We start from the raw sequence: 287,391 nt of genomic DNA on the forward strand, positions 1-287,391 counted from the left end.
TCACTCTTAATAGTCTCAAATTGACACCAGATGATGTAGCTACCACAAGGGTTTAGCAGTTCGAACCCCTAGCCACTCGGAGGGAGAAAGAAGGCAAGTTACAGTCTCGGAACCCCATCAGGGAGTTTCTACCCTGACCTATTGCCTGGAGGGCAGTGAAAGTGAGTTTCCCTCCCCAGAGATACAGGTTTAAGTCTTCACACCGTTGGTTCCTGCAGGTCCACTGCAGCCATCCAGCGCTCTCTCAGCATATGACCCTCCCAGCTTTCTCTCCCACCGCCCACTGTGTCCTTCTCTACCTGGTGGGCTGGTTTTTGACAATAGCTCTAGTTACATGTCCATTCCCAGGCCGGACAGGTCGCCCCCGCCCCCCCCCCCCCCAGTGCCTGAGGCAGTGAGTGGTTCTTCATTCAGCCTCAGGGTGGTGTGAGCAATTCCACCACCACCTCCAAGAGGTCTCCTTAACGACCACTCCCCAGTCCATTCAGCCTCAGCCACTGTGTTGGACAGACTAGACCTGCTCCCTGCGGTTTCTTTCTTTCTTTTTTTCCCCCAACAGTTTTCTTGGCACAGAATTCATATATCATACAATTCCATAGTTGAATCACATCAGGAAGAGTTGTACAGGCATCACCACAATCAGTTTCGGAAGTTTCTTCACTCTTGTCCTCATTGTTACTAGCTCCCCATTTCCCTCTCAACCTCCCCGCCCCCCCCGTGCACCCCCCCCCACCTCCTGCAAGGAGCCCTTCATCCAGCGACTGTCTCTGTAGATGTGTTTATCCTGAATTTCATACGCAGAAAAACATGAAGAAACGAATGAAACAATGAGCAGGAATGACAAAGCAAAACAGATTAAAAAAAAAAAAACCTCGAAAAGAAAGCAGACAATATTAAAAACCAGAACAAATTTAAATGTATCATAAGGGAGATCACATGACAGGGGGCTAAATTCCCTAGGGTTTGCAAGCTTCAGCCTTCACACGGGCGCAGTTAGCCTCATGTTTCTTTCTCAGAGACCTGAGGGGCGGCAGCCCACACCGCCACCACGGCTTCACCCCGGCCCTCGGCAACCAATAATCGCCTTTCTCTCTATGGATTTGCCTGTCTTCACCATTTCATGCAGTATGATTTGTGACTGGCCTAGTGTTTTCCAGGTCGATCCATGTTGGAGCAAGTATCAGTACTTTTAAAAAACTTATTATAAGGGCAATGAATGTATAGATGTGCTTTACCCAATTGATGTATGTATGGGTTGTGATAAGAGTTGTATGAGCTCCTAATAAAACGTTTTAAAAATAAATAAATAACTTATTATTGTGCATTAGGTGAAGGTTTGTAGAGCAAATCGGTTTCCATTCAACAATTCATACACATTTTGTCCTCTGTTGGCTTCCCCACAATGTAGCCTTGCGGTCTGACTTCCTCCCTGGGTTTCCTGTTTCCAGTCCTCCTTCATTCCTTCCCAATCCTCCCTTCTGAATGTTGTCCTTGGGAGAATCCTGCCCCTTTAATCCCAAGTGGGCGGTGGTTGTACGGAGCCCCTACCTCCCACGTGTTACTGTTTACTTTGTAGACCTATCTGTTGTTTGAAGACTGAGTCACGGGGGAACTTCATTCCTTTTGATTGCTAAATAATATTCCGTTCCATGGATCTGACCACCTTTTACTGATCCATTCACCAGCGGATGGGCATTTAGATCATTTCTTTGCCCTATTGTGTGATAAACATCTATATCGATGTTTGGGTGGAAGCCTAGGGATGGAATTGCTGACGCCTCCCTCGGTAACGGTGTTTAACCTTTGGAGAAATTGTTACACTGTTTTCCAGAGAAGCTGCACCGTTTTACATTCCCACCAGCGGTGTGTAAAGGTTCTAATTTCTTCACGTCTCATTCTCTCCCTATCTTAATGAAATGTTGAGCAGCATAGGGTGGACCTACAGGGCATCTCTTGGCACCAGTGATAGAAGTCAATGACCAGCTCATGGGTCGATTACCTTGCATTAGGCTGCCTTGGACTCCTGGTCCACTCCGAGAGGACCAGAGTGATGAAGTTGAGGAACAGGGTACAAACCATGATTGTCCAAGGCCTGTGCCTTTGGTAGGACCTATGGGGGAGAGAAGAGGCCCAGACAACTGTGATTCTCTGAGGGCAGAGCCCTTGAGCAGGATAACAGCTTCCTCAGGTGCATGTGAAAGTTGGACACAGACGAAGAAGCGATGCATTTGAGTTATGACACGGGCAAATATTGACAGTGCCATGGACTTCCAAAAGAACTTCATCTCAGGGCCATGTCCCCCAAGAGAGCAGGTGAACTTTCTTTCCTTGAGGCTCTGCATAAGGCAAATGAGACCCCATAGCTAGTTGGAACATCTTCTCTCAACACTCCAGGGGACTGTGGAGAGTCGGGTCTCTAATTTTTCCAATGATTTGCTGGAGCATTTTAGACCAGTGGTTCTCAACCTGTGGGTCGAGACCCCTTTGGGGGGATCAAATGATCTTTTCAATGGGGTTGCCCAATTTATTATAGTAGCAAAATGACAGCTATGAAGTAGCAACAAAAACAATTTTATGGTTGGGGGTTCCCGCAACATGAGGAACTGTATTAAAGGGTCGCGGCATTAGGAAGGCTGATTTAGACAGTTCTTTTTTGTGGTTTAAAGTCGGGAGAGTTGTATGTGTCAGGGTTGCAGTCTTTCACCCATGGGTCGCTGTGAGTTGGAATGGATCGGATGTCGACTGCGCACAATGTTGTTGAGAGCTGGCCTTTGCTTGTTGCTTTGGCAAGGACACCTTACCTGATTGGATCCCTAAGGCTTCCTCCACCTGATGCCCCCAGTTCAAAGCTTTCTTGGGTCAGCAGTTGGGGCCTGAGCTTCTTCCTCAGCCATACCCCGGTGCTGGACCCGGCCTGCCTATTCCAGGAAGATTCGGGCCAGGCTTGAGGCTCAGGAGTGGTGAGCCTGCACCTTTCCAGTTTACTGGTTTGCAAAATCACACACGTGTCCACTGGTGTCAGCAAACAGTGTACTTGGCACAAGGACTGTGGTTGCTAAGACACAAATGTATATTCTGCAAACAGAAGATCCCTGGTATTTGGCAAGTGGGAAAGCCAGGAAAAGGTACTGAGACATTTCCTCCAGGGGCTTGGAGTCTTTCCTGCCAAAGATACTTGATCTTTTCGGCATGTTGACCCTTCACATTCTCTCCCAGGAGTGACACGGAAAAGTGCTCCTTACCACAAGATGAGTCTTTAGAACACTGTGACCTTAACAAGAGTCTTGTTGTGAGGAGCTGTGGACCGATTTCTGACCCATCACGGCAGGGTAGCACCGCCCTGTAAGGGTTTCAAGGCCATAATCTTTATGGGAACAGGTGCCCAGGTGGATGTTGAGTCTTGGCCACCCTTGGCCACCACAGCCTAATACAGTCAACTCACATTTGCCTGTGGATGCTCATCCTGGGCCTCCCGCTCTGTCTGCTTGTGAATCTCCCAGAGCTTCCCCCACCATCCGGGTCAGATGGCTCTGTTATACAGTTTCTTTCTTTCTTTTTTTTTTATAAATCATTTTATTGGGGGCCCTTACAGCTCTTATAACAATCCATAACATCAATGGTATCAAGCACATTTGTACATGTGTTGCCATCATCATTTTCTTTTTTTTAATCATGTTATTGGGAGCTCGTACAACTCTTATCACAATCCATCCATCCATCCATCCATCCATCCATCCATCCATCCATCCATCCATTGTGTCAAGCACATTTGTACATTTGTTGCCAACATCATTTTCAAAACATTTTCTTTCTACATGAGCCCTTGGTATCAGCCCCTCATTTTTCCTCCCTCTCCCACCCTCCTACCCTCATGAACCCTTGATAAATGATAAATTATTATTTTCATATCTGACACCGTCCTCTGTCTCCCTTCACCCACGCTTCTGTTGTTGTGTTATTTGCTATACGTTGATCACTCCGATCGGTTCCCCAACTCCCATAGAGTTTCCCTTGGGGCCTTTGGTGTTCTTTCCGGTCAACGATCCTTGACCTTTTCCGTCTTTCAGTATCAGATAGAAAGGGCTGGGTTCTGGAGATTTTGCCCCAGGAAAGCTGTCTTGACTTTCAGACAAGTTGACGGCCCTTCTCCCAGGCTCATCAGGAGGGAAGGAGGGAGAGACAGGCTTCATCAACCCTTAAAAAAGTTTTCTACCACTTTCCATTCAGAGCAATGCATACCTACACGCTCTGTTTTCCCAAGACTGAAGAAGCCTGATCAAGCCTGGTACCAGAACAAAGAAAGTGCTACGTCCACTCTTGGTGTCCAGCCTCGGCCACAGAAGCAGGGGGGTGATTTCAACCTTTATCCAGTAGGAGCCCCTGAACATGTACGCTTTCTGAGATGATTTTGACGAATGATAATTATTGGATCGTAAAATATCATTAGGTATTATCATGATATGAAGGTCATTATTTTATATAGGTATGTCTTTAAAAACCACCTTTTTTCTTGTGAGTTGGGGTAAAGGTAAGAGAGCAGACCCGCTGTCCTTTCCTCTCTATTTGGTGTCATGTCATTGAGTGCCCTCCCCACCGTGAAGCATCATCTGTCCCACCTCCTCCCGTGTTCCTTGTTTCCATTTCCGTCTTTCCAGATGCTTCTGAACTTTCCCTTTGCTGCCCTTCTGTCTCAATAGTTGATTCTTTCAAATACTCACTGCTTTCTGCTTCTTATCTTCAGGATTTAAGAATAGTACGATGACAGCTCTTCCGTGCTGGTGTTTCCATTTGTTTGGTTGGGTTATATTTCATCCGTAGACTGAAGCCATCAGGAAACACAGCCTAGATGATGATGATGACAACAAACGTACAAATGTGCTTGACACGTGGATGGATGGATTGTGATAAGAGCTGCATGAGCTCCCAGTGAATGACTAAATAAATAAAGTTAAGGCTCTGTTCCTTGGTGGCAGTGTCCCTCTGAGAGACGAGTGGGAACTGACGCCAGGGCAGGTAACAACCACCAGCGCCATCTCCACCATCTTCGGAAGGGAGGCATTTCAGGCATTGACCAGTAGGCGGCGGCTCATGACTGTGCCTCCCATTTTACCCCGGCCCTTAGCAAGTCCTTTTCTGCTTCCCAGAAATAAGCGGTATCTGAAAAGTGAATTCCCTCACTACTCTTCATCCGAATAATGCGATTCCGGCGAAGAGATGTCAAGGTCTTATTTGAAAGCCAAGCAAGCGAAGCAGATGCTGCTGGCCTCGTCAGCTCTTTGTCTTAGCTGATTAGAACCCAGCCAGGAATTCACCCCGCTCTCTCCCATTCTGCGAGAACCCATTTTCTGTAACTGGGGGGACCCCAGTCAGCTATCTTTCTAATCACGGGAGTAGCACAGACCCATCTAAGATCTCGCCCAGCCCATCCGGTGTGACTCTCTGGCCCTGTCAGCCAGACTTTTGACAGGGAAGGCCCAAGTGCTCAGCAGTCTAATGTCAGTGCCTTCCCGGGGTTGCTCTCATTGATCGAGGCCTGAGCACCTGACTCAAGCTGGGCCAACCAGAACCTTCGAGCAGCTCTTTTTCTTTTTTTAATCATTTAATTAGGGGCTCATACAACTCTTATCACAATCCAGACATACATCAATTGTGTCAAGCACATCTGTACATTCATTGCCCTCATCATTCTCAAAACATGTGCTCTCCACCTACACCCCTGACATCAGCTCATTTTTCCCCTCCCTCCCTGCTCCCCCCTTCCTTATGAACCCTTGATAATTTATAGATTATTTTGTCATGTCTTGCACTGTCCGACGTCTCCCTTCACTCCCTTTTCTGTTGTCCATCCCCCAGGGAGGAGGTTATATGTAGATCCTTGTAATCGGTTCCCCCTTTCCACCTACCCTCCCTCCACCCTCCCAGTATCACCATTCACACCACTGGTCTGAAGGAATCATCCGCCCTGGATTCCCTGTGTTTCCAGTTCCTATCTGTACCAGTGTACATCCTCTGGTCTAGCCAGATTTGTAAGGTAGAATTGGGATCATGATAGTGTGGGGTGTGGAAGCATTTAGGAACTAGAGGAAAGTTTTATGTTTTCACTATTCCTCAGGATGGACAGGATGGCAGCAAATGTGGCTTTCTTCCAAGTCCTTGCCTCCTTCTGTCAACATTTATTAGACCAGCGTCTCCCCACCTGTGGGGGTCAAATGACCCCTTCACAGGGGTTGCCCGATTCATAACAGTAGCAAAATGACAGTGATGAAGTAGCAATGAAAATAATTTTATGGATGGGGGGTCACCACCACATGAGGAACTGTATGAGAGGGTGGCGGCATCAGGAAGGCGGAGACCCACTGTATTAGACGAAGCACTCACAGGCCCTTGAGAAACACAGCACTGAATGCTGTTGGGTCCCATCCTGATCGGTGGAAGCGATGGTCTTCCCCTTTTGGATGATAACAACATGTTTGACCTATGACCTAAATGTTGCCATCTCTTTTGGACAGATTACGAGTGTATTTTTGAATTGTATAATTTCACTTCCCGTTTCTTTCTCAACACTTTTACTATTGGTAAATCTGTATCAAAATCTCCCCCTTTCCCCTTTTCTTCTTAGTTCTCACATTTTTGATAAAGTTATAAAAACAGGGGGCCCTATTTCACAGACTTTTATAAAGCGATTCCTCAAAAATGCGGAGCACCAGAATACGTTTCAACATCTGGACTTGACTCAAAATCATTGCCCGGCGTGAGCCAGGGATCAGCCGGGGAGCAGGGAAAGTTACGGGTTGGGTGCCATCAAGTGTGTCTTGACTCATGGTAGCCTCCCGTGACAGGGTCGAGTGGCCCCGTAGGGTTTTCTGGGCTGTCATTTCTAGGGGAGCAGGTGGCCTGGTCCTGTCCTACAGATTTGCTGCGTGGGCTTTTCATTGGCAGCACCTGGGCTCCTTGAGCGGTTCCTACTTGTAAATATGATACGTGAGGTTGTGTCAGGTTCTGACCCATAGCGGACTTGTTAGACACAACAGAACGAAATACGGCCGTCCCGCACCATCCTGACCATTGCTCCCAAGCTTACGTCCGTTGTTACAGCCGATGAAGCATCAGTCCGTCTGCTTGAGGATCTTTTCTTCTCTGCTGCCATTCTGCTTTACCAAACATCCTGTCCTTCTCCAGGACTGGGCTCTCCCGATGACATGCCCAAAGTAGGTGAGACGAAGTCTCGCCCTCCCTGCCCCTAAGGAGCACCTGACTGTCCTTCTTACAGGGTAGATCATTGTCCTTTTAGCAGCCCGTGGTCATGTCACTAGTCTTCTCCAGCACCTCAATTCAAATGCATCGATTCTTCTTCAGTCTTCCTTATTCAATTCAAGGTGCATTTGTGTGTGTTTGTGTGTGTGTGAGAGAGAGAGGGGCGGGGCTTCAAAAAGTCTGTGTGAAAATGTAATGAAAAGATAAGGGAACTTTCTCACAAGTTGTTGAAGCCCTCTTATGTGTGGGATTGTGTACAAAGAAGGAACTGTTGGGTCTAGGTCATTAGAACACCTGGGTTCTAGTGCTGGGTCCTCCCTCAGGTTAATGGCATTGCTTTGAGCAAATCCCTTAAGTCCCCTAGCCTTGGCCCTTTGTCTATAAAATGTTGCTGTTCAATAACTGAAAGTTCCCCTTTTGCCTTACGTTTCTATGCTTTTGTGGTTCTAGAGCATAAGTTCTCAAACTTATTTGGCCTACTTTTTCCCCCTTTTCAGAAAAATAAAATTACTCTGAGCCTCCCTGGCAGTGAAAACGTTGATACTCTAGCCACACTCCAGGATAAAGTGTAGGTATCTGCCTTCGTAGCACCCCACCCCGCCCCCACTCTGGAATCCTTCCTTCCCTTGAGAGAAAGGTAAGGCTATCCTGGCCTGTCCAGAGCTACAGTCTTGGAAACCCAAAGGGGCAGTTCTACCTTGTCCTACAGGCCCCCTCTGTGTTCGCATCAGCTCGAGGGCCGTGATTTTGTTGTTGTTACTGGGTCATTCCAGCACCACCTGCCCCCGGGGGAGCACCACCCACTTTGGAAACACTGTTCTAGAAGAGCCACAAGGAAAAGAAAATCAAACCAAACAGCCGGGAACAATTAAGAAAAGAGTTTGGGGTGGGGGTGGGTGGGTAGGGAGGAATAGGGAAAAAAAGAAAATTCGATCGAAGAATGAAAGAAAAAAAAACTCGTGGCCATTGAGTCAATGAGAACACATAGCGACCCTATAGGACAGCAGTTCTCAACCTGTGGGTCGTGACCCCATTGGGGGTCAAATGACCCTTTCGGGGTCGCCCGATTCATCACAGTAGCAAAATGACAGTGATGAAGTAGCAATGAAAAAACCTTTATGGTTTGGGGGTCATCACAACATGAGGAACTGTATGAAAGGGTCATGGCATTAGGAAGGTTAAGAACCACTGCTATAGGACAACCCTATATACAGTACAGGGTAGAACTGCCCCTTTGAATCCCCGAGACTGTTAACTTCTTACAGGAGTAGAAAGCACTGTCTTTCTCCCTCAGAGCAGCTCATGGTTTCAAACTTCTGACCTCGTGGATCACAGCTCCATGCATAGCCGCCAAGCCACCAGGGCTCCCAGGTCGAAGAAGTCCGTCTAAGACAAATTGGAATAACAAAAAGGAAAGGCGTCAAGTAGAAGGAAGGAGTGCGTGTGTTTGGTTGTTGTTGTTGTTGTTGCTAGGGGCCATGGAGTGGACACTGACTTGTGGCAACCTGGTCATGGAACAAGCAGCTGTCAGTTTGAAGCCACGGCTGCTGCTGCGGTACGCTGTCTCACCCCAGAGGGACCTCCGTGAGACGGACTGCACGCAGTGGCTGCTACCATGGACGTCAGCACCCTTAGAGGATGGCCCAGGGCCCCAGGGGGTTCCCTGGTGTTGTCTGTGGGGGGACCAGAAGTCAAGGTCTCAGTGACACCTAGTGACAACAACAACATACACACAAAGAAGAAGATGGGGAAAGATGAAAAGTTTTCTTGGGGTTGTAAAGAGAAGGCACATGAAATCTGATGTGGAAGCCTGAAGAAAAAGAAGAAGAAATCTACTCTGTGCGTTTCTCTTGCGTGAAGCTGGACTCGTCACGCGCTGCTAGGCGGTCCCTTGCCAGCCCGGAGCAGGCTGGAGAGAATAATGAGAAGATGGAGTCCTGGGGGCCTGGTGGAGCCACGTCGACAGCTCACAGGGAGTTGGAATCAACCGGGACTGCGCGGGTGGGTGAGAGGGAGAAGGCGGGGAAAGAAAGTCGGGGGATAAAGTGAGTAAAGTCGCTTCGAAGGGGCCACTGGATGCCGTTGGGGTTCCTCCATTCTCAGAAAGAAAGCCAGCATGTCATGATTCCCCCAGCTCTGCGACAATGCGCCTCACAGATCAGAATAATGCTGAGCTCACGGCCACCTGACCCCCAGGACAATGGGGCCCTGTTGCAGGGTGTTGGATGGTGGCTGTTCGCACTCTGCTGGCCCCACAGGGAATTTGCTGAGGTGCCAGACACGGTCGCTCCTAAATGAGCCTCTTCTGGGACCGAGCCAGAAGGAAGCTTCTATTCTTGGCCTCTCCCACCCACTCACCCAACTTCTCTTGCTCTTGGGAAGCTATGAGACTTTATTTGGCAAGTTCCTCTTTTGACCCACCTCTTGTTTTCCACTTCCTTAAACCAAGATGGTGGCACCATTTGGAGGGACGTGGTAGACTTCTCCACCCAGGTTTGGCTTCCAGTCAATGCACAGTAAGAACAAGGTGATTTCAGGTTGCTATGGTGCCCAACGGATTTCAGCAGAGCTTCCAGACCATGATAGACCAGAAAGGCTTACTTCTGAAAATCAGCCAATGAAAGTACTGTGGAGGACAATGGTCAGAACTGTGACTCATCAAGGGGCTGGTAGGTCCCGTTGTGCTGTGTGCATGACCATGAGTCGGGGCCACCTTGACAACCAGTAAGGGCAACACCAACAACAACCACACTGTGACCATTGCGTCCATCACCTTCAGTAGGTCTTAGAGTGGAAACTCCACAGTACTTCTTCTCCTTATGAAGGGCTCTCCCCCCTCAGAGAGGCTGCTTGCCTTGGGAAGAGCTGGGAGACTCATAAAAGCTGACCACCGCGTCTCACAAGAGGACACTCTGAGACAAATCTGGGGAGCAGAGATGGGAAAACGTTGTAAATTGGAAAATCAAGGAAGATTTTCTAGATCCTGAAGGAGACGTTGCAAGCCCCAGAATGATGCCTCTTGGAAAGGAGGAGGAAGAATTCATGGAGACATATTAACGCAGCGCTGATTGTTTTTCTCCCTGAAGAGTCTCATCTTTTCTAGTGAGCCCTGGTGGCGTGGTGGCTGCACACTGGCCTGTCATCTGCAAGGTTCAGTGGTTTGAAACCACCAGTTTCTCGCTGGGAGAAGGACGGCCTTTGTACCTCTGTGGAGAGTTAGTCTCAGAAGCTCACAGGGGCGGTTCTTACCCTTCCCTACAGGATCCCCAGGAGGCAGCATGGACTCGATGGCAGTGGTTGGGTTGCTTTGGGTTTGGAGGGTGTGGGGGAAGGACAGTAGCGAGCACTGGAGGGTTTGGGTTGCCCCTCGGGTGGGCAGTCTCAAGGTCAGGAGTATGAAACTGCCATCCATCCAAGGGAGAAAGATGAAATGTTTTACTCCCATAAAGATTGCTCATTTCTGCGGGGAGGGAGCATTAGAAGGGATTGTGATGATCAATAGACAGTCTTTTAAAGAGCGAGCTCACTCTGGACATGCGATGGGAATATGATGCATGAATAATCTATCAAGAAAACTACTTAAAAGAAAAGACATCAAGTTTGACCAATGGTTACCGTGGGTGCAGGAGGAAGCATGTTCACTTAGGGTGCTGTGTCCGTGCTGATGGTGGGCCAGTGTGGAAATGGACAGCAATATTGCTTGTACATCGTGCAGAGAGTAACTGATGGCACTGAATTACATATGTGGAAGTTGTCGGAGTAGGGACTATTTTGTTGTGTATCTTTTTGCCACAATTAAAAGAATGAGGACCAGGAAGAAGAAAATGTTCTAGAATCGCTGGTGGTGATGACTGTACAACTCTTCCTGAGGGGAATGGATCAGTGAATTGTATGACATGTGGACGAAGTGTCAATAAAATGTCAATAACAAAAAATAAAGATAATATCTCAAAACATATATATACATGTATATCTATCTATCTATCTATCTATCTATCTATCTATCTATCTATCTATCTATCTATCTAGAGAGAGTTTCGTAAACCCACAGGGGCAGTTCTACCCTGTCCTACAGGGTCCCTGAAAATCGACTGGATGGTAGTAAGCATGTGAGTTGGGTGATAGCACTGGAAAGGCGGGCAGTTCGAACCAAGTCTGAGGCCCTCCATCGACAGGTCTGACCCTCTGCTTCCAGAAGGTCACAGCCCGGAAAAGCCAGAGGAACCGTACCTTTAGGTAACGACATCCTGGTCTCCAACTGACCAACCGACTGCATCCTTTTATTATGACTCTTCTTTCAAGCTCGAAAACAGGCTGGTTCTTGCTCTCAATGGCTTTGAGGTTTCTCGTGGAAAATGTAATACAGCTATCAACACATCCCATTTTGATATTCACATAGTACAGACTTCTTGTTGTGTGGTTGAGCACCTTTAAGTTGGCTCTGACGCGCAGTCGTCGTCTGTGTGGCATGACAAAGCACTGCCCGGGCGTGTGCCAGCCTCACTGTCTTTGCCCTGCTGTTTGATCTCAGGGCGGCAGCTGCCATGCCTGCCTTTCTTACTCAATTCCAGGTGTGTGTGTGTGTGTGTGTGTGTGTGTGTGTGTGTGTGTGTGTGTGTATGAGGGGCTTCAAAAAGTTTGTGGGAAAATGGAATAAAAAGATAAGGGAACATTCCCATACGTTTTTGAAGGCCTCTTGTGTGTGGAATTATGTACATAGAAGAAGCTGTGTTGCGTTTGGTCATTAGAACATCAACCCCCTGCAGGTGTGTCTTCCCCTTTCCCAGTGCGCCTCTCTCTACTTTACCAAGCCATGTCTACATGGAGTAGGGAAATCTCCTGGTGACGGAGTGAGACGCTTCCAGGAAAAGGGAAAACAGGAGGAAACTCCATAGACCCCCTCCTGGCTGCTGTACTCCGGGCTTGGGGCGCCTGCCCGGGCACCCACGTGTCCCCTGGACTTCTGACACTTGTGTTTCACCAGCTGTGAATGCCACTTCCTGCTAGCTCAGACTCAAAATGAGTCAAGTATTGTGAGCACTCTGGGGGCTGTTGTGCAGAAAGAAAGGTAACATGACTCCTTTCCTCCGCCTCCTCTCTCTCTCTCTCTCTCTCTCTCTCTCTCTCTCTCTTTTCAGATGGATTTTTTCTTCCTCTGTACTTGTTATTCATCTTTGCCCTCAGAAGTCTTCTGCGAGGGAGGGAGCCGACAATCATTCTTGTTAGGAGGTCACTGGAGAATCTACCCCTCACCCGAAGGAGTTCTTTTCCATTCTGTCAGGGCTGGGGCTGCTTTTATGAGGTTGTGATGGAATCAAGTCGTTTGCCCTCTGGGTTGTGAGAGGAGTGTACATGGAATGTGTGCTGGGCTGTGTGTGTGTGTGTGTGTGTGTGTGTGCTTGCGCTCGCGCTCAGGGTGGGGGGTGTTTCTTTCTTTTTTTACAGTGGTGAAAACACACATACAAAGCACATTGTATCTCAAGCATTTCTGCCCGTGCGGGGAGCAGGCCTGGTGGCTTTGACGACACTCCTTTTCTCTCCGTCCTTTCCCAAACTGTGTGAGTTTTTTTTGTAATATGTGAAACTGATGTTAGCCCTGTACCCTCCCTCTTTGAAACCTCCCACCCGCCACCCTAGTGAGTCAGCTAGAACCTGGCCTGAGAGCAGAGTCTATGCCAACACGCCCAAGACCCAGGAAGTAGCTTCCACTGTGCTTCTTTCTACCCAGCGCTTCTGCATCGTCATTCGTGATCAGCTTTCTGATCTCATACCTTCTATGTCCAAAAATAAAAGGTTCTAATTTGGGGCTGTTGGAAAAGGAATCTTTTGCCCTGGTTTTCGGGCGATCATTCTGTGCTCGGGTTCTGATGTCTCTGGAAGGATGACGAATCCTTCCCCAGCACTATAAATACTCCTCTTTCTCCTGCCCTGGAGAGAAAGATGACTAGACGCTCGGCTTTCTTTGCCTCTGTCTACATCTTTTGGCACTCACGCTATCTCTGAAATTTAGACTTTTTGGTTGTGATTGACCATCACTCACATTTTTGTGTTTTCACAGGGCGATACTTTCCCAGATTAGGTGCTGGTTATGATTGAGTTTCTAAAAAATGATGACAAGAAACCCCTGTGGTACAGAGAGGAGCTGGAAACACAGGGAATCCAGAACTGATAAGCCCCTCGACACCAATATTGAGAGTAGTCCTCCCAGTAGGGGAAGGGGAAGGGGGGGGGAAAGGAGAAAATGATCACAATGATTACCTATAACTCCCTCCCCGAGGGATGGACAACAGAGAAGTAGGTAAAGGGAGACATGGGTCAGTGTAAGACATGAACAAAAAATAATAATTTATAAATTATCAAGGGTTCATGAGGGAGGAAGGGTGGAGAAGGAAAGGGGAAAAAATCAGGAGCTGATGCCAAAGGCTCAAGTAGAAGGAAAATGTTTTGAAAATGATGATGGCCCTGGCCCACCAGGCCGTGATGATGATGTTCCTGAGTAGAGCAGCCAGTCCACAGAGAGAACAACATGGCTGGCCCTACTATGAGACATGATGCCCCTCAGTGACTAAGGGCGATACAGGGGACAGCACCGGAGACACAGTGTGGGAATTGCACCTGACCTGATCCCACCACACCGAGCCAAATCACTGGGGGAGTGCAGTGGAACAGCAAGGGAATGGAGTGGCAAGGTCCCCAGGGAATGCTGAAAGTGGACTTTGGGGCCAGGGCGTGGTGCCCCAACAGACTGGACTGGAAAACGCTCCTAAGGGCCAGCAAACGATCCCTGAACTAACTACAAGCTTTTCTCTTGTGAACTGTTTTGTTCTGTTCTTTGTCAGTGGTTTGTTTTTGTTGTTTTGTTGTCTGTTTGTATACTGTTGCTTTGTTTTCCTCTGTCTTGTTTTCGTGCATGTTAGTGACTCCACAGGTCTGTCTGAATAGGACAGGCTGGATGAACAATCTGGAGGAAAAACAACAGGACCGACAGTTCCGGGGGGACTTGGGGTGGGGGGGTAAGGAAGTGCTGTTAACAAACCCAGGGACAAGGGAAAAACATGGGACCCCAAATGGTAGAGAAGGGGGAGTGGCAGGCATGGTGGGAAATGATCAAGAGTAAGGTTGCTTAGAGAAGAGGTATACTCTAGCCCAGGTGGCGATGAAGCATGGTAGTAGGGCAGGAGGAAAGTCAAGCGAGATGGAGGAAAGAGCTAGGAGTCAAAGGGCATTCATGGAGGTCTAGACAAAGACATGTACATGCAAATATATATAGGAGGATGGGGAAATAGATCTATGTGTCTATATTTATAGGTCAAGTATTAAGGTGGCGGAATGACCTTGGGCCTCTACTCAAACACTCCCTCAATGCATGAATACCTTCTTTTATTAAATTGGAACTCTATGATGCTCACTCTCCCGACACAACGGCTGGAGCCAAAGTGGGTGAACAAGTAAATGTGGTGAAGAAAGCTGATGGTGCCCAGCTATCAAAAGAGATAGTGACTGGGGTCTTAAAGGCTTGAAGATAAACAAACGGCCATCTAGCTCAGAAGCAACAAAGTCCACATGGAAGAACACACCAGCCTGTGTGATCGAGTGGTCCCGAAGGGATCAGTTACCAGGCATCAAAGAACAAAAAATCATATCATTGACTGCACACCTCCATGATAGGATCGCTGAAGACAAATGGGTGCATAAGCAAATGTGGTGAAGAAAGCTGATGGTGCCCGGCTATCAAAAGAGATAATGTCTGGGGTCTTAAAGGCTTGAAGGTGAACAAGCGGCCATCTAGCTCAGAAGCAAAAAAGCCCACATGGAAGAAGCACACCGGCCAGTGCGATCATGAGGTGCCAAGGGACCAGGTATAAGGCATCATGCAAAACAAAACAAAACAATGATATAAGTGTGTGTATGTATGTGTATATATATGTATATGTATATATATACCATATTAAATGAAGGGGGAAGTGCAGAGTGGACACCCAAGGCCCAAGTGTCGGCCAATGGAGATCCCCTCATAGAGGCGTTTAGGAGAGGAGATGGGTTAATTAGGGTGCGAGGTAGTACCGATGAAGAACACAGCTTTCCCCCAGATCCTGGATGCTTCCTCCCCCCAACTACCATGATCCAAATTCTACCTTGCAGGCCTGGATAGGACAGAGGCTGTACACTGGTACATATGAGGGCTGGAGGTACAGGGAATCCAGGGTGGATGATACCTTCAGGACCAAGGGTGTGAGGGATGATGCTGGGAGAGTGGAGGGTGAGTGGGTTGGAAAGGGGGAACTGATTACAAGAATCCACATGTGACCTCTTCCCTGGGAGAGGGACAGCAGAGAAGGGGGGAAGGGAGACTCCGGATAGGGCAAGATATGACAAAATAACGATGTATAAATTACCAAGGGCACATGAGGGAGGGGGGAAAGGGGAGGGAGGGGAAAAAAAAGAGGACCTGATGCAAGGGGCTTAAGTGGAGAGCAAATGCCTTGAGAATGATTGGGGCAGGGAACGTATGGATGTGCTTTATACAATTGATGTATGTATAAGTATGGATGGTGATAAGAGTTGTATGAGTCCCTAATAAAATGTAAAAAAAGAAAAGAGGAGAAAAAAATGATTAGGGCAAAGACTGTACAGATGTGCTTTATACAATTGATGTATGTATATGTATGAACTGTGATAAGAATTGTATGAGCCCCTAATAAATTGTTAAAATTTAAAAAAAAAAGAAAAAAAAAGAAAATGATGATGGCAACAAATGTACAAATGTGCTTGACACAATGAACGAATGTATGGATTGTGATAAGCATTGTATGAGCCCCCAATAAAATGATTTTTTAAAGTTATCAAAGGTTTACAAAGGAGGGAGGAGGGGAGGGGGGAAAATGAGCTGATATGAGCTCAAGTAGAAAGAAAATGTTTTGAGAATGATGATGGCAACAAATGTACAAATGTGCTTGACCCAATGGATGGATAGTGATAAGAGTTGTATGAGCCCCCAAGAAGATGATTTATAAATAAATAAAAAGAAACCCATGTGATGGCTCTCTGGGAGCGTCTCTAAATTCAGACATCCGTAGTGCTATTTTTAGCACCCAGCAAGCCAGTTGTTTTAGACGATATTCATAACAAGACCAAATGGCATTCTAGACTCTTGCTATTCCCCCCAGATTTTCGCAGTGAGTAAAATATTTACAATGTCGCTGAAATTAGAATTTGCCAAGCGTGCTCCAAGTTATCCAAGAACTTGGCAGAGTATGTACATCATGGGTCGGAGTGTTGCAGCTATCTGCTTTATAGGCGTCTGTCTTCTTTCATATATTTCACCTTATACATGAGGAAGAATCCCACCTTCTATGAGAAGAGCTCCAAATTGAGAGGCTGGGGTGTGGAGGGACGAGTGGGTGAGCTGGTGCAGAGACCTCTGGCCACATTCTTCCCATGGTGAAGTGTAGTCTGAAGGGCAATGGAAGAAGCAGGGAAGAGAAAGACAAGCGGGAGAAGCACATTTGTAGATTTGCTTGGTACCATTTTGAAGGTTCTGAGAATCTTCATCGTATATGAGTTGGCTTCTTGAGGTTAGGGAAGGGGAGAAGCAGACAGGGTGTGTTAGGTTGGCATCTCGAGAGAAGCAGATCCAGGGATGCTTGTAAGTAGAAAGAGATGTGTATCAACAAATGGCTCACACACTTGGAGAAAGAGGTAAGTCCTGTCTGGTTCAAGCCAGGCTTCTCCTGACTCATGAAAACTGCTGAACAGGAGGCAGGATGATGAAGCAGAGACAGAGAGAGGTACAGGCTGGTTAGGGCAGAGGGCCAAAGTCAGCCAAATGAATCCACCTTCGGCGGTCCACTGATGGCTTCTGGGACAGGCAGACAACACAATAGGAAACTGAGGGACCAGATTCAAGACCCAGCCCAGGCAGTAGGCAAAGAGTCAAAGAGGATCTGACCCTGCTTAATTTCTCTCTCTTATACTGATCCCAAGAGGACCACTCCCAATGTGTGGTGAGCAGGATGTGAGTGGTGGAATGTGTAGCACCAACCCTCTGAGCAAGTCTTCCCCTTCCTTTTCAAACGCACTGCGTGCTGGACGGAGACTGCTGACTGAAGTCGCAAGAGCATCCCTCTCGGGGTGATTCACTGTGTCGAGCAAGATAACACATAATACAGAGCTTCAGAACTAGAGGAAGCATTGTTCAACTGTGAGGCGATTATAAAAGAATTGGCCCTTCATGAACAGCAGAATAGCTTCTCTGAGATGTAAGATCAAGGAACTTTTGCGATATCATTTCCTTTATGAGAAGACTTATTCTTTACCAAGGGGTACAGGAAGGTAAGGAGCCCCAATGGGCAGTGCTTAACCACTTGACGCTCACCCACCTCCAGGGGTGAAAACAGATGTGGCAGACAGGTCCGTAAACATTGCAGCCATGGAAACAATGCTGGGCCATGCTACTCTGCCTTGCAGGCTCGCTGTGAGTCAGTCACCTTTGCAGGCTCGCTGTGAGTCAGTCACCTAGGTTTGAGGGAAGCAGGTTTACAGGGAGCTCAGTATGTGATCTGCAGCAATTTCTCCGATCTTTCAGACCTAAATGTGAATTAGGAATCTCTGGCTTTGATAGCGGTCTGCCTGTCATTTCTGCCAAAAGGTGTGGTGTGAGGGTTAAGGGAGCTATGGTGTATTTGAAGCGGATTGGAGCCAAAATAGTGTCATTCAGAGATAGATTATCCAAGAGGCTGGATGATGTGATGGGAATCATGCTGGATTAGAATGTCCAAAGTTGGCTTCTAGAGGTCTGATGTCGAAAGTAAGTTGTAAAAGAGGAGCTGATACCAAGGGCTCAAGTAGAAAATGTTTTGGAAATGATGATGGCAACATATTTACAAATATGCTTGCTACAATTGATGTATAGAATGTTATAAGAGCCCCTAATAAAATGACTTAAAAAAGAAAAAGTAAATTCCTACCAGGTCCTAGGCAAATTGTTGCAACTGGCTTAATCTCCATTGACTTAGATGACAGCTCAGACTTCCATCCTTCCCCTGTTGAATGAAGAGGCGAGAAGAGTCCTGTAAAATAGGTCATCTCCACTAGTAATCCACGGAGGCCAATGCTGTCCACCCTTGCAGACCAAACACCTACAGACTTCTGAGACAGGTGGTGTTAGTTTCCCATGGCTGCCGGAGGAGCCCAGGTGGCCCCTGGGGGTCATTGTTGGGCTAATCTAAGTCAACCCTTCAAATCCACCAGGTAACCCGAGATAGGACCATGAGGCCATCCATCTCCCCTAAAGATCTACAGCCTGGGAAGCCCCATGAAGCAGTGCTACTCTGTCTTACAAAGTTGTTGTGAGTTGGAATTATTTCAGTGGCTGTGGTTTAGGGCTGCTGGAATACATTACCAACCGGTGATGTCAGACACTACACTCTTAGCTTTTCCCAGTTCTGGAGACCAGGAGCCCCAAGTCAGCCCCCCTGAGTTGAAACCAAGGTGTAGCAGGATCTTACTGCTGAACAATGGGCAGAACCCATTTTGGGGCTCTACCAGTTGAAGGTGGCTCCTAGCACTCTGTGGTATGGTCCCATCACTCCCATCTTCCAGGTTCGCTCCGCTCCATCTTCATTTGCAGTCTCTCTGCCTCAGCAAACGTGTTGTGAAGGCGGCATCAGGCCTCTGGTTTCACACGGGGTAAGGAGAATCGAGACCAATATCCTATGGCTGGTTCCTAGCAAGTGGAAGTCAGACATGCCCCCACCCTCTGCCTTTTTACTCATTCTGACACTAGTTGTCCCTCCCGAGGCACTCGGTGTCGCTGCTGGGTTTGCTACCTCATGGCAATGGCCACAGAGAACTCACAGACAATACTCGTGGTTATGGGCCTTAGTATGAAGTGATTTCAATTCAGGCTCAGGAATGCTCTGGCTACAGTTCTTTGATCAGGACAGCTTCTTCCCAACCACGGGACAGGCCATCCTCTCCACGCTTCCTGCTCCACCCACCAGTGTCCATTTAGTCTGTCAGCAAGCCTCTTGCCTGAAGACACTCTCTCTCCACAGCTGGGAAGCTCCCTGCAGTACCTCCTGCAGGTCTCCGGGTTCTGCCTTCACCTGCTTCTCTCGGTCTCTGATGTTACAGAGCTCTCTCTCTGTCTCTCTCTTTCTCTCTCTCTCTCCCTCCCAAGAGACTCCCAGTGCAGGTACCCCGCTGTGTCCAAAAGGTGTATTGCATTTTAGCTCTACTGGATGGTTGCGAGATCCCCTTCTGGTTTGGAATTGGCTCTCTTCTAAGCCCAGCAAGATGACAAACTGACCAAGCCCCTCCTTAGGATCCCTGGTACCGCGTGGACATAGTCACATCAGCCATTGGAGAAAAGAGTTCCAAGGCTACCGCTAGAAGGACCCTAGTAAGTAACTCACTGCAGCCCAGCCATCCTCTCAGAGCCATATATATTTAGGGCCTATCTGGATAATCTGGGATAATATTCCTATCTCAAAGTACTTAGTTTAATTATATTGGCAAAGAAATATCCACGGGTCCCAGGGATTAAGACCTAATGTCTTGGGGGACATTGTTCTGCCTACTGTAGGGACTTAGATTTCATTCTTACTGAAAAATTCAGATAAGCAATTTATGAATAAAAGACTTGGAAGAAACCCTGGTGGCACAAAGGTTAAGCACTCGGGCTGCTAACTGAAAGGTCAGCGGTTCCAAGCCACCAGTGATTCCAGGGGAGAGAAGATTGGAGATGGTGTCGTCAAGATTCATTCAGTGCCATCACGTTGAGTCGACTTATCACAACCCTATCGGACAAAGTAGAACCCCTCCTGTGGATTTCCAAGGCTGCACATCTTAAGGGGAGTAGAAAACCTCATCTTTCTCTCTTGGTGCAGCTGGTGGTTTCGAACTGCTGACCTGATGGTTAGCAACCCAACTTGTAACCTACTAGGCCACTTAGGCTCCTGGTGAAGATGACTGCCGAGCAAACCCTTCAAGGGTACTTGTGCTCTTCCTTAGAGTGTCCATGTGAGCCAATATCAAGTCAATGGCACACAACAGCTACAAGAGAGCTAGAAGCTTTGCTCCACTGAATTTCCTCTTCCCATACACTTCTCAGGGCTGGGAAATGACCTCTCCACTGAGGTCCTCAGAGAATGTTAGAAATGGATGAAATGTTTCCTCAATTTTACACCCCCATTTTCTATGGTCCTCTGCCCTCCTTGACGCCCCCTTGCCCCCAGTCTGATGTCTCCTGTCACCTACCGGAAGTAAAGGCATCTTCGCAGAGGGGAGGCCTGCTCTCTTTCCCTGGAGGTTCCTGCAGTCTCTGCCCTCAATGTTCAGCTTCCTGCTCCTGAGGATGTTCCCCTGGTGGCTCTGGAATGGGGAGCAACCTTGTGTTCTGAGGAATTGGGGATTCGTGTTGTCTTTGCTTGTTTTCAAGTAGTGCCGGAGCAGGAATGGCCATGACCGGGTGGTTTTTTTCCTGAATCATCCAAGGACACACGCCCCTTGCCACACCGAGTATTACATTGCTTCTGAAGGGAAGTCAGTCGAATCGCAGACAATGAAAACACTTTCCGTCTATTAATAGAACTTTGAATCCACTCCTGGAAAAATCTATAACCCTAGCATTATTGAATCAAAGGACTCATCCTTGGGCATGTTTCACTATAAGGGTTCCACATTTCCTGGGAATTGTTCTGAGTCATCAGGGATGAATGGTGCCTCCTTAGAGATGTTATTTCTGATCTCTAAATTTATCCCCTGAATGAATCATGTGTGTGTGTGTGTGTGTGTGTGTGTGTTGACCAGGGTTTCAAGCCGGTTCTTTCCAATTCAGTTATGCTCAGTGAAGTGAAGCCGGAAGGACCCTGAAGTGTAAACTGTGGGTGAATCGCAGTGGAAACCACTGCTGGACACTTAATCTCCCCCATGGACAACAAGGGCAGTGTGTGCACACCATAGCACATATCTTGAACAGCAGAGTCAGAAACAACAGTGGCCCCACTCAAAGATGGTGGCCAACCAGACCATTTGATGCGTGTTGCGCTCCACAGTCCTGACAATAATCTCATCTCAAGCATCAGGCTTCTAAAAGCACTCACCATGCCTCTTCCGAAATCTCCCATTCCAGGGCTCCAACCTGTTCCAGCTGTCATCCAACTTTTACCCAAGTTTAAAAAGCTTGGGTCTATTCCAATTTCCCTTTGGTGATCGACCGTGTTCAAAGGCTTGGTTTTCACCCCGCGACATGATTGCCGATGAATTAGATAACTGGATGGAGCAGAAGTTATAGCAAAGATTAGGAAGAAGAGAGGGACTAAAATGACATACGAGAAAGATCAAAGAGAGACGGACAAATCAAGAGAAGGCCAAGGACAGACACGAAATTCTCCTAGAGTATAGACTTAGAGGAGGTTCTTTGTTGGTGGTTCTAGGAGCAGGACTCATGGGGCCTGAAGCACAAACTAGCAAGTTGAGAAGAGGTACAAGGCTTTGGATGAAATAGAACCCCTCTGAAACTTATGCTGTAGTCACCTCAGGGAAAAGCCATCTCTAGCTGGGAATTGAGGCCCACATCCACCTTAGGGTTAAATAACCCTTATGAATATCTTCTTTGGATTTTCCAATGATGGACACCAAGAACATTCACAACATAGATATTTAAGTAAGTCAAAAAGCATTGCTATAAAATCACAGGACCCCCCTTTTAATGCACAATAATATTAAAATGTGAAAGTATTGTTCCTCAACATCTCCTCCATGTAGCCTATATACTCTGAAGAGGTGGTTTCCTTTGCTCAGCTTTCCCCAAAAGCATTCTGCACTCTTCCTTGCAGACCACGTCCAAACAGCGATGCTGACCTCCGCGAGGGACTCACCGTGTTCTTTTCCAGTGGTATTTGATTTCTGGAAACAACAAGAAGTCTGAAAGGGCAGACATTAGGGCTGTGGGGTGGGTGATGTAAGGTGTCCCAACGAAATTCTCGTAGGGCATCCCTCAAAGAATGAGCAGGCACATTACTGTAATGGAAAAAAAAGAAAATTCCTCAGTGCAACGTTCTTCCTCACCAATGTTGCTTTCCATTTTCTTAAAACTTCTCCTAATAAGTCCTTGTGATTATCCTGTGTGCGCCAAGAAAGCATTGATTGTGCAGCCAAGCAAGACAAAGTCCTTGACAACGTCAACCTTTTCTCCATGTATCATGATGTCACCCATCGGTCCAGTGGCGAGGATTTGGGTTTTCTTTACATTGAGTTGTCATCCGTACTGAAGGCTACAATCCTTGCTCTTCATCCTCAGGTGCTTCAAGTCCTCCTCAGTGTCAGCAAGCAGGGCTGTGTCATCCATATACCACAGTTGTTAATAAGCCTTCTTCCAAGCCGATGTCCTACTCTTCGTCATAGAACCCAGCACCCCTGATGATTTGCTCAGCACACAGATAGAATACATATGGTGAGACGCTACTACCCTGACCACACCTTTCCTGATGTTAAGTCATGCAGTGTTCCCTTGTTCCGTTTCCTTTTTAAAAAAGTAATCATTTTAATTGTGGGGGGGGGGGTTCTTACAAATTTCGTAACAATGCATCATTCAATTGTATCAAGCACACTTGTCCATATGTTGCCATCAACATTTCCAAAACATTTTCTTTCTTTCTGCTCAGCCCTTGGTATCAGCTCCTCTTTTTTCCCCTCCCTCTCCAACTATTCCTCCCCTTTGTGAATCCTTAATCAATGATGTATTATTGCTGTTATTTCATGTCGTACACTGTCCGTTATCTCCCTTCACCCACATTTCTGTTATTCATCCCCCGATGGGTGGGCTATATATCCAACCTTGTGATGGGGTCTGCCATTCTCCCACCCCCTCCTCTTGATTCATGTACAAGTTCTTCAGGTGCACAATGAAGTGTTCAGGAATTCCCATTCTTCTCAAGGTTATCCACTGTTCGTTATGGTCCGCCCAGTCGAAACGCCTTGGCATGTCCATGAAGCACAAGTGAATACCTTTCTGGTATTCTCTAATTTGAGCCAAGATCCATCTGACACCAGCAATCATATCCCTTGCTCCCTGTCTTCTTCTGAATCTGGCCTGAACTTCTGGCAGCTCCCACTCAATGTCCTGCTGCAAGTGTTGTTGGATGATCTAATGCAAAATTCTACTTGTGTGCGATACCAATGATACTGTTCTGCAGTTGAGCATTCTGTCGGGTCACCCTTATTTGGAATGGGCACAAACCTGGATCTCTTCCAGTCAGTTGGCAGGTAGCTGTTTTCCAAATTGCCTGGCATGGATGAGTGTGTGCCTCCAGTGCGTCTTCAGCTTTCTGGGACATTTTAATGGGTGTTCCGTGGATGTCTGGAGCCTTGCTTCTGGCTAATGCGTTCATTTGAACTTCTTCCTTCAGCCCCGTTCTTGCTTATATGCCACCTCCTGACATGGTCGGCGGTCGACTCGTTCTCTGTGATGGTGATTCTGTGCATTCTTTCCGCCTTCCCTACATGCTCCCTGCATCAGGCAATATTTTGTCCATAGGATCTTTCAAAACCATAGTCCGAGGCTTGCATTTTCTCTTGAGACCTTTCCGTTGCAGATATTCTGAGGGCGCTCTTCCCTTGTGGTTTTCTAATTCTAGATCCTTGCGCATTTCATTAGAATATTTGGCTTTGAGCCAGTCAGGGTGCAGTGTAGCAATGATGAAACATACAACTTTCCTCTAGTTCCTGAATGCTTCCTCCCACCCACTATCATGATCCCAATTCTACCTTACAAATCTGGCTAGACCAGAGGATGTACACTGGTACAGATAGGAACTGGAAACACAGGGAATACAGATGAACCCCTCAGGACCAGTGGTGAGAGTGGTGATACCGGGAGGGTAGAAGGGAGGCAGGGTAGCAAGGGTGAACCGATTACAAGGATCTCCATTTAACCCCCTCCCTGGGAGATGGACCACAGAAAAATGGGTGAAGGGAGATGTCAGACAGTATAAGACATGACAAAATAATAATAATTTATAAATTATCAAGGGTTCATGTGGTGGGGACGGGAAGGAAGGGGGAAAATGAGGAGCTGATACCAAGGGCTCAAGTAGAAAGAAAATGTTTTGAGAATGATGATGGCAACAAATGTTCAAGTGTGCTCGACACAATGGATGGATGGATTGTGATATGAGCCCTCAATAAAATGATTTTTTTAAAAAGATTATTTGCCTTTGTCTTCTCTAACTGCCCTTTGAAACTTTCTAGTCAGTTCCCTGACTTGTGCTCTATAAGATTTAATGTATGCCCTTTAGTTATATTTGAGCGTTGAGTCTGTTTTGTACCTAAAACCATTGAATCCTCACCATAACCCTGTAAAGAAAATCATCCCTTTCACTACCATTTGACATACAGGGACACTGACCGTGGGGGGCGGGGGAGGCTGGTAGATTTGTCTAAGGACAGATAGCTGGTTGACGGGGGAAGTGGCTGGGGATCCAGGGCTTGGTGTTTGCCCTTATTGTCAGAGTAAACAAAATTCTGCTCTCCATGCTGACTGGGATGGGGTGGGGTGGTGGAGCAGTGAGCTAGAAGAGGCCCAGACAACACAGGAGGTCTGCACTGTCTGCCTCTTGCTGCTGAGCCTTGTGAACTGCCTCCCCATCACCCCCCTAGGATTTCTTAGCTCCAAGCTGGACAAGCAGAATAGTAAGCCATTTGCTCCAGATAGGCCGGCTCAGCAGAAAACCAGGGGCTGGTGACAGGCTGGGGAATGACTTTAGATCCAGTGCTTGATAACTGGAGCAGCAGATTTCAGTCCCCTCCCCCCCCAAAAAAAAACCAAAAAACCTTGCTGCTCAACTCAGAACCACAGCCTCAAGGTCCTGTCACAAAATCACAAAGGAATGAGGGTCCCTCTGCTGACCGGCAGGCTTTGAAGGTGAGGGGCCCTGATAAAACCATCTAGAGGACACATTTCCCCTCCATTTGTGAAATGAAAACAGCTCTATTCAATCCCAAGGGCTGAAAGGGTGGGATTGACTGGGCGGAGGTCCCAGTGTTCCCAGTCTTTCCCCCTCCCCACGCTAGGATGCTCTGGTCTACTTCTGCGCTGTTCTTCTCAGAGAGGGTCCTGCTTCACTGGCTTGGGGCCACTTAGCAAGCAAGAGTTGCGAAAGAGAGAGCATTGTGGGACTTTGAAGGAACCCCCTGAGTGATCGAGGAGGGCCATGGTGGAGAGAAGAATGAGGTTTTGAACATGACCTCTGTGGCGGTGACTGTTCACAATGAGACGAAACCATCTCTGGGCGACTTGTTGACAATGAAGCCGATGCTCTGTGTGTAACCCTTCACCCACCTCCTGTACACAGTGATTTGGGGGAAAAAAAAAAAAAGAAAAACAAACCACAACTATTTATAGAGAACTTCGTCATCTTTGAGAGAGCTCCACAAAACCCCTAGATTTTTTCAAAAATATTTTTTAATGGTAGGCTGCTTTAGAAAATTTTCATAAAATTTTGAAACCTCAATGTGGCCTCGGTCTGAACCCCTTGAGTCACTGCTCTCTAGGCATCCTGCCTACACTTGAGAATTCCGCGTAGGTTACGTTGGAAAATGGCAATAAAGGAAGCCGTGACCCGCACGGCTTGGGGGCAGCTTCAGTACCGGCTAGCATCATGCCGCTTGGGAGCAGCCTCATGGAGGGAGTCCTCAGATGCTGCCATCTGGGCGAGGGCTCCTTTTGGGACATTTCTTTGTCACATCTGTAGCACATAGGCCTCAAGGAGTTCTGGTGACACAGTCGGTTCCCCATTGGGCTGCTAACCCACAGGTGAGCCGTGCAGAATTGACCCCATGGCAGTGACCTCTCGGGAACCTGCCACAGGCTCTGAGTTACTCACCACTGACCTAAGGAAAACATCATCGCGAGACCTTGGCAGGTCACATTCTTTGTTTTGCCCTTCTTATGTTTGAAATGACCTGTATGTCACTGAAGATTCCCAGTGAGCCCCAATTTTACCTTTCTTCTGGTTTTAGCCACTCAGGCCCATGTTTAGATCTGAGGGGTAAGGAATCTGGAGGGTTGTTGTTGTTTTTTTAAGGCTGTGAGCCTTCACTCTCATTTTTTCGTTTTTGTTTTTTAAATTTACTGTGGTTTTGAAAGAAACATGCCACATGCACAGGCCATTTCAACAAATGAAGTCAGTAATTACCTCCCACTAACCCCTCTCCCATCCACGTACTCTCCACCCCCATCCTTCTTCCTCCTCCTTTCATTTCCTATCCCTCCCCTCTTTCTGTCCCTGTCCCCATCCCGGGTCCTCAAAGTCTTGTTATTTGGTGTAAAAACCGCTTGTCTTTTTCTTGGTTTTTCCTTATAGTAATGGTATCATTACATGTTGAACTTCATAAGACTGACTGGCTTTGCAAGGCATTATAATGTTCTCTAATTTTATTCATGTCCTACCGTGTCGAAGAACATTGTCATCATTTTTCATAGGTGCGTAATATCCCATCATATGGTAGTGGTTTGGGTCTGCTTGTTTTTACCAGCGTTTGTTCATCCAGTCCTCTATAATCAGTTTTTGGTTGCTTACATATTTTTTCTATGTGGGAAATGGTTACAATAAACATAGGTGCACATATGTCTGTTTGTGCAGTATTCTTTGGAAAATCACATTCTACTCTTTGCCTCCCTAACTGATGAACTGCCGCCCCTGCCCCTGCCCCTTCTGCTTATCTAGTAATGAGCAGTATACTTCCCGCTCTCCCCGGCCAAACAACCTTTTCTCTCAAGGTCCTTCCTGAGACTCCTTGAAGAGGTGCTGCAGAATGGAGGTGGAAGAATGCAGCAGGAACAGAACAACTGGAACCCCGTGTTCCTTGGTCTCTGAGTGCAACTCCGTCCTAGAAAATGGTTAACACAGCCAGATTTTTTTTTTCTTGAACCAGGAGAAGAAACTATTTCAAACTCTACCGGGCAGCTCTTCCCAGGCTGGACATTTCTACAGGGGCAATTCCCCCTGTTGGTTTCTTTTGAAAAATCCCTAATGGAATTATCTATTAGAGAGCATTTCTGACCATTTTTATTGGTTTGTGATGGTCCAGGTCCCAACAAGACATCAGCCCGAGCATTAGGAGCAGCAGAGAGGAAGACCAACGGAGCAGCAGAGAGGAAGACCAACCCGACGGTGTTGCTTTAGTTTCTTTACCCTCCATTTAAAGGAGTACAGAGTCTGGGCAGATGGTGTCGATGCTTAACTGTACCTGCCTTTGATAGCATTTAAGGTGTTAAGAAAACTCATAAATATTAAGCAGGAGGTCTGCAACACCTAGGTTCAATGTGGGTTCACATTAGCAAAAGGTGGAAACAACCCAAGTGGCCATCAGCGATGGATGGCGAAGCAAAATTGGTGTGTACGTACACTAGGAGCTCTGGTAGCTCTATGGTGTAGGCACTGGGCTGCTGGCTTCAGTTTGGTGGTTCATGCCCACCAGCTGCTCCTCAGGAGAAAGATGAGACTACCTGCTCCCATAAAGACCTACAGTCTCCAAAACCTGAAGGAGCCATTCTGCCCTGTCCTACAGGGTTGCTATGAGTCGGAATGGATTTGATGGCAATGACTTTTAGAGAGTTACACAGACACCAGAATGCCAGTCAACCATAAAGAGAAACAGACGTCCTGACCCGTGCTATAACATGGATAAGTCTCAAAGACATTAATTATGCCGAGCCGCCAACCACAAAGGTCAAGTTGATCTCAAGTATAAGAAATGGCAATAGGTAAATATGGAGACCTGGCTACCTGTGCAGAAGGAGGGGGAAGGAGAAAGGAACCCGTTCTCAAAGAAAGAGAGAGTTCAGTCCACGGTGATACGACCACTGGCATTGATTAAAGGTAAAGGTTACACAACTTGACTCACATAATTGATAGCAGAAGAAGGGCGGAGTGGCAGTTATTTAAGAAGAAGCTGCAGTTGTTGACACTTCTTGGTTCAAAGGTTTTGCAAGATTGTCTAGTCAACTGGCCTAATGCCACCTGAAACACAGGTATTTTACCCGGAAGTGGTACGGCCAATTTACTCCCTCCAAGTCAGAGAATGCAAGAGAAGGTGTTTGTTTTAATCATAGAAAGTGTACCCGCAAGGAGACTACAGCAGTGCAAAGCAGACAGTGTTTGTGGTGTCCTGTTTGACCTCCGAATTTATAGAGATTATGTAGCTTGGGCTTTGGAATTTACACTTTGGAGAGTCATGTATAGCATTTACATTAACTCAGGTTTCAGGGTAACCACAGAACGCAACTGCTGACCATATAGAAACCATAAGTGCATTAATGGATTTGGGGCTTGCACTTAATGCTGGCGCCAATCTAAGAAAAATTAGTTCTTATGATCTGGCCTTGCTTGGTGCTCGACCTCATAAAAAGATCACTGAAGATAAGGGTGCTACAGCAAAGTGTGGTGAAGAAACTAGATGGTGCCCGGCTGTCACAAAGAACAGCATCTGGAGTCCTAAAGGCTTATTTTCAAGCCAGACTCTACCTAAGTGAGGCATCAACTAAATCCATATGGAAGAAGCATACCAACCTGTATGATCTAAATATGGCAAATAATATAATCCAAATCTAAAGGAGTGTGTGAGTCTGGGTTGACTAGAGAAACAATTCCAGAGACACTCATATGTGTGTAAGAGAGAGCTTCATATCAAAGAGCAATGGTACATGAAGAAAACATCCCAGCCCAGTCCAGATCAAGTCCTTAAGTCCGATATTCGGCCATATGTCTGATACATCTAAATTCCTCTTCTAACACATGCAATGGCACCGAATTCAGGAAGATCACAGGCCAGTGGGTGGAAAGTCTTGTGGATCTAGTGGCGATGGAAGTATCTCAGTGTTGGCATGGGTCTCCACGTGTCTCCTCCAGCTCCAGGGCTCAGGCTGCATCAGTATAGCTCCTTCTGGCTTGTCAACAGGAATGTCTCGAAGAGATCTGAAGCAGAGAGAATCTGTGTCCTGCCTCCAGGGAGGAAGACAGGAGTTCCCAAGAATCCTCAGGAGAAGGTCATGCCTACCCAGAGGCTTCATCAGCTGTAACCTGATTGACAGGCTAGACTACACCCCTTCACAAGTTGATAGTAGATGATGTAACTGTCACGAGGAAGAAATGGCATCAGTGCTTGAATTGTGAGCAGCTATTTTGCAGAAGACTATGAATTACAATGGAAAGTCAAAATCCATTTGCAGGGTCCACATATGGACTAAGTCTCTGGTGAATCATCTCTGATCATCGCTGAGGAATGGATACAGCCCTGTTATCAAAGAGCATTGTAAAGTCGATCATGGCAGATGTAGTTAGGGTCACAAGGTAATAGCTCATGAGATGATCTCCATTTTGGCCTATTTTAAAGCTGTTTCAGTTAAGAAAAAAAAGTGAAGCAGAAATACACATAGATGAAGGAAGCCCTTGATGAATGCCCTCTGACCATGGGCCAGGGATGTGAATAGGCTTGCTAACTTGCAGAATGCATTAGAAAGTGGATTGTTGCAGATAAAGCGAGATTAAAATTAAACACCCTATCATTGGATCTCCTTTATGATCCATTTAAATTTGCTCTAGGTTTTAATATTTTCTGCTTTCTTTTGATTGAGGTTTGTATCTGTTTTGTTTTGTTATTCTGGTTAGTTTTTTGGTTTGTTTAATGTTTTTCTGTTTATGAAATCCAGGATAGGTAAATCAATAGAGACAGTAACTGGATTAATGGTTCCTTGGGAGTATGGCCGGAGAGGTTGCTGGGAAATGGGGAGCTAATCATAATGAGGACAAGAATGAAGAAAATGTTCTAGAACTGTTGTGGTGATGACTGTACATCACTTCTGGAAGTGAACGAATTATCGAATTGTCTGCTACGTGAATTATATGCCAATAAAGTTGTTGGGAAAAAAATAAGTATCACAGTTCTGAAAAGGAAAAGAAAACAACTGTTGACTATGAGCAAGCAAATAGAAGAGTAAGGTTTGTTAAGTTTTAGGCCAGTCTTGGGAAGTCTTTGCTGCTAGCTAGATAGCAGGATTTAACTTTTAATCACTGACAGGGAAGTAAGACAAGACTCTCAGCATTACCTGGCCCTTTTAGGTGACACCCACATTCAACTTGCCTGCATTCAAGGCATGTAGTGAGTTATAAAAATTCCATCGAGATTGTATTAAGTAAAGTACCTTAGGCTAACGGCATTTTGTAAGGGGGATTTTTCTCACCACCGTAAGGAAAATAACTTGTCGTTGGGTGCTACCAAGTTGGGTCTGACTCACACAACCGTATGGACACCGGAAGGAAACACTGCCCGGTCCCGTACCATCCTCACAACGGTTCCTATGTTTGAGCCCATGGTTTGAGCCACTGCGTCCATCCAGCTCGCCTAGGGCCCTCCTCTGTTTTTGCTGCCCCTCTTCTTTACAAGCAGGATGTCCTTCTCCAGGGACTGCTCTCTCCTAATATGTCTAACGTGAGTTTTTTCGTTTTTCAGTTCTACCCCCTAGTTAAGTGAGTTTAAAAACAAAGCAAAACAACAACAAAAGACATAAACAAGAAAAACCTTCACGTCCCTCAAGTCCACTTTGACTCGTAGCCACCTACAGGGCAGTATAGTACTTCCCCTTTGGGTTTCTGAGACTGTAAATCTTTATGGGAGTACAAAGTCTCTTCTTTCTCCAGAGGAGAGGCTGGTGGTTTCAAACTACTGACCTCCGGTTAACAGCCCAACATAAAACCCACGTCACCCCCAGAGCACTTAACTAAGCAAGTAAGAAAACCCAAACCAAACCCACTGCCATCTAGTCTGTGCTGACTCACAGCGACCCTATAGGTCAGGGTCGGACTGAGTTTCTGAGGCTGTAACTGTTTAAGGGAGACGAAAGCCCCATCTTTCTCCCACGTGAGTGGTACCTAGGATTTTAAAAACTCATTGGTGGCCATCCAAGATAGGACACATGGTCTCTGTTTGCTTGGAGGAGCAGAGGAAGGAGGAGCACTTGACTACAGGACTACACTGGACTACAGAAAACAGTGCCTCTTTGGCTCAAGTTCAAGAAGAATTGTGTGGTACTTGGTTCTGATCAAGGACTCAATAGCTGAATCCTGACCAAAAAGAGGGGATACATGGAACAGAATTTCAAAGGCTTATGAAATCGGGAGTAACTGGGCACATTGAGTCTTGGTAGCGCCTGAATCCATTGCCTTGAAGAGAGTAAACAGCAACAACTCTTAAAACTTTGATCTCAAACTATCCCCTGAAGTCATTGCTAAACCAGCCATCAAAGTAATTAAATTCAGAAACAGGACTGGCTTTAGGTACTACCTTCTTTTAAAGAATTATCTGTAGGAGGTCAAATTGGCAACAATAAAACTGGAACACATCCATGAGACACTCAGAGGGCAGTGAGTTTCAATCAAGAACGGTGAAATGAAGTGGAAGGAGACAGTAAGGTTGGCCGAACATTGTGAAGCGTGTAACCAAGAACTGTACACCTGGAGGTTGTTGAATGGGTGTGTGTTCTGCTGTGTTGATTTATACCAACAGTTACAGAGATATTTTTTAAATACTGAGAATATGAAAAATGAATGAAATGAGCTATGAATACACTGAAAAATCTCTTGAACTGTTAGCTTGCAAAGACAAAGGTTCAAGAGCCCTTAAATAAAGTATACTTAAAAAAAGAAAGTCTTATTTTATTTTCTAAAACATTTTACAGATATTATTACAATCCATAGTTCCATTAGATCAAGCATAATTGTACAATTGCTGCCCTCATCATTTTCAATACATTTTCTTTTCTTCTTGAATTCCTTGATATCAGTGCCCTTATATCCCCTCCCTCCCCCACCCTATCACCCTTTGAATCTTCAGTATATTATACATTACTGTTATTTGCTTTGACATACACCATTCCATGTATCCATGCTCCTTAAATGAACAAACATCAGCATTTAAGAACGAGTTTTAGACACATATACCATGCACAATATTTTACGAGTGCCATTAATTGAGAATATAAAAAGATCAAAACAGTATACAAAACTCTAAAATGAGATGGGAAAGTCTTTACCCGCCTTCCTGTAATCCTTAGTCCCCTTGTCACTTGAACGCTTCCTTGTGTTTTGTTCCAGAATGTCCTTTGAAAGCATAATCTATCTCCACTCCCCACTTTAGAAAATCCAAATGGGATATTATAAAATACTGTTTGGCAATGGAGCTTTTTCTATTTAACAGTATATCTAGGACATGTTTTCCAAATTAATTGATTTTAGAACTACTTGGGTTTTTTTAAATCCATTTGTTTTAATTGAGAAAGTAATGCATAACAGAAAGGAAGTGAGAGACAGCTGGTTTTTGACAAATATGAAATGACACTGTAAGAGTCTAATTATCTACCCTCTGCAAGGAGAGAGAAGAAAGATGGGAGGCAGAGACACACAAACACAAGGAGGCATGATAGTAGATTTAAGCTGCAACACAGGTCCTCCCTAATGTTATCAGGTCATACAATTCAAAAGACATACTATTACACCTTCACATTGGGATCTACAGGAGAGATGGTCCGCTTTGCTAAAGGAAGGGACCTTTCTTTCAGAACAGCGAGATAATCATCGTATGTGGTACTTTCTCCTTTTTGCCTTGGTTTCCAATGAGTAATTTCACTCCTGTCAACGTTCTCTGAGATGGATGCGACAATGTCTAGTCATCCTTGATAGAGCTCTTTCAAAGGGCAGCACAACTTCCTGGGCAGCTGAGTCCTCATGTCAAGTTGGCTAACAACTGTCAACATAAGGTTTGTGGATGTGATGGACGCGCCATCCCAAAGTTAAGCTGCCCTGCCAGCTGGCCCAAGACATTTGTACACTTCTCAGGGGTTCAATACATAGGAGGGGCTTCGTATTTTGTGGGTGTGTAAACGTGGAATGCAAAGATGCTACACATAACCCATGCTTGGACCTCAGGCCAATTAGGTCAGACCATGACACTGTGAAGCTCCCGCTTGTGTTAAAAAACTCTCCCAAAGCCAAGATCTCTCTCACACACAAGACTGAGTTAAGTCCACGCTGCCAAGCTGCAAACAGGAGTAGGACAAGCAGACAGAAGACAGGAGGTGATGTTGAAAGTGAGTTTAGATTCAGCAATCGGGGACAGAGAGGCCTCTGGGGCGAGACTCAAGGGATGTCAGGTGGCACTTTATTGCCAATCCAGAGATCCATTCCATAGCAGGAAAGTCACAATCAAACCGTGGTAGAACCTCAACAGGAAGGCAAGGTGTGGTAAGATTTACCACTGAGACATTTGACTCAGGTTTGACTAGGTGGACCCATGTGCTCCCATTCCTTGATTTCTTTTTCCCCTTCCTTGATTTTTCAGGAAGGGAACTCTCAAGACTCCTATAGCAAATAAGGAAACCGAAACTGACTAGAAACAAACTCTCTTTTACACCATTCGTGTAAAAGAAGATATTATGTATACCGGTCCTCCTTGTTTAAAAGAGACAATGTCACATGAAGTTTCCAGGGCAGGAGGGTCTGGAATGAAGGGATCTGGAACACAGGGAAAAGCTTGGCAGGCAGCCACAGGCCAAGGGTGGGGAGCCCAGCCAGGCAGCGAAGGGGCTTCAGGCAGCCCAGCAACGTCCAAAGTTCAGGAAGTCCCAGCAGTATTGGCAAAGCAGCTAGCCGTGGCACCCGGGAAAGATGTGGTCTGCCAGACACACGGACTGCTTACGCTTGTCGTTGGTCCTGCGCAGCAGCTGAGCACGTAGGCAGCGCCTAGGGAGAGAGCTAGGCGCACTGGGTCAGGTAGAACGAGCATCTTGCTTCTTCACTCTGATTTATGGCTACCCAACTCCATGCTGTGCTATTCATGAATGACTAACTTTTGTTTCCTTATTGTCTGTCAAGTAGATTTTTCTAATTAATGTTTACTGCTTAGGATACTCTCCCCCAACCCCAACCCCTTTCAAATTAGCTGTGTGCTTCTCAAACCTGGCTGTGCCTTGGACTCATCTGGAGGAGCTTACGCAAAACATGGCGACCAGAGCTCCACCTCAGACGGTCTGACTTAACTGGTCTGAGGTTCAACCATTTGGTGAATTCCCTGAAAAATTCCCCAGGTAATTCTAAATTCAAATCAGGGTTGAGAACCACTGAATGGAAACATCTGAGAAAATATTTTTTAAATTTTACATTTGATCATAACCAAAAGGCCAAGAAGCGATTACATTTAAAAATTTTTTTTGATGTGGAAAATTTAAAATCAGCTAACCCACTGTTGTTTTTTTAAACTGTTACAAGAGAATTGCATTTTACAGTCAAACAGTATGCTTTATTAAAAAATAATGAAATAATTTTCAGAACATACTGTTTTTGTGTACTTTCTTATCTACTCAGATTTGCTGAGGAAAAACAACATATGGCTTAATTCAATCAATCTGAAACTGATGTTTTCACTGACCCTTAAAAACACCCCATCGTGTCTCCATTATCGTCTTCCTATCTTATCACAAAGACTTGCTGTAGTCATTGGCCCTCTTGACCCTTAGGTTGTGGAAGGTAACTCAGAAGGTCTGGTCTTTTTTTTTTGAGCTCATAAAACTTTATTGTTCAAAATGTTCAGCGTTGGTTGGACTTGCTCCTGCATCTTCACCGGCTGCTGGGGTGTCTCCACTCTTGGTGTTTCTGGTGTCAATGACTTGAGCGCTGTGTTTTGAAACCAGCTTGCTAAGTCCTTTACTCAGCAGCTCCTGGAGGGCTGCCCTGGACAGGGAACTGCGAATCTTCAGTCTCTCAGAGACAACAGCTGGGGTGATAAGCTTATAGTTGGGAACTCCTTTACAGAGCTTGTCATAGGTGGCTTTGTCAAACAAGACCAGGTTATTGAGCTTGTCCCAAACTTTGCCTTTGGCCCACCTCTTCTTGGCCTGGTGTTTAGAAAAGACTCCAGGACATTTTTTCCATCCCTGGTCTTCCTGTGCGGTATGCAAACTCAAAGGGGTAATCCATTCGGGTGGGAATACAACACACACACCCCGCCCCCCAACTAAACCAAAACCTATTGCGATCCACCCCAACTCACAGGAAGGCTACAGGACAGGGTCCCACTGCCCCACAGGGTCCCCAAGGTCGTACTTCTTTTTGGAACAGACTGCCTCATCTTTCTCCTGCCTGGCAGCCATCGCTTATCCACTGCACGCCCAGGCTTCCTCTCTGGAATAATTAGGAATGTGGAGCTCCTCCTAGCTTTGGGGACTTTTGAGTCTCATCTGAGCAAAAGCTTACACATGCTGCCTCACCCTTTTCTCCTCCCCTACTTTTCCCTTTCAAATCCACTGCCTATCCCACTAGGGAGAAGGAATGATAGAGGATCACTCCCAACCGAAATCCACCCCCTCGCTGTGTTTTTTGCTTGTTTGTTTTTGGTTGGGTGCCGCAGAAGAAAGGCCTGGCAATCCTGAAAACCCACGGAGCAGTTTGTGCACCAGCGCTCGGCCGGAGTGGGAATGAACTGAATGCAATTAACACCAAGTAACAACACACCCCCGCCACTTCAACCAACTACTTCCTTTATGAAGTCTGAGACTCCCTGGACTTCACTCCGGGCGCGACATCTGCTGCCCTTGCTGGATTTCTGACTGTGTAGGGCTGCCAATACGAGTATATTGCTACTGTTAATATGCCCCTCCAGGATGGGCACTGATCGCGTGCTTGCTGCTATCAAACCTCACGGGGCAATCCCAAACATAAGATGCCGGGGCTTTGCCAGCTATCAGCCCCTTGGGGTACAGTTCCCCGCAGAGAGGGGCATCACCTCTCTGGAGGTCGGGTGCAGGGTGCTAGGGCCTTTCTCAGAGCAGAGGAAAGGAGCAAATCATTCAAAGGCACAGGCTTGGGCGAGGGAGGCCCAGGAGTGGGTTTCTGTCCCTAAGGTCCAAGACCGAGCCCAGGAAGGGCAGGCCTGGCTCCTCCACCAGCAGGAAGGCGGGCTGGGCGGGGGAGGAGCCCGGGGAGCAGTGGGAGTAGGGAGGGGCAGAGGGAGAGAAAGAGCGGGAGGATGGAGGAGAAAGAACCGAGTTGGGGAGTAGGATCCGGGAGGTGAAACCCGGGAAAAGACCGCGCAGAAGGAGTCAGAGAGGGAAGAAAGGAAGGGGAAGAAGGGACGGAGCCCGGGGAGGAGCCGGCAGGAGCGGGAGAGGGGCGGGGCAGGGGAGGAGTCCGGGGAGGAGCCGGCGGGAGCGGGCGAGGGGCGGGGCCGGGGAGGAGCCGGTGGGAGTAGGCGAGGGGCGGGGCCGGGGAGGAGCCCGGGGAGGAGCCGGCGGGAGCGGGCGAGGGGCGGGGCCGGGGAGGCCGCCGCCGCCGTCGCCCGGGCGCGTCCTCCTCCCCGTGTCCGGCGGGCCGGCGGGCAGTCGCTCTGGGCTCGCTGCTCCTCGGCGCTGTCCTTCCTGGCCGCTCCGGGGGCGCGGGCTCTGGCGGCCCCCAACGACGAGGACGCCCCTCCGCCGCCGGCCGCGGGAGGCCGCAGAGCCGCGGACGCACCCGGGCCGCCGCCTCCGCCCGCGGTGCCCGGGGCCGGCATGGAGCTCTTCCAAGCCAAGGACCACTACATCCTGCAGCAGGGCGAGCGCGCGCTGTGGTGCAGCCGGCGGGACGGCGGCCTCCAGCTTCGGCCCGGTGAGCGAGCGGCGGGCGGGGGGCGCGGCCCGGCGGGGCTGGGGGCAGGCGGCGGGCGCGAGCTGTCAGGCTCCGGGGGAGGGAGGTGGCCCGGCCCGGGGACCGCGCGCCCTCCCGGGGCGAGGAGGACCGGACTGGCGACCCCGTGCCCCCGGCGCGCCCCCTGCCCGGCCTCCTGGGAGAGCCGCGTCCGAGGACCCCAGGCGCACTCGGAGGGGCCCCGCGCCCTTCGCGGCGGCACCGGCCGCCCACTGAGTGGCCCCTGCACCGGAAAGTTCGAGCGAGGCGCGCCCGCGGGCAGCCGGGGGTGGGCGGGGGGCCGTGGTCTGGCCTGCGGCGCCCTTCACGCCAGGTTCGGGGTTCTACTTCTGAGTTCAGGCCCGAAGCCATTGAGCCGGTCCGGAGTTCACTCGTGGGTGACCTCGGCGTTGTCTGTCTCTGGGCCCTGGTTATTTAAGGTGTGACTTCTTTGTGGTTACCTCATCGGACCCGGTTGAAAGCCTGCTATCGTGGCTGCTCATTCTAATTAAGCTGGATTGTAATTTCCCGTCAATGTGTTCTGCAACCCGCGCCCGTGCCCTATAAAGCGTAGGGTCGAGCCCTCTAAGCTTGCTAGAAGCGAGATGCCGAAATCTGCAATTGGTTGCTTTAGGAAAGTTTGTTCATAGTGGTGAGTGAAACCGACCAGCGCCTGCCTTCCGAGAGCAGGCAGGCTAGGGGGGCTTCCCCCTTTTTTCAGGCTCCCTGTACTGCTAACGGAGCGGTCAGTGGTTGGAGCCCAGCCGCCAGCTGTTCGCAGGGAGAAAGTCTGCTTCTGGAAAGAGTTACCACCTTGGAAACCCTACGGGGCAGTTTCTACCCCGTCCAGTGGGGTCGCTGTGAGTTGACTTCAAGGCCATGAGCTTTTTCCTTTTTACAATCCCCAGTCCATTTCCTAATCAACTCTAGGATTTTCCAGTGCAAGGATGTAGTTCTTTAATAGCTAGAGCATCTTAAATGTCCTTGTATGTAGTATACAAAAGAATTACCCCAGGCAATGAATGGAAATGTAAGAGATCCAAACAAGATTCTCATGTCACAGCAGTGAACCATTCCCTGTCCTCTCAATCTCTTGCAAAGTAGGTGGTAGTGTGCTGTCTTTCAGGTAAAAAAGAGGAATGGGCCAAAAGATGAGCTATTTGCCAGTGGTCACAGAGAGGTTGGGACGCAGATGGACAGCCCCAGAACACTTCCTGGAAGACACCTACTGCTTTTTCTCGGGGCAGGGGTGGGGGGTGAGGGGTGAGGGGCGGAAAGGGAGGGACTGCTATGGTAGTGAAAGAGAACTTACTTTTCTTAACCTCTGGCTGTTGTGTGTGTGTTTGTGGTTTTTTGTGGGGGTTTTTTTTGTTGTTGCTATTCCACCTATTTCTTCTGTTCATACCGGAAATAACTCTTGTGGTGCAGCAGTTAAGTGTTCAGCTGCTAACTGTGGTTTGAACCCACCAGCTGCTGCTTCTGGGGGAAAAGATGGTGCAGTCTTCTTCCGAAAATACTCAAAAAGGCAAACCGAACTGACTGTGGTCTTGTTATTCTGGCTCAGTGGCCCAGAGGGCAGAGTAGACCTTCTGGAGGCCTCGGAGCCTTCTCCTGTGGAGCCACTGGTGGGTTTGAACTGCTGTCCTTGTGGTTAGCAGCCCAACGTGTTATCGTCTATGCCACCAAGGGCTTCCCTATGAGTCCGAATCAGCTCATTGGTAACAGGGCTGGATTCAGATTGGGGGAGAAACAACCACCCGATGATCTTGGGACAGAAGCCTGGTAGATGGGCTACTTATGGTCTTTCTCCAGTCATTCTCGTCTCACCTGTGTTTTTCTTGATGTGACTGCTTTTGCCTGGTCCCCTCTCCATGCCGCTCTGAAAAATATCTGAGTAGGTCTTCATTAGCGCTTGAATGCAAGTGCTCCTTTTCCTGGGCCGTCCAAGAACCAGCCAGCTCTGTGGGTCTGGATTGAACAGGAGGTTCACCTGCAGCTCATCTGACACATGCAGACTTCCCTGTCCCTTATCATGAGGTTTTTAAGTCTCCTTGTACGTAATGAGGATGTTTCCTTTAAAACAGCGTCCATTTGTGGGACAAGAATCTCATGAAAAAAACATGCAGCCCCACCTGGTTGCTTGTGTATTTGGACAGCGAGCGAGGCATCCATAAGTAAGTCAGGTGGGCTTGGTGCCCCTGTTTCTAGGACCATCCCTCTCCTTTGTAGCATTGACAGAAACAAACTGCCTTTGCCACTGCCGTCTCAGTCAATTCAGACTGCGCACACTGACCCCAGAAGACCGAGCAGAACTCCGGAGGGTTTCCAGGGCTGCACATCTTTATACAAGCAGACTGCTGCCTTTCTCCCCTCAGAGCAAATCTTCCTGGGGGTCAAACCTCCTTTCAGGTCGCAGCTCAGTGCTTACCCGCTGCGACCCCAGGGCTCCTATTGAGGAACCAAGCTGGTAGAGTAATGTGGGGAGACCACTAGAGTCCTGAATAGAGGCTTTTAAAAAAGAAATGTCATTCTGTTTGGTCTGTTCCTTGAATCTAGGAGGCCCTCGGAGCCCTAGTGGCATAGTGGGTTATACCCGGGGCTGCAGTTCGAAACCACCAGCCACTCCAAGGGGAAAGCTGAGGCTTTCTATTCCTGTAAGAGTTACAGCCTCAGAAACCCACAGGACAGAACTGCTTCTGTGACAGGGTCACTGTGAATCAGAAACAACTCCATGGCTGTGAGTTTGGGGTTTTTTGGAGGGTTGATAAAGTAATTCTTAATAGGAGTAAAAAGCTTTGTCTTTCTCCCTCGGAGTGGCTGGTGATTTCGAACTGCTGACCTTGCCTGGTTAGCAGCCCAGTGCCTAACCACTACACCACCAGGGCTACTCAGTCTCTGAGCCCCAAGTTGAACTCTGCCCTGTAGGGTCACTATGAGTTGGAATCGATGGGAGTGACCCTACAGTGAGTTTGGTTATGGTTTCAGGAGGCCCTCCAATCCTGGTGGGTCCTGAGGAGGAACTCCCCCCTCCCCCCAAGTCTCTTAGGATGCTGGCTAGTACTTGCCATTCAGTGGAAGTAACATTTATTCCAGTGGTCCTCAACCTTCCTAATGCCACGACCCCTTAATACAGTTCCTCATGTTTTGGTGACTCCCCCAAAGCATAAAATTATTTTTGTTGCCACTTCATCACTGTCATTTTGCTACTGTTACGAATCAGGTGACCCCTCTGAAAGGGTCGTTTGACCCCCAAAAGGGGTCACAACTCACAGATTGAGAACTGCTGATTTATACCCTTCCTTTTGAACCCCCAGAGGAGCGCTGCCACAGGTTCAAGTCTTTAAGAGAGATTCACCTGGCCCAGATTTTGCTTTAAGTCTCCGTAGCTCAGGCTACTGTTTATTTCTCCAAATTCCAAAGACAAATTGATTTTTTTTTTCCTGATGAAAATGGCTCTTGCTTTTGCAGAGAATTCCCCCAGGCTTATCTCACTTCTAAGAATAGACAAGACCACAGTGTGATGCTGGGGAGAAAGAGGCCACATAGAAGGGCCGGGTTTGATCTTCAGGTACTCAGCTAGATTGCCAACAAGTCAGACATCCGTGCACTACCCTTGCCAAGCCCCAAGAACCTTTCTAAATTGTGGCTATTTAATAGTGGCGTTTTAATAGAAGAAATGCCTTTGAGAGCTTTGCCTATAGAAGGTATCGTTTAAAATTCTCTTCAAGTTATTGGATTTTTTACTCCTCTACTCTCATAGCAAGTTTTACGTTTGTCTTTAGTGATAGTCTTTAAAAATCTTTCATCATTTCCTATCAGTTTTTTAGCCGAAGCGATTGCTGACCAAGACCTATCATTTTCCCCAACGGGCAGTGTTATGAGGTAAATGAGGCTCTGGGGGCGGTGTGTCTTTTATGTGTGTGTCTGTTTGAACAGCCAGAGGTGGGACTTTACTTTCCCCTGGAGACGTCGGAAGAGCCCATGTTGGTAACGTGGGAGGTTAAACGTCTGGCATGTTTCTTACTGCCAGCCCCCTTTCCTGGCTAGTTGGTTCTGTAAGCCCCAGTTCCAACGTCACCCTCTCCTTCTTTTTCACCCTGGGCCTGAATGATTGGCCATCTTTACGAGGTGTCCAGGTGCTTCATACACGGAGCCCTTAGGAGATCACAGAAGTATATCCTGCTCCTCCCTCAGTGGATCACACACACACACACACACACACACACACACACACACACACACACACACACAGAGTCAAGGACTGCCGTATTCAGCTTGGTAGCACTGGCCTTTTGGAGGACTGGGCATGTGGAAGGCACTTTTGCATCAAGTTTGAGCGGAAATGAACTCAGGTTCATCTTTTCTCAGGGGACTAGCAAGCAGTGTCTTGGAAAATAAGCTATGTTATGATGACTTAATTTAGGCCTCGTTTTGAACATCTTTTAACTGGGGGGGGGGGACCACCTCTGTCCTCTGGGATGAGAAAATATGAGGAAGAAATGCATTTCCATTTATGTATATTTTTATCTGACTTAGCACCACTTTTTAAAGTTTTAATCTTGGTGATAGCATTCCTTGTTTTTTTGCTTAATGTTGTTTACATGGTCTTTCAGTTTCTTCTTCTGCAACTCAGCCGAGTAGTAGTCTTCTCTGGTGTTGCCATTTGTCTCTAATACAGGTAATGAATGAACAGTCAGTCATACAGAAAAACTCACTGCCAACTTATAGCAACCCTATAACATAGGGTACGGGAGCCCAGGTAGCATAGTGCTTATGCTGTTGGGTTGTGATTCTAAAGGTCAGCAGTTTGAAACCACCAGCCGCTCCATGGCGGAAGGATGAGGCTTTCTACTCCTGTAAACAGTTTCAGCTTTGGAAAACCCACAGGGCAGTTCTATCCTGTCCTTATGGGGTCCCTATAGTTCTGAGATAGGATAGAACTGCCTCTTTGGGTTTCGACACTATAACTCTTGATGGAAATAGCAAGCCTCCTCTCACTCCTGCTGAGCTGCTGGTAGGTTCAAACTGCTGACCTTGCAGTGAGCAGCCCAGCACGTAACCCCACCAGCACCACAGCTGGTGGTTTATGCCTACAGCAAGCTAGCAACCAGCAGAGGAAAGTACTGAAGGTTGGTTTTCTTTTCCGCCAGGGAGAACGAGAAAGCACCATGTCAACTACTCACTCGTCTCCCGAGAGTGGAGTTGAATAGGAGAATGAAAATTGTAATTTAAAGACTTAAAAAGGAATATAAAACCACGTCCTTTCGGGGAAGGATGATACGGTCTTCTCTCTTCTGTCTTAAAATTGCTTCCACTGGTCCCTACGGCTCTCTCTGAGATGACAGTGTTACATAACTGCTGCTGTGTGTTAGTTACCTTGTCTGTCCTGAGCCTGAGTGACCATGAAAAGATCACAAAGCAGCTTCCCTAAACATAACAACGTTCAGGTGCGTGTAAAGCACATGTGGAAAGGCAACACTCAGGATGAGGAAGCTCGAGTGTGTGTGTGTGTGTGTGTGTGTGTGTGTTCCGAAGGAGATACTTTCCTATCAGAAAGCACAGAAATATCAAGTTTTCTTGTTCTTAGAATTTGGGGTGTTTCAGTTGATAATGGAATTATGTCTGAGGCGATCATATGACATTTATCCTCTTTTGAATGAGGTGTTATTAGAGTCATGGAATTGAAATCCGCATGGGATATTTACCTCTCTTGAGGGATTCATATTTTAGAAAACACTAGTCAGTGGATTGGGAGTTTCGTGGCATCTGGTCTCTGCTAAAAAAAGAAAAGACTTTGAACGTCACCTTTCTGCTTGCTTGCTTTAGTTCCTATTTGTTCACAAGTCAAGCATTACCGTGATGGAATAGAACCAGCATTTTTGTTTAAACATTAATTATTAAATGTATCGTAAAAATCCTTCTAACCATTTCCCCCCAAAGCTGTGTATTTATTTTATTTTTCCAAATAACCTGATCACCTTCAAAGTCCTCTCCATGACACTTACTACATTTGTAAGATCTGTGATTCCTTCTTGGAAACATTTTTCAATCTCATCTGTCTGGATGGCTGACAGCACCTCCCTCTGTTTCTTTCTCTTTCTAACCATTTTGATGTTGTTGATTAACCAGGTTTTATATGCCTTTCACCTTCGATTTCTTTAAAACAACTACTTGTCTTCCCTGAACTGCTTTTCTAGCCTACTAACAGGCTAGGAGCGAAGATTTACAGTCTGTGTGCTTATCTGTTTACTTTTATGCATGCATAAAAAAGACTCATCCTTCTAAAATCCTCCCCCCCACCCCCAAAGACGGTGCGTGATGAATGACAACTTTTGGAACCATGTTGTACAACTTGAAGGAAGTTTGTATTTTCTTGTGGATCTCGTTTCTACAGTGGTGTGATTAACCCACGACGATCACGTCATTTCCAGCCCACAGCCACTCTCCATAGGGTTTCCGAGACCAAGTCTCCACGGGAGCAGACAGCTTCCCATGGAGTAACTGGCGCCTCTAAACCACCAGCCTCGTGGTTAGCAGTTCAGCGCTTTCCCAGCAGTGCTGCCAGGGCTCCGTAATGAAGTGGTTGGTAGCTATTAATAATGGCTCATTTATTATCCTCCTCTTACAGAATGGGAAACTGAAGCATAGATGAAATTTGACCAAGTTTACAGAGTGAGAAAGAACCAGACTTCTAACTCAGTGTGTGACTCTGAACCCAACTCTTCTTGTTTGACTCTTGACTACAAAGGTATAGAACGTAACCTTTTTTGGGTAGGTAATATCAGAAATGTTCCTCGGTATCGTAGTCATTAAGGTGCCCTGGTAGTGGACAAGGCATTGGACTGCTTACCACCAGGTTGGCGGTTCAAGCCCACTAGCCACACTGGGGGAGAAAGAGTGGCTGTCTGCGCCCATAAAGATTTCCAGTCTTGGAACCCTGTGTAGGGCCACTGGGAGTCAAAATGAACTCGGTAGCAGAGGGGTTGGGTTTGGCTCACAGTCATTACGGTAAGGGCTCTGTAGAGAGGATGCTAACGCCAAGACATTAAGGCAAAGAAAGACTGACGTAAAACAGAGGCTGATAATGGGACTACTAGTTTGGCCCGTGGCCTCTCACCAGCCCTGAATCTCTTCTTGCAAAATTAACTTGTGTTCTTTTAGTTACAGCGAAGGTGGTGATATAATAGATAGACTAGTTATCTTTTTTTTCCAGCTATGTCCAGCTCATCAGGTTTCTCTGAGCTTTTTAGAACTTCTGCAGCTTGGGAAGGGATGAGAGCGAGGGTAGATCTTTGAGTAGAAACATTGATACGTCCCCATGGACACTGTTTCAGCCCGTGATGAGCAACCTGAAGCCTTTCCCTCCCGGTCTAGCTTTGCAAGAACCCGAGATCCGGTTTCAGGGGCGCCTTGTCAGCACACACAGAGCAGAGAGGGAAGGGAAGGGAAAAGCCTTAGGGCAGAGACAGGAAGGGGCCGCTGTAGAGTCTTTGGTTCCCAGACACCTGTGTCCTGACTAGGCCACCAGACAGACGCCAAGATCTGTGAAGCCTGCCTCAGAGGCAAGTACGAATGAAGCCCTTCTGACTCAGGGCCCACAGGAGCCAGGAACCAGCTCCCTGACAGCTTGGGCTTCTGGGATTCTGGCATTGTTAGTGCTGTTACAGGAAGTTCACCCCACCTGGCTCCCTCGTGTCCCATCTGCTCAACCTGCAAGATGTGATGTGGCTCCATCCCTGCACCCTTAGCAGCAGGCCCATCCCAGATCACCAGCAGAAGTTGTAATGAATGGGATGATTTTAGTGCCTGGTCTATGAACAGTGTGTCCTTTGAGCAGCTCATTCCTGCTAACTGGGTCCTAGCATCCCGAGTAGATTCATCAGGTTCCCCCATGGTGGACAGATTTTAGCTGACGTTCCCAGATAAGACCCTTTGAAAGAAAGGCCTGGTGATCTATTTCCCAAAACTAATGCAACGAATTAGGCTGCTGATGTCCATTTGTTTCTGACACAGCAGAACATTGCCTGATACAGTGCCTAAAGACGACACCCCCCACCCCCCAGGTCAGTAGATATCAACAGGCTCAAGCCTGCCCATGAATGCGGCATAGGACCGGGCAGGGCAGCACTTTGCTCTCTTGTATGTGGCGTTGATGTGAGTCCAGCCAACTCCAAGGGGTGTCACGAGAGCGCCCAGCTCCAAAGGGTAATTGGAATGATTAAATGGGAAATATAAGGAGTTCCGGTGGCCGAATGGATTATGCCTTGGGCTGCAAACCACAAGGTCAGTGATTCAAACCCACCAGCCACTCCACAGGAGAAAGATGAGACTGTCTGCTCCCATGAAGAATTATCATCTCGGAAACCCATGGGCACAGTTCTACCTTGTCCTGTACGGTCCCTGTGCATCAGCACCCACCAGCTTGGTCTGATGAGAACAGAGACCCGAGCGCTGCCCCTCTTCCCCCCTGAAAACGCTGTGCTGGATTTCCGTGGTCATTTTATTGGGTAAGGGGGCAATCTAAGCGTTGAACTTGAGGACCCAGTACATCTGTTCTCTTTTTTGCATGAAAACAAATGGGACCCCGAGGCATTCGCTCTCCAGAAACTGACCCTTGTGCAGATTCCTGGCTGATGTGATACTCAGCTCATTCAGAGGGAATTGCCCCATGACCCTGAGGCCAGATGTTAGATAACTGGAAAGACAGACTTGTTTGGCTTTGCTGTTGGTTCGCCTGAGAGGGAGCACCTTGGTTGGTGTGGTTTTATGGGAATAGGTTAGTTCTCTACAATGGTGGCATGATGGTTAAGCACCCGGCTGCTACACAATGTCATGTAAGAATCCCCTGGGGATCTTGTTAAAGTGTGGCTTCGGCTTCAGTCCATGCAAGTGGAAAGGTATGTTCTCAGCAGGGGGTTGGATTGGAATGGGGCTGGGTGGGAACGAGCGGTTCTGAAGCTCTGGTTCGAACCCGCCAGCTGCTCTAGGAAGAAAGACTTGATCACCCTAAAGTCAGCCACCACACAGATGAACACCAAGCCACACCCTCATCCCATTGCCTGTGGAGGGTTTCTGAGACTCTAGAGCAGCAGGTCCCAACCTGTGGAGGTCGAACGATTCAAAACAGGAGCAAAATGACAGTGATGAAGTAGCAACGAACATAATTTTATGGTTGGGGAACAACATGAGGAACTGCGTTAAAGGATCGTGGCATTAAGAAGGTTGAGAACCACTGCTCTAGAGCCTGATGGGAGGAGTGCCTGGTGGATTTAAACCGCCAACCTTGTGGTTCGCAGCTCAATACCTAACCCACAGCCCCACAATGTTGGAACCCCCTGTGGGTTAGATTGACTATCTTGCAGGGGCCGTATGAGCCAGTACTGACCTGAGGGCAGTGGATTTGGTTTGGCTTTACAGGCTATATTTCTGACTGCATGTTTGGGGTAAACTGTCCTATTCCTGTTCAAACCGTTTTTTCCTAATAAAGCATTTTATAAGTTGAGCCTCACAAACAAAAGCAAGTCTAAGAAGTAACAGCAGAGCCCATAACAAAACAATTACTGGTTACCTATTCTAATTCATAAGGGCTGCGTATTAAGCAGAGAAGAACATTTGAATCCAACAGCAGCCATTGGAATACGGACATGATATTTTCCTAACTATAAGATAGAGTGGTAGGTCAGTCACTACAGGTGCATATGCCTCTCATTTGGCTTTACCGTAGTGAACCCTGGTGTCGGCGTGGTTACCTGTTGCGCAAGGTCTGCAGTTCAAAACCACCAGCAGCTCTACAGGAGAAAGACGGGGCTTTCTGCTGTTCAGCAGTTAGAGGATCAGAAACTCACGGGCAGTTCTAGTCTGCCGTGTAGGCTTACGATGAATCAGCACCAACTGATGGCAGTGAGTTGTGATTTTGAGTTTTCTTTGTGCAAGGAAAGGAATATTTAGTGATTTACAAGCCGCACCCACAGAAGGTGACGGTGACGGTGACGGTGGTGATGTGTTTGTGGAGCAGGAGGTGGTTCGATCATTTCCAAGCCCCAAATCCCAGCTCATTGCCCCGAGTGCATTCTCGCGCATGGCAGAGCGAACAGCCCCTGAGGACTGGCACAGAATGCCTCATGTCTGGCCTCCCACCCACCAGCCATCGGAGGTTCGTTGACCTTGTAGTTAGCACCCCTGCACTCACCAGGGCTCCTTTTCATTTCAAAGGGAGGGCAAATTTACATAACATTGCTGGGGAATTGGTCCCTAACTGGGCCTTTCTCATAGGTGTCCTGCTGGCTAGTGGGTTGTACAGTGTGGTGCTAACCAGAATGTTTGCAGTTCAAGCCTACTAGCCGCTCCTTTGGGGAAAGATGAAGCTTTCTGCTCTGGTAAAGATTTACAACCTCGGAAACTCACTAAGTCTGTGTCTGTTGTCCCATAGGGCTGCTATGAGCTGGGATCACTCTGATGGCAGTGGGCTTTTTGATTTCAAAGGTTTACTGTATATAACAAAATAGGGAACTAATAAATGCTGTCACCCCCAGAAGTTCCTGGATGCAGCCGCTGGTGTCTCCTGGGGCTCGAGCAGCTGGGCTCGGACACCACAGGTTTGACAGTGGCCAAGGGCACAGTAAGAGGCCAGAAGGCCCGAATGCCTTTCACATAGCCAGCCAAAAACCTTTAAAAACAAAGCCAAGCCAGTTAGAGCAAATCTTAGGTAGGTAAACATTGTGAATGATGAAAATGTTAAGAGAGTAAATAAAGCTTTTGCCGACAGACAAAGGAACTCGCACACCTCTCAAAAGGTCTCTCCCTTGAACCTCTGCAGAGACAGCTGGTCCGACAGCAGCATCAAGAAAATGGACTCACCCGTATTCAGGCTCCAAGATTAGTGGCTCACTCAGATTCCAGTAGTGATGCATCACATTCTCACGGGGAAAACCAACAGATAAATGGAATGCTCCATACAAAAACGAAATTATGATCAGTGATTGTCAGTAATCTGTGAAGTTGCTGTGACGTGCCCCCGAGGGGTTCTGACTCAGAGAGCCTGTGTGCGACAGAAGGAGACACTGATGAGCCTTTTGTGGCAACCATCATGTCAACCCGTCTTGTTGAGGGTCTCCCACTTTTCACTGCCCCTGAACTTTACATGCATGATGTCCTTCTCCAGGGACTGGTCCCTCCTGAATAGCATGTCCGAAGTATGTGAGATGAAGTCTTTCCATCCTCGCTTCTAAAGACCATGGCTGGACTTCAGCGACATGGATTTGTTCATTCTGGGAGCCTATGGTATAGTCAGTAATCTTCGCCAACACCACGATTCAAATGCATCAGTTCTTGTTTGGTCTTGGAGAAATAAACCAAGACCAAACCAAACTCACTGCCATCCAGTCCATGGTGACTCATAGTGAGTCTAGAGGATGGAGTAGAACTTCCCCTGTGGGTTCTGAGACTGTAAATCTGTACAGCAACAGAAAGCTTATTCCCAAGGAAGGGCTGATGGTTTTGAACCACCGACCTTGTGATTAGCAGCCCAACATGCAAACCACTACACCACCAGGGCTTCTTGATGTGTGAGCAGTGTTTTTAAAGTAGGGATAAACGAACCCTGAGCAGTTCGCATTACAGACTGTCACAGCACATCCTGGTAGTACATTAATTAAATGCACGTCCTGTGAGGATGACTCATGTTATGGTTGCTGAGACCCTTACGAGAGCTGCTTCCATTCTGAAAAACACATCCACTCTCGATTTCTAGTAAGGCTGGCAGATTTTAGGTAACTTATCCTCGGGTTTCTTTCTTTCAAGTGCATTTAAATTTCAGTTGAACTTGATGGTTATTTAAGAGTCCCTGGATTTCCTCTATGGATCTGATACTTTCACACGGCTTGTCACTCTCGTTTAAGTTACACTGAACTTCACATTTCACAAGTCCTGCCGTGACAGTACGTAATATGCAATATGCAAAGCAGCGGTCAGTACTGAATTGTTAGGACATCGACATCATATTTTTAGATGTGTGATATTACTTGCTACTTCCCTGTGTACTTATGCATTGCTTTTATGCCAGTAATGAACACTCTTTCCCCTAGTTCTAGCCTAAGACCCCCCCAGGCCCTCCCCAGGGGACAACTGTTGGGCAGATCAAAGCGTTTAGCAGGGTACATCGCCCACAACTAGGTTTCCCAGATTCATCCCTAGTAACTGCTGCATCCTTCTCCTTTGCACCTTTCCAAAGAAGGGAGACCACGCTCTCCCCAGCAAGTGTAGCTGGTTTTGTATTCTCTCTCTTTATTCATCTAAATTACAGTACAATTGAAAGGCTGTGAAGTCTTTCATGATTCTTTCAGCACCCATTTATTTAAGACCTGCCTGCTAGGCATCTTGCCAGAGTTAGAAGATAGCTAAAGCTGTGCCCCTGCCCCAGGACAGAGGCAGGCCCAGGCACCGGGTCAGAAAGCTGTCCATGGGGCTTTGTGGGCCATCTTTGCTGGGCCTGAAGTTCAAGGCCTTCCCAAGATGGTGAAAGTAATTTTTCCTTTTTAAGGTTGAACTGAAAGAAAGATGCTGTTTGATTTACTTGTGCAGAGTACCCTCCAGCAGTAAATAGTCTGAGATTGTATCTCTGCGAATGGGAAGCTCAAGAAGATACTGTCTGAGTGCATTATTGGACTTTCCTTTTGCCTAAGGAGAAATGACTGTTTGCACAATGTCTTTATTTTAACTAGCTGCTAGACAAACAAGCGAAGGTTGACAGAATGAATACTGCTGACTGGCCACTAAGAAATAGTACTGCTCCCCACTGCCCCCACCCAAGACGCCATCTTCCTAAAAACAGGCCTTCATTGCAGGACCAGGGAAATGCCAAATCTTAAACTTGAGGATCGGTTTAAAGGCAGGGCGTTCGAGGTGGGGTCTTGTGGCAGCAGTCTGAGGTGAGTGAGAGAGTAAGTTAATGGTGATTGACATTCTCAGAAACATCTAGGAAGTCTGTCAAAGTCAGATGGGAGAAAGGTTGTATCTGTAATGATTGACAGGCTCTCTGGGAAGAGTTCTACAGGAGGAAAAAGAAGTACCAGTTGTTAACTCATCTGTGCTTCGATATAGCTGTCAGCATCCTGTTTCTGAGAGTGGCATCCCTTGGCGAAACACTCAGGGTATGCAACAGAACAGCAAGTGGAGCAGAGCAATGAAGTGCCCAGGGAACACTAAAAATAGACTGTGGGGCCAGGGCATGGCACCCCATCAAACTCAATGGGAAAACACTCATAAAGGTCAACAAACCAACCTTGAACTAGGAGGCCTAGGGAATTTATAGAGATCTAAATACATGTACATATGTAAATGTATTTATATATGACGATGGGGAAATAGACCTATGTGCATATATTTAGGGGTTTAGTATTAAGGAAGCAGGTGGACATTGGGTGTCTATTCAAATACTCCCTCAACACAAGGACACTTTGTTCTAATAATCCGGCATTCTGAGATGCTCACATTCCTGACATAGTCACTGAAGACAAAATGGGTGCATAAGCAAATGTGGTGAAGAAAGCTGATGGTGCCTGGCTATTTCAAGATATAATGTCTGGGTTCTTAAAGGCTTGAAGATAAACAAGCAGCCATCTAGCTCAGAAGTAACAAAGCCCACATGGAAGAAGCACACCAACCAGTGTTAACATGAGGTGTTGATGAGACCAGGTATTAGGCATCAAAGACCCAGAACAAAAAAAATCATGTCAGTGTGAATGGGGCAGGGAGTACAGAGTGGAAACCAAACCCAATCTGTAGGCAATTGGACATCTCCTTACAGAATGGTCACAGGGAGGAGATGGGCCAGTCACCGGACACCGATGAAACATACAGCTTTCCTCTAGTTCTCTAGTTCTTTAATGCTCCCCCCACCCACCAACCCACTAACATAACCCTAATACTACATTGCAAATGTGGCTAGACCAGAACATGTACATGGGTACATATAAAAGCTGGAAACAAGGGAATCCAGGACAGATAAGCCTCCCAGGACCAATATTGAAAGTAGCCAGACCAGGAGGGAAAGGGGAAGATGGGGGAGAAAGGGAGACCTATCACAATGATCTACTTATAACCCTCTCTCAGGGGGATGGACAACAGAAAAGTGGGTAAAGGGAGACATCGGTCAGTGCAAGACATGAAAAAATAATAATTTACAAATTATCAAGGGTTCATGAGGGAGGGAAGGTAGGAGAGGGAGGGGGGAAATGAGCTGATATTAAGAATTTCAGTAGAAAGAAAATGTTTTGAAAATGATGGTGGCAACAAATGTACAAATGTGCTTGACACGATGGATGGATTGTAATAAGAGTTGTACTAGCCCCAAATAAAAGGATTTTTTTCTTGGTCTAACTGTATTATAGACTGTTAAAATATCTGAAAGAGCCCCCATAAAATGATTTTTTTCATTAAAATAGTCCAAACATAATTAGGTAATGCTTATTTGTTTGTTTGAGAGGGGAAATTTCTTTGTCTTTTAAAAAATAAATCATCTTATTGGTGGCTCTTACAGCTCTTTTTAAAATCGTTTTATTAGGGGCTCATACACCTCTTATCACAATTCATATATACATCAATTGTGTAAAGCACATCTGTACATTCATTGCCCTCATCATTCTCACAACATTTGCTCTTCACTTAAACCCTTGGCATCAAGTCCTTATTTTCCCCCTCCTTTCCCGCTCCCCTTCCCTCATGAGCCTTTGATAATTTATAGATTATTATTTTGTCATTTCTTGTCCTGTCCAACATCTCCCTTCACCCACTTTTCTGTTGTATGTCCCCCAGAGAGGAGGTCACATGTAGATCCTTGTAATCGGTTCCCTCTTTCCAACCCACTCTCTCTCTACCCTCCCAGTATCGCCACTCACACCACTGGTCCTGAAGGTATCATCAGCCCTGGATTCCCTGTTTCCCCTTCCTATCTGTACCAGTGTACATCCTCTGGTCTAGCTAGACTTGCAAGGTAGAATTTGGATCATGATAGTGGGTGGGGGAGGAAGCATTTAGGAACTAGAGGAAAGTTGTATTTTTCATTGGTGCTACATCGCACCTTGACTGGCTCGTCTCTTCCCCTAGACCCCTCTGCAAGGGGATCTCCAGTGGCCGACAAATGGGCTTTGGGTCTCCACTCTGAACTCCCCCTCTCATTCACTATGGTAAGATTTTTTTGTTCCAATGATGCCTGAGTTAGATGGCCACTTGTTTACCTTCAAGCCTTTAAGACCCCAGATGCTATACCTTTGGCACCATCAGCTTTCTTCACCACATTTGTTTATGCACCCATTTGTCCTCAGCGATCATATCATGGAGGTGTGCACCCAATGATATGATTTTTTTGTTCTTTGATGCCTGATCCCTTTGGCACCTCGTGATCACAGAGGCTGGTGTATTTTTCCATGTGGGCTTTGTTGCTTCTGAGCTAGATGGCCCCTTGTTTACCCTCAAGCTTTTAAGACCCCAGATGCTATATCTTTTGATAGCCGGGCACCATCAGCTTTCTTCACCACATTTGCTTATTCACCCACTTTGTCTTCAGCAGTTGTGTTGGGAAGTGGAGCATCATAGAATGCCAATTTAATAGAAGAAAGTATTCTTGCATTGAGGGAGTACTTGAGTGGAGGCCCAATGTCCTTCTGCTACCTTAATACTAAACCTATAAATATGGGCACATAGATCTATTTCCCCATTCTCATATATAAATTTATTTGCATGTGTACATGTCTTTACCTAGACCTCTATAAATGCCCTTTGCCTCCCAGATCTTTCCTCTATTTCCCTTAACTTTCCTCCTGTCCCACTATCATGCTCAGTTTTTTTTATATGAGAAAAAAAGCTTGAAAATTAAAGAAAAGAGACAGTCTTAGATCACTTAGGTGATAACTAACAGATTTACAGTGTTTTTCATCTTTTAAGTTTTCATGGAATTATTGTTTGAAGTGTATTTCCTTCTAACTGAACCCAGGATGTTAGCTTCCAGCAGTATCATCTGCACCCACCAAGAGATCTTTACGCAGTTGATGGCATTTTGTTACACGGAGAGTGAGAGACGCACAAACCAAAGGCGCCATCTTTGAATCAGACAGAAGCTAAAAAAATAAGCTACTAATTCAAGTGCCACCCAGTCACCCACATTGTTTAGGTAAGTAACTCAACCTGGATATACATGTGAATCACCTGGGAGACGCTGAAAACGAAAAATCCAGGTCAGGACCTGTCAACCAGGTACAAGCCTGAGGACAGGGTTCGAATCTGGGTTTTATAATGCTCCCAGATGCAGAGGATACAAGCTTGGATTGAAAGGGCTGAGAGAGATTTCACCCTGGGAACTGATTAGCTGCTAGGGATGTTGGAAGTGTCATTAGCTCTTGAGTGGCTGAATGCTAGAGAATAACAAGCACTCAAAAAACCAAACTCGATTCTGACTCACAGCAACCTTATAGCACAGTGTGCAACTGCACCTGTGGGTTTCCAATACTATATCCCTTTAAGGGCATAGAAAGTCTCCTCTTCCTCCCTCGGAGCCCCTGGTGGTCTCAAACTGCTGTCCTTGCAGTTAGCAGCTCAACCAGTAATCCACTACTCTGCCACCAGGGCCCACAAGACCACTAGAGAGTTCAAAGAAGCCCAACAAACTTCATATTTAAAAGATGGCATCTGAATGGAATACCGTATATACTCGAATATAAGCCGACCCAAGTATAACCCGAGGTACCTAATTATTACCTGGGAAACCAGAAAAACTGATTGACTCGAGTATAAGCCTAGGTAGAAAATGCAGAAGCTATTGGTGAGTTTCAATAATCAAAACAAATGAATATAAAATTACTAAAAATGGAGACATCAGTGGGGTAATGTATTTAAATATTTATTTTAAATAAAAAACATAAAAAGAAAACAAGTCATTTAACATTAATAAACCAGCACAGTAAGTGGAAAATAGGTTCAACAAAAACAATAAGGTATCAACAATGATACCTTAAGAGTACTATTCCCTGAGCTCAATCAGCAACCAAGCTAAAGTGTAGAGTTAAAAATCCCTCAAAACTAGATTTCTCATTATCACCCGTATCCCAGTGCAGAGCTTCAGCTGGTGTGAGATCGCTGTCATCACCATCACTGCTGTCATTTTCATACAAAGCACAGTCTTCACTGCCATCCATAGCATTACTAATACTACATTTCTGGAAGGCCCGTCTCACCGTGTCTTCTGGAATGTCTTCCCATGCATCTCGAACCCACTTTGCTATTAACTCTGTGTCAGGCTTCATGAGATTTCTTCCTTTTGTTAGTGGGGCTTGACCAGATGACATCCATTCATGCCACTGACCCGTGTATAAGCCGAACCCCAATTTTTCAGCACATTTTTTGTGCTGGAAAAACTGGGCTTATACACGAGTATATATGGTAATTCCCTTAACCTCTTTCCTCTGGCCTAATTCAGTTCTGAGAAGGAAAGTGTGGGCGAGCTAACCATTGGACATTTCACTTCCTGATTTCAAACCCTCTTCATCATCAGTTTGGCATCTGTGATTGTCTGTTCAGAGCAGTCACAACCTTTGTCTTATGAAGGAAATGAAACATGGGATTATGATGCATGCCCCCCACACCTTTTGTGTTCGCTCTTCTTAAGCCTCAAGTGAAACTGCCTGTGAACCTCAGCTCTCGGGGGCTGAGGTAGCACCCTCACGCTGGGCCCTTGGAATGAATGACTCATGCGCTCTGCCGGACTGAATCACTGGGTTTGTGTGTACCAGGAAGAGGAGGTCATATGAAAAGAGAAGCCTTGTTCTGCCAGACGAATCTGAGATAAGGATGGAGATGTTGACCTAATGGGTCAAACAATTGAGTCTCTGATAAAAATTTTAAAGCCGCAGGAAAACTTATGTCTTTGGGTGTGTTTGACTTTAATTATTTCTTTAATTGGAATCTGGCACCATAAGCCTAAGTACAAACACACTGCTGCAGAAGCTGCCCTTTCTTGCCATGACCTCCAGGTAGGTCTGTAAGCTTCCCCCACCCACGCCCCCACCAGGGGATGCTTCCATCTCCCCCCCTGCCCTGAGGAGTTCTGCGCTCTTGGATTCACGCCAGGAGAGACTCAAATCACTTTCCTTTTAAATAGAGTCTGAATTTGAGGAACAAAGAAGTCTATGAAGAGGCAAATCAGGGTTATAGGGTGGATGGGGTAAGGTTTCCCAACAAAATTTTTCGAGGGCAGCCCTTGCTACCCTTGAAGGAAAAGCAGGCACATTACTGGGTTAAGGAAACAAGTGCTGGGCCTTTTTCTTACCAGTCCAGTTTTCTTCTTTTAAAGACCCTTCTGATGTTGCCCTGTGGCCTTCAAGAATATAGATCAGGGTGAACCCTTGGGAATCCCCAAAAGCAGCTGTCATAACTTTGTGAGCTGGCCTCTCTGTCTTGAATTAAACTGGCCCAGTGTCTCTTCAAAAGTCACTGTTTTAATTGGACCTTGCCACCTGGCTCATCTTGATAGATCCAAGACTCAGCCCTGGCTACCTGCAGTTCGTGCAGTCATCATTTGCTTTGATCCCAGCTCATCGGGCTAGCTCATTCTGGCCACAGTACTTTGGGTGCCCAGAGAGCCAAAGCTTGCTGAGGCCACCATGGCCCCTTAACATTAAAATTGCCAAGTGCGATTTGTTGCAAGGCAAAAGAGACCCCTATCTCAGATATCGCTTAAGGAGAGCATTTATTAAATCTTAAAGGGGACTAAGACAAGACATAGACACCTTATCCAGATAAGGGAGACCATTTGCGCCAGGCCCAAATGGTGACCAAAGATTCACAGGATGCTAGTTAAATAATAGAAAGAAGGGCATGGTCACACATTCATGACTCCTGGCAGATCAGTACCTCACAGTTACAGGTGGGGCTGTAGAAGCAGGAACAGGCCCATCATTGGGACAGGTACATTATATTAGATACAAGAGCTTACAAGATTGGCCCAGGGCCTTCTGACCAAGGCACTCAGGACATGAGTGGTAGGGCATAACAGGACTGTCTATCAAGGACACAGACAGGCATGCCCCTAAGGGAGACTGCCCCTCCCTGGACTGGCTGGAGAAGGGTGAGGGCGGGGGGGTGGGGCAGGAAATACACTCTGATGAGTTCTGACTGAGGGCAAGACTGCTGTCATCCCTAGTGAATGGTCAGAAGGAATACCAAATTCACTGCCATCCAGGTGATTCTGACTCACAGCGACCTCATTGGACAGATTAGAACTTCCCCGTGGGCTTCCAACACCTTAAGGGAGTAGAAAGTCTCATCTTCTGTGGAGTGGCTGGTGGTTTCAAACTGTTGGCATGGCAGTTAGCAGCCCAATGTGTAACCACTAGACCACCAGCGTTCTCCAGAAAGGATTTGGTGGAATCTTAATCCATGTGGGGACTCAGGAAAAGGGATCTGAGGATTTTTTCTGCCAAGGGGGTGCTCAGAATTGAAGCTCCCATGCAGATTCACGGGAGGCTTCAATAATAGCTATCACATCGATGATTCCTCTACAGTCTTCCAGCAGTTTCTAGACGTTAGCTATATTTTCGTAAGCCCTTGCTTGAGGTTGTTGATGTCTTCCCACTGTTAGCTCATCTTTTGAGGTTTTCCAAACCCTCAAAACTTGCTTAATGTGAGAGATCATCCCCATAATCTGTTGCAGTTTTAGGAAGATGTCTTCTTGAGTTTTGTTGAAAACTTGGTACTAACCCTGTCCTCAGAATCCTTTCCCCCCTGTGGCACATGCACAAAAGTCCTTTGTTTTGAATGCACCCCTATGAAGCTAAGATCAGTGTGCACTGTCAGAATGTGTCTGCAGCCGTCCACTGATCAAAGACATGTTCAAATACATTTTGTGTGGAAGAAACCCTTGTATGCATGAACTGGAGCCCTAGTAGGGATACTGTATGATGTGCCCGATCGTTTCTAAAATGCTATGCTTTGGGTAATTTGTCAGTCTTCTCCTAGTAAGATAGCTTTGATCTTGCAAAGTTTAAGTTATTTGAGAATGTAAGATGCCTGTATCTTTTGAATTGGTATGCAGTTGGAGCAGTTAATTCTCTATAGGAGGAGTCCCAGGGTGGCACAAACAGCTAATGCCCTTGGCTGTTAACCAAAAGACCTCCACCTAGAGCCACCTTGGAAGAAAGGCCTGGCTGTCTGCTTCTGAAAAATCAGCCAATGGAAACCCCACGAATAACAGTTCTAACCTTATACACACATGGAGGTGCAGTGAATTCTAATCAACTTGATGGCCACTGGATTTTTCATCATAGAAGGTTGATGTAAGCACCATTGGCCGATTCCTGTCCGCATTCCAGCACCTCCTCTGCAGAGTAGCCACTCACTATGAGATACTGAAGGTGTCTTCTAAGACACAACCCAAACGTATTGTCATCAAGTCAGTCTGACACATGTCGAACCCTGTAGAACAGGTTAGAACGGCTCCTGTGGGGTTCTGAGACCACAATTCTTTACAGGGGTATAGCGCCTTATCTTTGTCCCTGGGAGTGGCTGGTGGATAGGAGCCGCTGACCTTGGGTTAGCAGCCCAAAGTATAACCACCAACCTTCTACAGAAGTCTTGTAAACTGGATGGAATTCCATGTGCAAATGAGAAACCTGTGGCCTGCTTGGCTCAGGGGCTGCCCAGGTCCTGCAGCAAAGTTTGAATGACTCCAGATACCAGCCTGCAGTCAGACTCCAGAATCGACAGCAGGCCATCCTGTTTATACTGTTACCTGTCTAATGGACTTCTGGCCTCATGCCTACCCTTCGCTGTCTACCCTCTACTATTGTCTAATGTTTATATCGAGTTCTAATCTGCCTGTCTGGAGAAAATAAACAAAAAACTAACAGCAACCCTGTAGGTACGGGGGTGGGGTGAGGGGCAGAGGCAGAGCTGCCCCAAAGGGTTTCAGAAGCCGCCAACCTTTCCAGAAGCAGCCTGCCACAGCTTTCCCCCTTGGAGCGGGTAGTGTGTTCAAACTGCCATCTTTCTGCTTTAGCAGCCAAGTGCGTAACCACTCCGCTGTCTGAAGGAAATGGGTCCTGATTTACTGCCTACTGCCCTCCTGGCTGGTCCCTTCTAGTTCCTCAGCCATGTTTTCATAGCTCTATGCCGCAGCCTGTAGCTGCCACGCTGTCTGCAGCCAATGAGGACTGAGGAGCCTGCAGGGTGCTTGGAGACCAGCAGGCGCTTTCAGTGATCCAGGTGGTGAGTGTCTTGGCCTGAAATGAGGCTGGCAGTGTCCGGGATGGAGATCCGTGAGGAGTCACTAGATACGGAAGGGCTGGAAACAGTAGGATTTGATGAGGTGGCCCTGCCCAGAGCTGGTGAGAGCAGCTGGAGCCAGGGTGGTGAGCGAGCCCCATACAAATGTAGAATGAGCATCACCCCAGAGACCCTCTGGGAGGGTGTTGGAAAAATGGGAAGATTGTGTCCTGATTTTAAAAGGCTATGTAATGCTAGGCCCTCCTGTACCCTCCTTCTCAGAAATAGACCAAGAAGCTTTAACCTTGCCACTTTGTGGTTCTGCAGACCCTTCTGAGAAGCCTTGGTGCTGTAGTGGACTAGATGTTGGGCTGCTAGCCTCAAGGCCAACAGTTCAAGACCACCAGCTGCTTCACAGGAAAAAGATGGGGTTTTCTATTCCTATAAGGATTTACAGTCTCAGAACTCCCTGGGCCAGTTCCACCCATTCCTGTGCCGTTGCTGTGAGTCCGAGTGGACTTGATGGCTGTGAGCTAACCCCTCTAAGTGACCCATGCACACCCCTCTGCCTCCCACCCAGCTATTCAGCCGCCAGGGTACTCTGGGTTGGGTACGTTAATCAGAACAAGTCTGTTCTTGACATACATTTTTAGGTTTATATTAAGGTAGCAGAAGGACTGGGCCTCCACATGGGTACTCCCTCAATTCTTCTATTAAATTGGCATTCTTTAATGCTCACCTTCCCGACACAACTGCTGAAGACAAAGTGGTTGAATAAGTAAATGTGGTGAAGAAAGCAGATGGTGCCCAGCTATCAAAAGATAGCGTCTAGGGTCTTAAAGGCTTGAAGGTAAACAAGCAGCCATCTAGCTCAGAAGCAACAAAGCCCACGTGGAAGAAGCACACCAGCCTGTGCGATCACGAGGTGTTAAAGGAATCAGGTATCAGGCCTCATCAGAACAAAAAATCATATAGTGAATGAGGTGGGGGAGTGCGGGGTGGAGACCCAAAGCCCATTTGTAGGCCACTGAAGATCCTCTTACAGAAGGGTCTTGGGGAGGAGACGAGTCAGTCAGGGTGTGAAGGAGCAATGATGAAACACACAACTTTCCTCTAGTTCCTAAATGCTTCCTCCTTCCCCACTATTATGATCCCAGTTCTACCTTACAAATCTGACTAGACCAGAGGATGTGCACTGGTACAGATAGGAACGGGAAACGCCGGGAATCCAGGGCAGATGATCCCTTCAGGACCAGTGGTGTGAGTGGTGATACTGGGAGGGTAGAGGGAAGGTGGGTGGGAAAGGGGGAACTGATTACAAGGATCTACATGGGAGCTCCTCCCTGGGGGATGGACAACAGAAGAGTGGGTGATGGGAGACGTCGTATAGGGAAAGATATAACAAAATAATAATTTATAAATTATCAAGGGCTCATGAGGGAGGAGGAGCAGAGAGGGAAGGGAAAAAGTAAGGAGCTGATGCCAAGGCCTTAGGTGGAGAGCAAATGTTTTGAGAATGATAAGGGTAATGAATGTACAAATGTGCTCTACACAATTGATGTATGTATGGATTGTGATAAGAGTTGTATGAGCCCCTAATAAAACGATTAAAAAACAAGTCTGTTCTTGAGCTGTGTGGTCAGTGAGGGAGAGCAGCCAGTCGACAGTTAAGAGTCCCTAAACTACAGCAGGTGCTGGGCAGAGAGATGGGCAGGGTTCCACTGGGCAGAGAGAGCTGGCTAGTTGTCCTGGGTGGGTGTGGCCGGGAAGACCAGTGACCCTTGTTCTGAGTTTGGAATGAAGAGAAGGCAGAAGTGGGTGGCGACGACATTCCACACACATTGTGGATCTGGATGACTGTGGACCAGCATGCTGGGGGTGGGGTGGGGGCGGAGTCAGGAAGAAGGTAGCCCGGCCAGCCCATGCAGGCTAGCAAACCTGGCCCAGGAATGTGGACTTTGCTCCCATGGCTCTGGGGGGTAGAAGTCACCTCATGGGGCTAGCAGGGTTCATGTTGATTCCCTTTTAATGTCAGAGTTACTGCTTTCATGATGTTGATGCTAGACAGATTTACTACATTCCCCATAAACAGAACAGTCCCCCAAGACATTTAAAAACAAAACAAACCCCACAAAGTGCGAGACCTAAAAAAAAGCCCCCACTCAAAAACTATTAAGTAAATAGTTACACACACACACACACACACACACACACCAAACACCCTAGCATGCATATACATGTTTTACAAAATAGTTTGCAAGCTTGGTGTAATGCGCCTTTATACAAAATTTGAATAATTTTCAAGCATTTCTGCTGTATGAAGCAAGAAATCATTTTTAAAATAAACATTATGACCTGGCTGCAGTCGTTAGGTACTGTCAAGTTTGTCCGAATGCACAGAGACTCTGTACAAACAAAGGACACTGCCCGGCCGGTGCTGCCCCATCCTCACGGTCGTGCTGTGTTGAAGCTTCCTTCTGTGGCACTCCCTGTGCCCATCCAGCTTTAGGGGCTCCTCTGTCCCAAGCAGGGAATCCTTCCCCCATCCTGGCTGTGCTCTTTCCAAAGACAGACCTGCTCATTCCTCCAGCAGGGGCTATTCAGTGTTCTTTGCCATCACCTAGTGCCATAGAAGCGCTACGTACCAGAAACAAAAGTTTCATGAAATGATTTATCCTTACAATGTCCCATTTTCTCTTCTATTTCACTGCTGTTGATGTTCATCTCAACATACAAAACTGATTTCGTGACCTGCTAATGGATGGATGACTCTGGGTGGTACAAAGGTTGATGGTTCACGTCCACTGAGGGGCCTGCTGGAAGAACAGCCTACTGGTCCGCATCTGAAATAGCAGCTGTTGGAAGCTTCCGCACACATGTCTGCTCTGAAACACTTGGGATTTCCACAAGTCACAGTTGAGCGGATGGCAACTAAGTTGTTTTTAGTTGATGCCGTTTTCTTAAACACTGAATTAAAGCAGTACACAGACTTTTCCAGAGTCACACAGCAGGCTTACAGAGGGATGTTCTGTGTCCGTCTGACTCTTTGAAGAAGGCTGCAGGGAACCTGGTGTACAGGCCTCTGTTGGAGCCCTGCTTTCAAGTCTTTTGGAGATGGCCCTCCGAGGGGGGTGGCTGGGTCATAAGGGGTTCTGGGCTTTGGCTTTCCAGGACCTGTCTGACTATGGTCCCCAGGAACTGAACATGTTACTTTCCCACTGTTAGTGGAGACACTCCAAAGTGGGAGCCGAGCCAAGCAGATCGAATGAAGAACTTTATGATTGTGCCAGCACACTGCTCCCTGGATTCCTTTCCAAAGACTGAGCCGTGACCTGACCTTGGGGAGGACCCCGCCAAATAGCAGTGGGACCCTTGGGGCATTTCAGGAGGGACCCAAGGAGGTGTGCAGGGTTAGGGTTGGCCGATTCAAACCAGTGGTGGGAAAGGGCGGGAGAGTAAGTAAAAGCATTTTACAGAAACGGAAGTTAATGTAACTATTGACCCTATAGTTTTAGCCTTAACTCTGTGGTTTTGTTCTCTCCTGGGCTTGCGGTGGCAGCAGAATGCCAGCTAGATTAATGGCATGAGATTGAGGTGGTCTTTGTGGAGTGCGGTTCCTGGCTCACCACTAGCAGTGGGAGAGGGCTCCCCTGGGGCCAGAACTGTTTACAGGAGTAGAAAGCCCAGTCTTTCTCCTGTGGAGCTGCTGGTGGTTCTGAACTGCTGAGCCTGTGGATCGCAGCCCAGTGCTTAACCACCACACCACCAGGGCTCCATCCCACTAGCCTTGTTACATTTTAATTCAGGACTCCAAATAACCTCCTTACTCCTGAGTGTCCACGCCCTTCCAATGTCTTAATTCCCATCCCACCCTTGTCTGCTCGCCAGGCTCGCTGGGAAGTGGGGACTTGCTAGTTTTGCGTTCAGGTCTCCACAACTGGCCTCCATTCACCTTTGTTATCAACGTCCATCTGCAGTGCACCAACTGCTCTTCTGTTATCTAAACTATGCTGCTTTGCTGTGAGAACCTATGAGGTAGACACGGCCTGCTTCCCATCAGCCTTTAGTGTTTCCTGTCTGCTGGGACAACCTGGGAGGAGCCATGCACCTTCTCTCCCCTGCTTCATTGTTCTTGCTCTTCCCTTGTGCCTGAAGTGTATCTGCTTCCAGTAATCCCTATAACCACTTGAACTCCAACAGTTTCTTCCCCCAAAACTCCAGGAGTTCATGTGGTACCCAAGTAACAGAAGCGTACACGCGCCCTCTCTCTGAGGGCGGGGTGACATGGTTATGGGGACCCAGGGGTGTTTCTCTTAACAGGGCCACTTGTGTTAGCAGGTGTTGAGATGCAGCCTGCTGTAACAGTGAAAAACTGTGGAAAGCCATAGGGAATTTAAAGAAAAATGGTTAGAGACTATGAACAAGGAAATCCTAGTAGAAGAAATATCAGCAGTTAATCTTAAATGTTACATCTTCGCAGTAATGAAAAAATATTAAGCAAAGGATGCCATCACATTCACAAAATTAAAATTTCTAAATCAGGCAAAAGTACTTTAAAACGAGCATTTTCACATATTACTGGAAGAAATCTAACGGGGTCTGGCATTTGTAGAAAGCAATTCGGTATTACCGGTACTTGAAAGCTTTCCATTTTAAAATATTTTGACTCAGTAGTTTTATTCCCAGGACTCTGCCCTAAAGCTACTACTTTTGAATGAAAATAAAATATTGGCAGAGTGGTCATTGTCACCGTGTCTCTTACATGAGGGGGAAATGCTAGGGAGAATTTAAACACCCGCAGTGAGGAAATGCTTCCTGAAGTGCAAGATTATGTAACCATGAAGAATATTTTGAGACCTCTATGGGAAGACACCCATAGACGACACCCAAACAGGAAACAAACATACATTAGTAATGATGCTGTACTCACGCGATTGCTGTTTGCCTACAGACATGCACGCGTCTAACTCAAAAGGAGACCAAACAGGGATCTCTGAGTGGGGGGCAGGGTTAGCGCTGACCACCTGCTCCTGTGCAGGGAGAGTGCCTATTGCACACTGCCCTGGATTCTCTTGTCGACCGGCTCTGTGGGCGGCCTCTGAGAAAGGCAGCCTGGGAAGCCGGGGAGTCCGGCGGGCCTGGACTGTGTGACTTGCCTGAACTGCCATTTACTCAACAGCACAACGGGGCACTTAATTCTTAGTGTACAGAGCCGTCAGGATTCGCCAGGACCATTTCTGTGGTGACCTGGTCCCCCCAGGTGGCTCTGTAGTGTCCTGCATTCGGTCCTGTCCCTCCAGCTTGTGGAGAACGGAACTGTATGCACCATCGATGACAGTCGAGGATACAGTCCCCCAGATCATTCATTGTCTGTGTGCATGGTTTGGATAAGTAATCAACTCCCTCCCCTCGCCCCCTGGGCCCATGATTGTGGACTCAGTTCCAAGTCCTGGCTACCCGTGTGCTTCGAGAACTGGGTTCCACAGGGTTTTCCTGGCCGTAATCTCAGACAAACAGATCACCAGGCATGGGTGGGTGCATGGTGTTACACTGGGCGCATTTGGACTGGCAGCCTTTTAGTGTGTAGCCCTGAGCAAACTATTTGTACCACCCAGTGACCTTCTTGCACATAGTCAGCTCACTGCCCATTCTGACTCAACAGTGACCAAGTAGACCAAGTAGAACTATTGGACCAAGTAGAACTACCCCTGTGGGTTTCCCAAACTAACTCTACAGGAATAGAAAGCCTCGTCTTTCTCCCACGGAGCAGCGTGTGGTTTCAAACTGCTGACATTGCAATTGGCAGCCCAGTGTATAATGGAAGCAGTTGCTGTTGTTTTGTCCCAGAAGTCAGAAATGAGCAGTGGCTTTCTGTATTTCTTTGCTTGATGGGAAAGGTATTCTCCTGAGTGTGAACTAGTCACTGGGCATCTGGGAGGCCATTCCTCAGCCTTTATTTTCGGGTCTGGGACTGGCTCTGTTTCTGTGATTGCAGTAGCCCACCCCATACACAGTCTTGCAGTGAGCCAGTGTCTTGCCCCTGCGCCCCTAATGCCATGGAATGTTGCCTCCCACCTGGGAAGATTCACACTTGTCCTTGTTCAGAAGTCTTCTAAAGGCCTTGAGTTTAAAGCTGTTCATGAGTCGCTGAGTTGCAGGCAGTAAGTTCAGTTGTGCACAGCCTTAGTACTTTATTGGTACCTCAATCACTTTTTAATACAGTACTGCTAAGAATCTCGCTTTAATATATATCCTCAAGTGAATGCTTTCTCATGACAAGTTTTTTGTTTTTAATTTTAGCTACTGACCTGCTTCTTGCCTGGAATCCCATTTGTTTGGGCTTGGTCGAAGGTGTGATTGGGAAAATCCAACTTCATTCAGGTATGTTTCTACACACACTTTTAACATGGAGTTCTAGAAAACTTCCTCTTGGAGAATAAATGTTGATTTTGTCATTTTCTGACTACTTTGCCTTACCTTTAAACCAAACACACTGCCATCGAGTCGATGCCAAATCATAGTGACCCTAGGGGACAGGATAGAACTGCCCTGTGAGCTTCTGAGACTGTCACTCTTTATGGGAGTAGATAGCCTCACCTTTTCCCCTTGGGCCTGCTTGTGGTTTCGAACTGCTGACCTTGCAATTGGCAGCCCGCCCCGTAATCATCAGACCACCAGAGTTTATGGGTCTGCCTAAAGGAGGTATATTTTTATTGAGATATCATGAAATAAAAAGAAAAACTTTAGAGAAAACGACACATAATAATACAATCATTTCTTTTGTTTTGAAATGTGTTTATTAAATGCCTGCTCCGTGTCAAGAATTGTTTTGGTAGCACATGATATTTGATAAAGAACAGACCCATTCCCATCCTCAGGGAGTTTAACGGGGCAGCAGGTATTGATGAATGTATCACCAAATAAGCATATAATTATTTGGTTATGTTTTTGAAAGAAAGATACCAAATGTGATGATTCCAAGGGAGAGAATAGTAAGAGTGAGGTGGAGGGGTAAGCCAGGTGGCCAACATGATGCAGTCAGGAAGTTTGGGAGCCATTTCCAGGGCAGGCACGTTGGTGGGCCTTTGAGGTCATTCACCAAGGCCCTAGATCCTAGGCTCCCAAACTTGGCTGGTCATTGGGTTCATGTGGGGACCTGGGATCTACAGATCCCCAGGCTCTGTTTGCAACCCCATGAATCAGAATCTCTAGAGGAGGAGCCCAGAGGCCCAGGAGCCCAGGCACCAGATCTCCAGGTGATTCCAATCATCAAGCAAGTTTGAGAACCGAGGCTCTAGATCAGCAGTTCTCAACCTGTGGGTCTCGACCCCTTTGGGGGTTGAACGACCCTTTCACAGGGGTTGCCCGATTCATAACAGTAGGACAATTACAGTTATGAAGTAGCACCGAAAATACTTTTATGGTTGGGGGGTGACCACAACATGAGGAACTGTATTAAAGGGTCACGGCATTAGGAAGGTTGAGAACCACTGCTCTAGATCTTAAGTTCTGAAACTTTTGGGCCTTCTAACCTCTTTTCAGGAAAAAAAAAATTATTCAGTACCCTCCTGGCAGTTAAGAACGTTTGTACCCTAGCCCATCATCCAGGACAGTGTAGATTATCTGCTTTTGTAGCCCCCTGGATAATTTCAGCACCCCCCTAGGGAGCCGTGTCATTGGGAAACACTTGTGCCTTGGGCTCAGAGAGGATTTTGTCAGTGGGAAATGCACCCCACCTACTGCTCTCAAGTCCGTTCTGCCCCATAGCAACCCTGTGGAGCAGAGTGGGACTGCTCCATTGAGTTTCCCAAGGTGCACATCCTCACAGAAGCAGTCTGCATCCTCTGTCCTCCTGTGAGGTGGCTGGCGGGTTCGAATGGCTGGCCTTTTTGGTTCGCCACCCAGTGCTTAACTCATCGTGCCACCAGGGGTCCTTGTGGAGATACTGTAGGTGCTAAACAGGCGAGTGCACAAAAGGCAGAAGCACCGAATGAAATCATTGAGACCACTGCACTTAAATGTCTCCCTGGCTCAACTTCTAGCCAAACAGGCAAGCTGAGGCCTACACTCCTTAGTAGTCAGTCATGGGAGATGCAAAGAGCAGCCGCTCCCAGGAAAAAGCTCCTAGACCTGAAGGGACAGGACAGAAGGACAAATGGAAACAACTAACACAGGAGGAGGGAAGCAGGCTGTCACATTATGGAGACTTCATTCAATGTCACAAAACAAAATGAGCGTGAATTGTTGAAGGGGAAATCAATTTGTTCGGTAAACTGTCACTCAAATCACAGTAAATAAAGACATAAAAACTGATTTCCCTTGGCATCCCTTTTAGCATGCGTTTGAACTGTGGGGGGCTTTCCCATTATTGCTATATAATTGCAAGGTTATCTACCACTGGTGCACTTTCTTTTAAAATCAAATTATTGAGCATTTGGGAGGCAGGTTGATTTTTTTTTTGCACATGAAGAAAGCATGCATTGCTAGAGAAAATCTCATTTTGGTTAGATTCCTCGGTTGGTTTTTTAAATGAATTTTTATTAGGCAATATTTTATAGCTGCAAAAGGCTGATTATCAAAGATGCACTGCGTTAAGCTATTATAAAGCAAACACACACATACATCTTCCACATGAAGAAATGGAACACGGTGATTTTGAATTTTCTGCTTGATTTTCTTTACAGCCTTTGTTACTTATGTTGTCTTGTAAAGGTTTGTATTCGGGGCTTTATATAAATGCTTTCTGTCATAAACGGCACTCTTTCAGCTGGGCTCTAGGAGTCACTGCAGTGACCACACAGAGCCCACGGACAGCGCTCATGGTTGAAGGGTGTATTGTGGATGTGAACAGGCTACACGTTAGGTGGAAATGCTCGGAATAGAGTTGTTCGTTCCAGAGTTCTTTTAGGTCTTGGGAGTAAATGCCCTAAGTGCCCAATGCCACCCTGCTCTAAGTTTCCCCCGCAAGGTACCCGACTCCCCTTGTTAAATGCCCAGAGGCCCCCAGCTGTCCCACAGCACTCAGCTTTTACTTGTTCTGTGCCCTGGGAAGTCCACCACTCTGGCTCAGGCTGTGGTTTTACAACTGCCCCTGCACTGTGCCTCCGGTGTCACCGCTGTCCCCTGGGCCAAGGAGGTCCAGTGTCCTCAAGGACGCGCTCCTCTCCTGGTGTGTGTGTGTCTCTCTCGATGCGTTCCTCTCCCTCACAGCTGAACAGTGTAACACCAGGCCCATCAGGAAAAGGTCATTGGTTGGGAGTGACGGGCACTGTGCTGAGAGGAGCCCCATTAAATAACTCACTGCCCTGCAACATGATATTAAAGCTGTGGGTTTCAGAAATTTTATTTCCCACTCAACTCTTCCGTTTTGAGGTTTATACATGGCGATACATGAAACTCGGCTCGCTTTTCCAGCTGTACACAGTTGTCCGTTATAGACTCTATCACAGTTCAGCCTTCTGTCATTCGGCAAGGAGCCCTGGGGCCTTGTGGTTGTGAGCTGGGCTGCTAGTTGCAAGGTCGGCAGTTTGAAACCATCACCAGCTCTTCGGGAGAAAGAGTGAGTCGTGGAAGCCTGCAGGGGCGGTTCTGCCCTGTCCTCTAGGGTTGCTGTCAGTCGGCATGGACTGGATGGCAGTGAGCTTGGTTTGGTTTGGGTCTATCATTAGGCAAGTGGGTTGGTTTCAGTTTTTGTTATTGCAAATAATCCTGCTATGACATTGTTGTGCGTTCTGGCTCTGCTACTCTTTAGAAGGGGAAGAAGGTCCCGCTGTGTCATTCAGACACTGTTTAACCTTGCTCATCATGTATGAGTAGGATGACTTCATTGTATGAGTAGGATGACATCATTGTATGAGTAGGATGACGTCATTGTATGAGTAGGATGACATCATTGTATGAGTAGGTTGTGCATCAGATCACGATGGGTTGGAACTAACTCAATGGCATCTAACACCAACAATAATTAGCAGCTATTCCTACCCATTCACTTTCATACGCATATGCGCACACATATATTTTGCCATTGGTCATTTAAATTCTTATTTTAATAATGATATTTTTAAAACACTTTTTTAGAAGTTTTAGGTTTATAGAAAAATTGTGCAGAAGGTATAGAGCAGTGGTTCTCAACCTTCCTCATTCTGCTACCCTTTAATACAGGTCCTCATGTTGTGGTAAAGTTATTTTCGTTGCTACTTCATAACTGTCATTTTAGTGCTGTTATGAATCAGGCGACCCCTCTGAAAGGGTTGTTTGACCCCCAAAGGGGTCGCGACGCACAGGTTAAAAACTGCTGGTTTAGAGGGTTTTCATAATATCTTTCTTCCTTCTCTACTCCCTACCAAATTCCAAGTCAAACTCACTGATGTCCAGTCAATTCCGACTCACAGAAAACCCTGTCGGACAGGGTAGAACTGTTCCTGTAGATTTCTGAGACTGTACATTTTTACAGAAGTGGAAAACTTCATCTTGCTCCCTCGGAATGCGTGATGGTCTCGAACCGCTAACCTTGTGTCTCTAGCAGCCCACTGCTGTGACCCACTGTGTCCCCAGGGCTCCTCTCTATCCCCTGCAGTTTCCTTTATTAGCATCTTGAATCCGTGTAGTCCAGTTGTTAGAATCGATGAACCAAATGCCTACATTATTACTGACAGCTGAAGTCCACGGCTCACAGGAGGGTTCATTGTATATTGGACAGCTCATTAGGAGCTCTGTTGGCATCCTGGATTAAGCATGGGGCTGCCAACCAGGGCGTTGATGGTTCCAACCCACCAGCTGCTCTGGGGGAGAAAGATGTGGCAGTCAGCTTCTGGAAGGATTTTCAGCCTCTGCAGCCCACGGGAGCAGTGCTGTCATGCCCTGGAGAGTCTTTGGGGGGGGCAGATGGAATCAGTGACAACAGGTTGTTGGGTGTTTGCTTGTTTCCGTAATTAAAATAGGATTTCGGGGTTTTTTTGGTGAAAAGCTTATACAGCAAGTTAGGCTCCCATGTGACCAATTCCACACAAATTGATTATTAGGTTACATTTCCCAAACCATTTTTTTAATCTGTCTTCAAGCTGAGAGAATCATTTCCTAGCTAGTTGTGCTGCTCTAAAATAAATTTTCAGTGATGGGCGTGAAACCTGTGAGTATTTTCTCTCCATTTGTGCACATCTTGGAGCAGGGAAATGACTGCTGGGATGAGTAAGAGGCCTGGGTTTAAGCTCTTGTCAAGCTTTGAAATCCAGGGGAGGTTAGTCCACATCTCTTTCATTGCTTCGTCACTGGGTTTAAACCACCCCTGAAGCAGAAAGGTTTAGAACAACAGCATTGAATACCGTCTCATGGTCCTGTGAGCTGATCAGGTGGCTGGGTGCTGGCTGGAGTCATTTCTTTGGTAGCATTCAGCTGGGAATTGGGTTGAGGTCGGTTTTTCCTTCACGTGGCCTCTGGCCCCACGTGGCTCATTCCACAGGGCCTCACCTTTGTCGTCGCTCCTGGATAACGTGAGCATTTTTTCAGAGTGGTGGTGATAGCTGGGTGCCACAGACAAGCCCCAGTGTGCTAGCGCTTATCCATTTCTGCCTGTCACCGAGCGTGCTAACATCCCATTGGCCAAAGGAAGTCTCCTGGCCCAGCCCACAACCAATGCCGGAGGGCAGGAATCCCAGGGAGGAGGGAGAGGGAGGCACTGGTCGGCACTCACCAGTGTGACAGTCAATTGCTGCTTGTTACGAAGCAGTAAAAACAACTGCTCTCCCTCCTGATTCCTGAGGGGCTCTCAGTCAAAGGGACAGAGTAGCTCAAAGGACAGAGGGGGCCGTCTCCCAGCCTTCCACTGAATTCCTGCTCTTTTTCCTCCGTGTGGTTACATCACTGCTCAGGTTCCTTGTTTGAAAATGTGGCAGAGAGGGAAACAAAGGCAAATATTTTCACGGGCCCCTTACCCTCCACCCTCCCTCATCTTGGACAGGAGCTGACTGACCCCCATTCCTGCACCTGTGACGCACCCATCTGACTGGTCCTGTTTGCATGCACTTCCTCATTCTCTGCCTGCTGAGGCCTGATTGTCCGAGGAAGTGACCAGGCCCAGAGGGTGGGGAAGAGAAACGGGTACATTCCAGCTCCAGGGACTTCTCCCCAGGGAAGCATTGTCTAGGCCCAGGAAGATGAGGGGAGAAAGTGCCTGTCCTTCAAATCTCCCTCTCCTCACTCCCGCCCTGCTCCTATGTACATGACATGCATGCACTCCAGTAGACGTCACTGACGGGCTGAGGGGGGACCGCTGTTCTGTCTCTGAACCCTGAGCTCAGGGGACTTCACAACCTCACAGCACCCAGGTGCTTATTATAAAGCAGGATGTCAAGAATTTTCACTCATTTAGTGTTGCTAACAGTGTAATGGTCCTTTGATTCTTGGCTTTCAGTTAGGGTAGAAATAGTCCATTCTCCAAATGTCACTGACTGGGTACCCAAAGCCCCACACCCATGGCCTCTGTGTCAGAGAGAGTTGACAGGACAGAGTAGGACTGCCCCATGGGACTGCTGAGGCTGTGACTCCTTATAGGGCAGCTGGTGGATTCCAACCACACACTTCACCCCCTGGGCCTATCCTGAGGTGGAGTGATCCCAGAGGGACACGCATTGCTTCCTTAAGCGTGTTTTGTGTCAGTCACTCTTTTAAGTTGCCCTTCTGTAACTTGAAGATGCTCCTGGCCCCAGAGTCGTTACTGTGCAGATTCGCCGTTGTCCAGGAGAAGTGCTCTGCATGGCTCTGGGCGGCACCCAGCTGCTCTGCCCACTACTGTTGAGTCCATGTCAACTCATCGCGACCCTATAGGACAGGCAGAACTGCTCTTGAGCTTCCGAGGCTGTACTGTTCAACTCCTCTTTTTTCCTTTGCCTCCCCCATCCTCTCACCCTCGTGACCCCTTGATAAAGTATAAATTATTATTATTTTCATATCTTATGCCACCCGCTGTCTCCCTTCACCCACGTTTCTGTTGTTCGTCCCCCTGGGCAGGGGCTATACATCGATCATTGTGATCAGTTCCCCTTTTCTCCCCTACCTTCCCCCCATCTTCATGGTATCACTATTCCCATTACTGTTCCTGAGGGGTTTATCTGCCCTGGATTCTGTGTGCAGAGAGCTCTTTATCTGTACAAATAGACATGCTCTGGTCTAGCCAGTTCTACCCTAGTAAGGTAGAACTAGGGTCATGATAGTGGGGGGGGGCATTAAATAATTAGAGGAATGTTGTTTGTTTCATCGGTGCTATACTACACCCTGGCTGACTCGTCCTTTTCTTGTGACCCTTCTGTGAGGGGAATGTCCAGTTTTCTACAGATGGGCTTTGGGTCCTCTCATTTGCATCAACGTTTGCATCAATGTGATTGTTTGTTTTGGGTCTTTTTTTTTTTTTTTTTGCGTCTTCTGATACCCGATCCTGTCGACACCTCATGATCACACAGGCTGGTGTGCTTCTTCCAGGTGGGAAAAGCCCCGTCTTTATCCGAGGAGTGCTTGCTGGCTTCGAACTGCCCACCTTGCAGATCACAGCCCAACGCATTAGCCACTGTGCCACCAGGCTCTTTCTGGACGGTACTCAGCATTGTTAATGTGACTCTTATTTTCCTTTCGTTTAAATGGTACTGTGGGGGGTCAGATATTTTAGAGAATTGTTTAAGTATTAAATGTGCAATTTTGAACAAAGTTTAAAGTTGGACAGATATTTTTCTCAGTGGTGTTAAGACTTGTTGAAGCTGACCTATGGACGTGTCACTGAGAGACAACACAGGTGTATGCAGACAGTAACATTGGCAGCAAGAATGTACCGGTGGCATTTGTGCAGGTGTGTACCATAACCTGAGTGCCCCACCTACCCAGCATCTGCCTGCAGGACTTGCAAGGGTTTTTTCTTGTGCTGCCCTTTGCTGAGAAACCACTTCCTCTCAGCCAGCCCTGCTAAGAATTCATTTCATTAACTTCGGTGCTTAGAAAATCTCCCTGCAGGCCTGGGGCTTGCCTGCCTGTGATCTCCTGCCCCGACTCTGGACATTAGCAGGCAGGTGGATGTGCAGGTGATGCTGGGCAATGTAGTTCTTTTTTTTAAATCATTTTATTGGGGGCTCATACAATTCTTATCACAATCCATACATCTATCCATTGTATCAAGCGAGATGTAGTTCATGGCATGCTGCCCACCACTGGCAGCTGCAGTGTGTCTGGCATGGGCTTGGCCAGTTAGGATTCGTCTGAGAAACAGGAAGTGGGAGGGGCATGTGACGTGACAAATAGATGTGCCGTGGTTGTGCCGTTGAATGCCTGATGCCTCACGGGACAAGAGTAGAATTGTCCTGTAGCATTTCCAAGACTAACCTTTTCTCCCCCCTTTTTATTGTGGTTTGCATAAAAGTTTACAGAGCCAATTAGCTTTCTGTTCAATAGTTGATACACATTTTGATTCATGGCATTAATTACAATCTGTCTAATACAATGGAGGACTCTTCCCACTTCTTCACCTTTTGGTCCACGACTCATCTTTACGGGAGCAGATTACCGACTCTCTTCAAGCTGGTGGGCTTAAACTGCTGACCTTTTAGTTCCCAGTAAGCACTTTAACCATTGCGCCACCAGGGCCCCTGATAGAGGGAGTAAAGAAGAGTGACTCACACTCACAGTCCCACTCGAAGCCAAAGAGAAGTAAAACTCGGTGAAAACCAACCGTTTGGATGGCCCTGCAGCAGGAGCCTGGTGGCGTAGTGGGTTACTACACTTAGGCTGCTAACCACAAGGTCAGCAGTTCGAAACCCCCAGCAGCTCTGCAGGAGAAAGATGAGGCTTTCTCCTCTGGTAAGGAGCTGGTCTGGGAAACCCACAGGGCTCCCCTGTGGAGAATAAGCTGGCCAGGAAGACGGGCTGTGTGGCTTTTGTTCACTCTGTGCCCACCCCGCCCCTCCAGGAGCCCTGGTGGAGCTGCCCACTAAGCATTGAACTGCAGCCCCCAAGGCCGGCAGTGCACACCCACCCACTGCTCCGAAGGACAAGCGTGAAGTAAAGGTTGACAGCCTTGGAAACCTGATACAGGTTTCAAGTGGAAGGCAGTGAGTGGGTTTGGTGTCCCCCTCTGGCAGGGCGTCCCCCCCTCACAGCAGGGGTTGATAAAAAATGTTCCACAAAGGTGGGCCTTTAAAAAAAATCATTTTATTGGGGGTTCTTAGAACTCTTATCACAATCCATATATACATCCCTGTGTCAAGCACATTTGTACATATGTAGCCATCATCATTTTTAAAACATTTTCTTTCTACTTGAGCCCTTGGTATCAGCTTATTCCCCTCCCCCCTCCCACCCTCTCTCCCTCATGATCCCTTGATAATTTATAAATTATTGTTTTTTTCTTGTCTTATACCAACTACTGTCTCTCTTCACCCACGTTTCTGTTGTCCATCCCCCTCGGTGAGTGGGAGGTGGTAATATGTCGATCATTGTGATTGGTTCCCTCTTTCTCCCCCTAACCTTCTCTTTACCCTCCCAGTATTTCTACTTTCATTATTGGTCCTGAAGGGTTTATCTGTCCTGGATTCCCTGTGTTGTGAGCTCTTGTCTGTACCAGTGTCCATGCTCTGAGCTACCTGGATTGGTAAGGTAGAATCAGGGTCCCTTTAACAAGTCTCTATGGAGTGCGTGCTGGAGACTGCCACGGAATAAGACTGAGCCATGAGGGTAGAAAGGAATGGGGGAGAACAGTGTTCTGTGGTCGCAGGCTTACGCACTGAAGAAAAGTATGGGGACTGTGGCATCCACAGAGGGCCCGACGTGGTGTGTGTGTGTGTGTGTGTGTGTGTGTGTGTGTGTGTATGCACTCTCGGGTGCACCTGTTCATGAACATGTAGTGTGTTTAAGTGCTTCTCGCCTGCACCTGTGTGTATGTGTGAGTTCCTGTGTGTGTGTGAGAGAGTGGCTGTGTGTGTGTGTGTGTGTGTGTGTGCGCGCGCGCACGAGGGCGCCATATGTTGGAGTGGAAGAGAGCTGAGAACGGGGAATAAGGAGAGAGAGTTTCCCACACGACTGATGCATCTCTTCTATGGATTTTTTGCAGACTTAATGTAGACATGTCATGTAGACACATCTTTACAATGATATCTGAGGAGATTGTGAGCTGGAAATTTTAAGTGAATCACAAAGCTCTTTTAGTTTAAATCTGTTGTGAAGAGGACAAGCCAAATTTAAGAAGAAAATGAGCTCAGGGAGAATCAGCTGAAGTTAAAAAGCAAACCCGTTCCCGAGCAAAGACAGGTACATTCAGGAGTAGTTTGAGGAGAAAATTGTCAGGGATCTTGATTGATTTGGCAAAAGAGGCTCTTGGTTAGTAACTAAGTGCATTACTGCTCAGTGCAGACACAGGTCACTCAACTAGACGTCGTTCATTAAGGGGGTGCCTGCCATCTGCTCTTCCCCCTTTGCTCTGGTGACGACGGCTCAGCCACTCACATGGCAAGAGGCAGGGTGCTTGGATCTGAAAAGTGTGAGTTGGGTGCTTGCCGTCTGTGGAAACTTTCTCTTGATAGGATTTCATGGCATAAAGTGTTTTCTGTTTTCGGTATGAATGAATTGAGTGTCATGAACACTGCTTCTGTCCTTTCCATAGAGGCCTTTGGAAAATGCCGTTTCTCTAGAGAGAAACAGAGAGCAGGAAGGCCGGGCCCTGAGAGCTCTGGATGTCCCTGGGGCCCGCCTTCTCTATCATCCTTCTCTTTAAATAGAAGTTTTTGGCAGCTCAGATGATTAAAAACAGATAAAGATTGTGATGGTTGTAGAGCTATGAATTTATGAAAACCATTGAGATTTATATTTTGAATGGGTGAAGCTTATGAATGAGTGAATAAATAGATAAAGCTCTTGAAAACAAAACAGGATAGCTCTTTGGTACAGACGGTTTTTACTTTTTAAAAAGTCAGTTCTCTTTTCTTTGTGCATTTTATTTTGTTGTTGTCATTGTTGAGAATATGTGCAGCAGAACACAGACCAGTTCCGCAGTTTAACACACCGTTCAGTGACATGACGTTCTTCAAGTTGTTCCGCCATTCTCATGTTCTTTTGTCTGAGTTAGAGGCCCTGGTGGTGTAGTGGGTTATGTGTTGGGCTGCTCGCCTCAAGATTAGCAGTTCAAAACCACCAGCTGCTCCAGGAGCGAGAGATGAGGCTTTCCACTTCGGCAAAGACTTAGAAACCCACAGGGGCAGTCCTATGGGTTGGAATTGACTAGACGGCGGGGAATTTGATCTTGAGGGGTTTTCCCCCTAGAATTGTACTCCTTCGTTAGCAGAAACTCCCAGCACCCTAAGGTTTCTATCAAGGTGCTAGTGTCAATTTGATTATGTATAGCATAATGTTTTTGCTAGTTAAACTAAACTGTTACTGTATATACTCGTGGATAAGCCAAGTTTTCAGCAGATTTTTAAAATAATCATTTTAGTAGGGGCTTGTACAACTCTTATCACAATCCATCCATCCATCCACCATCCATTGTGTCGAGCACATTTGTTGCCATCATCATTCTCAAAACGTTTGCTTTCTACTTGAGCCCTTGGTATCGGCTCCTCATTTTTTCCACTCCCTCTCTGTCCTCCCCCTCATGAACCCTTGATAGTTTATAAAGTATTATTACTTTGCCATGTCTTACACTATCCGTCTCCCTTCACCCACTTTTCTGTTGTCCGTCCCTGAAGGACGGGGTTATGTGTAGATACTTGTGATAGATTCATCCTTCCTACCCCACCCTCTCTCCACCCTCTCGGTATCACCACTCTCACCACTGGTCCTGAAGGGATCATTTGTCCTGGGTTCTCTGTGTTTCCGGTTCCTGTCTGTACTAGTGTACATCCCCTGGTCTAGCTGGATTTGTAAGCTAAAATTGGGATCATGATAGTGGGGACAGAGGAAGCATTTAGGAACTGGAGGAAAGTCGTATGTTTCATCCTTGCTACCTGCACCCTGACTGGCTCATCTCCTCTCCACGATCCTTCTGCAAGGGGATGTCCAGTTGCTTACACATGGGCTTTGGGTCCCCACTCCTCATTCCCCCACATTCTCAATGATATGACTTTTTGTTCTTGGATGCCTGATAACATTATATCAACACCTTGTGATCACACAGACTGGTGTGCTTCTTCCATGTGGGCATTGTTGCTTCTCAGCTAGATGGCCACTTGTTTACCTTCAAACCTTTAAGACCCCAGACCCTATATCTTTTGATATCCGGGCACCACCAGCTTTCTTGACCACAGTTGCTTATGCACCCGCTTTGTCTTCAGCGATCATGTGGGGAAGGTGAGCATCATGGAATGCTAGCTTAATAGAACAAAGTGTTCTTGCATTGAGGAAGTATGTGAGTAGAGGCCCAATGTCCATCTGCTACCTTAATACTAAACTTTTAAATATATGCACATAGATCTATATCCCCATCACCAGATACACATATAATTACACATGTACATGCCTGTTTTTTAGACCTCTATAAATGTCCTTTTCCACCTAGGTCTTTCCTCTTTTTCCTTTTGCTTTCCTCTTGTTCCGCTGTCATGCTGAGACTTCATTTAGGTTTCAGTAATTCCTCTCAGTCACATTGCCCTTAATCAAATCCTACCAGGCCTCCTACACCCTCCTCGTCACTGATTTTGGATCACTTGTTGTTCCCTTGTCCCTCCGTTTGTTAATACCTACTTCCTTTCCCCAGCCTTTCCCTCTCCCATGTTCCCATGGAACTGTCAGTCCCGTTGTTTTCTCCTCCAGATTGCTTATCCAGCCTATCTTATCTAGATAGACTTGCAGAGATAATGTATGCACAAAAAACAAGACACAGCAAAACAAAGCAACAAAGAAAACAAAACAGCAACAACAACAAAAAAAAACAATGACAAAAAAAGAAAAGCCTGTAAATAGTTCAAGGTCTGTTTGTTGACCTTTAGGAGTATTTTCTGGTCCAGTCTGATGGGGTGCCACACCCAGGCCCCAAAGTCTATTTTTTTGTATTCCCTGGGGACTCTGTTGCTCTCTTTCCCCTTGCTGTTCTATTTCACTCCCTTAGTGTTTGACTTGGTGTGGTGGGGTCAGATCAGGTGCAATTCCCACACGTGTCTCCAGTGTTCTCCCCATAGGGTTATGGGTCAATGAGGGATGTTGTGTCTCATGGTGAGGCTGGCCATATGGTTCTCTGTGTGCATTGGCTGCTCTGAGAAGGGATATTGTCCTCAAGGCCTGGTGGGCCAGGATGTGCTCCACTCTCTCTTCCTCCCCCTTCATTTGTTCCTGTGTGCTCTGATCAGACAAGTCCCTCTCCTGAGCTGTATCTTCACTGCTGTCCTCTGAAGTAAATTCTTCTGTGGGGAGGGGCGTTTGGCACATTTTTAATGCAATTTTTGTGGTAAAATTAGGTGCCTCAGCTGATATTCTGGAGTATATATGGTACTTGGTTTTAAGATTACTTCAGGAGATTTTTTTGGCTTAAGGTTTAAAGATGATCTCTGGGGAATGGTGTCTGTGGTTTATCCATCCTACATGGCTCCAGAAAGTCCAGAGTCCATGAGAATCTGTTCTGCATGTCCCCGCTCTGATCAGGATTCTACTGTGGAATCTTTGATCAAAATGTTTAGTAACGGTAGCTGGACGCCACCCAGTTCTGGACTCACAACAAAGGAGGCTGTGGTCGGTGGGTGAGTTAGGCACACATTCCACATCCTCTTGTCCTCCTGGATCTCCTCCTTCTTCTGTTGCTCCAGGTGAATAGAGACCTTGTATTGTGCCTTGGGTGGCTGCTTTTAAGCTTTTAAGACACCAGACCCCACTCAATGAAATAGGAGATAGAACAGACACACTAAACATGTTAGTAGGCCAATTAACTTGGCTGTCTTATGAGACTTTGAGCGTAAAACTCAAAAGCAAGGAACCAAATTTCATGAGATGTTTGTTGTACACAGGCAGCTTCAGCTTCTCCGCTCATGATTTTTTGTCATCATTGTAAATATGAGGGGGCTTCAAAAGTTCATGTAAACATTATCTCTTAATTCCACTTTTCCATAAAATTTAAAAAGTCATTTTATCGGGGGGGTCTACAACTCTTAATCACAATCCATCCATTGTTTCAAGCACATTTGTACATGTGTTGCCATCATTTTCAAAACACGTTCTTTCTACTTGAGCCCTTGGTATCAGCTTCTCATTTCTTTAAGCTTTTTGAAGCCTACCTTGTATAGCTACCACACAGCTTTTTACAGGTGTACAACTTACTGACAGCAACTCCACCAATTGGTTATGTAGTACCCTTGGTAAAATTTTCCCATCGCTGTTTGTGCCCCACTTCCCTCCACTCCTCCCTCTTCCACCTTGGTAGCCACTAAGGAACTGGCCCCATACATTTGCCTTTCCTTTTAATGTAAGGTTATACAAGTGATTATTTTGCTCGGCATCATGTCTTCAACTCTATCTGTACTGTAGCATGTATCAAGACATCATCTCTCCTAGCTAGATAGGTTCCTTTCTGTATTTATTCCCTCTTTTATTATTTTTAAAATAATTACAATAAAGTTATTACTAAATCTAGAAGTGTTGTGTTTAAGAAAAGTTAGGCTCGATACATATAGTAGTTTCTTACTTAGATTTGACCATTGTCAGCCAACCCAGAATAGAAAATGAATATTATTTGTTTAATTGACTTGGTTATCAGGTTTTTTACAGGTTTGGGACCCTCTCGTAGACACTGATGGCTTCCTACCTTGAGAGCATCCTATATCACCTCTCAAAGCAGTGATTTCTCTTCATGCTGAGAAACCTGCATCCTGAGTTAAAATCCCGAGGATATCTGTCGTATGTTGGAGTTTAGTAGGTATCAAGTATTAGTCTAGTAGAGTTGCTAGGGAACATAAAAGAAGACATTCTAGGAACTTAGGACGGCAGAGAGGCCATAATTATCTGGCAAATGCACTTTGATACAAGACCTCATTTTGTCCAGCAAGTACCTCCTAAGTCAGACTTAGCTAGTTTTATAGTTGCAAACGAGATGAGCTTTGTTAAGCTTGTAGAAGATTTCTCGCAATGGCAGATCCTGTTGTTGTTGAATTAATTAAATACTTCCTGGTACTGGGTTTTGTTAGCTTGATGCCTCTGTCCTCACACTTGTATGTACCTGCCGTAATGACAGGGAAAGTTTGATCTTTAAGCTCGGCTGTTTTGTCTGGACAGTGCTTGCTTGTTATCACAAAATGTACCTTTGATTTGTGCTTGCACCATCGTGACATGGATTATACTCCGTATTCATTCCCTACATTCCTTTTTTTAAATTAAGAGATCATTTTATTTGGGGTTCTTACAACACTTATAGCAATCCATGTATCAACTGTATGAAGCATGTTTGTACATATGTTGCCATCATTCTTACTTTCTATTGAGCCCTTGGTATCAGCTACCCCCACCCCCTCCACCGCCAACCCCCCCCCCCCCGCAGAACAGTTTCAAATGAGGGATTTAAACTTAGTCATAGGTTCCAAGTGCACCACTTGGTCCTTCTGAAATCCAGCCTGTTCGGAGTTCTTCTTGAGAGATGCTCTCCCCGTGAGTCAGTGTCGCTTTTCCATGGGAACTTTAGTAGCAGCAGAATGAACAGTTGCCAGACAAGCTTCGCTTTGAAAGGTAGGCAGATTAACCGGCTCTTTCATCCCCAAGGAGGAGCGTAGTTGCATAGTAGGTAATGTGTTGGGCCGCTAACCACAAGGTCAGTGAATTAAAACCACCAGCCAGGCTCTCTGCTCCTCCTCGTGCGACAGACAGCCTCCTCTCCCGTTCCCGTGCAGCCCCAGCCACATCCCTGAGGCATGATGGTGAAGGTCGGAGTGAATGGATTTGGCTGCATTGGGTGCCTGGGCACCAGGGCTTCTTTCAATTCTGGCAAAGTGGATATTGTTGCCGTTAATGACCTCTTCATTGATCTGAACTACATGGTCTACATGCTCCAGTATGATTCCACCCGCGGCAAGTTCAATGGCACTGCCAAGGCTGAGGATGGGAAGCTTATCGTCAATGGGAAGGCCATCTCCATCTTCCAGGAGCGAGATCCCGCCAACATCAAGTGGGGCGAGGCCGGTGCCGAGTATGTCATGGAGTTCACCAGTGTCTTCACCACCATGGAGAAGGCCGGGGCTCACCTGAAGGGCGGTGCCAAGAGGGTGATCATCTCTGCCCCTTCTGCCGATGCCCCCATGTTTGTGATGGGTGTGAACCACGAGAAGTACAACTCCCTCAAGATGGTCAGCAATGCCTCCTGCACCACCCACTGCTTAGCCCCCTGGCCAAGGTCACCCGTGACAACGTTGGCATCGTGGAAGGACTCATGACCACAGTCCACGCCATCACTGCACCCAGAAGACCGTGGAAGGCCCCTCTGGGAAACTCTGGCGCGATGGCCGTGGGGCTGCCCAGAACATCATCCCTGCATCTACTGGCGCTGCCAAGGCTGTGGGCAAGGTTATCCCGGAGCTGAATGGGAAACTGATTGGCATGGCCTTCCGTGTCCCCACCCCCAATGTGTCCGTCGTGGATCTCACCTGCCTTCTGGAGAAAGCTGCGCTGCCAAGGCTGTGGGCAAGGTTATCCCGGAGCTGAATGGGAAACTGATTGGCATGGCCTTCCGTGTCCCCACCCCCAATGTGTCCGTCGTGGATCTCACCTGCCTTCTGGAGAAAGCTGCCAAGTGCGATGACATCAAGAAGGTGGTGAAGCAGGCGGCCGATGGTCCCCTAAAGGGCATCCTGGGCTGCACTGAGGACCAGCTTGTCTCCTGTGACTTCAACAGTGACCCCCACTTTTCCACCTTTGAGGCTGGGGATGGCACTGCCCTCAATGACCACTTTGTCAAGCGCATTTCCTGGTATGACAATGAATTTGGCTACAGCAACAGGGTGGTGGACCTCATGGTCCACATGGCCTCCAAGGTGTGAGAGCCCCCTGAACCAGCAGCCTCAGCAACAGCACTAGAGGAAGAGAGGCCCTCACCTGCTGGGGAGACTTTGCCCCCAATTCAATCCCCCAACATACTGAGAATATAACATCCAGACCCCTGAAGGAAGGGGAGGGGCTTAGAGAGCCCGACCTTGCCATGTACCATCAATAAAGTACACTGTACCCAGGAAAAAACAAACAACCACCAGCCGCTCCACAGGAGAAAGATGCAGCTTTCTAGTCCTGCAAAAAGTTCCTGTCTCAGAGACTTACAGGGACACTTCCACTACGCCCTCTGGAGTTGGCATCAGCTCAGTGGCTGCGGTTTGATTTCCGCTTTTAGTGGAAATGGATAGTACAAAAGAAACTATGAAAAAATAAAATAAAAATTTAAAAGCTATGGTTATGTGCGAAGGGGTGGTGGTGGGGGAGAATAATTTTTCAGCTCTCAATTAAAATTAGATAGATGAATTCCAAGAATAAAGATTACTCCCCATTCTGGTGGTCTCCTTATAGGAGAAAACTCTTAACACGGTGTTTGGGTTAGATTTCAGTAATATCCATGGGTTTGGGATTGGTGAAGTTCAGCTCAATTAAAGTCACATTGAAATCTCTGGTTATGTGGTATAGGACAGTTAAAAAATAATTGCATCTAGCCAGGGAAAATGTCATAAAAGTACTTTTTCAAGTTAATAAATACATGAAGGAAAATAACATTTTTGTCAGTCTGGCTTCTTGGTGGGGGTGGGGGATGATATGGACAAGGAAGCCGGGCTTGCCCAGCAAGATAAGAAAACCTGATAGGAAGCCAGCGTGAGCCATGGGACAAGACCAAACCATAGTCCTGGGAAAGGTTTGGTTGCTAGTCTTGAAGAACAAGTGCTTCGCTTGAAAGGGTATTGTGAGGTAGAAATTTTCATTCAAGAAAAGAATGCAAATCTTTGAATGAAAGCCCTTACCCCCGTATTTCTATCTGTGTGACTGTCCACCCTACTGGCATATAAAAGAAATATTGGTCTAAAATATCTACACCCCCCCCCAAAAAAAAAGCCATTTTATTGGGAGCTAATACAGATATCATATGGCTCCATAGTTCAATCACATCGAGCAGTATTGTTCGATTGCTACCACAATCAGTTTCCAAACATTCTCTTCCTTCTTGAACTCCTTGATATCAGCTCCCTTCCCCACTTCACTCCCTAGAAACCCTTATTTTACTTGTGTCTTAATAGGCTCATCAATAATATCTACATTTTTTAACACGTGGAATGGATTTATATGTTCCCTGTGTGAATCCCAAGAAGCCCTGGTGGTGCTCTGGATTAGGCGCTGAGAGCTAACCGCAGTAGGTGGTCCAAAAGATGAACACTCTTGGAAACCCTGTACATGGTCACTGCCAGTCAAAACCATCAACCGGATGGTTTAATAGGATTCCCACTGACAGCCACTTGATTCCGAGTCACAGGGACCCTGTAGATCAGAGCAGACCAGTTCATGAAGAGTCCAGAGACTGTAAATCTGTACTGCTTCATTTTCCCCTGGAAGAAAGGCTGGTGAGTTTGAACTGCTGACCTTAGATTAATAAAAATAAAAAGGATTGCTTAACATGCATGGTTAGGTCAGAGGCCTAGCTTCCAGGACTATTGTTTTAGTTTGCCCCAGTGGTCACACTTTTCAAAATAGCCACTTCCTTATCTGTGTTCTTATCTTGCTGGGGAAGTCAAGTTTCCTTGTCTTGGAGGAGCCAGGGTTACAAAATTGACATTCCTTCCCTCTCATTGTCATATGTTTATTGAAGTGAAAGGCATTTTATGCCATCTGAGCCTGCTAGATTAGATTATCTTTGACCTCTGTTACACCATATAGTCGAGGTCCTGGTGACACTCAGGGGAGAAAACTGTGGCAGTCTGCTTCTATAAAGAGGTACAGACGTGGAAGCTAGGAATCAGAGTTGACTTGATGGCCATCGATTTACCTTGGCTTTATTTTGATTTGCTGGTTATTTGTCTTAAGAATTAATAGACTGCTGAAACCCAAATGAAGGCTGAGCATGATAGTGGGACAAGAGGAAAGTCAAAGGAAATAGAGGGAAGAGATAGGAGGCAAAGGGCATTTAAAGAGGTCTAAATAAGGGCATGTACATATGTAAATACATTTATATATGAGGATGGAGAAATAGATCTATGTGCATATATTTATAGGTTTAGTTTTAAGGTAGCAGAAGGACATTGGGCCTCCAATCAAGTACTCCCTCAATGCAAGAATACTTTCTTCTATTAAATTGGCATTCACTGATACTCACCTTCCTGACACAATAGCTGAAGGCAAAGTGGGTGAATAAGCAAATGTGGTGAAGAAAGCTGATGGTGCCTGGCTATCGAAAGATATAGTGTCTGGGGTCTTAAAGGCTTGAAGGTAAACAAGCGGCCATCTAGCTGAGAAGCAACAAAGCCCACATGGAAGAAGCACACCAGCCTGTGTGATCACAAGGTGCCGAAGGGATCAGTTATCAGGCATTAAAGAACAAAAAGTCATATCATTGTGTTCTCACTTCCCTGATATGATTGCTGAAGACAAATGGGTGCGTGAACAAATGTGGTGAAGAAAGCTGATGGTGCCCGGCTATCAAAAGATATAGCATCTGGGGTCTTAAAGGCTTGAAGGTAAACAAGTGGCCATCTAGCTCAGAAACAACAAAGCCCACATGGAAGAAGCACACCAGCCTGTGCGATCATGAGGTGTAGAAGGGATCAGGTATAAGGCATCATCAGAACAAAAAAAATCTTACCATAGTGAATAAGGCGGGGAAGTGCAATATGGGGACTCAAAGACCATTTGTAGGCCACTGGACATCCCCTTACAGAGGGTCTTGGGGAGATGAACCAGTCAGGGTGCAATGTAGCAATGATGAAATATACAACTTTCCTCTAGTTCCTAAATGCTTCCTCTCCCGCCACTATCATGATCCCAATTCTACCTTACAAATCTGGCTAGACCAGAGGATGTACGCTGGTACAGATAGGAACTGGAAACACAGTGAAGCCAGGGTGGATGATCCCTTCAGGACCAGTGGTGTGAGTGGGGATACTGGGAGGGTGGAGGGAGGGTGGGTTGGAAAGGGGGGACCGATTACAAGGATCTATATGTGGCCTCCTCCCTGGGGGATGAACAACAGAAAAGTGGGTGAATGGAGACGTTGGACAGGGCAAGATATGACAAAATAATAATTTATAAATTATCAAGGGTTCATGAGGGAGGGGGAAGCGGGGAGGGAGGGAAAAAATGAGGAGCTGATGCCAGGAGCTTAAGTGGAGAGCAAATGTTTTAAGAATGATGAGGGCAATGAATGTACAAGTGTGCTTTACACATTGATATATGTATTGATTTTGATAAGGGATGTATGACCCCCTAATAAAACGATTGGAAAAAGAAGAATTACTAGATTGGCCTCACTTACAACCTCTGTTTTTGGTAGAAAATACACTTTTTAGTTTTGATTCTCTCCTCTCCTAGGTGGGACTCCTAACCTCTTCTTCTGTGGTTCTTCAGAAGGAACTTCTTAAAGTGGTATAATTCACAAGTCATGAAATTCACCCTTCACAAATTGGCTGGATTTTGGTATCTTTGTCTGGTTTTGTAACCTTCGCCACTATCTAATTCCTTTTTCCTCACTTTAAAAATAAAGTGTGAGAAAAAGAGAAAGTGCGCCCCCTTTCCCCTACCTAGTTCCTTGTAATGGCTCCTCCTCCTCCTTTCTCTGAGAACCCATCTGTTCTAGACATGTCCTGTAAATGGAGTCACAGGATTATTTTACTACTGGCTTTGTCACCCAGCATCATGGCTTCAAGTTTCATGTTGTACAGTGAGTGTGTCAGGACTTCATCCCTGTTTGTGGCTGAATCACATTCCGTTGTCGGGCAGACGACATTGTGCTTGCCCAGGCGTCCTGCAGTGGATAGTTGCATTGTTTCTGAAGAGGAACTTTTTAAAATGAAAATTTTGAATAAATAATACTAACCAGCAACATGGCAATTAACAGTCATTATATCAACACATGCGCGCGTGGTTTGACCATTTAAATAGTAGTAGAGGGTGGCAGGGGGTCAGAAGCAACTGGATGGCAATGGGTTGGTTTGGGATTTAAAAGATAATTCAGTGACACGTCTCCCCAACTCCCGCCCCATCTACCTAGTCCCTACGCTCCCATTCGACCCATTGCCATTGTCACTAGTTCTTGTCACTCCTTCCAGCGCCTTTTTTTTTAATCCTTTTATTAGGGGCTCATACAACTCTTATCAGAATCTATACATACATCAATTGTGTAAAGCACATTTGTACATTCATTGCCCTCATTATTCTCAAAACATCTGCTCTCCACCCAAGCCCCTGACATCAGTTCCTCATTTTTTCACCTCCCTCCCTGCTCCCCCTTCCGTAATGAACCCTTGATAATTTATAAATTATTATTTTGTCATATCTTGCCCTGTCCAATGTCTCCCTTCACCCACTTTTCTGGTGTCTGCTCCCCTAGGGAGGAGGTCACATGTAGAGCCTTGTAATAGGTTCCCCCTTTCCAACCCACCCTCCCTCCACCCTCCCAGTATCCCCATTCACACCACTGGTCCTGAAGAAATCATCTGCCCTGGCTTTTCTGCATTTCCAGCTCTTATCTGTACCAGTGTACATTCCCTGGTCTAGCCATATTTGTAAGGTAGAATTGGGATCATGATAGTGAGCAGGGGCCTTCTAGTGCTTTCTGAGGCATTTACAAAGGCAAATATTCATGCATACTCTCTGTTTTTTTTTTTCATAAAAGCTAGCACATTACTTAGTATTCTACACCTTACATTTTTCCCCTAAAAATATATCTTGGAGGTCTTTGTAAAACAGTACCTAGAGAGGATCTTCGTCTAGTTATTTTAATTAAAAACAAAACAAAGCCCCCACCATGTTGTGCTCGGGAGCATCGTTTATGTGGCCTGTTTTCTATTAGTAGAATTCTAGGTCACTTCCATGCTCGCTCTATTATAAACCCCACTGCTGAGAATAACCTTGAATGGAGGTAGCTCCCCTGATGTGTGAGCGCACCTTCAGGATAAGTTACAGCTGCAATTGGCACGTCAACAGATGGCAGGGTTGTGTGGTTTTGATAGATATCCCTAAATTGCCCCCATAAAGATCAGACCAATTTACATCCTCCCAACAGCAAACATCTGTTCACCCATAACTACGTAAAGCACCTAATAAGCTTTTCGGTATTTCCCGAGTGTGGTAGGGGTACGTTTTTGCATCTCACCGGTGTGAGCCCTTGTACGCGTGCCAGCTGTTTGTGGTTCTGATTCACTGATTGGTGCGTCCTGTCTCTTGCTCATTTTCCTTTTCAGATCTTAGGAGCTCTCCATAAAAACAAGACTAGTCAAAAAGCTGCCAAGGTATTTTTTCTAGTTTGCCTTTTGACTCTGTTTTGCTATGCCGAAGATTGAGTCTCGCATAATTAAATTCAACCCATGTGCTGCCTCATGCTTTGTCAAGGAAACGTGAAAGGAAGGAGGGAGGGGAGGGGGAAATGTCCAATTCACTCATGAGCATACCATGTTCCAAAGAAGAAAAATGTAAAGGTTAGTGTACTCTGATTATAAGCCCATACGTATCGATTTCCTCATCCATCCTAGTCTCCATGTAAAGCTTCTTTTCCCTCAGAGCGGCAGACTGCAGGCACTTGGGAGGAGGCCGACTGTGTGTGGGTGCGTCTCACGAGCTGTGGCCTTGTTGCCTTCTTACGGAGAAAGCACGGGCCTGAGATGCAGCTCAGGAAGTGGTAGGATCAGGGCCCACGGGAAGAGAAGGAATGATCCAATCCACTGAGGAAAGAGGAGGAAAACCCTGTGGAAGCCAGTCCTGACCAGGAGCTTGACCACAGGGTCCTAATGGGTGGCTTCTCCAGTCCTCCTCCTCTTCCCCTGACTATCTCCAGCCACGCCCAAGGTGACCTGTCTTATTAAAAGCTGGTTTATTCCGAACCCATCAGCCAGACCCACCTACGGCACTGCCTTCCCGTCCAGTCCAACTCAACTGGCTGCCATCAGCTCAGCGTCGACTAACAGTAACATCATTTGTCTCCGTGAGCTTCTGAGACTGTAACACAGATGTTCTCAACCTGTGGGGCTTGAACTTTCACAGGGGTCACCCGATTCATAACAGTAGCAAAATGACAGTTATGAAGTAGTGATAAAAATAATGTTATGGTTGGGGGCTCACCACCCCATGAGGAACTGTATGAAAGGGTTGCGGCATTAGGGAGGTCGAGAATCAGTGCTGTAACGCTTTATGAGAGTAGAACGCTTCATCTTCCTCCCATGGAGCTGCTGGTGGTTCTGAATAGCTGGCCTCTAGGTTAGCAACCCAACAAATAGTCACGACACCACCAGGGTTCCTGGTATAGTGACCCTACAGGACGGAGGAAACCTGCCCTAGTGGTGTAGTGGTTACGAGTGGGCCTGCGATCTGTAAAGTCTGTAGTTCTAAGCTACCAGAGACTCTGAGGGAAAAGGTGGGGCTTTCTACTCCCATAAAGAGTTACAGTCTCTGAAACCCACAGGGGTGGTTCTGCCCTGTCCTAGAGAGTCACTGTGAGTCGGCGTCGACTGAATGGCCGTGAGTTTGAGTTGGGTGATGTTATGGTGGTCTCTCTGACTGACCCGCACACAGGATGTTCCCAGATGATGAACTAGTTCCGTCCCTAAAACTGTCCTGAAGTTGGATTGGAATAAAAGTCAACAGGTGATGCTTGCCTCTAACATCAGCAAGTCAAATGTTTGTCTGAGCAGATAGTGTGTCTTTCTATGCGTACAAAGTGTTAAAGAGACATTTTCAGATGCACTAAAAAAATCTTTGCCATAAAACGGTAATCATAATGATGTTGTCATGTGCATCAAAAATGTTTAGGACAAATCGTTGTGTTTGCCTTGAATTTTTAGCATAATGGGCTTTTCAGGGGTCGGTGCACAGCTATGGGGTTGCTTGTACGTAAGCTGGGCATCAGTAGCCCTGGCACTGCCTGGACTGTTTGTTACAAGGTGTTGGGAAATTTCCCCGCAAGAGGTTTTGCCCATTTGTAGTCCCACCACCTTGGGCGAGCCTATTTCCTCCCAGGATGGGCTGTCACACTGGTCGTTTCCCCCCACCCTGGTGGCTGATTGCTGGCACAGTGGTTAAGCACTGGACCACTAGCAAAAGGTCAGTGGTTCAAACCCACCAGTCACTCTGGGTGAATGATGCTGCGGGTCTGCTTCCACAAAGACTAGCTTAGCCTTGGAGACCTGTAGGGGCAGTTCTAGTCTGTCCTCTAGGGGCGCTGTGCCATGGCATAGACGGGATGGCGGAGGGTAATTCGGAGTGAAGGGAGCCGGGGTGGCACAGTTGTTCCGTACTTGCTGCTTCAACCCACCCGCTGCTCTGTGGCAGAAAAGACAAGAAGCTTAGGAAACCCCAAGGGGGCAGCTCTGCTCTGTCCTTTAGTGTCACAAGAAGTCAGCGCCAGCTCCGGGGCACATGGTGCACACGCTGAGACGGTTGTGAGGTGCTTTAATAGGTCGTCCCTCACCAGGGTATGCCCTGGGGTTGCTGGTGGTTGTCCATCTGGCATGGACAGTGGCACTTTGTGTGGAACAGCTGTTAATCGGCCTCTTCTCTTTCAGACCTCCCGTGGTGGCTTATCCTAATTCGGCAGAAGGCAGTGGTGGGCTGCCTCCCGGGGGGCCATGAGGTCTGTAAAGTGACCAAAATCGCCGTGCTTTCGCTCTCGGAAATGGAGCCGCAGGAACTCGAGCTGGAGGTAAGGGGAGACCTGAGCCCTGGTCAGCCGTGGGATCAAAATGTCGCCGCAAAGGCGAGGATTTGGTTCCAGTGGGGGTGGGTGGATGGCCTCTGTTGTCTGACCAGAAGGCAGAATGTGTGTCATCAGGGAGGGGAGGCACGAACTAGGGTATGGTTTTGCACATCTCTGCATTTAAGAGGGTTCAGAGAGACTGGAGCTTCCATGAGTGGACAGTGACGGGAATAGAGGGGCGCCACTTTGAGGATGTTAGATTAAATTTGTTTAAAGAAACCTTTACCCTGACTGACTCATCTCCTCCCGTAGACCCCTCTGTGAGGGGATCTCCAGTCAGGCTGCGATATAGCACCGATGAAGAATACAGCTTTCCCCCAGATCCTAAATGCTTCCTTCCCCCAACTACCATGATCCGAATTCTACCTTGCAGGACTGGATAGAGCAGAGGTTGTACACTGGTGCATATGGGAGTTGGAGGCACAGGGAATCCAGGGTGGATGATACCTTCAGGACCAGGGGTGAGGGGCGATGCTGGGAGAGTAGAGGGTGAGTGTGTTGGAAAGGGGGAACTAATTACATGGATCTACATGTGACCTCCTCCCTGGGGGACGGACAACAGAGAAGGGGGTGAAGGGAGACGGTGGATAGAGCAAGATATGACAAAATAATAATCTATAAATTATCAAGGGCTCATGAGGGAGGGTGGAGTGGGGAGGGAGGGGAAAAAAAGAGGATTTGATGCAAAGGGCTTAAGTGGAGAGCAAATGCTTTGAAAATGATTAGGGCAATGAATGTACAGATGTGCTTTATCAAATTGATGTATATATATGTATGGATTGTGATAAGAGTTGTATGAGCCCCTAATAAAATGTTTTTTAAAAAAAGGAAGCCTTCACAATGTTTGTGCACTGTGTGTCTTTGGCTGTGACAAAGTCAAGCAATGTCAAAGACATAGATGCTTCAGTGAGGCCTGCCCTGCAGTGAGTGTCCTCTTTACAGTTGAGGGAAAGGCTATCAAGCAGTCTGTGAGAAGGCAGGCAGCCCTCACGGGGCCGCTGCTGGGTGAGCAGAAAGCTGTACGGTACGTGAATAGTCCTGGCACCGCCTGCTTCTGCGTTAGCAGACCAGCACAAACAGAGGGCTGCCTGCATTCCATTACCCAGAAGGCACAGCTGTAAGGGTCTAGGACCCCCAGAAATATGTGATGGCCATTACCACAAAGGAGTATGTGGACCCCAGCTGACAGTTTGGATTAGAATGTCATACGGCCATTAAACTGTAGATGGCTTTCTTGTGGCCTTTCTTGCCACTGGTTTGTAACTGCCACCAAATGACTGGACCTGCGACTATGCAAATGAGGTACTTGTGGCCTAAAGGGAGTGAATCGCTAGCTAATGAAGCAAATAAGGTGTCTGGTACCCTTGTGGGGGTGGGACCATGCAAATAAAGCATATGGAACATTCATGAGAGGATTCAGTTTTACAACTCACTAGGCTTAGCCCTGGGGTGTAAATGCATAACATGTTGGGCTGCTGACCACAAGGCCAGCAGTTCAAAACCAGCTGTGGGTTGTGACCCCTTTGGGGCCCGAATGACCCTTTCACAGGGGTCACCTAAGACCATATTTCCAATGGTCTTAGGAACCGAGACACCGCTCCTCTATCCGTCTCCAGGCGGGCCTGTCCACATGCAGATACGCCCACGTACGGGGGTCCCCACCTCATGAGGAACTATATTAAAGGGTCGCAGCATTGGGAAGGCCGAGAACCACTGGCTTCGACAGTTCCGTAGACTAGAGCCATGCAACTTTCCAGCCAGTCTGGCAGTTAGCTTTGAGTGGACTCGCACTCACAGTGCCCTCCCGGGTCTCAGAGTAGAATTGTGTTCCACGGGGTTTTCAGTGTTGATTTGGCAGAAGCAGTGCTCCCCACCTTTCTTCCGCAGCACTCTGGGTAGACTCGCAGCTCTAGCCTTTCTGTAAGCAGCTGAGTGCGGGTGTTGGTTCAGCACTTCCAATCCTAGGGAAATGGTCACTGCTTATCCAGGGCAGTTGGGAACCCGTGTGCATGCTCCAGAGAGGTCATCTGATAGTTTCCTTGGCCACCAGTCTGTAACCTTTCTTGGAGAAGCCGCTGAGCATTGTTTCCCTGGGACGGCGGGGATGTGGGGTGGGGTGCTTGAGAAAACAACATGGACATGGAGATTTGAAACACAAAAGAGTAAATAGTTTTTAAATTTTAAGGATTTGTCCTTTAGACTTTTCCTTTCTCCATACACAGTGAAAGAGATTATCTCCAAATAAACATATAAAAATTAATCGCCTCCCCTGCCCCCATGACAGGTAAAATAGACAGACAGCCCACGGGCATCCAGTTGATTCTGACTCCTGACAACCCTGCAGGACAAAGTAGAAGTGCACCACGAGGCTTCCCGGGCTGTAAGTCTACAGAAGCCAACGTCCACATCGTTCTCCTGCAGAGCAGCTTTGAACCTGCAACCTTTGTGGTTAGAAGCTGAGGGTTTAACCCAGTGCTTCTCAACCTTCCTAATGCCGCAACCCTTTCATACAGTTCCTCATGTTGTGGTGACCCCCAACCATACAATTGTTTTTGTTGCTACTTCATAACTGTCATTTTGCTACTGTTATAAATTGGACGACCCCTGTAAAAGGGTTGTTCAACCCCCCAAAGGTTGGGGACTGCTGGTTTAACCACTACCCCGCCAGGTTTCCCTCTACATTAACAAAGTTAAGTGTGTTTTTGTCTTTTTTTTCCCCATCATTTTGTTGGGGGCTCTTACAGCTCTTGTAACAATCCACACCTGTCAATTGTATCAAGCACATTTGTACGTAATGTTGCATCATGATTTTTCTAGACATTTATTTTCTATTGAGCCCTTGGCTCCTACAGCTGAGCAGTCAGAAGTACCCAGCAGGTCCATCAAAGAGCCCTGTTTAACGTTGAGATGGTTAACTCTTGCTGGTGAAGGGTGAAACAGCAACTCAGAGAAAGAACTTTCAGATCCTACTGGGGGGGGGGTTATTTGGTGCTCATTTCTCTCAAGAGAAACGGTCGGTGTAAGATAGGAAACTAACAATTTATAATTCATCAAGTGTCAGGGTGGGAGGGGGCTCAAATAGAAAGTAAATGTTTAGAAAATAATGATGGCAACATATGGACAAATAACCTTGATACAATTGCTGGATTGTTATAAGAGCTGTCAGAGCCCCCAATAAAGTGATCTTTTTAATCAAAAATAAATTATTTTTAAAAGCCCAAACAAACAAACAAAACCCAAACATTTGTAGTTAAGCTTTTTCCCTACCTCTTCGTCCTGGTTCATGAGAAAGGGGCTTTACACGGTGAGTCACGGGAGGAAGGGCAGCGAACGAGGCCGGTGACGGAGACAGTCCTGCGCATGGCCGTCGCACAGTTATTGGTGCACTCAGTAACTGCTGGGTGTTTGTTACCTCTGCTTTGGGGCCAAGGTGAATAATGCTGCTACGACGATTTCTTTACTGGTTTTTGGTGCTGGCTCCTTTTGACCAACTGCCTGACCTTCTGAGGGGGCTCTAGTGGCTCAGTGGTTAAGGCACTTGACTGCGAACTGAAAGGTCAGCCACACGAGCCCACTGACAGCAACACAGGAGAAAGACAGGGCAGGGTGTTCTTGTGAAGATGGGCAGCCTGGGACCCCCTATGGATCAGAACGCCCTGTCCCAGAGCCTCTCTGTGAGTGGGCAAAGGGGATGAGTTGGGTTGGGTTGGGTTGCCCTTTTGGGGGACTGTGGGACTGTTTTCCAAAGCGCTGCCAATGTTTTAAAAAATGATCTGCCGGCTGTGAAGAACCTGTGGGCTTGAGGTCAGTGAGCGCCTGGATATTCTTCCTTTTGAGCAAGTACCCTTTAAACTTTTATGGGCGTCTCGTCCATGTCTACATAGCTTACTTTCCTTATCTGTTGCCTTACTTGATAAGGGCATCCTTTTCCATATTTAGTTTCCCATTAGACATCTGTTTAAAATTTTAGCTCCAGGTGGATACAGGTAGATAACAACTTCTGACATGAACCCATTTCTTTTCCTTTTCTGAAACAGCTGCTGCAGCAGCATCGCCTCTGGATGCTGCCTGTGAAACCTAAGTTGTCGCATAAGAAAAAGTCGGGGAACCAGTTCCTGGGGCAGAGGGTGGGGGAAGGTTTCCTCTTGAGATCCACCCCGTGTATCAAAATGGTGATAAGGCCCACACTCCACCAGGAACAGGCTGGGCCTCTGGGAAGAACATGTGACCCCAGCACCAGCACTGCCACTCCTTCCGAAGGCTCCCTGCCAGCAAAGGGTCTCACGAGTTTTCTCGATTCCTAGCGTCAGGCAGGACTCAGTTCATTCCTTTCAGAAAGATAGTCATCTATCCTATTTTTTTCAAAAGGTAACTAGGAGATTCTACAATATTCTTGGGAAATGTGTACATCTAACATAGTTTAAGTTCCTATTTAGTAAGACAAGCTTTGAGAGATGGAGAAAGGTTTTCAATCAAGGTTTGCATTTGTGCTCTGCTCGCTCTTACCCGAAGCAAGTGGGGCCACCTTTGTTTGAGAATGCTGTTTGGGGAGTGGGGTTCCAGTGTATGTAATCTATCTCAATGAGCTGAAGCATTATCTGCGCAGTCTAACACATCAGTAGTTCTTCTGAGACTCATGAATATTCTTACTAAGGTAAACTGTAGGGACTCGCCACAGCCTCATCAGGACAAGCCATGCTTTGTCATTGAATGAGTTTACAATAAACTGTAAACCAAAATTTGGGAGATTTTTGAGTTGTGGATGAGGAAGTTAAGAGATGATAGGTGCGTGCCAGTGTTGTTCCAACCACAGTCTGAGGAGAGGTAAAATAGGGAAATAGACGCCATTGACGGCTCAGCAAGCGCAGCATCCTGCACATAAATGGAAGGCTCAGGCTACGTAGAACCCAGATCCAGGAGTAGGGAGAAGGCTGGACACTTGACCCCGATGGGAGCTTGATGACTTAATAGTTATACATTGGACTTCTCACCACAAGGCAGCAGTTCAAAACCACCAGCACATCCAAGGGAGAAAGATTAGACTTCCTACTCCCGTAAAGAGTTACAGTTTTGGAAAGCCACGGGGGCCACTTTACCCTGTCCTGTAGGGTCACGACGAGTCGGCATCGACCCCATAGCAGTGAGTTTGGTTTAAGCATAACAGGGAGCAAAAGGACAGGTGGGGCCTAGGGCCGTGAGCAGTACTTGATGGGGCTACTGCGTGACTACATCTGTTATCAAAGAAAACTGGGCTGCCTGCACTACATGCGATAACCCCACATTCAGAATTGTCTTCCCGGCCTCGCTGGGGGAACTGGCATGGAGAAGTACCGCTGTGCTGGTGAAGTGCTGCTCGTGGGTTAGTTCCGACTCATGGTGATCTTGAGTACAACCGGCTGTAGCACGGCCTGGTCACCTCCTCCCTCCCTGTCAGCTGGGGTCCAGCCCACGTTTGCAGCCTCTGTAGCCCATCTCATGAGGGTCCTCCTCTTGTCTCTTCTCCTCCACTTCCATAAGCACCGTGTCCTTTTCCCTCAAGGATTGGTCCCTCCTGACAGTATGTCCTAAGTCCAGGACACAAAGTCTTGCCATCCTCTGTTCTAAGGGGCATCTGGCCGCTGTCCTTGCCAGTCCATGATGGAGTCAGGATTCTTGGGCAGCGCTATCACTCAGCTGCACCAGTTCTTCAGTCTTCCTTCTGCCTGGTGCTCCTCCCATTTGCACGGCACCTTAGTCCTAAAGGCTATACTTTGCCTTTTTCACAATTTGCCGCTGTTGTTAAGAGCCTTCAAGTTGGTTCTAACTCATCGTGACGCTGTGTACAAAAGGAAAAGACACTGCTGTTATTTAGTACTTTAAAGAGGTCTTTGGCCGCAGGTTTACCCAATGCAACATGTCATTTGTTTTCTTGACTCTTGCTCCCATGAGGATTGATTGTGGATTCGAGGAATATTAAAGTCTTGACCACTTCAGTCTTTTCTCCGTTTATCATGAAGTTGCTTTTTGATCAGTTGTTGTGAGTGCTCTTTCTTCTCTCTGGGCTGGGGTACAGGTTGAAGTACAAGTCAAACTGAAGGCTGGAGTCTTTGATTGTCATCAGCAAATGCTCCAAGTCTTCTTAGCTCCTAGCCAGCAAGGTTGTGTCATCTGCATGCTGCAGGTTGTCCGCGAGTCTCCCTCCAGTCCCGATGCTTCATTCCAGTGGCTCCAATGGTCTGCTCAGCACACAGATTGAATAACTATGGTGAAAGGATGCAACCTGGTGCACGCCTTACTTGATTTTAAACCAGCGGTTCCCAAACTGGGGATCGCGCAAAATGACAGTTATGAAGTAGCCATGAAAATAATGTTGGGGGGCTCACCGCCACATGAGGAACTGGATTAAAGGGTCACGGCATGAGGAAGTTTGAGAAGCACTGTTTTAAACCATGCAGTTTCCCAATGATCTTTACAAATGACTCCCGCCTGGTCCCGGTCAGTGCTTCCCAGAGTGGGTGACGTCATCCCCAGGGGAAGGGGTGCTTGGACAGTCCAGGGGGCTGCAAAAGCAGATAGCTCGCTCTATCCTGGATTGTGGGCGATAGAACAAATGTTTTAAAAGCCAAGGGGCACTGAGTAAAAAAAATTTTTTGGAGGGGATTGTAAGCCAAATCCATGTGGGAGCCTCTAAGTTATAGAGGGAGGTTAATAGGAAAAACTTTAAAGGGAGTAATGGACAGTGATTCCGAGCTCCTGTGTGATCCAGTGGGTGGTGCAGCTGTTGCCTGGCAAGGACGTGCCAGAGGAGGGGCAGGTTGGAGGAATGGGTGTCGACTAGTGTGTCATCGAGAGAGATATGTTGGAGTCTTGAGCTCCAGGGAAAAGAGCGAGTAAACAAATGTATAGTTGAGACGGAGGCAGAGGCTGCCACTTTCAGGTGGAGTGTGAAGAATGTGAAGAGAACTGAGGACAGGACACTGGGAGACATCAGCATCTCAGGGACAGAAGGAGACGCTTACAAAGGTGACGAAGGAAGAATAGTCAGAGGCGGCAGCGGAGGGCTCAGAGTGATTGGTGCCCCGGGATCAGAGGAAGGGAAGGTCTCTCCTTTTCCACGTTCCACTCTGTCCTGAGTCTCAGGTGCTTCACTCTGACCCACCCCAGTCAGACTGTGCTCTTCTCGGTTCCAGGGACAGTGGGGTGACACTTTGAACTAAGCTGACTCACTGTGGGGACTCCAGGGTGGAGGAATGGAGGGCTCTCGCATTCGTAAATGTATAAATGTGGCTGGAAAATAGCTAATAGAGAGGACAGAGGAGAGAGGGAGGGAAAGTCGAGGCAAGGCCTGGTCCTGTAAGAGACACCATCGGGAAGTTCACCTTGCTGAGAAAAGCTACCCCCCCCCCTTCTATGAGAAAAGGGTGGTTCAGTCACAGTCTTACTGATGCATAGTTGATGACGATGTTGTTGTTAGATGCCATTAAATTGGGTCCGACCCATGGGAAACTGTGCAGCAGAATGAGCAACTAGCTGGTCCTGCACCATCTCACAGTGGTTCCTGTGCTGAGTCCTTTGTTGCAGCCACGGTGTCAATCCATCTCGAGGGCCTTCCTCTGCTCTGCTGCGCCTCTGCTACTTTACCAAACATGGTGTCCTTCTCCAAGGACTGGTCTCTCCTGACAGCATGTAAGACGAAGCCTAGCCAGCCTTTCCTCTAAGGCACACGCTGTGCATTCTCTGAAGACAGATTTGTTTGTCCTTTTGACAGTCATGGGACTCTCCATATTCTTCACCAGCACCGCACTTCAAATGCGTCCATTCTTCTTTGGGCTTCGTTATTCAGCGTTCAACTTTCACATGCATATGAGGCGATGTAAATTACCACGGCTTGGGTCAGGGCACCTCAGCCCTCGAAGTAACATCCTTGCTTTTCAACACTCTAAGAGGTCTCTTGCGGCACATTCACCTACTGCAATCCATCCTTTTATCTCTTGACTGCTGCTCCCACGAGCATCGATTGTGGATCCAAGCAAGATAAAACCCTTGATAACTTCAGCCTTTTCTCCATTTATCATGATGTTACCTTTTGGTCCAGTTGTGAGGATTTTGGTCTTCCTTACATTGAATTGTAACCCATACTGAAGGCTGCAATCCTTCATCTTGATCAGCAAGTGCTTCAAGTCCTCCTCACTTTCAGCAAGCAAGGTTGTGCCATCTCTATATTGCAGCTTGTTCATAAGCCGTCCTCCAATTGGGATGCCACATTTGCTCTTTGTATAACCCACTTTCTCTGGTGATTTGCCCCACATATCGAGTGAATATGATGAGAGGGTACAACCCCGATGTACCCTGATACACGCCTTTTCTAATGGTAAGCCATGCGGTATTCTCTTGTTCTGTTTGTGAAACTGCTTCTTGATGCATATAAGTTCTGCAGGTGCGTAATGAAATGTCGGGAATTCCCATGTTTCTCAAGGTGATCCCTAGTGGTCAATAAAGCATAAGTAAACATCTTTCTAGTATTCTCTGATTTCGGCCAAGATCCATCTGACATTAGCAATGTTATCCCTGCCCCATAGCCTCTTCTGAATCCAGCCTAACCCTCTGGCAACTCCCTTCTGCTGCACCGCTGCCGCTGCAACCTGTGCTGAATGATCTTCAGCAAAATTTTACTTGTTTGTGATATCGTTGAGACTGTTCTGTAGTTTGAGCACTCTGTTGGGTCACCTTTCTTTGGAATGGGGACAAGCACGAACCTTCTTCCAGTCAGTTGGCCAAGTAGCTGTTTTCCAAATTTCCTGGCATAGAGAGTAAATCCTCTCAGTGCATCATCAGCTTGTTGAAATATTGGGTGTTCCATCAATTCCTGGAGCCTTGTTGTTAACTAATGTGTTAAGTGAAGTTTGAACTTCTTCCTTTAGCACCATTGGTTCTTGCTCACGCGCTACTCCTGAAATAGTGGAATGTTGACTAGTACTGTTGGATACAGTGGCTCTGTGTATTCTTTCCATCTTCTTTAAAAAAAATCATTTTATTGGGGCTCGTACAACTCTTATCACGATCCATACATTCATCCGTTGTGTCAAGCACATTTATACATTTGTTGCCCTCATCATTCTCAAAACATTTGCTTTCTACTTGAGCCCTTGATATCAGCTCCTCATTTTTCCCCTTCCTCCCCATTCCCCCCTTCCTCATGAACCCTTGATAATTTATTATTATTTTGTTATATCTTATACTGTCTGATGTCTCCCTTTACTCACTTTTCTGTTGTCCATCCCCCAGGGAGGAGGTTATAGGTAGATCCTTGTAATTGGTTCCCCCTTTCCACCCCACCCTCTCTCTACCCTCCTGGTATCACCACTCTCAGCACTGGTCCTGAAGGGATCATCTGTCCTGGATTCCCTGTGTTTCCAGTTCCTATCTGTACCAGTGTACAACCTCTGGTCTAGACAGATTTGTAAGGTAGAACTGGGATCATGATAGTGGTAGGGGAGGAAGCATTTAGGAACTAGAGGAAAGTTGTATGTTTCATCATTGCTACAGTGCACCCTGACTGGCTCATCTCCTCCCTTGACCCTTCTGTAAGGGATGTCCAGTTGCCTACAGATGGGCTTTGGGTCCCCAGTCTGCACTCCCCCTCATTCACAATGATACGGTTTTTTTGTTCTTTGATGCCTGATATCTGATCCCTTCGACACCTTGTGATCACACAGGTTGGTGTGCTTCTTCCATGTGGGCTTTGTTGCTTCTGATCTAGATGACACTTACTTACCTTCAAGCCCCTAAGACCCCAGATGCTATATCTTTTGATAACCGGGTACCATCAGCCTTCTTCACCACATTTGCTTATGCACCCATTTGTCTTCACCACATTTGCTTATGCACCTATTTGTCTTCAGCAATTTGTCGGGAAGGTGAGCATCGTGGAATGCCAGGTTAATAGAACAAAGTGTTCTTGTGTTGAGGGAGTACTTGAGTGGAGGCCCAATCGCCATCTGCTACCTTAATACTAAGCCTATAAATAAATGCACACAGATCTATTTCCCTATCATCATCATATATAAATGTATTTACATATGTACATGCCTGTATTTAGACCTTTATAAGTGCCCTTTGCCTCCTAGTTCTTTCCTCTGTTTCCTTTTACTTTCTTCTTGTCCCATTATCACTCTCATCCTTCATTTGGGTTTCAGTAGTTCTTCTCGGTTACATTGCCCTTGACCAATCCCTACCAGGCCTCCTACACCCTCCTTAACACTGATTTTGATCACTTGTTCCCTCATCCCTGGATTGGTTAAAACCACTTCCTTTCCCCCACCTCCCTCTCTCCCATGTCCCCCTGGAACCATCGGACGAGTTGTTTTCTCCTCCAGATTGTTTATCCAGCCTACTTTACCTAGAAAAACCTGCAGAGATAATAATGTGCACAAAACACACAATCTTTTCACCTTCTTTGGATGCTTCCTGCATCTTTCAATATTTTACTTCAAGCTTCTTGAAAGCTTCGAGCTCAGTTCTAACTCGAGGCTTGACTTTTTCTTGATTTTTTAGTTTGAGATATGCCGAGCGTGTGCTTCCTTTGTCGGCTTCCTAATTCTGGGCTTGTGCACATTTCACTGTAATATTTGACTTTGTCTTCTTGAGCTGCCCTTTGACATTTTTTTTTGTTCAGCTCCTTGACTTCATTTCTTACATTTACCTTACTTAGTTAGACCTTTAGAATAGCCTTCAGTTCATTCCTGGGGGAAATTTTGCTGATTTGAATCCTTTTAAGATATAATTGTTTCTGGAAAATGCATAATGCCTGTTTTGAATATTAAAATAGCAACCGTCTTTAAGTCTTCAGATGGCTTTAAAGCAGTGGTCCTCAACATTCCTAATGCCTGACCCTTTCATACAATTCCTCATGGTGTGGTGACCCCCCAACCATAAAATTACTTTTGTTGCTACTTCCTAATTGTAATTTTGCTACTGTTATGAATCGGGTGACCCCTGTGAAAGGGTTGTTTGACCCCCAAAGGGGTCAAAACCCACAGGTTGAGAACAGATGCACATATTAGTCTAGTCCCTAACCAAGAGCTGCTTAGTGCAGACAACTGCTTCCTGGCTCTCTGGTGAAGCTTTCCCAGGAAGTGGGCAGGGGTCGGGGTGGGGTGAGATTTGGGTGGAGGGGAAGGTTTACTTACTTTACCCAAGGAACACTGGTGATACAGTGAGACTACTAACTGAAAGGTCAGTAGTTCAAAACCACCAGCCACTCTATGGGAGAAAGAGGAGGCCTTCCACTGCCTTGTAGAGTTACAGCCTCGAAAGCACACAGAGACAGTTCGACCCTGTCATCATCGGGTCACCGTGAGTCAGCATGGACTCTAGAGCAGAGAATGTGAGTTTTGAGTTTTTACCTTGTCACCCAGTGGGGGCTACCACTTAGATTTGTTTGCTGATTGAGTGATTCAGCCAAGAGGGAATGTTGCCGGAACACGGTCTGTTAGTCTCCACTTCCACAGTTCATTAAGCAGGAATGATCTTTTCATTTGTTTGTATTTGCAGTTATAATCATAATTTGAATTGTCCTCATTAAGTCCGCAATCAACGTCCCGTGTTGTTGTCCACACACACACACACACCCCACACACAGATGTTCATCATCTGGTAAGAATTGCTGTGAGCAGGATAACCATTAACATTGAGCACTTGGTGACTGGACTGTTGTTCATAGGAGTTGCAATAGAGGGTCCTCTCTGACCTCCTCTGGCTTCCCTATTGTCAACAGGCAAGAGCCAGACATGCCTTCATGCTTCATCGTCATTCATTGTCATCGTCGTTGCCTACTCGGACACCAGCCGTTCCCCCAGGCACTCCACACCTCTGCTAGGTTTGGTAATCTGTTGCAGTGACCACGTAGAACTCGCAGCCTACACTCACAATGAAGGGGATTTATTAGATAGTCATTGGTCTTTTCAGCAGCCAAGCCTCTCTCCAGTTTTTAGCCTCTCAGCCACATGGTCCCTTGGCCTTTGCCGCCATGGGCAGGAAGGCAGTCCATCTGTCTCTCTGTCCCACCGTTCCATAGATTCGGGCCAGATGAGAAGGTAGCTCACGGTGCTGTTCTTCTGAGTCTTCATGCCACAATCTTTAGTGTGTCTGATCTCGGTGGCCTCAGGCACCTCAGAGATCTTGAACTTGTTCCTCCAATGTCCTTGGGGTTTCTCTCTCTGCTCCTGCTTCAAAAATGGCACATTCTGATAGTTGGGAGGGTGGTACTGAAAACTGACCAGTCCCCTCTCAGTGTTAGACATGCCCTAGTTGCATAGTTCCACTCAGTGGTTTGGAGGAAGTCACAGAGACTTGGGTAAACTCACTGCCACCAGGTCAATTCTGACTCATAGCAACCCTACAGAACAGGGTAGAACTGCCCCCGGTGGATTTCTGAGACTGTAACTCTTAAAAAAAATTTTTTTTATTAGGGGCTCATACAACTCTTATCACAATCCATACATATACATACATCAATTGTATAAAGCACGTCCGTACAGTCTTTGCCCTAATCATTTTCAAAGCATTTTCTCTCCACTTAAGCCCTTTGCATCAGGTCCTCTTTGCGCCCCGCCCCCCTCGAGACTGTAACTCTTCATGGGAGTAAAAAGCTTCAGCTTTCCCCCCCAAAAGTGGCTGGTGCTTTTGAACTGCTGACCTTGTGGTTAGCAGTCCAATGGTAACCCACTATGCCACCAGGGCTCCTGAGGCTTGGGTAGAAAAGCCATATTAAGAAATTTCACTCCACCACAGGAATCTACCACTTAGGAGAACAATAAAACTCTTGTGTTAAATTAATGGATTGGTTTTTGGTCTGCTTATGGTTACTATATTTTTCAGGTGCCTAGTCACATTTTTGCTCTGTCTGCTGAGCTATATGACATTGTATGTGAAATTCTTGACTTTAAGCATATACCCATCTTTCGACTCTATGTGTCCTCTGGTCCACCTTCCTAGTCCCCTTCTTCACCCTTGCCTGTGAGTTAGAATGTACTGACCTTGCAGGACCTAATTACTGCATCTTCAAATTTAACAAGGCTCTGAACCCAAAAAGTATACTTATTTCATGGAGAACGGGAGGAGAGGGTAATTTTGTAATGTCCAGTTTGCAAGATTCTCAATAGAGTAAGCTCCTAAGATATCTTCTCAAGTCTAACATTCAGTCAACTTGCATTAAAGACAGATAACTGTGAAATAACAACCTGGAGCAGAGCCAGTGGGTGTTTTCGAATAGTTTAAATCTTAGACTCTAAACTTTAAGGAATTAATAACCTCAGAACATTTGTTTATTTCGCTCCATTAGGCATAAACTTACTCTAGTTATGATTCTAACCTGGACTGTCCACTAAATCTCTCCTGCCCTGTGCTCTCTTGCCCAGCCCAACTGCTGAATGTCACCTTTCTGCCTGCTCCTTTGACTAACACTGTGAACTCCAACGCGTGCAGCAGCATCCTCTTCAGCGCCTGCCCCCGAACATTCAGCAAGCAACTGTGAATGCTAATGAATCATCTCTCTCTCTCTAATCACCCAGCTCTGCAAGAAGCATCACTTTGGAATTAATAAGCCAGAGAAGATCGTCCCCTCTCCTGATGACTCCAGGTTTCTGCTGAAGACCTTCACGCATATTAAGTCCAATGTGTCGGCGCCTAATAAAAAGAAAGTAAGAGGTTGATTGACAAGATTCTGGGTGCATTTTTTTTCTTTTTAAGCTTTACATCTCTGGGTAATTTTCCTGCCAGTCTATTTACCTGTCAAACCCTCGGTGATAATAAAGCCTTGTTCCTGCATGGCTTGTGATTAGGCAGCTGCGAGCTAGTCGCAGAATGCTTGGCGTTCAGTTCCTGCAATAGCCGCTTGGGCGTGTCGTCTCGCAGGTGAAGGAAAGCAAGGAGAAGGAGAAACTGGAGAGGAGGTTGCTGGAGGAGCTGCTGAAGATGTTCATGGACTCAGAGTCCTTCTACTACAGCTTGACCTATGACCTGACCAATTCAGTGCAGCGGCAGAGCGCAGGGGACAAGGACAGCCGCCCCCTCTGGCAGAAGGTATTGCTGAGGCCCAGAGCTGGGACTGGGCCCCTCATCCCACCCCACCCCACCCCACCCTGCACAGTGGAGCTGTCCACTGCAATGCTGTGTTTCTCAACGGTGCCTTCTCTTCCTCTCTTCCAGGTTGATGACAGATTTTTCTGGAATAAATACATGATACAAGATCTTACTGAGATTGGTGTGAGTCGTTGTTTCCAAAACATCCCGAGTTACCAATGCTGAGCAAGTGTTTTAACTTGTGTTGCACTGAAAATCCAACTGTAACATTTTCCCCTCCCAAACTGGGGTCCTTTAGGATCTCCAAGCCATTAATGAAAGGTCATTCACAATCCCACTGCCTGGCCACAAGCCTGTCTTTTGTAGTAGGCTGCCACTGGGTACTAGGAATTTCAGGCAGCAGACCAGCTGCCCACAGAGAGAGATCTTCTGTTTGTGCCCATTGAAAGTGTGCAGCCCAGTCTTTGTTTAATGTAGGCAGTCATCTAACCTCTCTGGATATACCTTTTCTAATCTGTAAATTAGGGACCCGGAGCAGACAGGTCTCCAGGGCCATTCAACTTTTCAGAAATGTCACATCGGTGTACTTCTTTCTGTCATCTTCCCCTCCTCCTCCCATCTCTACTGGCATGGTTAGTGTACGTGATTTTGACCTTGTAGACCCAACATGTATCAAGAACGAAGCTTGACGCTCTCATCTCTGTTCATAATGCTGATCAAACTCCGTCCACCAAATCCTGGCAGAAGAAGAGAAAAATGATAAGGGCCTTTCCATCAAGTCTTAGTCCTGTCTGCTGGCCTCCACAGGCCATCAATTTCTAACGTGTTTTACAGCGATTTTTGTGAGAATACGTTTTCATTAACATTTAAAACGGAAAAGGCTGATATTTAACGACATCTATTTCCCTGTTCCTGTCAAATTTGTTGCGACACACAAATAATGGGGACAGTGATAAAGCTAGGCAGGTGAACCCCTTTATCTCACGCACTGTTTTCAGTAGTAGGGAGTCCTTGTGGCCTTGGCCTGCTGACTGAAAGGTCAGCGGTTTGAAACCGTCATCCACTCCCCAGGAAAAAGGTGAGGTTTTCGACTGTAAAGAGTCACAGTCTCAGAAACCCACAGGGGCAGCTCTACTCTGTCCTACAGGGTCACTGTGAGTGTGAATCGACTCAGGGGCAGTGAGTTTTGAGTTTGAATTTATTTTCAGTTCTAACCACCTTCCTGAGATCCTGCCTGCAGGTTCCGTGAAGCCGTGTGATTGGACCTAGAGTATCTGGTGCCGGGAGAGGAGAGGGATTTGAAGTTGAAGCTGTGGTTAAGTCTAGATCCAGCTCTGGAGCTGGAAAGAGAGCAAGTGGGACAGAGAGCAACCTTCTGGGAGCTCTTCATTCTCACAAGGCCAGACCGTCCGTGATAAATCTGAATATTCTTAGTCTGAAGGACACAAGAGGAAATCTAATGATCACGCCTCAAATTATGTTGAGTGGGGCTTTGGTAGCACAATGGGTTAAGTATTAAGCGTTGAGCTGCTAACAGAAAGGTCAGTGGTTCAGGTCCACCAGGGGCTTCCGGGGAGAAGGTGAAACTAGTCCTGTAAAGATTTACAGCCTTGGAAACCAAGGGAGCACTGCTGCTCTTTCCTATGGGGTTTTTCAGCCAGCTCTTCTTGAATTTTCCACCATGAAGAAAATACAAGATTTCCCTTCCCTCCTTTATCCCCTTCTCCCTTCTTCCACTCTCCTTCCCTCTTTCCTTCCTCGGTGTTCTTTCACCAGTCAGTGTGGTTAAAGAAGGGCAGGTCTCTGCTGTTGTACAAACAGACACAGACGTGCTACCTACTGTTGGGTTTAGGATGGCAGTGGTCGTATCTTCACATACGAAATAACAACACGATGTTCCTACTGTTGCAGATACCAGATGTGAACTTCTGGATCCTCCCCATCATCCAAGGTTTTGTGCAGATTGAAGAACTCGTGGTTAATTACAATGAAGCTTCCGACGATGAGAAGAGCAGCCCCGAGACCCCCCCTCAGGAGCCCACTTGTGTAGATGACATTCACCCACGCTTCCTGGTGGCTCTCATATCTCGCCGAAGTAGGCACAGAGCAGGTGAGCTGTGGGCGCTCGAATGACAAGTAAGAGGATGCAAATCAAGTTCAGGTATGAATGGAGCGTTTGCAGATGTATTGGAATGGCAGTGACACTCGTGGGTCTGGAAGCATGGTGCTAAGATACCGTAACTGAATGCCATGATGTAGCTGGACTCACTGTAGGAGAGGAGTGAAAGAGGGGGAAATTATCCAGAGGATAAGGGGGTATATTAGCTAGAGGGGAGAAAGTTGGTTGGGGTGTGCTTCTAAATACTAGCACCCCAAGTGACAACTTGGATCACGGTGAGCAATTCTTGAGGGCCCAGACCCACTACCATTGAGTCAGTTCTGCCTTGAGGACTAGTAGTACCTTCTACCTCAATTCATAGGAGCACTCTCAGCTTCAACTTTGTAAAGGCCGTAGTAGGTATGATATGAGGCTTGGTGAGTCCTACTGTGCCTGCCAGTGCGCATTGGTAATCCTCAACTACCCATGTTCCCACCTCTCACTTAGTGACTCTCTTGTTATCTGGAATTTCACATATACGACAGTAGTAAAACTTGAGACAATTTTGGGCATCCGTAGTGTACGTGTGGCAGTAACCAAATGCCTAGGTGACTGCCGGGTGCCAGGCAAGAGTAATGATGCTGTGCTGGTTAAGATAACGAGTCAGCTTGGCTGGGCCCTGAGGCTCAGTAGTTTCACAGATATGTAATGAGAGGTAATTTGGCAGCTATGTAGTGATATCGTCCCTTCCATTCTGTGTCCCGCTGGAGCCATCTTCCATTCTGTGATCTAAAATAACCATCCTGAATTCTGTGATCTAAAATAACTATCCTGCATTCTTTGATGTAATGTAACCATCCTCCATTCTGTGGTGTAATGTAGCCATCTTCCATTCTGTGATCTAAAATAACCTTCCTCCACTCAGTGATGTAATGTAGCCATCCTCCATTCTGTGATGTAATGTAACCATGCTCCATTCTGTGATGTAATGTAGCCATCCTCCATTCTGCCAAGATGCCAGCTTTCATATGAGGACCTGGTCCTTGGGGTCCAGCGCGCAGTGGGTACATTAGGAAGAGTGAGCCAGGCAGACCATGTTCATTTTTAAAATAACGGCTGCTTTTCATGTTCGTGTTCTCTCAGGAATGCGCTATAAACGGAGAGGCGTTGATAAAAATGGAAATGTTGCGAATTACGTGGAGACTGAGCAGTTAATTCATGTTCATAATCACACCCTGTCATTTATTCAAACACGAGGCTCGGTGCCTGTGTTTTGGAGCCAGGTTGGATATCGATATAACCCAAGGCCTCGACTGGACAAAAGTAAGGATGCCAGTTATTTGATTTTCAAATGATAATTTCATAGAAACTATTCCTTTCTTTTTAGGTACTTGATAGGTTTGCTTTGATAGATAACGTCATTCAAAGCAATAATTCATATCAGATTTAACCGAGAGTGATCATTAATTACAGGAACAATAATGGTTGTAGATTATTTAAATGTTTACTTAACCATAAACTAAAATTCACCAACAATAGAGCAAAGTATAGTTTATTTCACAGATTATTAAAATTGCTGTTGCCTTGAAGAATACCTTATTTTGAATGCTTAATTTTGGAAAGGGTGAATGTACCCAGTATTTGTAGAAGCAGGAAATACCGTAGCAAAATGGCACCTACCAAAAATAGCTAAATGTCTCTCTATAAAGGTTTTTGCTTTTTTTAAATGAGATTTCATTTCTTCTAGTATTGTAATTTTAACACAATCATAGCTAAATCAATTAAATCTGTTAGATTACCAAATGAAGTTAATTTTTAAAACTTGCTTTTAAAATATTTTTTACCATGTAATTTGTATTCTTTGAGAATTCATTGACTTCCATTAGGAAAAAATCTTTCAGAAAGGCTTTTGTTCTTTTATTTTAAATTATATGAACTCCTTACTGAGTAGGTTAGATGTATAAATCAGGAACTGGTTTGACAGTTTTGTACTTTCAGTTAGGTTTCAATTCCATCTTGATGTTTATAAAAGATCAGAGATCTTTGGCTTAGCATTTTCACTGTACAAAACCGGTTTTAGACCATCTTCGTTGCTTACCTTTGAGCTGTTGGTCAGTTATTCAACTGCAGGACTGCAGATAGGACAGACCCTGATGTCTGTCTTAAACATGAGATGCAAACAGACTTTGTCTCCCTTCTTTGTAGGTGAGAAGGAGACTGTTGCCTGTTTCTGTGCCCATTTCGAAGAACAACTGAAAATTTACAAGAAACAGGTGGGCTGTGATTTGTAGCAGTAAAATGTATCTGCATATTACAAAATAATTGTGTCTGTTTCTTTCCATTCCATGAAAATAGCAGTGTATTGTTTGCCATGAAGCTGAGCAGCACTATCATGATGTGAAAGGTGCATAAGAGCTATGACTATTCCAAATACTCTTTAAAGATGACCACCGAGTTAGCCACTTGGGACTGTATTTGGCTAACACACAGAGATTGGAGAGTGGACTACCAGGGAAGGATGATCACAACCCACTGAGGATGTAGTACAGGAGAGGGAAGTTTAGCGTGCATCTTTCACGATCTCTGTGACGGGCCCAGCCTTCACACACGTTCCTGCACTCACAGACCCGGTGAGCTCAAGTGAGCCCAACCCATGGGAAACTGTTACAAAGTGCCAGTTCGATACGATGACCACATTTCAGATAGAAGGTTATTACATAGCAATTGGCTCTCCTATCGTTACTGATGACGGCCTGGATGTGTAATGCCATGGGAGGTGTTTTAACAAGAATAAAATCTGAAACAACAACCGGGAGTTTCATAAACTTACAAAATGGTTTCACAAGGAAACTTCTGAAGGTCTGGGGGGAAATTGGATTAAAAGGTCATAGAATTTTCCCACAAACGGTTTGAAGTCCCCTTTGGATAGCTACATAGAGGGGGGGGGCAGTGTGTGTGTGTGTGTGTGTGTGTGTGTGTGTGTGTAAGATTAAGGGAAGAACAGAGACGAAACCCTGGGTTAATGGAAAGTTGTTGTTAGGTGCCAGCAAGTCGGTTCTGACTCGCAGCGACCCTGTGTACAATAGCAGGACGCACTGCCCAGTCCTGTGCCACCCTCACCACCCTTGTCTTGTGCGAGCCCAGTACCACTGCCACCCTGTCGGTCCCTCTTATCTAAGGCCTTCCTCTTTTTTGCTTATCCTGAAGAGAAAAATATTCTATTCTTGGTTGGGAAGACTGGATGTTGAATAGGTTTTAATCTTAGTTTAATTAATATATAAATTCAACAAGATCCCAAACAAAGCCCCCAAAACGTTCAGCTTGAAAGGCAGGTGGGTGAAGTTTGATGACAAGTATTAAAGGTGGCAGAAGAACTCTCCCGAGCGGCTGCTGGGAGTTGCTCTGGCCTCAACCACATGTCACGTCTCTCCATCTCTTCAGTCTTCTTTTGTCAATTTCAGCAGAATCGCACAGTGTTGGACATCTAAGTCTTACACATTTCTTTGTAAGTTCTAGAAGTTCTTCATGTTTGGGTATTATAAAGGATCTCTTTTCGCTGTGTGTTTGAATGGGTCATTGCTAATGAATAGGAAGGCTGTCAATGCTGTTGATGTTAGCAGTCCTCATCAACCTGAGTGTAACAGATGGAAACTCACTTTCATTGGGAAGGAGATGGACACCTGAATGGATGGGTTTCTGAGACCTATAAAAGGCCTCTGAAACACAATCCCAAGTGGGTCGTTTTAAAAATCACATTAAGACCTTACCATCTGATTAAACTTAATTTCTTTCTTTTCTCCGCCCCACCCCACCATTCTCACAGGTTATTATTAACTTGGTGGACCAGACAGGAAGAGAGAAAGTCATTGGTGATGCGTTCCTGAAGCAAGTGTTACTCTTCAACAACTCCCGCCTCACTTACGTTTCCTTTGATTTCCACGAGCACTGGTAAGGTGGTTTCCAGAAAGCTCCGTTTCCCTCAGCCCCAGTGCTTGTGGCAGATGCTGCGACGGGGACCTTAGCTTTTCCTCCGTCTCCTGAAAGGGAAATGCCTTCCACTCCTCAGGGGCAGAAAGAGACAGAATACATCCTGGCTTTCTTTTGACCCGCTAAAAAGAATACATGGCCCTTGGAATCTTGACAGCCTTTCTGTTCTAGAAACTTGAAGACTCACTCTCCTTTCCCCCTTCTTCCCTGCCCGCCCCCCTTGAAGTACCTGTGGAGGGTTTCTCCCTGCTGGAGTCCGCACGGAGGAGTGTGGGCGCACTGTCGCCAGGGCCGCCTCCTGCCCAGTGGGGCAGCCTCCATAGAGCTGGCTCTGGACAGTGACAACAAGCATGCTGCTCACTTAGAACTGCCCACATGCCTTAGAACTGGGATTCACCCCACAAAAAAATTAATTAATTAAAAAAAATAACGGGTTCATTTTGACAGCAGAGTTCTTTTGTCATAATCCTGGCTTTAACTTGGGGGTAATTTTCCAACATTTTGGGGGCAGTGATGGAACCAAAAAGAAGCTTCTGATATCTGTGATAGTATGTTTCAATGTATCCCTTTTTTTAAAAAAAAATAAATCATTTTATTGACCTCTCATTCACAAGTCACTTGACCCAGTAGTTCCACCCAGTTAGGAAGAGCTGTGCAGTCACCCCGCAGTCCGTCCTGGATCATGTTCTCTCTTGTCCCCGCCGCCGGTAGCACCCCAGGTGCTCTCCTCCCACATCCCCTGCCATGGCCCCTAGGAGATGACTCCTGCAGGGCTGTCTCAGTGGTGGCTCGGCGCCCTCTCTCAGAGACACGGGCTCCGTTTCCTCCCTCTCAGCCCCTGGTGCTCACGTCACAGGCTTCTAGCCAGAATTTGCTTGAGTGTTTTACCAGGTGCTTCAAATAGCCTCGCTGCTCCCCCCCCACCTTGTTAGCAATCCGTGATGATGATCAAGCACCTTCCTTTCTCTTGGCATGGATGCCAGCCGAGGAATGAAGTTTGAGAACGTGCAGACGCTGACAGACGCCATCTCTGACATCATCCTTGACATGAAGTGGTGCTGGTAGGTGTCCTGGGCCATCAGTTGGACCAGCTCGGGCTCTGCGAGGTCAGGTGTGGGTTTTCTACCTACCTGCGAGGTGACACTAATGGCACCCTGCTGGGAAGGTCGCTGTGTTGGTTTTGCTTCCCTGTTCCCAGTCTCCTTTCCAAGAGAGTGTTAGTCAGGCTCAGCTCGCCTGCCGCAGGCAGAGGGTGTCAGGTAGCTGAGCAGAAGGAAGTGCAATGCTGTCTGACTGTACTTGGAGGGCCAACGTGTCTCTCTGCTGCCTACTCTCTCTGGTTCACCTTTTCCCTTTACCCTGTCCCTAAAATGGGAGGTGAGGCCTGGGGAGCCAGGGGAGCTGCCCTCTGTTTTCCGGGGCATCAGCATTGGCCGAGAAGGAGGTCCTCATCTGGTTCTCAGATGACGGAGGAACCAGAGGAGGATCACAGGAGCAGGGAGCCTTGAGTTTGGGTTTGAGGCTACAGGTGACTAGAGAAATGAACAAGTCAAGGTACGCAGTCTGTTTCGTCCTTCAGGTCAGTCTGCCTGGGCTCAGATGGCGGCAACAAGAGGGTCTTGGGTTTTTAGGGTCTGGAAGAGAGTACCCTGAGTTTGCCTCAGCTCTGCCTATTAGTAGTCATGAGATTTGGGGCAAATCACAACCTTTTTCTCCATTTCATGTGTACCCTCTGACCGTGGGAGTAAGCTATTCCTTGCCAACTAATTGTGTGATTTAGCATTAACATCCGTACAAGCACATGGTTATATCTGGCACAATCCGATAATCTTCCTCTGAGCCTCTCAGAGCTGCTGCTGCCCTGCTGGGAAGCACGGTGGCTATGTAGCGTGTCCCGCTGGGAAACATCTTCCCCTGTGCTGTTGTTGAACAGGGTGGATCATGATGGGGTGATATGTAAGCAAGAGGGGATCTTCCGGGTGAACTGCATGGACTGCCTGGATCGCACCAACGTGGTCCAAGCCGCCATCGCACGCGTGGTCATGGAGCAGCAGGTGACCGGGAGCCCTGTGGTGTGGGTGCTCGGGGAGGCGTGCCCTGGGGCACATTGTGCAGGGGAAACTCTCACTTTTAAATGTCATCTGTTTTTCTCACATGTCAAGGAAAGCAGCTAAAGTCTGGGCCAGTAGAACACCGAAAGAATACGTCCTTATGCTGTATTTTCAGTTTAGCGGTCGTGTCGGCGTATCCGCACCGCCGTGCAGTGGGTAGTTGGGCCCTCTGAAGAAGAGTCGTGCAGTCACCGCCACCGCCACATTCTCCCTGGCGCTCTTTGTTATTAAACACGCTTCCTGCACGAGCGCTCCGCAAGCTCAGGCTTCTACAGAGGCCCAATCACGTGGCGTTTTCTGGAGTTCTTCGTTCAAGAGCACTAGCCCCGTGCTGATGTGTCTGTAGGGGCCCCTGTACAGCCATTCATCTGTTTTCCTGGGTTCCACACCCACGCTTCCCGAACACGGGCCCAGGTCCTGGTTGGTTTGCATTGCCGTCTGGTCGACTGTCCAGGGGTACCCCATGCCTGCAGAGGAGGGACGTCCCATAGGGTTTTGAAGGAACTAACCTTCCGGGTGCAGATTGCCGTACTGGTCCTGCCAAGGAGCCTCTGGGCGGAACCGGACCACCATTGAGCGCTCTACACTTAGCACGCCCAGGGGCCCCAGGTGACCTCCTCCTGTGTTCTCTTCTGAATGCCGGGCCTGCTCTCTGTGTCCCACACATCTGCTCCTCAGACACTGCCAGGAGGGCCTGCTGAAGGGGGACCAGCTGGCAAGGGGGAGAAAAGCGACAAGCCCCTCCCCTGGGGCTCCCCGCAGTCGGCACTGCCCTCTGTGGGCTTGTTGGTCGCTGGGCACCTCAGAGCTAGCCCCTTCCTGGGCGCCTCCGCCCTAGGAGTCCCTGCTGCGTCCATTTGCAAGGCGTAACTGAGACCCTTTATGTAAAGGCCCTTGGCCCAGAGTGGATGCTTCCTGAGCACATACTACTCTGCTGCTATTCATATCGTCTCCGGCTTTTGTGATACTTCATTTCATTAAACACACTGCTGCTGAGGAAAACACATCATAAAAACACACGCATGCTGACTCACAGTGACCCTGGAGGGCAGGGTAGAGCTTCCAGAACTGTCCGTCTTTCCAGGAGGAGAAAGCCATCTCTCACCCAACGAGTGACTGATGGCTTCAAACGATTGACCATGTGATTAACCGCCCCACTCGTAACCACTATGCTGCCGGGCTCCCTAGTGTTGCTTCGTAGCCGAGACAGTGTAATCCTGTAAAAATGATGCCCAGACAGCATAATGTCTCCTTCAGCCATAGTAATCCATGAAGCCGTCTTTGGCCAGCACCTGTGTTTTTAAAAACCTGGTGACATCACTGCTCATCTTCACGGCTCTCACTCGTGTCCGATTGTGCTTCGTTTCCTGTGGCATGCGTTTGGGGGCAGTGGGGCCCGGGCTCCCCTGCAGTTAACCTTCCCGTGTGTTCATTTCAGCTGAAAAAACTCGGCGTGATGCCCCCGGAGCAGCCGCTGCCAGGGAAGTGCAATCGGATTTACCAGATCATGTGGGCCAATAATGGCGACTCCATCAGTAGGCAGTACGCCGGGACGGCCGCGCTCAAGGTAAACGCCATCTGTGAGACGCAGAGTGGCTGTGCTTTTGTGGGACGCCGTTTGTGGGATGGAGGTTTCAAAGTGGATTTGCTTTTGCGAGTCTGTACTGTAGATGGTGGCTACTGAGCGTTGATACCTTTCTGGAATCTTCCACTAAGGCAAGGGCACATGTTTCCACAAGGCCCTGGTCAGGTGGCTGCAGCAAGCCATCCGGAGACCTCAGGGACAGGTGAGGCTGTGCGGGGCAGGTCTGTCTGCCCTGGCCTTATGAAGCCAGAGCTTCTAGTTGCTCAAGGGCAATCTGGGATTCTTTGCAGAGCGGGTGGTTTCTGCAACTCCGCTCAGACACAACAAAGGGTGTCCTCTTCGTTGGCTGCCCATCTGCGGTGCCTCCTGGGTGAGTCCACTAGCGCCTCTGTGACCGAGACGTAGCTCCCTTGGGCCTGCTTCCTCCTCTCTAAGTTAGGGGTGTCGGCCTATGTGCTTTAGAAGGCTCTCACTGGATTACAGGTTAAGGTGTGAAGGGCTTTAGAATAGTCCCTGGCACAGAGTAAATGCCCGAGAGGTTTTTAATTTTTCCGGTAGTTATTGATAAAGACTTTGGAGACCATAAAGAGCTAATCCTCCAGAACTTTGCAGTAACTCTCCAAAGAGCGTCCCTGGTGCTAAACCTCTCCCTCCTCTTGGGCACTGGGAATGGTTGACTTAGTTCCAATTAGGTGAATGTTCATTTTTTTCAATGTAACAATTCATTTAGGGAACTTTCTTAACTAGCAGCTGTGCCCTAATGTGATCAACAGGTACCAGATAGTCCATTGCTTGGTCAAGTCATAAGGACCCCGAAGCTCTTTATTAATTAAGGGAAGTGAACTTTAGCAGTCCTTGGATAAGTTATAGTTTAAAGGGAAAGACGACAAAACCTGGGGGAGCTAGAATTTCATGGGACTGCCCTGTTGGCACAGTGGGTAATGTGTTGGGCTGCTAACCACAAGGCCAGCAGTTCAAAACCAGCAGCCACTCTTGCAGGAGAAAGATGAAGATTTCTACTCCCATAAAACATAACAGTCTCAGAAACCCTCAGGGGCAGTTGCTGAGAATTGGCAGTGACCCCAGTTTTTCCAGGTCTCCCAGTGTCCGCCTTTCACAGGGTACAGCCTTCCCACCTTCCTGTCACTACTAGTGGGGAAAGGTTAGAGCTTCCTTCTCTGAGCGGTTTCCACCTTACCACGCTTCTGGCCTTCACGGGCTTTGTTATACTTTTCATACATTTGTTTTAAGCTTCTTCAGAGTTAGAAACCATCGCTCTCTTCTTGTTAGATTGATATTGGTAGCTGCTGTCAAGTCAGCCCGACCCATGACAGCTCCACACACAATTGAAAGGGCCGGTGGCCGGTCCTATGACATCCCCAAGATAGGGTGTGGGTCCGACGGTCGTGATCCAGTAGTTGATCTTTGGAAGGAGATTGCCAGGACTTTCTCCCTAACCCGACAGTCTGGAACCTGCTCTATTGGGACGTGTTCGGTGTCACAGCTGACAGGCAGCCGCCCACTGAGAGGGCTGTGTCTCCCACCTAGAGACAGCACCCTGACACTGAACCCCCGGTGCCCTCTCCTGGAGCAGATGCAGTGCATCCAGTCCATGCATTCTGAAGTAAATGCCTATTTGTGTGTGGTCATGATTGCCTTTTATTATCAGTGTCTGTATAGATTTGATCTTTACTTGTTTTTGATGGTTGGAAACTGTACATACAAACACAGATTTCTTGTACCAGGTAGAAAAAAGAAAACAAAAAGCAGATGGTTGTAAGTTAACTTGGATATGTTGTAAGCTGGGGGCCCCCAGTGTAGTATGGCCTGTGATGGACCTAATGAATCGTCGGCTTTAGCACAAGGCTTCTTTCTAAGATTGCCTTGTATAGAAAGAACGCTGTTGGGATGAGACGAGAGACAAGGTGCCTTCCTGACCTTCGATTACAGGTGCCGTGCCGCCCCTCTGGGACTTGCTCTGGCAATTTTGTTGGGAAAAGCAAAGGAAACAAAACCCTTTCCATCTTAATTGGATCATTCTCCAGGGAACGGCAATGTGCCGCAAGGAGTGGCAAGCTCTAGGTGTGAGTGGGCGAGCTCTGCCTACACACACGCACGCACATGTGCACGCTCGTGCTATAAATCCCTCTTGTAAATTCCAGGCAACTGGTCTGGCTTTTCCTGCCTCAGAATGTTGTGTTTTTAACCATTAGTCCTCTTTGAGACTTGAGCATCTTTCTGTTGTTTTCGGTGTTGATGATGTGAGATGGGTCTTCACATGTGCACCAGAGAGGCTGCGAGGACCCCTGGGAAAGGCTTTACCCGAACAGATCGCCCCGCCTAGAGACTTGATGCCTCAGGTAGCGCAGCTCATGATTTGCCACACATGGGTCACAGTCACATGCGGGGCAGCATCTTCACGAACGACATCACTTGGAAATTAAGGAAGGTTGCAGGGGCCCGTAGACTTCTGGTCCTGAGCAGAAAGCTCACCGCTGATCTGGGCACATTCTTGCATTTTGGTAAATTGACACAGTGACTCTTTCCTTGACAGGGTGACTTCACAAGGACCGGGGAAAGGAAGTTGGCGGGTGTCATGAAAGATGGCGTCAACTCAGCAAATCGGTATTATCTGAACCGGTTTAAGGATGCTTATCGGCAGGCTGTCATAGGTAAGGCAGAAACACCTCCCTTTCCTAAAATCCTTTACACTTTCTGTAAACTAAGGTCTTATAGAAGCCGACTTCAAATAGGACTCGAAGGTTTTGTAATTCACTTCTGTTTCTATAATGAGCATCTTACTCAAAGCAAATACACATGTCACTAGATTCCTGTTTGGCGAGGCTTTGGGGCTGCAGCAACAAAGAGCCCACCATGCCTGTACAGACTTGTCTGTTTACTGCCCATAAAGGACAGGTGAGTTGAGGGTCCTGGTGTGTGGAATAAAGTACCTGAAAGCCTCACCACCTGAAGCCCCATATTTCATGTGTTTTCCCATTTAGCGAGGGATGGAATAAGATGGTTTTAAAATCAGGCAAGGCACATATATTTATAGGTTAAGTATTAAGGTAGCAGATAGACACTGGGCAGTACTCCCTCACTGCAAGAACACTTTGTTCTAATAACCTGGTATTCTGTGATGCTCACCTTCCCGACAAGATTGTTGAAGACAAAATGGGTGCATAAGTAAATGTATTGAAGAAAGTTGATGGTGCCGGGCTCTTATATAGCATCAGGGGTCTTGAGGGCTTGAAATTAAACAAGCAGCCACCTAACAGAGAAGCAACAAAGCCCACATGGAAGAAACACACCAGTCTGTGTGATCGCAGTGTGTTGAGGGGATTGAGTAACAGGCATCAGGAGACCCAAAACAAACAATCATATCAATGCAAATGAGAAGGGTCAGAATGGAAAGCCAATGGCCACCCATAGACAATTGGACATCCCCTCACAGAAGGGTCACAAGGAAAGGACGAGCCAGTCAGAGTACAGTAGAGCACAGATGAAACATGCAACTTTTCTCTAGTTCTTTAGTGCTTCCCCCCACCCCAAAACTATCATGACCCCAGATAAGAGTTCTCGACACATGGAATCCAGGACAGATAACCCCCTCAGGAACAAGGACAGGAGTAGCGATACCATGAGGGTAGGGGGCAGGTGGGGGAATATGGGGGAGAAAGGGAACTGATAGCAATGATCGATGTATAACCCCCACCCCACCCCCAAGGGGGACAAACAGAAATGTGGGTAAGGGAGACAGTGGGTGGTGTAAGTTATGAAAATAATAATTTATCGGCGTGGGGATGAGGGTGGGGGTTGATACCAAGGGCTCAAGTGGAAACAAAATGTTTTGAAAAGAATGATGGCAGCATGTGTACAAATGTGCTTGATGCGATTGATGTATGGATTGTTATGAGAGCTCTAAGAGTCCCAAAAAAATGATTTCTAAAAAAAATCAGGAAAGGTGTGCATCAGGTTGTGACCTTCCCCATACTAATTCAGTCTGCATGCTGAGCCAAGGATTCACCATGCCAGACTTCATGAAGAAGAACACGCCATTGGGATTGGGCAGAGACTCACCAACAACCTGCAACATGCACATGACTCAACTTCGTTTGCTGCAAGTGAAGAGGACCTGACACATTGACGGTGAAGGTGGACGACTGCAGCGTTCAGGATGGATGTAAAGAAAGCCAGATGCTCCCCCACCAGGCCAACAGATAACGTCATGACAGAGAGAGAACACTGATGTTGTCACGGATGTCGTTTTACTTGGAAGTAAACACTCTTGGAAGTAGCAGTCAGTGGTCAAACGATGTATCTCCTTGGTCACAGACATCCACAAAAATCCCTCTTGAAAGTGTTAGCACAGATGTTCCTGTGAGGGCTAAGGCGCATCTGACCCCAGCTGTGGTGCTGTCAGTCATCTCACAGGCACGTAGCAGCTGGACGGAGACTCAGGAAGGCTGCAGAACCCGTGTATCTGGATGATGGTGCTGGTGAAGAATGTTGACGAGGCCACAGGCTGCCAGACAACCAACAAACCTTACCTGAGAAAGGAATATGGCAAGACTTCACCTCCCATACTCTGGACATGTTGTCAGGGGGACTCACCCATTGCCCATGAGTAAATTCTGACTCAGCGACCCTACAGGACAGGGTAGAACTGCCTTGGTTGGGTTTCTAAGACTATAAATCTGTATGGGAGTATGGGAATAGAAAGCCTCATCTTTCTCCCAAGAAGTGCCTTGTGGTTTTGAACTGCTGACCTTGCAGTTAGTCATCCAACATGCACAACCTACTGTGCTACCAGAGGCCCTATACCATCCTTGCAATTGTAGTGTCTGCCTAGTGTTGCAGCCACTGGGTCAATGGGGTCTTCCTCTTCGCACTGACCCTCTCTGTACCAAGCATGGTGCCCTCTTGCAGGGACTGGTTAAGGAGACAAGATTGACACCGTGACTACAACAATAGGGCTCAAACCCAACAGTTCTAAGGGCAGCACACTGCCGGGAGGTATGTTGTTCTGTTGTATGTAGGGTGTGATGACTCAGAACCACTCAATGGCCCCAAACCAGCCCGGCAACAGCATGCTGGGTAGCACACATCCTGGCTGCAGATGGATGCATTCATGGTTTAATATCTGGGCCCAGAGATGATCCTCACCAATATTTCACATTTTTAGAAGTAAGAGAGGGTTGCTTGCCCACGAGACTTATTGCCTTGGCATGTGTTAAATTTAATTTTCATGAAAGTGTTACTTGGAAGGATTAAATGCAGAATGTTTTAGGCTATTACCAATAGTCGTACACCTGACTTGTGGACCCTCAGAATCTTTTAAAAATCCTACTTTTTACTAGATTGCATAGCACAACTGAAGAATAGGGCTGTGTGTGTGTGTGCGCGCGCGCTCAAGCACGCACTGGTAATGGACTGGTTAGGGATTTGACAAGTCTGATGCAAAGTAGAGGAAGCCTGGCGGTATCGCAGGTGAGGGCTTGGTGATTCTAACCCCTCCTGCTTGGAGAAGGATGAGGTGTCTGTCTCCTCGGGGGCAGGCCTGCGCTCTCCAGTCAAGGTCGAAATGTCTCGAGTCAAAATTGACTTGAGAGCCAAGGCTCCAGTTTAAGTAATGAAACTTGGCTCCCATGTAAGGGATTGACTATTGCCAGGTAATTAGATTTTAGTCGTTTACTGAAGGGAGAGAGGATAGCTTGTTTCTGTTGGGTTATCTAGAAAATCAGCTACATGCCTGAGGAGACCCAGATTCTGTCTGTCTGTCTGTTTGGCTGCCCCTTGTGTCTGAGCCACCTGCCTTGGGGGTGGGGTGGAGTGGGGGGCGGGGAGGGTCTGGGTTTCTCTTGTTGCGGTGCTTGTGGTGTTTAATGAACGATGCCTAAGCCAAGGTCATGGAATGTTACACCTGTGTTTTCTTCTAAGATATTTATGGTTTGGAGCTTTGTTGTTGTTATGAAGTACAACAGTAAATGGGAATAATGATGGCTGTTAACACCCCACCGTAGACTTGATGCAAGGCATCCCCGTCACGGAGGATCTGTATTCCATATTTACCAAGGAGAAAGAGCACGAGGCCTTGCACACGGCAAACCAGAGGAGCCACCAGGAGCTGATCAGCCAGCTCTTACAGAGTTACATGAAGCTGCTGCTGCCCGAGGGCGAGAAGTTTCACGGGGGCTGGGCCCTCATTGACTGCGATCCCAGGTGAGTTGACCAACCCACTTCGGGAGCCTGCTGAGCTGTCATCCTGAGGCCAGCAGCTGCCTCTAAACTGGCCTGGCCACCAGATGGGTGGCACTCTTCAAATGCAGGAGAATGAGTCTAGTGGGGCCACTGAAAAACTCCGTACTCAAGATGAATCCGATTGTAAAGAAAAACGGAAAGAACAGCATTGAAACTGCTTGGAGGGACCGTGAACTGCACTTCCCGGTAGTGGTTACAGAGAAGGGAATCCGTTAGCCTGCGCTTTGTATCTGACCTTCAACACTGGGAGACAGAGCCCATCCCTACTCCCAGCTCCTCTCCTTTGCCTCTTGTCCACCCTCCTCTCCAACTGTGGACGTAGCCCTAAGTTTGTCACTGTCGCTTTACTTCCCTGTCTCAAATGGGCCTTTGGTTGTGATGATGGACAGACTGTTCCCATGTCTCTTGAGGAGAGACATTTGAGAACCCGCTCTGGGGCTCGGGAGATCTTCCCAGCACCTCGGCTGAGCTGGAGGTGTGGACCCAGGGTGGGTAGTGATGAGAAGAAGCCTCTTGGGGTGTAAACCTTCTGTCACTTCAGCCTCACAGCTGGTTTTGCTCTGAGCACATACTTTCCAGATGGGTGTATTCGGCAAGCTCTGGAAATAAGACACGAGGGCTATACATAGCAAAAATTTCTGTCCTTCTAAAACCATTTGGTGAAAATTTCTGAACTCATATGCTTACCCCACCCCCCCTCAAGTTGGAGTTTTCTTGGGGGGGGGACGGAGGTGGTAAAATTCTTTTTAAAAAACTGCAGCAGTTCGGCTTAATGCAGCACCAAAGGAAGGGAAGTACTGACTATTCCACACAGAAAACAGTGTGTCTCTGTAATATTAACTTTGGATTTCACATTTCAAAAGGAGTCATGGTCATCAATATCACCTGCCCTCTGTTATCAGCAGGGACTGGAGGCTTCCGCATCCCCCCCCTTTCTCCTCAACCCCGTTCTAGTCACTCTCTTCAGGAGAGAGAACAAGGAGGCTGGAAGGGAACAAGAGCATATGCAGGTGGCCACCAGCTAGTCTTAACAGATCCATGTGCACCCCAAAGTTCATACTGACCGAGCCTAGGTTCACTTGATTCGTGGGGGCTGGCTACAGATGCAATCATGTGCTTTTACTCCCTCCCCTCCTCCCTGCATTGGGAATGCCTTCCCTTTTGGACACTATTAATAAAAAACAAACGTGTCTTTCCCGCCTTCCACTTCCCTCTGTGCTGGATTCTACTGACAAGGGAAAAGCCCTGTCTTGCTCTGTGCTGGGATTCCTACCACTGGTCCCTGCCCTCTGGCCGCCCTGCTACGTTCACTTAGCAGCTAGTTCAGATTCTTGTTTCTGCCATCATTAGAACAGGGAACTGAATTCTAAAGCGGACTATTTTGTAGGATCATGTTACATCTGATTACTAATTCCCTACCTTGTCCTTCTAAAAACTGGGTGCCCTGGTTAAATAACTGAACTCGCTGCCATCGGGTCGATTCTAACTTGTGCTGACCCTACAGGACAGTAGAGCTGGCCCTATGGGTGCCCGAGGCAGTACATCTTTCTAGTAGTAGAAAGCCTCATGTTCCTCCTTCAGAGCGGCTGGTGGTTTTGAACTGCTGACCTTGCGGTTAGCACCTCTGTGTAACCCGGTTAAGAGGTGTGGGGAAAATGTGATGTGTGTACAGCTATGCTGTTTAAAGAATGCAACAAAATTTGGAGAAGCCGGCTTATAAAGAGTCAGAAACCTCTTGCATTGAAGGCCTGATGCACAAAAACATGTAGGCTTATTTCTGGCGCAGGGGTTCTCTGGGACGAGATAAGTCTGTGGTGCGGTATTGTGCCAAAGGACAGGAATGTCTACTTGGTGGTTAGATCCCTAGATCTGTTACTGACGTCCTCAGCTGCCAAACAGTTCTTCAAAAGCAGCTATGCCAAATAGGGAGCTCAAGTGGGAAGAGAATGCTTTGAAAATGATGATGGCAGCATATGTGCAAATGTGCTTGACATAGTGGCTGAATGTGTGGATTGTGATGAGATGTAAGAGCCCCCGATAGAAGTATTTCATAATAAAAAAAATCTATGCCAACTGGAAGTCAGCTCTAAATCCAGGAACAGAGATTTGGGCCGACAGCTTGAAGAACAGTTTTCTATGAGAAGTGACAATTTCTTGGCGATCACAAGGGAAAGAATGGAGTCCCATTAGAATGAAGGATATTCCTTCAAAGACACAGAGCAGGAAGCAAAGCCTCCCTCCGACGGTGGATTCCCACCCAGATGCTGTGACTCTCACGGCACCCTGGCTGCGTGCTCAGTCGCTAACTAGAATGTCGCAGGTGTGGACTCCCTGCTGCTCTGCTGGAGACAGACAGCTGTGGCAGTCCACTGTTGGGAGGACCACAGCCTGGGACCCTCTGGGGCAGTTGCTCTCTGTCCTACAGGGTCATTAGGAGGTGGCGTCGAAGGCAATTTTTTTTAAAGGAGTAATTTGCAGGTGAAAACTGACTTCACAAGGGACCCTGGTGGTGCAGTGGCTAAGCACTCAACCGTGAACTAAATGGTCAGTAGTTCAAGCCTGCCAGCTGCTTCAGGAATGACAGATGGGGAAAGATTTGCAAACCCTACGGGGAGCAGTTCTTCTCCGGCCTGCAAGGTCACTGAATGTTGTATATACCAGGGCAAAAGACCACCGAATAAAGAAGACTGGGAGAGAACTGATACGTCTGCATTAGGATGTTGGGGATGATACTGAAGTTCCATGGACTGCCAGCGTCACAAACTGACTTGTTTTCAAAGAAACACAGCCCGCATGCTCCCTAGAAGCAAAGATGGTAGTACTTTGTCTCATGTAGTTTGGACACGTTATCAGGAGAGACCGGTCCCTGGAGAAGGACAGTATGCTTGGGAGAGGGTCTTGAAGAGGAGGAAGACCCTCAAGGAGGTGGCCTGACAAAGGGACTGATGTAATACTGGGCGCCCCACCCTAAGTATTGTGAGGTCAGTGCAGGACCTGGGAGTGCCGAGCTCTGTTGGACAGGGTTAATCAAGCAGACTCGGTGGTACCCAGCGAGTCAGACCACACCACAGGAAAACAGGCAAAGCAATTTGAAAAGGAAGTTTACAACTGAGGATACCCAAAAGAACTAAAAACATAGGTATACAGTACAAAGAGTTATCAAGGAAATCAAATTAAAGTCACAAAAGAGACTGAAGCACAGATGTTTAGATGTTTTAGAAGGGTTAAACCCAAAGACTAACCCCATGAAGTGCAAGTAAGGATGACGTGATTAGAACCTGTTACACCTCTGACAGGAGTGTGGTTTTTCACAGTTCCAGTCCCGGTGGAAAGAGTCCTTAGTCACTGTCAGCTCTCAATCTGATGGAAGAGACTGTTGCATGAGATCAGTTAAGCAGCCACTTTGAATGTAACGCAGAGTTAACCAAGAGAAGACTGTACTTGTCCAATCTTGAATTAAAGCTGGAAGTGGCTGGATTTTTACTGCATGAAAAAATTAAATTTGCAAGTTGTTTTTGTCTGACAGACAAACAAACAAACAGAGCTGTGCTGCCCTTCTGCTCGCTGACGCACTTTCCTTTAATCCGGGAAGCAGAGACCGCAAGCCATTGTCTTCTGCACATTCCTTCACCATGCTGGGAATCAGGGTCCCAGACTCCCTGTCGCTGTTTCACCAGACACGGACCAGATTGATTCGAGAAACTCTCCATTTATCCCAAAGCGGGAGACAGAAGGAAATAGTGGGCTCTGCTGGCTCAAAATTGTTTCGAAATTCAGTGGAAATCAAGCAAATTATAGACCTGAAACCGCATGACCAAAAAAAAAAAACCAAACAGGTTTCATAATGATGACAGGACCCCAGACAATGTAACAAGAGAGACAGGTTTCACAGGAAACCATTCTGAACGGCATTTCCCCAGGGGTGATCAGACTTGTCAGTTGGCATCTACGTTTCTCCAGTACTGGTCACCCTGGCACTGCACCCCGCAGAGTCACGGGTCTGGGGACTGCGTCCACCGCAGTGCACCGGATGCAGGCTGCGACAGGTGGGCTGCGCATGCGCACTGGCCGCCCACTGCGGCCGGAAGTGAAGCCGGAAACCGAGTCACCTAGGCGTGACCCACCTCCCACTTACCGCATTGCTGCAGGCGCGAGGCAGGGTGTGGGCATCTTCCTGAGCTGGGAGACCTGGAGGAGCAGACGGACGGACTGACTGACTGACCATGGCTCGTTTCCACCGCCCCGCGCCGCGCCCCGCTGCGGAGACCCACTCGGCGAGCGCGATAGCCACGGCTTTTAAGCTTTTCCTCCTTTTTGCGGGGCTCATAGTCAAAGTTTTTGCCTGCAAATTGCTCCTTTTCCAAAGCTTCACGCTTCTGACTCCGGAAGACAGTGCATTTTACATGACGATCGTGGGCCTCCACGTTTTATTGGGCATATTTGTTTTCATCGTGTGGAAGGATGGCTTGCCCCAGTGGGGGGGAGGCAGGAATAATTAGAACAGCTGCAGTCTGCGGGGTGGGGGGAGACGGGGTTGGGGGGGGAGACGGGGTAGGGTGGGAGACGGGGTAGGGGGGGAGACGGGGTAGGGTGGGAGATGGGGTAGGGGGGGAGACGGGGGTGGGGGGGAGACGGGGTGGGTGGGAGACGGGGTGGGGGGGAGATGTGGGTGTCGTCTTTTGCATTTCTTGGTCGTGTTCTTACTAAAGGAGTCGTTTTGTTTTAAATGGGGAGGGGGCATCTGTGTGCTGTCGTTGCGGTATCAGTGACCGGGGCGGGGGGAGGCGGCTTTTCCGACGCCTGTTCTGGCCGTTGCTTTGCGTTGGAGACTTGTGTTTTTCACCGATGTGCTTAGCCCACCGAGAACCGAGGCGAAGTTGTCCGTAAGCGTAGAATTTCTTTATTTTTGCACCCAAAGAGGGGTGGGGGTGGGATGTGTGTGTGCGTGCGTTCTTTTGTGGCTTGGTGCAGCCGTGTTGCGATGTTCTGAGTGGGGACAAGTATGGCGCCCACCGCAGTGGACCGCCGCCCATGGCGCATCCCTGCGCAGTCCCTGCGCTGCTTAGAATCCCAGGCTGACTCTCGTGGGCCGACGCACCCTGGCGATGCCCAGCAGTGCCCTGGGACTGCCCTCCTGGATCAGCACTGAGGGCGCCCGGTATTCCGCGTGGAGGCTGGGGCTGCGGCAGCCCGGTGCTGCGGTCCCCGGGAGACGGTGACTTCATTCCTTCCTTTTCCTCTGCAAGTAGCCATCCGCAGCCCCTGGCCCTTTGTGTGCCGGAGCTTTCTGATAAGGCTCCGGCTCGTCGTATCCCTGTGTCTGGCTGGTTTCCGAGGCTGCACATCTTTCCAGAAGCAGGGAGCCTCATTGTCCTACCTTGCGGTGGCTGGTAGGTTTGAATCGTAGCCTCTCCGCAGTGAGCAGCCCGCCTTTGATTCAGACCTCGCAGAGAGGTTTGAAATCCTGCGGCAGAAAGGCCCTGCCGGCCATGGGGATTTGAGCAAAGCAGCACACAGGTGAGTCTCTGCTGCGTTGCCAAGGTGGTCTGGCGTTGGCACTGAACGCGGCCCCCAGGAACGCCAGCGCCAGTCATTTCCATACACTTGCTGCCTCCATTGCTGTCAGCGCCTGTCAGATTTCTCACCCGCACTCCGGCTCCTGGTTTTTATTTTTATTAATCATTTTATTAGGGGCTCATCCAACTCTTTTCACAATCCGTACATACATCATTGTGTCCAGCACATTCGTACATATGTTGCCATCATCATTCTCAAAACATCAGCTTTCTACTTGAGCCCTTGGTATCAGCTCATTTCCCCCTCCCTCCCTGCTCCTCCTCCTCCTCCTCCCCCCAACCCTTGATCATTTATAAATAATTATTTTCTCATATCTTACGTCATCTGACGTCTCCCTCACCAGTTCTCCGTTGTCCGTCCTCCAGGGAGGAGGTTACATGTAGAGCTTGTCATCTGTTTCCGGTTTCTCCCTCACCCTCCCTCCACCTTCCTGATAACGTCACTCTCATCACTGTTCCTGAGGGGCTCAGCTGTCCTGGATTCCCCGTTTATTTCCAGTTCTATCCATGCCAGTGTACATCTCCTGATCCAGCCGTTATGTAAGGTAGAATTGGAATCATGATAGTGGGGGAAGGAAGCATTCAAGAACTAGAGGAAAATTGTATGTTTCATTGTTGCTACACTGCACTCTGACTGGTTTGTCACCTCCCTACAGCTCTTCTGCAAGGGGATGTCCAATTTCCCCCAAATGGGCCTGGGGTCCCCACTTTGCACTCCCCCTTATTCACAATGCTATGATTTTTATTATTATTTTTTTTTTGCCTGACACCTGATCTCTTCGATGCCTTGTCATCTCACAGGCTGGTGTGCATTTTCCATGTGAGCTTTGTTGTTTTTCATTTAAATGCCCCTTGTTTATCTTCCAGCCTATGGGGCCCCAGATTCTATATTTTTTGACAATTGGACACCATCAGCTTTCTTCACCTCACTTGCCCATGCACCCGCTTTGTCTTCAGCATTCACATTGGGGACTTTGTTGTTTCTTAGCTAGATGGCTGCCTGATTGTCTTCAAGCCTTTAATACCCCTGATGCTATATCATTTGGTAGCCTGGCAACATCAGCTTTGTTCGCAGCTTTTGTTTATGCACCCACTTTTTCCTCAACGATCAAGTCGGGACAGTCCAGTGTGCTCTTCCATGTGCGTTTTGTTGTCTCAGGGGGAAGCAGAGCAATGAAGTCCCCAGGGATAGAGGCAGTGCCAGGGCATGGCACCCCATCAGACTTGACTGGAAAGCACCTGTGAAGGAAAACAAACAGACCCTGAACTATTTACATGTTCATGTGTGTATGCATGTGTGTGTTGTTGTGGTTGTCGCTATTGTTTTACTCTCTCTTGTTGCTTCGTGTACTCAATCTTGTGATAGTACATAGCATGTCTACCTGGAAGGGAAAGGCGGCATAAACAAGCCAGAAGAGAAAACAACGGGATGACAGTTCTGGGGGGACATGGGGGGAGGGGTGACAGAGGAAAGGAAGAGGGTGTTAACAAGCCCAGGGACAAGGGAATAACAAGTGGTCCAAAATCAGTCTCAAGGAGGGTGTGGGAGGTCTGGTAGGGCTGGATCACGGGCAATGTAACCAAGAGGAATTCCTAAAATACAAATGAAGACAGACCATGATAGTGGGATAAGAGAAAAGTACAAAGAAACAGAGGAAAGAACAAGGAGGCAAAGGATAGTCATAGAGATTGAAATACAGATATTTAAAGATGTAAATATATTTACATATGACAAGGGAATAGATCTACCATATACACTCGAATGTAAGCCGACCAGAGTATAAGCTGAGGTACCTAATTATTACCTGGGAAACCAGAAAAACTGATTGACTCGAGTACAGCCTAGGGTGGAAAATGCAAGTTATTGGTGAGTTTCAATAATCGAAACAAATGAAAATAAAATTACTAAAAATTGAGACATCAGTGGGGTAATGTATTTAAATATTTATTTTAAATAAAAAACATAAAGGACAAGTCCACTGGAGATCCCCTTGCAGAGGGGTCTAGGGGAGGAGATGGAAAGAGGGAACCGATTACAAGGATCTACACGTGACCTCCCTGGGGGGTGGGCAACAGAAAAGGGGGTGAAGGAAGACGTCGGACAGGGCAAGATATGACAAAATAATGAATTGTAGATTATCAAGGGCTCATGAGGGAGGGGGCAGCCAGGGAGGGAGGGGAATAAAAGAGGACCTGATGCCAAGGGCTTAAGTGGAGAGCAAATGCTTTGAAAATGATGAGGGCAATGAATGTACAGATGTGCTTTGCACAACTGATGTAAGTATGGATTGTGGTAAGAGTTGTATGAGCCCCTAATAAAACATTTTTAAAAAGGACAAGTCATTTAACATTAGTAAACCAGCACAGTAAGTGGAAAATAGGTTCAACAAAAACAATAAGGTATCAACAATGATACCTTAAGAGTACTATTCCCTGAGCTCAATCAGCAACCAAACTAAAATGTAAAGAGTTAGAATCCTTCAAAACTGGATTCCTCATCATCATCCGTATCCCAATGCAGAGCTTCAGCTGGTGTGAGGTCATCATAGACGCTGTCCTGAGATCGCCGTCATCACCATCACTGCTGTCATTTTCATACAAAGCACAGTCTTCACTGCCATCCATAGCATGACTAATACTACATTTCTGGAAGGCACGTCACACCATGTCTTCTGGAATGTCTTCCCATGCATCTCGAACCCACTTTGCTATTAACTCTATGTCAGGCTTCATGAGATTTCTTCCTTTTGTTAGTTGGGCTTGACCAGATGACATCCATTCATGCCACATCCTTCGCACATGGTCTTTAAAAGGCTTATTCAGAGACACATCATAGGACAGCTCTGATTGGTTAGATGTGAGTAAACAAACATTCAAAGCCCTGCAGTGTCAGCGGGGCTTTGAATGAACAGCAGAGAAACGAGCGCTTGTCCAGTTACCTCACGGGGGTGGGGGTGGGGCAGCAAGATATTATACCTCCCTGGGGTACCACTGACCCGTGTATATGCAGTATGTAATATATTTATAGGTTTAGTATTAAGGAAACAGATGGTCGGCCTCTGCTCCAGTACTCCCTCAACACAAGAACACTTTGTTGTAACAATTCGGCAGTCTGAGATGCTCACCTGCCTGAAGATCTCTGATGACAATGGGCGCACAAGCAAATGTGGTGAAGAAAGCTGATAGTGCCCAGCTCCCAAAAGATATAGCACCGGAAGCCTTAAAGACCTGAAGATAAACGAGCAGCCATCTAGCTCAGGGTTCCTGGCTTTTACAGTACCTACAAACGGGGCAAAATGGAGTCTGAGTACAGACTCCTCATTGAGAAAGCGGCTTGGGCGGGTTCCACGTAGGCTCTTCAGTAGCACCAGGGCAGAAATCTGACAAGACGCATTCTTCCTGCGCGAAGAGCCTCCATAGGCAACATGATTCCGAAGGTTTAGACATGAGATCGCTTTCTAGTTGCTCCTCCCTTCTCAGCCCTGCCCTTTCTGTTCCTTCTTCCCCAAACCCACCCTTCTCCCTAATTTCCATCTCACTATCCCTCATTTCTCCCCCTCCACAAGCGGCCTTTTCCCCTCCCACATCTTGGTCCTTTTAAACTTCCAGGTGGGGGAGTTGATAGGACATTTAAACTAAATAGAATGTTTCACCGTCATCCCATATCCCCCTAGCCCCCTGTGGTATGAGTTGGGGTGCCAGCCCCCCACCACTAATCACGGGTTCAGTAAGCACAATTGTATGGTTGAGATAAATACAAATTATATTAACGTCATCGAGAGCATGAGAGCTAAGAGAGTCAAATAATGGAGTCAGACACAATTCACAGTGGCACGCTCACCTCCTGGATGGCCGTGCTCTTACCAGCCAGGTCCGCGCACAGCGTGCGTGCGTGGTCCGAGGGGAGGTGGGGTGGAGACCCTCCAGGAGGCTCGAGGACCAGGCAGGAGGTTGGAGATCGAGCACGAGGCTGGAGAGACCCCCTCACTGCTAACCAAGCATTCTATCTCTTAGGGGGGCGTCATTGCAGGTCACCACATGTCACAGGAAGGGGTAGTACAACAGGCATACACATTGTAGGAAGGGGATGTATGATAGGCACAAGGGTGACAGGAAGGGAATGAGCTAGGGGTGTACCCATAGGAATGGGAAGGTCTAGGGATATACATGTGACAAGATGGGCGGACCCTAGATTCATGATGGCAGCCTAACCTTGGTCATCCTAGGGCTGGTTTGACCTCTTTGGGGTCTCCTACAAGGAAAAAGACAACTACTATCGTTATCAGAAGGGAGTGGGTCCTACTTGTGGGATAAACAGTGGTGTCTGCTTGGTCTAGATGACTGATAGCTCTTAGGAAGAATGACCCTTGATCTCCCGATGACCTCCAAGTGTATAGTCATTCGCACGCAGCTAAGTTTGGCATATATTTGGGGGAGACAACTTGGGAGAAATCCTTCTGTTTCCACACCCCCCACCAATTTTGGGGGGGCGAGGGGAGGCATAAATGGCTTTAGAGTAGGTACTGATGGAGGTGACAATGTGTAATCCCGTGTCTTGTTTGTTTAGTCTCACCGACGCCACTCATCGGGATGTCGAAGTGTTGCTTCTGCTGTCCAACATGGCGTATTACATCGCATAGTAGGTTGGCTTTTCATATTCAACCCTTTGTAAACCCTGAGTGTCCTTTGGAGGCTACGCTTGCTGCCTTATGAAACCTCATGGAAGCCTTTTAGCTGCTCTGTTAAATGACTCTTTGACCCTTAGTCATTTGAAAATGTGATTTGGAGTTACTATCCCTGAGCTCATGCAGCCTTGTGTATCTACGGGTGGGGGGGGGCTGAGTTCTGATTTTTCTCTCAGCTATTTGTTGTTTAGGAAACTGCACTGAGTTTTGCCCTGTAATTGATGAAGCTGATTTTTATGTAGCCATTGAGCCACTCAGGATGTTGAGTCATCCAGTTTTGAATCTCTCTAAGGTACTTAATTCTTTAACAACTGCAGGATGTGTGGTGCGTGGCAGCTTTGGCTCTGTTAACAGTAATTTGTAACTATGTAGCTCACACAATTGTGCTTTTGATTTTAATCCTTTCTCCTCCCGCTCTGTCTAGTTACGACGATGAAGTTGATAAAGTAAACCAGTATCAGCGACTAAGTCTGGAAGACCTGGAAAAAATAGAAATAGGTAATTTTTAGTGTGCTGCCCTAGTGGCGCAGTGGTTAAGCACTCAGCTACTAAGTTTGGGCCAGTCCAACCCACCAGCCGCCCTGCGAGAGGAAGGTGTGGCAATCTGCTTCTTTACAGATGCACTGTGACCGGGTCACAGTGAGTGGAAATAACTCAATGGCATCGCATAGTTTTGGGTATCCAAGTCAAAGAAGAAAATGTTGGGTTTTTTTAAAGAGATGATCAAATTATTTAAGCAACTGATATGAGATCTTATTAGAAGTAGAGATGCTCAGTAGTCTATTTGACTTTGTTTTTTATTTTTTAATTAAAAAATTTAAAAATATTTACTCTATTTTATCTTCGTCAAGGTCAAAGGTTCTTCCTTTACTGCTTCTTTTTATTTTCTTTATAAATCAATTTATTGGAGGTTCGTACACCTCTTATCACAATCATACATCCATCCATTGTGTAAAGCACACTTGTACATTTTTTGCCTTCAACATTCTCAAAACATTTGCTTTCTGCTTGAGTCTTTGGTTTCAGTTCATTTTTTCCTCTCCCTCCTTGCTTCCCCCTCCCTCATGAACCCTTGATAATTTACAAATGATTATTTTTTCATGTGTTACACTGTCCAACGTCTCCCTTCACCTACTTTACTGTTGTCCATCCTCCAGGGCCGAGGTTACATGTAGATCCTTGTCATCCACTCCCCCTTTCTACCCCACCCTCTGGGACTTTGTGTTTTATAAACTAGTAGTGGATATAGGCTCATAATACCTATAACCCGCTTATTACTCAGGTACTGATGATGAACCCAAGGATCAAAACACTTGAAGACTTGGAGATTGAAGAAGAGGTTTTATTTCGTTTGTAGCCTCATCAGACCAGATGGTTATGATAAGCTGGTTGCCTTTTGTGTTCTAGTTAGGGCTATGATGAAAGCCGTGCATAATAGCTAACTGATAATAGCTCTTTGATGAAGACAGTACAAAGAGCCTTCAGAAAGTTTGTGGGGGAAATTCCATTATCTTTGGACTCAAGTTTACCACAGTCTTTGTCACCGAGTAGAAGAGAACGTTAATAATCTATAGAAAACGTAACTTACGCATCATCATTTGGGTCTTTAGGTCCAGAGCCCACCCTTTTTGGTAAGCCCAAGTTCTCCTGCATGAGATTACACTACAAGTACAAAGACACCAGTGGCTATTTCCACACGCTGAGAGCTGTGATGCGCAACCCGGAAGAGGATGGAAAAGGTAACAAAGCAGACATGAGTGGGGTTTGCTGACGACTCCGTCTACGCCAAGGCCCCTGGGAAGTTGAGATGTTCAATAGCATTGCCAACTGAATGAGAACTGCTTCGGGGAATCGTTTTGTGGTTTGAGACCTTAAAGTTAGCAACTTTGTCCCTGGCAACAGTCGGTCCTATAGGGAGTCACTCAGGTCCCAGGCCTTTCCCACCCCGGGGCCTCTTTCCTGGGGAGTAAATACAGGGGCTAGGGGGTGCAGGGGGCAGTGTGGGACCTTGGGCCACTTTATCTAACTTCACCACCATCAAGTTGATGCTGACTCAGAGCGACCCCCTGTGGGCCTCTGAAACTATGGCTGCTTAGGGGAGCAGAAAGCTCCGTCTTTCTCCCGCAGGGCCGCTGGTGGTTTCAAACCACTGACTGTGCCCATCTCAGCCCAACCCGTTACACTGCACAGCAGGGCTCCTTCCTTTCATGGGGGACGGAAAGCCACACCAGCAGCCCAGGGCTGATTGTTGAGGGGGTCAGGGATCCCTCCACCTCTCAGTCAATTCTGACACCAGCCATCCTTCCCATGGTGCTTCTCTGTCTCTGCCGGACTTGCGATGTCATTGCAGTGGCCACACACAACTCACAAGCCCGTCACCAGGTTAATTAGGGATGTAGCAGGTTATAATTCAGAATCGAGAATGGCTCAGGATACAGTTCTGTCAGGAGAGCCTTTCCTTAGGTCTGTCCCCACATAGACCTCTTTGGTCCTGGTCTCTTGGCCCAGCTTCTGTCCTGCTCAGGCAAGTGTTACAAAGTGCCTCAGCTCTGCCAATAGTCCCCATACATAGGCCCCTCTGCCAGCAAGCCTCATCCTGGAAAGTGCTCAGCTCTACATTTAGTCCCGTGTGTGTGTGTGTGGGGGGGGGGGGCTAGCTCTGCCAAGGACCCGAAGGCGCTCCCGCTGCTCGCAAGCCTCCTGTCCTTTGCTGTGTGGACCAGACAGCGCATCATCTCCTGTTGCTTCCGTCATGCTTGCTGCATGTAGTGCTCCGTCTCCTTACCTGGGTGGGTCTCCTGCAGGGTCGCCAGACCCAAAGGATGTGTTCCATCCTCACCTCTTCTTTGTGAGCCCCAGCCCCACCCCAGGGGTAGTTTGGTGTATGCCTAGTGGGGCTGACAGGGGGTGTTCATCTTTAACTGGCAGAAAGCGCTTTCAATTCCACAAAGAGTTCCATCACATGGTCAGGGTCCCGCACACCTTACTTGCATGGTCTTGCCCCCACAGGTGCCGTTGACATTATTTAAATTGTGCAGCTGTTTCTTCTCTTTTTCCAAATGACCCAACCCCTTTAAGAGAAAACTCCATGCTTCGTCCTAGGACAGCAACACCCGTGAAGCGTGTGTGCATGTGCTGGTACACGCATGCACGCCGAGATTATTCCAAGGAAATGGCTCTCAAGGGGCTGATGGGCGCCGAGTCTGCAGGTTAGGTAGCAGACTGCTAGATCACATTTCAAGGACAGGAGGTCAGAGGAGGAGTTGGATGCAGCCCACACTCCCTAGGAAACAAACGGACTTTTCTTTCAACCAATTAGCTTCTCACATCAGAATGCAACTGGAGGCTGGTTACATTGTGCCACTTTCTGGAGGAAAAGGATCAGTTTGCTGTCTGTCAAACTCTGAAAATCATAGCCCAGTCAAGCGGACCATCCCACGGAAAATTCCTAGGGGGATGTGTTGGGCTGCAGTCTACAAGATGGCATCTCAAAATCACCACCCGCTCTGCCCAAGAAAGATGGGCTTTCTACTTCAGTAAAGAGTTCCGGACTCAGAAACTCACAGGGGCAGTTCTACCCTGTCCTCTGGGGTAGCCTTGAGTTGGAATCGACTCAATAGCATTAAGTTTATAGGAGCCCTGTGGTGTAGTTAGGCGCTGGGCTGCTTTGAAACCACCTGTCACAACACAGAAGAAAGATGAGGCTTTCTACTTCCATGAAGAATTAGTCTTAGAAACCCATAGGGGCAGTCTACCCTGCCCTATAGGGTCGCTGTGAGTCAGCATCGCCTCGAGCAGTGAGTTTATTGTTGGATTCCAACAACCCTTTAGGAGATGTTTTTAGTCGGTGGCTTAAAGACCTAAGACAAAGATTTAGGGGTTCATCTAGGCTCTGTGGCTCCAGAAAGTCTGTGTTCCATGAGCATTAGAAATTCGTTAATCAGGATTCTCTTAGAGTCTGGTTAAAGCTGGGACAGTTTTCATGTCAGTTAATTCGGTTCTCTGGTTCTGCTGCACTCTGTGTGAGCATGTGTTCTGTTGGGTTGCAGACACCCTGCAGTGCATTGCAGAGATGCTGCAGATCACCAAGCAAGCCATGGGGCCGGCGGTGCCTATAATCGAGAAGAGACTTGAACGGTGAGCACTCCTTTGCTTATTCTCCTTAGAATAAAGGTGTCCTTATGCGAAGTCCTAGTTCTTTACAATGTTTTGAAAAGGGAGAAGGTGATAATTTGTTAATATGTTACTATTTAGAGAAGAAAGCATCCTATTTCTGTGGATTAGCAATTATTGTTAAGTTTGTATTTAAATTCTGTGTGTGAAATGTTCAGCTAATATTTAAACGTAGAGCAGTCACAAAGCCAGTCTGAGGGGGTTTCTCCAGAAATAGCATGGAGTCCATTCTTCGAGAAGTACAGAGATCTATGGGGAAAGCACTGAGCCCCCCGCCCCCCCCGCCCGACTTCCATTGACACCACGTAACCAGAGAAGGCTTTTCTGCCGGAGATAGGTGCTGTGGCATGGATTCTGGCTCATGATCTCCCCACGTCAAGCGTCTCGAGGGTCTTCCTGGTTTGCAGTGACGCCCGACTTGACCTTTCCCAAGGCCTGCTTCTCCTGATAACATGGCCAAAGTACACGTGACAGAGGCTGGCCAACCTCGCTTCTCAAGAGCGTCTGGCTAACCCCAGATAGAGTGGTTTGGTGTTCTAACAGCCGGTGGCATTTTCACTATTACGCGACAGCACCAAACCTCCAATGGATCAGTTCTTCTCTGGCCTTCCTTATTCCCTGTCCAGTTTCCCATGTATCTAAGGACATTGAAAATGGCCACGGGAAACCAGGGGTCACATGGTTTCATGGAAACACAGGAAACAAAGCAATATTAAGATATGCCAACATGATTGATTTCATGTTGAACCATCCCTGCGTTCCTGGAATCAATGTCACTGGGTCATGGTGTTTAACTCTTCAAGAAAAGAAAGAGCTAGGCCACCCCATACCCTCTGGGCAGCTTTCCTTAAGATGCTGCAGCTTTCCATTGCTTGTCATTCCCTTGTGGGGCTGCTTACAGTGTCTGCAGGAGTCAGCCAGGCCCGCACTGCCCGCAGCAGTAGGCACCTGTGGTTTGGGAGCCCTCGAAAGGCAGCTCATCTAAATTCAGATGTACTGGAATCAAAGACTTGAGAAAGGCATGTAAAATAATTTCACTCATTTTTCATATTTACTAGTCGAACTGAGATTGTTTTAGTATCTTAGAGCAAATCCAGTGTTTATATTAAAATCGGTCCCACCTGTTTCTTTCTAATGTGGCAACCAGAATAGAGACCTTACAGCTACAAAGCTCACGTCTCCTTGGTGGACAGAAGGCGCTGTTCTAGAGGCCTAGTGGCCCTGTGAGTAAGGTGCTCAGCCAGTCAAGAGGTTAGCAGTTCAGACCCTCCGGCTGCTCTTCAGGAGACAGATGTGTGGTCTGCTTCCATCTGATTTCCTGCCTCGGAAGCTGTTGGGGCAGTTCTGCTTTGCCAGTGGGGTCGCAGTGAGCCAGTATCGCCTCGGCCACAGTGGGTCTGGTGATGTGGTTCCCTTCCAAATTCACCTCTGGCCTGAGCCATGTTTGCAAGAAGTTGCAGCAAAGCTGTAAGAGCAGGGGGTTTTCACAGACCGGGTCCCATGGAGAAATCCCCCCTTTCACTGCTTCTTTACAGGAAGAGCAGCAAACCTCACGAAGACATCATTGGAATCAGATCTCAAAACCAAGGCTCTTTGGCCCAAGGAAAGAACTTCTTAATAAGCAAGTTTTCATCCCTCAACCAGAAAGTTAGGCAGACGAAATCCAACGTAAGTATCGGCAATCTGCGGAAACTAGGACACTTCGCAAAACCAGAGGTCAAAGTTAACTTTCTGAAACCCAACTTAAAAGTCAGTCTTTGGAAATCAGACAGTAGCCTGGAAACCAAGGACAGTGCAGGTGTGATGGACAGCAAGGACCAGGCAGGCTCCGAAGGTGAGGTGTCCTCCGATGAGGACTCGTACCACTCTGACGAATTCCTGACCAATTCCAAGTCTGACGAAGACGGGCAGCTTGCCAATTCCTTAGAGAGCGTTGGGCAGGTAGACTACGTTCTACCCAGCTGTGGGATCATTGCTTCGGCGCCCAGGCTGGGTAGCCGGTCTCAGTCTATGAGCAGCAGTGACATCAGTATTCCTGTTCCTTCTGAGGTGACTGCCACTCGCAGCAGTGTGCTGGGCGGTGGGTCACCCGTGAAGAACAGCCCCTCTGCCGACCACATAAACACACTGACTACCAGCTTTCCCAAGCCTATGGATGTTTATTGCCAGCGGTTTGCCCAGGATGCCCAGGACAAAACAACCCAGCCAGCAGAAAGCCAGGCCGTTTCTGGGCAAGCTCTGGGGGAAGGGAATCAGGAGACCAGCCAAGTTTCTAATGAGACCCAGTCAGAAGCAGCGGGACCAACACCCTTGCGACCATCTCAGTTAGATGTGTCCCTTTCTCCAAAAGGCCCCCAGTTTTTGTCCATTGAGTCAGTGCATCCAGTCGGCTCTCAAAAGACCCCAGGCTCTGGCTCTGGTGTGCTTGAACTTGAGACGGGCCTTAATGTAACGCCCTCCCCCTCCGAAGGCAGTAGCAGCAGGGTGGTGTCTCCCTTTGCAAAGATCCGAAGTTCCATGGTCCAGGTTGCTAACATCACCCAAGCTGGACTAACCCATGGGATCAACTTAGTGGCCAAAGTCCAGAAGAGTCCTGCAGAGCCCGAAGCGGTGAACGCAGCCCAGCAGAACGAACTCAGACACATGTTCACACAATGCCAGACGCGCATCATTCAGATTTAGCTTTCTGCTACCAAGACGCCTGTGGCTTTCCTTTAAACCCGGGGTGGGTTCCTGCCTTCGCCTGCTGCTCCTTGTACTGATTCTAGGGATCACGTATTCTAATTATGTTTATTGGAAAAGGTTTTAAAGGGAACCTGGCTCAGTTTCCAAGGTGCCTGCTATGCGGTCTGAGGGGTGCATATTGGCCGGCCCAAGTGTACAAGTAAGCTGAGTCGAGTGGGTCACTGTGGGCAGAACCTGGGCCTTTTGGAAGCAGTGGATTGTGTGGGGCAGACAGGACAGGTGGGCGCAGGTAGACGTGTGTCTGGGATTGGTGTTTTTCTGTTGGTTTTGTCAGTCAGTTGACTCTCTTGACAAGGCAGGTAGCAGTGCATTTTAGGGAGGACAACGACGGTACTGGCATAGAAGAGCATTTGAAGACAAGCGTTCTTGGTTGTGTGTGAACTGCTTAGCCATCATGGGCAGTTCCGAGGCTCCCTACAGTCTGCTCATTGAACTCTCCAGAACCAACTGACAGTATTCTCAAACCAGGACCCCACTCCAAGTCCAGGAGTGTCCCAACTCCCCAGCGTGGAGCCAAGCTGACCTGAGCCCATTAGCTGTGTAGACCAACCTATTAAAATTCAGCCCTGCCGTCTTCGGGAAGGCAACATGCACACTGGCAACTACACAAAGGAACCTTCCAAGTGTGAGTCTCCAGGGCACGGTCCCCGATAGCTTGTGTAGGCGATTGACAGAGATAGGAAATCTGGGCAAAAGCCCAGCTGTGCTAGCACTGGTTCCACGACCAGCATCTTGACCCCGCCCCGCAGCGCGTCCCAACAGGCCTTGATTTGTCTGGCATGCTAGAGCCTTCTTGTTTGAAGTGATTCTCAGCTAACCATTGTGGTAACTTTGTTAAGTATTTCCGCTTTTGTTATTTATTAGTCGTATCTTTTATTTGAAGTGTCAAATCTTGTGAGTATTTAAAATAAAACACCCATGTAACTTTCCCTGAGACCGTGTGTTGTATTGTTACTGAGTGACCCTTGAAAAGTTTTGATTTCAAGTCAATTTGTAACCTTTGTGTACAAAGTCTTTTAATTGTTTGCCCAGGGACCCTCAGATGACTTTACAGGGGATGAATGGATGACAAGCAGTCACGTGCGTTAAGTAAGTGCTCCACACCCAAGAGCACACACGTCAAGGTCAGGCAGTAGTGGCATGCACTCCAGCTCCACAGGAATGTCTTCCAAAGAAACGGAAGCCTTAAGGCAAGGTGAGGTTCCAGTCAGAATAAGGGTGTCTGCTTGGTTCCCTGCCATTCGAATCAATCAGTAACGGACAGCCAACAGCTTGCAGACATTGTCTCCTTACAGGGGGCCTTCTGGGTAGTGGTTTTCATCAGGGAACAAAGAAGATGCAGGTGACATGGGATGTGGCTTATCAGAAATCATGAAAAAACAGCCCCAAGTACTTGTAATTTGCAGAGTTTTATTTATTTGAAAGAGGAACCAATTCTTCCCGGGGAACGTTTCTTCCATACCAAGCAAATGATGCACTTATTTCTCTTTGGTCAATTACAGTTCACGTTGGCACAATAAACACATCAACGACTAACCTATTCTAGGCCAGTTATAGAGCAGGAATCTTCTCACAAATCCAGTTGAGCATTTTACTTAAAGTTTATGGTCTAGTCTACCAGTTATAAAAATGAAAACCAGTTAGAATTCTAAATATAGACAGATTATTTACATTTGTTTATAAAAATAGATTTGCGTTTAGGAAAAGTGAACAGTGATGTTATTGAACAGTCGTGCTCGTGTCCGTTCACGAGGCATAGCCAGCGCCCTGGGCTAGCAGTGTCCACTTAGGCCTCCTAGGAAACCCTGAATCATTTATCCTGATTAAAAGAAATCTTTATATATCCTTATTAGAAAAAGTAAATACTCCAGTATTTGTTAATTTGCTTGCTAGCCACGGGTAATCCATTGTGTTCTTAACATTTTTATTGAAAATAATTGGTCTGGGGAGAACCTCCATCAGCCAGATCAGACTGAACTATCTATCAGATCACGTCACCTGATCTACACCTTTGGAAATGAAAAATTCAAAATCTAATACAGTCAGCAAAGTAACTAAATGACATTTGGAAAACCTTTTATTCTAAAGGCGCCTTTGATGCTTTTTTCCGAGTTCGCTGTTTTGCTCCGTTCAATTTGGCCCAAAGCAGTTGTGGGCAGCCTTCCCTGTGAGTGAGCGAGCCCGCTGCACTGGGGAGAGGAGGAAAGGGGGCAGTGTGTGTTCCCATGTACCCGGAAAATGCTACATTTAGTCTAATTCTGAAAATGGCCCTTAAGAAAAAGGAATACACACTGACTCCAGATTACTTGACCAAGACAAAATTGGCAGCCTCGTCCAGCAATGTCTTAGAAGTAATATTCGTCTGTGAAAGCCGGAAGTCTGGGGACCACTGCCGGGGGAAAGACTGCCTGCAGGCTGGTCACAGCGTGTGTGTGGAGAAGTGGCAGGCAGGTCCTGCTCCCATCCTGTCACCCTGGGAAAGAGCATTCGAAGGAAATGGTTCTGACGTGAAGATCACAACCATTTTCTTCTGCAGAGCTAACGGCAGGCGTTCCGACAGAGTCCGGCCTGGGACTCAGGTGGATGCGTGTATTCGGCAACATGATCGGTATTAAACTTTAATATCAAATCCTTTTTTTTACATTGTTACTAATTTGTGTGATTATAAAACAAACGTTAAAAGCTCCATAAAATCAGTAAGGGAAAAGTGCTTACTGAAGATCATATAAACTTGAGGTGCTCCCAGGCTGGGCTTCCGGCAGTCAGTCACTGGTTCTTAATACAAATGAGCTACAAACGACGAGTCTGGGGAGGGCGGTGAGCCCGAGTGCGGCCATAAGGTGCCAGCCGTTCTTCCCACCCCGACGACTTCAGAGCTCGTTCCCGTTCACGCAGTGCTGCTGCTGCAGCCTGCCTCTCCTCAGGGCCTCCAGCTGCTTCGCCCGCAGCCAGCGCTCTCGCGACAGCGTTGTCTGCCCGGCGCTGAGGGACAGAAACCTGGTTCAAGAAGCACAACAGCGCGTGTCAGTCTAGACCTCGGGATGCTGTTAACCCAGCCCGTGTGAGGGCTCCAGCTTAACCTCAGGGAAGGAACAAGCAGCCCCTTGACCGCTGGCCATCACCCAACACCATCCCCCGCAGCCAGCCTCACAGGGCGGTTTTAAGGAAACGAGGGCAGTTCCCTTTTCTTAGTCTGCCTCAGTTGCTCCCTAGTGAGGACAAGCACAGCCAGGCTGCTGACAGCAGTGGCGGGCGGACGTGCCCTGGCAGTCCCGCAGGCAGTCCCAGGGACGTGGGGGTTGCCCGGGGACTGCAGTGTCTCGGACAGCGCTGTCTGCGCAGCTCTGGCACTCACCGCGCCACCACGAGCAGCTGGTGGAGGTCATCGGCTGTGACGCTCTGTGGGTCGTTCTTGCGCATCTCCACGAAGTCGTCTTCCACCGCCTGTGTGCGAGGGAGGGAGGGGTCTTTCACACACTTGTATGAAGAAATGCTGCTGCCTCTTTACAGGGAAAGGATGAGTGACATTGCTGTCCCCGGGCGACGTAAAGACTGAGGATGCTGGCCCTGACTCTTGGACACAGCAGGCAGGAGGGTAAAGACTGAAATGCAGACTTTACATGTGCGTGTGCAACACACACACACACACACACACACACAAAATCCCCGCTGCTGGTGGAAGTGTTGTGGACAAAATAACAGAATCCACCCACCCTCACTGGAGGAGGTGAGGCAAACAGGCAACTCAGGCAACGGTGCCCTTGAACCCGGGCGGGGAGTGGGGGACAAGGACCTGTGACAATTCCTCCCTTAAAAGCAGATGCTCTCAACCCTTTACAAGCCAACCGGGGGCCTGTAGCAATGTAAGGGGCGATTGATTCCAGCAGTCAATCACTGTGGCATTTAAACTTGCCACCCAGGGCTGTGCATGTGGCCGAGAGAGATCTGGGGAGGTCCTGGGCCCCTTCTCTGGGCTCAGGCAATTGGGGAGGCATGGCACAGCGCACACTGCCACCGGTGACGGGAACCTCGGCCCAGCAGCCACGGGCACTTGTTCACAGAACAGTCACTAACCACACAACAATGGCAGCAACACAGCACAGCCGGGGTGGAGTCTGGTGGGGGCATCTGCCTTAGAGGATTTCCTTTTGAGCAGATATGAAAGTACACACGGGAAGGATGCACTGTACTTGGGGGCAATAAAAATGTCTCCGAGAAAGGCCAAACCTGGGCCTGACTGGAAAAGGCTGGGGCCATGGGACTCACTACATGGGGACTACGTTCTCATCCCAACGAAGTCTGCCCACTCGCTACGGCTTGTGGGGGCTGGCCTCTGGACATCAGCAGACTGTTGCCCATGAAGACATTAGCTGCAGTCCACAGAGCAGCTATTAAAAATAACTAAAAAATTATGCACAAATTAGGAGATTGAGATGCTGCATTGGAAAAGTGCTGTCTCATACTCAAGGCGGCAATAATGGAGGAACCGAACAAAAAGACGTGACCCACAGAAAGCCCCCAACAGGATGAGTTCTGCTAGGTACTTATCTGGACGGTGACCCGCACGCACCTTGGTTATCTCCTCCGAGATACTGTAATCCAGGAATCTCAGGAGGGTCAGGTAGGTGCGGAATTTATTCAGCACAGAGGGCAGCACCGTCGAGAGGAGGCTGCTCATGTACTCCTCCATGTTGGGCGGGAGGATCTGGGGCTGCAGGTGGATCTGGCAGTCCGCCTGCAAAGAGAAACATGTATGGGATTTTCCAAACCCCAATCACTTGGAAATGTCAGGAGGCTGCATGGACTGCCCACGCCGTCCGAGAGTTAGAATAGCAGCTATTGCAAGGGCGGCGGAGGGGCGGCATGAAGCAGAGCTGCTTTTAACGCTGGTTTACAAGCGCACAATCCCAAATGGGCAGTAGCGGTCTTCTCAACTCAGGAAGTAGAGAGGGGCAGCCCCTCACAAGCAGAGAGTAAAAGTGGTTCTATTTCCATCATCAGGTATCCTGACCAAGGGACCTCTCCAGGAACTACAAAAAGTAAATCACACTGCCCCCCCCGAACATCAGTCACCGAGGGGACAGTTACACACTGCAGGAGATGGAGAGGAGTGAGGCTCAGCAACTTCCCTACAGACGCACTCCTGCAGCCCAGATAAAGCCCCTCTTTGGGTGCCCGGGCATTTCTCGGCACAGCATACAGTCACAGGTGATTAAATTCAATACCTCAACGCATAGTGACCCCACAGGGCAGGGCAGAACTCCCCGTGTGTTTTTATAGACTGCTTCATCTCTCTTCTAAGCAGCAGCTGGTAATTTTGAACTGCTGACCTCAAGGTTATCAGTCCAACATGTAACCATGGCACCAACAAGGCTCTGTTAAAAGATGTCTCCCCCAATAAAATGATTTCAAAAACAAAAAATTGGGGGCATATATAATACCTCAAAAAAAAAAAAAAAAAGACATCTCGCCCAAGTTGAAAGTGGCAGAAAGCATTACAGGACAGTCCACTGGTGGACAGTGCAACTCAGTATGCGGATCAGACCATTATTTCGTGTAGCCCTCGAGGGAGGCCTTTCCAGTCAGCAGCTTTGCTGGCAGGCTCGTGTGCGATCAGACCTCGGCCTTGGGCAAGAACTCAGGAACAGCTTCCCTTACTAAGAGCCAAGAGCCGTCGTCTTCAAACAAACGCACCACCGTGCCAGAGTAAGCAGACCCCAGAAAAGAAAGGACCATGTGGGACGCGGTGTTCACTCCACTGCCACGTCTACCTACCGGGAGCAGGGAGCGCCCCTCCGACATGATGAGCACATTGATGTTGCAGGGGAATTCCATGTGGTGGTAACTGAAGTCATAATCCACCTTCTGCCAGGTGATCAGGTTGCTCAGGGCCGTCACGTTATGAACGCCTAGAGGACAAGAGAGGTTTCGCGAGTGTTTGGGCCCCTCAACAAATCCGTTTAGCCGACACTGGCCGATGAGAGATGAGATCTCGGCCACTTGAACAAGGCACTGCTGTCCCATTCACTCCGCTACTGCAACTCAGCGAGACTGTCAACAGGAGTACAGGCCAGACAGAAGGCAGGGGCCAAGACCGCCCCTCCCTCCCCACACCCTACCCCACCCTCACACACCATTCCCAGGGCACACAGCGACCAGGCCCAGGAAACAAGATTCTTCTGGGCGGGGAGTACACACAGCTAACATAGAGGGGTGAGAGTCCACATGTCCTCAAACTGTTTAAACGGGGCCAGTTCACTGTCCCTCAGACCCGTTGGGAGGGCCGGATTATAGTTTAAAAAAAAATTTGAACAAATTCCTGTGCGCACTGCACATCTTATTTTGAAGTAAAAGGGGGTCAAAAACACCCGGTGGGCCGGATAAATGTCCTCGGCAGGTTTGAGGACCCTTGAGTAAGATGGTTTCCACTCATTTCTGCCATCACGGTAGCCATTCGATGGTATTTTTCCTTCAATCTTTACCTCTGGAGCTTCTCATTAGCTAATCCCCTTCTTAATTCTCCCACTGGGGTCCAGAGATAGCCCCCTCTCTCATGTTAGAGCACGATCCACAACAGATATACATTTGCACCATCTGACCTAAGTATTTTCTTCACAAAGTGGGAAATCTTGAAGAAACACTCTGGACATGTTTTTATCGGCTCTGCTCTACGCTTCTTCACTCGAGACGGTCTGTGGCAGCAGGCAGGATGGATCTCTCCTTCAATAGGTCCTGTGCTGCCCTATCCTACCTTCCAAAAGCACCGCTGGTGTACACAAATTCAATTTGTTTCCTGTATCTAAGCGAGTCCCTGTACGGTTAATGTGCTTGGTGGCTCATGGACCTGGTAAAGGGGAGCATGGGCGTGCGTACCTGGCGCATCCAGCTGCCCCTGCTCCAGGAGCGTTTCGTCAACTACAAGGGAAGTATTGCTGGGCAGCTGGAGGAGGCCACTGACCAGGCGGTTGGCAGTGTAGTCTTTGTGGGGGATGAATCTCATGTGGTTCATGTTCTCGATAGTCATCTGGAGGCGGAAAGACTGTGGAGAGAAGTGCCTCATGAGCAAAGAACAAACCTTCCCTGTTTCACAATTTACACTTGGCATTAAACAGTTTCCCACAAAAAGAATAATGTTTTTAATCTTCCAAAAGCAGAATCTTGTTGCGTATTAGATTTTTGGGGGCAAAACAGTATGTATATCCTCAATAGAATCACCCCGATCCCATGAGTGATCTGATTCTCCAATACCTGGTCAGCATTCTTCATGAACAATTCTCACTTTATCAGACTTCACTAGCAGATCAGCCCCAGGAGACAGGACATCTTTAAGCGAGTTAATAATGCTGCTGCCAGGCTGACAGCAATGTGCAGCGAAGGCAGGAAGAGGGCACCGGGGAGGGCGCCTTTCAGTCAGGGCTCCTTGCAGGCTACGCTTCCCCTGACCCTAGGACAGTCTCAGTGAAATACATGGGGGAAATGGTGACTACAGGGGGTTTCAAGCATGCTCAGGTCTTATAAGACGAGATGTAGATATTTCTAGGTTGGTCTTACTGCTGGAACAAGATGCTGAATGATCCGATATAAGTGTTCTGTGAAGGTACTACTCCGTGGACAGCCACTCAGGTTAAGGGTGAACTTTCCAAGAGGAAGAACGTCTCTTCTTGAATATCTTAAGAAAAAGGAAAAACACTCAATGAACTGCTAGTTTTTCCTCTTGACAATCAAGCAAGCAAACACTGAGTTCATAGTATGACTAAAAAAACAGCTGGTTGTACCTTGACCAGTTATGTCCTGCCAGATGGTAGCCGTGGAAACAACAGCTAGCCTTACACAAACACACACCGAATCCCCACACCCCGAGCTGGGTCCTATTAGCTTTGCACTATGGACAAGAACTCGGGGTCACATAAATGGTCCGTGAGTGCCCCAGGTCACACAGCCTAGAAGTGGTACAAGCCTAGGGACGTGGGCTCCAGAGCAGTGTCAACTATCCTGTGTGAGTGGCTCAACGTCCGCCCTAGGTACAAAGACGCGAGAACAACGAGGACAGCCAAGGGTTAGGGAGCTGGTTCAAGCTGTGGCCCAATGGCCCCATGAAAACGTGTGCAGGGCGTGACAGACACAAGTGACCCACACGGGAGGCCAGCACAGCTGAGATCTGCAGAGACAGGCTGTGGACAGGCAAGGGGTTAGCGGCCGAGATGCCCTGTGAGTGGTGACGATGATACATGGCTTCTCCGGGGACGCAGCAGAGGAGCAGACATTCCTCTTGAAGTCAGAACATAGAGACGCCCTTGCAGTCACAGGGCCCGGGCTGCAACGCCTGTGCCCAGACTTGTGGAGGTGCGTACGTGGTCCTCCGGATGCAGGAATGGAGAATGCAGAGTGCGTGCAGGGCACTGTACAATGTAACCAGGTCCTGGGTAGGTGTGGGCTCTAACTTTAAGGTAATCATAACAGAGAAGATTGTGTATGATCAAGTCTAACAGTGTTACAGGGAACTGTTTGACACACATCCGCTCCCCCGGCCCCCAACTCACTGCTGGAGTCACTTCTGACTCATTCGGCCCCTAGAGGACAGTGGACGGGTTGGGGAACCAGGAAGGTCCCCGGAAGCAGACTTCCACATCACTATCCCAGAGTGGCAGGTGGGTTTGAGCAGCAGGGCCCATTAACTACTGCGCCTCCATGCTCCTCTCCAAGACCTCACCGGCCGAGTCCCTGCCCCGCCCCTGGACGAGCCACTTACACGGTGGAAATGAGATGGAGGATAAGGTACTCAGCTGCCACACTGTCCCCCAGAAGGGCGTGTGTGAAGAAGCCCAGGAGCTCGGCGCGGACTGGGGACAGCTCGGCCATGAAGCCGGCGGCAACTGCAGGAGGAAGAGAGCCCTGTCAGTGCCCACCGCAGGCCAGTCACCCACCGCCCGGACCTCGGCCTAGCTCTGGAGAAGGGTCAGAGCAGGCTTGTGATCTGGGTCAGCAGGTGAAGCCAATGTCAAGAATGTGACAGCACCCATACTTTGATTTTGCTACATTTAGTCTAGAGAATCACTAGGAAACAGCATGGGGCTCAGACATGGAGATGTGGGGGGAACCAAGAATGAACACGGGGCAGCTGCCTTGCAGCCTCCAGGGCATTGGCCGGACACAGGGTGGGAGGGGAGGGGGTCCCGGGCTCGGGCACTTACAGCTCTTGCTTTCCTCTCTGCTAAGGCAAGCCGGCAGGAGCGGGTTGGTGTGCTGCAGCTTCTGGGCTAGAACCACGTGGATTCTTGGCACTAAGGAGGCAGGAGGGCTGTGGACCCGCTGCTCTTCAGAGGTGTCTGTGCAGTCCATCGGGTCCAGGAGTGAGGAGGAATCCCTGGGGCGGGGGCCGCACGGGTCAGCCTGGGCAGACCCAGGCACACCTCTCTCAATACAGTGAGAGTTCAGCCGCTCAGGTTGTGAGATGCCTCTGGGTCAGCTGACTCAGAGAGGCTCCCCGTAGGACACGACACTGCTGCCCCATGTGCACAATCGTGCCTCTGTGGGAGCCTACTGCAGCAGCCACCGTGTCATGTCAGCTTCCTCACTGGCCCTCTGCTTTCCACTCTCCTTCTCTGTCCATCGAATCAATTCTGACACACAGCCCCCCCAGGGGGACAGGTTAGAACTGCCCCTATGGGTTTCTGAGATGCAATCTTTCTAGAAGTAACAAGCCCTGTCTTTATCCCCATACTTCTCTTTACAGAAGAGGACATGACACCTTGTCCTGAAATTCTCCAGCACAGATTTCAGCCCAGTTAGGTCATGTACACTGCGTTTACTCCATTCTTTAAGAACAAGGAGGTTTTTTTAAAAAAAGGAGGTTTAATAAAATGATTTTTAAAAGAACAAGGTTTTCAGAGAGTGCTGCCCCTACAAGAAATGGCGCAAAACAGGTCACACCCAGCCCGGGCACTGGACACTTCCAAGCACCCTCCTCGCCCAGGCCCCTTCTCAAAAGCCGCCTGCTGGAGTTCAGTGGGCACAGGCTCTACTCGCCTCTCTCACTGCTTCTCCTAACTGGTCCTTCTTCCACCCCTCGGAGCAGTGAGTGAACACACAGTGGAAAAACCGTGAGTGGTTCAGATTTGCTAAATCAACAGGTGGCAGATGATGGAAACATGCAACCAAGACATTCTTAATCTCCAGACTGTCTGGGGATCCCGGAGAGGGATACACGGACAGTCTTCCTCTGTCCACCTCTGGCAGAGCACTGGCGTGTGTCAGACACTATTCGACGCTTTGCACACACAACTCCCTGCAGCCCTGACAACTACCCTCACTTTCCAAGAAGCCTCAGACACAGCTAGTAAGTGGCCAGACCAGGCCCCCAGCCCAGGCAGCGGGCTCAGCGTATGCGCTCTCCCTTATCCCCCAGCACCGAGTGGCTTCGCTACTGAAGAACCAGAAACCGACCCACCTGTCCTCGCTCAGCACACTCAGCACAGGGTCCACAGAGAGCACGCCATACAGCTCGAGGACGTCGTTCACCTTGAAACAATCCCAGCCTTCGTACACCTAGAGGGCACCGGGTGGAAGCAGCAAGCCATTAGAGGGCTAAGTAGCCTGCCCCAAACAAAGACAGCAGTCTGGAAGCGGAAGCAGGAACACTGGCTGCTTGCAATGTTAGGTCAGGAAGAGGCCTGAGAGCACTGAAACCACCCATCTGCTGCACAAGTGGAGGCCAAGAGAGGCGAGGGAAAGAGGCAGTGACAATGTGCAAAACAAAAAGGGGCCCGGTCAGGGCGTGCTCTCAAAAAGCCACCCTGCCAAGAGGAGCAGGCTTCCCAAAGGAGGTTCAACTGAAACTGCAAAGAAACCTGCGCTGTCTCATAGCACATTGACACCACAAGGGAGTGCCCTAGCCAGCATCCAGGATGACCACGTGGGGAAGTGTCTGCTTCAGTGGTCTCCTGGATGTTCCAGCCCACACCCCCTCCCCCCGTCCAGCCACCCCGAGGGAAAGAGGGACCGGCGGCAGGCACCAAAAACCAAACACACTGTCATCACGTCAATTCTGAAAAGACAGACTGGATTTCTTCATACACGAAGCAGCGTTGGGGGACTACACCAACCCAGTCTGAGATGCTGCGTCGCTAAAAATAACACGCTTTCCCGGGGGCCTGTCGGACAGGCCTCTGTAACTCCTGACAGTGACTTGCAGGGGAAAAGCGGCAAGGCCAGTCAGCTATGTGCCACAAGAGATGTTCCTGTTAAAACCACGACATTTTACCACAACTAAAAATAGCAATAATTACACTAATGACAATGAGAACCAGGAAGAAAAAATGTTGCAAAATGGATTGTGATCGATTGTACAACTCTTCTTGATGTGACTGTACGATTAAACCGTACTATTAAACTGTCTAATACATGGAAGTAAAACTTTAAAACAAACCCACAATCACCAAGAATGGCAATCTCCACTGTCAATCTGAAACTCAGTATTGTTTCTTCTTCACCTAGCAGGATAAACAAATGGACAGAATCAGCAAGGTGGGGAAATAAGTGACCACAGGCCTCTCGTCCTTTATTTTAAATACAAGTGAGAAAAGAGGAAGAGGCTGCCCTCTCTTAGGAAGATGGTAATAGCATGGAGACATGGAGAGGACATGAATTTAAAAGTTGTTCCAGCTTCAGCCCCACTCCTAGACAGATGAGCATCCGAAGGATTCATAGATGCTGTGACAGAACAGTCGCCCCCCCAGTGATCTCCACTCTTAACCGGGGCATGTTACGTCACATAGCTGAGGGAGGGCACAGGCTCATTCTAGATCATCTGGGAGAGTCGCTGTAATCACACAGGTCCTTGAAACTGAAGGACTGGTCCTGGCTGGGGTCAGGAGGTGTGGCTATAAGTGGTCAGTGGGATGCCCAGCGCATGGCTCTGAGATAGAAGAAGGGGGACAAGAGATCAAAACTCTTATGGCCACCAGACGTTAGAAAAGCCAAGAACTTGCTGACACCTGGACGTTAGTTACCCCGAGACTCACGTCTGCTTTCTGGCTTTAGTTTTAAGCCAGCAAATGTGTGGTGATGTTACAAAAGTCACAGGAAGCCATTTTAAGCTCTGAGACACACGACCTGCCTGTGGGCACAGAGGTCGGTGGAAGGCGGAGGGGGTTACCTTCACGAGGCAGGCGGGGCCGCTCTCTCCAGGCAGGGGGAAGTTCAGGTCGAAAGGAGATGATGGGGTCAGGCAGTTGGGCTGCTGTCCAGTGGAAGCTTCCGTTTCTAAGCGCTTTGGCTCTCCGCATCGCTGCAGGCCACCGGCACCCCCTGCAATCAGAGGGCATCACTGTCCGTGGCCACTCCGTGGGCCACCTGGAGAACACCGCCCCAACAAGCTGTGCTCCTAAGCTACCAAGTCTCAGTTGTTACAAAGCCCTTTGGCTGCTGCGTAAGTGAGTTTAAAATGTGCAAATTTCAATGCTTTCCCTACTATAAATAAATGGCAACCCACTCCCCTGAATTCTATGTCAAGAACTGTACTTAAAACAATATTCCTTCCATATGGTTCTGTTGACATCTTTGACCTAAGGAGTAACAAAACCTATGCTTCAGTCAACAGAACCAACCACCTAGAACATTTTTCCTGCTGGGTCAGCTGAATAAACTCTATGGCAACATACCCAGGGGCCACACGTGTAACCCCTGCTCGGTAGCTGGCTTCACAGTAGTTGTTGAGGAAACACAGATAGTAGCTACATCTCAGGGCTGATAACTATCCAGATCACGGAATCTACTTGGTGATCCTAAAGGACTGACTACTGATACCATGCGGCAGCTTGGATGAATCGGGGAGGGGGTTAGGGTAGGGTTGGGGGGTGGAGTGCACTGATTAAAAAAAAATACACGAACGTCAATCCCATGTACAATTTCATTTCTATGACATTAAAACAACAACAAAACTGTAGCTCTAGAAAGCACAGGTATGGCCCCCAGAGGGAATGGGCGGGGGCAGAACAGGGGTGGTGTGGCTAGGAAAGGCAGCGGGAAGGGTCCTTGTGGAAATGAACTTGCTCTCTTGTGCACTGACCGGTCGGTCACTGAGTCTACACACACACACACACACACACACGCAGTGGTTCAATCAGTGCCCCATTTCTGGGTTGTGACTCTGGTCTCTAACTGTGCCAGAGTCACCCCTGGGGGAGTGGGGTGGTAGGAGGTCCCTCACAACTGCACATGGAGTTACCCAGGCCCTCAAGTAAGCAGCTGGATGTCATCACCACTTGGTGGGTTCAGAGAGAAAGAACAGGACTACCAGCCACTCCATTGTTAGGCTCGGAAATCCTCAGGGGGCAGTCCTGCCTGCTCCTTCAGGCTCACTTACTACAAGTTGGAATTGACTCAGTGGCAAGGATCTTGTGTTACCTATTACAATACATTCACAATCAATATATGGTAAGAAAGTGTGATCATCAGTCCCTCTCTTGACAAAATACCAACATGCGGACTCCTCTCGGAATCAAGATCTGCTTGTATGTTAAGTCGGTTTTAACAAATGGACGAGGATAAATTTATATAAAGAATCACACAAAACCAAGATAATTCTAAGGGTGTTTGCTTTAAATCTGAAGAAGGAAAGCATCTCAACCCACAACGCATCTGATATTTTTAGTCTCATCAAACTGCAAACCACTCTTGCAAGGAGTTTCTGAGACACAGGAGTCAAGCATCAGGCAGGGCAGTGTGCATTCCTATCACGTGAACGTTGGGATAAAAAAATCTGGAACAGGCAGGGAAAGGGCCTTGTCAGCTGTGTGGCCACCTCCCACCAAGTGGGGACCGATGACCAGAGTACAATGGAAACTCTCCAAACCACCTACCACTCTGACCCACTGGAAAGCAAGCCCCATCTAGAACTAACTTAGATACAATGAACTCTGGGGCCAAACCCTGAGAGCCTGTGGCCCTGACCTACCGGCATGGGCGGCGGCTGTGTGCTGCTCTTTCTGCTTGTTGGGCTGCTGGTCCATGTCATCGTCATCTTCGTAACTCCGCTTGTGCCGGCTGGGCGTGTAGGACGTCGAGGGGCTGACTCGGGCTTGGTTGGCATTGATGTAGGCGTTCGAGGGAAGGTTAAGGAAAGACCACATGGGCCGAAGGGCAGCCTACTACAGTAAACCCTTTACGTGGCCCAGAGCAAGGAGTCTAGGTAGAGTGAAATGGTTTTTCAAAAGCAGTTGGATTTCTGGTGTTGGTCATGGAGGGACAGGTGACATCTGTGAATGACAAGGACAGGGGGAGGAGCAGCCAGGGTCCTGGCCTGAGGAGAAACACTGCAGCAGTTCCCTCCCCACTGCCCCACACTGCGACAGAGAAGCAGAGGCCTGCTTTGCTGGGTGCAGAACACAGAGCAGTTCCTGGCCACGGAGCCCCACTAAGGTTGGCAGAAAGCCCAGCAGGAGGAAATGTGACCACTTAGGCACCCAGGAATATCTGCAGGATCCCTTCTGGTGCGAAGCTGTAGAATGAAAACCCAGGACCCCTGGGAGCCCGGCAGGTACAGTTACTGAGGCCCTGGAGCTGGCCGGCTGGGATCCCAGTGCTCAGGTGAGACCCAGAAACAGCGGCCGGAGAACATGGACCATAGTCTCTGTAGCTGGGCTGTTCCTCTTGCCTTCACAAACCCCAGACCCAGCTCTAGCAGGCTCAGAGTGACCCAGCACTACAGGATCTGCCTGCCAGGCGCTGCCCCTCAGTGGCACACAGTAGTGTCCTATGCCTTTCCAGCCTGGTGAAGCTGCTCTACCTGCACTGCATGGGCATGCTACACTGAGCCCAATCGCCAACAATCTACCCCTTGAGTGCCTGTGAGCTCTGCCCCAAAAGATCACTCAGAAAAAAAGAGATGTTTCCCACAAACTCCTCTGCACAGAGCCAGTGTGTCTTCTCTTCAGAAAATTAGAATGAATTTAGTTTAAGTTAAAAGAAAAAAAACAGCAAACACCAGCTCCATGATCCGGGCCCTCTTTAGTCAGTCCCGGGCCCTCTTTAGTCATTCCCTCTGCCCAAATGCCAGAGTTTCTCACTCAGATAGGAGCTCTTGGGTGGTCGACAGTTTCTCCCATCTCAGACAAATGAAGCCACATCAGGACACACTTTGCATGCAAATAATACGTTTTCCTTTCCCTGGGCTAACTTCCCTTGGGCAGCAGGACCAAGTTCTTACACTCTCAACAGCCAAACTGAGGTCTTTACAATCCCAAAAACCAAGCCCATACTCATGTAACCACCCCAGGGACCAGGCCACACAGGCTGCCTCCCGTGAAGGATATCTCCTTCACCCACGTCGCCTCCCCCGGCACCGGCACGCAGTAAAACGTCTGTCTTTCCACCGTGGTAGTCCGTGGGGAGTTCAAATCGACTTCTTGTTGAGGCTGTGACGGGCACAAATTGTATTTTCTTTAAGACCATTCGTAAAAACAAAACGAAAAGGAAATACTAGCAAGTGCATTTTCACATCATAAAACTACTGGAAGTATTTCACACATGGAGTTATATCATTAAGCAACTACCATGTGTACTTGAGTAGAAGCCGAGTTTTGCAGCATATTTTTAATGCAGTTTTTGTGGTAAAATTAGGTGCCTCGGCTGATATTTGAGTATATACAGTAATTCAAATAACCTTTCTTTAAAAAACAAAGAAAACCGATAGTTTCAAATGCAAAATCCCTAATAAATAGCACCCTAGGTTCCAAATTCCAACCTTTTAAATGAACAGGACACCCATTGGGTCATAACCAGCCCATCAATAGTCAACACTAGGTGATGCTCCAACCTAAGTTCCGTACATTAAATATGATTCCCAAGAAGAGGCACAGTCTGCAGTTCTGATTTAGAAAATCCCAAGAGGTTTTTTTTTCTCTCTAAGTTCAAAGCTGAGATACACACAAGCAGGGAAATTTTGCAGGTTTCTTCCTCTACTCTGCAAGTCTAACACCCCGTCTGGTCAAGGGGCTTCTGGTGGTGGCTTAGGCCACACACAAGCTCTCTAAGGAGTCCTGGTAGTGTGACGCACAGGGCTGCTAACTGCAAGATCAGCAATTCAAATTCACCAGCTGCTCGCCATGAGAAAGCTGAGGCGGTCTACTCCTGTAAAGAGTTACAGTCTCTGAAACCCACAGGGACAGTTCTATCCTGCCTTATAGGGTGGCCAAGAGTCAGAATTGACTCAAAGGCAGTGAGTTTGGTTTTAGGTAGCATCTCCTATGGACCATGTCTCATCTCCAGATGTGGCCACCGTGCCACTGCGTTAACTAGAAGCCGCCGTGAGTTAGTGTAGTCACTGACAGGAGTCAGGGCTACTTAAACCAAAGATGCTGATACTTGGACCCTGGGACTTGACAGGTTATTGACTCTAAGAGAGTTCTGTGGGAAAAAGATGTCAAGAGTCTAAAAGTAAGTCATCTTGGGAAAGGTGAAATAAGTCCTTCCTAGTAGCCACTGCTCTCAGTAACTGCAGGAAGTGACTATTTTCTGTAATATCATCTCTGAGCAACCTCGCCCCTCCGGCCTGTCTGTCCTGATCGGCCCCCTCCGCAGCTCCTGGGAAGTGGTGGGCCGGCTCACAGCTCAACTGCCTCCTGTAGTTTTGAGGACCCAGGAGTCAGTCTCAGAACGGGAAGGCGCTGGTGTCTGGGACACCAGAAGTTCGGGATCTGTACAGCCAAGTCAACCCCGGTGGGGCTGACCCCACACTGAGCCCTGGCCTGCCTGAACACCTAATCAGCCCCCATGGGGGATGCTGTCGGCTTTCCTGCAATTGATCATGGGTCTAGTTCTCTACAGAATCACAGGTCATTTCCATGAAATGAAAATCATCGTGGGTGAGGGGCGATTGGAGGATGATGTAAGACATGGAAAAAATAAGCTGTAATTTATCAAGGGTTCAAGAGGAAGGGAGGGCGGGGGAAGAAATGGGGAGCTGATATCAGGGACTCAAGTGGGAAGAGAATGCTTTGAAAATGATGATGGCAGCATACGTGCAAATGTGCTTGACACACTGGATGAATGTATGGATTGTGATGAGATGTAAGAACCCCCAATAAAGTTATTTTTTTAAAAAAGAAAATCACCAGGGTCCTCCTTACAATCAGACAAACAATGGAAAGGGGGAAGCCGACAAACAAGCCCGCCCGCCCGCTCTGCTGCAGCTTCTGGGGGGGATGCTCAGCCTGGCTCACCTTCCAAGCCCCACCTTCTATCGAAGACCATTTACATTCTTAAAGCATATTTTTCCTTTCTGCCAGGAAATGAAGGCAGGGTTTAATTTAGTGTAATTAAGCCAGTGCCAAGCCCTAAGTAAGTCTTTCGGTTTTGTTTGTCAAAGTAAACATCATAAACATGCTGCCCTCCCCCCCCCCAATACCCAAAAAACAAACTCACTGCCATTGAGTCGATTCCAACTCATAGCAACCCCATAGATCAGGGTAGAATTGCCCCTGTGAGTTTCTGAGACTGTAACTCTTTACAGGAGTTGAAAGCTTCATCTTTCTCTCATGGAGCAGCAGGTGTTTTCGAACTGCCGACCTTGCAGTTAGCAGCCCAACACAAATATATAAGTATTGGTACTTGTATGAGAAGGGAACTCATTTTTTTCACATATGACATTCTACCTCCTAGGAAACCATTAGATTAAAAAACTTTTAAAATCCTAACAAAAAACCTCTTAAGAGACAAATAAGACACTTCCCGTGCTTTCTTAAAACTTACACTCAAAATAAATGCATCTGAGTATCAAGGAAAGGGAAGTAATAAATCTCTTCACAGGAGAAGTTACTTATGAAAAAGGTTTTAGCAGCTGCTGCACAGATACGTACCCCGCACTCTGCTACGTCTCGATACTTCCCAAAATGAAGAACCTACACCCCAGACAAAAGAGAACAGGTTCCGTCAGTGTGCCAGAAGTGAAGCTCCCATCACGCGTGCGTACACACGTGTGCACACACACACACACACACAGTGTACCAAAAGTAAAACTCCCATCACACACACACACACACACACACACACACACACACACACACACACACACACAGATTGCCAGTGTACCAAAAGTAAAACTCCGATCTCTCTCTCTCTCACGCTCTCTCTCTCTCTCTCTCTCTCTCACACACACACACACACACACACACACACACACACACACAAAGGATGCTGTCAGTGTACCAAAATAAAACTCCCATCACACACACTCAACGCAACAAAGGGAAAGCAGAGTTCTGGGACAGGGAGTCATGCATACCCGCGCGCCTGTGTTGCGGTTGACCGTTTCATACACTCCCATGTAAAACTCAGGGTCAAACATGTCCTGAACCATGCAGCGAAACTTCACGAAACTGTTAGGTCTCAAATAGTGAAGGGGAACTTCGTTCAATGAAGGGACCTTCAGAGAAAACCGACAAATCAGAAGATCACAACGCTGAGTGGACACACAGCTTACCTAGGGGACCCCGCTGCTATTAAAAGAAAACCCAAGGCCAACGGGGGAGGAGATGCCCCAGTGGCCAGCATTACAGTCAGGTCTGTACAACCACACTTGACTACAGTGTTATTTTCCTTGAGACACTTTTCAAGGACCAGAAGGGCATTTGCTTCGTGGAACTAATTTTTCAAATGAAGGGACCGAAACAAAAGTGATACCAGCTTTCATCACAGCTTTGTCCTTAGGAGGTGCGGCCTATACAGGGCTTGGAGCCACCACCCTGCAGAACCTCCGTCGGGGGTAGACTGAAGGCCGCCACCAGCTGGATGTCCTGGCAGCACTGGTCACTTACTGCCGCCTACTGGTGCTGGTACAGAAGTGGCTCACAACGTCGCACAGCAAATCCACCCGACTTCCAATGGGTGTTAAGGTAATGAATTAAAGCCCTGCTCTCCAGGCTCCTGTGGGCCCCAAACTAGTGATGAGCTCACCCATTTGGGAGCACTGTTCTCCTTCAGCTTTTCCTTAAAATACTCAATTACTTTCTTCTCCCAGTCTGGGTTAACTCCGTTTTGGGCTGAAAGAGAAACATCATCATTGGTTAGGTTCAGGTGCTTCAATTCAGGAACTTCACTACTAAAGGGGAACTTACTAATGAGAAAGGCCTCATGCCCTACTTTGCAGCTGCCCAGAACAGACACATCACGACAATGTTAGCGGCCGGGACCACAGGCAAGAGGCCATGGGCCTCCAAGCAAGGGGGACAAAGGCCCCAGATGAGGGAGCAGGGAGACCGAGCAGCAGAGGAGCATTGTGCAGTGAGTGTACTGCTGTATCCAAATGTTTCTATACAAATTAAAAAGAACCACCCTGAAACACTTGGCCACGCCCCTTTTCTAATGACTTCAACTTTCAGAAAAGCAGTGTGAATAGTCCCAGGAATACATGCATTTTGTCTGAATTCTTCTCTCATTAACATTTCCCCCCTTGGCTTTATCCTCTGCTCTCAAACACTTGGGGGTGAGTCACACACATCTGTATCTTTGGGAAAAACACAGTACTGCTACCAGCCTCAGGTCTGGAGGTGCACACTGGATCCAGCACTCTGTCCATGGAGCCTCCCACCCCATTTCATCTTGCCCTCTTCTTCAGCCCAGGAGCCTGTCTCCACCGATATGGGGCACTCAGAGGTAGTGTCTCTTCAAGCTGCCTCACTCTGGGCTTGGCCAGAGTCTCCTGAATTCAGGATCTGCGCTGCCAGCCAGACTACAGAGATGCTCAACTGCTAGCTAAAAGGTCTACAGTTCAAGCCCCCAGCTGCTCCACAGGAGAAAAAGGTAGCCATCTGCTTTCGCAAAGATGGACAGGCTGGAACGCCGGAGGCTGTTTTCCTGCTCCCATCCGCCAGCATCCAGGTGAGTCGTCATCTGCTCCAAGATACGGGGTCTTCTCAAAGTGGCAGATCTAAAGGGACACATGCCCATCTTTCTCTCATGGACAATGGTGGCAGCCACCTTTGCCACCACCCCCGACCATATTCTAAGTGTGCCAAGGAATCCAGCCCCTAACACATCATCATGGGTCCGGTAGGCGCAATTGTATAGCGATAATAAGTAAAGATTATAGTAAAGTCATAGAGAGCATGAGAGTTAGGAGACTGAAATAGTGGAGTAAGATACATCTCATGGTAACATGCTCACCTCAGCCTCACTTGGTGATCCACATGGAGAGAAAGAGATATTTATTGCTAACCAAGGCTTTTATATTCTCTGGGGACGTGCAAGCCCCCTAATTACAGGCAAAGACATATGTCACAAGAAAGGGTTGCACTATAGGTAATACAGTAACGGGAGGGGGTAGTCTAGGTGTGTCCACGCAATAGGAAGGGGAAGTACTGGAGGTACCCATGTGACAAGACAGGCGGATCCTAGATTCAGGGAGGCAGCTTAATTTTGGACATCACTGAGCCAGTTTGACCTGTTCTCTGGCTCACTACAGACACCATTATCAGTAGGGCGTAAACTCCACCTACAAGAACCAAACCAATGGCCACAAGTCTTTAGAGAGAAGCAGCCCATTGTAGTAGCAGGGAGTGGGCCCCTCTTGTGGTGGGCCAAGACAGTTGTCTGGCGACTGGCTACCTTCAAGGAGCATGTCTCTAAGCATCTGAACTTCCGCCATATGCTCAGTGAGACCAGTTCATACCGGAAGGAAGTCTCAGGGAACATGCACCACTAGGATTGAGTTTCTATTGATCTTTCTTGCTGTACCGTTGTTTTTTTTTTAGGAATACAATGCTAACAAACTGATGTGATAGGTGTTTTAATATAATCTTAGTGATAATAAAACAAGGGTTAAGAAATATAGGAGGATTTTCAAAACAGAGAGTGAGCTACGTTCTTGATAGAATCAGGAACACTCAGTGATGTGGAGCCGTTAACATGCCTGGCTGAAGTACAGTCAGGTACAGCGTTGTCTATGATATTATCTAAATGCCTACAAGGAAGACCAGTTGATAGAGCTGTTCAAGTTTATGTAAATGATCACTCACACAGGGGTGAAGAGACAGAAGACTTCTGTCACCCACTTCCAGCTGAGATTAAACATAACAATGAAGATGTGCTCATAATTACTGGCGATTGGAATGCTGAGTGAAGTTGGAAAAAAGAGGAATGATCGATGGTTAGAAAAGGTGGCCTTGGTGACAGATACAAAGCCGGAGATCTCAAGCTAGTTTCACTAGACCAATGATTGATTACAATCTACAACATAAACCAGTAACTGTGTTGGAGACCTTGCCAGATGGAATACACAGTAATAAAATCAACTCCATCTATGGAAAGAGCTAATGGAAACGCTCAATATCATCAGCCAAAAAGAAAGCCAGGGTTGACTGGAATAGACCATCCATCGCTCATATGCAAGTTCAGGTTGAAGACAACCTTCAACCCATCCCACTTAAATTTCGAGAACATCTCAAGAACAGATGTGACCCACTGAACCCTAATGATCAAAGAACAGACAAGTTGTGGAATAAAATCAGGAACAAAAGACATGAAAAAAGCAGGAGGTCATTAAAAAGGCAGGAGAGAAAGACCAAAGTGGGTGTCAGAAGAGACTGCTCTTGAGCGTAGTTTCTGAAGTGAATGGAAAGAAGTAAACGAAGAAAAAGTGGAGTAGAAAACTTCAAAAGGCACCTGAAGGCCATAAGAAAGCACTGTAATGAAATATGCACAAGCCTGGGGTTAGAAAGAGGAGTCCCGGAGGCATAGTGGTTACAAGTTGAGCTGCAATCCCCAAGGTCTACAGTTCAAAACCGCCAGCAGCGCCTCGGGAGAAGGATGGGGTGTTCCCATAAAGAGTTAAACTCTGGGGAGAGTTGGGAGGGAGGGAGGAAAATAGAGGAGCTGATCCCAAGGGCTCAATAGAAAGTCTAGAAAAGAATGTCGCAACATATGCCCACACAGGACTGCTGCATACAATCGACGGATGGAATGTAATATGAGTTGTAAGAGCCCCCAATAAAGTGATCTTAAAAAAAAAAATTTTTTTTTTAAGTGTGGGAAATACCCAGAGACAGTTAGTTCTAGCCTGTCCTTTAGGGTTCCCATGAATCAGAGTTGACTCAATACAGTGAGTTTGGTTTTGGTTTGGAGTTAGAAAACCACAAAGAACAATGAAACACACAACTTTCCTCTATTCCTAGATGCTTCCTCCCCCCCCCCCCACCCCCCCGGCATCATGATCCCAATTCTACCTTACAAATCTGGCTAGACCAGAGGATGTATACTGGTACAGATAGGAACTGGAAACAGGACAGGTGATCCCTTCAGGACCAGTGCTGAGAGTGGAGATACCAGGAGGGTGGCGGCAAGGTGGGGTGGAAAGGGGGAATCGATTACAAGGATCTATAAATAACCTCCTCCCTGGGAGACGGACAACAGAAAAATGGGTGAAGGGAGACATCAGACAGTGTAAGACATGACAAAATAATAATAATTTATAAATTATCAAAGGTTCATGAGGGAGGCGGAGCAGGAAAGGAGGGGGAAAATGAGCTGATACCAAGGGTTCAAGTAAAAAGCAAATGTTTTGAGAATGATGATGGCAACAAATGTACAAATGTGCTTGACACAAAGGATGTATGTATGGATTGTGATAAGAGTTGTACAAGCCCCCAATAAAATGATTTTAAAAATACCTCGAATATCTCAGGATGAAAGAACTAGAGAAAAAAACCTAAAGCCTTGAGTTATAAAGATTATGAAATGGAAAGATTCTTTGAGCAAAATATTGAATGATGCAGGAAGTATCAAAAGAAGATGGAAGGCACACACAGGAGTCAGTGTACCACAAAGATCTGGCTGGAGGACTTCTACAGGCACACTAATAAAAGACGCAATGTCCCTTCCACAAGACCTGCTAACACAGGCGAGGAGAAAGCAGTAACCAACATCATGGCAAACATGGGAAAGACTGACGTGGCCAAGGATTTCAGGTTGCTTGGATCCACGAGCCTTCTGGGGAAGAGAAGTCAGGAAATCAAATGACACAGCTCATTGGGCAAACCTGTCGCACAGACCTCTTTAAAGTGCCCCAGAGCAAAATGTCACTTTGAGGAATACAATGTGCCTGACTCACACCATGGCATTTCGGTTCCATTATATGCAAGTGAAAGCAAGTAAGAGAAATGATGCGTTTGAACTATGGTGCTGGCAAAAAAATATTGACTGTAAGGGAAGAACAAACAAATCTGTCTTAGGAAAGTACAGACAGAATATTCTGTTCCTTATAAACGAGCATGACGAGACTTTTTCCCATGTACTTTGGAGCTATCAGGACAGACTCAATAGCGTTTCATATTGTTTTTTTAAGTTACTCTACTGAGAAATTGATCTTTGGGGTTATCCCTGGGTGGTAAAGCAAAGAGTCAGCAAGAAACAGGAAGACCCTAAATGGCACGGACTGTCATGCCATGGCTGCAATCATGGACTCAAAACAGAACAACCCCTGGTGGCGTAGTGGTTACATGTTGGGTTGCAGTCCTCAAAGTTGGCAGTTCAAAACCACCAGCCGCTCCTCTGGAGAAAGACAGTGCTTCCTACTCCCATAAAAGTCTCAGAAACTCAAAGGGGTGGGTTCTCTCTGCCCTACAGGAATTGACTGGATGGCAGGGAGAGTGAGCATGTCATTCTGCTGTACAGTCAGAGTGGCACTCAACAACTGACAAACGTGATGGAAACAACTTCAGTCCTGGTAACGAACCAGAAAGGAAACACTTACTCTCCAGTCTCCTGGAAAACAAGTGCAGAGGTTGACCTTGTAGGCGGCATTAGTTTATGTGGAAACATACTCTGGGAGGGACGCAATGTGTGAATGAGTACTAGTCACTGCAGTTCCCAGGTGAAGCACAATGACAAAGATGGGCATGCACAATGCACAGGCTGTTATAAGGCGTTGCATTGCTAATGATCAACCAAGAGGCAGGAATCCAGGACTCCAAAGAAAACTCTGGTGTTTGCTCTGCAGTGATCCATGGGAGGAGGAAGCAGGAAGCTGAAGGCGAGGCAAGGACTAGATGGAGAAAGAGGGGAGAACATTCCTGGCTTAGAAACAGTCTGAGTACACCCTCTGGAGAAGGGAGCACTCGGGGCAGAGGACAAACAGACTGTCTACAGCAGGGGGACAGAGAAAGCTGGCCAAGCAAATTAGAACAGAGGTCTGCTGTTTGATGTGTTAAATATGGCTACAGAGTTCAGACTTTATCTTGTAGGAAATAAGGCGCCAGCAAATGGTCTGAGAGCATGAGCACAATCCAAAGAAATAAGTAAAGCTTGGGTAGGAGACAGGAAAGAAGATCGGAGACGCCACAATTTTCACCTAGAACCTAGCCGACCCTGTCCCCTTCTTCAAAACCCTGGGTAGGGGGAGCAAGCAAAGGCCCGTGAGTTCTTCAATGCAGAGGCCAGGTTAGGGCACAGGGGCTCAAGTGCTTCGGACGGGTCCGGTGGAGCAGACATTGCACTGTATGCACCCCAGGCACGGAACATGTGTGAGGAAACGGAGATTTTCAACAATAACTCAACTAATGTTATTAAAAAGCAAACCCTATAATCTAATTATGGAGGAAAAGGGGAAATTCCTTCCAAGTCGCCTCAGTGTTTTCTAATCTTTTCTAGTATTAGTAAAATTGATCTTGTTGGGTGTACAATCTTACAGATTTCAACCAGTATATGGATCAGCTTCCCCACCACCCAAACCAGGATCTACAACAGAGCTGTAATTCTGGCCCCCTGCCCCCCAATCATCACATGTCTGTTTATCATCACAGTGGTCTTTTCGAGAATTTCATATAAATACATTTATATTGCATGTTTTTTTTTGAGATATCAAAGTTTATTGGTGGTTAATAGGGTCAGTATACAGAAAGTGGGGGGTGGAGGGTAGGGGTGATGGGAAAACTAAAAGGATCATGGAATGTTAGCTTTCAAACAGATTTTTATAATTGCTGTCAATAAGGCTTAAACCTGTAAATAACTGAACAGGCAAAAGTTGTAAGATAGATACAAGGGGCCTTCAAAAAGTTTGTGGGAAACTTCCATTATTTTCAGATTTGTTTGAAGTCATCACTGGGGCTTTTTCTTATTCTGGTTTCTTTGTTGGTCCGCTTATGCACTGCATGACCAGGTCCAGGGCCTTCTTGAAAGCTTGCAGATAATTGAGAAGCATGTCTACAGTGGGTTCTGCTTTGTTGTCAATTTTCTCCAGGTTGTAGTCTGGCTGCTTGGCCATCTCGGGAGAGCTTAAGTCAGGCTGGCCCTTGCTGTGAGCTGAAGACATTCTAGGAGTCTCAGGAGGAGGCACTGGGCGTGCCTACTACACAGTGCTCAGGCTGCTAGCGCTTCTCTGGCACCACACCCCCGGCACAGCAAGTGAAACCGTGGTATGACCCTCACTTCTGGCTAGGACACCTATATTGCATATTAACATTAAGAGGAAGGTACCTTGGTTGCTGCTAGCCAAAAGGTCCGTGGTTTGTACCCACCAGCCGCTCTCTGGGAGGGCGATATGGTGGTTTGTTTCTGTAAAGATGACAGTGTTGGAAGCCCTGTGGGGCACTTCCACTCTGTCCTGTGGGGTCAGAAGCTACTCCACAGCCCCTTTCCCTCGGCAGAAAGCCTTTGTGACTCATCCACGCTGTGTGCAGAACAGAATTACCATAGCAGGCTCGAGACGGCTGTCCTCAGCAAGACTGGCTAGCAGGGGAGCCCGTGGTGGCCCTTTCGGACACACCCTGTGACTGAGTGGTTCATCCCACCCACTCTGCTCAGGCAACAGTGTGGCGTGGCTCCCAGAGTGCTTGCTGCCGGAGCATCTGGAATGTTGCTTCTCACCACTGAGGCGCCTACAGGAGGAACCCTTCTTTAAACCTTGGAGCAGTGTCTGCGGAGCGTCCCCGGCACAGACTGCACACACATCCCCACATTTCACCTGCTCGGTAACACCCTCGGCAAAGAATGGGGGAAGCCCATCCAGGGAGCCGTTTCTGAACTCTCCATTTTATTCCATTGATCACCGTAAAGGTCTCGTGATGATGCCAGCTAATGTCTAACTTCACCAGGCAAAGGAGGGGGCCAAAAAAAAAAATAAAGAAGGGAGGGGGACGGCCATCAGCATCAGCCCAGGGCTGGTCTCCTGGCGTGGAAGAGATACACCTCCTCTCTGGAAACTTGTCACCAGCTTGGATAACAGCTGTCCCTCCCGCAGCACTCTATACTGTTCTGCTGGGCTCCAAGACTTCCTGCACTGGCCACCCAGCATGCAGGTGATATTCACCATTACGGGGTTTCTAAAGGGAAGTACCTGAACTATAGCTCATGGTCAGAAATAACTCAGGGCAGTTCTTCAATCAGGACAGCTTCTCCAATGTGCCCAGAAACAGGCTCTCTGATTGTGGGCCTCTTGGGCAGGCCTCATTTCGGTGTGGCTTGGCAAGTGTTACAAAGCCCTTTAGGTCCATGACAAGTGCCTGGAGGTACCGCACCCAGAAGTCTTAACCTGAAGGTGCTCAGCTGCCTTGTACTGTGGGCCAAGAAGTCCTCTGCAGTCTCCCGTTGGTCACCATCAGTGTTACAGCTCTCACTGGACAGCCTGGGGCTGGGATGTCCTCAGCATGGGCCACACCCCACTCTTGGCTCGACTTCCTTGAGTCTTTGGGTTCTCTTTCTGCCTCTGGTGTGGCTCCTTTTGGCAAATCTGACCAGTCCTGAGTCAAGGCCCTATATGCCTTATTTGCATGATCCCAAACCCACAAAAGGGTGCCATGCATCTGTCTGCATAATCCCACCTAATCATTTCATGAGCATTACAAAGGCATAGTCATATAAAACCGACCCATGGCGCCACAGCATTCAAGAACACCACACAGCCTTTACTGCTGAGGCTTTGCTAAGTCTGAAATCAGGGAGTGGGTTCACCAACATGATTCTTTGCCCAACTCTATCTCTTCTCATCCTTTTCCATGTAAACTTCAGAATCCTACGTCTGAATCTACCAAACATCCTGTCTGAATTTTGACTGGCACTGTACTAAATCTAAACATGAAATGGGCATCTTTGTTTTGCTAGACTTTATTCCTAATTACTTATTTTGAGAAGACCCATTTTAATTGGCCTTAAATTTTTTGTCTAATTATTAATAGCTAGTTTAGAGAGTTGCGATTGACTCAATGGCAGTGAGTTTATGAAAATGATTGAATTCTATGTGTTCATCATATGACCTGTGATTTTTGTCAAATTCACCTATTTGTCCTAAGAGTTGGGTGTTACTTTATTTTTTTTAATCATTTTATTGGGGGTTCGTACCATTCTTATCACAATCCATACATACAACCATTGTGTCAAGCACATATGTACATTTATTGCCATCATCATTCTCAAAACATTTGCCTTCTACTTGAGTCCTTAATATCGGCTGCTCATTTTGCCCCCTCCCTCCCCACTCCCTCATGGAACCTTCATAATTCATAATTATTATTTTGTCATGTTACACTGTCCGACATCTCCCCCTGCCCTCTTCTCTGTTGTCCGCCCCCCAGGGAGAAGACTGTACGTAGATTCTTGTAATTGGTTCCCCCGGGTGTTACTTTCTATAAAATTCTTGGCAGTTTCTCTGTAAGCCATCATGGCATCTGGGAATGGCCCGTTTCGTGTCTTTCTTCTTCCCATCAGCACAACCACTCTTCCTTGCAACAGTGCACTAGTGAGGTCTGCTGGACAAGGGCATGAGACGTGGAGGTGCCAGCGAGTGTGGGCTAGACTGGAGAGCAAGTGGAAGTCCCGTCCACTCCTCTGCTGAGAACTGCCCCCAGTGACAAGGTGTCGCCAGTCACGACTGGCCCACATAACCCTGGGCCTGGGCCACAGGTAACAGGTTTGTGGGTGGGCTCTTGAATCCACGCAGGGCCAAACAGGTTCCCTACCCCTGGAATTTGAGATGAAAATAAAGCTGGCTCGTGTGGGTTGGAATCAAGAACAAGAAACTGCAATCTGTGAAACAGAGACAGACAGAGATGAAGACAGGCTGAGTGAGAGAATCTAGTAACAGGTGCTTAGATTCTTCCCACCTGAGAGTGTGTGAACTGTTTGTGCCACTCAGACCCCATGTGGCTGGGGTTGGAACATCCCAATTTCAGGCTGTTTCTATGAGCCGACTGCAGGTTTATTAAAATGCTCACCTTGAACTTTCAACCATCAAAGCATGTTCTATTCACAGAGGAGAGGCTGCCCAGTGGACTCTGACTCACAGCAACTGTGTCCCTGGGCATGCCCGTGGGGCATTCCTGACTGTGATCTGTGAAAAGCCAGATCGCCAGGCTTTCTCCTACAGAGCTACGGAGCAGATTCAAATTCCTAACTCCTCCATCAGCAGCCAAGGGCTTCACTACTATACTACCAGGATGTCTTACGAGGAGGTGCCAGTGACTAACGCACACTCAAAGCAGACCCACACCCAGAATCAGAGGCTGCTTCTAACTTAACAAAAGCCTTACATAATCTTTAAGATTCAGCCAGAGATGGCATCATACACCCCTACAATAGGCCCAGATCCCACATGACAGCACTGGGAGGTCTCACAAGGCTTTGGTTCCAGTGTAGAGAATGGGACTGACAGAGGCAAGACTGGAAGCAGAAGGAGGTTTCCGTCTGAAACATCATCCACGAAAGCACCTACGGTGGCCTAAATTAGGAGGGTATCATTGGAGGTAAAGGTCTCTGGACAGGCTCAAGAAATACTAAAGGACTCGAAGTGGTGTGGCAGTGACTCATGTCAGACCCTGAGAGACGGACTCAACAAGTGGATATGAAAACTAGCACAACCACTGGGAAAGCATCTACATACACACACTCTGGACCAGCACCACGACAGGGCTTTCTGACATGCAAGAAACCACTCTACAGAGGTCTCCTACAGCAGCCGCTATTCACATGCAGCACACTGAGATGTGGTTAGGGAAGCAGAGAACTACCGCCACTTTGCTTAATTTTCATTTATTTGAAGTCACAAAGTGCTAGTAGTGGCTGCTCACAGCACAGCCCTCGGTTACGGAGCTATCAAGCCTAAAGCATACAACAGGGCTTAGTAGGTCTATGTGACAGTATTTAGCAGGGACAGTAAGAGAGGGGAAAAATTCCCTCAGGTTCAGTTGAGCCTGCATTAAATAAATACATATATTTCAGAATAAGCAGCACAGCCAAGATTTGGTTTTTCAGTTAAAAAAAGTCTAAATAGATACAAAGAAAATAAAAAGGGCAACTATCCAGCAAACAATGGTTATCTGAGAAGGAAAGATGAAACAGAAACTCAACTGCTTTTTTTTGAGGGGTGGGGGAGGATGCAATAGGCACCATCCCTTTCCTACCTGAGAAGACATTTAAAACAATGTCTTTCCACATCAAGCTGAGTCTATGTATTAAACTGGCCCACACAGCATACCTGTAAGGCCGCTATGATAAAGGTATTCAAGATGATCACAGTGGTAAGAAAAAAAAACCCCAAGCCAAACATCATCAAGTTGATTCCAACTCAGAGTGACCCTATCTATAGGACAGGGTAGAACTGCCCCATGGGTTTCTGAGACTGCAGCTCTTTCCGGAAGTAGAAAGCCTCATCTTTCTCCCTCAGAGAGGATGGTGGTTTCCAACTGCTGACCCTGCGGTCAACAGCCCAAAAGAGAGACCACCAGGGCTCCTCAGTGACAAAAAAGGTAACAAAAACCTATCTGTACTTCACAGCTACACTCTAATGCAGCTCTGCAATTGAGCGGATGCCGACTCATATTAACCCTTTAGGGCAGGGTAGAACTGACCCTTTGTTTCCGAAACTGTTACTCTTCATTGGAGTAGAAAGCCCCGTCTGGCTCCCTTGGAGCCTTGGGTGGTTTCAAACTGCTGACATTTCGGATCCCAGCCCAATGTGTAACCACTATGCCACCAGGGCTCCTCTAGACATCAGTCACAACAGCCCTGCCAAACCATGACCCAAGGGCAGTGTTAATTTTTTCAAGTCACAAACTAAAGAGAAGTAAGACATTCAGAGAAGCAATAAGGTCCAGGACTCCGCAACCATCTGCCAAATTCATAAATACCACAAAGCCAATAATTGATATGTAAATCACACCTTCTCGACACTTAGATGTGCCCCGTAGGTGACAAAATCTGGCTCAAATGAATTCAAATCTTTATCAAACACAAACTCATCTTGCTTATCCAACAACTCTACTGTATAGGGTGGATTCTCAAAAATGCATTTCCTTAACAGTGACAACTGGAGCTTAGGACATTCACTTCTGAAGGATTTTCCCTCAAAAGTACCTATGTATTTGGAGTTAATGTATGTCTACACGCTCTCAAACCAACACCTCAACTTCAACTGACCTGGGTATTTTGTGGTCACACTTTGGATTACTAGTCAATTACTAGTTCCACTCTCCACGATAATGAAGCAATGACTTGCACTTCAAGAAGGGAGGTGCTCCTCTCCCCCCTCTCTCCGTTTCTCTGCCACCCTGAGTGTGGTGGTGCTCCGACTTCACCATGTCGTCTCATAAGACTTTCAGGATCAAGAGATTCCTGGCCAAGAAACAGAAGCAGAATCGGCCCAGTCCCCAATGGATTCAAATGAAAATCGGTAATAAAATCAGGTACAACTCCAAGAGAAGACATTGGAGAAGAACCAAACTGGGGCTGTAAGGAGCCCCCTAAAGGGTGGCACGCATGGCCACATTTTCCCAGGCTCAAATTTTGTCTCCATCTGATGACTTGAACTTCTATTGGCAAATAATCTGGTTTATTCCTTGGTTTTTTGCTTCCTAATCAAGTTTAACAATAAATGATGTTGGTGTGGGAAAAAAAAAAAGGGAGGTGCTCCCCTTCCTGATCACCTTGATCTTGACTCCTAGTAAATGTCGTCTGCCAGCACACACAGGGTTTAACCTGCAAGAGCTGGAACCTGCTTAACACGGGAACCTGTAAGAGGTGGAAACCTCTCTTCTTTCCAAATAGCAAGAGCAAATGTGCGAAATGAAATAAAGGGTTAAGACTGCACGTGCTTGTCAGGGACAGAAAACCCAGGAAGATCCATCAAGTAGACCCCCCCAGCCCCCCACTCACAGACAGGTTTCACTGTTTACATGAAGAGGCTTCAAGAAAGTTCTAAATTGTATTTCCCCATGGGCTTGTGGAAGCCCCCTTTAGCATCACGTGCACGCATCACTTTTAATTTCAGTATCAGGCTGTCGGTGTCCCTGGATCTGCAATCCCACCAACCTCTCCAACCCGCCTGCTAGCACCTCAGCCTGGAACTGCACGTGGCGTGGGGAGAGGTGCTGAGTGGCTGTTTCCTGCAGTCGGTTCTGGGGCTTCTTCCAGGCCTTTCTCTCGCGTCTCCCCACCCCACCCCCCGGTTCGGGCCCAGACTGCGGGACACGCGAGGGTCGGGGCGGCCTCCTGTGATCCCGGACTGAGACCTGAGGACAGGGGTGTGTCCCCTGCCCGCTCCACGTCTGCCCTCGGCGGTAGAGCGGCCCTAAGAACTGCCACTAAAATTCGGCAAGTGTCCGGGCAGCACTTTCCTGACACTCCTCCGAACGGCGCACGCTGCACGGGTGGCGGGCGCTCCGCGCGGAGCCGAGCCAGCGCCCAGCCGGCCGCGCGAGGCCCGAGTTGGAGACAACTTCTGCTCGGCGCCCGCGCTCCCCGGCGCTCCCACCGGAAGTTTTGAAATTTCCCGTCGGCGCCCCAACGGCGAAGGACTCGCCCCCAGGCCCACCTGCCGGCCCGCGGCGCCCGCCCGGTTACCTCAGGAGTCCCGCTCGGCCCGCCCCACCCTGCCACGGAGGGCCACCCGCGGCCCCTGCGGCCCCGACTCGGGGAGGCCGCGAGGGACGGCGCGGCTGGGCTGGGGTCCCGGCTCCGAGCTCCGGACCGGCGGGCGCAGGCCCGGTGGCCGCCTGGCGTCGGGCCGCGCGAGCGCTCGCAGGGGCCCCGCGCGGCCAGCCCGGGCCAGGGTCTCGCAAACTCCGCGGCCCGCCCCCGGCGCCGCCACTCACCGAAGAAGCCCTGCACGATCCCGAGCGGGTGGCTGAGCCAGTCCTCCCCGCAGGGCATTGCGCCCGGGGGCCGGCGCGGCCCGGGCGCTGGCGATCCTCGGGGCGAGCGTGTCCGGGCGGCCGGCACCCCTTCACCGCCGCCGCCTCCACTCGGCGTTCCGGCCGCTCCCCGCCGCGCCCTCCCCCGCAGGCCGGCCGCGCCGCGCGGGCCGTCCGACCTCCCCGCCGCTCAGGGAGCGCGGGCTGCGGCGGCCGCCGCCGAGCAACTGCTAGCGACCGGCCAGCGCGACGCGCGAACCCCCAGCCTCCACTTCGCACAATGGCGGGAAACAGCCGCCGCCGACCGCGCTGCCCGAGACCTGGGTGGAGCTCGCTCGGGGAGGGGCGGTGGGGGCGCGCGGCGCGGTCCCGCGGCGGGGGCGGGGCGCGCGGCTGGGGGCGGAGCACGCCCGCCATCTTGGAGCCGGGCAGGAAGCCCGGAGAGGCTGTGAGGTCGCGAGACGTGGGCGGGGCCCAGCGTGGACGCGAGGCCCCACCCCTTACCTTCGGAGCAGGAAGTCCGGAGGCGCGTCCTCGCGCCTCGCGGGAGGCCCTTCGCTCCACGAGTCCAGCTTCGGCCCTCACAGCCGGCTCTGGGCCACGCGAGTGCAAGCGGCCGCCGGTGCCCGCCCTCCGCATCTTTGGGCATTTTTCTCCGTGGCAACTCTTCCCTGAACGCCTTACCCGCAACCGAAGCTTATGGTTGGACAAAGTCTGAGCCTGCACGGGGAGGTCAAACTTTACATCGGGAGCCCTGTCAAGACCCCGGGGCCTCTGCTCTCCTCCCAGGCATCATAGCTGGGGCCTGGTTCGCCGTCGAGGGGCTCGCCGCGGGCTCCGTCCGCTGCCCCTGACGGCGAAAACATCCTGAAGCCTAGGGACTGGCGAGGTGCCCCCAGAAATGTGCATCTGGGCTCCCCCACGGAAATACACCAACAGGACCAGATGGGACAGTTCTCCCCATAGGAGCCTTAACCTGTGGGTTAAGCTTTGGGCTGCTTAACGCTTAAAATTGGATGTTCAAACCCCCAGCCGCCCTCAGAGCCGGGCAAAGAAGTCTGTCCTACTGTATAAGCTCACTCGATGGGGTCAAACAACAGAATTGTATGTGAATGGATATGTTGGCTCGTGTTAAGATACTGTAAAAAAAAATACCCATAGGGAAAAATAATGGTTCCGGGGTTGGGGGATAAAGGAGAGCTGACATCAAAGAGTTCAAGAAGAAAGAAAATGTTTTGAAACCGATTGTGGTAGCAGTTGTACAATATTGCTTGATGTGTTTGAACTATGGAATGCTGTTATCTGTAAGAGTTCCCGATAAAATGATTAATTTTTTTTTGAGTCAAGAGTTACAGGCTTGGAAACCCTAAGGAGCATGTCTACTCTGTTCCTAGGGCGGCTGTAAGAAAGGACTGGATGGCCATGGGGGCGTGAGCTACAGCAATCCAACCATCTGAAATCCTCCTGAAGAAATAGAAGAACACCCATGTTTAATAAAGTATTTTCATGGGGCTTGAATGGACCAATGAAAACTCCAAAATACAGCAGGGCATCTCTGAATGGTGATCTGAATGGAGTCTAGAAACGGCAGCTGGAGAAAGAGAACAGAACCCAGATCTCAATCCATTCTTAGTAACCTGTATTTCTTACAGAGAGTCAATCAACGGGCTATGGAATGCACATCTGGCTTCTCTGGTTTTGGGTGGGCTGAAAAAAAGTTCTGTATGACATCTGTGGTGATCTGGCCACATGTGCATGGAACAGAAAGGACTCCCTTGCGCACAACTTGACATGAGACCACCTGCTCTTGAATTATGTAGCAAAACCTTAGATTTGCTCTGTTTATAATGCTGCTCCATACCAAGTCAGCAGTGGCTGGGAACACTTCAGCTTTGGGACCCCTCCATCTGCTCGGTATTGAATGATTTGTAATCAAGCAACTGCTCAGATTGGATTTAAAAGGACAGTGATCATTCTGAGAAGGCCTTCCCTGAGCAGTATAATGGTTTCCACGTGCTCCACTGCAAATCAAAAAGCTTGTGGGGTCCAGCCTTCCTGGCAGTGCCTGGAAATCTGTTTCAGAAAAAGAAAACCAGTCACTGCTGAGCCTTCAGAAGCAGTTTGACTCTGACACATGTGGGCTTGCTTTGAGTCCTGGCTTGATTAGATGGCTATTGATACCTTCTGAAATGTGAATGAGGTGACTTAACGGTTTTTTGGTTTTTTTTGTGATGAGACATTTTAATACTACCAAGGATGTAAAAACAATGAAACCCACTGTCATTGAGTTGAATCAGGCTCATAGGGAGCCTACATATTTGGATTTCCAAGGCTGTAAATCAAAGTTATAGACACACTCCTCTTGAGCAGCTGATGGGTTTATACCCCCACCCTTTGCAGTTAGCCATCCGATGCCGACCTGACAGCGAAAGACTAGGGAAAAGTCTATGAAGTATATTAGACAATTCTGAGTATGAAGTTTGTAGAGAAGGGACTCTGGTAATGTGGTGGTTACGCTTAGGCAACTAAATGCAAGGTCAGCAGTTCAAAACCACCATCTCCACTGGAGACAGATAAAAGCTTTCTACACTTGTAACCCACAGGGACTGTTGTACCCTATCCTATGGGATCATTGTGAGTTGGAATAGACTCAATGGCAGTGAGTTTGGAGGTTACAGAACAGTGAAAGCCCAAAATCCATTTGCAGAATCCTTGTGTGAATTAACCCTTATTAAATTCCTTGTGACCATTAACCACCAATGCCACCGTCTTGCCCTCAGGCAGAGTGGATTACCACCGGAAAGTGGATTATCACCACTCTCACAGTGAGGAGCAGTCTCCCTTAGGGACTTGCTTGGATGTGTCCTTCATGAGGTCACAGTCAAGTCATGCCCTAACCGCCTTGGTCAAAAGGCTCTGGACCAATCATACAAGCTCTTCTGTGCAGCATGCTATACATGTCCCAATCATGGTCCTATTCCCATTTCTGTAGTCCCACCTGCAAATAGGATATATTTATCTGTGGCAAAGCAAGCTTTCGTGGCAGTGTCTTCTGTGTCCTATTTAAGTCTTCCTTTCTCTTTAAACACTTTGACCCCATTATGACCTAGTGCTAATGGTTTCCCTCATCCAGGTGATATGTTTTGTCTTCATCTTGTCTTGATCCTGTTTAAGACTTAATAAATGTTCTCCTTAAATTGTCTATGAGATTTGGTGTCTCTAGTTAATCCTACAACAGAGGATACCTCTCTGGAGCAAGGTATTTTTTCCCCCCACCACAGACAGCTGCACTTTCATTTGAAGGGTTTTCTGTTTTCAAGAAGGACAAACACAAAGGATTTTGTTGTTGTTAGTAGCCATTGAGTTGATTCCCATCGGTGCGTAAGGGAACTGAGCTCCATAGGGTTTCCAAGACCCCCCCCCCAGGCCAGTTTTCTCAAGCCCCCTTATGTGGGTTTGAACCACCAAACTTTTGACAAATAGTGGAGCACTGGACTATGTGGGTCACCTACAGATCAGAAGACTAATATACTCATGGCCGTGGAACTGATGCTGACTCCTATGTAAGTAATTACTAAGGGCATTGGAAGTACTGGGGTAAAACAGGGAGGTAGCATCCCATACCTTCATGAACCTTATAGTCTGTTAACCTTAGAGAACTGTTAAGTAAATAATTGGTTATTGACCACCATGATAAATGCCAGACAAGTAAAAGTGACATTCTAGAAGAGAAAGGAACCAAGGGATCTAGTGGGGAGTGGAGGAGAGAGGAATGCTTCAGGGCCTTCCTGAAAAGTGACCTTTACACTAGATCTCGAAAGGCAAAAGACAAAATTTCCTCTCACGTATCTTGGACATATTACCAATAGGAACTAGTCCCTGGAGAAGGACATCACACTTGGTCAAGTAGAGGGCCAGTGAGAAAGAGGAAGATGCAAGTAGATGGATCAACACGGTGGCTGCACAATGGGCTCAAACACAGCAGTGCTTGTGAGGATGGTGCCTATCTATAAAATCAAACCGAACTCACTTCCATCGGGTCAATTCTGACTCGCAGCAACCCTAGAGCATAGGATAGAACTGCCTCTGTGGGTTTCTGAGACTGTCACTCTTTACGGGAGTAGAAAGCCAAGACCTGAGGAGCCATAGGAGGACAGAGTTCCAATGACCCAGAACTGCCCAGGTGGCACCTACTCAGAACATCTGAAAAGCTTAAGGTAAAGCATTCTGATGGATGCAAAAACCCTTGAAGAATTTGAAGCAGGAGAATGTGATCTACATGATCAAACAACCACTGACAAAGCTGGATCCCTTCTTCCCAGCTGTTTTCATATTAGAACATGACTGCAAGTATAGTGCTTGTTGACCACGTGTGTGTGCTGGAGTGAGCGTGGTATATTGCCACATTACACAAGGTGTTCTCGGCTCATCGACTTAAGGTTATTGTCTTACTTTAAACTAATAAATTAGAAATATTCACAACAGTCTTTAGGTTTTTTTTTTTAAAGTGTGTGTGTGTGTGTGTGTGTGTGTGTGTATTTTAACCCTGTGAACCGAGTAAGGGTTTATATTCAAATACACGTAGCTTGTAAATTACTATGGTATCTCTGAAAATTACACAGTATAGTAGTCCACACATGTAAACTGCAACCACGGAGTATTCACCCAAGTTGGGTGTAAGAAGTCCTGGTAACATAGTGGTTGCTAGCCAAAAGGTTGGTGTTTCAAACCCATCAGTGGCTCTGAAGGAGACATATGTAATATTCTGTTGCTGTAAATTATTTCCCCCTCCCTAGCTGGAGTAACAAACAAAAATAATAGAAACAACTAGTCTGACACGCTAATGGACCCGAGGAAATGGCTTGGAGACATCTCTGACCTCCTCTGGCTACACGGGGAAGGAGAATCCCACTGCACAGCCGCCCTCACCACAAGACAGAAGTCAGCCATGCCTCCACCCGGCAGCCTTCCTTCCCCTATTCTGACCCACAGCCCCTCCCACAGCACCCCACTGACACCAGAGGCCAAGGCAAAGAGATCAGTGGCAGAGCAGAGGCCTAGGGCAAAGACTACATAAGACTGCAAGGCAAACTGCAAGAGGTCTTCCTGGCCCATGGAAACAGAGGTCAAGGGATCAGGTGGTGGAGCGGTTGAGGTCCAGAGAAACTTCCTGTTGTCTGAAGGAAGGGTTGCTGTGGGCCAATAACAGTCTCCGCAATGTTTTCTGATCTGGCTGTGGTGACCTGATAACTTCCCTAAATAAACTCCGTGAGTGTTGTGAGTTCTGTGTGACCATTGCAACAGAGAATTTAGTATTTGTTACAGAGGGATGGATAGATGTGCTATATGAAGAGATTTCACTTCACCATCCACTCACTTTACCACAGGACCACTCGAAACTTAGTTGCCCGCCCATGACCCTGAGACCAAAAGAACTAGATGGTGCCCAGCTTCGACTACCAACAGGTCTGAAATGGATCTCACTGGATGACCATGGATTGAGTGGGACAAAAATATGGAATAAAATTTTAAATAATAAAAAGACCAGGCACAGGGCATGGCAAACCCTTGAGGATACAGGTTTTTATCACCCTTCAGGTCTGGAAATGAACTTAATCCCAAGGCTCAAATTTCAGCCAAACAATAATAGGTCTATCACATGTACAATCACACCAGGGAGATATGCATTCCTTAGAACCACCAGTCAATTGAGATCCAAAGGGCAGCACTTGCCCAAGGACACAGTTCAGAGATGAAAAAAGATTAGGAAAGCAGGAGGTATGGAAATGGGAAACACGGAGAAAGCGGGGAGCAAAGTAACCAAGTCCCCAAGGAATCCTGAAAATAGTCTTGATCAGAAAACATACCTAAGGGTCATCAGACAGACCTGGAAGTATCTATCCGGTTTTTTTGTTTGTTTGTTTCTTTTTCTTTCCCCTTATGTCTATCAGATAGGCAGAAGGAACAATCCCAAGGAGAAAACACTGGGAGAGGTGGTTCTTGTGAGACGTGGGAATGGGCAGGGAAGGGACGTGGGGAGCCAATAAACTCAGAGATAAGGGAACAACAAAAGATCTAAAATTGATGACTACGAGGGCATTTATTGCCTGGTGGGGTTTGATCAAGTGCATTGTATCCAAGAGGAATTAATGAGAGCCGATTGGAGGGTGAGCATGACAGTGGGACAGGAGATGAAAGGAAACAGAGGAAAAAGTAGGAGGCAAAAACGACTTATAGAGATATAGCTATAGGTGTGTATATATGTAAACATTAATTTATAATGAAAGAGATAGAGAGCAATGTACATATATTTATATGTTAAATAGTAACATAGCAGGTGGACTTTGGGCCGCCACTCCAGGCCTCCCTTAACACAAGAACACTTTGTTCTAATAACATGGCACTCTTTGACAAGATCACTAAAGAAAAAATAGGGGGGGCATAAGGAAATGTGGTGGAGAAAGCAGATGGTGCCCCCAGGTATCAAAAGATGTAGGTCTGGGGTCTAAAGGCTTTAGGTTAAACAAGTGGCTATCCAGCAGGGAAGCAAATAAGCCCACATGGAGGAAGCACCCCGGCCTAAGTGATAATGACCAGGTATCAGGTCTCAAAAGATCCCAAACAAACAACTATATCAATGTGAAAGAGGAGGGTTGGAGTGGAGACCCAAAGCCCATCTGTAGACCACTGGAGATCCCTCCACAGAGAGATTACAAGGAAGGGACGATTCAACCAGGGTGCAGTAAAGCACCAGTGAAACACATCATTCCTCTAGTTCAGTGGTTCTCAGCCTTCCGAATACCATGATGCTTTCATACAGGTCCTCATGTTGTGGTGACCCCCCCAACCATAAAATTATTTACGTTGCTACTTCATCACTGTCATTTTGCTACTGTTGTGAATCATCATGTAAATATCTGATATGCAGGATGTATTTTCATTGTTACAAATTGAACATAATTAAAGCATAATGATTAATCACAAAACAATATGTAATTATATATTGTGAAATATTTACGTATTTTCTGATGGTCTTAAATGACCCCTGTGAAAGGTTCCTTCAACCCCCCGAGGGGTTGAGACTCACAGGTCGAGAACCCCTTGCAAGTTCTTGAATGCTTTCTTCACCCCCGCCTCCCCACTACCATGACTCAGTTCTACTTTACAAATCAGGTTAGATGGGAGCACACACATTGGTATAGATAAGAGCCCTGGACACATGGAATTCAGGACAGATAATATCTTCAGGAACCATAGTGGGAGTAAATGTATCATGAGGGTAGGGGGATGGTGGGGGGCAAGGGGGAGAAAGGAGGAACCCATCACAAAGTTGGATATATAGCCAGCCCCAGCCCCCAGGGGGATGAATAACAGAAAGGTGGGTGAAGGGAGACAATGGACACTGTAAGACTCGAAATAACAACAATAATATATAATCGATCAAGGATTCACGGGAGGGTGGGGGAGAAAGGGGAAAAAAGCTGAAACCAAGGGCTCAAATAGAAAGAAAATGTTTTGGAAATGTTGATGGCAACATATGTACAAGTGTGCTTAATACTATTGAATGCTGGATTGTTGTAAGATTTGTAAGAACCCCCAATAAAATGATTAATTTAAAAAAAAAGAAGTGTTACATTGTGGGCATTGTGATTGATGACATGAAACAAAATGTATCAAAATTGTTGAGTCGAAACTGATTTGTTCTGTATACATTCACCCAATGCACAATGAAAAGTTACACACACATTTTAAAGGGGTGCATCTAGCACATGAAATACTCGAGTTTACAGGTTGAAAAAAAGAGCATAGAAGTACACAATTCATACACACCACATGTAAAAGCATACATCTACTCATGAAACATGTTAAGTACAAACACATGACTCATTCGCTCATATTCACTTTGTGCTTCTTTTTAAAAGAAATTAGTCACCAGAAATAGTTTGACAGCTTTGGAAACCCAGGCCTGCTCTACCCAATAGGGTCACTCTGAGTGTGAACTGACCCCACAGCAGCGTAATAATCAGTAGGAGGAGGCTTCAAATTGCTTCTGGGAAATGTCATGATCTTCCAATACTGTTTTTCCTTGAACCCTTTGAAGCTCCCCTGTATGTCTCAGGAGTTCTGGTGGCAGAGCGGCTGCTAACTACAAGGTCAGCAGTTTGAATCCATTAGCTGCTGGCTGGGAGCTTTCAGCTCCAGTGAGGATTTACAGGAAACCCACAGGGGCAGTTCTACTCTATCCAGAGGGTTGCTATGAGTAAGAATTGAGTCAGTAGTAGGGGCTTTGGTTTGGGTTTAGGTTTTTTCTTTATTTTTTTTTTCAAGTGCAGGCCACACTAAGGCTTTATTTTTCTGGGGCAGACTAAGGCCCGAGCAAGCCTGAAGTCTGCTGCTCTGGCCAGGCAGGGAGTCCCCAGGGCCGTGAGGAGGCCAAACACAGGCTGGGCTCGCTCCCCAGTCCTAGCCCCTGGGAAGAGCATCCTAGGCCGTGAGGGGCCGATAGGCAGAGTCCAGCAGGGGAGAAGGTGACCAGCCACTGGGAAGACAAGCTCCTCCTGGATAGTTTCAGTGTCTGCCACAAAGGCTTCTCCACAGCCGTGGTGCTGAGTACGAAAAGTCTTCCATCTAGTAACGTGTGTTGTGTGTCTTAGCTCTTTGAACACTTTCAGGAATTGCGCAATTTACGCATACTATCTCGTGGAACCAAAATGAATTTTGGTCCCTTTCTGGTTGTGGAGCACTTTGCCGCTTTACATCATATGTTTGTTCACTGAATTGACAAGTGCAAGGATATAAAAATGTAGAATCTCATCAAAAGTTTAACAAGTTGGATGAAATGAGTAAGTAAGTATTACAAGCAGAGTTCCTAATTTTTTATACCTATGGGCAGAATGAACATGACCACGGACACTCAGAAGACGCTGTGCAGATGAACGTTGAAAGAGGGTAAGGAATGTAAATTTGTGGTTTCCATGTTCAGTGGCTGCCCAGCTTCCCATCTGATTACAAAGTACCATTTGTTTGCCAAACGCAACAGAAAATCAGGTGTCAGATCTGCTGAACCAGTGGAAACTGGCGGAGTTCCTCCACTGGCCTCAAAGTACCAGGTCTGGAATATGCTCTTTCTACCAGCCTGCTTATTCCTTCTAATCATTGGAGAGTAATTATAGGGCTGTTAATTACATTACACACTGAATTTCTCATCACCACAGTCGACCCTTGAGACAGCTAGCCAAGCAATGAATCATGTATGTAGAAAAAGCACTTTTGCTAAAAAAAAAATTAAAAGAAAAGAAAAAGTTTAGTTTTGGGATCAAACTTTGGAATGCCATGTTGTTTCTGTTTGCACATCATCCTCAATGAGAGTCAGCTCACACTGAAGATGAAGCCTGAGACCATCCAATGTTACCAGGGTAACAATGGATGGTGTCTGGCTATCTCTAGCAACAGAGCTGGCTTCTGGGGTCTCAGATGCAAAATAGAGCGGTGTGGTGAAGTGAAATTTCTTCATATGGCTCTTCTCATGTCTCCGTAACTTCCAACAAATGTTAGCAGTCTCGACATCCTTGCCTCTAAGGAGCACGCTGGCCGTACTTCTTCCAAGACAAACTTGTTTGTCTGTTTGCACTCCACGGTGCTTTCCATCTTCTTTGCGAGCACCACAATTCCGTCTTCCTCACTTGCTGAAAGGGAAGAGGACATGAGCACTGTGTGATGCCGATCGAGGATTGCAGTCTTCAGTATGGGTTCCAATTCCATGTAAGGAAGACCGAAATCCTCACAAGGTGGGCCGACAGGTACATCATGGCAGAGGTGGAAAAGATGGCGTCAAGGATTTTGTCTTGCTTGGATCCACAATCAATGTTCATGGAAGAAGCAGTGAAGAGATTGCGCTGGGTAAATCTGCTGCCCTGGCCTCTTTAGAGTCCTGCAAAACAAGGATGTTACTTTGAAGACTACAGGGCCCTGGACCCAAGCCACAGTATGATATAATAAATGGCCCCATATGCATGTGAAAGGGAAGTCATTGTTATAGAGCGTCTGGATCAGAAAACAGTAGGGATACAGTCATTGGTCTCCTCAGCCAGCAGCCAAGCCTCTTTCCCCAGTTCTCAGCCTCTCATGTGGTAGCCCATTCACTCAGCCACCTGGTCCTTTGCCTCCATGGGCCAAGAAGGCCGTTCACGTGTTGCACAGGTCTATAGTCACAGGTCAGATAAGACGGTACCCCATAGTCTCCGTGCTGCTCTGCTGAGTCTCCGGGCCACAGTCTGTGATGCATCTGGTCTCAGTGGCTTCCACCACTTCAGAGATTTTGAACAGGCTCTCTAAGGCTCTCCAATTTTTTTTCTCACTTCCAAGGTGGCTCATCCTTATAATAAGGGGGATGGTAATGAAAACTGACTAATTCCTCTATTACTGTTTGTGGTAGGCACCTAATCTGGTGTCAATTTAAGGATTAAGAGTGGAGGGGTGGAGTCTAGGATGTCAATCTGGAGATAGGCAATGAGACGTCTGTGTGGGCATGGCCTTCTCCTGAGAATTCTGGGAAATCTGGTACTTGGAGGCAGAAGACATCTCTCTCTCTCTCTGCCACTCTCTGGGAGACATATGCAGAAGACAGACCACATGGATACAACCAGACCTCTGAAGCCAGAGAAGCCAGAGAGACCCCTGCCAGCGCTGAGATGCTTACAATGCCAATAGACCCACAGACTTTCTACCCACTGGCTTGTGATCATCCTGCACTTGGCTTCATTGAATTTGTCTCATGATCCTGAAGAGGACTTTATAGATTAGTATCAGACATACAGGCTAATATCAAATTTATGGCCTTGGATTGGACTGGGTTGGGATGTTTTCTTAAGGTACAATTGCTCTTGAATATAAACCTCTTCCTTACACACATATGTGTGTCCATGGATTTGTTTCTCTAGTCTACCCGGACTAACACACTGTTACACATGCCCTGTTTGCATATTCCCAACCAGTCATTTGGTGGGAGTTATAGAGAGTTGGCAGGACCCCTGGTAGGGTGGTGGTTACTGGAAGGTCATCAGTTTGAAACTACCAGCTACTCTGTGGGAGAGATGGTTTTCTACTCCTATAAAGAGGTACAGTCTCTGAAATCCATAGGGCAGCTTGACCCTGTCCTACAGGGTTGTCATGAGTTGGCATTGGCTCAAGGGCAGTGAGTCTTTTAAAGAAAGATTTGAAAAAAAAAATTGGGGTAGAAGAACCTTAATAAATTTCCTTCCATCACAGTAACCTGCTAATTAATTTTCCTAATTAAAAACGAACAAACAAACAACCCTCACTGCCGAGTCAATTGTGATTCTTAGTGACCCTACGGAGCAGGATAGAGCTGCCCTGTGGGTTTCCAGGACTGCAACTCTTCCCGGAAGAAGTACGCCCAGTCCTTCTCCCATGGACCTCGCTGTTAGCAACTCCACGTGTAACGACTATGCCACCAGGGTTCCTAACTTCCCTAATAACCCCTCCCTTAATTGGGACTATTGTCTGTGAGTTTTGTGGGACCTTTGTAACTGATTATCCAACCCAGCAGAAAAGTCGTGTCCTGGGAAGAATGGTTGGTATCAGAAAAGGGTATAGAAGGATGGAGGGTTCGAGTCCCGCCAGAGTCACCAAAAAAAAAAAAAAAAGATGGAGGGTGGGGATGTGTCTGACCTTTGCCTTGTGGCAATTGGCCTTGAGCTAGGTTCTCCTTCCTTGTCTAGCCAGAGGAAATCAGATGTGGCCTACCAGCTGATTTCATAAGCTAAATAAATACCTTGCAGAAGATGGGTAACTCCTTTGTGAACGATCAGTACCTCCTTCCAGTGGCTTGATCAGAGGTAGAGTGGGGAGAACATATAAGCACACCCCCAAACCAAGGCCCGTGGCAGGCCTGGCTCAAATGGCTCCTCAGATCTACATTAAAGTCGATTTTGAAATATACTTCAGCTGGGCCTAAACCCTCTGCTTCTGCTGCTCTGAAGAGAAAGATTCCATCCAGAAGTCAGGGTCAAGATTTTAGCAGGTATGAGGAGCTGATTGCCAAAAGATGTTTGCTGCGAGTGCTGGCTGGGCTTGATCAAGAAGGGTACCTTGATCAAGGTGGTGGGAAGTAGAAACGGTGAGCTAAGACGGATCGCAGTGTAACAGCCCCTTTGTAACTTTTTGTCCCGTACCTGAGAGGTAAAAACTGAGACATGGAACAAAGGCAGAACTGAGACAAAGAACATGAAGTTATGAGCGACTTGCTTAGAGTGGAGAAAGAACCCCGGGAGGGAAAGGTGCACAGAGAAAGGCAAGGAGCATCTTGAGTTTCCGGGTAGGTTCTGAGACCACTGAGTTAGGTCAGGGAAACATGCAATGAGGCGCTGCAGCTGCAGCTGCAGCGTCTGAGTCTTTCACAGACCAGCTTCTTGGAATGCGGGGGAAGAGGCTGCACAGCCCAGCTCTGGCCTTGAGAGGGGGCAGGGTTGGGGGGCGGGGAGGGCTATGGTCAGGGACTGCTGGGGGAAGGTGCTGCACAGACCAGACCTGGCCCAAACTGTACCCCTTTGTGCGTGAGCCCCCAGACTTTTGTTTATTCCACCTGATAAAAACCTTGTTCTTTTTTTGCAATTTGGAAAATTCTAGTGAGTACCCTGTGATGACTCTCCAGATTCATAAATATCTCTACATTTCAATGGAGCTCTGAGAGAGTAAGACTGGTACTTTGTTACAACACTTTGGGAAATTCTATAGTATTAACATTCCCTACATACTAGTTTACTGTCATGTATTTAGTTGTCTGTTTTCTTGATGAGTTCCCTGGTGATTTGTACAACACTGAACCCTATATGGTTAGCACATTGCTTTTCCCTCCCAACCTCCCAAAGCATGCTGGTTACAGGATTAATGAATATAGGAAGATTCCATATAGGTGCTAACAGTTGTTTTTTTTTAATTTCATTATTTCTCCTGGTTATCTCTTCTGAGCTTCTTCCCCATCCTCCAAGAAGCTGAAAGACTGCATACCTGTTGTTGTTTCATATAACCTTTAAATATGTGAAAAATGACAATTATACTCCAGTTATCCACCATGTCGTTTGGATTGAATTGGCCAAACTGACGCAGGTCAATGGAGGAGCCCTAAAACAATGCGTCATTGAACTGCTAATCCCAAGGTCAGTGGTTCAAAACCAACAGATGCCCATGGATGAAAACCTCCTCTTTGTACTCTTGAAAAGATTTATCGTCTGGGCAACCCACAGGGTAGTTCTACTCTGCACTATAGGGTCACTGTCAGTCGGAATTGAGACTCCGTTGCAGTTTGCTTGGAATTTTGAGAGTGCAGCTCAATATCTACCGCTATTTAAAATGTCACACCCTTACATTTCAACCCCGACTTTCTCTTCTACACATTTCATTTTCCTCTCTAGTAGCACTGGTGGCCGGGTCGAGTAATTATTAACCAGCTACCTGCAGGATTGGGGGTTCAAATCTACCAGTTGCTACTATTTGGGAGAGGAGGATGGTGTGGAAACTAGAGCCCAGACCCGCAACAAGCTAAAGTCCTGGGAATGGCTTTCGTATAGTTTTCTTACAACTGGTTTGTTGTATGTACGATGTATGTGTCTGGTCTTGGCACAAGGGACTCCATTTTGAGTTCGGTGCCTCCACCTTACCTCTCAGAACTCACCCCTCGTTGGCCTCCCCTCTCCTCGCTGAAAACCGCAAGTTCTGAGAACCCAACATCCCCAGAGCCAGGACGTTTTTTGAAGATATGGTCACTCCAGCCGTCCTTGACATATAGATAAGATTAACGACCTTCTTCTCCCTTCGGAAGCACCTGTGTGTGCAGACCCTCCCCAGCTTTGATCCTTTCCTGCTGTGCCTGCCAGCAGTGGCATAAAAAACACTGCCAGGATTTTTCCCGGTGCAGTTTCAATAGCTCACTACCCTGAGTTGCTGAACCCGCCCGCAAGCTTCTCAATAAAGCCTGCTTCTAAAACTTTGCCAATTGGATCTTTAGTTTTGTTTTGCGCCCCAATAAACCTTACAGATGATTGAAAGATTCACAGCCTCACCCTAAAGTCACTAGGGGTCACAATCAACGGGATGGTAGTGGGTTTTTTTTTCCCTTGGTGTATCTTAAAAATGTCCAAAGCGTTACCATTTATGTATCTGGTGCGTTAGATGTGGGTGCAAGCAGAGGATGAGTTTGTTGGAACTGGCCAACAATTCTTCCCCTTCTTCCTATGTCATCAGAGTGCCGGCTGCACTTGGCTGCCTGCGGTCTCCGCCGTTCCTGCTAAATGGTTGCCAGTTCAACGCTCGGGTCGGGAGCGGAGCGCTGTCAGTTCGCGGTGATTCGGATCCGCAGCACGAACCCTTCCACGCTGCAGCCCGGGCTTCCGCCTCGCAGCCCCGGAGGCCGTCACGTGGCAGGCGCGGGCGTGAAGCCGACGCCGCCATCCTGCTTCCTGGCAGCGCCGGCTCCCGGGAAGGGGGCGGGCCGCTGCCTAGTCGCCCGGACTTCCGGCTGCGTGCGCAACTACGGAAGTGCGCTGGCCCCGAGCGTGACTCGTTTCCGGCCAGCCGTGGGCACCGGCTATCCGGAGACGTGTAACGGACAGTGGGCGGCAGCCATGGCCGAGAGGAAGCCGAACGGTGGCAGCGGCGGCGCGTTCGCTTCCTCGTCGGGCACCAACTTACTCTTCTCCTCCTCAGCCTCGGAGTTTAGCTTCAACGTGCCTTTCATCCCCGTCACCCAAGCGGCTGCGTCCCCGGCCTCCCTGCTGCTGTCAGGAGGTAGTAGGGAAGGGGGAGGGTCCCCTGCGACGAGTGTGTGTGTGTGTGTCCGTGTCCGTGTCCGGCGGACCCGTCGAGTGGTTTGCCAGGGGCGTCCGTGGCCGGATCTGAGTGGGCCAGGGCCTTTGGGATGTTGGTGGGGCTGGGCCGTGGCTTTGTTCTTCCCCGAATTGTGCTTAATCGGCATTCACAAAGCTTTTGAAGAGTAAAGTGCCCCTGTGCAAGGAGCCCACGGTCTGGAGGAGACCGCCCGGACCCCAGTGATGTGGAATGGATCCCGACTCCCAGGACAGCCGACTACTGCCCCACACGCTTTCCAAATGGAAGCTGAAGGCCAACATCTTTTCAGAGTGGCTGGTGTCTCGAACATCCAGCCTTTCGGGTCTTTTAGCAGCCAAGCGCTTAACCACTGCTGGGGCTCCTTAGAAGGGAGACAGAGATGTGATCTCTCTCTGCACAGTGAAAGTCCAGAATGCTTTTCTCATTCTTCAAAACCAAGTGTTACTTCTTCTAAGAAACTTCCTTGTTTTCTTAGGCCCTCACCCTTTTCAGCTCCCAGAGTTTCTTGTTCATAGCTCTGTTAAGGCCTAGGGAGGGTGATTTGGGGTAAACAGTGCATAGTGTTTAGGAGTGCAGATCCCGGCTGTGCCAATAATTTGCTGTGTGACCTCAGGGATGCTACTCTATCTCTCTGTGCTACAGTTTCCACATGCACACAACCCCATAAGCTGTGGTGAGAAACGAATGAATTTTTACAAAACTCTCTAACCTGGCCCATCATATTCTATAAACCCAAACCTGACTTACTGCCTTTGAGTCTATTCTGATACATAGTGACCCCCTAGGACAGAGTAGAACTGTTTCTGTGGGCTTCTGAGGCTGTAAATCTGTAGGGGCAGCGAAAGCCTCATCTTTCTGCCCCGGATCACGTTAGATGTATAAACCCCAGCCCCAACCCACGGCCATTGAGTTGATCCACAGTGACCCTGTGTCGGGTTTCAGGGTCTGTCTTTCTGGGAGCAGACAGCCTCACCTTTCTCCTGTGGACTGGCTGGTGGATTTGAATTGCAGACCTTGTGCAGTTAGCTGTCTAGTGCTTACTGCATAGAGCCCCCAGGGCTCTCGTGAATATAAATTTAACAAGCTCACTGCCACCAAGTTAATTTTGACGCGTATTGACCTTATTGTGAGGTGCCCTTGATTCAGTTCAGACTCAGTGACCCTATGGAGAACAGAGTGAACTGACCTAGGACAAGAAACCCCAAATAACACCGACATGTAGTGAGCATGCAGAGACACAGTGCAGAACCACTGCGGCTTGATGCTGAGCTCGCTGTCGGCTCCTCCTCGCAGTACGCTGGCTTCCTTGCTGCAAACCGCATGCTAGTTTCCACCTTTCCCTGTAAAAGCACAAATCCTCTTGGGATTTCTTTAGTTCGTGAAAACAGGTGCTGCTGATGGAGGTCTGTCATAAAGCATAGTGGTGCTGAGTGAGCTTTGACTTTCAAAGGTATGAGGAACCCAGGGACCAGCTGTGGATGCTGTTACATTGTGCTGGGTCAGCAGCTGCACAGGGAGGGGTAGATGGCTGCGAAAGCTGTGGTCTCAGGCTGGCTGACAGGAGAGGACCCCCATAGGCCTTTGGGCCCACTGGGACTGAGGCTGGGATGGAGTGTGGAAGGATGCCTGGGCATGAGAGAGCTGGAGGAGACAAACATCTCTAAAAGCCTGCAGATTGGGCAGGAGATGGCTTGTATGACTGTGTGTGTGTGTGTGTGTGTGTGTGTGTACGTGCATCACACGCACAGACAAGCATGCACACACCCTCCCTACTTCCTCCCCTCCCCCCTCTAAGTAGGTCAGTATGACCACTGTGTGCAGAGGAGGGTAGCTTGTGTGAAGAGAGGTGCACAGAGACGGGGACCTGGCCGTTGAAGGCCTTGTCTGCTGGGCTGAGGAGCTCGTGGCCTATGGGGACCTGTGTGTGTGTGTGTGGGGGGTGTTAAATAAGGCAGCCATCTCCAAATGTTTGAGGAAGACAGCACAGGTGCCCATGGGTCAGGTGGACTGGTGAGTGGTGGCAGTTGTGGGGTCAAGGAGGTGCCAGGCGCCCTCTAGCCTGAGTTGGCCTCATAGGCCCCGAGGAGCGATTTCTGACCCTAAAACTGTGGGGTTTAGTGATGCCTAAAAGTCCTGTCAGTCTTAGTCCCCAGCCCTGTGTTCCTTGAGTTAGTATTGACATGACGAGCATGAGCGAGAGACGGGACATCTGCTCTGAGCATCTGGGGGGCTGTCAGCAAACATCACTGGAGGGAGGGTTAGGGGCAAGTGGGGTGGGGCAATTAGGATGGGAAGTTCTGTTTTTAGCTTCTTGAGTGGTCGGCAGAGGTGGCCCAGTCTGGGGAGGACAGAGGTGAGAAGTGGGAAGTCCGATTTGGAGAGCAGATCAGGTCAGAGAGAGTGTTGGGAGTGTCTCGACTATACCACAACCCAATCCGAGCCCACACCCACTGCTGAGTGGATTCTGATGGACAGAACCTTCTAGAGCTGTTGTGTCCGGAGTGGCTGGTAGGCTCAAACCACTGAGCACTTCCACCATGGCTCATTCAAGTCGTGCCTAGATGTGCTGTTTGTTGGTGTGTGACGTGAACATGGCCCTGATGTGTGACTAGAGGCATGTTGGGATCAGCACTTCATTTGGAATGGCTGATGAACAGAAGGAACAGCCTTGTGCCGGTGGTTCTTTCTGTAAAGGGTGAGCTATAGACCGAAGTTTGTTCCGCCCTTGTTAAGGCTGCAGGGTGGTGGTGGGGGTGGGGGATTAACTGGAAATGAATGATACAAATGAAGATTACAAAGAAACCACAGACAAACATTGTGAACAGTAGACTATCTTAGTTCAAGATGAGAGCCACCTAGCAACAGAGTTTCTGCCCGCTCAGTGGCTGCCTCCAGCAGAAGTCCAGGAGTTTGGAGCTTGCCAGGAGGCATCCCTTGGCAGGCCTCCCAGGACAGGGACCATAGAGGGCCCATGTGCTGGGCTGAGTCCACCCTGTTGCCCGCAGGGCAGATAAAAGAGCATGGGAGTCACAAGGAGGGCAAGGTGAATAGGGGGAAGCCAACAAGGCAAGCGCTCATGACGGTTCAGTCAGGAGATTGAGGTGGACGGACGTGATGTCACATGGAGGGAAAAACGCTCCTTTTTCATGATTTGGTATTGGGGCAGAAGGTTAAAAAAATTTCGTGCTCATAATACCCCCAGTGAAGGTCAAGTTGGGCCAGGAGGGATGAAGAGCAGGCCCTGGGCTAGAAGAGGACATCTCTGGCAATTGGGTGTTCTTTAGCGCCCCTGTGTACTGCTGTCTGATGTGCAGACTGGCAGGTAATAGCTGACCCACTTTGTCCTGGGAATGCAGCGACCACGTGTTCCTTTGACAACGAGTGCTTTGTTGGGCAGAGTCCGGACATGCTCATTCCTGTCAACAGAGGTCATTTCTGTAGAGTCTTGTCATTACTGTGGAAGTAAGATGACGTGTATTCAGGAATAACACTTGAATTACTTCTGATCCGGAACAATAAAGTCTTCAAAATGAAGTTATAAATACAGCTGGTTTAGAGGACCTGATGCAAAGGGCTTAAGTGGAGAGCAAATGCTTTGAAAATGATTAGGGCAAAGAATGTACAGATGTGCTTTATACAATTGATGTATGTATATGTATGGATTGTGATAAGAGTTGTATGAGCCCCTAATAAAATGTTTAAAAAATATAGTTGGCATAGACTTTGTTTCTGCTTCAGTAAACTTCTGTATGTAGATATGTATTAACAAAGTATAGAAAGGTTTGTTCCAAAATGTTCATCTTGATTAGGAGGTAGGGTTGTGAGGAAATGATCATTTTTCCTCCCTTTGTTTTTTCTTATCCACGTTTTCTAGTTTGTTTTTAAGTGTAATGTGAATTGGGTGGAGGTTCACAGAGTAAATCAGTCTCCCGAGCAGGGATTCATACATGCTTTGTTTCCTGTCAGCAGCTGCACTCTTGTCACTAGCCTCTTGCTTCCATCCCTCCTCCTCTCCTAACCCTCTGAGCTTTGTCCTTGGGCAAATACAGCCCCTTGATCAACAACACCTTCCCTGCTGCTTTTGTTCACTTTACAGACCTGTCTGTGGCTTGGCTGAAAATGGAGGAGGTTGGGGGTTAGTTCATTTCTAGACCCACCCAAAGGATGACCAAGAGCCACAATATCAGAGGTTCCATCAGTCTCTATCTGACTGAGTGGCCTGGTGCTTGAAAAAGAGAGATTACTAATCATTTTATGGGGAGCTCTTAGAGATGCCATAACATCCCATAATTCGAGCATAATTGTACAATTGCTACTATAATCAATTTTAAAACTTTTTCCTCCTCCTTGAACTCTTTGATATCCACTCTCCTTTATCCTTTCCCTCCCCCACCTTTTTACCCCAACCCTTACTTATTATTATATATTATTATTACACTTCTGTGTATATTATACCTGTATTTTACTCCATCCAGTATATCCATTCACCTACAATTCTGTTATTCGCTCCCCTTGAGTGGGATTATACAGTTGTCATTGCTGTCAGGCTCCCCCCATCCTCAGGGAATCACTGCTCCCGTTGCTCTTTCTGAAGGGTCATCCATTACTGACATTCCTGCCTTGAGTGATCTTAATTATAAAGATGAACATATGTAGGTCTAACAGCACTCATGGTAAAATATAAGGCTTAATAAAAAGGGAGGAGATATTAAAGAACCAGCGGCTAGTTATGTGTTTCATCTGTGCTCTACCACAACCTGGATTTGCCATCCCTTTTGTGTAGGCCCTTCTGAGAGGGACTGACCAATGCTCTTAGAGGTGGGTTTAGGGTCTCCACTACATCCACACCCCTTCACATCCATTTGGTTGCTTGGTTTTGAACTTCTGATACCTCTTCCTGTGGACACCTCATGATCATAAAGGCTGGTGTGCTTCTTCCATGTAGGCTTTGTTGCTTCTGTTCTAGATGGTCACTTGTTTAACCACAAGCCTTTAAGACCCCAGATGCTCTATCTTTTTATAGCTGAAGACGTGCTTTTTATGATTCTCAGTTTTGTACCAAAATATTCTCATGCTCTATCCAGAAACTTCTAATGAGGTCCCTTTAAGAGCAGTGGGGTACCATCTAATTCTGGTCTGAGTCATGGAGGTCAGGTGATGTCACCTGGCTCCTTAGCTCCATGGATGAGTGTTTGTTTCTATGGGGGCTTTAGTTTCCTCCAGACAGGAAGAGGCGAGTCATCGCATCTTAGGTGGCCTCTGTGAGCTTTTAAGACCCTTTTCTCTGCTCCCCACTGTGGGATAGAGCACCGCCCATGTGGGCTCAGTGCCGCCAGTTGACCTTGGTTCTCTGCATGGTTTTCTTTGGAAAGTTCCTTTATTTATTTCCTGTACTGTAGAAATAGAAGTATGTAAAACTAGGAGGTGAAATGGTTAGCTCTGCCTCATCAACTCCACAGAATGAAACCGGGATGAGACTGAACTTTTGCTCTCCTGTTCCTTTCCAGAGGATTCCACAGATGTCGGCGAGGAGGACAGCTTCCTTGGTCAGACTGTGGCCCATACGTCTACCCCACGGACATTTAGCTACTTCTCTCAGGCACCAAGCAGTGGTGATCCTTTTGGGGCTATTGGGCAGTCACCATTAACAACTGCGGCGACATCATCGGTGGGACAATCACCGTTCTCTAAGCCCATGGCTTTCGTTTCTTCTACAAATCGATCCCCAGATGTGTCGAATGCCTTTTCGCCTTCCATTTCCAAGGCTCCGTTCGGTGCTCCGCCAACATCGCAGATGAGAATAAATGCTTACCAGCCTTCTCAGCAGAGCTCTCACCCGCCTTCCAATTTTGGGAGCCCACCACCAGGAACACCCCAACAAGGATACAACCCATATCGCCACACTCCAGTCAGCAGCCGGGCTAACCCTTATATTACCCCTCCCCAGCTGCAGCAGTGCCCAGTCTCCGGCCAACCCACCTTGCCGCCACACTCTGGACCCCCCGTTCCGATGTACCAGATGCCTCCTGGGGCTTTGCCGCCGGTACGGAGACGGGCTTTCTGTCCTCATCACGCACTCCTGAGTCTGTCACCGTGGCCCGGGTTAAAAGTGCCCTGTGCTTTTTCATCAGTAGGGACGTTATCTTGCAGGGGCTTTCTGTGCAAGCTACGTGCTTTGAAGTAAACATTTCCTTAAAGAAAGCTTGCTGGATGGTGTTCGGGTTTTATTTTTAAATGAATAGACTTTAGTTTCTAAAATTGTGTTAGTATTTGTTGAGAAAAACAGCAAAAGTCTAGAACGGTGGTTCTCAACCTTCCTAATGCCGCCACCCTTTAATACAATTCCTCATGTTGTGGTCACACCCCACCCCCCACCATAAAATTATTTTTGTTGCTACTTCATCACTGTGATTTTCCTACTGTTATGAATCAGGCGCCCCTGTGAAAGGGTCATTCAACTCCCAAAGGGGTTGCAACCCACAGGTCGAGAACCGCTGGTCTAGAGAGGGCGCACAGGGCCTCCCACTCCTCAGTTCCTGTTACCAACACCTTGCACTGATGAGGTCCGTGTGTTAACCACAGATGGCGCTGGCCCTAACACTTTATCTTACCATGATCACCTGTTTATTGATGTAAACAGACTCGGTGGCGTGGTGGTGAAACTCAGCTGCAGCAGTTCAAATCCCCCGGCTGTTCTGTGGGCTAATGTACAGCCTGGGAAGCCGATGGGACAGTTCTGCCCTGTGCAGTGAGGTCGCTGTGAGTCAGCACCACCTGGAGTGCTGTGGGATTGGCTGGAGTGATTGTAATGAGTGAGCCACATGCCAGGGTCTCCGGATTTAGTGAGATGATGATCATGTGGTTCGGTGCCATCGAGTTGGATCCTACCCACGGTGACTCTGTGCACAACTGAACAAAATGATGCCTGTGTGTATGAGTGGGCTTCAAAAGTCCCCCTGTGTGTCTAGGGCAAGTATTACTTCTGTTGGTTTCGGTTTGGGTCAGAAGCATGCCCCTTTCTGGTCCTCTGGGCAAGCGTGATGGTCCTCACTTTGGTCACCTTCCAGATGCCGCCTGCGGTGCAGCCAGCCGTGCCCTTGCCGTCCCAGCAGCCGCAGGCCCTGGCCCAGCCAGCTGGCCCTGGGGTGCAGGCGCCACCGCCATTTCTGCTGCAGAACCAATACGAACCTGTCCAACCACATTGGTTTTACTGCAAGGAGGTCGAAAACAAACAGCTGTGGATGCCTTTCAGCTTGTACGATTCGTCGAACCTTGAAGAAATCTATAATTCAGGTAACAGTGACAGCACCCATGTGCGGTCTTGTATCTAAATGTTGGGAGAGGAGAGAGCACTACAGTTGGTTCATGGCCTAGTTTTGGGGAATGCCAAATTTCGTAATCATAGATTCCGCCAAACTCTGCCCTAGTGGAAGACCCGGCCTGTCCCAGCAAACTGTTGGAAGAACTAGTCTGCAGTTTCCTTCGTCGCTCAAGTGTCTCGTAGGCCAGAACATGAGTAACTCCTGGAGCACAAGTCTCTGCTCTGTCCACCGCCCTGCCCCCGCTTTTTCACTTTGCTTATTTATTTGTAGTTGTGAGAGGCACCCTGGTGGCTAGCGGTGGTTACATGTTGGGCTACAAACCGAAAGGGTCAGCACTTCGAAAGTTCCAGATGCTCCTCAGGAATGATGAGGCTGGCTGCTCCTGTAAAGCGTTACAGTTTCAGGACTGCATGGGGCAGTTCTCCTCTGTCCTGTGGGGTCGCTATGAGTCAGCATGGACTTGACGGCATGAGTCTGGGTGTCTGTTGTTGGGCATTTCTCAGAGCATTGCCTGTGGTCCCCCCTCGTTCCTGTGAAACACCCTGTCCGTCGGCCGGATGGTGCACGGGTGGGTTGCGGCTCAGAGCAGCCCTGCAGTATGGCCATGTGCCACTTTGCCCATCTCATCCATCGATGGCCTGAAAAAATGTCCTCGGCGTAGCCCCTGGCACACATGGAATGTTACCGTGAGTTTGCGACATTCCGTTGAGTTTGGAAAAGGGGAAATCTGCCAGTTGTTGAATGAGTTTACCATCATGGTTTCAAATGTTGCCCTGGCGATTTGTCTCCCTCCTAAGAGCCACTATTTTGAGCAATACAGATTGACCTTGGAGCTTGGAGTTTTAAACCATGCTTGGCCGAGGCATCTGTCTCTAGGGTCTGAGTCTGTGCTGTTAATGGCGGGGCTAAGCTGGACCCTTTGTCTTCCAGTCCAGCCAGACCCCGAGAGCGTGGTCCTAGCGACGGACGGAGGGCGTTATGATGTCTACCTCTACGACCGCATGAGGAAGCCGGTGTACTGGGAGGAGGAGCCAGCCAAGGTCAGGCGCTGCACTTGGTTCTACAAGGGGGACACGGACAGCAGGTTTGTCCCCTACACCGAGGAGTTCAGTGCAAACCTCGAGGTGGGTGCCAGCTATTCCTGTGCGCGCGTCTTTCACGTAACCCTGCCCTAAGACTGTGGGACCCTCAGAGGACACCCCTCGCCGGGGAGCTGGCCTGATTGGCATGAGGGCCTGTCTTGCTCTTCACCAAGAAGGTGGTGCTTCAGGTGGTTAGCTTGGCAGCGACCCTAACACTTGCCATTGTCTGGGGGCCTCAGTGCTGAGTGAGGGGCTGTGTTGACCTGGGGGGCTCAGCGTTTAGGGAGAGTGCTGGCTGCACAGCTGTGAATGACTTGCCCCTTCAGAAACAGGTGGTCCTCATTTCTCATGCATGCAACATCATGGATTAAACAGACTTTCTAAGGTTTAACACCTTAACGCCCAAGCTCCATGGACTCTGTGATAGCCAGCAGGTGGTGGCCAGCCTTGTTTTGCCAGCGTTTGTATCAAACCTTTGCAAGCACTTAGGCATCTGCACCCATGATGGACGCCACATGCTGAGCCTGTGACCAAGATTCAGGAAAGGCCCTGAGTGTAGCTTCCTATTTGTGACACATGGAACAGAATAGGCCCGAGTGTCGTGCTCCTCAGTGGCCATCTGCCGTTTGATAACTTTTGAACTTGGTGAAACCAAGAACCCGTGTAAGGTGGAAACCTGTTAGAGAAGGAAGCTCAAATACTGGTTCCCAAGAAAGGGTGACGGAAATGTGAGGTGATGGCTGAACAGCGGGAGGCGTGGTGGGGTAACGCGAGTGAGGGCAGCCAGCACACCTGTTTGTCACCGTTTCTGTTAGCACTTTCCTCTGCATGGTGTCTGGATGTCAGGCATCTGGGGAATGTAACTTGTGTGTCATTTCTGCCTCGTAGGCTGAATATAAAAAAGCTGTCACCACCAACCAGTGGCACCGCCGGTTAGAGTTCCCCAGCGGTGAGACAATCGTCATGCACAATCCCAAGGTCGGTACCCGATGCGTGGGGCTTACTGCGGCCACCCAGTTTGTCAAGTGTGTGGCTGGGTGTTTGAGAAACTCCTACTTTTAGTAACGTCTGCATTGAGGCTGGATTTCTGACGAGCTTTACCTGAAAAATACAGACACTGCCATCGAATCGATGCTGACCCATAGTGACTATAGAACTGCTCCTGTGGGCTTCCCAGACGGTTAGCGCTGTGGAAGTAGAAAGCCTCATCTTTTCCCTGAGTAGTGGCTGATGGTTGAAAACTGCTGAGCTTGCTGCCTGCAGCCCACGATGCCACCAGGGCTTCTTGCTTGGAAAATAAGAGGGGCTTCCAAAAAGTCCATGGGAGAATGCCATTATTGTATTTTTTATGGGGGGGTGGTGTTTTTTTCCTAGAACCATTTTATTGGGAGCTAATACAGATATTATATCATTCCCTAGTTCAAAATCTTGTTTCCCCATGAACTATGTGGAGCCCCCTCATCAAGGACTGCCACACACGTCGATGGTGAAAACAGAGCAATTTAAATGGTCTCCCAAACAGTACCTGTGTGTGGCTCAGTGTGCATCCGAGGAGCTGCCCGAGATGTTTTGGTGTTTGGTCAGGGGCCTGGCCCCTCTGTAAGGGATCAGAGGCCCTCTGCTCTGCGAGAGGCCAGGCAGCTCTGCTGTTGGAGCCGCCGGGAAAGCAAAAGCAGCCATTGGTGGTATGCAGGCAGCTGAGCCCGGCATGTGTTCAGTGAGGTGGGTGGGTGGCCAGTGGGCCAGCATTTGCCCACTCTTTGCCCTGGTGACAAGGAGCTCTGGTGGCGCGGTGGGCTACCCATGGGGCTGCTGACCACAGGCCAATAGTTTGAACCCAGCAGCTTTCTCCACGGAAGAAGAGGTGGTCTGGTTTCATAAGGATTTAGAGCAGCGGTTCTCAACCTGTGGGTCTCGACCCCTTTGGGGGTGGAACAACCCTTTCACAGGGGTTGCCTGATTCATAACAGTAGCAAGATGACAGTGATGAAGTCGCAACAAAAATAATCTTATAGTTGGGGGGGTCACCACTGCATGAGGATGGGTCCCGTCATGAGGAAGGTTGCGAACCACTGATTTAGAGCCTTGGAAACCCACAGGGGCCGTTCTGCTCTGTCCATGGGGTCACGAGGAGTCAGAATTGACTCGGTGGCAGGTTTTTGGTTTTGACCCTTGATAATGACTTGTTTCATTCTTTGAAGAACAAAAGGCAGCCTTTTGTTTGTCTTGTCTCCATGAAGCTTGTTTACTTTTTAAGAAAAGTTGAGTGATTTTTCTGATGCTTTTGTCTTTCGCCCCTCCTTCTCCGAGGCTCGGCGTCCTTGCCTGCGGCGCAGGACCATCACCCAGGACCCAGTGTTAGTTGAGGGGAGGTAGCTTATGGGAAAGCTTCTCGTCATGCTTGGCACACAGTTGCTTTTCAGAAGACAGGAGTAACCCTGATCTCCTTCCCACCATGGGGAGCCCTGGTGGTGGAGTGGGCTGTGCACAGGTCAGTGGTTCAGACCCAGCAGCTACTCCATGGGAGACAGGAGCTTTCCACTTCCAAGAGTCAGTCTTGGAAACACAATGGAGCAGGTCTACCCTGTCCTATGTGTCAGAATCTACTTGATGGCAGTGAGTGTGGCTTTTTTGAGTTTTGACCTACCACTATAATCTACCTTGATAGGAAAAATAAAAACGATGAAGGAAAACTTACACAGTATAAACTCACTGCCACCGAGAGGCAAAGTAGAACTGTCCCTCAGTGTTCCTGAGGTGGTCAGTGTTTATGAGAGCAGGCAGCCTCATCTTTCTTTCCTAGACTGGCTGCTGGGTTTGAACCACTAACCTTGTGGTTAACAGCCTAATGCTTAACCCACGGTGTCACTGGGGCACCTGTTAAACAGTGTAAGCCCCCAAACCCATTGTCATTGAGTTGATTCCAACTCACAGGGACCCTGTATGGTATTTCAGAAGCTATAGACCTTTAAAATGAACAGCCCAATCTTTTTCCCGCTGAGAAGCCTGGTGGATTTGAACCTCTGACATTGTAGTTAGCAATCCAGTGATGAACCAGCGGGGCCACCGGGCCTTCTTTTTGAACAGTATAGAAAGCTATTAAAAAGAAAAGCCTCTTGTTAAGTCTTCGGTGCCCTCTTATTAATGTCTTATATATTTTTATTCGAATTTATAAAAAATTTGCATATCTTTGTACATACATTCATATAAGAGAGCATCAAAAAGTATGTGGAAAATGGAACTGAAAGATACTGGAATTTTTTCCATGAATTTTTTTGAAGTTCCTTTGTAAAGACAAGTGTACATGTTATGTGCTGGTGTGTGTGTGTATATGTGTATGTTTTTTTAAAAACTAAGTTCTGTGTGGTACAGGACTAAATTTAATAGAAATTATTTAGCAGAATATAGTTCTTCCCAGAAAATGGTGAATAATTTGGGTTTTTCCATTGAAATTGAATAAATTCAGAAGTAATCTTAATTTTTAAAGGGTTTTACTATGTTTTATAAAACAGACACCTCCTCCATTGCAGGTGATTTTCCTTTAATTTCTGGTGCGTAGTCCTAGATTCTGGGGAGCAAATCTCCTCCTGTAAAGAGTGACCGTCTCAGAACCCCGGCGCAGGTTTGCCCTGTCCTCGGGGTCGCGATGAGTGGGCATCAGCTCATGTAGGGAGTGAGGAGCTGAGCTCTTGATGGATTACTATTTCTACTTCACTTACATTCTCTTCTAACGTAGTCAGCACTGGAAATACCGATACTGATTTGCTCGGTGTTGATGGCGAATACACTTTAGCAGGGCTTTTAGGAAATTGGTTTGGGGAGAAGAGTCTGGACTTGATTTGTAAGCCACTCACACCGACAAGTAGTGGAGTGAGCAGGCCGGCCTGCAGTGGAAAGGGTCTGGTCACGGTGCTCATCGCCCTCCCGCTGTCTCCTGCAGGTGATCGTCCAGTTCCAGCCCTCCTCTGTGCCGGACGAGTGGGGGACCACGCAGGATGGGCAGACGAGGCCCAGGGTGGTCAAACGGGGCATTGACGACAGCCTGGATGAAATCCCCGACGGTAGGTGCCCCCTGGGGCCATCACGGGGCATCTGCAGCCTGCTGTCCTTGTAGCACTGCAGTGCCTGGAACCACCAGGTGCAGAAGTGAGGAAGATTGGTCACCTTCCTCTTCAGTTTTGTTACTCTTTCTGTAGAAACTTGTAGACTTTGGTCGAGGACACAAAGCACCCAGATTCTGAAGTGGGTGTCGCTTAGAAGAAGCACTTTGCCAGCAGTGAAAACGAGACTTCTGCGCTTGGTTGTGCCATGACAGGACAGGGGTCGCAGACGTTTCCACTGATGGACCAGGGGGTGTAGTCAGAGTTGGAGGCCGTGTGGGCTGTCGGGGCTCTGTTACCTCTTTCCAGCGCTCCTCTGAAGTGTGAAGGCAGCTGTGAAGCTTCTGGAAACATAGCTGCGCTCCATCACACCTTATTTACAGACAGGCACTGGGCTGGACTTGACTCCCGAGCAAGCCCTCTGTCAGCCTTACTCCAGGGAGCATGCTTAGCTCTCTCTGTTGTGCCGTTTCAACGATGGGCTGTATCTGACAGTTTATTTCATGGTCTTAGTAAGCTACCACGTAAATAGGTCCTTATGTTGTGAAACCTGAATGAGGCACCCAGAGTTGGAGAAATGGTGGATAATTTAACTCGGGGTAAAAGCTTACAAAGCCAGGGGAAGGAGTCGGAGAAAAGATTCTAAAGCTTCCTGACAGCTAGTGGCTTCTCCAGGTGGGCGTTTAAGTTTACTGGCCAGCGCTGAAGGCATCATGAGGTTACAGAGTCTCCGCAGGTGAGGACTGCAGGGCCCCTGATGCGAATTGCTCTGGGAACAGCCTACCTGCTCCCTCCACCGTGGCCCACTTCACTGTCACTAGGCAAGCCGCCCTTTGAGTGCCACTCTTTGAGTGTGGGGTGGAAGGTGAGGAGGCCGCCTTCACAGGCTGGGAAGAGTCCTTCATTTCTTTGGCGAGTGTGGTGTGGACGGCAGAAGGGGTGTCCAGTCGAAGGGTCGATAAACTTCCCCTCAAGGCCATGTGCAGTTCATTTGGTATGGACATGGGGCTCTGAAGTAAAAATGAAAAGTTAGAAGGATATTATTTCCAATAACGGTGTTTTCACTCGTTTATAAAAATATAACAAAAAAAATATAACCATGGCTCTGTCGAATTTTTTTTTAAATTGCTGCCAGGGACAGAATTGGCTCATCTGTCTCAAAAATTTGCCAACCCCTGATCTAGAATCTAGGTTCTAGATGATTGCTAGTAAGTTAAGGAGACCCGCCCAGCTGCCCAGCATTCATCCGGCTGGTTTGTTGGCACAGGGGAGCGGCCTCAGGTTGACCACCTGGTGTTCGTGGTGCACGGCATCGGACCTGTGTGTGACCTGCGCTTCAGAAGCATCATTGAATGTGGTAAGTGACCAGCGGTCCTACTTTCTTTCAGGGGGTGATTTGAGAAGGAGTAGCAGAGTCTTTAAGGGCTGGGTTCTTTAGGATGTGCTGCTTGCTTAGTTGCAGATTGGGGAAAGTTCATGTCTACCTAGTTGGCTTTCATAACACACCTAACTCACAAGACTCGAGACTGAGGAAAGAGAAGGGGTCGTGGAAATCAAAGTCATTGAGTTCACCTCTCCTGTAGCAGCCCCTGCCTGTGCCTGTCCAGGGATGAGGCCCACCTGGACGGGGGTTGTGAGCTGTTGTTTGCTGGCATCCTGGCGGCCTGGTTTACGTAGCTGCCTCACTCTCTGCCATGATGGTTCCTATTCACCGGGTACTTGCGCTGTGCCAAGCACCTTGTGTGCAGTCTTCATGTCTACCTCACAGCAAACACGTGGGGGGTAGGTGAGGGGACCCATTTTTCTGTCATCTCCACACTAGGTGAGGACCTGGTGCCCACAGGCGTGCTGTCACCTCACCAGTGTCCCAGGCAGCCCCTCTTGGGGCAGCCTGTGCAGGCAGTTTGGCCCCACAGTGCTGCATCACCTCCCCATCCTGGTAGTTCAAGGGATGGTTTTCAGTCACTTATGCGTTTCTCTAGGACTTCCTAAAGGTTATTTTAAAATTTTCATCTTTCTGACAAAATTGGCCAACTTCATATTTTTTCTACCCCCAAAAAAGTATTGACAGATTTAAGATCATTGTTGCTATCTAGTTATAAAATGGGGACAGGCTGATGAATTGATCTTATTTGAGTTTGCTTTTTGTATTTTTCGAGGAAGGTGGTTGAAGCAATTTGATTTCCCTTATCTGATTTTTGTTTGCTTTTTAAAATTTTAATTGTTTTCCAAAGTGGATGAGTTTAGGGTGGTTTCCCTCAAACTGCTGCAGACCCACTTTAAGAAGCCCTTAGAGGACCAGAGAGTCAGCAGAGTGGAGTTCCTGCCAGTCCACTGGCATAGTTCCTTGGGTGGGGACGCCGCCGGGGTCGACAGGTTGGTGGATTTTGATAACTTATTTTTTCACTTGAGTCAAACTTAGAGTCACAATTTAAATCTGTAGTTTGGAAGTAGTTTATTTTGTTTTGATGTTTCTTTTATTTTGTTAAATACTTGGTCCAACCCATGAAGAAATACTAAGCTTGCATATTACTTTGTGTATATAGACATATGCTTATGTGTGTGTGAAGCAAACGATACCAAAACTCCAACCCAAACTCACTGCCATCGAGGCAATTCTGACTCATAGGGATCCTATAGAACAGGGTAGAAGTGGGGTTCGGAGACTGTCACTCTTTACAGTCTCAGCGGCTTCAAAAGGCATGTAGGAAAAGGCCATTATCTTTTAGTTCCATTTTCCATGGACCTTTTGAAACCCCCCCCCTCATAATGGTTTTAAAGCCTTCTCCTAATATCAAGCGAGGCTGACAGGAGGTGGTCCTGTGGCCTGAAGGGTGGTGAGCAGCATCTCCAGCCTCCTTTGCCACCAAGGTAGCGGGGGCGCCCCATTCCCCCTGTGCTACAGAATCACCCCTGTGTGTGTGGGATGACGGGCACGACTGTTTCTCCGAGGGAGTGCTCTTGGCTAGGTACTGGCTATCGGGAGCGCTGCAGACTGAGCAGCAGCCTTGGCTCATTGCCCCTGGCTACCAGCAGCACTGGCTGGGCACTAGGACACTGCATCTCCCCCCCCCCCCCCCCGCTTCATTTTGCATTCTCCCATTTGAGAACGAGGGCCAGACTGATGGGGAGATTGAAGTCTCATGACCTTCTGGGTTTTAGGGACTGTCAAGAGAGCATAGGTCGGGCATTTCGTTTGATGGAGTGGATCTTGTGAGCTGCCTCCTCTCCATGGGCGGTGCCCCCGCACGGCACCTTCTTCCTGGACGTCACTGTGGCCTCACCAGCCCCAGCGCCAGTTCTGTCCATGAAATGCCCTTCCCGCTGTCCTCTCTGCGCCCTTTCCCACCTGCAGGTTTCGGCAGGTGTCCTGTTTATCCACCTGGAGCTAAACTGGGAGAGTAGGCTTTTCCTCTGGAAATAAAATGAAACGATTTGCCCGTGTCTTATTTTGTAGACTTGTACTCTAGAGAATCTCAAATCCATAGTCTTATTTTATAGACTTGTACTCTAGAGAGAATCTCAAATCCATAGTCTTATTTTATAGACTTGTACTCTAGAGAGAATCTCAAATCCATAGTCTTATTTTATAGACTTGTACTCTAGAGAGAATCTCAAATCCATAGTGCAGCTCTGGGTCAAGCGACATTTCTGTTTATGTCGATTTTTAAATAGTGACCTTTGTCTCCGAAATCAGGTTGTAATTTGTCTCTGGGGTTTTGGGAATTAAGATGTAAGTGGCTGCGTGTTCAAATCCACAGACGGAAGGTTGAGGAGGGCTGAAAAGACTTTGCTTTTGTTCTGCCACGCAGGAACATTAAGAAGATCACCCTGCCGAGCATTGGCCGCTTCCGGCACTTCACCAATGAAACCCTGCTGGACGTGTTGTTCTACAATAGCCCCACCTACTGCCAGGCGATTGTGGAGAAAGTCGGGCAGGAGATAAACCGGCTGCACACCCTCTTTATGAGTCGGAACCCAGACTTCCAAGGAGGCGTCTCTGTGGCTGGTCACAGTTTAGGTAAGAGTGTCACGTGTGCACATTGTAAGCCATAGGACTGCTGAGCCAGCGCGGCTTTCCGCCTCGGTGACATCGTGAGGGTGGAGTCCTGCAAGACTCAGTGCTTTGAGTTCAGCTGCTTCCTTTACCGTTCTCCTCTCTCGGCATCTCCCAACTCACTGCCATCAGCTCAGGCCTCTCTCGGTCGTCCTGTGAGACAGGGCAGAGCAGCGCCTTGCAGGACTAGAAAGCTTCCTCTTTGGCCCACGGAGCAGCTGGGGGTATCCAGGGCTCGCCATGGGGTCAGGAGCCCAACACGTGACCACGGGGCCGTCAGAGCTCCTGGACCGCCGAGGGTGGCTGTTGTATTTCAGTTCCTCCTGCCTGGGCTGGTCAACTTGTGATTTGCTTATCAAGTACCCATGATCCAGGTTTGATTAACATCTGACGTCAGCGTGTGTCTGGTGATGGCATTTGGGGACAAGCACGTTCAGGAGAATTTCTCTAGTGTTCTCACTTCGGAGTGTCATAAAGACCCTTCAGACCCCCGGGGTAAGCCAAATGCTTCTTTTCCTTAGGTTCTTTAATACTGTTCGACATACTGTCCAGTCAGAAAGATGTGAATTTGTCCAAGTCTCCTGGGCCTCCTGCTGTTGCTAACGGCATTGAGAAGCAGTCACATGTTCCAGAAAAGCAGGTATGCCCGCACGCTGTGCTTAACAAGTGGGCTTGTGGTTGGAGTGTGCGCTACCTTCTGAAATGGTCTCCTGTGTTAAGGTTACACTAAGACTTGGGAGTGTAATGGAGCCATATAACTAGTTATTCAAGTTTCTCACTTCACCCTTCTTCTTCTTGGATTACACATTTCTTTCTTTTAAAAAAAATCTATTTTATTAAGGACTTTTACAGCTCTCATCTCAACCCATCCATCCATCCATCCATCTATCCATCCATGTGTCAAGCACATTTGTACATATGTTGCCATCATCATTTTCAAAACATTTTCTTTCTGCTTGAGTCCTTGATATCAGCTCATCCCCACCCCCCCGCCCCGAACCCTTGATAATTTATATATATTTTTTCATGTCTTACATTGACCACTGTCTCCCTTCACCTACTTTTCTGTTGTCCATTCCCTCGGGAGAGGGTTATATGTAGATCATTGTGATCAGTTTCCCCAGGATTACACATTTCAATGTGACAGAGAGATCTCACTTTTTAAAAAAGTAGAAAGGCAAATCGCTGTGGCAAGTGGGCGGATGAGTGATGAGCCCAGTGCACCGCTCCTCTGCACAGTCCGCCATGCTCAAGACTGCTCTGCGCGGTGAGCGCAGGATGCAGGAGCCTGCCCGAGCTGTGTCATGCTCTGCCTTATTCTTTCATTTTTGAAGGTGACGGAAGAGCCCAAGCTGACTGTGGATGAGCCCTGTGACCTGGCCGTTGGCGATGAGGAGGTCCTGACGTTACAGGACACTCTGGAAGCACTGAGCCTCTCGGAGTACGTCAGCACTTTTGAAAAGGAGAAGATTGATATGGAGTCTCTGGTACGGAGGATGGTGGGATTGGTTTTTGTGGACAGTTTTTCCTGTGTGTACGATTAAACAGGAAGATGGATTCAGATGCTCTGGTATCAAAATAGAGCCCAGATAAGTCAAAAATTTTAATGTTAAAAATCTTTGAAAAACATTGGCGATTAAAAAAACAAATAAAAAACTCTGGGAAAACAGACATTTCTAAGATGACAGAGAACCCAGAAGATATAGAAGATAAACAAACAAACAAACAACTTTCTTCCTCATAGCACAAGCCACCATGAAGACCAGGAAAAGGACAATGATGAGAAAATATTCTGAAGACACAGACAGACACAGGGCTCCTTTCCATAGCGCCTCAAGCGCCCTCAAATCAATGCCAAAGACCATCATCCAGGGAGGAGGTTGGAAAAAAGAAGGAATCAAGCCTGGGCAGTGGTGTAAAGACTTGCAGAAATACTTGATTCACATGTGGATGGCCAGTGCTGGACAGCTGGGGCCAAATCCACCATCACGGCCCCTGCAGGTCCCAGCCCCGTCCACTCACCACCTACTAACCCTGCCTTCCCGCCAGGCCTCTCCCCCACTCTCACATTAGTGCCCCACGCAACCCAGCTTTCCCCCAGGTGGTTCCCCTCATCCTCTGCCCCCATCAGGGTTTCCTGGGTGCCAACCCGCAGGACCCTACCCTCTCCATACTCACCAACCAACTTGGTACCTGGCACAGTAAGACCAGGAGTGGTGATGGACAAGCAGCTGTGGAAGAAGATGAAGGCAGCTCATGAGAAAGTGCACAAACACCACAAGCATGGCGAGCATTCCTCCTCTTCCTCCTCCAGCAGTGACTGTCTGAGCACAGGGCTGCGGCTCCAGCGCCAGGTGCCGAGGGAAATTGCCTTGCCCTGTGCCTGCCTGCACCTCCCTCTCTGCGCTGCCCTGCTGGCTCGGGCAAATGGGAGAAGGCTTGTCATGGCCTGAAAAGGTTGCCTTGCTTCCTGGACAGAGTTCTCAGCTAACGAGGTTCATTTTATTATTGTTTTTTATGGAAATGGGTTTTTGAAGAGGGTGAGCCTTTGAGCTAAATGCTGAAGACAAGTTTGAGATCTGTAAAGTGAGATAATGTTTTCAAAAACAAACTTCTTTGGTAACAGTGGTGGTTGGGGTGTCTTAGAAATTTAATTATATGAGTATATGCCGTACCTTTAGAAAGAGAGATCATCCACTCAGCAGGAAAACAAAGAATATGAACAGACGGGTCTCAGAAGAGGAGGTAACAAATGACCTAACGTGAGAAAACTCAGAGTAAGAGAATTAAAAACTTAAAAAAAAAAAAAATCTCCCTCTGGCTGGACTGGGCCGAAGGACAAGCACTGTAGAAGCCGCTGGTGGGAGTGTGAATGGGCACGGCCCCGCCTGGCTTTGCTTGTGAAGTCGGGAGGGTGAGTGGGAAAGAGGGAGAGCCTCTGGTGCGACGGGTGTGCGTGCACACACACAATTGTGAGCTGGCCAGTGCTTGGTTCTGGTGTACATCGGGTCCCTGTGGGTTGGAACTGACCCCAGAGCACCAGAGACAGCTGTGTAGGGAAGAAGCCCTTCGGCATCTTGTGAAACGTGAGGACATCCCGCTGGACCCAGCAGCTCACCGGCAGGAAGATTAGAGGTTGTCACACAAGAGTACCGCTGAGGATGCGCCCTGCAGCATTGTGGGGCGTAGCAAACCTGTGGACACCTTCAGTGTCTGCCAGGAGGTGCTCGGGGTGCATTGAACGACTGACGCAGCCAAGGCACCGGGTCTAAGGTGCACTGTGGGGAGAGGGCCAAGCTCAGCTGTGAGTGGGCAGCAGGCTGCAGGATGACCACATGCCAGCAGACCTAAGTGCCGCCTCCGCCCAGAGTGTTCCAGGAGGAGACCACGGTGCCCGCAGGAAGGAGCTGCCGGCTGGAGAATTGGGTGGTTGGGGTAGCAGTGGAGGAGTGAGTGAGCGAGAGAGACTTTGCCAGATGCTTGAGGGCCACTTTTGGACTTCGTACAATGCTCTCTGTTGGAAACGAAAGGATGGAGCAACCTGGGTCTGGGGACCTAGGACTTCCCAGCCCGAACTCATGTGAGACGTCCAAACACACCAGCCAGAAATACCTTTGTCACTGACTAAATTCTGGATTGCTTTAGACCAGTGGCCCCCAAAGTGGGCGGCACCACCCCCAGTCGGGTGCAGGAATGATATAGGGGTGGGGTGGTGGCTGCAAAAGCAGATGGGGTTTTCAATTGCCGGGTGGACGGGTGCTGAGTTATTATTTTTCCCCGAAAGGGGGCTGTGGGCCACCTCGAAGCTGTGCTCGCAAGGCCATGGCTTCTTGTTAGAGGTTTTTAGAGGGTCTCAGTGCAGTTCGTTTGCTCTGCTCCTCGGTTGCTTCACGGACATGCTGGTTTGTTTCCTCTGAAAGCTGATGTGCACAATTGACGACCTGAAGGAGATGGAGATACCCCTGGGGCCCAGGAAGAAGATCTCGAACTTCGTGAAGCAGAAAGCAGCCACGCTGGTGAGGCTCCGCTCTGCAGAACCCTGCAGGCCAGGGCTGCTCGGGAGGCCGGGGAGTTGGCCAGAGCTGGGCTCAGCTCCCACTTTGAGCGACCTACTGGCCTGCTTTTCCTGGGACGGGAGAGTGTTGAGCATGCAGGACTTTTCGTTTTTTTTAATATACTTATTGGGGGCTCTTCCATCTCTCATCACGATCCACACATTCCTCCAGTGTGTCAAGCACATTTGAAATATGCTGGCATCATCATTTTCAAAGCATTCTCTTCCCACTTGAGCCCCTGATATCAGCTCCCCATTTTGTCCCCCTCCCTCCCTCATGAACCCTTGATGAGTTATAGATTATTTCTTTCATATTTTACATCGTCCTCTGGCGCCCGTCACCACTTTTCTGTCGTTTGTCTCCTTGGGAGGGGGTTATATGTTGATCCTTGTGATTGATTCCCCCTCTCTCCCCCACCCTCGCCTGATCCTCCTGGACTTTCAGCTCTAAAGCTGGTGTTACGGTTCTTGGCAAAGAGTCTCCAGTCGGTTCCTGTGATTCCCCATCTAGCCATGTCTACGTGGCCGCTCTGGAGCAGTTGACTTAGTTTCTTTCATCTTTGATGTGTTCTCTGGTTTGAAAGTGAGATGACAGTTCTCCCTCGTAAGACAGGTTTGAGAATGACACAGGCAGGTGCAACTTAGTACCCAGTATTGGGTTGACTCACTTCCCCTCACCTGTCTCAATCCTGGACAGGGACACACTCTCTCCTTTTTAATATTTTATCAAGCAAAAACCCTAAGCAATACAAAACATCAGAAGCAGCAATAAAACATACCGGAACAAAGTTTTATTTGATTTTCATTTCTGGTCCAAATGTCTGAGAAACTCCTGCAAAAGGAACATAGGAGCCCAGTGTTTTCAGTCATTTTCCATCACCTCTTGAGGACAGCTCTTAGGTGGCTGCTGTAGTTCTCTTGTTACCGGTGGTCTCCAGTGACCCAGCCTCTGAACTGTGGCTCTGTATTTGTGCTGCTTGTTTGGAACAGGGCAAGCCGCTTTGCTGTTTGTGCTGTGACTAGAAAGTCTAGGAGTGATTTTTCATTTTATTTGTATGTTTTGCTTAAGGAACTCTGAGTCACTGTGTGTTTTGAATTCTGCTGTTAGGTGCTGTCCTGTAGCGAGTGTGACACAGTGTAACAGAACAAAACCACTGCCCTGTCCTGCACCATCCCACACTGTTCTTATGTTTTAGCCCATTGGCGCAGCCTCCATGTCAATATGCCTTGTCGAGGGTCTTCCTCATTTTCACTGCCCCTCTACCAACACGATGTCCTTCTCCAGGAATTGGTCTCTCCTGATGCCTAAAGTACGTGGGACAGTCTCACTCTCCTTATCTCTAAGGAGCCTTCTGACTCCTTTTTCCAAGACAGGTTTGCTTGTTCTTTGGTAGGTTAGTCCAGTCTTCTCTGCCGGCCCCGTCATTCAACTGCATCAGTTCTTCTTCAGTCTTCCTTCTTCAGGGTCTGCCTTTATCACACAGATGAGGCTCCTGAAGAAACCGTGCCTTGGGTCAGGTGTACCTTCGTTCCTCTTCAGAGTTGCTTTTCAACACTTTGAAGAGGTCTGTGCAGCAGATTTACCCACTGCAGTGCATCATTTTCTCTCGACTGCTACATCCATGAGCATTGATTATGAACCCAGGCAAGATGAAACTCTTGACAACTTCAGCCTTTTCTCTGCTGATCGTGATTAGCTGTTGGTCCAATTGGGAGGATTTGGGTCTTCACACTGAGTTGTCATCCCTGCTGGAGGCTGCAGTCCTTGATTATCATCGCCAGTGCTGCAAGTCCTCTTACTATTTACAAGTCAAGGTTGTGTAAATCTTCTGCATACCGCAGGTGGTTAATAAGCCTTCCTCCAATCCTTTTCTGTTTTATTAATTGGATACTGTCCTCAGTTCTTGGGATTTGGAGATGAACGAGGAGATACAGGTTAATTAGCGGGGAGATCTGACCATGTCAGCCCAGTGACAGGACCCTTGAGCTGTGGGAGCTGGAGGGGAGGAGGAGTCTGGGTTGAAGAGAGATTTCTCTGGGGCGTTGCTGCTGAGTTTGAAGAAAGTGGAGGCTGAGGGGAATGGCTGCACTGGAGTGGACTTGAGTTTTACTGCAGAGAAGAAGCGGTGAGCCAGGCCTAGGGTGGGCGGGGTTCTGAAGGCCAGAATGGCAGGTGTGGCAGTTTGAATTTTCTCCTGCCAGGGAGCTCTTCTTGGGGGGCGGGCTTGTGTCTGGCCGACTTCAGAGCTAAGTCCTTGTAAGCACTCATTGTAGAGGCCGCCCCGCCGTACAAATTCTGATGGTCTTGAGACAATGCTAGTGTCCCTTGGTGTCTTCTCCCATGCACTGGGCTCCGATGTCACTTTGGCAGGGAGGCAGTGAGGGCAGCTCCGGGACTGGGTCTGCTTGTGGCGCTCATGCCAGTGGCAGTGTGGAAACACCCTTGAAGGCGGATGAGGCTGGGGGCTGTCAGGCATCTGGAGTCAGGTGGTGGGAAAGGTGTCAGGTGGAGTCAGGTGGTGGTGCGGATGAGTTCACTCAGTGCCGTGGAGGCCCCGCCGACTCCTAGAGCTGCCCCTGTGCGTTTCCAAGACTGCAGCTGTTGATGGGAGTAGAAAGCCCCATCGTTCTCCCTTGGAGCGGCTGGTGGTTTCGTCCTGTTGACCTTTCAGAGCGAAGCCCTGTGCGTAATCTCTGCACCACCAGGGTTTACGATTAGGCATTAGGAGGAGCTTGTTGACATGGTTAAAGGTGTCGTGTCATCTTCACAGTCTATAGCAGTGGTTCTCAACCTGTGGGTCTTGACCTCTTTGGGGTCGAACGACCCTTTCACAGGGATCGCCCAATTCATAACAGTAGCAAAATGACAGTGATGAAGTAGCAACGAAACAATGTTATGGTTGGGGGCTCACCACCCCATGAGGAACTGTCTGAAAGGGTCACGGCGTTAGGAAGGTTGAGAACCACTGGTCTAGTGAGTGGTTTTCACAGGTGAGCCTTCACCGGCCTGGGCGGCCAGGCGGAGGAATTCCATCAGCTGGTCAGACCAGGACTGGGCCTGTGCGCTGTGCCACTCCCTCATTGCAGTGGCTGCTGCGCCCAGGCAAACGCTCATCCCCCTGAGAAGAGCCGTGAAGTGCAGCCGGCGCCAAGCTCCCCAGTGCAAGAGAACAACACTGTTTCAGCCTCCCTGCTGTGTCCTTGGCTTGATTCTGCAGGAAGCCTTCTGTCCTACTTGAAGGGTGCCTAGAAGGGGCCCAGGTGATAGGCATCCTGTACGTCAGTGGGGTGTCTAGATTGTAGCCTTCTCGAGTGGTGTGGAAAGAATGCAAACCCACCGAGTGATCTGGTGAAACTCGAGTACTTGCCTCTGGATGCTCCCAGAAGCGCTCCTGTCGGGCCATTGATCACTCTTCACCCTGTTCTCCCAGATCACTAGGAGCTGCCAGCTTCATCCCCAGGAGAGCAGGCGGTGTTTTCCATTGATTTGCTGTAACCCAGGTCATCCGGCCAGAATTTGCCCATTATTTTTCTGATAAGGAGATGAAATATTGAGCATTTTTCTTTCTTTCTTTGCATGCCCTGTAGTGATTTTCATTTAAAAGGAAGATCCTCGGGAGTGTTAGGGATCGTTGATAGTCACAAATGCATGTGCTCCTTCCTGTGTTTCCGGTTTCCTTCCCTCCTCCCCTAACCCTCTGAGCTCTGTCCTTGGCCAAACGCTGCCCTTTGGGTCTGACCCGGTCGATCTTTCTAGTGCAAAGAGTGAGTGTTGGGCTGAGTTCAGTTCCAGACCTGAAGGACAGTGACTAAGGGCCAGAGTCTCAGTGGTCCCACCAGTCTGCTTTCCCAGTGAGCCTGGCATTTGATGATCATGGTTAATCTCTCAGTGTGTTCCATTGTATGAATGGAGCACACAGCCCCAGTCAACATTTGTGGCTCCTTCTAGATTATACAAAGTGCGAGCATGTTGAATGAAGACATTTCTCCTAAACTGGCAGATCTTTATAGGAAGCCGATAGATACATTGTCCAATTCTAAAAGGTCTGTTTAAAGTTGGAGGCTGTGAAAGGAGAAGTTGACTTTTAAAGACTTCTGATTAATACATATTGAAATTATGTGAAAAATAAGAGATAATGAGGTTACATAGCGTTAGCCAGTACTCAGATTTAACTGTAGTTGTCTTGCCCTGTAAGATTTTCTGAAGCTTTTTCTTAAAGAATTTCTTTTTTTTCCTTTAAATATTTTATTAGGGACTCACACAACTCTTACCACAATCCATAATCCCCTAAAGAATTTCTTTAAAATTTATTTTATTTACTTTTAAAATCATTTTATTGGGGCTCATACAACTCTTATCACAATCCATCCATCCTTTGTGTCAAGCACATTTTACATTTGTTGCCATCATCATTCTCAAAACATTTTCTTGAGCTCTGGGCATGGTGGCTTGTTGTCTGTGAGACCTAGTAAACGCCTCTAAAAAGGACGTGTCCATTGAACACTATGTATAGAAATCGTTTAATTGGAACCAAATTTGCTATGTTGACTCTCACCAAAATTGAAAAATAAAGGACATTTCTCCCAAACACGATGCTGTTACGTGCAGCAAATTAATCATTGGTTGATAGCGAGATGGCAGCTCGGTGTTGACAGCAGAGAGGGGACCCCCCCTCACGGTGACTTGACCCCTTTGGTCTCCCACAGGAACAGAAAAGAGCTGCGTTGGAGAGGAAGGCAATGGCGGCCGCTTCGACCACAGGGCAAGAGGAAAGTGCCCCGAAAGCCAAGGAAGGGGCTCCTCTCCCCGCAGACTCTCCTAGGGAGTCAAAGAGGAAGCTTCCCCTCGGCGCCTGTGTTTCCTCGGTACACGTCGATTATGACTCCTTTGAAGTTGGCACCGGACAGGCAAGTGAACGTGTGGGCTGGGCAGTGGTGTTGCTCACTGGGGGGATTGAGGGGGCAGGGACCACCCTGGGGGACACTGCCAGGGAGGGGTCACCAGAATGGCTGTTTGGAAGACACCAGTCCAGGGCTTCAGCAGAGTTTATTACTTTAATACAAATATCCCCTTAGTTATAACCACACCTGCTTCCTGGATCCATACACGGACAAGGCTAGAACTCTGGGCTAATTTACTCAGGTCAGCCGGACAATCTAGCTTTCAACCCTTTAAACATTATGTAATTCAACTTCTACTTAATGAGGGAGAAAAACTGGCTTCCTCTTAATAAAAGCTGTTTGCTTCTTTTATGAACTTCAGGGAGGGGCTGAACACGTTCGGAGTCTGTTTTCCCACCGCTCAGGGTCTGTGAGCATCGTCTTTCCTGGGCACTCCTGACGACAGCAGCTGCAATCAGAAACGGAGGTTTAGAGTGTCCTTCCATTCTGTGTGAGAAGTTAGCTATGCACACTCAGATTTTATTTTTGTCACTCGCATTTCTTCCCTAGGGGGAGACATTCCTATAAAAATTGACCAGGTAGTTGAGAATAGTAGCCACGGTTTTAACAGAGGCCAGTGTGCTTTTACCTCGACGGCTTGGCAAGTGTTAAAATCTTTCTGGACAGTGTTACAGCTGTGTATTTAGAGCTGTGTAGATGAGGGGCTTTAGGAAGTGAGTGGAAACATTTCATTCTCTTTTAATTCCACTTTTCCATGAGCTGTTGGAAGCCCCTTAGGTAAGCATCTCTCCCGTGGGTACATAAATGACTACGGAGCGGGCTGCGTGTGCGCACAGGGACGCACGCCTCAGGACAAATCATTTCTCTAAGGGAAAGTGGGGATGGTAATTACAGCAGAGGTGCTGTTTTTTTATGCAAGCGACATGCGTATGTGTTTTGCAAACAGAAGCCCCCTTGCTCGTTTACTTCCTGTGGGTGTTGTTCACACGGGTGTTATTGCCCGTCTCTGTGAGGAACGCAGTAACCTTTGCGCTGACCGCTCGCTGGGGATTTGCCTCCTTGCTCTCGTCCACCTCTTGGTTGGCATCGTGTTGCCTCCGAGTTTGCAGCCGAGGAGACAGGTGAAGATACTCGCACAAGCTCACGTGTGGGGCAAGCAAACAGTAGTGTCGGGACCCAAAGCCAGCTGCTTGTTCTAGATCCTGCCCATGTACCCAGACGTAGGACTGGAATACTGCAGTTACCTTAGACCAGCGGTTCTCAATCTGGGGGTCCCAATCCCTTTGGGGGTCGAATGACCCTTTCACAGGGGTCACCTAAGACCATATTTCCGATGGTCTTAGGAACCGAGACACCGCTCCTCTATCTGTCTCCAGGCGGGTCCGCCCACATGCAGACACGCCCACATGCGGGGTCACCACCACACGAGGAACTGTGAAAGGGTCGCGGCGTTGGGAAGGTTGGGAACCGCTACCTCAGACTCTGTCAGGAATGCTGGTGGGACATTGGTGGATCGAAGCCTCTCAGTGGCCGTGCTGGAGGAGAGGCCTGTCAGGCTCCCAGGGGGCCGTGGTTCTTCTCTGTCCTGTAAGGCTAATGTGAGCTGGTGCTGAACTGAGCACCCAACAGAAACAGGACACCAGGGAGGGGCTTCCGTGGTCTGTGGCCAAGTGAAATGAAGAGAACGGGCTCTTCCAGGAACTTCTTGAAGGCCCTCGTTTGTGGCGTGTGTGACACTGTAGGCTCGATTGTGGCCAGAGGAAATGATAGTCTATAGGTGATTGGGCTTCAGAGAGAGACGTTTCAGCCCTTTCGAGCTAGCTGACCGGCCACCCGCAGCCCTGGGATCCTCAGCACAGGCTGCTCGCGTGCTTTTAGCCAGGAGGCGGTGCAGTTCCAGGAGCTGTCGGCAGACTGAGCGACATGACGTTGGAATGATTGTCTTGTGGTTGGTTCTTTCCAGGTCTCTGTTGTTTACAGCTCGTTAGACTTTGAGCCACAGATTTTCTTTGCCTTGGGATCTCCAATTGGAATGTTCCTCACCATCCGGGGAGTGGACCGGATAGACGAGAACTACAAGCTTCCCACCTGTAAAGGGTTCTTCAACATTTACCACCCGGTGAGCAGACTGGCTACCTTTCTCTTTCAGAGGAGATGAAGAACCTGCTTCTTTCTGACCTCGTGTAGTCTTGGAACCCTCTTGGCTTTATCGTGGGTGGCGCATTGGGTTGCTAACCACAAGGTCAACAGTTTGAAGCCACTAGCTACTCTGCGGGAGAAAGAGGAGGCTTTCTATCCCCTGAGGATTTGCAGCCTCAGAAACCCTCGGGGACAGTCTGCTTCTGCCCTGTCCTTTAGGGAAGCTGAGTCAGAATCAACTCAGCCGCAGTGAGACCAGAGTCTCAAAATCTCATTTCTGGAGAACCAGCACGGATCTGTGTTTTGTGTGACTCAGCTTTTTCTTTAAAGCTTAAATCAGACACTCCCTGGTTAACTTTTTAATAAAAAACCTTTGTATAAAGAAAGAATTCTGTTACTTTGTATAAGTAATTTGATCACTGGTATTTGAATAAGACAGGATCAATCTCCAGCCTGCCAGTGACCCATTTTTTCCCCTTCAGCTGAGGTGTAAGGCAAACTAAAATGGGGTTTCCTAACTTTTCAATCCTTCCTCTTACAGCTTGATCCAGTGGCATATAGATTAGAACCTATGATTGTTCCAGACTTGGACCTAAAAGCAGTTCTCATCCCACATCACAAAGGCAGGAAAAGACTCCACTTAGGTAAAGGGACAGAATGAAACGTGTTTCCTCCCTGCCGTTTGATGACCTGTCATGAATTATGAAACCGTCACAGCGTGAGTCTTCTCAGAGAGACTCAGTGTTCTGTAACCTTGCCGGAGTACATGCGACACTTTTGAACGCGTGACATGAGTGTCTTGAAAGTCATGGATGAGTTTCTTCTTGGTGACGTACATGCCATTTGTTGAGAGAATTAGGAATGGGGAAGGTGGTGATGAGATGATAAGGTATCTAGTTAGATTGGGATCGAGTTTGGTTATAATATTTGTAATTTGGAAGAGGGAAACGTTTGAACTAAAGACCAAAAACCACCAGGAGATACATCTGATATCACCTAGTGTTCTTTGGTTGTTTGCCTGCTGCCTTTGTGCTTTTTATTTATTTATTTTTAAAAATAATTTTATTGGGGACTCATACAGCTCTTATATGTCCATTCATTGTGTCAAGCACATTTGCATCTATGTTGTCATCATCAGTCTCAAAACATTTTCTGTCTACTCGAGCCCTTGGTATCAGCTCCTCATTTCCCCCCACCCCCTTTCCCACCCTCCCTCCCTTCACGAACTCTTGATAATTTAGAAATTATTTTTTCATGTCTTACACTGGCCAGTGTCTCCCCTCACCCACTTCTCTGTGAACCATTTCCCAGGGAGGGGGCCATATGTAGATCTCTGTGATCGGTTCCCCTCTTCTATTTTTTTTTTTAATTTTTTTTTATTTTAACAATTTATTGGGGCTGATACAATTCTTTTCACAGTTCATACATATACATACATCAATTGTATAAAGCACATCTGTACAGTCTTTGCCCTAATCATTTTTTTCTCTTTTCTTCTTTTACATTTTATTAGGGACTCAAACAACTCTTACCACAATCCATACATATACATACATCAATTGTATAAAGCACATCCATACATTCCCTGCCCCAATCATTCTCAAGGCATTTGCTCTCCACTTAAGCCCCTTGCATCAGGTCCTCTTCCCCCCCCCTCCCTCCCCATTCCCCCCTCCGTCATGTGCCCTTGGTAATTTATACATTGTTATTTTGTCTTATCTTGCTCTGTCCGGAGTCTCCCTTCCCCCCTTCTCTGCTGTCCCTCTCCCAGGGAAGAGGTCACATGTGGATCCTTGTAATCAGTTCCCCCTTTCCAACCCACTCACCCTCCACTCTCCCAGCATCGTCCCTCACACCCTTGGTCCTGAAGGTATCATCCACCCTGGATTCCCTGTACCTCCAACCCTCATATGTACCAGTGTACAGCCTCTGTCCTATCCAGCCCTGCAAGGTAGAATTCGGATCATGGTAGTTGGGGGGAGGAAGCATCCAGGATCTGGGGGAAAGCTGTGTTCTTCATCGATACTACCTCACACCCTAATTAACCCATCTCCTCTCCTAAACCCCTCTATGAGGGGATCTCCCTTGGCCGACACTTGGGCCTTGGGTCTCCACTCTGCACTTCCCCCTTCATTTAATATGATATATATATACATATATACACATACATATATACATATACACATATATACACATACATACACACACATATCTTTTTTTTTTTTTTTGCATGATGCCTTATACCTGGTCCCTTGGGCACCTCTTGATCGCACTGGCCGGTGTGCTTCTTCCATGTGGGCTTTTTTGCTTCTGAGCTAGATGGCCGCTTGTTCACCTTCAAGCCTTTAAGACCCCAGACACTATCTCTTTTGATAGCCGGGCACCATCAGCTTTCTTCACCACATTTGCTTATGCACCCATTTGTCTTCAGCGATCCCCCCTCTTCTATTTTTGTGGTACATGAACTGTTTATTTTTGGAGAGAAGACATGTGCATTTTGAAAAATGACAGGATAAGACTGTTTTCACTGTGCTGTGAGTTTGTGGGTGGGAAGCTCCTCATACTTTAAGCGAGCATTAGCTTTAAGCTTGGCTGTCTGCCAAGCGTGGTGACTGACTTCAGGCTCTGTGGGCAGAGCTGTGCCCTGGGATTGATGAGGGTGCTGTGCCATCTCCATCTCTCTAGAGTTGAAGGAAAGCCTCTCGCGCATGGGCTCTGATCTGAAGCAGGGCTTCATCAGCTCCCTGAAAAGCGCCTGGCAGACGTTAAATGAGTTTGCCCGCGCCCACACCTCTTCAACTCAGCTGCAAGAAGAACTGGAGAAGGTCGCCAATCAGATCAAGGCAGAAGAGGAAAAGCAAGTGGTCGAAGGTAAGCGTGACTCGGCAGCATCTTTCCAAAACAAGAGTGTTGTGAGCCTGACACTTGGAGGTCCCGCACCACCGCTTGCCCCGCGGTAGTCCTGTCTGCTCCGTGCAAAGGCTCTTGCTTTAGAGGTCCGCCTTGGCACGGACGGGACCGCTGCCTGCGCTCCTTCAAAAGCTCCTCCTTTCTCTGCTCTCCCTTGATGGCTACTTTGTTATTTAAAAATAGAGGTTTTTAATCTAAAAAAAAAAAAAAAAGACCAGAGTGGAATATCTGAGTTGAGAACTGGGTTTGTAGCTGGGCATTTTAAAGAAGCCCCTCTGGAAATCGAGCTTCCTGATGCTGGTGGTGGTGACCTGCCTCGTCCTGGACTTGACCTGCAGTGAGTCAGGCTGTCGTGTTACGGTGTGTGGGCTCTGCCAGATTCTAATACCGTTTCCTGTTTTCTTACAATGTTCTCTCTACCCTTTCCTTCTCAATGCCTGTTGACTCAGTTCACTGCCTCTACCTCCTCTCTCTCGTGTAGCCAGCCCCTCCTGCCTTGGCTCTCTGGAGGACTGGGGCGTGATCCTGGCAGCAAACTAGGCTGCTTCGAATGTCAAGCAGTATTCTCACTGAGCCCAGGGAAGCAGCTACATTCAGCGGATAATGCTTAGGTGATTGACGTTGACATTGAAATGGTTTAAATTCCAGCAGAAAAGCTTGTGGAAAGTCCAGAGTTTTCCAAGGATGAAGACTACTTAGGGAAGGTCGGCATGTTGAATGGAGGTCGCCGGATTGACTATGTTCTTCAGGAAAAGCCGATAGAGAGCTTCAATGAGTACCTCTTCGCTCTTCAGAGTCACCTGTGCTATTGGTAAGTGTCTTCAGCTGTGGCTTGAATGGCGTTTGACACATTGAGTTTCTTTACAGCTCCGTTTTCATTCTTTGAGACCTGGTGGCATAGTGGTTATGCACTGGCTGCTAACTGCAAGGTCAGCAGTTCAAAATCACCAGCTGCCCCACAGGCAAAAGAGTTCCGCTCCTGTAAAGAGTTAGCAAGTCTTTTCAGGGGCAGTTCTACCCTGGCCTATGAGGGTTGCTATGAGTCAGAGTTATGGACTTACGTGAACTTTTTTGTCACTTCCATGAGGCCTTTAGGATGCAGCCAAATGTAGCAGTTCTATGAGATTCTTGTACTGATTTATCGCTCATTATAGAGTTAATTTGAACCCCTGTATGGTCAAAATAGTCTTTTCCCCTGTGGTCATCCACAAGAGGGCAGCATGTCACCTTGGCCCTCCTGGCAGCGCGCTGTCTGCATGGATGCTGTTCACAGAGTGAGTGGTGGGACGTGGCAGAGCCATGCGGGACAATGACAACACCACTGTTTTGGAACTGACCGGTATCTGTCCAGGCTGCCCACCAGCTGCCTGGTGTCTCGGGATGCTCTGGGGCTAGTTCTTCCGTCTGCCCCTTTGTAGGTAGACTTGGATGGACCTGCAGCGGAGTCTCCACCATTGCCCAGAGGGATGAACCTCTGCCCATGGGCTCTGGTCAACAACACATGTGCTTTCTCGTTGGCAGGGAATCGGAGGACACTGCCCTGTTGTTGCTGAAGGAAATTTATCGAACAATGAGCATCAGTCCAGAGCAGCCCCAGCATTGATTGGCCTTCGCCCCCCTACCCCATGTGAGTTGGTTGTCCTTGTGTAACTCTGAATATTTACATTCTGAAGTCGTTTTTTTTTGGGGGGGGGAGTTGATGTGGACTATTCATCTTCTGTTTACTATGAGCACTTTGCTCTTTTATGTGGCACTTCTCTTAAAAACCGACACGGTCCTAGGAACCTTACTTAGGAATTCCTGTGGCGGCAGGCCACAGGGCTCCACTCACTCACGCTCCCTTCCACAAAGAAGGGCTTGGTTTTCTGCAGGCTCAGGACGTCCTCGCCCGCGCACCCAGACTGCTTCCAGCATTTCACCTGCACGCTGCCTCTCACTGCCTCCTAGTGCCAGATGGCTCTCATGGTTCACAACTCTATGTCTACAGCTAAGGCAGGGTATAAGAAGGGGGGAGGGGCATCAGGCGTGGCTGTTCATTTTAATGAACGAAGCAAAAGGATATCGAACAGGCCTTTGTTACATGTCCCACGCCTCCTTCCCTGTTAGCTCCAGGGCAGATTGGAAAAATGGACTCTGTACCTCCAGTCTTTGTAGAGTGAGGGCGGAAGGAGTTGGATCTCTGATGGGCAGTACAGTGCCTGCAGGCCTTGCAGCCGTAGGTGACCCCCTGGGACACCTGGCTCCACTGCCCTCCCTAGGTGAGCTGTCACTAAGTACAGGGAGAGCCTCCGAAGAGAGCGGCAGAGCGCTGCTCTCCAGATGGCTGCCCTCGGAAGGAGCCCTCGCGCTTCTTGGTGTCTTAATAACAAGTGTATGAAGCCCCTCAGCATCCACTCTCATTTTGGGTTCCCCAGAGATTTTTCTACGTCTCTCGGAGCATACATCAAGGGCTCCCGTGATGTCTGTCTCTGCCACTTGATGTAACTGCACAGTGTTCCACATTTGTCGGTGTGGGTCCTTTTTGTTCTATTTAATGTTCTCTTAATAAGCCATTTTATGGCTCTATTCAATTTTATGTAGCCAGTTTCCTACTAAAAGACCATGTAGATAGTTTTCAGTGATGTCTATCCTGTATACTAGGGAATTGTAGTCAGTTGAGTAGGTCAGAGGTCGACCCCCCAGTCTCTCCATACCCCCAGTCTCTCCGTACCCCCAGTCTCTCCATACCCCCGTTTCTCCATACCCCCCGTTTCTTCATACCCCCCAGTTTCTCCATACCTCCCCCCAGTCTCCACACCCTCCTCAGTCTCTCCATGCCTCCCCCGTCTCTCCATACCCCCCAGTCTCTCCATATCCTCCCCCAAGTCTCTCCATACCCCCCAGTCTCTCCATACCCCCAGTCTCTCCACACCCCCAAGTCTCTCCACACCCCCCAGTCTCTCCATACCCCCCCCAGTCTTTCCATACCCCCAGTCTCTCCATAGCCCCATCTCTCCATACCCCCCAGTCTCTCCATACCCCCTAGTCTCTCCATAACCCTTGCCTCTCCATACCCCCCCAGTCTCTCCATACCCCCCCAGTCTCTCCATACCCCCAGTCTCTCCATACCCCCATCTCTCCACACCCCCAGTCTCTCCATACCTCCCCCAGTCTCTCCATACCTCCCCCCCCAGTTCTCACCCATTTCTGACATTGTAATAGGGAAACAAGGTAAGTGTCAAAACATATTCCCGAGATCCAGACTTTCCATTACAATACAGCCATGTCGGTGGTCAACAAATAACCTATTCACCACCTTCTCTGTGTCAGGCACCAGCGGAAACACAAGTCCATTCTCACCTTCAAGGAAGTTACCTTTATCTATTTGTTGTTTACTCTGAAGAGGTACAGTCTGGTGGCGTAGTGGTTACAGGCTAGGTTGCAAGCCACAAGGTATACAGTTTGAAGTCATTGTCTGCTGCCCGGAAGAAAGACCAGGATTTCTATGCTAGCAATAGTTTAGGAAACCCGCAGGGCAGTTCTTCCCTGACTGAGCCCGCCTCCCCTCGGTGGCAGTGAGCGTGAGCTCATGAGGACAGTTCACCTGCTGAAGGTTAAGTGTTTTTAATGGTTTATTTCTCCACTTTTTACTTTTCTTTTTAAAAACAGTTTTATTAGTATATAATTCACCTATCATTCTGTCCACTAGTTGATTCCCATCGAGAAGAGTTGTACAATCACCACCACAATCAGATTTTAGAGACCGGTTAATTAGTATTTAGGTACTTTGTCATTTTCTTTTCATCCTGATAGGGTTTTATTTCGTAATTCGACTTTGGCGTTAGAAAGGATGCTTGTTGAAGGGAGGGAGTAGCTTTTCCATATGAAGTCTGTCCTTGCTGCCTGTGTTAGGTATTGAGTCAGGTTCCCTGTATCCCGGCCCTAAGAAGCCCTGGGGTGCAGTGGTCAGGGCTCAGGAAGTCGGTGCTTTGAATCCCCCAGCTGCTCCCCGAGGGAGGAAGGTGTGACCATTGCTCCGGTGCAGATTTTCCAACCTGGGAGCCCCTCGGGAGCAGTTCCACGCCGTCCTATGGGTTGGTTCTCTGTGAGTCCGAGTTGATTCTTTGGTGGCAGACGGGCTGTACCATGTTGTTCTAGACATTCCCCTGCATGCTGGGATCTGTACACAATTTTCCATTGACTTCAAGACATATTGTTCACATTTTTATTTCTTTAAATGTGGGACCCACTTTAAAATTTCTGGCCTCTTTTTAGCTTGGAGTTCTTTCTTTGTATTTTTTCTGCCAGCCACTGGGGGGTGCTGCCGACCCACATTGACTTAGGCGCCAACTTCTGAGCTTTTCCTGGGTGTGACTTCAGAGCCCACCACTTACGGAGGAGACTGGCTTGGGTTTTCAGGGGTTGTCTTTCTGTACAGGAGAGCAGCTTGTGGCCTTCTTTGCTGCCCCTTTTGCATAGTAGGTTCTTTTCATTAAAAAAAATCATTTTATTGGGGACTCTTACAACTCTTATCACAATCCATACACACATCCATTGTATAAAGCAAATTTGTTGCCATCATCATTTTTTTTCTTTTTAATTTTAACAATTTATTAGGGGCTCATACAATTCCTATCACAGTTCATACATATACATACATCAATTTATAAAGCACATCTGTACAGTCTTTGCTCTAATCATTTTTTCTCCTCTTTTCTTTTTTTATATTTTATTAGGGACTCATACAACTCTATCACCATCCATACATATACATACATCAATTGTATAAAGCACATGCATACATTCCCTGCCCCAATCATTCTCAAGGCATTTGCTCTCCACTTAAGCCCCTTGCATCAGGTCCTCTTTTTTTTCCCCCCTCCCTCCCCTTTCCCCCCTCCCTCATGTGCCCTTGGTAATTTATACCTCGTTATTTTGTCATATCTTGCCCTATCCGGAGTCTCCCTACCCCCCCTTCTCTGCTGTCCCTCTCCCAGGGAAGAGGTCACGTGGATCCTTGTAATCAGTTCCCCCTTTCCAACCCACTCACCCTCCACTCTCCCAGCATCGTCCCTCACACCCTTGGTCCTGAAGGTATCATCCACCCTGGATTCCCTGTACCTCCAGCCCTCATATGTACCAGTGTACAGCCTCTGTCCTATCCAGCCCTGCAAGGTAGAATTCGGATCATGGTAGTTGGGGGGAGGAAGCATCCAGGATCTGGGGGAAAGCTGTGTTCTTCATCGGTACTACCTCGCACCCTAATTAACCCATCTCCTCTCCTAAACCCCTCTATGAGGGGATCTCCATTGGCCGACACTTGGGCCTTGGGTCTCCACTCTGCACTTCCCCCTTCATTTAATATGGTATATATATATATATACATATACACATACATACACACACTTATATCGTTGTTTTTTTTTTTTTTTGCATGATGCCTTATACCTGGTCCCTTGGCACCATGTGATCGCACTGGCCGGTGTGCTTCTTCCATGTGGGCTTTTTTGCTTCTGAGCTAGATGGCCGCTTGTTCACCTTCAAGCCTTTAAGACCCCAGACACTATCTCTTTTGATAGCCGGGCACCATCAGCTTTCTTCACTACATTTGCTTATGCACCCATTTGTCTTCAGCGATCCTATCATGGAGGTGTGCAGTCAATGACATAATTTTTTGTTCTTTGATGCCTGGTAACTTTAACACATTTTCTTTCTACTTGAGTCCTAGGTATTAGCTCATCTCCCATCTCCCCTTTCCCCTCACCCTCCCACCCTCATGAACCCTGGATAATTTATGCATGATTGATCTTTGTCCATGTGGAAGGTTCTTTGTTCTCCAACCCTCCCTGAGGGCGGGGTGCTTCGCTGTTTCCACAACGATGGCGGTGGGGACCAGGCAGTGTTTGGTTCCCTAACGTGGAGTCACAGCGCCATCCTGGGCGTTGTTCCCTGTGTGGCCGTCTTAGAACTGAAGGCATCAGTGGTGTTGGGCCCTGGCGGTTGGCTCATGCTTGGACTCCTCAGAGGGAGATGAGGCTGTCCGCTCCCGTGAAGGCTTGCTTATAGTCGCGGACACCCAGAGGGCAGCTCAGCTCTGCTCTGCTCGGTAGGGTCACTCCGAGTTGGAACCCACTCCCTGGCAGCGGGTGTGGTTTTGACTCAGCAAAAGTGGCATTACGAGCATTGTAACTTGATACTCTGTGGTGACCCGCGGTTCAAGTTCTCAGGGTACCACGGTTTTTGTTTTTTTTCTTTAACACTAATCTGAGGGTCTTGATTTCGTGTCATTTACAAGTCTCATTAAGCTCCTTTTATTTCACATAGGATTTTTAAGAGGGCTTTCAAGCTTTCATAGGAGAGACCATGATATTCTCATTCTATTTTCCACACTTGGCTCTTGGTGTGGGTGTACAGTTTGGGCATGCAGTACAGTTCCCTGTAATAAAGAGGAGTGAATTTGGACTATTCATAACCCCCTCTCTCTGGGCTGGTCATTTAGGCCCAGGCCAGCCCGTCTTTTGTTGGCTTGTTCTGTGTCCTCTTTGTCCTGCCGCGAGTGGACTCTCCGAGGATCTCCCTGCTTGTTGGTGGCACCGAGGGCTCGTGGGCCCTGTCTGAGGACGGGTGCTGACAGTGTGGCCGGTGCACAGTGTCGGTTCAGTGGCATTGAGCACTTGACCATGTTCTCTTTCCTCACGAAGGGACCACTACTGCAAGCTTGCCAAGTTCCCTGAGGTGTCTATTTTTCTTCACAGGAAATTCCAGTACAATTTCGATCACTGAGAAAAACCCCCCTGAGGATGGTGCCAGCTTGTTCCTGTGGTGGGTGACACAAAAGGGATTCGTCGACAGTTTCTCTTTCACCCCGTGTCTCGCGCTCCGACCCCGACCTTCGCTGAGAATCAGGAGAAGGGGAGCGTGGGGCCGCAGTGGGACAGTGGAGAGAAGATGAGATCAGAAACACAAGGGAACTCGAGAACTCCTCGGATCATTTTAGCTACCAGTGGTGCAGATCACGTGCCTCGGCGCCGACGCTGTAGCATGCAGACAGTTCTCTCTGGTCAGCTCTCGTCCTCGGGCAGGTCAGCTCGAGTTTTAATGAATGCAGTATGCTCTTTTTATTCATGATAGTCTAACTGAGACACTATGGTAATGTGATTTTTAAAAAATAAACAACTGATGTCCTTCCTGAAATGTGAATTGTAGTGCTGAGCTGCTTTGATGCAGGGTGGCCTGCCCTGGCGAGCCCCTGAAGGCCCTGCAGTGTCACCTTCTCCACAGCTCTCCCAGGCAGGGGACGCTGTCCCGAAGGCCCTTTGCCTTGGGGCGTATTCCCTGCAAGCCCCTTGCTGCCAGAACTAAGGGAGAGGGCTTTTCTTTGGTTTCACGGTTTGGGGATTGTTTAGGTTTTGGTACTGTATTGATTTCACTCGTACCACAGTGTGTGTATGTGTGTGTGTGTGTGTGTGTGTGTGTAGTGTATGCATCTGGACCGTGCAGCTGCTTCATGCAAACACTGCCCTGTACGCATTCCCTTGGTTTCACGATGAATTCAGAGACTTAGGATATTTTCCTAATCTAAACAGGGACGCCGCCTTTCTTCTTTCCTGATGTAGTAGGAACATGGGGCACGGTTTACATGGTTCTCATGGAACATGGGATATTTTGCAAACAGCATAGGATACACATTTTTCGTGTATATATTCCAATGAGTGTGAATAAAACAATAACATCAAGGCATTTTTGAAACGGCAAACGTCCGTCATTCTCTTGTCTTTCTTAACATATTCACTCGCTTTTCATCGGCAGTTAACCACCAGTGAGTAGTTAGCTCACACGATAGCATTTGTTTGTGCACAGTAAGAAGACGAGAACAGTGGTGTTTATAGCTCCAGTGGACCCCAGGCACCATACACAGGGGTACCTTCCAAAACTCAGAATTTCCGCCCCCCCCCCCCCAAAGTTATGTACTTAAAAATTTTTTTAACAAAACAACCTTGTCACCTTCAAGGCACTCTCCATGACACTTAATACATTTGTCAAATCTGTGATTCCATTCTTGCAAACAATTTTCAAACTCATCTGTTTGGATGGCTGACAGCACCTCCCTCATTTTTTTTCTTCACCTCTTCTATGTCGTCAAATCCCTGTCTTTCATATCCCTCTGCATTCGCAGGAAACAAGAAGTCGCACAGAGTGAGGTTAGGTGAGGAGGGTGCGTGGGGCAGGAGACTGGTGCACTAAAATGGTTGCGTGAGCAGGTGCATTGTTGTGGTGGCAAAACCAGTCCCCTGTCTGCCACAAATCAGGCCCTTTTTCCTGCATACTGTTAATGTTTTCAGAGCCTCTAAATGGAAAGCTTAGATTAACAGTGTGACGTGATGGAATGAATTCCAAATGCACGATGAGTCAACATTTTCGTCTTTTGAGGGAAGTTGAGCAACGTCCACAACCAGGTTTGCATCAATGAACATTTCACCTTTTTTGAAATGAGAAAACCACTTGTACACCCGAGTGTTCCCCGTAGCGCTGTTCTTATAAGCTGCTCACAGCATCACAATAGTTTGCGGCAATTTTCCCAAGCAGAAAACAACATTTCACAGCCGCACGCTGTCCTCTTAAATCAGCCATCGCAAAAAGGGTTCGAGTAAAACGGCTTTTGCAAAAAAATTCACTGTGACCAGAGAGGACCTTCCTAGACAATGCCACCAGGTGCACTAACTCAGAGCATGATGTGTGATGCTTGCCTAGTGGGAAAAATGCATACTACGAAAGCTCTGCCCAGTGCAATTCCATTTTTTTCGGGGGGAGGGTACCCCCTTATATATGCTCCAGGCACCTCACGATACGGCATGACTCCAACAAGTGCCTTTCCACACCCGCAGTGTGGAGCTGGCTGCAATGCAGTTGTGTGGATGGACCTCCCGAGGCCTCCATGGCTCCACGAACTCCCCACTGCCCAGTCGTTTCCACTGACTTTCCTGGTTATGGAGAAATGATTCAGGCTGCTTTGAATACGGCCCATTTGGATTGATCTGCTCCCCTTGGTTTTTGTGCCATACAACCTGTGTCTGCTGAGGAGCAGGCAGAATAAAAGGACCCCTGAGTCCATTTCCAGGGGACGGATGTGTCAGGTATCTTGAGGCTTTATTGTAACCCTTGAGGATTTTCTAGGGACCCAGTCCATAGTGAGGCCCATTTCTTTTGGTAACACACCAGTCCTGGGTGCCCTGTGGGGAGGGCCGTCTGTGCTGACCAGCTTATGGTTCACTTCCGCAACCACCACCGTTAACCGGTCTCGGGAAGACAAAGGCTTTTGTCCATAATTTGTGGAATAACTGAATTTGGACATCAAAACCACATTCACATGCTTGAAAGAGACCTTGGAAGGCCATTCAGGTCAACAGTTTGAGAACTTAAAAAGCTTTGGCGTCCTTTTGTGAAATGAAACCTTTCACCAAATTGTGAGATCTGAAATAGATGAGCTAGTAGCTGCTGAGGGAAGCCTGGCTGCCCTTTCTCTCCTGGAAGGACCCGCCCCTCCAGGAAACTCCCCACTCCGTCCTTCGTTGGGATTAACACCCTCGTCTTCCTCTGAGTGTCTCGAGTGGTGCAGAAAAGCTTGGGCTGAGAAAGAAGGCGTCAGAGTTGGACGTTGGAGGTGAGGGGCCATCGGGCTGAAGACCGCTCAGGTGGGCGGTGACGGAAGGAAGCCCTTGAGAGACCCGTGTGACCCAGCTCTCTCGGCATGGACTCGGCCCAGGGGAGGAGGGCGGTTTCTCAGAGCTGGTGGCTCTTCTTTCTGGACGGCCACAGGAGCCTCTCCTTGGCTTCAGAGATGGCTCTCATACTCAGGAATGGTGGTAAAACCAAGTGCTCCCCAGAGTTTACTGCATGATCCCACCCAATCCTTGGTGGGAGTCACAAAGACACGAATAGAAGAGCCTTCTGCATTTTTACTCCACCCCAGAGGGCATGCATTCCTTAAGTTCTTCATCAGCTATGCCTGTCTTGCTCACAGTTAATTGGAAATGAGAGTCACCGATGGTTAGAATTCACTACTTCTTGCATTTGTCTCCACTCGTAAAGACATTCTCATAAACACAAGGTTCTCAGTGGTTTCCAGGGAAAGAGACCTAGTTGTTGCTGTCTGTTAAGTCTGTGATAATTTCAGAAGCTAGAGGGTTTCTGTTTTGCAGTATCCCAACTGAGGTATAGTAAAAAGTAACTCCCGACATATGGGTGTGTGTTTAAAATCATTTTACTAGGCGCTCTTACAGCTATCGTAACATCCCATAGTTCAGTCACATCAAGCATTATTGTACAATTGCTACCACAATCAATTTCAAAACATTTTCTTTCTTTTTGAACTCCTTGCTCTCAGCTCCCCCTATCCCCTCCCTCCTTCACCCTCCCACCCGGGGAACCCTTGTTTATTTATTTTGCCACATCGTACACTGTCCAGTACATCCATTCACATGCAATTCTGTTGCGTAACTTTGAGTGGGGTTACACAGTCATCAACGCAATCAGCTTCCCGCTCCCCTCTCTTCCTGTATGTGGGCGGCTTTTAAGATTTAAATAGTTATTCATTTATTTTAAAGTTAGTTGAAAAAAATAACTAGCCCACAAAACTAGTGAATTCCGTGACAGTCTATAAGCTCCTTTGAAGTAAAGTAGTTGATTTCTATTTTCTTTTTCTAGCAATAAGCGCGCCTCGGGTAAACTTCACTGGCTACGATATTGCCACCGTGCAAAGCTAAGCAGTTGATTTCAATGAAAGTATTTGGTCAGCGATAGTTGAGAAAGCCAGGGGTGTGGCACCCGTCGTGCCGGTGGTAGAGATGACTGAAGCAAGGGAAAACACGAGTTACTGGAGTCAGCTTAGGTCTAGCAGGATGACTCTATTTCTTACCTTAACAAATTTCATCACAAAATAATAATTTTATAAATTATCAAGGGTTCATGGGGGATGGGGGAGTGGCGAGGGAGGGGAAAATTGAGGACCGGGTACCAAGGGCTCAAGTAGAAAGCAAATGTTTTGAGAATGATGATGGCAACAACAACTGTACAACTGTGCTTGACACAATGGATGTACGTATGGATGGTGGTAAGAGTTGTACGAGCCCCCAATAAAATGATTTACAAAAAACATCTCATCAAATGAGGTTGAGGTCAGTGTTTCCCAAAGTGAGTGACACTGCCTCCTGGAGGTGGGGGTTGGAACGATGCATGGGCCTACACAAGCAGATACCTACACGTCATCCTGTAGCACGGGGTAGCATGCAGACATTTTTACTTGCTGGAGTGCTGAGTAATTTTTTTCCTGAAAAGGTGAGAACCTGTGGTTTAGAATGGACCCCAGAGCTCCACACGGGTAACCCTAATGACTGATATCTTAAGGAGACTTTATTTATTTATTTATATATTTTTTATTTTAACAATTTATTGGGGCTCATACAATTCTTATCACAGTTCATACATATACATACATCAATTGTATAAAGCACATCTGTACAGTCTTTGCCCTAATCATTTTTTTCTCCTCTTTTCTTTTTTTACATTTTATTAGGGACTCATACAACTCTTATCACCATCCATACATATACATACATCAATTGTATAAAGCACATCCATACATTCCCTGCCCCAATCATTCTCAAGGCATTTGCTCTCCACTTAAGCCCCTTGCATCAGGTCCTCTTTTTTTTTCCCCCCTCCCTCCCCTTTCCCCCCTCCCTCATGTGCCCTTGGTAATTTATACCTCGTTATTTTGTCATATCTTGCCCTATCCGGAGTCTCCCTCCCCCCCCTTCTCTGCTGTCCCTCTCCCAGGGAAGAGGTCACATGTGGATCCTTGTAATCAGTTCCCCCTTTCCAACCCACTCACCCTCCACTCTCCCAGCATCGTCCCTCACACCCTTGGTCCTGAAGGTATCATCCACCCTGGATTCCCTGTACCTCCAGCCCTCATATGTACCAGTGTGCAGCCTCTGTCCTATCCAGCCCTGCAAGGTAGAATTCGGATCATGGTAGTTGGGGGGAGGAAGCATCCAGGATCTGGGGGAAAGCTGTGTTCTTCATCGGTACTACCTCGCACCCTAATTAACCCATCTCCTCTCCTAAACCCCTCTATGAGGGGATCTCCATTGGCCGACACTTGGGCCTTGGGTCTCCACTCTGCACTTCCCCCTTCATTTAATATGGTATATATATATACATATACACATACATACACACACTTATATCGTTGTTGTTTTTTTGCATGATGCCTTATACCTGGTCCCTTGGCACCTCGTGATCGCACTGGCCGGTGTGCTTCTTATATGTGGGCTTTTTTGCTTCTGAGCTAGATGGCCGCTTGTTCACCTTCAAGCCCTTAAGACCCCAGACACTATCTCTTTTGATAGCCGGGCACCATCAGCTTTCTTCACCACATTTGCTTATGTACCCATTTGTCTTCAGCAATCCTATCATGGAGATGTGCAGTCAATGATATGATTTTTTGTTCTTTGATGCCTGGTAACTGATCCCTTCGGGACCTACTCGATCACACAGGCTGGTGTGTTCTTCCATGTGAACTTTGTTGCTTCTGAGCTAGATGGCCGCTTGTTTATCTTCAAGCCTTTAAGACCCCAGTCACTATCTCTTTTGATAGCCGGGCACCATCAGCTTTCTTCACCACATTTACTTGTTCACCCACTTTGGCTCCAGCCGTTGTGTCAGGAGAGTGAGCATCATAGAGTTCCAATTTAATAAAAGAAGGTATTCATGCATTGAGGGAGTGTTTGAGTAGAGGCCCAAGGTCCTTCTGCCACCTTAATACTTGACCTATAAATATAGACACATAGATCTATTTCCCCATCCTCCTATATATATTTGCATGTACATGTCTTTGTCTAGACCTCCATGAATGCCCTTTGACTCCTAGCTCTTTCCTCCATCTCCCTTGACTTTCCTCCTGCCCTACTACCATGCTTCATCGCCACCATCTTAAGGAGACTTAAGAGAATTTCCCTTCATCTGTTGACCCTAGCTGTTGGCCATTCCCCATTTGTCAGTCTGGGTAGACTAGTGAAACAAATCCATAAAAGTTATATGTGTGTAAGAGAGAGTAAAGGGTAATTGTATATTAAGAAATGATATAAAGGTAAAATTGTATTATATAAAGGGTAATTGTACATTAAGAAAGCATCCCAACCCAGTCCAGATCAAGTTCATAAGTCCAATATTAGCCCATATGTCTGATACCACTATGTAAAGTCCTCTTCATACTCACGAAACACATGAAATGATGCTGAATGCAAGATGATCACAGGCCAGCGGGTAGAAAGTCTTTGGATCCAGCGGCGTTGTAAGCATCCCAGTGTTGGCAAGGGTCTCCACATGGCTTCTCTAGGTCCAGCGTTCTGGCAGCATCAGGGTAGATCCATGTGGCTTCTCCAGCTCAGTGCACTAAGGAAATTCCTTGTGTCTTGTCAGCTACAATGTCTCCCAGGCAGTGAGCGGAGTGAGAGAGTGTCTCCCGCCTCCAACGAGGATGTACTAGAGTTTTGCCAGAATCCTCAGGGGAAGGCAGTACCCACAGAGGCCTCATTGGCTGTGACCTGATTGACAGACTAGACAATATACCTTCACTCTTAATCCACTCAAGTCCCAAATCAATACCAGATTATGTAACGACCACACTCATCTTCTGTACCTGAAGGTCCATTCTCTCAGGTGCCTCATTCATTGTAATTCTATAAATTCCAGAGGAAGCGCTGGTGGCATAGTGATTACATGTTGGGCAGCTAATCCCAAGGTCTGCAGTTTGAAACCACTAGCCCCTCCACAGGAGACAGAGCTTTGGAGTCCTGGACAGAGTTACAGTTTCAGAAGCCCACATGGGGAGTTCTACCCTGTCCTATGGGGTTGCTTTGAGTCAGCATTGATTTAATGACAGCGCGTGAGTGAGTGATAGACTTCAGGGTCAGATTTCCTGCTCTGATTCTTGACTCCAATACTTTATTGCTGACAAGTGACTTGCAGTCTCTGAACCGTTTTTTCTTGTTCTCATGTATAAAGTGGGGGAGGGGGTCAGGGAGAATATCGTGCTTTTGAAGTTCATTTGAAGATTAATAAAACACATTAAGGATTTAGAGCAACACCTAGTATGTCATGCAGTATTAAATACATATTAGCTATTATTTTTATTTCTGAACATTTGAGAAAGAGATTTCATATATAAAAATTACATTTATGATGCCTCGAAGGAGCTTGTAATTTGAAAGGAGTATTTGGTGAGTCCAGTCGTGAAGCAAATAAATTCACATGAAATATATTGCTTTTTAAAAATCCATATATTTTTAATTAAATTTTTTTGTGTATAAATCAAGTGGGGAATATATTTTAAAATGATAGGTATGGGTATGGCTTTAGAAACACTGGAGTCCCGGAAAGGCTGCCAAGCATTTATTTTGCTGATTTCCACTCCGATTGTGCCAAACTAAAGTTGCTCTGAAAGGTAGTTACAAATTAGCTAAGGATTATTATAGCAAATATTTAAGACCTTGGGATGATGGGTCGTAGAATCAGAAAGACAACTTCACATTTTCTCTTGGGAATCTTAAGATCAGTAGAAATGAAAAAACAATAACAACAACAACAACAACAACCTTTTTTTCCTTTTGTTCTGTTTCTTTAGCACTCCCTGAATCGGATGCAATTTCCTTCTGGAAGAGGGTCCTGAGGTAGCAAATGTGCCCTGTACGCTTACTTGGCCAGGGTTTTCGATGGTAACTTGTAAGGTAGGGCGATACGCATACAGAAAGCAGACACATGTGCCTTCCCACGCTTGAGGAGACAAAGTCGAGCATCAGGGTGAGATGTGCCAAGGCCTGCAGTTAGACCCACTGAGAAGAACACACTTAGCACATGTGAAGCTGAAAGCACGGGATAAACACATCCGGTCCCTGAGTGGAAATACCAGAGGAGTCTAGGAGTCCTGGCGGCCTAGTGGTTACACGTTGAGCTCCTAACTCCCGGCAGCTGGAAACCCCCCGCGGCTCCCCAGGAGAAAGACTTTCTACTCCTGTAAAGAATTACACTCTTGGAAACCCGCAGGCGCAGTTCTACCCTGCTCTGTTGGGGTCCCTGAGTCACAATCAACTCGATGGCAGTTTAACATTTTTCAGATAGTCAAACGGTGCAGGATCATCCAAAGAAGATGGAAGGAATACGTTGTAGTCACTGTACTGAAAAGAACGGGTTGACCTGCAGCCACGTCAAGAGGAAGCCACGGTCAGCACAGTGGTCTGAAGGAAGGGATCCACGTTACACCAAAGGCCCAAGCCCAAACAAGGCTCCGGCAATTGATCAACTACCAATGGAAATGTTTCGACAAGCCCGTGGTGCACTGCCAGCACCCACTGGAAGCCAAGAAATTTGGAAGACAGCTAGCTGGCCCACCCACTGGAAGAGGTCCAGACCTGTGCCCATTCCTAGGAAAGGTGACCCGACACAATGTGGAAATCCTCGAATAATATCACGACTCTTGCATGCAGGTAAAATTGTGTTGAAGATAATTAAAACATGGTTGCAGCCGTACAACCCCAGGGAGCTACCAGAAACTTAAACTAGACCCAGAAGAGGATGCAGAATGAGTGATATCTATGGATGGATCTTGGCTGAAAGCAGAGAATAGCAGAAAGATGTTTACTTGTGTTTTGTTGACGATACAATGGCATTCAGCAGTGTGGATCATAACAAGCGTGTATGATATTGCAGAGAGAGAATTCCAGAACTCACTAATTCAAACCTGAACATAGTCTAAGATGCAGCCTTTCAAACAGAACCAGGGAGCACTGCATGGTTTAAAATCAGGAAAGGTGTAGGTCAGGGTTGTATCCTTTCACGGTACTTATTCACGTTGCATGCTGAACAAGTAACTCGCCAAGCTGGACTGTATAAAGAAGAATGCGGCACCAGGAATAGAGGAAGACTCGTGAACAACCTGCGATATGCAGATGACCCAACTTTGCTTGCTGAAAGCAAGGAGGACTTGCAGCCCCTTGCCGATGAAAATCCTCCCACGCGGATTGCAACTCAATGTAAAGGAAACCGAAATCCTTGCAACTGGACCAACAGGCAACAGCATGACAAACAGAGAGAAGATAGAAGTTGTCAAGGATTTCATCTTGCTCGTATTCACAAACGACAGACATGCTTAGAAACAGCAGTCAAAAGGTCAAATGGCGCATCACATTGGGCCACTCTGCTACACAGGCCTCGTTAGAGGGTTAAGCAGCAAAGATGTCACTTTGAGGAGCAGGGACCGTCTGACCCACGCCGTGGCATCGAAATGGCGTCCTATGCTGACAGTTCTGAATGCTGGACAATGACTAAGGGAGATGGCGGAGGAATCCATGCATTTGGATCTAGGCCCACGCACTGCCAGACAAACAAACAAATCTTGCGTGGAGGAAGTACAGCGAGAGGCTCCTACAAGGTGAGGATGAGAAAGGAAATCAGAAGTGAGGCTGGCAGGACTTTGTCTCAGTGCTTCGGACACGTTATCCGGAGAGACCGGTGCCCGGAAAAGGACATCCTGGTAAGGGAGAGGAGGGTCACTGCTAAAGAAGACCCTTAGTGACATGGATCGCCACCGTGACTGCAGCTACGGGTTCCGACGTTACCACAAGTAGGAGACCGTGCAGGACAGGGCAGTGTACTGATCTGCTGTATGGAGGGTGGCTCTGAGCTTGGACCGGCTGGAAGGTCACAACAACAACAACAACAAACAACAAGTGTGGGATCATAGGATCTTTTGGAGTTAGAAGAAACCTGAGACACTGTCAAGCTCTTTGCTCTGTCCTGTTCTCTCTCCTAGAGCCCTGGAGAAGGATGGACACACACACACACACACACACACACACACACACACAAATCTGTTTGTGTGTCAAAGTCAGAAAATCTTAGGAGCCTGGCGGCTTTGCTAGAGAGAAGACCTAGACAAGTGGGGCTTTTAGTACCAGTTATTTTTCCCCCTAAATGACTGTGTGTGTGTGTGTGGGGGGGGGCGGGGGCGGGTGGTGGTGGTGGGAAAATGCCTCAAATGAGACTCTGGGGCTAAAGAGTATAAGAGTATATAAGAAAAAAATTTCTCATTCTTCATTAAAAAAAAAGTATTATTGTTTTTTAATGAAGAGCCAGAAAAAAATTGAGCATGCTAAAGACCAATCCTGGCTATATAAAGGAGTCAAATTTTACTTTGCTATTGAAGAAAGAAGGAGAAAAAAATCCGTTTTCATTACATCTCTGCAGTTTACACGATGCCTCCTTTCGCTCTTGGTTAGTAACACTGGTCCTTAAGGACGCCCAGCCCTTCTCTGCATCACCTCTGCGAGCCCATCATCGATGCTTACGAGCTAGCTTGGTTTTCCTGCTGACGACAGCAAAGAGGAGCAGGGAGGTGATCCCCTGTCTCCACATGTCCCCTCCATTTACCAAGTCGAGATGAAAACAAGCCAGCTTTGGACAGTTCTCCAAGAAGTACCAACTATTCACTTCCTGCGTGAAATAACGTAATAGGACGATTTTTTCCCATCAAGTACCAAATTGAAAGGTTCCTACAGGAATAGGTCTGTTTACGGCATCGAGAGGCAAGTTGCGGGAAGGGTGTAGAGAACGGGCCTGAGGAACTGTGGGAAGGGGCCTGAGGGGCAGGTGGTGGTGGGGTGCTGATACTGGCAGGGGCCCAGGAGCAGAGCCCACGTTTGGCCATTTGGTCCCGAGTAGAAAGGTTTCTTGAATGAAAGGGTAATTGTATGAGCGTGCCAATCTCAACGCCTTGATTTTGTTTATTAGAAAATCACCGTGAAGCAACTCGAGGCGACTCCTGTCCCTTTGTCATCCAGAGAGCCGTCAGGCTTCCATTAGGAGATGGATGTTGTGCAACCAATCAGAGCGGTTTTTGCACAGGGGAATCTTTTCCTTGGCCAGCTGACCCTTCACCTAGTGGCTAATTGCCTGTGGATCTCAGAAAGGGAAGCTAATTAGAAATGGAAAAATCCAAGTAATTCAAGTAAACAGGAAACCTAGAAAATCTTTAGAAAACTCTTGTTTCCCTCTCAAATAAAAGCTCGCTTACATGCCCTCCTGGCTATGATGGTGGAAAATATGACCAGAACACGAGTAGCCTTCAAGACATACTAAGAGGGCAAATCCATTTTTGGACTGTTTTTTGAAGTCGGATACATTTAAAAAATGATTTAATTGGATTCTTACAGCTCTTATCGCAATCCATCCATCCATCTGTTGTGTCAAGCACATTTGTACATATGTTGCCATCATCATTCTGAAAACATTTTCTTTCTACTTGAGCCCCTGGTATCAACTCATTTTTCCTACTTCCCCCAACCTCCCTCTCTCATGAACTCTTGATAGTTTATAAATTATTATTTTTTTCATGTCTTACACCAACCACTGTCTCCCTTCACACACTTTTCTCTTGTCCGTTCCCCTGGAAGGGGGCTATATGTTGATCATTGTGATTGGTTCCCACTTCCTCTCCCCACCTCTTTCCCTTCATGGTTAATCACTGCTCTCATTATTGGTCCTGAGGGATTTATCTGTCCTGGATTCCCTACATTTCAAGTTCTTATTTGTACCAGTGTATATGGTCTGGTCTAGCCGGATTTGTAAGGTAGAATTGGCGTCATGATAGTGGGGCGGGTGGTGGGAGAGGAAGCATTAAAGAACTAGAGGAAAGTTGTATGTCTCATCGGTGCCATACTGCACCCTATTGGCTCATCTCTTCCTTGTGACCATTCTATAAGTGGATGTACAGTTGTCTACAGATGGGCTTTGGGTCTCCACTCCACACTCCTCCTCATTCACATCGATATGATTTTTTGTTCTGAGTCTTTGATGTCTGATACCTGATCCCATGGACACCTTGTGGTCACACAGGCTGATGTGCTTCTTCCATGTGGGCTTTGTTCCTTTTAGGCTAGATGGCTGCTTGTTTATCTTCAAACCGTTAAGACCCCAGAGGCTGTATCTTTTGATAGCCGGGCACCATCAGCTTTCTTCACCACATTTGTTCATGCATCCATTTGTCTTTAGGGATCGTGTAGGGAAGGTGAACATCCCAGAATGTCAGGCTATTAGAACAAAGTGTTCCTACCTGTTTTTGCTCTTTGCAGAGACTACATTTTCATTGCAAACTGAGGGCGTGAGGCCATCGTGTGAGAGAAGTTTGTCAGAGTCATTTCCCCAGCAGCAAGGGCTGACTCCATATTTCTGTGTCACATTGTGGGAATTCTCACAATATTTCAAGATGGTTTTGTCAGTGTTTTGCACACGAGCAGTCTTCAGTGCAGTTTGAGCCCAATGTTGATAGACTGTGGTGTAAGTATGGCACGAGGGTCCCATCTCACGGACTTGGACTCAACAAGGGAGAAGGAAGATCACCCTTATCGACGCAAGTCCTACCGTGGAAGGCAGCAGTCAGACATGCCTCCACCCTCCACCCTTCCTTACCAAGCTGTCCGACACCAGTCATTCCTCACAAGGCATTGTCTGCGGGACTCAATACTTCATTGCCATGGCCACCCAGAGTTTTACAGATCATACTCATGATGATAGGATTTATCAGGGAAATTAATACTTTACAACTCAAGATCAGAAATGCTCAGGACACAGTTCTTCCAGCCAAGAGTGCCTCTCCTCAGTTATGCCTACTGGTAGCCTTCTCCCTGGTCCTTGGCTGCTCAGTCACATGGCCCTTTGCTCGGGCAAGCATTACGAACCACCATTAGTGCTGCCTAAAGGGTGAACAGCTCTGTCATAAGCCTCAACTTGAAGGTGCTTGGCTCAAGGTCTGTAGGTCAGCAAGCCTCTTTGATTAAGTGAGCTTCCTACCCAAAGGTACTCTGCTTTACTTGCTCCGTGAGTCAGGAAGCTCACCACTCTGTCCTCTGCTCTTGGGGCTGCTGCCTCTGCTTCTGTGGTTCACAGGCCCTTGTCTCCTGGAATGAAGAGGGTCAGCATGCAGGAATCTCAGGGTCCATGGGATGTACTCCACTCCTGGCTCTTTTTTCTTGGTGGTAGTGAGCCCCCTCATTCCTGCTTCTGAGACTGTTCATTCTCTACCCAACAGAATGGCAAAACTGACCAATCCCACGTTAGAGTTTTATACACCTCATTTGCATATTCCCACGCAGTAATTTGGTGTGAGTTACAAGACTATGCCTGGAAGAGCCATTCCTAGTGATCCACTGCACTCCAACTGGCAGACAAGAACATTTGTGTGACCAGGTTTGGGTTTTATTGTGACATTGCTTTATTGTGAGGGTCTGGGCTCAAACCCACACCATCTCTGAAGTCTGACTGTCTTGGCCACAGGTTACTTACTTCTTTATCCCAACCTGAGACCCCTTAGCTCAAAAAGCCCACCAGTAAGTAGTACCAAACTCAAATTTGATCATGTCTAGCTGTTTTAAAAATTAGTTCAAGTAAGTCGAATGATCACTCCTGAGAACCTGCTTTCTTGACACGCCTTGTACAACTGCACCCAACACCTGCTATCCATAGATGGGATAAAGCCTGTGGTTATAGGGACCCTCTCACGCCCTTGGGGGGCTCTGACCCTGAGACTTCCCGCCTTGCTGCAGAAGGACCTGGCATCTTTTCTCCTCTTGCTAGTTTGTTCTTCACGTCTGATGGCTCCCTCTGCCTCTAGGGCAGGGGTTCTCAACTTCCTCATGCCGCGACCCTTCAATACAGTTCCTCATGTGGTGACCCCCAACCATACAATTATTTTCGTTGCTACTTCATAATTGTAATTTTGCTACTGTTATGAAACAGACAACCCCTGTGAAAGGGTCGTTCAGCTCCCAAAGGGGTCGTGACCCACAGGCTGAGAACCGCTGCTCTAGGAAACCCCCTGCCATGGGGGACACCCTCCCCTCAGCAGGTAGCCCCAGACGCTAGCTTATTGTGAAGGGTGGCTCTTGGCTGACACTCTCTATAAACCTCTCCAAGAAGACTCACCTGTCTCACGGGTTGCTGTGAGCATTAAAATGTCGATGTGTGTAAAATGCTTAGAAGCTTGTCCGGCTTCTCAGAAACATGCCGCAAATGTCAGCGGTTACTGGGATGTAAGATATTTAGAGAGATTTGTGCTGAACTTGCTGCTGAACCTATGATACCAGGGTGAGGGGCTGGGTGAGTTGTTTAAAGGTTTGAAAGAAAGAAACGGGTACACACGACTCTGTAATGAAAAATAATTTATTACAAAAACAAGCCAAGCCAAGCAAAATGGAAAAAAATCTCAATAGGGTGGTCACAAACACTGTTGTCCTTAGACCTGGACAAGAGGGGCCCATGCTTTCGAGCGGCAGTTCTCAACCTATGGGTCACGACCCCTTTGGGGACCAAACAACCCCTTCACAGGGGTCACCCAATTCATAAAAGTAGCAAAATTACAGTGATGAAGTAACAATGAAAATAATTTTATGGTTGGGGGTCCCCACCACTTGAAGAACTGTATTAAAGGGTCACAGCATGAGTAAGGTTGAGAACCACTCCTCTAGAGAGTCCTGTACATCAACAAAGGTGGCAAAGTGGGTAAGGGCTCAGCTGATCACTGGAAGGTCGCAGGTTAAAACCCATCCACTGCTCCTCGGGAGAAAAGACCTGGTGATGCGCTTCTGTAGAGATGACAGCATTGCTGCTGATTGTGAGGATGTCTATACAACTCTTTGTAGAAGCGGTGTAACTATGGAAGTGTATGACCTGTGAATATTATGTCAAGAAAACTACTAAAAGAGAAGCTAAACTTGGCCTATGGTTACTGTGGGTGCAGGAGGAAGAGTTTATATATATAATATAAATATATAAAATATAAATATATATATATAGTTTTTGCTCAGGGGGCATTGAGTTCATTCTAATGGCGGTGGACCAATTTGGAGTGGGACAACAATAATGGTTATACAACATGGTGAGTATAATCAATGGCACTGAATTATACATGCAGAAGTTGTTGAAATGGCAAATGCTTTGTTGTGTACTCGAATAGCAATGAGTATGGGGGAAAAAGAAAATGTTCTAAAATGGATTGTGGTAATGATTGTACAACTCTTCTTGGTATGGTTGACTATTGAATTGTGTGATATGTGGATGAAGTGCCAATAAAGCTGTTTAAGAGAGAGAGAGAGAGAGAGAGAGAGAGAGAGAGAGAGAGAGAGAGAGAGAGAGAGAGAGAGAGAGAGAGAGAAAACAGCCTTGGAAACCTTATGGGGCCCTTCTCTGTGGTGTAGGGTCGGTGAGTCCGAATGGTCTTGACAAGAACATATCACCCCCCACCACCACACAAATACACACATTTATCAAAGTACAAATGGGTGGTTCTCCAGCATAGGAACTAGTACTCAAGACACAAACAAACAAACAAACAAACCACTAGCAAACCAACCCATTCAAGTAGAACCATAGTGACTCTCCATCAAGCCAACCAACCCGTTCCTGTAGAGTCATAGTGAGTCCCCATCAAACCAAGCTCACTGCTTGAGTCAATTCTGAGTCATAGCGACCCTATAGGATAGAGTAGAACTGCCTCTGTGGGTTTCTGAGACTATAAATATTAATGGGATTAGAAAGCCTCATCTTTCTCCCCAGGAGTAGCTGGTGGTTTTGAACTTCTCACCTTGTGGTTAGCAGTCCAACGTGCAACCCACCACGACACTAGGACTCTAGTAGTGACCCTATACAGAAGACTTTAAAACTTTAAGACTTTAAACTTTTCATGGAAAAGTTCCATTACCTTTGAAGTCCATTTTTCTATTATATATATAATAGAAAAATGGACTTCAAAGATAATGGAATTTCCCATTATATAACATTTTCATATATATATATATATATATATATATATATATATATATATATAGTCATTTTATTGAGGGTTCTTACAGCTCTTATAACATTCCATACTTCAATTGTATCAAGCATATTTGTTGCCATCATCATTTCCAAACATTTTCTACTTGAGCCCTTGGTATAAGGTTCTCTTTTTTCCCCCTCCCTCCCCCACCCTTGTGAATCATTGATCAATTATACTACATTGTTATTATTTTGTATCTTACACTGTCTGTTGTCTCCCTTCACCCACCCCCCTCGTGGCAGCTGGTGGATTTGAACTACTGAGCTTTTAGTTAGCAGCTGAACTGCTTTCACCACGGCACCACCAAGGTTCCTTGCACTCTGCTCCTGCCCAGCATAATCCACAATCATAGCCGCCTGCTCCCTGACCCACACCACTCAGCGTCCTGGAGACAGAAGACAGCGAGAGGAGAACATGGGCAGTGGTGGGGGTGTGTGGAATGCAAGAGTGATTTGCGCAGCAGAGCACTGAGGTAAAGAAAAGACAATTTAATTAATTCGTCTTTAATTAACTTGCAATAGACTCTTACATAAAGAGTTATTGTTTCCCAGTTGGGCCAAGCAATTATTATCTTGCTTCTCTTTGTGTTCCAATTCCCAGTTCCAGGGGTGTTCATAAATTCTCACATCATGGCAGATGAGGAATATCTTGCAACATTAAAACCATGCATATTCATGAATTTGTACATGTAGATGCAGGTCTTGACACGCGATGCTTATTTACATGTGCAACTAGATAAAAATCTAATAAAATAATTATGTACGGTTGTACTTCTAGAAAAGATACTGCAAAAGATATTTATAGAGGCATAAGCAGGCATGTACATATGTAAATATATTAACATATAATGATAGGGATATAGGTCTATGTACATATATTTATAGGTTAAGTAGTAGTAAGGTAGCAGATGGACATTGGATGTCTACTCAAGTCCTCCCTCAACACAAGAACACTTTGTGCTAATAACCCAGCACTCTGTGATGCTCATTTTCCAGACACTATTGCTGAAGACAACCTGGGTGCATAAGCAAATGTGGTGAAGAAAGCTGATGGTGCCCGGCTATTATAAGATATAGCACCTGGGGTCTTAAAGACTTGAAGTTAAACAAGTGTCCACCTAGCAGGGAAGCAATAAAGCCCACATGGAAGAAGCACATCAAGCCATGTGATCACGAGGTATTGATGGGATCAGGCATCAGAAGACCCAAAGCAAACAATCACATCAATGTGAATGAGGGGTCAGAATGGAGACCCCCAAACCCATCTGCAGACAACTGGACATCCACTCAGAGAAGGGCCACAAGGAAGGGACAAGCCAGCCAGGGTGCAGTATAGCACTGATGAAACACAAAACATTCTTCTAATTCTTTAATGCCTGCCCCACCCCAACTATCATGACCCCAATTCTATCTTACAAATCTGGCTAGACCAGAGCATGTATACTGGTAGAGATAAGAGCTCTTGACACATGGAATTCAGGACAGATAAACCCCTCAGGATCAATACTAAAAGTAGCAATACCATGATGTTAGGGGGAAGGTTGGGGGAGAAGGGGGAGAAAAGGGGATCTGATTGCAATGATCTATGAACAACCCCTCTAGGGGGATGAACAACAGAAATGTGGGTGAAGGGAGACAGCAGACGGTGTAAAATATGATAATAAAAATAATTTATAAACTATCAAGGGTTCATGAGGCTGGGAGGGTTGGGGAGGGAGGGGAAAAAAGAGGAGCTGATACCAAGGGCTCAAGTGGAAAGAAAATGCTTTGGAAATGATGATGGCAACAGATGTACAAGTGTGCTTAATACAATTGAATTATGGATTGTTGGAGGATCTGTAAGAGCCCCCAATACAATGATTTTAAAAATCAAGTAAAAGAAGCACCTTCAGAGCGCAGTCTGTTGGGCCAATTCCATTCATGGCCCAGAAGATTATGGGGGCTGATTCTGGGGGTTGAAGGCTACAGGACAACCGTGGGGACTTAATAGAAAGAAGTTTTAAGAAAAGGGAACATTGCATTGGTGAGAAAAAGCCCAGTGGGGTAGTTTATTGTGCCAACCTGGCTGATAAACAGGTGTGGGGTTAATTGAAGGGTGGAGAGATAAATGGCTCAGTGAGCCTCGCCTTTTGAGTTCTCGGGTCTCTTGCTCTCTGATGCTCAGACCAGGGTGCAGCTGCCTTAGCCAGTTCCCTGCTTCGGCTGGCAAGGCTCACTTCCTGCAAGACATCCCTGAGGAGAAGCCACATGAACCTACCCCGATGCAGCCATGGGTGCTGGAGCAGCAGTGTGGAGACCCCTGCCAGCACTGAGATGCTTATACTTTCACTGACTTGGCTTTCCTCCTGCAGTTGGCATCATTGGGTCTGTTTTGTGAGATGGAGGAGGACTTTGTGGATTGGTGTTGGACATATGGTTTAATGGGCTAATGTTGGACTTGTCAGTTTGGGGACAGCATTGGGTTGGGATGTTTTCTTGATGTGTGCTTAACCTTTACATGAAACTCTCTCTTACACATGAGTTTCTGTGGATTTGTTTATCTAAAGTAGGGGCCCTCAAACTTTTTAAACAGGGGGCCAGTTCACTGTCCCTCAGACCCGTTGAGGGCTGGACTATAGTTAAAAAAAAAACTATGAACAAATTCCTATGCACACTGCACATATCTTATTTTGAAGTAAAAAACAAAATGGGGCAAAAACACCTGGCGGGTCGGATAAATGTCCTCGGTGGGCTGCATGTGGCCCCTGGGCCACAGTTTGAGGACCTCTGCTCTAAAGTACTCAGACTAACACACCCGGGAAAGTTGCAAGGAGGATTCCCGTCCCCCCTCCTCCGTCACGATAATGCTCTTTCTCTGAGAGGGTAAGGGCTGTCTTACAAGAACTTTGATGGGAAATCTTGTTCCATCTGCTCTATGGCCCTGCTTTTGCCCCTTCCGACTTCGTTTGCCCCCTAAGTTCAAGAATATTTTAAAAGAACAGAATTTGGGTCTCTCGAGGATGCTGCTTTGACTTGGTGAAAATCAGGGGCAACACTGCTCCCTTGGGGCTGCTGATCATTCCGAGGGGCTTGAAAACCAGCTCCCTACCCTGTCCCCTGGATTAAGGGCTATAGTGCAAAAATGTGTAACTTCCAGGGGGCTTCGGAATAATTATTTTCTGAAAAGGGCCAGATACGTTTGGGAACCCAGGGTGTAAACGGAAAGAGTGCAGAATCCTCGAGGGAGGGCCAGAGAGATGGAAACAACCTCGCCAGAAGCATGTGCACGGAGATGGAGGACATACCGAGACTCAATAGCTTTACATTTTGATATTTTTGTTTAATGAAGGTTTCTACGATTTTGTAGCGATGCTGTTGAACTTCACCTGGTTTTTGAAATTTTGTCCTTACGAAGGTACACTTGGCCAGCCAGGAGGAGAGAACACATTTTGGCGAACCGTTCGGTCGCTTCATCGACAACTTTAAATTGTCAGGTGTAAATAACATGTGCGCCCAGTTGGTCTTTGACCTGGAGTTCCACGCAGGTCTGGGCGGGCCTCGCTAGGAACATTGGCTGTGGCTCATCACCTGTTTGAAATCATTCACTAACTGGGCTCTTCAGCTGGAGGGTCTTCATTGTGCTCAATGAACGGTTCCCAAGGAGTCGCACCTGAGAAGCCTCATCATCACCTGGCTTTGCCTCAGGTTCTTCAGAAGTGAGACCCCAGTGAAAGCGTGACTGTGAAGGTGTGTCCTTTGGGGCCCAAACCACACTGCAGTTTCATTTTCAGTACAGAGCATTTCTGTTATGGGATTGACTTTTCAATTAGCTTGGTGAGAGCGCTCAGTTGTTGGTGAAGCAGAGCGGCCGTGAAGGGAGGTGGCCCTCTGCAATGTGGACGGCCACCGTGGCTGCAACTGTGGGCTCAAGCACAGGAATAGTTGTGTGGGTGGCACAGGACTGGGCAGTATTTTGGTTGGTTGTGCAGAGGGTCACTATGGATTGGAACCAACTCAATGGCACAACAACAACAAAACAACAACAAAAGGTTGCTTCTAGGGTCATCTGTAACATCATGTCCAGGGACACTTCAGTGTCAAGGGCTACTTAAAATAGACTAAACCCTAGAATTGGACATTTAACACTGAGCCAGAGATGGGAAGTAGCAGGCAGTTGCTTAGGGCCAATCCAAAATGGTACCTGAGGGGTTAAATCCCAACCTCCCTGCAGAGCAAGCTCTCAGCCACTAAGAGAAGATGAGGCAGCCCTCTTGCTGATATGAAAAGTGAAAGCATTGGTCTGTTGACCAGAAGCCTAGAATTCAATCCTGCCATCTCTGATTGACAGTGTGACCTTAGAGAGGTACTCTTACCTGACACCCTTTCTGGCCTCTGTAGGCAGGACACCTAATTGTGCTTTCATTTGCCACCTGCCTTCCACAGAATGAGGCTGAACCCAGGAGCTGAGCATTAAGCTGAGCTGGGTCAAAAGAGCATCTGCGTTCACAGGCTGAATCTCTTCTCTAGAGCACACGGCCTATTTCAGGAAATTGCGCAATGCTGGCCCTTCAGAAATCCCCAAGTGAGAGGCTGGTCGCAGTCGGACACCAGGGTGAGGCGGTTATCTGGCATACGACTGACTTGTGCGTCTCTTCTTCCCTCCCCAGCATCACCAGGGGAAACGGTGAGCTCGCTACCGTTTTGTTCTACGCATTCATGTTGAGCTGTTTACCCTTCAGTTGAGGGGGATGGGCACTCAAAGTCTGAGAGAAGAAACTCCATTATCTCCTAAAAGCCCATTCTCTCCACGAATGTTTTAAGGCCCCCTCGTATTTGTCAAGCCACAGACCCCTTTGGCATGTGTGCACAATAGATGTTTGTTGACTTGAATTGTTCCATACCAGGCAATCCAGCAATCCATGACTCCTACTCCACCCGGGTCTAAATGCCAACGTGGTAGAACAAGCAACACAACAGAAATCCCAGCATCCACTGTCAGCGAGTCGATTCCAACTCAGTGACCCTGTTTCTGAGATGGTAAATCTTTGTGGGAGCCTCATTTTTGTCCTGACAAACAGCTGGGTGGTTGAACTACCGACCTGGCGGTTAGCAGCCTAACTCCTAATCCACAGCACTACCAGGGCTCTTTGCAAGTAACACAAAATCCAAACCAAATTCACTGCCGATTGTGACCCTACCGGATGGGTAGAACTGCCCCTGTGCGTTTTCAAGACAAACTCTTTATGGAGCAGAAAGCCTTGTCTTCTGCCCCTCAGAGCGGGTGGTGGTTTTGAACTGCTAACTGCGCCACCAGGCCTCCTTAGAAGTATTGAAGGGTCTTGTTATTTGGCATAGTGGTGGTGCGTTGGGCTGTGATCTGTATGGGCGGCAGTTTGAAACCACCGGCAGCCCCGTAGGATTTTTTGTTTTTAAATCATATTTTTTAAAATCATAGTTTGTTAGGTTTTCGGTCAGAGTTAACAGAGTCGGGTTCCCATTCGACAATCTCTGTACATTTTGTTCAGTGACATTAATTCCGTGTTGCCACAGCACATTGGCATCCACTCTCATTGTGTTCTGTTCGTCCCATTTCTACTTTCCCAGCCCCCATTTCTCATCTTGGCGTTAGCGTCATTGTTGATCTTTTGATCTCATGTAGACCCCCCCCCCCCCGACCCTCTTTTAATTAGAGCACGGGGTCAATCTCCTGTGTTTGGTTTACCACTCTACTGTCTTGTCAACAGGTGGTTCCAGGGGATGGTTTTAGTTCAAATCCATGGGTTTGATAATACCTTCCCTTATCAACTATTTCATCATCTGACATTTTGCATTTGTAACAGCCGTAGAAAACCTAGTATCTCAATCTCTCACCCCTGACCGATGACATACGGCTGTAAGACGGGCCAGGGCGTGAGGCAGCAGGGTCTGTGCTGGTTAATGTCAGGTGCCAACATGGCTTCTCACGGATTTATCTGAGGCTGTGATTTGATAGTTATCCAACGAAGTAGTTATTCTTCATTTCACGATCTGATGGGATCACCTTCCATTTTCTAAGAACTCCAAGTTCTGCCTGATACCTGTTTTTGGAATCTACTTATGTTGACAAGCCAGCTGGGGGTGTGGCTGCATTGCTGGAAATAGGTGGCCAGGTCTTTTTTCCAAGGCTCCTCTGGGAGGCCTCAAACCGCCCACCTTTTAATGAGCGGCTTGCAGTGTTAATGTTTGCATCGCCCGGGGACTCCTCTTTCTCGGTTTACTTGTCTCTACAGTAGTTCCCAGCTTGAAGGGATGCTGTGGGATTGAACATTCTCAAACATGTAGCGTACATGGTAGCTTTCAGGAAGTAGGTCTCGCTAGATTATTTGGTGGTTGATTGAGTTGGATGCCTATTCATGCAGCCAGCTCCCTTACCTTGACCTTGGCCTTGCAGGATCTGCACTTTAAAAATGAATATGATGGAGAAGATGCTGCGTTGTCAGGGGAGGAGTCTGTCTGTGTGGCTCATTGGCGTTCTCACTGCACCGGGGCTTGCTTTGAGATGGGATCTTTAAGCACAGGGCATCCGATGGCGTAGCCTCTGGAAGATTCCCTTTCTTCAGAACTCCTTTCCATCGTCAAACTGACCATTTAATGTAAGCAGGTAGCAATTAAGAACAGTTGAAGAGCACATTAAAATGACAACTCATTCCAATTTATTGGCACAAGTCTTCATTATATTTGATGCATCCTGTGGATTTTATAGCTGAAGCAAAGGTTGTGTCTGATAGGTAACCGAAATAGATAGGTACTTTACAAAGATTTTGCGCTACGTTGGCGTGACTAATAAAACAGGCTCCCCAGCAGACTTGCAGCACTGAATGAATCCCACGTGCTGGCTCATGGCTAGAGCGTGTCACGTGACCCCAGCCCTTCTTGAAAGGAGAAAGCGTATTGTCACGGCTTGTCAATTCCCAAGGAAGGAATCGCGCAGTCTTCGAAAGACAGACTAATTGTTTTCCGTCATCCAAAACCACACGCCTTTCCCTCCACCTGTCTTGTCCTTGAGTGCTATTGTAGCTGAAATGCCACAATGGGCGCTTTAGCCAGCTGCCCTGTATTTTCTCACACTTGAGGTTTCCCGCTCACTGCCACGGAGTCAATTCCGATTCTTAGCAACCCGCCAGAATAGAGTATTGCCGCTTCGGGGGGTTTCCAAGACTGGAAGTCTTTGCGGGAATAGAGACCCTGGTAGGGAGGCTGGTGCTTTAGAAGTGCCATCCTTGTGGTTTGCAGCCCCACGCGTGATCACTGAACCTCCAGGGCACAGGGACCAGCTCCAGGGAAAGGTTCTTTTGTTGTGCTGCTGCTGGAGAAAACCCCAGCGCCCTTCTCCAGCTCTCTTATTGCTGGAGGATCTCCGCGTGGCATCTACTGTACCCGGGTTGGCTGGCTGGTGTCGGTGTCTCTGCTGATTTTTCTCTGCCTCAGAAGGGATTAGGTTTAGGACCCACCTGGCACTGCCATACCATAGAAAGAAAGAAAACTTTTTTCACAAACACAGGGACATGCACAGGGAGATGGCCCAGGATCCCAACACAGTTGTCAAGGGCATATGCTTCAATCTATAAGGCTGCCGAGGAGGGTCTAGCCAACGCTGGTGGCACTCCATCACTTACTGCCAACTAGTTGGTTTGGAAGCATAGCGACTCTCCAGGAGCCCGGGCGGCACAGCGGGTTGGTTACACATTGCACTGCTGGCTGGTGGTCAGTGATGTGAAACCACCAGCTGATGGGAGAAAGAGGGGGTGTTATCCTTTCATGAAGATTTACAGTCTGGAACCCCCAGGGGCAGGTCTCCTCTGTCCTGTAGGGTGGGTGGCTATGAGAAGGCAATGACAGGGTTGTACTCTCTGGGGGCCCAGCACCCTTTACCCACATTCTCTGGGAAAAGCCCTCTTCCTTTTTTCAGGATCCAACCCTTTCCTATATGGCAACCACGTGTGTGTGTGGGTGTCCTACCTCTCTTTCCTATCGTGACTGGCCCGAGGATGACCATGTTTCTCAAACTGAGCCAATCAGAGACCCCCTGGGGGAGTTCCTCCCTGGCGCTGGCTGAGGATGGCTTGCCAAGGGGCGGCTAGATTCGCCACCCTCCTGCTAGCCTCTTCCTTAGAGGAGCTGCCTTTGTTACTTGGATTCCATTGTGCCACTCTGGTCCTGGTCACTGCGATGTCCTCTCTGGGGGAATGCCAAGCCCCGGAGAATCTCTGTTCTCCCGCTGGGAGCCTCTCAGGAGTGTGGTGCTGAAATGCTTGCATGAGGCCCCTCTGGTTTGTAATTAAGGGTCCCGGTGGTGGCACAGATGGTTAAGTGTTTGTTAATTAAACCTCTGGCGACAATACCTCTTGATTTTTCTCTTGTAAAGGTTACAGCCTAGAAAAACCACTGAGAACACTCTACTTGGTCACATGGGGTCACTGTAAGCTGGAATCAAGTGGAGGGCACAAAACAACAATTGACCAAAAGGCTGCAGGTTCGAACCCACCTGGAGGTGCCTTGGAAAGCAGCGTGGCACTGTGCTTCCAGAAGGCTGCAGTGGGGAAACCATCTGCAACACAGCTCTGCTCCTTTGAGTGTGCGAACTGCCATGAATTGGAATCAACCGGGCAATGACTGTGCTCTTTTTTTTATCTTTAAAACTATCTGTACTTTTCCTTATATCTAAATCTCTTTCTTTAAAATAGCTTTATTGGCACATAATACACAGAGCATACAATTCAGCTGTATCCTCATTACCAAATCCACTTTAGGCCATTTCCTTCTTTCTCGTACTCATTGTTATTAGCTCCTCATTTCCTCCTGCCCCAAGAAACCATTAATCCAGGTACCGTCTCTGTAGACTTACCTTCCCTGGATTTCACATACAGAAATAAATACCAAACCAGGGCCTCCCCCCACGCCCCCCAGAGAAACAAACACCACCACCCAAAACCTTAACAACGACAGAGTATAGCAGAGAAAAACCTCAACCCCAAAGAAAGCCGAAGATATTAAAAACAAGAACAAATTAAAAATGGATCAAAGGGAGATCAAATGATAAGGTTTTGCATTTTAACCTGACTGCACCTGCAATAATAATGACCCACTTTCCAGTGCAAGGCTGTTTTGCCAGGGGCTTAAGCCACCTGTATTCCCCTTCACTTAAAACAAAACAAAAACCAAACGGTTTTCAAATGGGTCAAAAGGGAGTTCAAATGACACGAGCCCGTATTTTAACCTGACTACAGTGCCACAACCGACTTCACGATGCTCTCTGTCGCGAACAAGGTTCTTCACTCTCTCAACTATGGTCAGAGGGGATTCAGCTGAGGCTTCATCTAGGTGTGGACCCTGCAAATAGGTTTTGGGCTCCCACGGTCATTCACAGCCTTCTGCAAACCAGATGCTCACAATTTAAGCTCTGATACCATTCCCTCGTTCAGATGTAATGGTATGATTCATGATCCTTGAATCACAGGCCTGATGTGCTGCTTCCGTTGACACCAAGAACTCTTTGTTTTGCTGGGGAGGAAGCAGGGCTATAATTAACTTAGCACCTACGTTTCTGGCCCAGAGAAGTTGTCCTGTACAATGTGAAATGCAGTCCCATGAAGCTACCACTGTCCCCTCTGCGTCTCTCCAGGTGGGGCTCATCTAACCCTCTAGAGACCCTCCAACTTTGCCGGCCTGTGGCTGCTGCTCTCTGGACAGCTCTCCATTTGCCAACAGCTCCCTGAGAGCGGGCAGCGGAGACCGTCACAGGAGTGGGAGTCCAGTGGTGGCCTTGGCCAGGCCTGGCTGCCAGGGGTGAGGTTGGACGAGTGAGCGCAGGAGGGATCTAGCTGGCAGGAAAGCCTCCTTCAGCTAGCTGTGCAGCTCCAGGATCGTAGAACAGAGGGCGCCCATCTCCATCAGGATCAAACCAGAAGGCGTAGTCGCCACAGTGGGACGGGGGGGAGAGGGTGCGGGGCTGTGGGGAAGCACAGCTCTGATCCCTCTGCAAGTGATAGAGGACATGTCCTGAGTGGCTTCAGGTGGGGATGCTCTTCAGGGTAGGGGTTAGTTTCCAGGGCTGTGTCCTGAAGATAGCTCAGAGGATAGGACCTTGTGAAGGGTTTACTGGGGTGGGGGAGGTAGAAAGGGAGGGACTGACAGAATAAGGGGTGGACAAGGCAAGGGTAGACATCCTCCCTGTCTTTCCCAAGCGTTCAGGTTGACTTATCCTGAGTTACCAGTTGGGTGGAGGGGATGGACCTACTCTTGGAGGGATGAGAGGAACCCTGTCCACAGGAAAACTCACTGCCACTGGATCGATTTTAACTCATAGCAAATGGATATCCATCAACATACAGAGATAAGAACTCACAACGGGACCAATAAGCAACAGTGTGGCAAACAAAAGAAGATGGAAGTTGTCAGGGTTTCATTTTACTTGGATCCCCAATCAAGGCTCATGGGAGCAAGAGTCGAGATCAAAGGGTGCAGCGCATCAAGTGTTGAAGAGCAAGGTTGTCACTTTGAGGACTAAGGTGAGCCTGGCCCAGCCATGGTGTTTCCAAGCCGCCTATGCACGCGAAAGTTGACGTTGACTAAGGCAGACTGCAGACGAGTCTCTAGAAAAGGACACCGTGCTTGCTAAAGAAGTAGCAGTATTAGTTGTTGTTAGGTGCCACTGAGTCAGTTCCGACCCATAGCAACCATAAGCACAACAAAATGAAACGCTGCCCTGCAACATCCTCATTATTATTCCTGTGCTTGAGCCCATTGTTGCAGCCACTGTGTCAATTGTGTTAGTCTGGGTAGACTAGAGAAACAAATTCATGGAGACTCCTGTGTAGGAAAGAGCTTTGTATACAAGAACAATCGAATATTGAGACAACATCCCAGCCCAGTCCACATCAAGTCCCTAAGTCCGAAATTAGCCCATATGTTCAATATCAACTTATGAAGTCCTCTTCAGACTCACGAAACACATGCAATGATACTGAATGCAGGAAGATCACAGGCCAGTGGGTGGAAAGTCTTGTGGATCCAGTGGCGCTGTAAGCATCTCAGCACTGTCAGGGGTCACCACGTGGCTTCCCCAGCTCCCAGGGCTGCGTCAGGGTAGGTCCGTGTGTCTTCTAAGGGATGTCTCACAGGGAGTGAGCCAAGAGTGTCTCCTGCCTGCAAGGAGGAATACAGGAGTTCCCAGAATCCTCAGGAGAAGGCCATGCCCACTCAGAGGCATGATTGGCTATGACATGATTGACAGGCTAGACTCCACCCTTTACTCATAATGCTCAAATTGACCCCAGATTATGTAACTACCACATCAGTCCCTCTCCTTGATGGCCTTCCTCATTCATGCTCCCTTGATGAGAGACGCAGCGAAAAAGAGGCCGGCCTTCAAGGAGATGGATGGATGCAGTGACTGCAAGATTGGGCTCCACACTAAGACAAAGGTGAGGATGGAGCAGCGCTGGGTGTTGCGTGTTTCTGTACACAAGATTACGAGTCAGAACAGACTCGGTGGTGCCTGTCGACCGCAAACACATGTAACAGCTGAGCAATGAGCAAGGAAAACAAGAGTCCATTCCGTTGAATTACGGTGTTGATGAACATCCAGTTGACCATGGCCTGTCGGGAGAATGAACAGAGCTGTCCTGGGAGAAGATCAGCCAGAGTGTTGCTGAGAAGGGAGGCTGGTGAATATATATGTTCTTTGGATATGTTGTCACAAAGGACCAGTCCCTGGAAAACATGAAGTCCCATGTGATAACATTGAAGGTCGAAGGAAAACAGGAAGACCTCAATGTGATGAACTGACAATGTGGCTGCAACCACTGGTCAAACGTTAATGATTGTGAAGAGGGGCAGTGCTGGGCAGTGCTTCATTTTGCTGTCCAAGGGGTCACGATGAGTCAGAACTTACTCAACAACAACAACAACATATCCACACCCCTCTCCCTTCTTCCCAATCTCTACTCTTCCCCCCCACCCCCATCTGTAAAATGGGAAGGACACTTTCCCAGAACGGCAGAGGGCTAGGATCACAGCATCTCTGTTCTCCGGAGGCCCTGGTGGCAATGACAGGGAACGCGCTGCTAGCAGACCGGTGGACCGATGGTTGTTAGCTGTTGGAGAGCCATCCCCACTCACGACAACCTGTGCACAAAAAATGGGATGCGACTGCTCCAGCACCAGTTCCAGGAGGGGTCTGGACCAGGCCGTAGAACTCAAGGCCAATTTTCAGGAGAAGTTCGCCAGGACTTTCTTCTTCGTTTCCCTTACCGCTGCAGTCTGTTCATCATAACCAGGCACCAGCCTGCCTGGCAGATGGGTGCTGGCCGGGCCTAGGGCACGTTGGCCAGAACCAAGCCAGGCTTCTTGCCTGGACGTAGTTAAGGATTCTGCTGACCCACCACTTCACCTAGCAGACAAAACTTAGACATTAATGAGCAATGTTTCCAATGTTACCATTTTAATTAACCACCCCGTGTTGAGCAGAACTTAAAATGTTGCTTTTGGTTTGCATGCTTGCTTTCTACAAACCATCTGTCTTTATTTCAATAGATAGATTTCCGCGCCCCGCCCCCTCCCCACACACACACCCAAAGTCAAGTTTCCTCAAGCAATTCCGTGTGGATTCCTACAAACAAACCACATTTCATGTCACTTCCGGAGACAGAAAGTCAAAGATCAAGAAAACCCTGGGACCTCCCTGTCCACCCCCCACCCGCCCGCCCCCCCAATCGTGACACATCCTACTGAGGTACCTCCGGGAACTTTTCCTAGATGGAAAAGAGGGGCTGACCTATTTCTCCCATCATATTTTGATATGTTGTTTTCATTCATCTAAAAGACTTGGTCTCAGCACGTGCAGGGGGCTTTTTCAAAGCTTTAGGAGAAACCTACCCACCACCCCTGACAATCAGTCTAGCAGAGCAGTTCGCAACCTGTGGGTTGCAACCCCTTTGGGGGTCGGACGACCCTTTCACAGGGGTCACCTGATTCATTACAGTAGCAAAATGACAGTGATGAAGAAGCAACAAAAATAATGTTATGGTTGGGGAGTCACCACCACATGAGGAACTGTATGAAAGGGCTGCGTCATGAGGAAGGTCGAGAGTCACTGGTCCAGCAGATGGTGTACTCAGACACAGACGTGGCGTTGTGATCAGGCTATGCTGACCGGTGTGAGATTTGAGCAGGATATTGGATAGAGCTGTGCTGCAATTTCGAGACAAGGTGAGCAGGAAGCTCAGATGCTAAAACCGTGCTCATGTCTATTGTGCCCGAGTAGACTTCCAAGTCTGTCAGGCTGTAAGTCCTGGTGTAAGTCTCTGTGTGACCTCAGAGACTGAAGGAGCCTGGTGAGTCCCTCAGAGAGGGACTGAGACCCCCAGCGCCCCATGGGGGTTGCTTTGTGGCTGATCATTGAATTTGCAAACATGTTGCTTTCAAAAGGTCTTAGATGGTAGCATATCCAACTGCAACCCAGAAGTGAGGATCATTGTTCTCCTAACCACTCCTTGCCTCAGGCTTAAGTGCTCGGTTTTGTGACAGACAAGAGAGGAATGAAGGAAACCGTATTCTTAGAGAAATAAAAAAGTTGCCAGGGAACATAATGAAATGTCATCATTCATTTCCAGCTGGACTCTGACTGGTATTTATGATTTACATGGCACCCATTCTTTCTCAGGGTGGATCCCCTGGGTGGGTAACTGGTTAACACCCCTGATTGCTGACTAGAAGGTTGGGAGTTTAAGTCCACTCAGAGGTGCTGTGGAAGAAAGACATTGTGATCTACCTTTTCTTTTTTTAAACAGTTTTATTGGCATCTCGTTCACATACATGCACTTAGATCGTTTAGTCAGATCAAGCGGAGTTGCATAATGATCACCACAATCAGTGTCAGATCCCTTTTTCATTTTTGTATTCTTTGTGACTAGCTTCCCACTCCCCACAGTCTCTACTGCCGTACCCCCATGGAAATATTAATCCACAAAAACATTAATGAATCATCTCTGCAGAGTTACCTACCCTGGCTTTCATATACAGAAAAACATGAAAAAAAACCCAAACCCACCCAACAAGAAGAATAACAGAGTGAGACAGGTTAAACCCTCAAATGAAAATAGAACAAAACCAATGAAAGTAAAAGAAATCATAAAATATTAAAAACTAGAACAAGTTTAAATGGATTATAAGGTTTGTCAAATGATAGGGCCCTACATTTTAAGCTAACCGCACCTGCGACAATCCATTCCAGTGCATTCCGATGAGAGCAAGGCCACAATCTATTCCAGTGCATTCTGATGAGAGCAAGGCCACTCGCCTCCCTGGTCCATGGTTCGAGGGATCACCAGGGGCTTCGTCCATGTATGTTTCCCCCTCACTTAATAAAAATGAAACAGCTTTAAAATGGGTTCAAAGGAGGTGCTCTACTTCTGAAAAACCAGTCACTGAAAACCCTACAGAGCAGAGTCTACTCTTGTCTTCCAACCTGTGGGTCCTGGTCCTACTCGATGAGCCAATCGAAATAAACCCGAGACCATGTGCAAGAGGAAGAGGAAGGGATTTTATTGTCTACGCCCATCAAGAGCAGCTCGGGGTTTCATGACCAAAATATCAAGGGCTCCCTGAATCCCTTACCCATCCTGTAGTCTAACTTCTTCCTGCCCACGTCTGTTCATAAACCTGTCTGTCCACACGTGGAGGTCTGACTGGTGAGTTATGTACTCCAGAATGTTCTCTGGATCACTCAGCGAACAGACCCTGGAGGACAGCGGGTCAGATAACGCGTTCCTTTCTGGTGATTCTCAGATCTGGGATTAGTTGGAGGACACTGGTGGGGGACACTGATGGTGGGCACTTGTGGTGGATTGTGCCTGCTCTTGGCCCTGGTCTAAGCTGGAAGGATATTGGCTCCATTCTTTTTTTTTTTTTTTAAATCATTTTACTGGGGGCTCATACAATTCTTATCACCATCCATCCATTGTGTTAAGCACATTTGTATATTTGTTGCCATCATCATTCTCAAGACATTTGCTTTCCGCTTGAGCCCTGGATATCAGCTCCTCATTTCCCCCCTCCCTCCCCACTCCCCCCTCCCTCATGAACCCTTGATAATTTATAAATTATTATTTTGTCATATATTACACTGTCTGACATCCCCCTTCACCCACTTTTCTGTTGTCTAGCTCCCAGAGAGGGGGTTATATGTAGATCCTTGTAATCGGTTCCCCCTTTCTCCCCCAAATTCCCTCCACCCTCCCTTCAGGTCTTGCCACTCTCACCACTAGTCCTGACGGGATCATCTGTCCTGGATTTCCTGTGTTTCCGGTTCCTATTTGTACCAATGTACATCCTCTGGTCTAGCCAGATTTGTAAGGTAGAATTGGGATCATGATAGCGGGGGGAGGAGGAAGCATTTAAGACCTAGAGGAAAGTTGTATGTTTCATCATTGATACCCCACACCCTGACTGGCTTGTCTCCTCCCCACGAGCCTTCTGTAAGAGGGTGTCCAGATGCCTACAGATGGGCTTTGGGTCTCCACTCTGCACTCCCCCTCATTGACAACGATATGATTTTTTGTTCTTTGATTTGGCTCCATTCTTTGCAGAAGGGTTTAGCGGTGGAATGCTATGGCTAGGGTGTGCGGGATGGAGGATTTCAGGGGCAGAAGGTGGGCCGCAGGGTACCCAGTGGGAAGTCGTAGAAAAGGGGACAGTTGGACGCGTTAGATGATAGGGTGGGTCACAGAGCAGCATACCGAGTGAGGAGTCACAGGAAGGGGGTCATGGCCTAAGGGTTTCATTCTGACACACAGGGCTCTCTTGAGCATCAACTTGACAGCAGTAGTTGGTTGGGTGTAATCAAACCCATGACTATGGATGGTGGCTGACTTAGAATCTGATATTGTGGATTTGATTCCCAGTTCTACCGCTTAATGTCTGAGCCATGCTGAGCAGCTGACTTAATCTCACACATGTGAATGTCCTCATCTGTGAGGGAGGAGGGCCAGCCATTTCTCGGGGCCATTGTGAGGCTTAAGGGAGATGGTACATGCCAGTGCTTAGCCCAGCCCCAATTACTTGAATAAGGATGAAGCAGACCGTATTAATTCTTTGCATAAATGCCAAGTATGCCGTTCAACCTCAGTCTTTAGAGAAACATTTTTGCTAAGTCCTCAGGCATGAGATGGCATCTCATTAGCCGTTTATGTCACACATGGCATTGGCACCGTCGTCACGCATGAGGCATTATATTCCAGGGGAGCATAATGGGATCCACGGAACAATTCCAGGTTCAAATGGGAAATCTCCCCTGGAAGAGAGGAGGCTGGGATGCAGGCGTTCCTGATGTGTGTGAAACTGACCCAAATCAACGACCGAGAAACAGGATTCCACGTGCAAACACAATAGCTCAGGAAACAACAACAAAACAGTGAGCAGAAAATGACAACAGACGTATGGCTCATAACAACTTCACACCACGGAGAAGGTCCCCCTAGGATGTTCTTGGCTGTAATCTTGATGGGAGCAAATCGCCAGGGCTAGCTCCCGAGGAGACACTGCCTGGGGTTGACCCCTTAACCGAAAGGCCAAACACTTACCTGTTTTCCCTGCCAGTGTTCCTTCCTGCTGGTGTACAGCCTTTGTCATGAACCAATTCCCGTTCCCAGTATCTGGCCATCCTTGGGAAACTCGCTGCCCCTGAATCCGTGCTGACTCATAGCGGCCCTGGTGGGTTTCCAAGACCTAAACTGTTTACAGAAGTAGAAAGCCCAGTCTTTCTCCTGAGGAGCTGCTGGTGGATTTGAACTGCCAATCGTGGATCACAGCTCAACTCGTAACCACTACACCACCAGGGCTCACATATCTTTGGGAAAAGTGTATGTATTTCCGACAGGCTACTGCAATATAATATCTTAAAAGTGGAATTATGAAAAAAGAGGAGTTTCTAGCAAGAGCTCAAGTAGAACATATTTTGGAAATGGTGGTGACAACACATACAAATATGCTTGATACAATTGATGTATGGAATGTTATGAGCTGTAAGAGCCCCTGATAAAATGATTTTTTTTAAAAGTGGAATTATGTGGTCCCCTATGAATTCAGCTCTGGCTCCTGCAGTATCTGTGAGCAAATGAACACACTGCTCGCAATGCACTGTGATTAGGAACCTCCTCCCCATATGTATAATGATTTCTTCACAAAACTACCTGCATAATTAACATTTCTCTAGGATGGAACGAAAGTCATTATAGTTAAATCCACAACTCTTTCTCTATAATGGCTTTAACAAGACTTTACATCTCTAAATTCTTAGGTCCAACAAATTGAAATTCCTTGGTAATTGAGGGCATTTTAATTCTCCTTGCCTGCTCAGCCTGAATTTCAGAGGCAGGTGCACGCATGCACGTGCACGCACACATACACACGTGTCAAATTAGCCACAGGAACAGAATAATGATGGCTACATTGGTGAGCTGGGAGTCAGACTCGACAGCTCAGGGCTGTATCCTCACTGTTCTAATTGGAACACCTTAACCTTTGCTTTCCTTTAGGGGCTGGGGGCTTGATTCTGGGAAACAGACCTCATGTTCAGCTACCACCCATCTGTCCCCGAGGCTTGTGTGTTGCTGGGATGCTGAGCAGGTTTCAGTGGGATCAGGGAGAAAGTCCTGGCAATCTCTTTCTCAAAAGCCGCCAATCAAAGCCCGAGGGATCACAGTGGGCTGATCCATCACGGGTCCTGATGGTGGTGCGGATCCAGTAGCCCTTTGCTCCGTTGTGCAGGGTGACTGTGAGTCAGGGGTTGATTGGAAATCAGCAGAGGCCAATAACTTGACCTTTAGTTCCTGCCCTGTGGAGCAGGGAGGGCGGGAGCGGGGGTGGGGTGGGGTGGGGATGATAACACAGCAAGAACCGGAGGAATCGCCTGGGCAGCTGCATCTTGTGAACCCAATGAGAAGGCACTGGGCCATTCATGAGTCTATGAAGACGTCTGGCTCTTGTGAGCGTCTTTGTTCCACCTTCTCAGGTGGGCACCTGGGGATTTAGGTGCATGTGCTGACCCCAATGTCGGGCCCTCTCTTGTGGGTGAGCTGACCCTATGTCTCTAGAGCACTCTCCTGTGTGGGGGTGACCCAATGTCCCGGTCTCTCTTCTTCGGGGCGTTGCTCCTGGGGCAGTGACTATAGCCACTTCTACTGCGATGTGACATTTTTCTTTCATATACCACTAAAGACGGCGGTGAAAATGAAATTCATGCTGAATGGAAAGTCTGAACTCTTCAGGAGCGACCCAGAAAGCCCAGAGAACTGAAATCACGTTGATATTTAAAACAGCAAATATTTAACAAGCCTTCTGAGAGTTCAGCAGCCCTGGGTGGCGAGAGGCGAGGGAGGACAAGAGCTGTCCGAGCCTGCTCAGGGCTAGGCTGTCCATTTTCTGTACAGGAGCTGACCCCTGCTCTTTGTGAGAGGGCCACTGACCCAGCGGGAAAGTGAACTGTGAACTTAGGTGTCTGGCTGATGTTGACTCAAATTCCAGCCCAGCCACCTTCTAACTGTGACCTTGAGGGGAACCTCTGACTTCTGATTCCCATTTTAAATTGGGAGAGTATTTTGAAGGATGGGTCTCATTATTTAAAAAAATTGTGATTTGGGTGAAAGTTTATATAGCAAATTAGTTCTCCGCTCCACAATTCCTACGCATGGTGTCTCCAGACATGGCAGTCATCTCCTTCCACACGGTCCCCACTCCTCCAGGTCTCCCTGTTCCCATCCCTCTTTCTTTCCTGCCCCTCCCCGGCTGTCATGCGTTCTCCCTGGGCAAATGCTGCCCTTGTGATCCTGTTTGGGTGACTGTTGTGTGGGGCACGCACCTCTCTGGTGTGATCGTCTGCCCTCCAGGCCTGTTGAGTTGAGTTTGGCGAGGAGCCCTGGTGTCCTGATGCGTCACACAACGGGCTGCTAACCACCGGTCACCGCGGTTTGAAACCACCGGTGGCTCCGAGGGAGGACTAGAAGGCTCTGCTCCAGGAAGGCTTCAGTCTTGGGAATCCACAGGAGTCGTTTGACTCTGTCCCGTAGGAAAGGAAGCTCTACATGGGCAGGATAACTTGTTCGACTAAGAGACACGTGTTGTTTGAGTTGTACAACTCCAAGACTCAAGCGACGGCGCCCTGTTTACGTAAACCATGAGGGGTGGACATGGGGCAAAGCTTTCCATAAAGCTTATTCACAAAGGCAGAGCCACGCCTGCTAGACTGAGACATGCCATAGAAATGCAGCGAACACAGCGAGCAAATGTATGGGAGTCCTGCGCCACCATTCCCTGGGCACCCATGGAGCAAGAGATTTGAACCAAAGTCAGAGACCTCCTCTTGCATAACCTGCAGTTACCAATTATCTGCTTCTTCTCTTACTAGCTGTGATAGTCTGGGTACTTTAGAGAAATCCACAGCAACTCATGTCTAAGCGTTTTATAGAAAGGGAAAGTGTGCATCAAGAAACATCCAAACCCAGTGCTGCCCAAGCCCACAAGTCCAACATTAACGCTTATGTCTGACACCAATCCACAAAGTCCTCCTCCATCTCACAAAACACGCACAGTGATGCCGACTGTGGAAGGAAAGCCGAGTCAGTGAGCGTGTAAACATCTCCGTGCTGGCAGGGGTCTCCACACGGCTGCTCCAGCACCCAGGGCTGCATTGGGGGTGGAAACATGTGGCTGTTCCTCAGGGATGTGTTGCAGGAAGTCAGCCTTGCCAGCTGAAGCAGGGAACAGGCTAAGGCAGCTGCACCCTGGTCTGACCATCACAAAGCAAGAGACCTGAGAACTTGAAAGGCGAGGCTTACCGAGCCATTTATCTCTTTGCTCTTCAATTAAACCCACATGTGTTTATCAGCCAGGTTGGCAGAATAACTCACAAGGACATTTCAGCCTCAAGTCCACGGGGTGGATGTAGTGCTACTTTGTCCTATAGGGTCGCTCTGGGTAGGAATCGACTTACTGGCAGTGAGTTTCTTGGTTGGCTGACAGTTGTGCCCTGGGCATGGATTCAGTCCCAGGCCCGAATAGCAGGGTGGGTAGTATGAGCCCCATGTCTCCATGAGAAGTTGATACCCACAGAGGGTCAGCGCCTGGGTAAGGCCGCACACTTAATAAAGGGGATGGCTGGCACGGGAACCCAGGTTCTCCCTGATGCTGCAGCGATGGCAAGTCGTCTCCAGAGCAGTCTTGTAGTTGGGCCAGGGAGTGCAGCAGTCGTTACAGAAACAAGGCCCTAAGGAGTCACAGAGCATTCATTGGTCAATCCTCCCTGGTTTCAGAAGGGGAGAGGGCGGCCCCACTGGAAGGTGATCGCAGAGCATCTCATGGGGGTACTTGCCCTGGTCTTGATCCCACAGCAGGAGCAGGGCTGGGAGTCTTCCTTGGGGTAGAAAGAGGGGGAGGGACACGTGAAGCCGGTAGCTTTTAAACCCGACTGCTGCTGGGATCAGTTGGAGGGGTGACTCAAAGCCAGATTGCCTCAGAGGGATGACCCCCCCACCTCTGGATCTTCTGAAGAAGTTTTGGGTTAAGACCAAAAGTGTACATTGCTGACGGGTGTTCCAGTGATGCTGACGCAGCCAGTCCAGGCACCACACTCAGACTCACTAAGTCAGTAGTTCTCGACCTTCCTCATGACATAACCCTTTCATACAGTTCCTCATGTTGTGGTAACCCCCCACAACCATACAGTTATTTTCGCTGCTACTTTATAACGGTAATTTTGCTACTGTTATGAATCGGGCAACCCCTGTGAAAGGGTCGCTCGACCCCCATAGGGGTTGCGACCCACAGGTTGAGAATCACTGAACTAAGCAATGGCCAGAATGACAGGCGAGGCTCATAAGCTGGCGATCTGGTCAGTTGACTTGCAGTGGCGGGTTTATGCGGGTCGGTATTCATGCAGATGAATGTGGACAAGTAGTTGGGATCATCCTTATCTGGAAAGAAATCGTTTCCTTACTGAAGACAGCAACACAAGCCCAAAGCCCAGGCACCTGGGGCAGTCAACGACAGTGGGGATGTCCGTTTCTGTGCCTGAGTGGGCAAATGCGTTTCTCTTGTGGCAGATTGGCTCCAGTTCTTATATACCTTCTTGAATCGCTGTCCTTGATCACGTGACTTTGGGTTTATTCCCAAAGTTCGTTAGTGACCCTCCATAGGGTTTCCAAGGCTGCACGTATTTATGGGACCAGATAGTCTTCCCTTTGTGCCGCAGAGTGATTGGGGGGCTTGAACCAATGACCTTGCAGTTGGCAGTCCAATGTTTACCTGACCCCATCCCTTGTTCTATGAAGACAGGTCATATTCCCTGCTCCTTGAGGTAAAAGTGAGAGCGCCAGTCTAAGTCAAGTGACTTTGTGGGTTCCCTCTTGATGTCTTATACCTTGACCATCAACTTGAGAAGAAATATCTTGGCGATCCTACTGGAGAAGCCAGGCTGAGAGCAGAGCCGTCCCAGCTGAGTACAGCCTGCAGGAGCCCTCTCCCTGTCTCCCAGGCACCACCAACAATAAGCGCTTGCAGTTTGAAGCCACTGTGTTTTGGAGCGGTTTGTTTACTCAGCAATAAATTACCGATGCCTCTCTTTTATTTTTAAATATGAATGGAATGTGTGCTTTTCAGGCTGCCTAACCAGAACACCTCATTCATTATGCATTTGGCTTCTTTGCAGAAAAGAACCCCGTGAAACTTGTAATGCTCACAAAGCAGGCGATAATCTGCAAAAAGCCGAGCACAGAAACCCCCCCCCCAAACCCCCAAACTGAGCTCATCAGGCAGACAGCTCTGTTGTAAGTGGCTCCGTGCGCGCTCTCTCTCGAGTTTCCTGGATTTCGGGTCAGGGCCAGAGGCTGGGCCCCCTTCACTTGCCTGGGACTTATTATTCTTGAAGGATCTAATGAGCAATCCATTATGTTGTCAGCGCATTGATTAAGAGTGTCTTCAGTGTGAGAGAAGATCATTGTTATGGAAATTTCCCTCTTCTGTCAATTTTTCTTCATAAACCGGGTACAGAGGGGAACCTGAGCTTGAGGTGGGGGAAAATGAGCCGTTAAACCACGTCGTAAATTCAGGCCAACAGGTTCTGCAGTTACCAACCATTGCGTTGTAATTTCTCGTAAACAGTCTGAAGTTGAGTTACCCACTGTCGGGTCGAGAGCTCAGAGTCTTACCTCTGGAAGGAGTCCACTGTGGGTCCAGTGAGAGACAACAGGGGCTCAATGGGGCTCCCGGACAATCTAACTTGTTCTGGAAGTGAACTGGATATAGTCTATCCCTGTTGCATGTCTAGAAGCCCTGGTGGCATAGTGATTATTCATTTGGCTACTAACTGAGAGGTCAGTAGTTTGAAACCACCAGCCACTCCTATGGAGAAAGATGAGACTTCCTACTCCTGTAGAGAGTTCCAGTTTCGGGCAACCGCTGTGAAAGGGTCATTTGACCCCACACCCTCCCAAGGGGTCGCAACCCACAGGTTGAGAACTGTTGCTCTAGAGGCTCTGAGTATCCCAGGATGGCTGAGGCTTCAGAGCCAGGACAAGATAGAGTGCATTCACCTTGCCTCCCAGTGTTCCTGGGTTCCTCTTTGCAATCCATCCCCAGTGCTCCTCAACTCCAGGCAACCTCTGGCTCCTGACCTCTGTCCTGTCCAGGACCACCTCCTGCACTTGGCTCTTTCTGTGGCCCCAAAGCATTCTGGGGGGAGTCTCTTTGCTCACAGCTCTTGGGGTGAGATATGCTCAGTTCTGCTTTTTTCTGCAAATCTAACTCCATCTGCTTTCTGCCTTCCTGGGAATTAAAAAAATAAAACAACAAACCCAGTCTTTTGATGGCCTTTCTTATTTTCCATTGCTATCAAGGTTTTGTTCTTAAGGGAAAAAAGAAACAAACAAACAACAACAAAAAACAAACCCAAAACTGTAACCTGCCCAACTCAGCGGGGATGCAAGCAAGAAATGCTTTTTATTTCAGTCATTGCCTTTAGTCACACTTGGCCAATTTCTTCTTTCCTGGCCCTGAATACAACCTTGGGCAATGCCCTGAAGTCTTCGCTACTTTCTGCTTGTTTTCATTCCAGGTGAGAACGCTCATCTGCTGCTGATTTGGACTCCCCTCGGCTCCTCGGGGGTGGGATCCTAGTGAGGAGGGGACTGCCTGTTCTGGACTCTGCTTCTTCCAGAGCTGGGGCAGGGCAGGGGCAGGGGCAGGGCAGGGGCAGGGCAGGGGCAGGGGCAGGGGCAAGGCAGGGGAGGCAGAGGGGCTGAGTCTAGGGCCTGTGAGCAGAGGGAGGACATTCTGACTTTGTTCAGGGTTGAAAACGTTCCGCTGATGACGAGGCCTCTTCAGATGGAGGCCTTTCTGTGGAGAGGGTATGGCGTGCTCAAAGGGCAGGAGTTGCCTGGAGGGGTGGCAGCTCTCGTGGGTAACCTAGCTGTACAACCAACGGTGTAAAACAGCAGGGGCACCATATAGCGGGCCTTCTCTGCCCTCCCAATTGCCACGAGGCCGAGGTCGGATGTGCCTCCACCTTCTGTCCTTTTTCACCAATTCTGAGGCCAACCATTCCCTCCGACGCTCTCTGCTTTCCTGCTGGGCTCCATAATTCATTGCAATGGCCACACAGAACTCGCAGATAATCTTCATGATTAAGGGGGCGGGTATTAGGGAAATCAATAGGTCACCCAAGCCAGGATCCGAAAGCATGAAGGAAACAACCACTGGTCCACAGAACACCTCTCCTCGGCCTCTCTAGTCCTCTGCCTCTCAGCCAAGGGGTTCCCTAGTCGCCGCCTCCATGGTCAGCAAGTCTGTCCTCTGCTTTGCCTCCCAGTCTCATAGTCCCTGCACTGCTCCTCTGCTCTGTCTCGTGGTTTCCTCGCCTGGGCCTCTGGTGTCTCTGGTCTCAGCCCCGGGCCGCTGTAGACAGAGCTCTCAAGGGGCTGCCCTGGGAGCATTTTCTTCGGATGGTTCTGGAATTGCTCTCTCCTCTTGCCGAGGAAGCTAGCTCATCCTTATCGCCAGGAGAGCGGCAACACAAACTGACCAAGCTCCTTTACTGGTGTTATACCTGCTCTATTTGCATCGTTCCACCCCATCATTTTGGTGGGATTTACAGAGACATGGGTCGAAGAGTCACATTAAGAAATTTCACTTCATTACGTCACTAATGGCCATCCATCTAGATGTGTAACCAACCAGTGGCCATGGATCTAGCTATGCAACTACCCAATGGCCATCAATCTAGCTGTATAACCAACCAATGGCTATGGATCTAGCTATGCAACCAACCAGTGACCGTCCATCTAGCTGTATAACCGACCAATGGCCATGGATCTTGCTATGCAACCAACCAATGGTTATAGAGTCGACTCTTACTTGGGTGACTCCATGTTTGTCACAATAGAACAGGGCTTTTAGGATTTTCAACATCTGGGTTTTCAGTCACAGATCACTCTTGCTCTCTTCCAAAGTGTTTCACATAAATTCAAATATCCAGTCTTTCAATTGGGAGATGAGCCTGTTCACTGCATCACCCATGAACTTCAGCTGTCTACCCAGAGGAGAACAAGTCTCCCTAAACTACCTGGTTCAGAATTGGGGAAATATTCTCCCAGGAACCTGAGGCATGATTAACATCAAGGAGTTCCCACATATGCTCAACCTGACTTCTACCTTTTTAAAAAAAATAAAAAATCATTTTATTGGGGGCTCATACAACTCTTATCATAATCCATACATCCATCCATTGTGTCAAGCACATTTGTACAATCGTTGCCACCATCATTCTCAAAACATTTGCTTTCTGCTTGAACCCTTAGTATCAGCTCCTCATTTTTATCCCTCCCTCCCCGCACCCGCCTCTCTCATGAACCCTTGATAATTTATAAATTATTATTATTTTGTAATATCTTACACTGTTCGGCGTCTCCCTTCATCTACTTTTCTGTTGTCCATCCCCTAGGGGAGGGGGTTTTATGTAGGTCCTTGTGATCCGTTTCCCCTTTCTATCCCACCTTCCCCTTCCCTTCCTGGTATCGCTACTCTCATTATTGGTCCTGAGTGGTTTATCTGACCTGGATTCCATGTGTTGAGAGCTCTTATCTGTACCAGTGTACATGCTCTGGTCTAGCTGGATTCGTAAGGTAGAATTGGGATCATGATAGTGGGGGTGGGGGACAGGAAAGAAGCATTTAGGAACTAGAGGAAAGTTGTCTGTTTGATTGTTGCTATACTGTACCCTGATTGGATCATTTCTACCCGGCGACCCTTCTGTAAGGGATGTCCAGTTGCCTACAGATGGGCTTTGAGTCCCCAATCTGCTCTCTCCCTCATTCACAATGTTATGACTTTTTGACTTCCTCCTCCTTAATCTCCTTCTTACATTAATTTCTTGGGGCTTGTTATGAATTTCTTGGGGCTTGTCATGACTATTTTAAGGGATGAGTTCTAATGTCATTGTAGCTTTTTATAAAACCCACTCCAAACACCGTCTCTCTGGCTTCCGAGAATAATCCCATGAGGTCAGCAGAGCTGGCAGAGCCACTATCTCCATTGTATTAATGAGGGCTCCGAGGCCCAGAGCGCTGAGAACTTTGCCCAAGCCCCGTTCTACCACTGAGCTTAATGCTGGATTCTCCTACCCACCCGACCCCTCTACCAGGACTGGGTCTCGGTCAAAGACCTTGCACCTAGAATGTCTTAGTAGGCTCTGCACAGAGTCCTGGGGTTGTTTAGTTGCCATGGCACCAGCACTGACTCAGGATGCCCTGATGGATGCTGACAACGAAACACTGCCTGCTCCTGCTCCATCTTCGTGATGGTATGTTTGGGTTCATTGTAGTGACTTCAGTCCATGTCATTGAAGTTGCCCCTTGTTTTCACTGACTCTCTACCAAACATGATGTAAATGTTTCTAGTGATTCCTGGTGACATGTTCGAAGTAAGCAGAACAAAGTCTCACCATCCTTGCTTACCTGGCACATTGTGGTGCATTTCCTCTCAGAGACGAGTGTATTCCTTCTTCTGGCAGTCCCTTCGCTGGTAGGTGCCGTCGAGTTGACTCCAACCTATAGCGACGCTGTGCACAACAGAACTAAACACTGCACGGTCCCGTGCCATCCTCACCATTTCCTATGCCTGAGCCTTGGATGCAGCCACTGTGTCAGTGTCCATCTCGCTGAGGGCCTTCCTCTCCTATGCTGCCTCTCCGCTTTACCAAATCTGATGTCCTTCTCCAGGGACTGGTTGCTCCTGAGAACTTGTCCAAAGTATGTAAGATGACGTCTCGCCATCCTTGCCTCTAAGGAGCACTCTGAACTTACTTCTAACATAGATTGGTTGGTCCTTTTAGTAGTCCATGGTACTTTCAAAATCCTCCTCAAATGCGTGTGTTCTTCTATGGGCTTCCTAAGTCACTGTCCGCATTTCACATGTCTATGAAGCAATGAGGAACAGATACCATGGCTCGGGTCAGGCTCACGTAGTCCGTAAAGTAGCATCCTTGCTCCTCAGTACTCTAAAGAGGTCTGTGCAGCCCATTTACCTTATGTGACATGTGTTTTAATCTCTTGACTGCTGCTTCCACAAGCATTGATTGTGGATCCAAGCAAGACAGATCCTTGACAACTTCACCCTTTGCTCCATTTATCATGATGTTACCTCATTGCTGGTCCAGCAATGAGGATTTTGGTCTTCTTTACATTAAATTGTAATCCACACGGAAGGCTACGATCTTTGATCTTCATCAACAAGTGCTTCAAGTCTTCCTCACTTTCAGCAAGCAAAGTTGTGTCATCTGCGTATTGCAGGTGGTTAGTAAGCCTTCCTCCAATCCTGATGCCACACTCTTCTTCATATGAGCCACCTTCTCGAATGATTGGCTCAGCATGCAGACTGAACAAGTATGTGGAGAGGACACAGCCCGCACACACTCCTTTCCTGATATCGAACCATGCAGCAGTCTTCTGTTCTGTTCGACAGATAGGCAGCCAGCCAACAGAGTGCAGTGTGGCAAGTAGAGAGAGGGCCACGCCTCCAGGGGCAAGAGCAGTCAGTGCTTAATTTATGCCCAAACTCCAGAGCCATTCTTAATTAAAAATAGTCCATTCTAATTATTCAGCCTTTGTGTCTCGGCTTTTGAAGCGTGCTTAATCTTAATTTGCTTTTTATTCTTGCTCCCGAGTTTTACAGGAGATGTCAGTCATCAACAATAGCTCTTCAGGCTTTGTGAAAAGGCGGGGGTTGGAAGACCACTGTCTAAACGTTCCCTTTGCCGAGCACTGTAGACAGGCTGCTCACTGGGTCCTTCCCTTGCCTCATGACCCTTTAATGTCATCTTCCTCTTCTACTTTGTGATCGTTACGGTTTCACCTCAACGTGGCTAGGCCAGGAGTCTCAGTGGTTTTGGCAGGAAGGCAGAGTAATCCTCCATGCTAAGCTCCATCACAATATCATCACCTCCGTAACAAGACCTGTCATGCATGAGCAGCCGATCCATTTTAAGACGATTAGGATGGAATGCCAGATCGCAATCCTGATCCAAGGAAGTTTCCTCAGGGATGTGACTTGCTTCCAATATAAGTGGATGGTGTGGAAAAGTTTGCTTGATTTTTGCTTCATCTGGAGCCTGCATCCGGCTCATCCTCTGGCCTCTGGTTGCTTGAACTTGAACCAGTGGTCTCCTGTATGGTCTGCTGATCCCGGGAGTCATCAGCAGCTTGCCACCTCACCTGCTCACACTGAATTAGCAATTCACCTTGGTAGCCAGAAGCTTGCCATCTGAACTGCTGCCTGACGTCTGGCCACAGAGTTGAAACTTGTCTGCCTTTAGGACTGTGTGAACCAGTATTTTCTCTAAATAGAAACATAGATAAGCTTTACTAGTTTTGCTTCTCGAAAGAACTCAGCCTAAGATGCCAATAGTTTAGAATCTTGATCTAAGCCCTATGATGGGCCTTGGGGGTGGGGGAGCTCATAGTTATGTTTACAGCGTATTGTGATAAGAGAAATGACGACAATACACAAAGGGGTGTGAGGGTCCTTTGTCCATACTATGGGCTGCATCCCAAAGGGGGACCAACCACCTGGGCCTGAGAGGTTTGCCTGACATATAGACCTTTCAGTGCTGACATTGGAAATACCCCAGGCACTTGGACAGTAGCTCAGTCAACATCATGAGTTAATCTGAACACTACACTTCCCGTCTGCCCTCTGACCAGGTCACTTAGTAAAATGGGGCACGGGGGGAGTGGACAGATGACCATGAAGGCCTTGGTGAGGACAAGAGTGCTCTGGTGATGTGAACGCTGGAGGAGCCATCGTGGTACCTCCTCCACCTGTGCCTTGATGAGGTGGAGCACCCCTGATGTTTGTTTATGGGGAGGTTGGATGCTGGTCCCCTGGAGGCTTCCCCAGGACCCTCCGAGGGGCTTCCCCTTAGCCCTGGCTGGCAGGGTGCTGGTGGAAGGGTGACTCCTGCACCCTCGCTGACAGCTAGTGTGCTATTTGCCGTACGAGACACAAGAGGGAGGTCCAGGTATGTCTTCCAGCCTATATTCTCCACTCGGGGAAACGAGCCTCTGAATGATACAGACGGGGAGGCCGGAGTCCACTTTGGGAAAAAGGCTGACCATCTGCTTCAGAAGAAAGTAGCTCTTGAAGCCCAGTCTACTCAGGGTCACCTTGAGTGGGGATCCACCACAGGGCATCTGGTCCAGGGGAAGTTTCTACCGTGCATCAGTCAGGATGCGAGCCCAAAGGAAAGAGGCAGAGGTCTCCATGTCATAGTAGCTCAGGTGAGGCAGAAGTCGAGTTTCTCTCATGTACAAGAGCAAAGTCTTCAAGGGGCAAGTTCCATTCTTTTTATTTTCTTATCCTCTCTAGGGTGTGGCCCTCATTCAGCTGGGCCACGAATGCCCTCTACCCTGTTTGTGTTACAGCCAATGGGAGAGGGGGAAAGGAGAACTAGGAAAGGGGTGTGTGTGTGTGTGTGTGTTGCAGTCTGTCTAGGAGCTCACTCAGAGGGGGCATGTACAACCTCTCCTATCCCGTTGCCCCAAACTAAGGCAAGGCTGCAAGGGCTCCTGGGAAGTGTAGTCTTTGTGTGGGTGGGCCTATGTCCAGCTAGATGTTTAAGAAAGAAGGAAAGGGAGTATTAGGGGGGTGATAATAAGGCCACTCTGAGTTGGAAATGACTCGATGGCAATGCGGTTGGGAGGGTGGTCTTTGCCCCAAGTGGAAAGCCAAGTTATGACAAAGATGATGTTCACGGAACGGACAGGCAGTGAGAGGGGGGAGGTTTCATAGCTACTAGTGACTTCAGCATCCACCCCCAACAGGGGCACACACCAGCCTGGTTCAACTTCTCTTCAGAACTGGGCGGCCGGAACAGTTTTGAGTGTGGTTTTCTCTGCCCTCAAGGAGGACACCATCCTGCTGGACAACCCAGGGTCCTGCCAGACCTTCTGCTTCCTGCTGAGCACCCCCTGCAGGCAGCCAGGTTGCTAAGCCCGGAGTCATGGCCATTGTACCTCTGGGTGACCTGGGGGTGTTCTGTCTGTTGGGTCCATCTGGCCGAGAAAGGGCTTGACTCATCGGTGCTTTCCTACTCTCAGGTTCTGAGACTACCAGAATGGATTCTGTCTGACTGACCCACAGCCAGCTTCAGCCTTTAAGCAAGGGGCTAGATGCTCTTCCCAGCCAGGTAGTCTTACATTCTGGAATGAACACTGTTGCCCACTTTCAAGCTTGTCGAATGAGATAACTCAACAGGCAAACAAATCATGAGGCTGTGACTTACGAATCACTTCTTCTTTGCATGAAACAACAGCCCAGCAAAAGGGTGTGAGCAGAGCATCTCTGAAGTCTGAGGTTTAGAATCTGATTCAGCCCCCTCCTCTCTTACTGCCTTCAAGTCGGTTCCCTTTAGACACCTCTGTGATGCTGTAGGACAGAGTAGACCTGCTTCTGTTGATTCTGTAGGACAGAGCAGAACTGCCTTGTGGGTGTCCAAAACTGTAAATCTCTATGGAAATAGAGAGCCTCATCTTTCTTCTACAGAGTGGCTAGTGGTTTTGAACTGTTGACCTGGAGGTTAGCAGCCCAATGTGTAGCCCACTGTACCAGCAGGGTATCTAGCCTCTTCCTAGCTAATAACAATCTTGTTTAACCTCCTCAACCCCTGGTTACCCTCATCTGTAAGATGGGTCTGAAACTTGTTCTTACTACTGAGAGCTGTTGTGGGGATTAAATGATAGAACCCTACAAGCACTTAGCACAGGCATGGCACATAAAGAGGGCTTCAGGAAGTTCCAATCACCCCTGATTCAGGCATGTTTGAAGATTACCCACTGGCTCCCAGGGTACCCAGAGCCAGACTCCAGAGGACTGGCCCTCTCCCAACGATCTGAGATTGACTCAAAGTGATGTAACAGCTGTGACTGTGCTCATGATTTTCTGCATCTGGTTGAACCTACACTTGAACCAAAAGTCACCAGGGGCTGCAGGAGGCAAATGGAAGATTAACCCAAAGTAGCCAATACAACGTGGTCTTAGAAAGGACCCCCTGGACTTGTCCTCTGCAGGAGTCCTATCTTGCAAGTACCTACGAGTCCTGGTGGCGGTGCAGTGGTTATGTGTTGGGCTGCCAACCACAAGGTCAGCAGTTTGAAACCACCAGCTGCTCCGTGGGAGAAAGGTGGGGCTTTCTATTTCTGTAAAGAGTTACAGTCTCAGAAACTCATAGGGCTGATTCCATCCTGTCCTGTAGGGCTGCTATGAGTTGGCATCAACTTGATGGCAGTGAGTTTGGGTTTTTTGGTTGGTAAGTTCCTGGAAAGGTAGGACTGACAACTGAAAAAAAAGTTAATTGAAATGGCTTTATTGAGATATAATTCACAGAGTATACAATTCAAGGGTTTACACGTATTAAGCAGTTATGCAGTCATCCCTACGATCATTTAGAACGTTTTCTTCTTTCTTCTACTCATCATTAATATCTTCCCTTTTCCTCAACCTCCCCGGCCCTCATAATCCTAAGACACTACTAATCAAGCCACTCCCCGGCCCTCATAAGACACTACTAATCAAGCTTCTGCTCTTCTAGATTTGCCTTTCCTGGATTTCATAGGAAGAACCACAGGCCAACACAAGACCAAACCCACAGCAACACAAAACAGAAAAACTTCCACAGGAAAGAAAGCAGAAAGCAATGAAAACTAGAACAAATTTTTAAAAAGGTCAAAGGAGACCAGATGATAAAGCGCTAAATTTTAACTGAACAACATCTTCCTTGGTCCACTTTTCAGTGTCCCCTGTCTGCTGGCTATTCACACCCCCAGGCTATGGTCAGAGGGGATTCACGTGGAGACCCTGCACATGAATTTTGGGCTGTCACTGTCGTTCAGACCCTTGCAAATTGGGCACTCAGTACTGGCAACTTTGTAATCAAAATTTAATCTTCTCTTTGCACACCATCAGCACTTGATGGTTAGGCTTATGAACAAACAACCGAAGGTGGTCTATTGATGTCAAAGTGCCAGGGAAATCAGTTCCTCACTGTTATGCATGAAAGCTGAATTTGCCAGCTCTTGCCTAAGAGTCAGAGTCCCTGGGTGCTACAAATGGTTGGTGTGCAGACGCCTAACCGCAAGGTTGGAGGCTGGAGTCTCCTTAGCTGTGCCTCAGAGGAAAGGCCTGGCAATCTACTTTAAAAAATCTAACAAAACCTATACAGTAAAAAAAATCTATACAGACATACGGGACATTGCCACAAATGGAATTGGCTTGATGGCAACTGGTATGTTCCCAAAAGTCATCCAAGAAAGATTTCTTCTTATATCTCCAGTGGTCTGGCCCCTCCCTTTCTCATTTATATCTGCCCCCCACCCCTCTTTTCCTTCTCCTACCATCAGCCATTCTGCGGCTGAAGCCTTCTGCACGTGTAACAATTTCTAGTCTGGGAAACCCACAGAGGCAGTTCTACTCTGTCCTATAGGGTCGCTAGGAGTCAGAAGGGACTCGATGGCAGTTGAGTTTGGTCTTTGGACTTGTATTTGGCTTCCTTCCTTCTCTTCTGAGAGGTCCCGGTTGTAGAAATTCACGAATTCTTTTTTAATAAGGAGAACCTCAAAAAGTGCCGGGCTGGGAACACTGTGTGTGCAGACGGCAAGCTAATGCATGTTCCGTTTTGGCAGTGATTTCCACCCACTCCCAGCCGGGACGTGGCTCTGCGGGCTAGCTGCAGGCCACACGGCAGGTGTGATTCCTCGGAGGCCCCCATCACCATGCCCCCGACGCCCTCAGAAGGACTTCATTTCAAACGCGCCCCAGGCATACCCAATAATTTTGCAAAGTTTCTCTCTCACCAACGAAGGCATTCTTTCTAAATGTGCCTCTGAGGAAGAAAATCCCAGGCCTGCCTTTACAAGAGACACTTAGAAATATAATAGTAGGAAAAGCTTAAGTTCCCCAATTCTGAACACAGCAACTCATTTATTTTATTTAATTTTTTTTAACCTGAAAAGAGGTTTTTTGGAGTTGGAGTACTTTTGGCCTAAAGGAATGAATCCCTCATGGTGGAAGGCAGACTCAGAATTGAGGCTGTGTGTGTGTGTGTGTGTGTGTGTGTGTGTGTGTGTGTGTGTGAGAGAGAGAGAGAGAGAGGGAGAGAGAGAGAGAGAGAGAGAGAGAGAGAGAGAGAGAGAGAGAGAGAGATAGATAGATAGATAGATACAGGCATCAATATTTACTATAGGAGAAAAGCTCTGGGTCTCATTTAATTCAGTCAGTGACTGATTAAATTTCCCAAATTCTGACTATGGAAGTAAACTTCAACCAACACGGTGCCTAAGAGAGGAGGGCTTCTTCTGTCAACCCTACAATCCAGCTCAGTGACACTCCTGGTCTGCATCTATGGGTAGACCTTCCTTCAAAGCACCCTGTCTTAGGATGGGCTCCCAAGACTCTCGGCCAAGGATCCAGGAGCAAGTGGTTTTGGAAGGACCTGCTCCTAGGAAAAGGGAGGAACAAAACAGGGATGAGAAAGGGGCCAAGCCAGGAGCCAATTCCAGGTGATGACCCAGGTTGAGCATGACCCCGAGAGGGACTCTGAGAGGAACTTGTATCTCAGTCTTTGTTTCTATTGGAGGTCAGGGAGCTGGGTGTGTTAGATAGGGTTCTCTAGAGAAACAAATCCCAAACACTTATGATTTTATACCTTTATCTCTTTTTATATAGATATATACAACATAAGAAATAAACAGCTAATTAGTTCACAGAGCAGTACAAATGGCTCAGTTCAACTCCTGTGAGACAGCTAATACACTGGCAGTCCTTCAACTCACGAGGGCTGCAGGGTGCAAGTCAAGGAAGCAGACAGCTGAGTCTTCTGTAGAGCAATCCAGGCACTCCAGTCACGGAGCAAACAGCGGGGCAGGTCACCAACAGTCCGCCAGATGACAGGGTCAGACAGTCCTCAGCTCAAGTGATGTATACACCAGCAGTGTGGCAAAGCAGGCCTTGAAGAAACCTTAAACTCTAGCGATGCAGTCCATGGGTTGGGTGTCTCACAGGTAGTGCAGCTCCCAAGTTGAGGCAGAGAACTGGCTAAGAAAGCCGCACACTACTCTGATCATCAGAGAACAAGAGACAGAAAGGCGAGGCTCACTGAGCCATTTATCTTTTTGCCCTTCAATTAAACTGCAACCTTATTAACCCCACATGTGTTTCTTGGACAGGTTGGCACAATAATCCTACCTATCACACTGGTCACCACACATTCAAAATGTTTAGCACTTTCCATCCTCCATGTGAGCGGTCTCAACCTGTGGATCAAGACTCCTGTGGGGGTTGAATGACCCTTTTGGAGGGGTCACTCGATTCCTAACAGTAGCAAAATTACAGTAATGAAGAGGTAATGAAAATAATTTTAAGGTTGGGGGTCACCACAACATGAGGAACTGTATGAAGGGTCGCGGCATGAGGAAGGTTGAGAGCCCTGCTCAAAGTGGATGAGGTGGCTTCAACGGCTCCGGCTGATGGTCAGGGAGGTAGTGGTTGTGAACGGTTGGCAGCAAAGGTCATGGGAGTTGGAGCGTGCATGCATGTTTGGCTAACCCCAGAGAGGGAATTTGGGGGAGCTGGGTGACCACCAGCAGTACCTGCTGCAAGCATTCACCTGCTCTTCCCCACAATCCACTGGCAATGGGCATGTTGAGGGTGGGTCAAATCCCGCTGACAGGAGTGGGTGCTAAGTTGTGCAGGCGTGTTCCTACCTTCTGAAGATGCTGAAATAGGACGCCCCTAAGGTGAACAAAAACCAGAGTGTGCTATTTAGGGAGCCCAAGGAAGGAAGAGGGGAGCCCTGGCGGCATAGTGGTGACCCGCTGGGCTGTGATCCGCATGGTCGGCAGTTTGAAACCACCAGCAGCTCTGAGGGAGGAAGACAGGGCTTTCTACTCACATGAACTGTTACAGTCTTGGGCATCGCTGCGAGTCAGCATGGCTTGATGGCAGTGGCTTGGCCACGATCTCATGATGGAGACCTCAAGAATTATTCATTTTCTCTGTCTGTGCTCCCTCCCTCCCTCCCTGTGGCTGCACATTCAGAGTGGCCAGGGACCAGTGCCGGAACGCCTCTGGGATTGGACCAGGATACTGCTTCATTCTTTTTGGTCCCGAGCCTCCTGCCGGCCATCTTCCTTGACACTCAGGGGCCATGCGTGAACTCCTCTGGCTTCAGTAGGGAGGAGAATCCAACTCCCCACCAAGACCAATTGCCACAAGGCTGAGGTCAGACCCCTTCTCCTCCATCCTTTACCCTGTTCTGACACCAACCGTTTCCCCCACAGCGCTACTTCTCTGCTGGGTTCGAGAATCCATTGCACAGGCCACAGTTCTTCCTTTTTTATTCCGACAGCTCTCACGGTTATTGGAATATGTTCGAGGAGTTAACGGGTTACCACAAACCGGGAACAGAAAACATTGTCTGCAGCAGTGCCGCCTCTTAGGCAGAGGCCAAGTCTCTCTCTGGTCCACAACCTCGCCATCATGTGGTCCTTTGGCCTCTGCCTCGTTCTGTGGGTGGGAACGACAGGTCGATAGATAGGGATAAAGGGGGGCAGTGTTTGTCCCTCCCAATGGCTGCAGCAGTGAGAGTCAGCAGGCCCTGCACAATAAAGGGGTTGGAAAGTGATCAGGCATGCTAATTAGACACTTATGGGAAAATCCAAACCAGGCATGCGCAGACCCAGGCCACCTGGGCTTAGGTGGAAGCCCACTTGGCCACACCCACATTAGGCACCAGCCATATTCCATCACACAGGTGTGCCTGAACTCAGCCTGTAAGTTTGGACAGTACCCTCAACTGCTGCCTCACCAGCCAGTGGGGATAAATGCAGACCGAGGACAGGGGACGCCCTCTTGTTGGGTGCTCTCTCGCAGTCAGAAGGCAGGGGCGCACAGGGGCCCCCGCGCCCTCCCGGGCTCGAACTCGCTCAGGCAGGGCCCTCCCTCCTCGGATTGCTCTCTCCTGTTCGGGTGCGCCTCTTACTCCCCTGGAGAGGCTGGAGTGGCCGTTTTCTGGCGAACTTTCCCACGGCCCCAGCTCCATGCGGCCTTGCCCACTTTCCAGGGGCAGCGTGTACTGTCTGTGACCGCAACCCCTGACACTTGCCTTTCTCTCAGACAAGTCACTTGGATCGACATAAGTGCTCCTGCCGCCTGAATTCTTTCAGCGTTGAGAAGCAAGAGCCGAGGTCCACCACCCCAGACACCCACCGGGAAGACCGTTGTCCCGCTCACAGTCACAGTGCTGCACCTGTGTTCTGCCTCGTGGAGCCAGCGTGGCTGGCGTCTGGGATCTCTGCAGGTAGGGATCGCACACGTGCTCCGCTGGTGGCTCTTCCTCCTCCATGATCTGGGATTTTCTCCCTTCCCGCTTCTGAGATGGGGCTCCCTTATGTTCAGCGGCTTGGTGAAGCCAACCAATCCCCAAGCTGATCTTGCAGTGTGTATCTTCCCCTCCATTGGCGCTCGCTTGCTCAATCTCAATTATATGTGTAAAGCGGGGGAGGGAACTGCTTTTCCTGCCAAGGACCTGTTGCACATCCATGACATCATTCATGAGCCACGCTGGTCAAACCCTGAATGAATGTGATCCATGGAGCTGCTGTTCTTTGGTGAGGTGTGTGATGCTAGCTAGCAGTGACGGTGTCACGGGCCTTATAGGACCACTGGGCCAGGTGTTCCCTACCTCCTCTCTAAAGACATAGGTCTAAGACATGCCTTCTGCTTATTCTGCATCATAAGCACAATCAAGAAATCCCTTCCAAAATGGGATTATAACCACAGGCATAGGGATTAGAATGTACAGCTAATCTTCTCTGGAGGACCCGATTCAATCATGACACCCTCATCACTACCGACCCAGGAGTTGCTACACCCCAGCTATAGGAACAAGCTCGCATTTCCTCCACTTCACAGCTGTCAGATGGTTGTTACAACCCAAGCCCACACCCCACCCGCCAGACATTGGCAGCAGGGGTGTTTCTCGGGTTGAGTTGTTGGGGTTTCCAGCGCCGAGAGAGCACTCAGCAGATGCCACGGCAACGCTCTGACTTCGTTTTTGTGTCCACGAACCTCTGGGAGGGGGCTCTGGGATCCTCACGGTGGGAACAAGACTAGACAGAAAGTGTGGAATGGTTTCAGAAGTAAAAATCTTTAACTGGACTGATTTTTCCTTCTCCCCACTCCCCCTAAATATTACTCTGTGTAAATAGATGGTGATATTCAAACAGCTTCAGGCAGAAAATTGTACTAACACTTCACACGTATAGACCCTCCTTCTCCTAAGGAGCCAGCTGCTTTGCTAATGCAGGCAAACCATGAACTTCATCAGGGAGCCTCATCTTCATTATAAAACTGATATGCACTAAGGAAACTACATATACCAACACAATCTGTATTTCCCCCTTTCTTCTCTTGCATGGGATTCATTGTCTTCTGGTCTTTTTTTATTTATGAATAAGATTGAAGAGTTTTAGTTCCAGGCATCCTGTGTTCATCATCGCAAACCACTATTAGGGTTCTAGAATGTTAATTGTATATAAATGTTTTCATTATAATTTCCACATGTAATAACATTATTTTTAGGTCTGTTTTGAATGGAACCAGTATTTCATTCGTTTGCTATATGGTTGGTGGAACGGTTTGCCTCTATCAGACATTTAGAGCCCCTTGGAAACCCCAGTCGTGGCCTTCCAATGACCTGGCATAAGAACTTTGTCCAGTTGGGCTCTCCTGCTGGGACATGACCAGCCGGCAACTTGCATTCTTTCTCTGCGACATTTTCAATGTGAGGCGAGTGAAGTGGCCCAGGTGGTGTCAGTGGTGGGATGGTGCTGAGCGTGGTGACATCCTGGGGAGAAAGAGCAGATGCCTGATTTTGTTTTTTCAATGTGTAAGAAAGAGCTTTATATCAAGAAGTAATTCTATATCAAGATGGCATCCCAGCCCAGGGCAACTCAAGTGCACAAGTCCCTCTTCCGACTCACATAGTTGCGCGCCATTATGTAGACATGGGAAGCAGGAGGATCACAGACCAGTGGGTCTAGAACCCAGAGGCCTGGTTTTGTGGAGGTGACAAGATGGGTGGGTGTCAGGGCTATTTTTGAGTCAGGTAAGTAGGGGAGTGAGTGAATGCAGAGGACAAGCTGGCACATTATGCCAAGAGACATTCCCAGGACTTGTAACCTTGGTGTGATAGGTCAGGTGTTTGTGTCAACTTGGCTGGACCAGGATTCTCAGCGGTTTGGCAACGAAGATGTAGCAATCTCCCATGCTGGAATCTAACGTTAATGTAATCGCCTCTATGATGAGATCTGGAATGAGTGGTCCATCAGTCGAAAGGATGTTTTCTAGGGCGTGTGGCCTGTTTCCAATATAAATAGAAAAGCTCCCTGGCTTTTTGTTGAGTCTGGATCCTGCGTCTGGATCCTCTCTGACTTTCAGCTCTTTGGACTTGAGCCAGCCGTCTACTGTACTGCCTGCCAATCAGGACGTTCTCAGTAGCCAGCCATCTGACCCGCCAACCTTGGATTCAATCACTCAGTGACTGTGCGAGCCACGTCCTGGACGTAACCCCCTCTGTATATGTACACAGATACATTTTAGCGTTTTGCTTCTCTAGAGAACCCAGCTGAAGACTTTAGGTTACTCTAAGACAAAGAGCTACTGAAGTGATTCTCAAGTTGTGAGAAGATAGGGAACCTCTGTGGTGGATGAAGGGCCCTGGGGCCTCAGGAAACCAAACACCACCGGGTAGAGAGTTGGTCTGTTTCTGGGTCCTTGGACTTGAGTGCTTCTCAAGATTGACCGCCCGGAGTGTCAAAAGCCTTGATCATGCCTGTCTGGCGAATGCTTCCAGTTAAAATGCATCAGGCTGAGCGGCTGCAGAAATAATAGCCTGTTCTCAGGCTCCCGAGAGAGGCACATCAGCTTGCTGTGGGTAGGAGGTCTGCCAAGCTCATCCAACTCAGGGATGCTGCTTTCCAATGGGCTGTGGTCCAAGCGAAGTTAAGCCATTAAGGGAAGAAGGCTTCCCTGCGGAGGAGCTGGAGTGTACAGCAGGGCTCTGTGAGGCCACTTCTCCGATTTTGTAAGGGAGGAGGCATTTTTGCCCGCATAAATTATACACCAGGCTAATGACAAAGTATTCATTTCCAAGTGCAACAGAATGTCATGGTTCTTGCCCATGGTGGCCCCCTGAGGCCCAAGCTGCCATTTGAGCATCTTTAATTAGGGGTGTGCTGTGATGCGGTGTGTTCGGAGCTATTCCCAGCAACAATCCCCCCACGAGAGCACACACCACAGTCTTCATGATGTGCTCCTATTTCTCCAAATCGGTGCTGTTGGTTTTTGAAGGCAGAAGAGTGGTTTCATTCTCTGAAAGGTTGTTTCTCAAGATGAGAAACACCAGGGTGGACTTCAATGTTGTCAACAGAAGCCGCGATCATTAGCGTCACTTTACAGCAGCCGGGCAGTGAGGCCCACTCAAGATGTGAACAGACTTCACGGTGCGGCCCAGCCCAACCTCCTACTCTAGGACAGGGATTTTTTTTTAAGATAGGGAACTCCTCAGGGGCTGTAGGGCTGAAGTACAGCCAGAGTGCCTTTAAGAGGCAAGGATGGGGAGACTTTGTCTTACAGACTTTGGTCATGCTTTGTCAGGAGGGACCAGTCCCTAGAGAAGGACATCATGCTTGGTCAAGTGGAGGGGCAGGGACAAAGAGGAAGGCCCTCCAGGAGATGGATGGACACAGTGGCTGCAACAGTGGGTCCGGGCACAGGGCTGTGAGGCTGGCACAGGACTGGGCAGCGTTTCGTTCCGTGGGGTCAAAGGACTGACCTGATGGCACCTGGCAATATCATGGGCTGTCAGGTAGGTTGGCCTGGGTTTGGTTTTGCTTTGCTTTCCAGCTGCATGGCTTTGAGTTAGGTTGGAAGGTGCAGTGCATAATCCATGGCAGGTGCTGTAGGCTCATGTGCATTTATTGAGAGGATTATGATTAACTAGTGAAGTAGAGTTGTCGCCTTCTTTCCAATGCACCACAGACCATGGACACGCATGACTGCCTGACCAGGCTGCTAGATATTTCATTTCTTTAGTGGTAAGGGCTTTTATGAAACAAAAACAAAAACAAATAAAGTTTAACTAAATGGATAAAGCATCCAAGGGGAAAGCAAAACAAACTGAAACCCGAATGAGTGCTGCTGGTTGATATTTCATCCAGAATCTGAATGACTGTAGAAGATACCAGGGAGAGAGTTGATGGTATTTGTGGTCCTTGCGCAGGATTCCTACTGGCATAGTGGTTATGTGTTGGGCTGAGAACAGCAAGGTCCATAGTTCAAAACCACTAGTTGCTCTTTGGGAGATTGATGGGGGCTTTCTACTCTCGTAAAGAGTCACATGCTCAGAAACTCACAGGGATGATTCTCCTCTGCCCTCTAGGGTTGCTATGCATGTGCCTGATGGCCATGAGTTGAGAGGTTTTTTGGTCTCCAGCACTTGTAAAATAATAAGACACTGCAAAGACAGGAATTGATGTGCCTGGTTAGCAGAGAATCAATCAAATCACCCCCCTACTGAGCTAACTGAGAAATCGAGATAGTAGGCAGCATAAAGAGCAAAGCGAATGATAGTGAACAAAGGCTCCAGGCAAGAGGGCAGCTGAGGGGGGAACAGCATCCTGTTAAAACAGGAGGCACAGGAGCCTGGACCCTTCTGGAAGTGGGAGTGGGGCTGGGTGCAGTGACCACTCATCCGGGGAACGGAGGAGACATTTGTCCCTTGGCAGTGGATTACGATGATCAGCCAACATTGCTCGTGCACTTGTCCTGGGGCAGGGACGAGACTAAGGACTTGAGATACGTGTACGAGCCGGAATGTCCAGTGATGCATCCTGGGCTCTGATATCCAGCCTTGACCTCTCTGCTTTGTCCTCCTCTCTTCTGTGACCTGTGCCCAGCTACAGAGACCGTAAACAACCTGAGAGGCCAGGGGGTGTCTTCTCATCTCTACAGTCATTTGAAATCCAGCCTGGGCCCCCAAACAGGCTTACAATGGATTTGATGGACATTTACAGACTCTGCTTAGCCCATAGTGGAACCTGGCCATGTGAAGGGCTACGGTCAGCATTTTGCAAGCACGAGCGCTTTTTGTCCTTACAACAGCCCTTGGACGTAGTTGGTTTCATCTCTACTGATCGTGTGTTGAGGCTCCGAGAAGTTATGTCCCCCTGCCCAAGGTCAGGGCCAGAAAGTGGCTAAGGTGGGCTTTGAACCTGGATCCTCAGCTAACTCTTGTTCCCACTTTTGCTTGAGAGAAGGGGTGGGGATCTCTTCTCCTGCATTTCATGAAGGACCAGGTCTACTTGTGGGGACTTGTTAGCAGGCCCTGGCACACAAGCTTAAACACACTCTAGTACTTTTGCTGAAAACCCACAATCTGGGGCAGATGAGCGATGAACTGAAGTGAAATGACATGGGTTAGGGTGGATGATACCTTCAGGACCAAGGGTGTGAGGGACGATGCTGGGAGAGTGGAGGGTGAGTGGGTTGGAAAGGGGGAACTGATTACAAGGATCCACATGTGACCTCTTCCCTGGGAGAGGGACAGCAGAGAAGGGGGGAAGGGAGACTCCGGATAGGGCAAGATATGACAAAACAACGATGTATAAATTACCAAGGGCATATGAGGGAGGGGGGAAGGGGGAGGGAGGAGGGGAAAAAAAAGAGAGGACCTGATGCAAGGGGCTTAAGTGGAGAGCAAATGCCTTGAGAATGATTGGGGCAGGGAATGTATGGATGTGCTTTATACAATTGATGTATGTATATGTATGGATTGTGGTAAGAGTTGTATGAGTCCCTTATAAAATGTAAAAGAAGAAAAGAGAAAAAAATGATTAGGGCAAAGACTGTACAGATGTGCTTTATACAATTGATGTATGTATATATATGAACTGTGAAAAGAATTGTATGAGCCCCAATAAATTGTTAAAATTAAAAAAAAAAAGATAAAAAAAAAAAAAGAAATGACGTGGGTTTCTGGCAGACTGGCAGGACAATGCTGTGGGAAGCAACCGAAAGAAAGCCACAGAGGGCAGTGTGTTTGCCTCCCTCCTCCTCTTAAAAAAAGAAAAACAAAAAACAAAACTCAAACTGCATAAAAGGATTCCAAAGAATGCATGTAAAATGCACACACACATTTCCATGTAACGCATAGAAAACCACCCCTGGGCCCTAGAAATAATCCAAGTGACAAATGGGGCTGCCTGTGTGTATCACCCACCAGGATGCCAGATTATTTGGACAAGTTTACTAACAGATGTGCTCTCTTTAGCTAAACAGATATTAATTTTCCAGCTCTTTGACCCGCTGATAAATTATATTTCGTTGGAGATCCATCCTGACAAGTTACAGCTAACGCTGACTGTCAAGGCACGGTTCGAACGAGATGAAGACTTTCCTGCCATCTGTGCTGTTCTGTATTAGGAAATCCTCACAATGCTTTCGACATTGTAGGTGCTCTCCGATCCCCAGCCGCATTTTCCATCACATGGTAATGGCACAGGCAGTCATGACATGCACAACTCAGGTATGACTCCAAATGACTATTCAGTGTTTTGAGCCATTTGTCATTTCTGGTAGTCCTCGCGTGTCACAGACAATGAATCACACAGCTAATGACTCGAGCTGATGGCTCAAACCCACCGAGAGTTGCCTTGGAAGAAAGTCCTGGAGAACAGCTTCTGAAAGGTCCCACCAAGAAAGCCCCACGTAGTGCACTTCTGCTCTGCACCGCGAGCTTGCCGGGCGTCAGACTCTACTCAATAGCAGCTGTTACTTTTTAAATTGGCACCGTGTTTAGAATGTATTGAACTGTAACCTGAAGTCATGGTGGGTGACCTGAAATACTCACCACTTTGGTGTGATATGAAAATGTGTGTGGCTGAGATACTGACCTCCTCAAGCTTCACAAGGGGGGGGGGAGGTTCAAGATGGACACCCCAAGATTGATCCCTACAACAAGGTGGAGATCAGACATGCCTCCACCCCTCTGACCATTTTACCAACTCTGACACCAACATTTCCCTCCCATGATCAAATGCATCTTTACGGCATTTGATAAATCATTGCAATGCCCAGACAGAATTCTGAGATGACACTCACAAGTATGGGGAGTATTAGGGAAGTAACAGGTTACAATGCAGGATCAGAAATGACTCAAGATACAGTTTTCTTGGATCAAGACAGCCTCTTCTCAGCAATGCCTACAGGCAGCCCTCTTTCTGGCCCTCAGCCTCTCAGCAATGTAGGCCCTTGGCATCTCTCTGCTTAGGCGAGGGTTACAAAGCTCTTTTAGCACCACTGATAAGTGCCCAGAGAAATTCTACTTCCTCAGCAAGCCTCTTGCCTGAAGGCACATCTTTCTCACTCTGTGGGTTGGGAAACCCATTGCTCTGTCTTGCGCTGCTGTCTCAATTTTGTAGCCTGTGTTAGTCCGGGTAGACTAGAGAAACAAATTCATAGACACTCATGTGTAGAGGAAAGAGTTTTACATACAAGAGCAATTGAACATTGAGAAAACATTCCACCCCAGTCCATATCAAGTCCATAAGTCTGATATTAGCCCATATGTCCGATACCAGTCTACAAATTCCTCTTCTGACTCAAAAACACATGCAATGATGCTGAATGCAGGATGGTCACAGGACAGTGGGTGGGAAATCTTGTGGATCCAGTGGCATTGTGAGCATTTCAATGCTGGCAGGGGTCTCCACGTGGCTTCTCCAGTTCCAAGGGTACGGGCTATATCAGCGTAGTGCATCTCGGAGTGAACTGAGAGCGAGTGTCTTCCTCCTCCAAGGAGGAAATACAGGAATTCCCAGAATCCTCAGGAGAAGGCCATGCCCACACAGAGGCCTCATTGGCTATATACTGTTTGACAGGCTGGACTCTAGTCCAACACTCTTCATCCTCAAATTGACACCAGATGATGTAACTACCACACGGCCTCTGCTGCCTCTACTTCTGCTCTCTTGTCATCTCTGGTGCCACTGCTTTCTGTCTCCCACAACAAGGAATTTGCAGCACAGGGATCCTGGATCCAAAGGATTTGCTCCACGCCTCCTAGATGGCCTGGTGGGATGGCAAAACTGGCCAATCCCTATGTTAGGATTCTATATGTTTTATTTGCATAGTCCCACCTCCACAAAGGGGCCATGCACCTTATTTACAGTATTAGCACTCGATTTCCCTTGCTAGGTCACAAACATCTACCTTCCTAGTTCTCTGCTCAGCAAATCTCAAACTGAAAGAAATGAAGAAATAATTCAATTCTTGAATTGCAATGTTGAAGAATTCTATGGAGAAGGTATGGAATGATGCAGGAGGCATAAATGATGGACGCAATAGCTAAGAGTCACTGTACCTGAAAGAACTGGTCGACATTCAGCCATTTCATGAGGTAGTGGTGGTACCATCAAGAACCGATGGTACTGATAGAGGAAGTTAAGCTGCACGGATGGTATTTGCAAAATACAAGGGTCCAGGATTTGAAGGAATAAAAATGGAAGTGTCTCAACATAACTGATGAAGCACCGGGAGTCCTCACTCATCTTGAAATTTGGGAGAGAGCTGGAAGATAGCTACCTGGTCAACTGGCTAGAAGAAATCCATATTTGTGCCCATTCCACCTTTCTTGGTGACCCAACTACGTGTGGAAATTATTGGATAATATTATTAAGATTAAATGCAAGTAAAATTTTGCTGAAGATAATTCCACAGAGGCTGTAGGAGTACAGCCACAGACACTGAAGCTGGGATCAGGAGAGGACGTGGCAAAAGGGCTATCCCTGCGGCCATCAGCTAGATCGTGGCTGAAAGCAGAGAACAGCAGAAGGATGCTTACTTGTGTTTTATTGACTATGCAAAGGCCTTGAGCGGTGTGGACCTCTCATAGCAGTGTTGGTTTTACAGCCAGGGGTGATGACTTAGTGCAATGGCCACACAGAATTCACTGAGGATATTCACAGTTATAAAGTTTATTGGGGAAATGGATTGGTTCCAATTCATGTGAGAAATGCTCAGAAAACAGTTGTTCAGTCAGGACGGTTCCTTCTCACCCGTGTCCCCTTGCTGGTCCTCAGCCTCTCGGCTGGGCCTCTGCTCTGCTTAGGGAATGCTATAAAGCTCTTTTAAGGTACTTAACTCCAGCACCCTGGGGCGGGGGGAGGTGGGTATCAACAACCCCAGCTTCCCTAATTAAGAGCCTGGAGGCACCCCTCTCCACAAGCCAGTTGCTTGTCCCAAAGCACTCAGCTTTACATGCTCTGTGGACTGGGAACTTCTCCACGTTGCCTCTTGGTTCTGCTGCTGCTGCTGCAGTTCCTTTGGTGTGAAAGCCATCTCCTGGATCAGGGATGTCCAGTGCTCAGGGGTCTCGAGATGCAAAGGTTGGGCTGCAACCACCCCCAGCTCTTCTTTCTGGCTGGCAGTGCGATCCCTCCTTCCCGCTTCTGATTTTATACCCAGCAGGATGACAACCACAAGGATAGCTGTGAAGTCACTCGCAGGTGAACAGACGAGCCAATCAGTATCGTCTCCCCACTTCTTACCCAGACCTATTGTAAAAATGAAGGTTCTTGGTGAGTAACTAAGGCCATGGCTGAAAGGGCTACATTAGATAATCCACCGCAGTGCAAAACGAACTGTGGATTACCATGGGGAAAAATGGGAACTCCGGAGCACTTCCTCTTGCTCACACGGAACCTGTCCACGGACCGAGAGGCAGATGTTGAGACAGAAGAAGAGTGTACTGTGTGGTTGAAACCCAGGAAAGGTGTGTGTCAGGCTTGTCATCTTTCATCACATGTATTCAAACTCTCACACGTATTCAAACTGTATGTTGGGCAGATAAGACGGGAAGGTGGGCCACATGAACAAGAAGGTGGCATCAAGATCCAGGGAAGACTTATTACCCACCTGCAAGATGGAGATGACAAGACCTGGCTTTCTGAGAGTGAAGAGGTCCTGAAGCCCTTGTCTGCAGCTCCAGTAGGGATTACAAAGCCCAAATCCGCACGATTGGACCAAGGACAACAGCATGATAAACAGAGAAAAGATGGAAGTTGTCCAGGATTTAATTAGGCGCCAATCCATAATCAATGCTCACAGGAGGAGTAGTCAGGAAATCAAACAATGTATCGCATCGGGCAAATCTGCATAAACCTCTTTTAGGTGTTAAAGAGCAGGACTAAGGTGGGCCTGGCTGCAGCGCTGGTGTTTGTGGTGGCTTCGTATGCACGTGGAAGCTGGATTGGAAATAAGGGAGAGTGGAGAAGAACTGGTGTTGGTGAAGACTCCGAAAAGTATGGTGACAGCCAGAAGGACAAACAACTCTGTCTTGGAAGACATACAGTCAGAATGCTCCTTGGAAGCAAGGATGGTGAGACTTAGATTCACATACTTTGGACATGTTATGGGAGAGACCAGTCCTTGGAGAGGGCTGTTATGCTTGGTACCGTAGAAAGTCGGGGAAAAAGAGGAAGTCCCTCCGTGAGACAGATTGATGCAGGGGCCGTGACAATGAACTCAGACATAACAACTGCCTGGCAGTGCTTTGTTCTGTTGTACGCAGGGCTGCTTCGAACCGGAACGGACTCCAGGGAACCTAACGACCTCCTCCTCTCGTGGGAGGGACAGAATCTGTGGCGAGCAGGCCCGACCAAATCACGCACAGCCCGGCAGATGGGTGAGCACAGTTTGACATTTCCGGTGATGGCCACGCCACGCTGCTGTCCATTTCAGCCGGCGCTGTTTTCATTTCCATAAAGCAGCTTCTCCACCTCGACTCTGCTGACCCTTGAGGTCATAATTCTTTGCAGTGACCTTTGTCCTGTGCATCTGGGATGTTTGGCGGCTTCCCTGGCCTCGGTGCACTCGATGTCACCAGCGTGCCCCAGTTGTGATGGGCAAAAACGCCCCCAAACACTACCAACGGTCCCCTGGGATGTGAAATTGGCCCTGGTGGGGAACCACGGATGGGAGATGCCAGAAAGGCAGGTGTTGGCCAACTTGATGGAGAGAGGTGGAGCATTTCGGTGAGCTTCTCCTTTGCAGTTGCTACGAACAGGAATATGCTTAACTGTAAAGTTGGCAACAGCCTGGAGGAAGGATTAATGGAGAGGGAAAAGCAAACCTCCTGTGTGATCCTGCAGTCACCGAATGACATGCTCGTAGGACGCCAATAATGGGGACGATGACAAATGATTGACCTTCAGTTAAATGCTGTGCCCCCGAGGGTGCCTGCTTCCTGCTCTTTACTGTATCTTGGCTCCGGTTTATGTTTCTGGATCAGTTAATTGTATATTTCTTTTCAAACTTCATTGGTATCATCCAGTATTTATACCCTACTCTTTCATTTTTCAGTCTTGTAATCAATAAGACTCTGCTATCGATGTGTCATGAAAAGTGTCACTTTGTTTTTCATTCCATGTGGCTGGCTGGCTTCCTGCTTGGATGGATGGAAACATCTATTTGACTTTGATGGGGCTAAGATTATATTGCTATTGATCAGTGTCTTTCGCATGGCAAGTCTTGTTCAAATTACGTTTTAGAATTTCAGCCTGTGCAGGTGAACAAGGATATGAAGGGAAAACCAGGTCTTTCAATAACAAGCTGAGAATAATCTCATAAACCAGCCCCTAGAACATTCATTTTTTTGCTCACACAATAGTATAGTTATAATGTGAAGCTAAGGATTTTTGGTTCTAAAGAACTAGTTCAACTTCCTTGCTTTCTAAATGAAAAAAATATAACGTCAGGAGAGAATAGTAACTTGGTCAAGGCCATGTAACCAGACAGCACTATGCCAGCACTGGGATATGGCCATGATGCCTCGAATGCTAAATATTGCCTGCTGCTTATTTTCTAAATAAAGTTTTATTGTAACACAGCCACAGCCACGGGTTCATATTGTCGGTGACTGCTTCCATCTCAACTCAACTCTAACATCAAGTCAGTGCCGACCAATAGCAACTCCGTTGGACAGGGAGGCACTGCCCCTGTGGGCTTTCAAGACTAACGCTTGCTTTCTCTTTTTCAAAAAATTATTTTATTGATGCAAAGGCCTTAAGTGGAGAGCAAATGTCTTGAAAATGATGAGGGCAAAGAATGTACAGATGCGCTTTACACCATTGATGTATGTATGGATTGTGATAAGAGTTGTATGAGTCCCTAGTAAAATATTTTTAAAAAGGAAAAATTATTTTATTGGGAGCTTTTACTGATATTATAGCAATCCATAATTCAATTAGGTCAAGCTGCCACCATCATTTTTAAAAACATTTTCTTTCTTCTTGAACTCTGAGATCAGTTCCCAGACAGTAACTCTTTGTGGGTGTAGAAAGCACTGTCTCTCTCCTGAGGAGCTGCTGAGGTTTTGAACTGCTGACCTTGTGAATTGCAGCCCAAATACATAACCTCTATGCCACCAGGGCTCAGGTTTTGTGCCACCGAGTCCAATCAAGGAGTAGCAGAGGTTTGAATGGCCTGCAAAGTTGGAAGTATTCACTACCTGGTTGTTTCCAGACATGAGCAGAAGCCTAGTCTAATGCGTTACCCCCACTTTCTCAGTACTTCTCACCCCCTTTTCTCACTCTACCATGCGTGTTGCTTTGGGCCTGCATGCCTCCACCACTGCCAGGGGAAATGCCTGGGCTAGCCTGCCAGAGGGTGTCAGGCACGGGAAGCAAAGCCAAATTGTCCTGGTGGCCCAACCAAGCCAGCCTAGATTAGCTGCCAGCCAACCAACCTCACAGACGAAAGACCAGGCAAGATCAGCAGAGCCCATATGTCCTATACCCATCTATCAAGTCCTCTTTAGACTCACGAAATACATGCAATGATGCCGAATGCAAGAAGATCACAAGTCAGTGGGTTGGAAGTCTTTGGATCCAGGGGCGTTGTAAGCATCTCAGTGCTGGCAGAGTCTCTATGTGGCTTCTCTGGCTCCAGAGATCTGGTTGCACCAGGTTAGGTCCATGTGGCTTCTCCAGCTCCCAGGGTGAAGCACCATGTGTCTTGTCAGCAGAGCGTCTCCAAGGGAGTGAAGAGAGAGAATGTGTGTCTCCCACCTCCAAGGAGGAAATTCCAGGAGTTCCTAGAATTCTCAGGTGAAAGCCATGCCCACCCAGAGGCCTCATTGACTTGACCTGATTGACAGACTAGACTCCACCCCTTCACTCTTAATCCTCTCAAGTCCCAAATTGACACCGTATTATGTTTCCTTATCTGTGATATAGAGATAATAATTATATCAACCTTAATTAAGTACACAAGGTAAGTACTCAGTCACTGAGTGGAGTCTAACTTAATGTTATTCATCTACGGCATAGATGAATGCAATGTTGATGATATAATACAGAAGGTGCAGGCATGTCTGATTCAGCTGGTATTAACTCCGTTCTTCGCATATGGATAAGGGACATGTTTGGGGTAGGGTGGGGTGGAGTGGTCTGCTCACCTGTTTCTCCACTAATGTGAAGGTGAGGCTGTCTGGTCAGTGTTTCTACCTTGCTGTGGTGGATAGCGGCTGTCTGCTCGGCCCCCTGGCTCATGGTGACCTCCGTACACATGAGGATTGGACCTGAGCGTTTTCCTTGGCTGAGATTCAGAAGACCACTAGGCTTGCAGCCTCTCCTGGAGGATCTGCTGTAAGCAACACACAAGCCAGCACTGCAGACGGCTGGTGGCTGTGCTCGACGTGTGTTGGCTGGGACTCACTGAAGGCCAGAGCTCTACCACTGAGTCACCACCGCCGCCTCATTGACACCGTAAATACCCACAGCCCTGGAGCGGAGTCGGACCCCTAGTGACATGACAGAGCAGAGCAGAAAGGCTCCACGGAGTTTTGAGGGGGTTTCAGCCTTCACAGAAGCAGAATGTCATGAAGTCCTTGGTGGCTTGGCCTTAACCGTGGCACCACCAGGACTTCCTCATGACCAGTTATTCCTCAGGGGAATGAGCTTTTGGACTTAGATGGCATTTCCAGAGTCATCAGGTCCTGGCCTGAGGACACGAAGCAGAACAGCCCTCTTTGAGGCCGGCCTGGGTCATTCCTGCATGACTAGCACCCTGCAGGAGAGAGAGAGGTGAGTGGGTGCTCCTGGTCTCCTCAGTCTCCTGGCCCCGAGGGATCCAACATGAACTTGAAATCTCCTTGTGGTGTTTTGAAGTTTTCGCTCCTTGGGGAAAAAGGAGAATTAAAAACACTTCTTAATTTGTTCTCTTCAAGTGGAGGGAAGGTTAAGAATCATGTCCAGATTAAGTTTTGTGTCAGTTTCCATTTCTAGCTGGACAGTGTTAGCAATGCGGAGACCACGAAGAACAATTAGATTTTATGCACGATGCCATGTTCCGACTGGATGCTTCTGACCTCTTCTTTTAATTGTTAAGCGCCTCTGGGGTTTTAGCTTATTGGAAGGTACAGGAAGCAATATTCTATATGGGCCAAGTTCCAGAAAGGGAGGATGGTAGCAGGAAAGTTTCATCCTGCAGTCCCTTGGCAAGTACCACTGGGAGACTCGTGCATAGAAGGATGGGCTTGGATCTAAATGAGCAGAGCCTGCTGGGAAGGCGGAACCGGCCTCCTGCTGAAGGCTCTGAAATGGTTCTTACTACTGTGCCTTGGGCCCGTGGGGGAGGAGGGGTGTCCCTTTCAGGTTTACAGTTGCATTTTGGGAAGTCAAATTTTATACCACTTGACGAATAAATTTGCTTGAAACCAAGATTTGCTACATCAGGTTATTCTTAGGAGAGAGAAAAAATCTCCATCTAAAAGACACTTTGCAAATTGACTTTCTGAGCATTCTCTTTGTTTGCTTGTTTATTTTCCCTGACGGGCATTGGCCCATGCCTCAGAGTCAGGGTATAAAACTCAGACCCCCAGTGTGAAATGAAAACTCCTTATGATTTCCG

At 47.9% G+C, this 287,391-nt stretch overlaps 3 protein-coding genes and 1 pseudogene across 6 annotated transcripts; 2 read left to right on the plus strand and 2 right to left on the minus strand.

Moving 5' to 3' along the window:
* The first annotated feature begins 36,633 nt into the window (after positions 1-36,633).
* INPP5F (inositol polyphosphate-5-phosphatase F) lies at positions 36,634-137,295 on the plus strand. Of its 3 annotated transcripts, XM_075534504.1 has the most exons (20): positions 36,653-36,950; positions 64,518-64,598; positions 88,889-89,025; positions 102,630-102,758; positions 102,973-103,140; positions 103,267-103,323; positions 105,052-105,250; positions 106,382-106,561; positions 107,444-107,511; positions 109,062-109,186; positions 110,209-110,286; positions 111,159-111,279; positions 112,775-112,903; positions 115,476-115,593; positions 118,945-119,143; positions 129,326-129,397; positions 129,868-129,941; positions 131,054-131,182; positions 133,493-133,580; positions 135,152-137,295. In XM_075534504.1, exons 1-20 carry the CDS (start codon positions 36,854-36,856, stop codon positions 136,296-136,298), a joined length of 3,396 nt encoding a protein of 1,131 aa, XP_075390619.1. In that variant the 5' UTR covers positions 36,653-36,853; the 3' UTR covers positions 136,299-137,295. The 3 variants fall into 3 exon arrangements, 2 of the variants coding, with proteins under 2 accessions (XP_075390620.1, XP_075390619.1); XM_075534505.1 differs by lacking the exon at positions 133,493-133,580 and having other exon boundaries at positions 36,641-36,950; positions 135,152-135,383; XR_012780425.1 differs by lacking the exons at positions 133,493-133,580; positions 135,152-137,295 and having other exon boundaries at positions 36,634-36,950; positions 129,326-129,401; positions 131,054-131,115.
* Positions 137,296-137,751: 456 nt separating this feature from the next.
* Positions 137,752-168,800, minus strand: MCMBP (minichromosome maintenance complex binding protein). Its single transcript, XM_075533329.1, has 16 exons — positions 168,431-168,800; positions 155,313-155,398; positions 154,642-154,782; positions 154,217-154,258; positions 151,673-151,774; positions 150,316-150,460; positions 148,516-148,667; positions 146,809-146,906; positions 145,553-145,725; positions 145,111-145,234; positions 143,913-144,030; positions 143,235-143,400; positions 142,137-142,270; positions 140,932-141,096; positions 139,717-139,805; positions 137,752-139,358 (listed from the first exon to the last, which is right to left on the minus strand). Exons 1-16 carry the CDS (start codon positions 168,486-168,488, stop codon positions 139,232-139,234), a joined length of 1,920 nt encoding a protein of 639 aa, XP_075389444.1. The 5' UTR covers positions 168,489-168,800; the 3' UTR covers positions 137,752-139,231.
* Positions 168,801-183,044: 14,244 nt separating this feature from the next.
* Positions 183,045-221,073, plus strand: SEC23IP (SEC23 interacting protein). 2 transcript variants are annotated; one of them, XM_075535003.1, is made up of 19 exons: positions 183,045-183,274; positions 188,842-189,377; positions 190,402-190,627; positions 191,587-191,780; positions 192,627-192,716; positions 195,679-195,799; positions 197,106-197,195; positions 198,073-198,214; positions 199,651-199,859; positions 200,417-200,535; positions 201,230-201,382; positions 203,816-203,911; positions 208,657-208,857; positions 210,815-210,970; positions 211,532-211,634; positions 213,676-213,861; positions 214,552-214,711; positions 215,422-215,527; positions 220,635-221,073. In XM_075535003.1, the coding sequence occupies exons 1-18, from the start codon at positions 183,112-183,114 to the stop codon at positions 215,501-215,503; spliced, it is 3,027 nt and encodes a 1,008-aa protein (XP_075391118.1). In that variant the 5' UTR covers positions 183,045-183,111; the 3' UTR covers positions 215,504-215,527; positions 220,635-221,073. The 2 variants fall into 2 exon arrangements, with proteins under 2 accessions (XP_075391118.1, XP_075391117.1); XM_075535002.1 differs by having other exon boundaries at positions 183,046-183,274; positions 214,549-214,711.
* Positions 221,074-224,477: 3,404 nt separating this feature from the next.
* LOC142429974 (U4 spliceosomal RNA) lies at positions 224,478-224,640 on the minus strand (annotated as a pseudogene).
* Positions 224,641-287,391: the final 62,751 nt, after the last annotated feature.

Source organism: Tenrec ecaudatus, chromosome 16 (genome assembly GCF_050624435.1).
Source record: "Tenrec ecaudatus isolate mTenEca1 chromosome 16, mTenEca1.hap1, whole genome shotgun sequence".
Lineage (NCBI taxonomy): Eukaryota > Metazoa > Chordata > Mammalia > Afrosoricida > Tenrecidae > Tenrec > Tenrec ecaudatus.

Excerpts from the sequence above, each read along its gene's own strand:
- INPP5F (XM_075534504.1), top strand. The coding sequence starts at position 36,854 with ATGGAGCTCTTCCAAGCCAAGGACCACTACATCCTGCAGCAGGGCGAG. Across the intron at positions 105,251-106,381 it reads CCGAAGTAGGCACAGAGCAG|GAATGCGCTATAAACGGAGA; the intron begins GTGAGCTGTGGG and ends GTGTTCTCTCAG. Across the intron at positions 131,183-133,492 it reads CCCGGAAGAGGATGGAAAAG|ACACCCTGCAGTGCATTGCA; the intron begins GTAACAAAGCAG and ends GTTGGGTTGCAG.
- MCMBP (XM_075533329.1), bottom strand. The coding sequence starts at position 168,488 with ATGCCCTGCGGGGAGGACTGGCTCAGCCACCCGCTCGGGATCGTGCAG. Across the intron at positions 154,259-154,641 it reads ACCGCAACACAGGCGCGCGG|GTTCTTCATTTTGGGAAGTA; the intron begins GTATGCATGACT and ends TCTGGGGTGTAG. Across the intron at positions 145,726-146,808 it reads AGTGTGCTGAGCGAGGACAG|GGATTCCTCCTCACTCCTGG; the intron begins GTGGGTCGGTTT and ends CCCCCGCCCCAG.
- SEC23IP (XM_075535002.1), top strand. The coding sequence starts at position 183,112 with ATGGCCGAGAGGAAGCCGAACGGTGGCAGCGGCGGCGCGTTCGCTTCC. Across the intron at positions 201,383-203,815 it reads AGATTGATATGGAGTCTCTG|CTGATGTGCACAATTGACGA; the intron begins GTACGGAGGATG and ends TTCCTCTGAAAG. Across the intron at positions 213,862-214,548 it reads GGAAAAGCAAGTGGTCGAAG|CAGAAAAGCTTGTGGAAAGT; the intron begins GTAAGCGTGACT and ends TTTAAATTCCAG.